A 288,358-nucleotide genomic window follows, 5' to 3' on the forward strand; every position below is an offset into this window, starting at 1 on the left:
CCGATGTGTGACGCTTGCCAATGCTGGGAGGGGGTGGTTGCGATGTTAGGGTGGGGACGGGATCGGTTTGGAGGCGAGGGTTTTTAGTTTGTATTTGGCGCGCTTTTGCTTATTCTCAGCTTTCTTCGTATTTGCATACTATCCTTTCAATAAATCAGTTTTATTCACTAAGCTCTGGTGAGACTGACTTCGTTGGGATAAGGCAATCATTACACATGGCATTTGACTTACTTTTGGTTTTCCTGACATACCCAGCCCTCAATTCCATATAACAGAGTGGGCAGAGGAATGCTTAATGATTTTTTGCTTCTTTCATTCCTCAAAACAGACCACATGCTATCCACTTTCTACCAACATTTGCATGCCTAAAGCTTTCTCCACCCACTTTCCATCTTTAGTAAACGTTCTATCAAAGTAGAATGTCCTTTGTACATTCATTTGTACAAATTCATTTACTTGCTCTAGTTCTCTACCATTTATGCATAATTTGTAAATGTTCATTTCATCTTCTCATCTAGCATAAGCAACTTGTTATTTGATACATTAATTTTTGATATCCATATTACTCACTGCATAATACAATCTGTCTAATGTTCATTGCAAGTCATTCAGATTCTGGGACAAAGATGTAACTACATGTTACCTGACTAGAAAGCCACAGTTCTTCTATACTACCCTTGGAAACTACTGTAATTGTGGAGTCCTTGGTGCTCTCTGAGCCTTGTTGTTTTCTTGCAGATGTTTCAAACAGCAGCAAACAACAGCCCAATCAAGGAACTCCCAAGGAGAGAACAACACCTCCACCAACGCAAGCAGGCCAAGCCACAGTATATAAACAGAGAGCAAGTCCCACTCCCTTTTTCGCACTGAAGATGTTGCCTTGTCTGGCAATGAAACGTCTGCAAGAAAACAGCAAGGCTCAGAGAGCATCAGGGACTCCACAGTTCAACCCTGAGCTACAAATATTCTCTTTGATTGGTACTATTGTAATTTTAAGATGTTCTGAGTGAAGAGATACTCAAAAAAATGCAATTGTTATCTGCATGCAGAGATACTGCTGCAGTGGATGGGAGAAGACAAAATAATTCGTTTGTCTACAAGCAAAACAAAAGGTATATCTTACAAACATTTATCCAAGTCAGGACTCTTAAAGAAATATGGAAGTATTGTCTAGACTTGCTGGAAATTTTGCAGTGATTTGGCAAGCTTTGCCAAATGAAGTCACAAATCCCTAACTATCCACAGTCTAGAATATGTTGATTTACCAAAAAAAAAAAAAAAAAGGTTAAATCAACATCCTTCTTTTAGTATTAGCTGAGCCAAGCAAATGGTAACCAAAGTTTTCTCTTACCTTTTGAAATGCTATATTGCTGAACATATAAACAGTAGTATTGCACCCAAAATATTTGACACAGATGGAATACTATGCATTGTGAAACAATGCAACTTTAATGATATTAATTTTAATTTTGAGTGTAGTGATTTTGCTGTTGTTTTATATTTCTTTAGCCCTATAGAAAAATAGAGCATACAGGTGGTCCTTGCTTAACGACCACTCTTTCAGTGACCATTCAAACTTGTGATGGTGCTGAGTGATACTTGCAAGAGGCCCTCGGAGTTCCAGCCATCACAGCATCCCTGCAATCATGAGGTCATCATTTTGACTTTCCTTGCAAGCTTCTGATAAGCAAAGTCAATGGGGAAGCCAGCAGGAAGTTGCAAATGGCAACCACATGATGTCCTCACTTAACGACCCACGGCAATTAACTTAACAACAACAACAGGAGTGCTGGAATTGCAATCGTTAAGTGGCACAGTCATGTGACATTGCACTTTATGACTATGTCACTTAGTGACAGCAATTCTGGTCCCAATTGCTGTCGTTAACCAAGGGCTACCTGTACATTTAATTATTTTTTTTAAAAAAATTAATGAAATCAAGTTGCACTCCAATATGTATAAATACAGTGATTTACATCCTATCATCCTGCATGAATATTGATCAATCAGTAGAATATGGTGGCTTGCTTATTTCTATTTAACCAACTTACAGGGGCCTTAATCACAACAGCGACTCCACAAAACACACAACAGTACAATAGAAACAATTAAAAACAACTAGAGAAGAAAAACAATTCAACTATAATGAAAAAAAATTTAACAACCCACATCAGTAGAAACAGCAACACAAATCATACAACATACAGAACAGATATCAGAAGTGGGATCACAATTACCCTGTTCCAGGATGTGCTGAAAAAAACAGTTCTTCAAGGTTTTCTATGCGAAAACATCCCTTCAAGTCCCACTGTCCTGCCTTATTGTGGGGGTGGGGTGGGGAGAAATCCCTGAGAGGGATGAGTGAAAAATGCTGCGAGTGTATACCAAGAGTATATAATCCCAGCAGGGTCATACAAGGTACGAAGGTCATCCCAGCTGCCCAGCTAAAGCAAGCAGGGACCTATACAGGAAGACGTTGGAGATGGAAGATCATTTTAGTGAGAATGGCAAAAGCTCATGCTGTGTGGGAGCAACAGTGATGAAAGAGTAACTTTACGTAATTCACTCCTTTATTTTACCAAGAAAACCGTATGGATAGACAATATAAAGTAACTGACGATACAGTGGACGATGGGACCCACAGGCTGGATAGCATTCAACATGCTATTGAGGAAGAGCTGAGGATCTTTCAGAGTTGTTAGATTAAAGTCTTCAGGGCCTCTGGTTGCTGATATTGCCATGCAGGAAAAAAAATTCCAAAGCTGCAAAAATAGATTTACAACAGAAATATGGAACATAAGCATGAACACGGGAAAGCTCAAAACAGTGAAAGATGAAATGAATCGGCTACGTATTGACAGGCATCAGTGAACTGAAATGGACTGGAATTGGACACTTTTGGTCAGAAGATCATACTGTTTACTACTTAGAACACAAAAAAGAAAGAAAGAACAGGATTGCTTTCATAGTCAGGAAGGATATAGCAAGTTAGTACTTGGGTACAGTTCAGTCAGTGAGTGAATAATATCAGTTAACCTCATGGAAAACCCTTTAATATGATGATTATCCAAGTTTATGCTACTGATCACTGATGCAGAAGAGCAGGTTGATGATTTTCAAGTTCAACTGCAAGCAGGTTGTGCTGCTTGTGGTTGGAGACTGGGATGCCAAAGTTGGAAATATTAAGAAGGAAAACATTCAGATAGTCCTCGACTTATGACCACAATTGGGACCGGAATTTCCATAGTAAGTCATTGCTGTTGTAAGTTGGGTCACCATGTGACCAGACCTGATTTTATAACCATTTTTATGGCAGTCGCTAAGCGAATTGCTGTAGTCATTAAGCGAATCACGGGTTGTTAAGCATATCCAGCCTTCCCAATGGGCTTTTTTGCCAGAAAAATACAAAATCTTAAATATGTTAACACTTTTAAAAAATACAAAAATTAAAGGAAAATTCATTTTTGGAAAGAAAAATAAACTGAAAGGCAGTCTAAACTTTTGGTTCTGAAGTAGTTATTATCCTGCAAACATTTGGGTGAACAGGCATGTTTTCAATTATCAAGTAAAAGACAGTGTTTGTGTGCAGGCCAGTTGTACTCTCTGTAAAAAGTGCCATAATTGGGATGCTGCCCTTGAGAGGGCAATGCTCATCACTGAACTTGTGATGCCATGAGCAAGGCCTTCTTAGCTGAACTTAGAGCATGGGTTGGTATGGGGAAGTCAAATCTTTTATCCTTTGACTCTTCCAAATAACTCTTTCCTACACACCTTCTGCCTAATTCCCTTCATGGCTTCTACCTAATTCCCACAATTGACAAGCAAGGTCAATTTCATATTCTATACAAAAGTTAATACAACAAATTTTAATAGTAACAATAGTAAAACATGCTCTAGAACCAAATATATCTCATTCAGGAAATAATTCCTCCCAGGTAAAATTTATTACAATAAAGTTTGTTCAATGTTTAAATGGAAGTTCTTTTCTCTTTCCTCCCTTCCTCTTCAATTGCTGTCTGTATGTCTATCTGTCTATCAATCTTCAACATCAGTTAGTGATTACTGAATTCAAGAATATTTCTTAAAATGTAGCAACCTAACAACAACACAAGTCACTTTCCCAGGAGTAAAAATGTTTGCCTATTTGAAACAATTGTTCCATATGCCAAATTTCTGCCTAGAGATCCCAAAGGCAAAAGAACAAAATGTTTTCATCTTTTTCTTAGGCATCTTAGTCCAAAACACAGTACAAGAATTGGCAGGATTGCTAGCCTGCTCATTTTGTGGCTTTGCTAATCTGTTGCATAGTAACAGTGGCACTGTTAGAACCTGGCTGTTCCAAACTAATGAAATGAACTGCATTTTAAAATACTGACAATTATACAACTAAATCACAAAATTATTTCTAAAAATGTACTGTGTTCAAGAAATTATAATGCCTGTAAGCATATTGCAGTAAGTATAAGACAATTTCTTTCACATAGTAAAAACTGAGCTGGGTAGCTCCATGTCTACTCAGCATGCTTTCTATGGTAGGCTTACATTCAAATACAGATGTGTAGCCTCCTGGAAACCTAAAGTGTGGATGAGAGTGATGACATCACATCAGAACAATGACTGATTAAGTCATCAAAGGTTAAGCAGGTTTTTCCCCCCCTGTTTAGGGATCTTTATGTCTCGATCAGATGTAAATTTGTAACTGTATTGAAACATAATTGTCGATGAAAAACGGGAACAGTATTAATATATTACATACATTTAGGACTAATGTTCTGGATGGTTTCAACAAATTTAGATAGTCACACCTCTTTCAGAATATTTGCCAAAAATATTTTGTCTATTAAGACTCAGCACTAAAATTTATCGGCAAACAATTTTAATCTACTTTTATTCAGTTTCAACTGCTATATCCCCAACCTTTAAAAGGAAAGGCTACTGATTTCATTTAGAATAATACGTTCCTCTCAGTCTGGATCTTGTCTGTATTTTTAAATGAAAAAGTCTCTGTGCAGGATGACTTCTACACTTATCCCTGTGTTCAATAAAATATTAACTTGCGTTAGTGAGGAGCTGGTAAATGTTGCTATTATTAAAAATATTTGAAATTTAAGTTTATTATTTTATTTCTGAAATCTATACTTGTTGCATATGAACCAATCAGCATTTTTGAAAGAATAACATACATTATGCAATATATATATATATATATATATATATATATATAAATATATAAAGCTCTATATAAAAATAACCATTACAGAAAATTTAAAAATATGAAAGACTGAAAAATAAACAGTTAAGCAGTTTATTGAAACAAGGGCTTTACCTATCACCTAAACTGTACAACTGGCAAATCTTCATGAGTAGGTGATTTCATGGGCGTTTTGATATAGGAGCTAATCTAGCCTTTATCTGACCCTTCAGTTTTATGAAGAATTTGTGTTCTTTCCCTATACTTCCGTTTTGAATTGGGTCTGTAATATTCAGATTACAGGCAGGGGAAGAGCTGTTTTGTAGGCTGTCGTTCATTTTTGTAGAACAGCTTTGAAGTTTAATTTATTAATAATTTTTTTAAAAAAAATTAATTTCCACTATGGAATCAGTTAACTGCTGGTAACTATGTTAAACACTGAAAGAAAAATCACTACTAATACTTCTAGATAAAGCAAACATGCAGGAAGAATGTCATACTTCCAAGGACTGACCGAAAAACTAATTAATTCTGCTAACATATGGATAAGCCTGCTAGATTAGACGAAGCATCTATCAGGTTCCTGATAATGGCCAACTAGATGCCTATAGTAAACCCACAAGAGAGAATTTAAGGCAAAAATTGCCCTAATTGTCTCCCCCTTTGCAAGGAATATGCAGAGGCTTAGTTTTTGTGAATCACACCACAAAAAAAATATTTGAAGTACTTAAGACTGCATATATTTTTAAAACTAAAACAGCACCCATTATTGCCTCTTGCAGCAGTGAATTTTGTAAATCAGATATAGGTTGAAGAAATACTTTTCCTTTTCTGCATTTACAGGAAGTTTAATTGGGTCTTACTTAATTCAAGCATGTTGAAGATGACAAATCTTTACAGCATTATGCTCCACTCTGTGCATAACACTATAAACATCTAGTATGAATTCCTTAGCTCTTTACTGTAAAAATCGCACATTTCCACGGAATAAATTAATTAATCATATTCTCTGTTAAAAGATACTACACAAATGAGTCCATTTTGTATTTCACAAATTTGGATGCTATCAATACTTTTGTGAATTATTCCAGGATCTGACAAAGCAATATATATGCATCACACCTGGTAGGCAAGTGGTGTATGACAGTCCGAAATTCAAACATTTTTAAAAATTATGATTCACAATCAAATCTAAAGATTCACTGAAGCAACAAAGACAAGTTCATCCAATACAAAGATTCAGTTTGAAAATACGTTTGACTGGGACAAAAAAATAGCAAGATTAGAGTTATTGTGATTGTAGCCTACTTCCAGGTTGCAAACTCAGCCACAGTATACATCCTCAATTCAGGCACAACACACTTCCCACAAAGAAGTGATGCTTTTGTCAGTTACCTTAGTCCCTCAGTCTGCTGGAGATAGACAGTTTGTCACTTTTAAAACAAGTTTAAAAATTACAGGACCAAGGATGAAAAAAAAAAGATTTACATCTTCCCAAGAGCCTCTAAAAGAGAACCTCCCCCAAAAGCTGAAGGAAGCCCAGGTAACTCTTCTATTTCTATAGAAATAGATAAAAATATTTTAGCCAGGAATTAATTCTAGGTTTGATTTTGGTTTTGTATGCAGTGCTTAAGTCTTATACTCTCCTGTCTTCTATTTCTCTGTACCATTTATGAAATTGGGGGGTTCATTTTGTAGCCTTTTATTCCATACTTCAGGCTAAGTTCCAGAAAATAATTTTCCCTCTGTAGAACCTTCTTGTAACCTTCTTGTAATATTAATTTGTAACTCTCTATATTCAATCTTTTACTGGACTATAATTCCTCTTACAAAAGGACACTGTTCTTAAAATAAGCAAATTAACATTTGCTAAAAGGAACAAAGATATTCCCCAAGCCCACAACTAGTTCCTAACTTCAAAAATGTTAGCAACAATTCCTTGGTTTATTATACCAATTTATACAGCAGCATCTTGCAATTGTGACTCTGGGTGGTGAATTTTTGGATTAAAACTAACAACAATATAATGTAGAATTAACAATATTAACAGAATATTATAATAGCACAATGGCATCTGAGGACAATCAAATACAACCCATATGACCATAGTCATAACGAGTCACACTGAGGGGCTCACTCAACCTTCAGACCACAGGAAACATCCAGGTTTTTAAGACCTTCTGAAATACTGGTAGGGTTGGAGCCAAACAAATCTCAGGGGGTATGGTGTTCCAGAAGGCAGGTGCCTAGCTGTGCACAAATGTCTATACAATTACCAATTCATTGTAATACTGTTTTGGTCTCTGCACCAATCTGCTCAAAATTCTGTACTGTCAAGCCCAAGTTCAAACGACAATTCAAAGACTTGAGCATTTACAAACTCATAAGAAATAAATTTATGAGTATCACAAAACTAGCATCAATGCTCAAAAAGTACATTTCTACCATGCAGCTCATCTCACTCACAGTGTTATAGAAGACCCAAGAAAGATACATGCTAGAATATCACAGTTGTGCTCAGGCTATTTCCTTCACTGGTACCCCTAGATATTTCACTACAGTATTTGTTCTTTGTTTTGCAGTGTGCCAAATTCATCCCTCTAGGTTTTCAAGAGTATGCTGCCACTTCTTCCTGTCACTTAAAATTTTTACTTAGGACAATAAAATGTTTGAGCAATACAGTGCCATGACAATTTGCAGTTAAATATACTGGTCTTAGTGAAAGTAGGAGAGTGGCCATTATCATCACTGATAAGTCAGACTTGGAGATTTTGGATTCTTCTCTTAGAAGCATTCTTTACAACCCCTCCTTGCCACTCCACTTGCCCTGACACTCTCTATCAAGCACCTGGTTAGAAACGCATACAAGAAGGTATCATTTCACCATGCTGCCTCTTCACAGCTACTAATTAGATTTTAAGTGCAAAGGGAATGACACTTTTATGGTCAGGCAGTAACAACTTAGGTCTTGGGGCAATGAACCATAGTAATGAATCATAGAGACCTGAACCACCCAAGGGTTTTTAAAAGAACTCGAATGTGAACTCACTAGCACCAGAGCAAAAATGTGCAACTTGTCCTCAAACTGAGCTCAGTACCAGAGCACTGGAGGGCAATCAGTGCGCCACCACTGTTTAAAGAGGGACTAGGGGAGATCTGAGAAATTATGAGCTGGTCACATTAACATTGCTTCCAAGCGAATTGGTGGCAACATTATTTAAACAACAACAACAACGCATATGAAGAAGAACAAGTCTTGCTGAAGGAAAATACATCTGCAACGTATTTCCTTTTCTGTGTGGAGCACTGATAAGGGGGTTATTATTAAGGGAAGGGCTGCAGTAGCTCAACAGGCAGGGCATTGACCAAATGACAATTTTGTGCCATTCTACTGGTCAGCTGGAGTGAGCATGGATTCAAAGAGATATCTGTATGTTTTCAGTGTTCCAAGGGTGGCAGCAGTGAAGATGACTGCATGGCTAGTTTCCATCCCCAAATGGACTGGGGATGGAAATGGAGTAGGAATAGTGCTGCGTGGAAGGGTTGGAATTAGTCATATGAATTTGCCCTCTTTGAAGGCCACAGCTTATTCTTTGCTGTTGTCTATTTAGCCTTGACTTAGATGGCTCATTTCACCTATGTTTTTACATCAGATACTTTAACAATATTATCATAGTTACTCAAATATTTATACCTAGTATTACCTCTATTAAGTCATTTGTGATGTTCTTTGTAATAATTAAAATAGTATTAGCATCACCTACTATTAATATGCATTAAAAAGACAGTAAGCCAAAAAATGCCAGTCTATATATTATGTGAAACACAGTATTTTATACCCGGTATTATGTGGATAATAGCAGCAGTATTAAGCAGGACAGATGAATCAGGTCAGTATTCCACTTGAGGATGAAAATAAGTATACATACAGTATGCTGATAATGTACTGTATATATATACACACATAAAAATCATGCTTTGTAAAATATAAAGTAGGTTTCTAAAACACTTCAAAGAGATTTTCCTATTTTAGCACCACAGTGCCAGTTTTTCAGTTATGCAACAACATTCACAAGAATACAATAAAAAGGTACAATTTGTTTTTCAGGTATCATGGATATATTTAATGAGATAATTTAAGAATGAGAAGGAATGTGGTTCTGAGCTATTTATAAATGTATTCAATGATAAGGTTTGCCTTTGATATCAGGATCCGCTTTCTAAAGCCTTTCTAAATGTGTTTTTTTCAAGTCAATGTTTACGTAAGAAGCAGCTTCCAGTGTTTATGGAAACCATGTTCCTCTCATCTTATGTTAATCACACGAGTGAATTCCAGACTGCTGCAATAATAAATGGAGCGAGGTGTAATCAACTACATTTTTGTCCTACGAGTCTGACTGAAATTACTCAGGTTTGTTTACGCAAATGGAAACACTCTAAATGGCAAGGGACAGGTTGTTGTTGCTGAAAACTGTGCTTGTAAATAAACAATATTTGCAACCCTCCAGTTTTTACTGTTTTTCCCAGCCTCATTATCTAGGCAGCCAGGTAAATATTCCACATAACAAAAAAGGAAGAAAAAAAAAGGGGGGGGAATAGTCCCCTTTTTTCATTCATCTATAACTGTCCTTGTAAAAAGGAGAGATAGCATGTAAAAGGATATAAACATGAGAATCAAGAGAAGGGGAAAAGGTGCAAAAACAGGATTGGGGAGGAACAGCCCACAGAAATAGAAGATCCAGGAAAACAAAGAGGCCATCACATGGCAGAGTGGAGGTAAAGAAATAGGAACCTGACAACCCTGCTGCCTCCCACCCTCATTTAGAAAGGAGTAAAACATGTTCATATTGGATATCAGAAAGCTGATATAAGAGAGCATGGATGAATAAACAAAAGGAAGGCATGTCTGCAGTATGCAGTAGCCCTGTTGAAAACTAAGTTGTACTCTTGAGTTAATAGGTCTAAGATTTGACTATAACATGTTTACTGGATCACAATCTTCTACTGACATCTTGTAATGCCAGTAGGAAAATCTTTTCCAATGTGATACTCTCTGGATGTGGCTGGATCAACTCCCATAATTCTTAGTCTCCAGCCATACTACCCAGGAATTATGGGAGTTGAAAGGTTAACACATCAGGAAGGAATCAATCCGGGGAAGGCTGAGAAACACTTACTACATTATATATGTATTCACCTTAAAGTTTCCACCACCGTTTTAGCTTTCCTGTAACAGAGTTATCTTTAATATTGTGCAAGGACAGAAACAGTGAGATGGAAAGAAAGCTAAGGAAGAAAAAAAAATAAGACAGCATGAATTTCTGTGATGAGAGATAGATACTATCACTAGAAATGCAGAGATATCAGATGTGGGCTGCAAAAACCAGACAACTACTATACTGCCGAAAGGAGACACAGATAACTCAAGAATTCTCAAATTGTGGGTTATGACAGTTTTAATTTATTTCACAAACAGGCCAAAACTTTAATTTCAGCACAGTATGCTTACACATTTTCAGATTTTGGTGATCTATTGTCACTGGCCATCAACAGTGGAGTCAACTACTCTAACAAATATTTGTGCACTTTCAGCACAGTGTAGTAGTGCTGTATTCTTTGGAGTGACTGTAGAAATGTGTTAGTGAAGTTCAATATTTTTATTCTTTGTATTTCAAAAAGTTGCACTGCTGTATCTACTTTTATTGAAGTATAGGGATCTGTGAAATGGATGCTATTGTAGCAACTGTTGTGGCCCTCAGCTACCACTCTATGTATAGTTATTATTATTCTTTTTCTATTGAATTTTAATGTATGTTAGCCAGCCAGAGTTGCTGTTGTAAGATGGGCTGTCTTATAAATTGACAGAAATAAACACAATAAATAAAACAAGGTAATTCCTAAAACTAAATGTCATGCTTACTTCTTGCTGAATGGCAAACCATTAAAATCATTATTAATGTTCGTAGGTGTGTCACACAAACTTATTTGCCATTTTCAGGGGACACGGGAGTGTATCACAAAGTTTGGAAAGCCTTAATCTAGCTCCCTTTTGCAGGCCTCCGCAAGTAAGTCCATGGGAGACCCCTATCTCAGAAATGCTGCAAGTAGAAGGCCAGCAAGACCCCGCACATCTTGAAATCAGGATGGAATGAAAACGTAATAAAATACCCGAAGGATGAGCTGGTGACAGCAGTTTGTGGGGGCGGGGTGGGGATGAGATTTCCCAACCGCAGCTATATAACTCCTGGGCCCGTAGGTGGATTTTTAAGGTTGAAAATTGCTTTCCTATTTTAGCAAGTGCGAAAGGAGGACAATAAGCTGAAGCAAGGAGAGGGAAAACCGGTAGGCGAAGTCCCGAGCCTGCACATGATGAATTAAGCCAAGGAGCTTGGAGATCACAGTAGCTTAGCAGGGCGAGAAGGCGAGAGAGCACCCACCGGGCGAGGGATGCCTGCCTGGGGAGCCCAAGGTGCTCCCTGCCTCCCGCCTCGCGTGGGCTTCCCCTCGCCCCCTCCCCGCCTTTCGTCGCCCAAAGCGCCGGGGTATGAGCGCCGCCGCTTCCCCCGCGGAAGCGCTAGGTTCCCGGCGAGGTCTTCCAAGCCGAAGGCGGAGGGGATCCGGCAGCCTCTGGAGGAAGCGGCTTGGCCCCGAAGCCCCCTTCCGCGACTGCGGACGTCTCCGCCCACCCACCCACCCACCCCTCTCGGTTCCCGGCTGCGGACCACCACCCCGCCGGCTCACTCACCTTGGCCGGCCTCGGCGTGGACTGGAGCCGAGGACGAGCCCCGCGGAGGGGGGCGGCGGGCTCCTCACCGCGCTTCCCTCACACGCCGCCGCCGCCCGAGGTCGCCCGCTCCTCCGAAGGTTCCAGCGGGCCAGTTGGGGGCGGGCCGGCGGGCGCGCGCGCGCGCGCACGCTGCCCTCGGCGTTTGACAGCCCCGCGGGCGCGCGGCTCGCGCTCCCTCTCTCCTTTCAGCGGACGGAGCCCTGCGGCCGCGCGCGCGCACGAGCGCAGGCGGTTGGGTCTCCCATTGGGGCTCTTATTCCTTCCTTCCTTCCTTTCTGTCTTTCACCCTTTCTTTCCAACTCCTCCCGCCTCCCCACCCCTTTCCTTCTTTTCTTCCTTCCGCCTTCGCTCCACCCTACAAACAAACAAAAACACCCACCTACACCCCTCCCCCTCCAAACAGGAAGCGAAAGGAGGCGACCCCGGATGCAGACCCAGGAACGGCCGTTGGGAAGAAGAGGGGCCGCGCGCAAGGGGTGGGGGGAAGGACGAGAGAGAGAAGGGGGAAAATCCAATCATAGACACCGATCGGCTTCCAAGGCGCATGCGTCTGCCAGTGACGCAAGCGCCGTGTTTTGAGAGGTGTGGGATGGGGCGAGAGAGGGAAGGGTGGAGAAATGGGAACCTGGGGGTGGTTTTGGATATGTGGGAAAAGCGCAGTTTGGAAAAATCTGTCCTACAGACTGTAATAAGTGTTGGTTTGCCTAACTATGGTGTATTGAGTAAGCCACAATCTATAAGGAATAGCATGGCGTGCTAAGCCATAAGTCAGGGTTCACAGATCCTAAAGACTACAGTGACAGAACAGTCCAACTTAATAATGTGGTTAACACTTAAGTGTCAATACTGACTTCATGGTCCATACTCAAACCCATCCCAGATAATCCTGAATGTCGCATCCCTCATCCTTGGCTGAAATGGGTAGAGCAGCTGGGCATTATAAATCAGCATCTGGTGGGCTACATCTTCTACTCCCTTCTATTTTACCAGGAGTATGATAGATAGTAACCTTAAATAGAGCAGCTTGGTTAAGGTGGAAGCATTTGGCAATGTGCCTTTATCTTTGAGAGCTGATGGTGAAAGCTACAATTGGTGAAGTTTTCTGCTTTGTGGAAGTTGCCTCATTGAAAAGAAGCAGTCCCCAAGAATCTTAACATATTTCTTTTATCACAGGTGGCAAGAATGCTCCCAGACAGCTTTTATAGGATACAAATATAAAAAGGATATAGTTAGTCATCCTGCACTGAATCATCATGGGACACTCCCTGTGATTCCTTAAGGATTTTTGGGGGTGCCTGGTGGAGCCATATTTTGGAAGGGCAGGGAGGCAGTGATTTGTAATTACTCACCACCTGATGACTGATACTGTCAGATAGTGGAATATATAGTGATTACTCATTGTGTACCAAATGGGTATCTAATTCTGGATATCCCAAAATGCCAAGCATTAGAAAACATGTACTTATTATAGAGCTTGGAATAATTGGGCTATTCATTTTACCAGAGATTATGAACTTGACATCATGCTGGATGCAGCTACTAAGAGAGAGGATTGATGAATTCCATCAATTGGTTTAGATATAGTAGATAAGTTATACATGCACATTCAAAAAAAAAAATGAAAGAAATGTAAAAGCTATGGAAACAGCAATATGGTTTATAAATTAGATGTTGGAAACCAAGGATATTTTTCCACTTATGAAGGCATCTGGCTATGACCTTTAAAAAAATCTTTGTTTTGGAATGTTTATACTTTTACATAGCATTTCCACTGAAATGCCATCTGGGCAAATGTGTAACAAATAATATTAAAAATATTATCTTAAACCACTTGAAAAAGAAAATACAGTCAGGGAAAAGCTAAATTAGAAAAACATGTCTTCATATTTTTACTTAAAATATGTAGTCGTATATATGCTTCCATTGAAACAGCCTACAGAACAGAAAGACCTTTCTAATGTGTGCCTTGCAAGCAGGAATTATAGTGCCTGATTCTAATAATTAACAAATAATTAACAAAGGTCATTTTGAAAAAAGGCTGTTTTCAGAATAGTCAGTTAAGAGCTTGAAAGTTAGAACAAAGATTGTGAATTGAGTCTAGAAATAATTGGACTAGACTGGGACTAATAGGGCTGGTACTACATTGTCATGCATCATTAAACAAGGAAGATGAGAACTGGCCAGCCAAAGGCTTCTGAGAAGTCATGTTGAAGTTATAGCTAGTCTACAGCATTTACTATTAAGAGGGTTTTTTTTCTTTTTTGCCTTTGAGTCAGACTTGACTCCTGGTGACTACAGGGGCAGGTTATCCAGGCAACAGTTTCAGAAGTGGTTTGTCCCTGCCTCCTCAGAGCTGAGAGAAAGTGACTGGCCTGAAACCATCCAGTTGGTTCCTGTGCCTAAAGCAGGATTAGAATTTAAATTTCCCTAATCGTAGTCCAGCCTCTTAACCACTAGACCAAACCAGCACTCATTCAGAGTGATCCCAGTTTTAATTATAGAAATTCCATTGAAGCTGTCCTGGATAATAATAATGTGACTATTATTTAATATGATAGCAGTATCAAAATTATTGCCCACCATAGTATTTAAACTCTAATGAACCCTAATCAAAGATCTTACATCTAAAGCAAACAATTCCATAATAGTGGCCTTACTGCTCTGGATTGCTCTTTCCCAGGTTCTGCCCTTAGGATCAAGTGGGGCTTCCAGTCATTTAGGGACCTTAAGCCAACATCAAGATTTTGAAGCCTACTCAGAAGCAAATAGAAGGACAGAGTAATTACAACCAACTAGAGATATCTTCCAAGACAGTGCATCTTAAGGCGGTGAAGCTTCTTTTTTAAAATCTTTAGTTCCTAATTAAGCATTAACAGCCCAGAGTTGTTGGCAGTTGGGTGGTGTACAAATTGTGTTTGTGTATGCCAAATCTATCCTTTACATACAGACATACATACATACATGCCAAATCTGTCCTTCACTGGAAGGAGAGGTGACAAACTAGTTTCTTTCACAGGTGTGCTTTGCCTATTTTATCAGCCCTTGCTCTTCCTATTTATAGTACTCTTCATTTAAGAGCCATATATTTCAGTAGTTCATTAACAGAACCTTTTTTTTTTCTTCTTTCCTCATTGCTCTGTGCAATAGTAGCAATAATTATTACCATTGTTATCTTATGAAACTGTGTAAGGGTTGATAGGGGTATTTTACATAATTTTGAACTGCTTCAGATCAGGGATTACAGATCTTTTCATTTTATCACTCTATTGATCTTTTAAAAATACTTTTGGGAGGACTGAAACTACTATAATTATTATAATATTTGGAGGCAATCTGAATTATATTTTAGATCTTGTTTTGGAGTGGAAGAACCCTGTACCCAGTTATATTCTTAGATTTGTAATAGTTTACAAGATTTCACATGAAGCTAATTTAGTATTTATTGATCATTCTGTTAAACCTTTTCCCAACATGGATAGACTTCCTCTATAAATAGAAAATATTTTTCATTTAAATTATTTAAATTGTTTCCTGCTACCTCATTCCTTGCTATGTAAAGTTAGAACTTGTGACATATATGCTGTTACCATTTCAGATCATAACATTTTGAAGTGTATAACCTTATTCAACAACATTTAAAATGCCTATATGAATTTAAATGGATGTTGAATATATTTTTGTTGAATGATAAAGCGTTTATTAGGCAGTTCCAACAAGAGATAGTAGAAGGTTTCTAGATTTTTGGATGGTATAGACAATGACCTGGTTACATTGTGGTTATGGGATACTGCCAAAGTATTTATTCAAGGTCAAATTATTTCATATTTTTCTTATTAAAACAAGTAATTAGTTGTATTTCTAGAGAAGAATTTTTTTTAAAAAAATTAATACTTTACACATCCCATCTATCTCCTGAATGATATAGATCCTTGTTCTCTAACAAATAGGAAATTTAACAAGTTTTCTAACAGAATTTTATTATGTTGCACCAAGCAATAATATTGGAAAAGATGAGAGAAATCTAGGAAGTCTTTATATTTAAGCAAATGAAGCAACATAATATTGTATCTTTGGTTCTGGATACACATGTGAAGGTCTGTACAGTTTCTGGATATATCACAGATCTAGATTACTAATTTTACCTCTTTTGCTTCAATAAATTGTCACTATAATTAAATCTCTGAAACTAGGAAAGCCTCTTGGTATATCAGCTTTCTATGTTATTGGAAGCATTTAGTAAAACCTTTTCAAATAAACTTCTACCCTTTAGTTTTAAAAAGGCAAGTACTGAGCTTTTTTCAAGCTGAACAAGGTTCTAATTAGAGATCTATTTCCTTGATGAACAGTGAAACAAAAATTTTAACAACTACTTTGGTCTGTAAAGTGTGTGATGTATACTATATGCATCCTCTCCTGGTTTCTTGGTGTGGGTTGTCAAGATTCTGACAAAAATAGCTTTTTAATTAATGCCCTCACTTCAAAATAAACAGTACCAGCTATAAACAATAGTTTATTTGTTTATTGAGAACACCTTTGATGCAAAAAGTTTGACTTATTTTGGAATTCCCCAGAGTTGTATATTTTGGAATGATGTAGTTCATTTCATCCTTCAGTCATGAATCATTACCAATAATGAGCTTGCTGCTTGTTATATTAATATCATGGTCCATGCTAAGGATATTTTCTTTCTCCTTTTCTTGTATCTGGCTTTACAATCTCTTGCTAACATTATTAGAAATTCTGAAAATATGAAAGCATATTACTGGAAGGAAGCAGAGCCTAAAATTCTGCTATATGTTGATCATATGTTTTATAGACAGATTAATTATTTTGGTCCCTAAACTGTTTCATTGGTAAATGACGTTGTTATTCTCTCTAGTTGTATAAAGTTAAGTAAGTTAGACCTAATGGCACTGAATTGTACCAATAATTTTTACAAGTATAGGGACTGAAGTTTTAGGTCATATTCTTTGTTTATTTTAACAGAAATATGCCTAGGAAGTTTTTTCAGCTGGTAAATTAGAATTAGTCCCTATTTTGATATAAATGAAAGAAGAGTTAGGCAGATGGTTTGGAAATTCTTTTTGGTATGTAAAGTAAGATAAATGTAATTAAGATGAATTACCTGATAAGTTGATTTACATTTTCCTGACATTATTCATCACACTATTTTAAGAGAATTTTTATTATATTAAATTATTTTGTTTGGTAACAATATCCTGTGTAATTTTTATTATGTAAATTACAGTCACCTGTTAGGAGAGATTATTTAGTTTTCCACACTTTCAGACTTATTGGGCATTTATTTGTAGCTGTTATCATTGGCTGCAGTGAGGAGCTTCCAAATTCAGCTCCTCTTTGGGCTCAGTTTGATAAATGTTATCTGACCCACATAGAAATCGTGAGAACTGTTGGGGTCCCTGTTTGTGTGATGATTTGTTTGAACACCTGCACTTAATGCCACAAGATAGATAGATAGATAGATATGGAAAATACTGGATTGCAGATATGAAGTTGAGTTGTTACTCATGAAAAGCTTAGATTAAGGAACAATCTTACTTTAAAAATACTGAATACCCATTTTCTGAGTAAACTGGCCTCTCATAATATGATTACTTGGTTTTACACAGTTCTGGTGAAACTTCTAAAAAAATTAAAAACCAAGTTGCATTTACTTCGAAGTGTTGCTTTACACAGTTTAATTCAATCCAGGCACTTCTTATTTGGACTGCTTAATCCTGATGCCAGTTTCTTATCTAACAGTAGACAACATTTTGGAAAAATCAATTGAGCCTCCTAAGCCAGCATCCTATTTTTCTAAAAAGCTGAAGAAAGTTGATGAAAGCTATATCAATTATTTTGCAAAATTTGGAATAATGAGCTTGCATGTGCTGTCCTGGTCAAACAGTGGATGGTTGCTCAAAGAATGTGATCTTAATTTTTTGAAGGTGATATGCTTTGTGTATTTCATGTCTCAGTGAATACTGAATAAGGGTTGGTTGCAATTGCCTTCCTGTTGGAGACGCAATTCAGGAAGTGGAATATTAATTCATATGGTATGGATTTTCCCAGTGCTACCTTTTGGGCTCCAGGCAAAAATGGGCATGATCAAAAACAAAGATGGCAAGGACCTAACAGAAGAAGAAGAGATCAAGAAAAGGTGGCAAGAATATACAGAAGATCTGTATAGGAAGGATAACAATATTGGGGATAGCTTTGACGGTATGGTCAGTGAGCTAGAGCCAGACATCCTGAAGAGAGGTTGAATGGGCCTTAAGAAGCATTGCTAATAACAAGGCAGCAGGAGACGACGGCATCCCAGCTGAACTGTTCAAAATCTTGCGAGATGATGCTGTCAAGGTAATGCATGCTATATGCCAGCAAATTTGGAAAACACAAGAATGGCCATCAGACTGGAAAAAATCAACTTATATCCCCATACCAAAAAAGGGGAACACTATAGAATGTTCAAACTATCGAAAGTGGCACTCATTTCACATGCCAGTAAGGTAATGCTCAAGATCCTGCAAGGTAGACTTCAGCAATTCATGGAGCAAGAATTGCCAGATGTACAAGCTGGGTTTAGAAAAGGCAGAGGAACTAGGGACCAAATTGCCAATATCCGCTGGATAATGGAAAAAGCCAGGGAGTTTCAGAAAAACATCTATTTCTGTTTTATTGACTATTCTAAAGCCTTTGACTGTGTGGACCATAACAAATTGTGGCAAGTTCTTAGCAGTATGGGGGTACCAAGTCACCCTGTCTGCCTCCTGAAGAATCTGTATAATGACCAAGTAGCAACAGTAAGAACAGACCACGGAACAACGGACTGGTTTAAGATTGGGAAAGGAGTACGGCAGGGCTGTATACTCACCCTACCTATTCAACTTGTACGCAGAACACATCATGCGACATGCTGGGCTTGAGGAATCCAAGGCTGGAGTTAAAATCGCTGGAAGAAACATTAACAATCTCAGATATGCAGATGATACCACTTTGATGGCTGAAAGCGAAGAGGAACTGAGGAGCCTTATGATGAAGGTGAAAGAAGAAAGTGCAAAAGCTGGCTTGCAGCTAAACCTCAAAAAAACCAAGATTATGGCAACCAGCTTGATTGATAACTGGCAAATAGAGGGAGAAAATGTAGCAGCAGTGAAAGACTCTGTATTTCCAGGTGCGAAGATTACTGCAGATGCTGACTGCAGTTAGGAAATCAGAAGACGCTTAATCCTTGGGAGAAGAGCAATGACAAATCTCGATCAAATAGTTAAGAGCAGAGACATCACACTGACAACAAAGGTCCGCATAGTTAAAGCAATGGTGTTCCCCGTAGTAACATATGGCTGCGAGAGCTGGACCATAAGGAAGGCCGAGAGAAGGAAGATAGATGCTTTTGAACTGTGGTGTTGGAGGAAAATTCTGAGAGTGCCTTGGACTGCAAGAAGATCAAACCAGTCCATCCTCCAGGAAATAAAGCCAGACTGCTCACTTGAGGGAATGATATTAAAGGCAAAACTGAAGTACTTTGGCCACATAATGAGAAGACAGGACACCCTGGAGAAGATGCTGATGCTAGGGAGAGTGGAAGGCAAAAGGAAGAGGGGCCGACCAGGGCAAGATGGATGGATGATATTCTAGAGGTGACGGACTCGTCCCTGGGGGAGCTGGGGGTGTTGACGACCGACAGGAAGCTCTGGCGTGGGCTGGTCCATGAAGTCACGAAGAGTCGGAAGCGACTAAACCAATAAACAACACCTTTTGGGCTGGATCTGAAATCAACCAGATAATTAATATGACTTTAATCTGTTGCAGATTAGAGCTACATATATTCCTCCTGGCTATATTCCTTTTCACACACTCTAAAATATATCAGCTCATCAAGAATTGTGGACTTTTTCATCATGGGAGTTGCCAAAAGGATTATTGTATGACACTGAATGAAAAAATCTTCACTGGATCTTAGGGGTGGATTGTTGATATGTGTTGTTTGCAAACATTTGAATTATGACTTTTTTCCCCCTGAAAAGTACAAGGAAGAGGGAATTCAAGCTATTTGGTCACGCAGAACAAATTTTAATAAGACTCTTTATTTGATTTAATATATGTTAATAGACATCACTTGTTGACAGTACTGGTTCTTCTGCAATAATAATATAATTCACATCAGGCTTCTTTAAAAAGAATTTTAGCTTCAACTGTTTATTCATTTCAGAAGAAAGAATAAATCATGACACATCACTTGGGTGTATTAACACCAAACAACTGACAGCAAAGCTGCTGCATCCTGACTCATGCTTTTTGTGCCTGGATGACTACAGCTATTGTGATATGCATAAGTTTCAATATTTCCCATGCCTGCTACCACTGTAAAATTGTTATTTAGTGTAAACATTTGAATTATTTTTGCAGATGCTTGGCACCTTAAAACAAAATGAGATCTGGGCTGCAAAAATCTAGAAGTCCACTAAATGGGAGCAGAGTAACATGGTTTGTAACCTTTGCTGCTACCTAGTGGTGGTCTTGGTTTTGGCAGCCCAGATCTGATAGTGGGGGAATAGAACGTCTGGATTCTTATATTGTAGTGCAGTGTTTCTCAACCTTGGCAACTTTAAGATGTGTGGACTTCAACTCCGAGAATTCCCCAGCCAGCATGGCTGGCTGAGGAATTCTGGGTGTTGAAGTCCACACATCTTAAAAGTTGCTAGGGTTGAGAAGCAAACACTGCTTAGTGTGAATTTACTTTCAGAATGCTTAATGTGAAGCAGCTGCAAGGATAATGGCTAAAAAAAATAATTTAGCAGTTTGATAGCATGTTTCAGTGCCTGAAGCATTCTCTGTAGAAGAGTCCTCTGGAGTAACCCAGTCTTGATGCTGTATTGCAGGCAATGATTTGGTTCATAAAGCCAATTATTCAGTAATCTATTGTTAAATAAATGAGTTTGAGTTTAAACATCATACTAAGCCTTATTTAGTGAATCATAATTTGCTAGGTGTGTAATCCCATTAAGCTATAAATGATGGCTTACAAACTATCTCAAACCCAAAGAAACCACATTATGCTGACTGTATAAGGTTATCACATAATGAGGAAAAAAATATCCACTTCTAAGCAGGTGTATTACCCTAATTAATACTAATGAGGTGGGGGAGCTCCACTTTGCTGGTGATCTCCGATGTAGATCCCTTGTCAAGGCTGCAAACTTTGGGGCAGGCAACCCTGGATGATAGCAGAAAGACTCTGAAAATTCAGTGCCATCTAGTGATCACCTAGATTTTTGCAGGCCAGATGTGATAGCCCTACAGCATTCGGTAGGTGGATGTTTTTTTTCCCCGTCCCTGCGCTCAACGGGGAGGAATGGAATTCAGAACCCTAAATGGCCCTGTCTAACTTTATGATGATTCTTTTGAGGCAATACTTCATTTATAGACGTATATGCCAGAATAAAAGTGTTATTCTTTCGAGGGCTGCAAGACTACACTCTGTTCCTTTGCTGGGGGAAAAAACAGCAGTCAGCCGGAAACTCTTACGTAGGAGCACCCGCTGTGCTGAACCATACTGTGATCGCTTTGATGTAGGTTAGCGTGTCGCATCAACCCTTCCACTATGGTTTGTACTACACCACGATTTAGGGTTTAGACTAAACCGTTCAGTATCGGGCATATCCAGCAGTTGTTCCTTGTAACAGTGGCTTAGATTGAACCACGCGGCATGTGAGAAACGGATGACTCCTAATCAGCTCTCCAATCGAGGCATCGTTACAGCCTTCCCCCCACGCCCCCCTCCCCGGGACTTCTCAAATATATTGGGGTTCGGTCCTGGGAATCTCTCGGCATTCTGGGAGTCGTAGTCCAGCGCGGCGGAGGCTCGCCGGCTGGGGAAGACCGTGCCGGCGAAAGGCGAGGCGGCCGCGCCTGGAAGATTCATGCGCTCTGCGAGAGACGTGGCAGGGTAGTTTCCCCGAGTCTCCTCCCCTCCAGCTTGGCTCTGCGGTCACTTCCTGCAGCTGTTTGCATCTGTGTCCGGTTATGCCGCCCCACTCCCCCCCCAGCCCCAGGCTCTCCTCGGCTGCACAGTAAGCGGGCTGAGCGCTCCCTCTTCCCGGGAGATGGGAAGAAAGGGCCGGAGCTGCTAAGCCTGCAACGGAGCGCGCTGCGGCTGGCGGGCTGTGTCCTGGAGGCGACTGACGCCCCGCGCACCTCCCTCCCTCCTCCCAGCTCGCAGGAAGCCGGTAGGTCCGTGCCGCCTGCCTGCCTGCCTGCCTTCCGGTTTGGAAGGGGAGAGCCGCGAGCCGGCATCTGGAGTTCGGGGGCGCGGGGCGAGGAAGCCCCGCTAGACACCGTGGGATTTCCTGGCGAGGAAGCGGGGGCTCCGACTCTGCCTTTCGTCGGTCGGTGCTTTGCGCCGCCGCTGCTGCTGTTGCTGCGCTTGGCTTGGGGGAAAGTCTTTGGGGTCGCTGCAAGGCACTGCACATCTGTATCCAGGGGTGGGTGTGCGAGAGAGTGAGAGGCAAGACTGGATCAGGTCGAGGAGGGAGGGAGGCAGGCAGGAAACATGATGATGATGATGATGATAGCAGCAGCAATCCCTTGCAGTTTAGGATTCAGTGTATTGTCAGACCCCAGGACATTGGGACAATTGAGAAAATCATGCTTTAATTTATGCCAGGTGAGCCTGTTGTGCAACCTCAGCCACCCAAGGAGATTCGCTAAGCTTCATCCTCCACTGAGCCGAATCTGTTCTCTTTCTGGGGCAAATGGAAGCTTGCAAGTAGGAAACATCTCATTCATTGGTGTGAATTTTCTGCAGGAGGGGTAGAAGGCTGGTATTTTAATCTGTGCTCCTATGGTGGCATTCTTCCCGTTTCATGAACCGGGAATCAAGCACTAGAGGTCAACATTCATTCTTAGAGGAGCTGGTCTAGCTTTCAGCATGACAGTCTTGCCACTGAATCTTGCTTGCTGTTTCTGGAAAACCTGTCTAGTTTCCCAGTTATTTATTTACCACTTGGGGAAAGATCTCTTCTGATGGCTCACATTTGCTTTCCATAATGAAGTATTGCAACTCCTTAAAACCTGGACACAGACCAGTTCAGCTGCATTACTGCTTCTCCAGGAAAAGTCACAGCAATCTGGGGAGAATACACACATGTTCTTGTTACCTGCTTCATGAACAAAACTGCTGGAATGTCTGAGCGCCCAGGTGTTTTTTTCCTTCAGGCACCAGCTTTCCACCTGCAGGCATTTTTATGAAGCTCTCATGTTTATCTTACTATATTCTGTATGGCTTTTATGGAGTTTTCTCTTTGAATGCCTGAAATTTTCAGTTGGGGTAGATTTAGATGGGAAAGGTCTTTCAGATGGGGTTATGTGAAGGAAATATTGCTGAATATAGTGTTTGCTTATTTTTTTGCCGCCTTGGGAAGAAGAATAATTAGAAAATGTATTGCAGATCAAAAGCAAATTTCAGTTCAAATCAAATCAAATCAAATCAATCACCTTAATAGTGTAGTGTTTAAAGCGGTGTTTCTCAACCTCGGCAACTTTAAGTTGTGTGGACTTCAACTCCCAGAATTCCCCAGCCAGCTGGCTGGGGAATTCTGGGAGTTGAAGTCCACACGTCTTAAAGTTGCCGAGGTTGACACTGCTTTAAAGGGTTGGATCTGATTCAGGTCCAAGTTCCCCTAAGCAATTAATCTCACTGTATGACCTTGTTTCTCAGCTTATTTTGCAGAGTTGTTCAAATAAAGTGGAAGGGGAGAACTGTTTTTCCTCCTTCATTAATAGTAGAAAACCAGAAATATTATTCATTGAGTTCAGTACTGTGTGTGTGCATATATATTTACATATTATATCTAGCAAAAGTTATATCCTGCCTGTCTTGTATATACACATCATTTAGAGTGCCTAACATTATGCCACCTTCAATTTTTTGGGAGAAGAAGGAAAATATAATTATAGGAAATAAGTTTATATATATGTAAATGGTGTTGTCTAGGCACAAGTGTGTTCCTTGGCAGTGTTTGCACAGAATGCCAGAAGAATAATGCAGCTTCAGGATCTCCTCAACCTTCCTCCTGTTGTGATAGCAGATCATCATACATTGGTGTTGTATGTATGATAGCCTTTATCATCATCATCATCATCATCTCTACAGTAAACCTGTTCGTTGACTGTTATTGCAGTTGCCATAAATGTCAAATATAAATCAATGGTCAATATCATTAGAAGGGGCTAACAATAAAATATCAAGTGGGAGAGGTATTAGTTTTGAGAACTTCATGAAACAGATGGTTGTTGAGCATGCACACACTCAGACGTGTGTGTGTGTGTGTGGTGGTGGAGGGGAAGGAGCCTGGTGAATTGTCATTGGGAGGAGTTCTGTAGTTGTAGCTCCACTTACCGAGATGGTCGTACTCTTTTCCCAGTTCACCTGACCTCATGCGTAGATAGAGCTTCCAAGGGTGATTTGAAAGGCTGGGCAGGTTCATATGGAAGCAAGTGGCTTCTGAGGTCCTTTGGGGCCCACACCATTTTGTTAGGTTTGTAATGCTAGTATTTAAAATCAAGGCTGAGGAGGAGCAACTAATGAAGTTCTTCTCTTGTTGCTTCTCCACTGAGAAGTAGAAGAAATGAACCAAACCTTCAAGTTTTTCTCACGGTTTCTGTATTTCTTCTGCCTCATCAGACCAAAAGCAGTGCAGTAACACCCTTGGAAACTCTATCTACAGATGAGATCAGGCGAACTGGAAAAAGAGTAGGACCTTCTTGATATATATCTGCAGTGGCCCCTGTCCTTTGGAACATCTTGCCCCTGGAGGTGAGGCAGGCCCCATTGTTCCTGACCTTCAGGAAGACCCTGAAGACTTGGCTCTGCCGTCTCGCCTGGGGCGGGAAGGTGGGTAGCCATTCTTGGGGGTGGCTTGCGCCTTAGAGCCCCTCCCACCGGATTGGAATCTTTAGAGCCACTTGGATTTTATATTTATCTACATTGTATTTTATATTGGTAAATTGTTTATTGGATTTTAATGTTATTGTTGTGGTTTAAATTTTATTGTAAACCACCCAGAGTCCCTCTTGGGGGAAATGAGTGGTAACAAAATTTGAATAATAAATAATAAATAAAAATAAATATACAGCTACATGTGTAGCTTCTATATATTTGGCAGCCCTTCTGGATCCTGCAGTTCCAGGCAGGTGGAAAAATGGGGGTTCTGGTGAGCTGCCATGCACGGCAATGTTCTTTCGGTGTCTAATAAGTTGCACCAGCCAGCTTTGATGTTTCAAGTAATGAAAAAAGAATATGCAGGTGAAATGGGGGACCTGTGTAGACAGGAACCAGTTCTGATTTCATAGAGGCCTGCTTGTCTCATGAATGGTTGGGTCAGCTGAGTAGGGCTGATTGTTTTCCATAAGTTTTACAAAGTTCTGTGGCCATGCAAGCATAGGAGTCTTGGTCAACCCGATTAAAAGCTTGCCTAGCCCTGCATTCTGTTCCCACGGTGGTCAGTTAAAGGCGTCCTAAAGGATCATGACACTATGCTTTCTCCTGCTCTTATTCCCTTGGAACTGGTGCTGTCAATGTTATGAGTAATAAAGCCATCATGATGTATCTTCACCGATAATCTCCTCTATTAGCCTCTCAAATCCCCCTTGAATAGGGTATTATGCTCTGTTCATAGCTGGTGGACAATGGATTACATGGGCTGCAGCTTTGGCTTCAGTTGTAAGAAGAATACACGTGTCTCTCCCAAATTCTGGTAATCAGCAATCGGGCAAGTTGAACTTCCTATAAAATTTTCGAGTTCCATACTTTAGTTTCAATGTTGTAAGGGAATGTGTGATATTTATGGGTAAAGTAAGTTGCTGTAATCTATAACGAGGATGAGGCTGTATACAGTAGCATATCTACCTGCCATAGATACATAGTTTTTTTCATACACCTCTACTATTTATTTTAAAGCCAAGGACCAAGAAAGAACCATGCAATGGATTATGCTTCCAGCAAGTTAATATTTGCTGTGGTCTTACAAAGTACAATGTGTTACTCTTATTAGTATTCCACAGAAATACCAAACTTGCAGATAGGAAGCTTTCTTTCTTAAACTACATAAGCATTTATGATATTCCTGTTTGATATCATAAATACTCCTCTCCAACATGATCTCCAATTATGTTGGATTTCAGCTCCCAGATTTCCCACCCAGCTCAGGAAAACTTGAGACAGGGGAAGCTGAGTTGGAAGGTAAGGGATGAGAAAGTTAAAAAAAAAAAAACAACCTTGCTTTTTTCTGGTTAACCTAAGTTCATATAATGGGTGGGTTGATGTCTTATGCTAAACCAGAGACTTACAACTTCCACGGATCTGAGGACCACACCAGGCTATGTGTAACACGTCAAGGGCTATACTCCAAAAAACTTTTTGGCTATAACCCATTTTGGAAGGAGATTTTGGGAGTTTAATGGGTGCTGTAAGATCAGCAAGGCAACATTTTGCCCCTTATAGCCCTCCAAATCCCACAAAATGCCCCAAAGCACCACATTTTCGGCCCTACTCTCTCTAGGGTCTGTTGGGGGGCGTTATGGAAGGTATGCTGGTGGATCCCACGTAGACCCTGGATCTCACATTTTGCACTCCTGTAGTAAGCTATAATGTGATTTTTTTTTGTCTTTGGCTTAGCCTGTTATGTGAACCTTGTCATTATGGTCTGTAAACCACAGTTTATGATTTTTTGTGATGCATGAACACAGCCAATTGTGACTTAATAAACTTTATAAATAATCCATAGCTTAGCACCATGGGTGAATCCTGTGAATGTGTTGAACCAAATCTTGGTCTGTAGATATATTATCCAACCCACTTGCACTTCTGGATTTTGTTGCTGGAGGCCCCTGTTTAGTTGAATCTTTCTCTCTCTTTCTAGCCTAGATCCGAAGTCATCTTCGGTTTTGAAAGAAAGAATGCTAGAAGGTCTCTCAGCCGATGATTCTTTTGCAGCAAGTTGGACTTCCTCCTCTTCCTCTTCCTCCTCCTGAAACGCTTCCATCTCTTCCTATGTCAGTGGCCACCAGGCCCACAGCCAACTTGCTACTTTCTCCACAAAAACCACTGGGACCAGGGCCATCCTTGCCGCTTGCACAAGATGAAGAACTTGCCACGAGGGGGGAGCAGGACCCCTTGCTGGGGGAACTATGCAAGCCTTTGTGCTGTAGGCTTTGTAACGTCACCCTGAACTCTGCCCAGCAAGCGCAGGCACATTATCAGGTGAGGAGGGAAGTCTGCGTATACAAATCTCTGTGTGTGTTTGAGTGGGAGTTGATTTTATTTCCACTGCCCGAAGGTTGCCACTCTTTTTCCAAGATGGTGTAATTGGAGATGTCAGCATATAAACTGCAGCTTGTTTGGGAAGATAATGGCATGCCATGTTGGGCAATCTTCGGGCACCTCCTGGCATTGAACTAAAAACTGAATTATAAATCAGGAGTCCTGGTTCACATAATACCTTTGCTGTGAGTTTGCAATATGGAGATTGTAAATGAAGCATCTCCTTTGAAAAGAAGCCTGCTATTATTTTCCTGCAATTGTTGATTATTATTGATAAGCTGCTTTGGAAGGATTTCTGTTTTGAAAGACAAGGTATAACTAATTGAAATGGAACATGATAAATATAATGAAAGAGCAATAATAGACCAAATGAAGTAAAATTTGGAGGCTTGAATTCTAAGGAGATAGATGAGGCACCGTTGAAGAAGGCCAAAGCTGTCAGCCTTTTTTATTATGTAATGAACAGCCAGAGAAATCCAGTAATCTCGCAAATAGGACAGGATTCCTGCAAAATAATATTAAGAGTAAAAGTTTCCTTTGATTCCAGGATAGAACATAGTCATATACTATAATAACCATATACTATACCATTTATGATACTCTGTACTAGTATGTACTCATCAAGGCCAATTTCCCAATTTCCCCCCTCTTCCCATGAATTTGCCTAGTTCCCATCCTACCATTTGATGGCGATGCATTCCCTAATTAATTAAGCCTTGTCCATGTAATTGTATCGGTCCTATATCTTTTGGCGTTATATTTATTTATTACATTATTTTCCACCCATGACTGAGGGCAGGTCTTAGCCCAACACTTTAACCCAGCCTTTCTCAGCCTTTTGACCCTGGAGGAACCCTTGAAATATTTCTGAGGCCGCAGGGAACCTCTGCACATCCAGGCTCAAATATAGGCCAGAATTACAAAATACACGGGTAGGCCTGTACATGTGCATTAACAGTGTTCTTAAACTAAAAATAAAGAATGAAACTTACCTCTTGGATGTGAAGTTGCCCGAATTTGAAATAATTTTTAAAATAAATCGTGATCTCCCAGGGAACCCCTGGTGACTTCCTGCAGAACCCTGGTTGAGAAACCCTGCTTTAACCACTATACCACACTGGCTCATGGGCTGAGGGACGGTTGTAAAGTCATTTAGAGAGCTTCTTGGCTGAGGTGGTGGTGGGGATTTGAAGTTGGATCTCCCCATTCCTAGTCCAGCGTCTTCACCAGCCACCCACACTGGGTCTTAGCATTCTTATGAGATAAGCTGTTCTTCGGGAAACATGATGGGCCCTATTTTATGTTTATGTCCAGAGTCAGGAAGATTATACCTGTTTAGTGTTAGCTCTAAAATTCAGGTAAAAATCCCCTTTTGAAATGGGAGAGCCTTCCTATGTCTTCTGTTGGCTTAATAGTGCTGGGTTATTTCACCTTCCTAGTCAGTCCAATTGCAAGACCTATGCATGAAGGAGCAACCAACTTCTCTCTGTTCAAGGGCCACCCTAGACTTTGCATGGCCCATGAAGAGCTACACTCCCAAAGTGTGTGTGCATTTAAGACCCTTTTGAAGGGAGCAGTTTCAGGCATTCTATGGGGTAAAAAAGGTCCTTAAACCCCTGCAAGGCTTTAATTTTCCTCCTTAATCCACCTCCCCAAATCCACCCCTCATAGAAACCTCCCAAAACAGAAATGGAAGCCCTGAAGATTTTAGTTCCACCACAGGACTGATGAAGGCCCTAGAAGAGGGTTTCTCAACTTTAGCAACTTTAAGATGTGTGGACTTCAACTCCCAGAATTCCCCAGCATGCTGGGGGTTGGAGTCCACACATCTTAAAGCTGTCAAGGTTGAGAAACCCTGCTCAAGAAGGAGTGGTGGCAGGTCACCAGTGGCTTTGGCACACTTTTTGCACCTGTTCAAAACTACTAATAGAAACTTGGCTTTCCAGGGTAAAAACCACAGTAAGAAACTTCGGAACTACTATGCTGCCAACAGCTGCCCAGCTCCTGCCCGAGTGAGTAACTCTCTTGAGCCACCTACTCAGCCAATGGTGTCCCTTCCACCCCAGGTAAGGGCGTGTAGCAGTGCAGCATTAATGAATCAGTAGCGCATATTATTCCGTAAGAGAAAGGATATTACATATTATTTTCTTTTGTTCTGCTTTAATGCTTCCTAGGTTTTTTTTAAATCTAAGTTTAATTGTTCTTATAAACTGCTGGAGTTGCCCTGTTGAAAAGCAGAGTGTGAATATTAAACTTTAAGCCAAACTAGACAACGTGTTAAATATGTGTTTGTTTTAACGTGCTTGGGTTTTATTCTTTAAATAGCAACTTGGGAAAGTTTAATTCTTTCCCCCCAGCATTTCAATCTCTTTCTCCCCAAAACTGCTGCCCCTTTGCAGGCTTGAGAAGTTTTCCTTGAAGGTACCAAATCTTTCTCTTCTCTACGGACTGTTACTGCTTAAATGTGAACAGTGAGACAGGCTTATGTACACGTATATTTAATATATTGTCTAGATGAGGCTCTGCTGAATGAACTTGTTATAAAAGCCTATAACCTTATTCACACATTATGTTCAGTTACGGTTTACTTAATCACAATATGTTGAATGCACCACAATTGGTTAGGTTCACACATTATGCTAAGCCACACACCAGAGTTTACAGAGCAAAGTGGTTGGGTTCATGCAGCATGCTAAACCACACCAAGACTAACCACCTTGTAAGTTAGTACATTGTGGTAAGCAGTCTGTGTGTGCTTTGGGCTGTTTAGTTCCCTTGGAATCTTGGGCAGACGTGGGGTTTCTGTTCCATTGGCACTCTGATTGCACATGCATCATTGGGTGGCATATCCAACAATTAAATGGAGGAGAGTTGTGAGTGTGTTCAATGGAGTGCGAATAAGATGGTGGCTCATCTGCCTATGGAAAGAATTTATTTATCCTACCCATTTGCAAATTTCAGTGCTCACCCATCTTAATCAAATAGCTAACAAGGCATAAAAACAAATAGTATAAGAACAGCAAAAAAGAACAATAAAAGACACCAGGTCATATTTTGGACCCATTATGTGAAGATTTAGCTCTCTTGAGAAGTCTATAATGCTGGGAAAGGTGGAAGGAAAGAAAAGAAGAGGATGACCAGCAGCACTGGAAGACCTGAAGGACCAGGTTAGGGTCAGATCATCCTAGAGAAGGTCTTTCTATGTGGTTGCTAAGAGTTGACAGTGATTTGATGGGGCAAAAGCATGATCAATCAAAAATAGCTCCTTCATCAACACAGGGCAACAACCCAAACTAGATTCCACCAACAACTTGGCCCTGAAGCTTGAGGGAAGAGTCACTTTTTAAAGGCCTTCCTAAAGGCTAACAGAGTTGGGGCATTCAAACCTGGGAGGAAGCTCTTCCACACAGCAGATGTTACAACAGAAAAAGAGCACCTTCTGGGTTCCATAAGATGAAGAGGCAGATACTGAGTGTGCAGCTTGGAGTAAATATGTGATCTGGAAATAGAGTCTGGGAATGGCATCTCCAGGTCATCTTTTCATACTCCCCCCACCCCCAAAATGTGTAGGACTACTGGCTGTCTTGTGAGACCAACTAGGAAACTTTCAAAATGGTGATGCAGACAATGTAGAAGGTCCCCGTTTGCATGACAAGAATGACTCAACCATTCCCTTTCCTAGTCAGTTGCTTGGCCTTTGATTGATTGATTGATTGATTGATTATGTGCCATCAATTTGTTTTCAACTTGGTAACCCCATAGATAGATTTTATCCATGACAATCTATCCCCAACCTGTTCCTTCAGGACTCCCACTGTTGCCTCCATCGCCACTGTAACTGAGTCCCTCTACTTTGCTGCTGGTCGTCCTCCTCTTCTCTTTCCTTCTTCCTTTCCCATCATCAGAGCCTTCTCCAAAGAGCTGGGTCTTCGCATAATGTGTCTGAACGAGAATAATTTGAGCCTGGGGATTTGTGCCTTGAGTGACAACTCTGTGTTGATTTGTTCAATGATCCATCAGTTTGTTTTCTTGGCTATTGTAAATTATCAGTCATCCAGGGACTTTCTTTAAGTTTATTGGCTGGGTGGAGTAACTCAGGATTGGAATTTGCACAAGATACTTCTGCCTTCATCATGATCTAGTTATATGTATCATGTGAAGAAGACCAGTAAGTGTGAGATCCCCAATCTCATGTTGGTGGGGCTCTCATTTGTCTGCAGATATCCCTTGTTGCCCACCAGGTTTCTTTCTCTGCCTGATGTCTTTTAGTTCTGTAAAAATAAGCATGCATGTTTCTCTGAACAACCCCCATTTGTCTTTTATAAAACTGACATTTTGGTTTGGCTCATGGGAATAAATAGGTATTATGACGTTTCATGCTCAGATATCATGTTGACTATGCATCTGGCCATTCAACATACTGGTTTTGTGTTTATAACTAGTTCCTGGCCTCTGCCTAAAGTTTTGATTCTTGTACAAGTTAGTTTAATAGCATCTTCAGCAATTTGTTTTCTGAGAAGCAGGGCTTTCTAGTTGCCAGGCAGGGCTGACAATACCTATTACACATTCAGATGTGTCCATAGGCCTGAAAGGATTGGGGAATAGTAGAGTAAATAATCCTCTAGATTCTAGAAGGAACATGGAGAAGATTGGCATTCCTGTATCTCTTTCAATGTAGTTCAGATCCCTTAAGAGATTTAATTATATTCCCTCAATTCAAGTGTAATTCACAAGGTTGGCCACTGGGGGGAGACAGTTTCTTAGCTTAAAAAAAGAGCTTTAAAATTTAAGATGTCTTTTTACTCACCCTCATAAAAGTGAATGAGTGTCATTGCTGTGTTGGGAGTAGTTTCCACTGAAGTCAGTACATAGCCATGATACTATGATTTTACAAAGACACTTGAAAAAGAGACCCATCAAAACTACTAGTAACAGTGAGCCAGCCTAAAGAGATTATGTTGTACTAATAATGGACAGATGAATAGGAAAATGAAAACTGAAAAATGTTGACTTCACTAAGAAAGTAGAATATAACTATACTAAGAATAAACTTTAAAATTGAAATCATCATTATTAATCCTGTTGACAGCCTGTGGAAGCACAGAATTTTGGGGGTAATTTACAAAAACAGTAAAATGCAACTTAAGCCTTTAAATATAAGCCAGAAAAAAAATTACAAATCAATTACTTAAAGTATGGTTTTATGGAGTGATATACAACTTTAAAAATAGTGAATGCAAATAAAGTAATGAATAATAGGAAATAATAAAAGGTCTGGGGCAATTTGAATAAATATGGGCTAGGAGGTACCATCCTCTGATGGATTTACAACTGGTTGAAAAATTGTATCTGGATGATGCTTGTAAATGGTTTTGTACCATCCTGGAGGGCAATATCAAATGGGGTCCTTTGTTAGAAATGACCTAGAGGATGGAAAGGAAGGGATGTTTACAACATTTGCAGATGTCACCAAACTTGTTGAATTGTCTAATATCTAAGAGGACAAAATCACAATTCAAAATGACCTTGACAGGCTTGAGTATAGGGTCAAATACAAAAAGATGATGTTCATCTATGACAAGTAGGAGATCCTGTATCTGGATAAGAAGACCTGGCTTGGTGGCACTGCTTGTGAAAAGGATCAAAGAGTGCCTGTATTAGGGGACCACCAGCTGAATGTGAACATGCAAAGTGATGCAGGAGCTAAAAAGGCCAATGTGATCATGAACTGAATTGTGCTGCATCCTGATCCTGGTGTTTTGAAATTGACATGGCTAGAAGCTGGAGAGGAGCTTAAGGAATAATTATTAGGATCATAAGGGATCTGGAAAGGAAGCCCTTTGAGGAAGGATTAAGGGAGTGGGGTATATTTAGCTTGCAAAAGGAAAGGTTGAATGAAGATAGATATATAAGGGAAGGGAAGGGAAGGGAAGGATATTCAAGAGAAGGCAGACCAGTGCTCTAAAGAAACAAAGAAATTAAAAGAAGGGAGATTCAGACTAAATGTCAAGATTAATTTCCTGATGATAAGAGCTGTTAAACAATGGAACAGTCTCCTTAGAGCTCTGGTGGTTTCCACCTCACTGGAGATTTTCAGATTGGGATAAATTTCTTGGGGATAATTAACGGATTTCTGCACTACAGGAGGTAGGACTAAATAACCTGTAAGCTTGCCTCCAATTCATACATAAAAAGGTTTTTAAACACCAAATGAATTTCTCTGTAGAAAATACAGGATTGGGGAGCCAGGACTAAAAAAAACTCTATTCCAGTTGTCACCCATTACACGTCATTAAGGTGGAGTCTCCTAAGGACATTTGGACTGCTTATGGAACTTACAGGAGGTAGATAAATATGGCAAAAGTCAAAGCTGTAACAACCAGATCCAAATATATTGACAGCTTTTGGGGCACATCCAGAACCTTTTGTTTCGAAAAACAACTGCCTTGATGCATCTAAATATATTTTCCTCTTTTGTCCAGGGGTCCTCCTCCAAACCAGGAGGGCGAGTGATCCTGGCCACGGAGAATGATTATTGTAAGCTGTGCGATGCTTCGTTTTCTTCGCCAGCGGTAGCTCAGGCTCACTATCAGGGCAAGAATCATGCCAAACGGTTGCGCCTGGCGGAGGCGCAGAACAACTCATTCTTGTAGGTATTATTAAATGCTCCTGAGTGGTCATGGCTCCAGTACTTCTGCTAACTTTTCCTGCTGATGCCTATAAAACTATCACTTCCCTGCAATTAATTTTTGTTTTAATATCTTTGATATCAGAGAGCCGTCTGAAGTGACTGGCAAAAGGAAAGTGCGTAAAGAAGGGAACGAATTCAAGATGATGCAGAACAGAAGGAATGTTTATGCTGTGCAGAATAACACAGGTATTGTCAAGATCTGCATCTTATTTTACAGGTAGTCCTTGACTTATGACCGTTCGTTTAATGACGGTCCGAATTTACGATGGCCTCAGAATGGGTGCTTTATGGCCTATAAAGCACTTTGGTGTGTCGCAAAATGTCACACCACCACCCCCGTGGCCTCATAATCGCATTTTTGGTGTTTGGCAATCGGCTCGCCTTTATGATCAGTTGCAGTGCCCCGTGCTCACGTGATTGCATTTTGCAATGTTTTTTGCTGTTTTCCATCAAAAAATGCCCACTGGGGAAGCTGGATTTGCTTAATGACCTGTGATTCACTTAACAACCACTGTAAAAAAGGTCTTAAAGTTGGGTCCAGTCACGTGGTGACTCGACTAATGACTGCAATGACTTACGATGGAAATTCTGGTCCCAACTGTGGCCGTAAGTTGAGGACAACCTGTACTTGGGGTGTATTTGCAGCTGCGGTGAGAGTTTTGTGTTGCCTGATACCAGAACTGTTTCTGGGAAGTCTTGATTAAGAAAATATCTAATGTTATTCACTGCCTTTGATTGCAAGAGTCAGCACTGGAGCCCTGGCACCCAACTGGTGGGAGGTTTTAAGTCTCTGTGTTGATTTCGCTTCAATCTCCAAAAGGTGCTTAGGAACATGTGGGTTCATGAAGATAGCATCTGCCTGCAGCACCATAAAGAGATGGAGTTGCAGGTCTCAGAAAAGATGCAGCTGATTTAAGATATTAGGATCATGGTCCTGTACACTTCAAAGCACCTTTTGGAGATCAAATCCAAAACCACGTGCAATCCTAGGAGGCTTTCTATAATACCATCGGTTGCCCCATGAGCACCACCCACCACTGGACAATAGAGACAGAAATACCAAAAAGCAAAAATAGAATGTTTTATAAGGAAGATGCATCACCTGAGGCCTGGGTTCACATATGGCTTCCCAAATCAGTGGGTACAGCCTCTGCAAGTTTGTGCAAATGGCAATTTTTAAGGGGGACGTTATTAAATGTATGACCGAAGAATAATCAACTTAACTATTTTAAAGTGAATGGATTTGAAATGTAAATGGAGGGAGGTAAAGTGGAGTTTTTGTCCTGGTCCTGTCCATGATGTTTTAGAAGGCAGCCCCTGATTTGGGGCCTGAAAAATGGGATATGTCTTTACTTCGTGTACTCAGTGAAGACTTTAATCTTAATCATAAATGCAAAGGTGGGGGATTGCCACCAAATGTTGCTGGACTCCTGCAGCCATCTTCTAAAACTGTTGAAGGTGAATGGGAATCCAGCAGTTTCAGAGGCCAGAGATTAGTGACTTTGGTTCCAGCACAACGGAAGCTAAGAAAAATGGTGCAAGATGAGCAAAAAGTCATTATGATAACCAAGCCTGAAATGTATATATGTTTAGCAGTGGTGTTTTTAAAAATAGGAAGCGACAAGATTCAGCTGGGAGTCAGGCAGCATATAAATTTAATATATTATTCTTATTAGTAGGAGACATTTCTCAATTTTTAAAAATTATAATATATTCACAAACACAAGCAAATTATGAAGTAATAATAACAAAAAAGAGATATAGACAGAAATTTTAAAATGGTGGCTTTCTAAAGCCAGCTTCTTTGTTGGGGCTGAACTGTTAAAGAGTTGGATGCTAACCCAGGCCTAGATTTGACTACTGATGTGCTGCATCCTATCTTGTTTGTCTATGAGGTAGAACAGCTCAGATAAAAGGTTTCCTGCTTTGTCTTCTGTCTGTGAGAACTGAGCCCTGGTATTCTATGGGAAGCCAGAGCTGAGGGTGAGGTGGTCTACTAGGTCCAATTGAGGGGAGAGAAATTGGAGCAGAATAGAAGATAAACAATGCAGAGGACAATGCAGAGTTTCCAGGGTAGCAAACACCATTGGTACAATCATGTATTGCTTTTATAATTTTGGTTTTCCTTACTGCTTTTGTTTATGCAAAGTTTTTGGTCTGCTGGAACTTGAAGGAGTTGCTGTAGGGAAAATGTATTGGCACACTAAAGACTATTTCATCTGATTTTTGCTAACCTCTAACTGTCTACCCATGTTCATCGTCACAGCACCCAAAGGTGCTTAAATTGGACTTCTGATACTAACCTTGGTGTAATGTCTTAATTTACTGGCTGCCCTTCTCTGCTGCCCTCTGAGCAGAGGCAAGCTTCTGCTCTATACCCTTGGCATGGGGCCATGCTCTTTGGCTCCTTCTGACCATTCATGAACCCTTTTCACGTCCAAAACCTCCAAAACGTCAGAGTGGGTTAGTTGCCCTCCAAGGCTATCTGTTGTGAGAATCTTTTTTCCATTTATGTATGTACAGTATATATGTATGTATGTATTTATTTAACTTTAGAGGCCACCCAACTCCAGATGATCCTGGGCAGCTTACATTATAAAATAAAAAACAATAAAAACGGAAAGGGAAATCATTAAAAAAAATACTGAATGTCTGGAAGACACCCACAACTCTAAAAAAAAATCCCACCCCAGAGAAAACGGATGGGTTGAACATCAGTGTTCACATGCCAAATTTTTAAAAAGAAGTAGACCGCGAGACCGCTTCCTTATTTTAAATAGATCAAAAGGTGCTTTGATTTGCTCAAATAACTTTTAAAAACTTCAGAAAAAAAATCTGCTATTCGAGATGACCCTCCTAAATAGAGATTTCTTGTATCAGGGCATGGAAATTATACTTTCCAGCCCATCAGCCATGCTTATTCTGCCTCTGTGTGAGCTGGATGCTGAAATGCACATATACGTGCCTAGTGCAAACATAAAACCTACCATGCCTAGATTAAACTAAATGGTGTTAACATCCAATTCAGGAACTGCCTTCCTATGCTGGGTGTGCTTCGGAGCAGGCAAATATTATGTCTATGTGTAGTTATCTAGTAAACAGGGATAGGATGCCAGTAGAAGAGAGTATCTGTAGCTCAAGGTTGAACTGTGGAGTTCTGGGTGTTCTCTGAGCCTGGTTACTTGCTTGCAGATGTTTCGTTACCCAACTAGGTAACATCATCAGTGTGAGGTGATGGTGTTACCTAGTTGGGTAACGAAACATCTGCAAGCAAATAACCAGGCTCAGAGAACACCCAGAACTCCACAGGATAGGATGTGCGATGTCTAATATACCCGGTTGGAGGAATGGAAAGGAGAGTTGCAGCATGTAATTAGTGCTTAGCTTCTAAAAGCCCTAAATGGTTTCATCTCCATATAGTGAAGGAGCAGCTCCATCTGTACAGCCTGCCCCTGTATTTAGACCATCAGAAGAGGACCCTCCCCGTATTTCTTCTCGAAAGTAGCTCCACTTATCACATGCAAGGTACAAGGCAGTCCCTGTGGTTGCCCCACAGATTGGGAATATCCTCCGAAAGGAGGTGTCCTTGGGGCCATAATTGTAGACTTTCTGCTGCTGGATTAAAGTCTGTATTTGCAGTGGCTTTTCCAATGTTAATTCTAAATGTGTAACTTGAGTTGATTGAAATCAGTATGAAACAATCCAAGCTATCGTATGCCAAGGTATATGAGCCCAAATCATATAACATCTGAACAGAAGTTTGGTCAGATTGATAGCTTGGATTGTTTTACACTGATTTTAATCAACTCAAGTTACATGTTTAGAATTAACGCTGGAAAAGCCACTGCAAATATAGACTTTAATCCAGACTTTATTTTTTTCTAAAATAAAGCATTGCCATGGGAAATGCTAATATAAGGGCTTAGATTTTGCTTCACTTAAGGAAACTAATTTTTTCTCTCCACCCACCCCTTTCCCAGACAGCCTAGTTCTGTTCTTTTGCTAATATAATCTGAAAAAGTCTATGTTAGTCCTTTGAGGTAGTCCAGACAAGAAGCACACCCAGAAATACTAGCTCTGTCTTTATTGTAAGGTTACATTAACAGAATCTTGCAAGTCTAACAGTATTTCTCCCCTCCTCCTCTTTTACTCTCCAGAAAACTAGGGAGGGTCCCTTCTGAAATGCTTCTCATGCCTCCTTCTGTGGACTGAGATACTTTTTACATGCCAGTTGTCCAGTCTGTGGTTCTTCCTCCTTTCTCCCAAAGTCACTCCTGCACAGCAGTGCATCCTACTCCATGAGTATCTGAATGCGGTGTCTTCCCCCCTCCCCCCACCTTTCTTTTCTTGTCTCTCATTGATCCATACACTCAAGATCACATTCTGTAGCAGCCAGATACATGTGGATGGGAGTTCTGATTATCTTGAAGGGTGATGATCCTTCAGGGCATCATGCTTGAACTACATGGAGGACAGGATAGCATAGATTAGTGCTGTCTTCATGTTTATCTCCTGGTCCCTCAGTTTCAGATCTTCCTTCACTGTTCTCTCCACCCGTGAGTCCTAGTAGAGATTTCTGCACATTTGGAGCCTCTGCTGAAGAGGTTGCTCTAGGACCAAAATGAAGGATACCTACTATGTAAAATAAACAAAAGGCTCCATGATTGTCCAGAAAATTCTACTGGCCTTGATCTCCTGGCTCAACACAGGGAGGGATGAATAATCAGGACAGGATACAACTGAGTTGAGCGTGGGCACCTTGCAACCTGGATAAAGAGCCTTTTGTGTCCTTCAAGACTCTCCTAAGCCAACCACAACAATTTGGTGGGATTTTATTTCGCTTAACTAGAATAAAAAGCAGAGCTTTCTCTCACCTCCAAGCCAAGAAAGCCCCCAAGTTTCAGCCCTAGTCCCTTGCCTTTTTAAAAAGTGCAGAACTGAGTATCAAAGGGTCCACCTGTCCTATACCCTGAAGCATCTGAGGAACTCAAGCTCTTCCACACAAGGCTTTCATGTTGTTCAACTCCTCCTCCTCCCAAATCCACTTTTAGTGCTGCAGCTCAGGTCTTCTTAATAAGCAAGAAATATGCAGGTCTTCTGTTGTCACCAGAAAAAGTACCGGTTCTCATGAGTTGTTGACATGCTTTGGGAGGTGGGAGCAGCTGAGTTCTGGCTGGTGTCAGCAACTCGGAAAACTCTTCCATGATTGGCTGTATCCAAAAATGTCTTGCTTGCTTTCTTCTAGGCCCTTATTTCAACCCACGCTCCCGTCAGCGGATACCTCGTGACCTCGCCATGTGCGTCACCCCCAGCGGCCAGTTCTACTGTTCCATGTGCAATGCCGGGGCCAGCGAGGAGGTGGAGTTCCGGCAGCATTTGGAGAGCAAGCAGCACAAGGGCAAAGTCTCCGAACAGCGGTATAAGAACGAGATGGAGAACCTCGGCTACGTCCAATGAGACTTGGTCTCCGACAGCCGCTCTTTTCTGACTTCCCCTCTGTAGGGAGCAGCTTCTGCTTGCTTGCTGCCTGCCATGTGCCCTGCCTCTGTGCTCTGTGCCTTAGGAGGCCTGCTCCCCAGCTCTCTCCACGCTTCTGAGAACTTGCAAACCTAACAGTGAAGTAAATGAATTTAAGCAAAAGACAAGAAAAACGGTGTCACTCCCAATTGGCAGGAATACGTGCTACGGGATATGGGGTGTGGATCTATTTGGTCCATTAGCTGCCTTCAGAGGAGAACCTGCCCCTTTTACCTGGTCCCCTGCCCTCCCCCTTGCATGAGTGAGCTTTGTGCTTGAGAAGGTAGTGCAGGGTACATCTCTCTTTTTCACTCCGCATTGTGCCACTTTTCCATATGGCAACGTGGTGGAACAAATGGCAAAAGTTCAGGGTAAGGGGTCACAAGTCTGAGGAAAAGTCAGCGCTCTGTGACGGAGCTCCTATTGCACCTGCAAAGCCCCCGCTGGTTAAGTCCTGCAATCTCCAGTTGTACAATGGTTTGGGAGAGCAGAGATAGGAAAGACCTCTGTTGCTGGTCAGAATTACAAGAACTGGGTACAATGAACCAATGGGATTGAGCTGCTGTAAAAAAGTGAGCAGGGCATAGGGAAAAATGTAGTGTACCGACAGACCGCTTGAGAAAGATAGTCTTGGAATCTAAAATTCTTAAAGCAGCACTATCTGTTTTTTTAGGCTCACCCGGAAGCCAGGAAAAAGACGTGTTGCTTTAATAAATAGCAAAGAGATGCTGTGCCCAGGTGAGGTCTGAAGCACTTCCTCCAAATCATTTTCAAGACATGCATATGTACTCAGAAAGACTTCAGGCTTCAATTCAACAGCAGCTGGTTCCTCTGCATATTCAGGTTGCTGAGGCTTCCTGCAAAGTTGGTGGGAATCATTTGTTATTATTTTGGGGGGCAGCTCCAATGCTGTGTTTAAAGCCAAAATCAAGCATGCCTGGTGCAGTACATTAGACTGAATGAGAGAATTTCCTTTCCTGAATTTGGGGCTTTGCTCTTGGTAGCACATGATTCCAAGATCTGTTGGAATTGCCTCTAAGACAGTGTTTCTCAGCCTTGGCAACTTTCAGAGGTGTGGACTTCAATTCTACTTGAAGTCCACACCTCTGAAAGTAGCCACGGTTGAGAAACACTGCTCTAAAATGGTACTCACTTGCATACTTTGAGTGGAATATAAATGGCTGTTCTCAAATTATTTTGTAAAATCTGGGGTCTTTTCCTCTCCTTGTAGTTTCTATCATCACTTGATTTTTTTAACACGTTCCATCCCCCCCCCAAATCTAATCTAATTCTTAATCTGGAAAAAAAAAAATCTCAAAATGATTTATGTTTGTTTGTACTCTATTGTTTCAGTTAGATCTAGAGATGGAGGACAGAAGCCCCCCAAATCTCCAGAATCCTGCTTTCCGAAGCAACTGCTTCCTGTAAAGCACTTCCTAGACAAACGCATGGGTACCATGCATGACATGCATGCTTTGTTTGTGAACCTCTAGCCCAAATCAGGTGAAGCTGTTCTCATTGGAAGTATCTCTTCTAGTCTGGGCATGTGGCCAAGGTAGATGGCCACCAACGTCTACCTTGGGCATGCCATGCAAGTATCCTATTTCCTTGCAATCCCAACCGTTAGAGGAATTGGTGTTCTCTTTTTTATATGCTCTCATGGTTGGGTGCCTGTTCAAGTGACAACAATGCAGCATTCCACCACAACACCAATGTGATGCTAACCCCTCTTCCTCATGGGTGTCTTTTTTGGGTTTTAACTTTTCATTTGTAACCTTCTAAGTTTTAAGCTTTGGGAACGTTGCTTTTCCAGTTCTCCTAGTCTTAGTCTTTAGAGGTAGGTGCTGAAGCTCTCCACTCCAACCCCGTGCTGTCCAGATGTGTTGGACTTCAATTCCCATAATTCCACAACCACATACAGGAGTCATAAGCTCAGCACTTCTGAAGGCACTAAGAAGGTTTGCTAGGCTTAATCCTATTGTTATAGATTATAACTTGGGAGAACAGACTAGATTTAAAGATAAAAGAACATCTCCATGCAAAGAAATAAAAAACTGAGATACTTAAGACAGCAGTGGAGATGGAGGAGTGCCTGATTATTTTTTGTCCTAAAACTCGGCTGATGCTTTCACAGTACGTATCTACTCAAAAATACAAGTGGGTTATGAAGGGCACATTAGCTCTTGAAGGTAAAGGATTGATATCTTTTGGGCATAACTCTTCAGCATGTTTGGAACTTTGTAGACCTGGATGAATGATTATAGATCCTAAGAGGTGATCATTGGAAAGGGGGAACAGAGGAAATGAAATATTTATCAAGTCTCACTGGCCAGTAGACTGATTTTTTTGTACGTGTGCTGCTACTAATCTGTATATTTTTGTATTTATTTTGATCATGCTGACCATTAATAAGCTCACAAATATTTAAGGTGTTATCTGATGGGTTTTATTTTTTGTTTGTTTGTTTGCTTTGTTAACTTTGAAGACATCCATATCATTACTTTTTAAAAAGTTATTTATTATGTTTCTGCAAATGTGTTTTTTCTTTTGACCTTTCCATGTATATGCTTCGTCCTTTAATGATCCCTGCAGGGTACATGGAAGTTCAGTCATTGGAACTGAATCGCCAAACAAATACTATGTGATAACATCAATCTTTGTTTATGGCTACGATGCCACTTAGGATCTGTAGCTTTGCCTTTGTAGAAAATTGGAGCATAATCTTTATTGCAACATTGCCATTTTCTCAGGGGTCTATCTGACCTGGTTCATGCATCACACTAAGCCATGATTTATTAATAACTCACAGCTGGGTTCATATATCACCCTAAGCCAAAAACTATGGTTCACAAACCAAAACAGCTGGTCTAATGGTGGCAGTGGGTGATTTTCTGGAGGATAGTTATGGTATTTGAAATAAAGGGTGAAATTGTTAGGACCTAATCTTGAGTTAAAATCTCCTCCTAAGATGACCAATGTTTCTGCAGAGTTGGTGACCAGATCAGGCATATAATCTAGATCTTGCCTTTTCTTTTTTTTTTACAGTGAGACTATGTCAACAAAAAGGATCAGTTCTTAAGCCTAACTAGGACTTAATGTGTCAAGCTTAACCTAATGTACTTTTGGTTTGGTGGAAAGTAATATACCCACTTGGGGAACCTCCAAATGGGGAAGCAGTTGTTTCCTACGTGATTGTGTAATATTCATCCAGCTTTAGTTCTCTCTCAACCATGTCTCCTGCACTGAAATGAAATCAAAATGTGTTATAAAATGAACGAATATTACATGGATCTTTCCTAACCTCCCCTTTGTAGGTCCCCTTCGTCTTGTCCTTAGTTAATCTCCAGAACAGAAGTAGTATCTTTTGCAGGATGCTTGTACAAGCCACCCTGCATTTTTTTCAAGGGACACCTTTGGAAGTATTGGGATAGATGGGACCTAAACTAGGGAACGTGCTGCAGAAACTGAGACCGGGCCCTGCCTCGTATAATTAGGGAAGGGCTCAAAACATCTAATGTCACCCAGGTCTTTTTTCCCCATTTTATTATTATATATATTTGAAAGAAATAGATGATATAGGTAGTGAAATACAGGCAGATAAGCAACTGATCTGAAATATATAGCTAACATAGTCTAATACATCATTAGAAGTGCTAAAAATACTGTAAAATATTTCATATCCATTTCCTAATCAAAATCCATGTGTCCCCATTGAACTTTAAGCTCACTGTTTGGTTAACTGAGTTCAAGTTATTTTTTAAAAAAAGATTACAAATATCACAATAGGATATGACCTCTAAAACCCACATTTTGGATGTGGCATGATTCCATGTATAAGATTGTAGTCCAAAAATGTTTTCCAATAAGAATTAAACTCTATATTGGATTTACATTTCAAATACAGTGTTATTCTAAACATGGAGGCTGACTCCCATAATTTAGTTAGCCATTCTTCCAAAGATAGAATCCTTGCATCCATCCTGGTCTTTTTAAGTGTTAAGAATTTCTATTTCTTGGGATGCTGATTAAACTACTCTTTGTCAAAGGCAGGACTGACCCTGTGTCCTCAAGGTTATTTGCAACCAGCATTTTGTTTCCACTGCTTGATTTGATAAGTTGAAAAGCAAGCCTGTTTTGCTATTGCATCATATACGCAAAGGTGATTCAGAAGTCAATAATGTTTTCATTTTGAGTAGTAAAGGTAAAGGCTTCCCTTGACATTAAGTCCAGTCATGTCCGACTCTAGGCGGTGGTCATCTCCATTTCAAAGCCAAAGAGCTGGCATTTGTCCGTAGACACTTCCGTGGTCATGTGGCCGGCATGACTACACGGAATGCCATTACCTGCCCGCCGAAGCGGTACCTATTAATCTCACATTGGCATGTTTTCGAACTGCTAGGTTGGCAGGAGCTGGGACTAGCAATGGGAGCTCACCCCGTCACGTGGATTCGAACCGCCGACCTTCCGATCGGCAAGCTCAGCAGCTCAGTGGTTTAACCCACAGCGCCACTGCGTCCCTTCATTTTGAGTAGCTGACCACAAATTATAGAATGTTTGAATGTCAGTAGAACTTGCTTAGCTCTTACTTCATTAGGTAACCGTTCAGCTGCCAAAAGATCAATCAGATGGCATTGCCCTTTGTAGGAGCTGCCTTAAAGGTAGGGCCCTTTGAGTGCTCCAACAATCCTTATTAACCTTGTTAATACCTGTAGAGAGACCTGGTTAATCTAAATTTAATTTAAATTATTCAATTTAAGCACCTCCTGATTCCAAAATAGAAAGTACAATATAATGAAACTATAAAAGAGAACAGGAGCTTGATGGCAAGTCTGGCTAACAACACCCATCCACCCCAAATAAATCTGACAGGGGCCCTGACACTCTAACACAAGGCCCAGGAGAATAGCCAGGTCCATTAAGGCTTTCAGGAATACCATGTTTAATTTGAAAAGTCTGGTGATTCTTCATTATCTTCTCCCTTTCTCCACCGCACAATAATAAAGATTCTGTCACTGATATATTCTTTCTTTTGGTGAGAGAAGAATTGAAACTGGAATTTAAATGTATCTCCCAACTGAGTACTGATAACTCCCTCTTAATATAGTATTTGTGCTTCCATAATCATTGTTAATTTAACTACTTGATTTAGTGTAAGAGCCTCAACAGTTTCTTTTAAAGAAGCCCTTATTTGCTATTTATTGTTGTTAAAGATTAAAAAAAATGAAAATTACTTGCTGCTGTTAAAAGGTAGTGCCTAGATATAAAATCTGAGGCACTCTCATTTGTAAAATGTTCATCATGAACCTCTTTTGCAGAAGTTGGAATTGCTGTGGGGGGGTGGAAGTGCGTGTTAATGACAGCAGTTGTAAAGAGCTCAGTTGTAAAATATTTCTGATTATCTGATTCTTTCCAAAAGGAGGAAGAGAGATTTCTAAGAATGACCTTTTTCTCAATCTCTGTTCGTAAGTCCCATTCTAAAGCATCATGTTGGTTCAACATATAAATTGGACTTGCATTACTTTTACTTACAGAGTCTCATTCTTGAGTGCTAAGCAGTCAATAATTTTTGGTTGTTTTGAGAGCTTTGAAGGGACCATCCTTCCTGAGTTCATTTTATTTATTTATTTAATTTGTCCCCACCCATCTCCTCCCACTGGGGGACTCTGGGTGGTTTGCAACAAAATGATCGATTAAAACAACCACCATACAGTATAAATACCATATATAAATATAAAATTACTCTTAATAAATAAATATAAAAATACGGGTAAAAAAGTCATTTTGTGACACTTCCTTCTTTTCCCCAGGCTATTGCTGTTGCTCCAAATTCATAGAATTGTAGGCTTAGAAGAGACCTTGGAGGTCTTCTTGTGCAACGCCCTACCCAGAACAGGACCTCATACCTCTCAGAAGAGTCACTTTCCAATTTTCTCTTGAAAACTTCCAGTGATGGAGCACCCACCACTTCAGGACGCAGGCTGTTCCACTGCTTAATAGCTCTCACAGTCAGGAAATTCCTCCTTATTTCAAGTTTGGATCTCTCTCTGTAAAGCTTCCACCTGTTGGTTCTTGTCTTTCCCTTGGGTGCTATGGAGAATAATGCCACCTCCTCTCCCATGTGACATCTCTTCATGTATTGGAGCCTGCTATCATGTCTCCCCTTAGCCTTCTCTTTTTTAGGCTAGACATACCAAGTTCCTTTAACTGTTTTTCATAGGATTTAGTCTCCAGACCCCTCACAATCTTCATTAATCCTCTCTGCACTCTTTCCAGTTCCTCAGCATCCTTTTGTATTGTGGTGACCAGAAACAGACACAGTATTCCAGGTGTGATTTAGCCAGTGCAACATAAAGTGGTAATAATCACTTCCCATGATCTTGGTGCTATACCTCTGTTGATGCAACCCAAACTGTATTGGCTCTTTTGGCAGCTGAGGCACACTGCTGGTTCATGCTTAATCAATTGACTACCAGGATACCAAGATCCTTCTCAAATGTACTACTGCAAAGCCAGGTATTGCCTACCTTGTACCCAAGAGTCTGCTTTTTCCTACCTAAGTGCAGAACCTCACATTTCTCACCATTTAATAGTGTTTTGATGGCTAGAGCCCAGTGTTCAAATCTATCAAGGTCCTTCTGAATCTTGAACGTTTCGTCTGGGGTGTTAACAATCCTCCCCCTCCTTATGAGCATCCATTCCTCATCTAAGCCATTTATGAAGATGTTGAAGAATATTGGGACCAGGAACCCTGAGGTACCCCCCTGTATACCTCCCTCCATGTGAACGTAGACCCATTAAGGACCACAAGAGGGCTACATTTGTTCTGCCAACTGCAGATCTATCTGGTAGTGGGATCAGCCATCCCACCTTGTTCCAATTTATTAAGAAGGAGGCTATGGTCCACTTTATCAGATTCCTTACTAAAGAGGCTAAGGACACTATATCCACAGCAATCCCTTGGTCCACTAATCTAGTCACACTGTCAAAGCAATATGATTTGTCTAGCATGATCTGTTTTTAATGAATCCATGCTGGCTTCTGGCAATTACCCTGTTAGTTGAGATAAATTAAGATACCCTTTTTTAAAGAAGCAATAAAATAAATTAAAATAAAATAAAATAACCAACCTTCCTCAAAGTAAAGATAATTCCCAGGAGGAAGTACAAAAGATAAGGAGTAATTAATGAAGGCAGAGAAAGAAGATTAACATTTATTGGAGCTCTCAAATTGAGCTGCTGGTCTAGTCTACGTCCTGTCTTTACCAATTAGATACTAAAAATTTGCATTGTCAGAAACATCTGTAAGCTGTCTGAAGCCTCAAGTGGGAGTGGTCAGCGTAAACATTTTTAAAAAAATTATTCAGTAAAATAAAGCAAGCATGCTATTGTTCATGTAGCTGCTCACTTCAGTGCAGGAGATGGCCAGTGCTGATGAAATTCTTTCTGAGAACTGATCAGGTGGAATCTATTCTCGGGAGTTCCTATCTATCTCTCAGCTCTCTGAATTCCAACTGAGCATGTTCTTTATTTATTCCACTTTGTCTGTTAGCTCAAAAAGCTCCTACAATGGCTGAAAAATATTAGCAGCCATATTTTTGGTTTCCATGTCAATCGAAAACTCAGGCTAACCAGTATACATTTTAACCAAGGATCTGAATTTTGGTTGAGTTCCCAGTTTCACATTCTGGCTTAAAGAAGGTTGCAAGTTAACTCTGAAAGCATTTAATTTCAGTAAGAAGACGTGTCAGATTCACATATCAGGCTATGTTTTGGGGGATGTAGAATTTTTAGCCTACTGCCAAGGATGGCACTATTACTAGATGCTGATTAGAGTGCTGTGATGTCTTGACCCTACATTTGGCATTCTGTGAGCTGCTTAGAGCCTTTGGAAGTTAGCATCATAAAAGTCCAGATAATGTGGTTTATTTGATTTTGGCTTAGTGCAGCAGTTCTTAAACTCAGAACCTTCTCGGGTGGAGGGTCTTAAACTACATAGAAGAGAGCCACAACTTAAAAAAAAACTTGATCAGCCTTGCACAGGCAGAGTAGCAGTGCTGTAAAAGCTTGTCCTGGGCTTAGTCCCAGCTGGCTATTTTGGCACCTAGATTAAAATGTAATTATCAAAGTCATAGATTTATTTCTTGGCTAACTCTAGCACCAAAGAAAACATTAGTTTTCTTGGGGTTTGGGGTGGGGGAGAAAACTCACAAATTGTTTGAGACGTCATGGTACTGCAAACTTTGAGGACTGCTGGCTTAGTGTAATATGTGAATCCAGCCACGGTGATTTGTAAACCATGATTTTGGCTTAGCACTAGGTATAAACTCAACTGTTAGGACTGAATCAATATTTAAACCATATTTGGTTTAAATATGGTTTTTTAATGTGATGTTAGAACGCAGCCACTGTTTAATTGTTATTCACAGAAAAGGGGAAATTTTCTGCTTTAAGAAATGTGTGAATGCTCCAAAGTTTCTTTATACTAACTCCACAGAGATGCCCGTGGCTTAATACCCTTATTGGGTTGTGCAATATAAGGATGCCCTCGCAAATACTTCCATTAATACCAAAAGGAGAGGGAAGAGATCTGTATATTTAAGTTTTTGTTGGAAATCACTCCAATTTAAAGGTGTAAAATATATTGCTGGGTTCAGTTTGGTGTTGGAAGACATCCTTCATTTTGTAAACTGTGAGATATCACACAGAACTTTAGGAAATAATAGCATTTGCAGTTGCCATTTATTTTTTTATAGTCTTGAGGATCTACTGTCTCTGTTTTTTGGTTCTTAACGCCAAAAACTTGGCTTTAGGCCTTTTATTTCTTTCTTTCCTCTTCAGTCTTAAAAATAGCAATTTCAGTTTTTATGTCTAGTGATACACTGTGGAATCTGAGTCCCGCAAAGCCACTTACAAGATCAATATGCAGCATTAACAGACTTTGCACAGCTTTCTAATAAAATGTACTGTTTTGATTGTGCTGAATATTAAATGTTGTGTTGTGCTAAAATGCGTCACAAGTTACATGCATTTCAACAGTCATCAGTTCCCTCCTTCTCCAGAGAACAACTTCCTTTGGTTGTCTGGGGCAAGAGTGGAGAACCAGGATGCCCTGTTTGGTGAAATCCTTCAGTAAGTGGACGGGGCATTTGCTTTAATGTTAATTTAAATCACTGAAGAGCACTTAATGACTCCCAAGTTTGTCAGAATGCTGTCACACTAAAAACTGTACTTTTTGGAAGAGGGAGATCTTGGAGAGTCTGCATATGACCCTGAGGATGTAGGTTGTACACTCTGGGGTGTGGGTCTTCTTCACACATGCACAAGAGTTGTTGGTTCTTAGCTGCATATGTCAAGTATCAAGAAGTCCTGTGTTTAACTCGAAATGCAACTGTATGGAAGTTTTGCCTTTAATAATCTTTGATTCACTCATGCATCTTCCCTCTTCATGTTAGAGTTGGCAAGTGATGAATGTTGTATGGGAAGGACTGCAAAGCCTTCTGACGGGCAGGGCTGGCAGAAGTCTTCTTAGAGTAAACATGGTCAGATATGACCTCAGTTATGATAGAACTGGTCACTGTAATATAAACAAGAGACCCTGTTTGAGCAAATCTGAAAGCTGAATATGCATAACATGCTAAGAGCCAGTTTGGTCTAGTGGTTAAGGTGCTGGGCTAGAAACCAGGAGACTGGGAGTTCTAGTCCTGCCTTAGGCATGAAAGCCGGCTGGGTGACCTTGGGCCAGTCACTCTCTCTCAGCCCAACTCACCTCACAGGGTTGTTGTTGTGGGGAAAATAGGAGGAAGAAGGAGTATTTGGTATGTTCACCACCTTGAGTTATTTATAAAAATGATAAAGGCGGGATATAAAATAAATAAAATAAAAATAAAACAAATCCATTAAGTAGCTTATTTTCTTTTGCCATATTGTGTGATTTCAACCAATTGTGGTTTATTCAATAAGTCTTAGTTAAGCCAACTGTCACCCAGCCTAAAGTGCTCATCCTATGCAAAATCTGCTCTATTTGAAGGATTTTTGGATTGCATTGGACACTGGCTGATCTCTTCTTTCAGAGTCTGCAGCCTCTCTTTCTAGAGCGTAAAATTCTCCATACATTTGGCAAGATGATACATGGGATGACATTACAGATGGCTTTTTTTCCAAGTGGCAGCTCACGACTGGATGTGTCACTGCTCAGTCATCTAATTTATTTATATGTCACCTTTTAAGGGTGAAAATGTGACCTAGGTAGCTTTGTCTCCCCCCTCAAATTAAATTATTTCAACATTTTTTCTTCCAATTTTATTTTATATGGCAACATTAGAAAAAAAAAGTACAAAAATTAAAAAAAAACCTAAAACAGAACCAAGGAATAAAAAAGAAAAGAAAAAAACCCCAAAATTAAAAAACCAGAAAAAATTTAGAAGTACCAATACAAAATATCATATATACTTTGTGTGTGTGTGTGTGTGTGTACTGTATATACACGTAAATACATATACAGTATATAATATAGAAACCACTGATTTACAAAAGATACCTTATAATTCTTGTTGTTTATTCATTTAGTCGCTTCCGACTCTTTGTGACTTCATGGACCAGCCCACGCCAGAGCTTCCTCTTGGTCGTCGCCACCCCCAGCTCCCCCAGGGACAAGTCCGTCACCTCTAGAATATCATCCATCCACCTTGCCCTTGGTTGGCCCCTCTTCCTTTTGCCCTCCACTCTCCCTAGCATCAGCATCTTCTCCAGGGTGTCCTGTCTTCTCATTATGTGGCCAAAGTATTTCAGTTTTGCCTTTAATATCATTCCCTCAAGTGAGCAGTCTGGCTTTATTTCCTGGAGGATGGACTGGCAATGCATATATTCATTCATTTATTACAGATTGATTTGATTTGTATCCTGCCTTACTACCTTGGGGAATGTGTTGTTTATTCGTTTAGTCGCTTCCGACTCCTCATGACTTCATGGACCAGCCCACGCCAGAGCTTCCTGTCGGTCGTCAACACCCCCAGCTCCCCCAGGGACGAGTCCGTCACCTCTAGAATATCATCCACCCACCTTGCCCTTGGTCGGCCCCTCTTCCTTTTGCCCTCCACTCTCCCTAGCATCAGCATCTTCTCCAGGCTGTCCTGTCTTCTCAATACCTTATAATAGTATCTTGATATCAAATAGAATTTAAAAATACCTAAGATAACTACTCTATTGTTGTATAGATCATAAAATCTATACCAAACAAGAACATATTGCTTCATTTTCTGATTATTTGAAAATAATGACTTTTCCAAAATGGATGAATTAAACATTTTCAGAAGCCAGTCCTTAATAATATAAAAATAATTCTTTAAGCAACCCCCATGCTCAGTACAACCATAATTCCTCCACAACAGATTCCAAAGTTTTGGGATATAGTTCATCATCACAAAACTTGTTTAACATTTAGGAATATCCCCATAAATCTACTTATGTACATTAAGTTGTTATTCCAAAAAGATAACCAACACTTCGTAAGATCAGATCATATGAGTCAGTGATCCCTCAAATTTTTTGCATCTCCAACAAAGAAAATTTGATGCCCATCCTTTCAAATGCATTTTTGATGCATCAATTTTAGTTTCAAATCCCCTTTTAAGGACTTGTAACCATGGATGTGGCATTCATGATAAATCCTGTTACAAGTAGTCCTGGCTTACCAACTACAATAGGGATCCGCAACTCTGTCACTAAGCGATACAGTTCCTAAGTGAGAAATCATGTAACAGCGCCAGACTTAAGATGTCAGTTCTGCTTGTGTCGTTAAGCAAACCGCCGTGGTTGTTAAGCGAGACATCACATGACGACTTTCAATTTCACTTTTGTGTTCTCCATTAATTCTGCTTCTTGGAAGCTGGTTGTGAATCTTGCCAATGGCGATTGTGCGATTGTGGTATACTGCAATGGCCGTAAATGCAAGGATTGGTCGCAAACCTGTTTTTTTTCAACTGTCGTTAACTTTGAATGGTCGCTAAACAAGGCAGTAAGCAAGGACTATCTGCAGTATCCATGTTAAAAAAGATCTTTAACTTCAGGTGAAAGGTATGTTGTGGATTTAAGTTTGACTGTAGTTCCATCAGATAAACACCTCCAATTCCTTTGAAGTTGCAAAAGTTTCTGGCCCATATTATATCTTTTCTCTCTCTCTCTCTCTCTCTCCTTAAAGTAATCATTATATAATAAATCCCAGCTTCTGCTCATACTTTCCAATTAAACATTTTATTTTTGGTGTAGAATTCTTCCAAAGAGTTAAATATTCATGAGTCTCAATTTCAAAATCCAGTCTACCCCCCAATAAAGCCCAACGATTTCTTGCAGCCCACATTCCTGGAAATAGAGCATCTTTTCTACTGTTTGTTGATCCAAGAACTTGCCATGACCATAATGGGAATAAATAATAATTTTTAACAAGGCCCACAGAGGATGATTTTCTATTTTAAATTGTTGCTGATAAAATATAAGTCCAATGATAAAATGATAAGTCCAATAAACTAAAACCACCACCACCAAGTGGTAATCTCAGTTTGACTAATGAAATCCTTGGTGCTCTATTTTCCCAAATAAATCTCCTAAATAACTTATCAATCTGAAGAAAGTATTTATTTATTATGCCTCTCAAGACATAAATCAAGCAAGGAATAGCATTCATTTTAATAGCATTAACTTTAGCCCACAAATTTAATGGAATTTTAATCCATCTATTCACATCCAGATCAATCTTTTGCAAAGGTATCTATTTCTACATATTTAAAAAAAAATATTTTTTGGAATAGAAAGCCCCAAATATTTAATATAATCAGTGAAAATCATCAAACCCTACTCTTGACATACTTGTGTTGATATATTAGAGCCTAAGGGGAAGTAAGCAAGGTTCATCCCAATTAATCTTAAAAATATTTCAACATAAGCAACTGTGAATGAGGAGCAGCAGTAAAATTTAAAATTCTAGCCTAGAAAATTGCTGAAGTATTGTAAATAATGCAGATCTCAGGAGTGCAGTAAAGTAACTACCACAGTATGAGGGGATTCTTTTTCAAACTGGGGGTGTATTGCATTGTAAGGGGGGCAACTGACACAGGAAAACAGGACAGTGGGGGCTTTTATGCTGTTTACTATATACAGCAGTATTTCTCAACCTCAGCGGCTTTAAGCCGTGTGGACTTCAACTTTTAGAATATCCCAGCCAGCATGGCTGGCTGGGGAATTCTGGGAGTTGAGGTCCACATGGCTTAAAACCACTGAGGTTGAGAAACACTGATATACAGTGACATTATTTATATCAGCTGTTTGCAATAGCGGCATACAACACACGACTGGTGTTCACCCAGTGTCAGGTTTTGTCCTAAGTCTCCCCACCAGATACTATCCTCCTCTGTCTCTCCTGCTTCCACCCCTTCCTGTCCACCTTCCTCTCCTGTTTTTGGGCTTGACAAGAGAGAAAGTGAAAAGAAAGGAATGGGATGGAGGGTGCTCAGCATGGCTTGACCTCCTCCTGGAACTGCTCAGCCAAACATCTATTGCTTCTCTGTTGGGGAAAGAACCTCCCCCAGGGTCTTCTGCCCAGTCCTTCCCCAGGGACCAGGGCTTCTCCACCAACAGCTGACCCCTTTCTTCCCCTCTTGGGTCTTGGGTGAAGCTGCCTCCTGCAGCAAGTGGGTCCCTCCTTCCAGTTCTTGGATCTTGGGTGGAGATCTCATCCCTCTGGGTATTCCTTTCTTCCAGGGAAGCCACCCCTGCACCTTTCTTTTCCCTTCCTGAAAAGAAACCAGCAACTGCTCAGCACACTTACGTTCTCTCTCCAACTTTTCTAACCAGCCACTCCGTTCACTCCGTGAACAGTCATCCCCTTTCCAATTTTTAGGTTAGACTGGGAGCATGTTCCCCAGCAGCTGAGGAGGTGGGTGTCCCCCCAGGGCTGTAGTCTCCAACAACAATACCAGGCTGGACCAATGGGACTGCTGTCTCAAAATCGTTCCTCACCAGCCACACCTCCCACACAAGCTAGCAGCCAGGTCAGCTCATCAGCCCTCATGATGGTGCAGCTGCCCTTCAAGGCCAAAAGTGAGCTGCTTCTCCCCTGTTACTCACTCCATATGTTGGCTCATGCCAGAAGAACAGCAGCCATGCCAGGCCACTAAAACCCATATGCCACAGTAACCTTTATAGAAAGATGTGGATAATCAATGGAATGCCTTTTCCTTGGAGATGGGTCTGTTCCTAACCATTCCTGCTTGCCACAAGCAAGTTAAGTTGGTACTCTTGCAATGCTCCTTTGAGCATTGCAAGTTGAATGTGGACATCTATGATAGAAAGTTTGATAGCTTTTACGTTACTTTTATATTTTTAATATTATTTTTTGATTTTCTTTTTATTTGCCACACAGAGTCCATCTGGATTGGAATGGGTTATGAATATGGTCCAAAGCAGTATAGGAATTACCCATCAAATCTTGTTCCACCATAAAATCGTTCATCTTTTGCAGCAGAAAAAGCAAGCTTGAAGGTGTTTTACAAGGACAAATTCCCCCTTTGGAATTTGCCACCTGTTAAACCAAGCTACATTATCCTGCCAAGTCATTAGCAGAGCTTTACCCCACTAGGTTGAGTCCAGATTTTAGAATGTTTCTCAGGGGGATTCAATTCCAGAATGGATGCAGGCATCACACTGGTGATGTGATGACTCAAACTGATGGATAGATCCAATTTATTTTTGTCTTTTATATGTATTTATTTAAATGTGGATGTGCAGCAAAGGCTTGGGGTGAGAAGTATGTGGAAAAACACACCAGACTTTTGTTTAACGCCAGAATCTGCTGTACCACTGGGCAGAATGTGGCAACCATCTCCAGCAGAAACAGAGGACAGCAACAACAAGGCAATTCTCCTAAGCCTTGACCAGTCTCAGTTGTTTGAAATATCCTATTGACATGCTGATCTCAGGATGCAACATTTTATTTGGCTGTCACAGATTAAGATTCAGTGGCATTAAAAATAAAAGTGATGAAATAATTTGGACTAAAACTAAAGTGATGGGATGGTTGAAGAAGCATTTAGAGCAGTGTCTCAACCTTGGCAGCTTGAAGATGTGTGGACTTCAACTCCCAGAATTCCCCAGCCAGAATTTCCCATAGCCCTCATTTAACAACCACTTGTTCAGCAACCGTTCGAAGTTACAACGGCACTGAACGAGGAGACTTACAACCAGTCCTTGTAGTTGTGGCCATTGCAGCATCCCGTGGTCACGTGATCATGATTTAGGCACTTGGCAACCAGCTCGCAATTATGATGGTCACAGCATCCCTTGGTCATGTGATCACCATTTGCGACCTTCACTGCCAGCTTCTGACAAGCAAAGTCAGTGGGGAAGCCAGCAGGAGGTCACAAATGGCAGTCATGTGATGTCGCCCCTAACAACTGTGTGGGATTCGCTTAACAACGGTAACTGGAACTGCTGCAACTGCCATCGTAAGTTGGAGCAGTCACGTGATATTGCACTTTACAACTGTGTCGCTTAGCGGAGTTGCCAGTCCCAATTACTGTCATTAAGCGAGGACTACCTGTACTTTCTTTGGGGTTCTCCAGGCTTGGAAAGATCTGCTGCAGATGGTCATTGCACTGATGAAGTTTTGCTGGAACACATAGCAAATCCCATGGATTGCTAAGATAACAAACAAATGGATCATCAAACAAATCAGTCCAGAATTCTCACTCAAAGCACAAATGACCAGGCTCAAATTATCATATTTTGGACACATGAAGCAAATATACAGCTCCCTTGAGAAAGCCATAATGCTGGGAAGGTGGAAGGAAGAAGAAGGAGACAACCAGTAGCAAGGTGGATGGACCATTGGAAGACCCAAAGGATCAGGTCCTGCAGTAGTTCTGTCTATTGGCTGCACATAACCAACCAACCAACTAACCAATCACAAAAGTGTGATTCTTGTCAGTTTGTTAAACAGAAATGAGAGTTGAGAATATCAAGAGAAACTTAGTAAGTTTAAAGCAGTGAGAATGTGATACTTAAGCCTTTGTGAGAAAACAAGAAGAAATAGGGTCCAGCGTGAGCAGGTACTAAATGAATGTGGACTGAATACAAGTATGAAAGAACTTATGTCCAGCTGGTTTGATCACGTAGAGAGAATGAACGAGGACCAAACTGCAAAACAAATATATCAGTGTAAAGTCAATGGTTCAAGAGGAAGGTGAAGACTGAGAAAGTGGTGGTTGGACTTTGATAAGAGCCTCCAAAAACAGGTACTTAAAATCAGAAGGAAAGATATGAAGTGGCATAAAGGCTTGGTAAAAGCAAGGATGATTTGCAAGAATAGAAACATTTGGAGAGGTGTAGTGAATTGTGTTGGTATAAATTAGATTTATTTTCCCTTTTCTTGCCTCATCCCTAATTTCTTCGGCTTTCGATTAGTATTATTCTTTTCTGAGCTTTGCATAAGATTGCTTACCCTGAAAGAGAAGAGTGTGATATATAACTTTGTGTACAGTTTAACAGCAGCTCTGAAAAATTCCTTTTTAGGTAAAGTAAAACATTAGATAGAAGACACAGTGCTACAAAGATTTGAATTTAGAGATATTAAACACTGGATAGAATCAGTTTTACATTGCCCCAGAAATGGAATTGGTATGATTTGTATTCCTGACATGCGAGGCAAGTATAATGTGAAAACTTGAGAAAATGCCTTGCAGCTTAGACTACTTTATCCTCCTATTATTTTCCTTTTTAAAAAATGCACTGAATCCTGCAAATGGACGACTCTCTTATACAATATACAGCCTTGTGCTCCGTATTGCACCGTTCCGTCATTTTTATTTTATTTGCTTCCCTTTTTTAGTGCATATCTCTACAGCCAGCCTCTTCTCCCTCCCCGCCAACCTTGATAACAGAAACACTCTAGGTAGGGCACAAAAGCACAACATTCTAGTATAGAATAAAACAATATAAATTAAAAACACAGTGTTAAACTGGAGGTGCTCGGACTAGACACATAACAGATGTGGAACCAAAGCAATCATAAAATGGCCCCAGTTGTCCATAATTTGGGACAACTGGTCCATAATTTCAGCAATTACACCACAACTGAAGTGCTATTGCTGAAATTGTCTGGAGAGGAAGAGAGGAAAATGAGTTGTCATCCTGGGGTCATTGTAATTCATATGCTGTGGAAAATGTTCATCCTCTCTCCCAAGTATGCAGCAGATAACTGGCCTTGTTTGCACATGGTTTGAATAAACCACAGTCAGTGAAATATACTCTTTTGTTCCCCATAATACAATTCGTTGGGTTTTTATTTAGAATGTGTGTAAACCCAGCCATTGTGTAAACAAACCCTCCCCCCCAGATTCTTCCTCTCCTCATGAGGGTGTGCCTCAAGGCTCACACACACAACTCTCGAACTATTACACCACAAAGGCTACCATATACACATGTACTGGGTTTGTATTCAGGCTAAGTTGCACTCAGTGGCTACCTTCCCCCCAATGTGCTTAAGCTGGTTATTGTTCTAGCCCATTTTCTGGGTTTGCACAATACATTGAATGACTAACTGAAATGGGCTAAGTCTGCCCAACTCACCATGCAGACATGTACATGCATACACAGGGCTGATTATGGCCAACTGATGACCTCAGAGCAGCCCAACAACGGCGCCCCTTGGCCCTTCCATTGATTAACGGATAAGACATTAAGACTCAATAAGGGCTGAAAACTAGAATTGAGTATGACAGTGAAAGAGTTAAGGGCTAGGGGGAATCTGTAGTGCCACCCTTCCCTTGGTGCCCTAAGCCCATGATTATTTTGCTTAATGGTTAATCCAGGGCTGTGCATACAGAATCAAGTGTGTGAATGCATGTGCTATGTCTTTCACCTGGATAAGCATGTTGGTAAACACCATAATTATGGTTATCCATAAACAGGCTTGCAAATTATAATGGCTGAGTCCAGGGCTGCAACTGGGGGGGGGGCAACCAGGGCAAGTGCCCCGGGCGCCACGCTGGTGGGGTGCCAAAATGGGCATGGAATCCATGTTTGCCCCGGGTGACACAGACCCTAGTTGTGGCCCTGGCTGAGTCTACCCATTGTGTTAAATTGAATTAAGGTTTAACTGGTGGTTAACAACCAGTTTAGTTACCTATGCATGTATGTGTCACGATCACCGTTGTGATGCTTGTGACATCGCAACGGCTCACATGACAATACAGGGAAATGAGTCCCTGGCGGATTAAGGCAAAGGCAACTATGAAACACAAAGGAAAGCAACAGGTGCAGGAAACTAAGTAACAACCGAGACCGGCGGTGCGGAAGACAGTGATACAAAGTTGCCGACAAGCAATTGACTAAACAACAAGAGAGGCGCGCCCGAGCTGTCAAAGGATTAAGAGCCTGATCGCCCGGCAATGAATCATTACCGTTCAGGAAGGCGATCGAGACGACACCCGGGGCACAGGGGGGCCGAACGACCTCTCACCTGACAAGGATGAAACCGGTGGGACTCGTGGGATGCACCTGGAATAAGGTGAGGTGGAGCGCTGACCGGCGCGGGCTATTTAAATCCCGTTCTGGCGCGCTCCCCTCACTCTCAGCTTTTTAAAGGCATGCACTCTGTTTTCTCAATAAAGCCAGAACCTAAGCCTACGCTAGCGTCTGTGTCTTTACTGGATCGCAGGCAGAGCCTGACAGTATGCCTCTGGTGTTAGCAGTTTGTTATATAGTTAGGTCCTTTCATGTCTCCCACTTTTTTGCTTTGTTATAGGCAAATAAATAAATAATCATTGCATCTGACCAAGTGGTAGCTATTTTTCAGTTTGATGTGTATGTATTCCATGTCTTGATTGATTTTTCTCTGGCCATAGAAAAGAAGTTGCATGACTTTACTGTCTTGTCTGAGATTTCCAGAAAAGGGGTTCTGTTGTCCACACCTAAAGCTGCAGAATGCCTGATGCTATTGGTGTGCCAGCAAAGGAGAGAAAAATGGGTTTTATTTTCCCCTTGATGCCATTTAACTTGGCTTCAAACCAAAAGGCAAAGGAGGGCTTGAAAAGAAGATGGATAAGCCAAGAAATGTTGCAGGTGGGTTGCATGCTCTTCCTTGCATACTATTATTCTCAACCCAACAGAACATGGAAAAAAATCATGTAGAGGGGGTTGGCACTCTGTCCATTAGCATTATCACTCTTTGAAATCTGACCAGGACTGGGAAAAGTTGATATGATGGCAAAAGAACAGTGGCATTTGAAAATCATCTAGATTAGGCCAGGCTGTAGAGAAAAAATAATTCTTGGGATTATATTTTAACTTGAACATTTTCATAGCTGTGAAATAAAAAGATTGTTCCATCTGAATGTATTGTTCTTTAGATGGGCCTCCCTTTTACAGACATCCTTCATAAAGGAACTCTACTTTGTACTGTACTTATGAACCTGCCCATAAATTAATGCTTACTGTGAATTCCCTGACCATCTTGGTTATGAATCCCAACAAATACTTGAAAGGACAACAAGTAGAACACTGTTTCTCAACCTTGGCAACTTTACGATGTGTGGACTTCAACTCCCAGAATTCTGCAGCCAGCATGGCTGGCTGGGGAATTCTGAGAGTTGAAGTCTACACATCTTAAAGTTATCAAGGTTGAGAAACACTGAAGTAGAAGGTTGAGATAATTTTTTTCTGGTTTCACTGTGCAGGATGTGAACTAATGGGTTTCAGTTGGAAGAGAGTTTCCAATGGTTTAACAGTGGAATCATTTATCCAGGGAGGTGGTGGGTTCTCTGTCACTTGAGGTGCCCATACAGAAGCTAAACAGCCATCTGTCTGGGATGCTTTAATTTGAATTCATACACTGAGCAATGGACCCTTCCAAGTCTAGGATTCCATGAGAGTAACTATGGTAGACGGAAGGCATTCTGGTGTCCAGCTGTGAAATCTCTCTGAATATATTGTCTGCAGCCTAACAATTTCATCTGCCATCAGATGGAACATATTTTAATTCACCAAACTGCTTGGTGAATCTTAATTGGTATAGTGGTTAAGGAACCAGGCTAGAAACCAGGTGTTCTAGTCCCTCTTTAGGCATGGAAGCCAACTGGGTGACTTTGGGCCAGTCACTCCCTCTTGGCCCTAGGAAGAGGAAGGCAATGGCAAACCACTTCTGAAAATATTGCCAAGAAAACTGCAGGGACTAGTCCAGGAAATTGCCAGGAGTCAACACTGATTTGAAGGTGTAGAGGCACCATGGTGAGGGATTCTGGGAGCTGTATTTCAACAATACTGCAGGTCCACAGATTCTCCAGCTGTGCTTTGCATATATAAATATAGCACCAATATAACAATAGAGTATGGGGTTCAATGGCTATTTTCCTTGATGGTAGAGGGACTACCTCTGAAGGCAATCTGCTGGGAGACTAGTGGGTTTCATTGTGCAGTTAGGTGGCCAGTGTGAGAACAGACTGCTGGACTAGATGGGCCAAGGGTCCAATGCAGCAGGACACTGCTTCAGTTCTTATGTACACCTCAACCAGATTACTCACTGTCAAACTGATGTTCTATTAGTTTTCACACCTTAAGGATAATTTTCATTGCTATTTTAATGGACTTTTAACTATGCAGTTAGAAGTACTGGCTAAATTAGAAAGGAATTAGCTTGAAGCCATCCATTTTCACTGATTTTTCTTTTTTTTCCAGATTTAATCGCTATCAAATCTTTCAGGTTTTTTTTAATCCAGAACACTTTGTTTTTCCCCTACATAAACAGGCTTTAAATGAATCAAATAAGGTATTAACCAACCCAGCATAATCTCTCTGGCTTATTTGGGATTATTAGGGTCAGCTAAAAAAAGCCTTTCTTGTTTGAAAGTAAAGAAGATAAAAGGCACAATCCTGTTAATCAATTAACAAAGAAACAGTTTCCAAATACAGCACAGACACAGGAAACCGCAAAAGAAGTATTGGGCAAAGGATTGGATGCATTTGATATCCAACTGCTGGAACTCTTATATATATTTATGGTTAGATCCTAGGGCTGCATTGATGACTCCAGTTTTTCTTAGATGTTCAGAAACATCTGCCATTTTGAAATCAGGACTTTCACCGTTGTGCAACATTTACCTGTATAGACATTCGTGTACAGGAACATTAAAAGCTTATCTGGATCACAGATTTGAATCACAGCCTATGGACACCCCTGTGGGAGAATTTCAGAAATGGTTAGACAACAAAACAAAAACCTTCGTCCTGGAAGGAGTAGCCAACCACATCCAGGCCATTGCCAATTCAACGCATGGATACGTGCAGTCAGCAGAAATGGCACTTGCCATGATGGACACGCTACATTATTATGAGAAAATTCTCCATTTAAAGACATCTTCTTTTTGAAGGGCTAACCTTGGAAGGGGTTTCCAGCTCCAGGGCAGTTTATGGATGAAGAATCATACTCCACAAGAGAAGCTTTGAGCCTGCCCATGAAGAGCACATGGTCAAGAAACTGAAATGACAGAAACTTAAAATAAATTCTGGTTTCTTAAGATTCATTCTCTTTTGTGTTGGAGGCTTGCAGACATATCTATCATATCTGTACCCCACTTTTTCTCAGGAAATCAGCTGGATTTTTAGGAGAAAGCCACTGGCCTTGGCTTCTTTTACTCCTTCATTATTCACGGATCCATCGATAAGTCTAGATGAGCTGACATTTTAAAAACAAATATTAAATCCTCTCAAATCTCACTCAACAATTGTTTCTGGAAACGTTCATTCCAAGTTGCTTTTCACTGAACTGAACGGCTGCTGCTCCAAAATCTCTTATTTTTTCTTTTAACGGATGAATAAAAACAACCCAGTCTTCCAAGAATCATCTCTGTTTAATTAGCATCTTAAATAATTCTAGTTAGATTTTGGTCCTTTCCAGAGCAGCTGAACTATTTCAGCTGGCTGTGGATTATCTTTCGAAAATGAGATTCTTTCCATTTTAATTAAAAAATACAATCAAGGAAAAGGACGGCTTGATCCCATGAGATACAAGGAAAGAGGTTGGGGGTTCGATTAAGAACTGGATCATTAGCACAAACAGCAGCTGCTGAGAAAGTTACCCATAAAAATTATGCCTTACTCAAACTGCTGCCTCTCTGAGCGGGCATGTGTATTTTGGTGAGAGAACAGTGAAAGATTAAAGGTGCTTGATTTCTGCAAGACTTTAGACTTAAAATTTGATCTCTCTTTGAAATGATCAGGATATGAACCTACATTTCGAATCATTAATGTGGCATTCCACCCTATTTCAGCTTTGTTAATATAAATGGGTTAATATAAAGAATTATATTAACACATTTACAATGAAATTTACAAATTTTGTCCCCCTTCTGTTTCCCTTCTGCCAGGGAATACATGGATCTCTGCAGGCATAGAGGCAGACTTGAACTAACAGCTGGATTTTACATTTTCAAAAATGGGGAGATACTTCTTTATTGCTTCTTTCTTCATGCCATCAGCGTTTGGGAGAACCCCACGCACATCATAGCAGTCCGAACAAAAGCACTCCTGATAGATGGATGCCTATACTTCAACTGAACGTATACAGTGAAGAGGACCTCACCACCGTTCTGCAGAAGTGGTTCCATTGTCAAACTATGCTTATCTCTTAGGAAGCTTTTCCTAACATTTGAGTGGAATCTGCCTTTTCCTAAATTAATCCATTATTTCATATCCTACACTCTGCAATGACTGGAGCCGGTTTGGACTAGTGGTTAAGGTGCTGGGCTAGAAACCAGGAGACTGAGAGTTCTAGTCCCGCCTTAGGCATGAAAGCCGGCTGGGTGACCTTGGGCCAGTCCCTCTTGCTCAGCCCAACTCACCTTGCAGGGTTGCTGTTGTGGGGAATATAGGAGGAGGAAGGAGTATTAGGTATGTTCACTGCCTTGAGTTATTTGTGAAAATAATAAAGGTGGGATAGAAAATAAAAAAAAATATTGATGAGGCCTTGACCTTCGTTTCTGTGACCTTCTTGAAGACTTTGATGTAGCATTTTTTCTCAAGCTCATCTTCTCAAGCCTTAGCATGGCCATCTCCTTCAATCTTTTTTTGAGAAGCCCTTCACACGATCAAGCTTCCCATGCATAGTGGTCATAATACGAGACCATTTCTCTAGAGTAAAAAAGTAAAGGTAGTTGTCTGTTACTTATTTAACATGTCATGCTTGAACTTGAAGTCCTTAGCTGACATTTGGTAACAACCCACAGCTTAACCAGTAAATGGCTGTAGGTGCTCTGGGTCCACTGACATTATGTAGCACATTCCTCCATTTTTGCTCTTTCACTTCTATTAGGTTGAATCTAAGTTTTGCTAGACCTTCTTCCACATGCTCTGGCCAAGTTGCCTTTGAAGTGAATTGCTGTGCTTTGCAACCCACAGGGCATCATTTTTGGCAAAGGAATTTAGACCTGACCTTGGGGAAGGTGTGAAAGAATAATTAAGGAGGGACCTGGACAAGAGATTACACAGCCCGGAGATTGAAGGAAGCATGAGAAAGAAACTCAAAATGATCCTGCCTTGATTTTGTTTAATATAACATGGGAAAGAGAGAAACTTGGACAGGCTTTCTGTTTTTATACCCCTCAACAATAAAGTAGCATTTTTGGAATCCCTGCTGTGCCTGTTTCTTGACCTGACATACCTGGAAGGGCTTACATGTTCAGAGCTATCAATAAGGACGTCAGCATGGGGCTAAGTGGCAGATGTTCTGTAATACTGCATTCAACACTTCTAAATTTCATTAGTTATCATAGGCTGGTTGCAGCACCATTGCTTCATTTTGTATTTTACCATAGATTGAAATCTCGAATATTTGGAGTAGATCCTGCATTTGAAAACGTTGAGCTTCTTCCAATGACTTCAAAGCAAAATCCAAGATGTTGTACCATGCAGCAACATTGGAAGTATTGATGACCAATAGTTGCACATTTTGGTAGCACTGTTCATTCTGCTTTTGCCAGAAGCACCATGTTAGTTCTCCAAAGGTTGAGGCAGTCTAATTCAATTGTTGATATCAGTTGGGGCAACTAGTTTCTGTTCTTGGACAACTGAGTTGGGGTATTGAAATTGTTCAACCACATCAAGTTGAGCTCCATTGAAACAGTGGGTTGCCTGAGAGTCACCGGGGATGCATGCCTTGTCAGTATTGATGGTTAAGCCATATGGATGAGCAGCAGTTTTTATTTTAGGTAGGATGTCATAGGCTTCCCTTTCACTCTCTGCAAAAATCACACTGTCATTGGCAAACATTAACTCAGTGATGAATTCATCTTGTCCAGATCTGACGTCATGTTGACTGGCAAGACTTTCTGCATGCCTGTGTTGATCACAGTATAGAACAGCAAGGGAGATGCAGCACAGCCTTGCCTCACACTAGTACATACAGGTAGTGTCCTCACTTAGCCTTGTTTAGTGACAGTTTGAAGTTACGAAGGTGCTAAAAAAAACCACTTAGTGACCATCCTTTGCATTTATGACCTTTGCAGTATCTCTCTGCTCTTATTTTCACTTGTTTATTTACCCCATACCAAGATGTCCTTCAAGTGAAAGAATCCCAATTCAGCTGAAGGAAGTAGCAAGAAGCAAAGGAAAACTGAAGTAAGATCATAAGCACAGTTGATTTTCACTTAGTGACTGCGTCACTTAATGACTGAGTTGCCGGTCCCAGTTATGTTCACTAAACAAGGACCACCTGTTTAAGGAAGTCTTTGGACATTTTGCCATTAAGATGAACAGAATTCTGTGATCACTCATATAACTGCTGTAGGAAGTGTACTATTTTAGCAGGCACGCCTTCTGCTGTGAGTGCCTTCATTGATGTTGGCCAATGGATGCTATCAAATGCCACTGCCAAGTCAATGAATGCAGTGACAAATCACACCTGATGCATTCCTTCAGCAATTGTCATAGTATAACTGTTTGGTCACAGCATCCTCTTCCAGACCAGGAACCAGCCTATTCTTCTTGGGCAAATTGTGTGGTTTCTGAAACCTTTGTCAGATTACTTTCATAGAAACCTTACCCACTACTGGCAAGGCTAATCCCTTGGTAATTCTTGCATTTTTGATTATCTCCTTTCTTGAAAATTGGCAATAGTACTTCTTGTTTCCATGAATTTTGTATTTCCTCACAGTGTCAGATCATTTGAAGGCATTTCATGTAGCAATAACAACCCTAGGTGCTTCTGGAATGACCATCTGCTTCAGCAGCTGCCCCGCTTCTTAACTGATGGATGACAACCTTTATTTCAGAGATTCTGGGCTCACAGTCTTCAGTGGTTCCATCTGGGTAATCAAGAGTTGGTCGTCCTAGTGGAGCATCTTCCAAATCAGGATGGTTGTAAAGGAGTTGGAACTACTCCCATCAATCATTTAGTTGCTCAGTTCCAGAGCACACAAAGTGTTGTCTGCCTTTCTCATGTGTTCAGAAATTTACCTCTGAGGTGGTATAAGGTGTTGTAGGGGTTACACTATTCTCCATGATGTGTAGTTTATTTCAGTTCTATGCCAATGTTATTCCAATAGGCATTTCATTCTGCTTTGAAGCAAGTAGGAACTTGCTTATTAAGCTGTCAATACTGTGTCATAGCTTTGTTTTTGCGATGTTTGTCTGCCAATGGTAGGCATTCATCTGAAGTTCATGGTTGTGTCTGCCATTGTACTATGGGATAGATTTCTTGGGCACATTTGCTAATTATTTCTGAAAACTGTAGCCCTCGATCATTTATATTTTCCAAATATGGAAAAGATACACTAGTCCTCAATTATTTCCTAATAAGCAGCCATGTTGGAACATCACTTGTGGATGTCCAATCTATGACAGGCACCAAATGCAATTTTGACCATCACCTTGTTCGTGTAAGCCTTCAGCTCTGACTGAAATTAATTCCTCATAATGTAATCATACCTGAATGTTATGAATGGGTGACATTATAAGATCCTTCTGGTAAAGAACTGTTTCAGCTGATGCTCACCAACTGATTTGCCACCCTCGAGCATGTCATGCAATTTGTCTTAAAGTAAAATTGATGCAGATATGGCTGAAATACCAGCTAAAGTTATGCTTCTGCCTGGGGACATCCATGGGAATAGTTAAAAAAAAGGCAATGTGGGGATTGAGATTATGAGATTGAAGTCTCCCCTTTTTAATCTCTGCCACATATAAAATGTGATGTAAAAAAAGGGGTGGCTTTGATCATGCAGCTGCAGCCCCCATCTTGATTTTTTTGACCTTCACTTTCTGGACACTCCAGCTTTCACCTCTTTTTCTGGATGAATTATGAAGTGAATTTCTTTCCTTTTTTTTTTAGAGGCTAGTAGACTCCAAATAGCAGAATAGTTGTGAAGTTCAAGGATATTTCATGGCCTTTTTAGTACTTTATGCTCTGACTGAATGTTTTATGCCCAAACAAACATAAATCTTCTTGAATTCAGTGAAAATTCCCGTTCTAACAAAAAGCATTCTGTACTTTAGGAGCTTTGGATATTAAAGCATGTTATATATTTATCTCTCTTGCTTATCTGTCTTGCTAGGTGGCAGCACCCAGTTGACTCTGACTGACCTTGAAAAACTAAGGAGGGTCCCAAAACTTTTTAGCTTTCTCGCAGGGCCACCAAAGATGGTAAAAAGTTCCTTCCCCCTGTAAGCATTTCCAACAGACATTCGTTATACCATTATACATTTTTGACAACTTATCAGGGGTTAAATACCAGCAATACATCATTTTAGTCTAGAGTCCAGTTGAGCCTAGCCTTGCTGCCTCATTGTGATCCCTAGCCGAGTTTCACCTTGCTGTCTTGCCGCATTCTCCAGCTGAAGCTAGTTCAGATGCCTTGTCGCCATCTTCCACTGAGTCCCGTTGTGCCACTTGTCCACGATCTTCAGTCCTTCCTAGCCCAGTCACCTTGCTGCCAGTTCCTGCCGAGTTCTGCCTTGCCACCTTGCCATGGTCTTCTGTCGAGTCCTGTCCAGTCGCCGTGCCACAGTTTACAGTCAAGCCCTGCCTTGCCGCGTTCCCTAGTTGAGTCCAGTTCAGCCGTCTCGCTGTGTCCTACAGCAGAGCCTGGCTTCACTGTCTTGCCAAAAACTTTGCCATTACCCAGTTGGCTTTGAATTGAACTGAATTATTAATTAAGAGACAATTGCTAATTGTATATAGTTGTATTGTTAATAAAGAATTCCATTTTACTCTCCCCTGGCCGCTTCATAGTCTAAACCGAACACACTGTTAGTGTGTACATACAGACCTACACATGAAACAAATATAATTATTTTGTAACTTCTGGCCTATATTTGAGCCTGAATGTGCAGGGGTTCTCCAAGGCCTGAAAAATATTTCAAGGGTGCCTCCAGGGTCAGAAGGTTGAGAAAGCCTGGGATAGAGAGTCAGGGATTTACTGTGTCCCTTATTCATCTATCACTCTACCTACTCTTTGTTTGCTACACTGAGATCATGTCTCTCTGCCTTTCTTCTATGGTACATATGCATAGAAGGCTTATTCTTTGGCTCTCCTCCTTGTAGGATGTAGTTGGCAAGGTGCTGGGCTTTGCCTATCACTAACCCTTCCCTACAAATATTTCTTGGAAATAAGTCTCCGTTCTCTTCCACAGTTATAAAACCACAGCTATAAATTTGCTCTACTAATCCTTGCTCAGGTAAGATTCCCACTCTCAAGAATGTTCAGAAGCCCACACAGAATGCTTCAATTGCCAACAAAAACACAGTAAGTCTGCCAGAAAGAAATTTCAGTAGGCTGAAAAGGAAACATGTCAAATGAGAAGGAACTGTTGATTACTCAATTTGGTTGATTGCCAAGATGTAAAAATTAACTTTAGTAACTCATTTGTGAATTCACATGATGGAGTGTATTAATTTCAGAAACAAATGGTTCAAAATAATTGTATATTAGAACATAAACGAAGGGTATGATTATCAGTCCTTTGATGATGCTGTCTACATCTCCCTTGCTGCCTCTTGGATGGGCATCGGTGCTTGGAAATGCTTGAGTCCATTTAATCTACTCATACTATCATAGTTCATTTTAATGATCAGAGATGGTGGCAACCAAAGATCAGGCTTTCATTCCAAACTGACTTTATTGTACAAAATATGGTGGATTTTCCGTATACTAAAGACAGGGGATTTCTATCTCTGTTATCCATTTATATGTCTAAGACAGGCTTTCTCAACCTTTTGACCCTGGAGGAACCCTTGAAATATTTTTGAGGCCTTGGGGAACCCCTGTACATTCAGGCTCAAATATAGGGCAGAAGTTACCAAATTATTATATTCGTTTCATGTGGAGGCCTGTATATATGCATTAACAGTGTTCTTAAACTAGAAATGAAGAATGGAACTTGCCCCTTTAATGTGAAGTTGCCTGAATTTGAAATAATTTTTAAACTAAATCGTGATCTCCCAGGGAACCCCTAGGGACCTCTCGTGGAACCCTAGGGTGCCAGGGAATCCTGGTCTAAGAACTTGTTCTTTTTTCTATCTTAAGTTATGTTCTTTTTGTTTGATTTCAATTTTTAACCTTCAGACCATCTCTGTACTTAACAACACCTTTCTCTGCTTCACTTCAAACATCCTATTCTCACTTCTTGATTATTTTGACTCTTTTACAACTCAGCTCTTAGACTTTTTTCAGTTTTGCACTCTCCTCTCTCCTTTCTTTCCTTAGAATATCTTGTCTTGCTTCTTTCTGTTTCTTTCTTCAAAAATCTGGGATTGAGGTTGGTTGCTCACAATACAGTAGGCTAGCAGTTGCTCTTCTTCTGGTGATCCAATGTCATTCTTCCCTCCCTTAGCTTTCCCTCTTCTCCAACAGCCTCTGTGGGAACTGTCCTCTAGGTGAATGGAGCCCCGTTTCTTTTGCCTCGGTTCCTTCTGGATTCCTTCTGGCCCTAGTTGCTGTCACCACTCTTTAATGGACATTGCATAATTAAAGGACTGGGGGAAATGGCAAGACTGCCTGTCTCTCCAATCTTCTTCTTTCCCAGGTCAACCTTTGCCTGGAACTCCTAAGACGTTTGGTCTGGTGGATCGCCAGTTGGTTTCTCCACTCCTGCCTCATCTGCACACACACACACCTCCAACAGCACTCTCCCTTCCCTAGCTCACCACTTCATTCTCCTTTTCCTTCAAACTTCTTCTATGCCATGTGATGCTTGGTTTCTAAGGCTTTGTGACCTCTCCCTTTCTTTCCTTTCTTTCTCTCCAATCATGCTCTCACAACCAGCAGCTCCTTCTAGCCAGCAGATCTCTTCTCATGCTAGGTCTCTCATCAGCTTTTAAAGCTTCTCAGATCCATCTCCTTGGCTTCCAGAAAGGTATTTGTTTATGCACTGCAGAACATGTGCTTCTGGTGGGGAGACACTCACAGTGTCTCAGTGAAAGCCAAGCAGAGACAGTCTTCTCACATGAGGTCAGTGATGGATCCTTCTCTACCTCTTGCTAAACCATTTCTAAGGGCTATGGACATGCAGCTAGACTACACTGTATCTACACTTGAATCAACATCATAGGTTGAATTCCCCTAGGATGTAGCCTTACTATGCCAAGTGGGCACTGGAAGCACTTGAAAGACTTGGCATAGTAAGGCTACATCCTCATCTCATTCAAGTGTGGATTGGTCAATTTGAGTTTCCTTCTTTGGAAACTACTCCCATCCCCCTTCCTTGATGAAATTTGCTTTCTCTTCACGTAGCTGGCAAAAAGTATTCTCTTGCCGTGTATGCGGACTACCATGTAAAGTAACTTCAGAGAGGAAGGTTTCCAATGTGTTTTAGTCATTCCAGCATGTGGCCCTGGAACAAAATTGGAAGGTTGGATTTACAAAGAACAGATCCTCAGGGGCTTTCCAAAGCCGGATAATGGCTGGTTAATCTAGTCAAGACCCTCTTATAATAAGGACATGTACAACGTGATATTCCAGCCTTGCATGCAGACTCTAAGTCCTTACGTATGGCTCTCAGAGCTTCTGCTGACTTGAATTCTTTACTGTGGAATAAGGAAAATACATGGGGAGAAGCCATATTAACCTGGATTAATTCATTTTACGTTATAGTTTAGATCTAGACTGACTTCATCTTCCTATTGTTTAGAATGCAGACTCAGGCACACCTTTCAAAGGCCATGTTCAGTTCTCAGTCCCCAAAGTTACACCCATGTCTTATACTTACAACTTGTCTCAAGCTTACAAAGACTCTCTGCAATTTTAATTAGAAACTTTTAATGAAAACTCTTCAGTGTCAAGTTTCACAAACATATTAATTCATTCTTTGATTTTATAAGTTGTCCTGCGAAAATTTTCGGGTGTACAAAGCATTTCAAATATGAAACACTGAGCTTAAAATGTTTTATGTTGAGTTCAGAATGGGTTATTCCAACCATCCTGGGAATGTTTCAAGCCTGAGAGGCATTTTGAATTCAAAACACTTCCAGAATTGTTGGAACAATGTACTTTGGTCTCAAAACAACTGTTTTGAACTCAAAATGGGGCTATCTGAATTGTTTTCACAGTGCCTGAGAATTTAATTTAAAATGTACTGTAGCAAAGATGTTTGAATAATTTATTAATTTAATTAGAAAGGAGGAAGCATGGATGTTTTTTTCTTCTTCTGCTATAATAAGGCTATTTTAAATCTCCTATAGAGCAGAACTAGGAAAATCCATGGTCTTCTAGTTTATGCATCTAGAAATTTGATATTAGCATCTACAGAGAGTATGGTAGGGCTGGAGAGATAGAGGCTGAAACCTTCACTCAGCCACCAAGTCTTGCTAGGTGGACCTTGAGCCAATCATACTTTCTCAGTTTTATCTGTTTCCCAGGGTTCTTAGGAGAACAAAAATAGGGGCAATGGGAACAATTATATCGCCTCCACCTTCCTGGAGATAGCTCAAGATGCAAATTAAAATTAGGCTATGCATATCTACTTGTTCAACTGCATAGAGGACAATGGGGTTGGCTTCTGAATAATCATGCATGAGGTTTGGCTGAGAGCCTCTCAACGCTGTAAACAAACAAACAAAAAAAACACTTCCCAAATCTGTAATGTCTCTGTCTCTTGTCTCATACAAAATTCAATTCCTTTGCTGGTCCTACCTGCCATAGATCACAATTTGTGAATGCTCCAGAGCATGCCATGTTAGAATTAGGGATGATTCATGCCACCCTTTTAGTCTGTCAGAATGAGGGTAGATTCAGTCCATGCTGCAGCTGTGCCCACACCAAAGCTGTTACTACTCAATAGTCCCCAGCTTTATTTACATTAGTCTTCTGTACATTCTGCCAGCTGACGTGGACTGAACTGGTGCCTAATGTTTGAGCTTACCTGCCAGCTGTGCATGGTATCAGCAGTCTTATTTTCTTTTGTAAGATTGATTGTTTAGCAAACAGTCATTATAATGAATTGTTTGGCTTGGTGGCTTACCTCTTCTGACTGGGCTAAAGACCCATTTGGCCACCCATTATGAGTGGTTAAAAAAAAAAAGCATGATAAATAAAGAGAGATGCACACGCATTATCTGAATGATGGCATTTGCATGTAGCAGTGTATGTTTCTGAACTGGGGGACAAGCACCTTCTGAGTAATATTGCAAACATACTTTGTCTTCAGAGCATAAAAGAAGCATGGTGCAGATGAGGATGCTGTAGTCTAGTGTTCTGTATTCACAGTGACCAGTGAGATGCTTCTGACTGGTTCTTTCTTTATTTGTTATCTTCATGACCTGCGTTTCCTCCTAGAGTTCATGGCAGTGCCCATAGTTCTCCCTCTTTAATTTCCCCTCACAATAACAACCCTATGAAATGAGTTGGGCTGAAATACTGAAATATAATGAATGGTCCAAGTCACTCAGTAAGCTTCCATGTTAAAGGGTGGCCTTCATAGTGGGTCTTCCAAATTCTAATCCAACATGCCACAACTAACTCTCAGTGATGTTCTCCAATGACTTGAATTGAGAGGCACACTGCCTTGGATACTGGAAGTCATAGGCTTTCCCTGACTAGTAGCCATAGCTAGCTTTACCATGTATTTGTCTAGTGTTCTGTTAAAGCCATCTAGGTTGAGGGTCAACATATTAAATGGTGGTAGACAGTTCCATAGTTTGATCATGGGCTGTGTGAAGGAGTACTTGTTTTTGCCTCTCTTAAATCTTCCATCATTCAGCTTCTTTGGATAATCTCATTAGGTTCCAGTAATATGAAAGATGGAAACACCCCTCCAACATCTCCCCCGCATTACACACACACACACACACACACACACACACAAACATATACATTTTCGCTTTTATTTAGCTGTTACTATGAAATCATAGGTAATATTCTACAAGGATTTCACTAATCAGAGCATCTAGATTTGTCCCAATTCATTTCTTATCTAGAAAGGCCAGAAATTTTTTTAGTAAAGCCATTAAATCTGAAAGAGTTGATTCAAGGTTAGACAGCACTAACAGCACACAGCGAAAACTTCATTTTCTGCTCCCCAGACAGACCCTGCCCTCAGTATTTGTGCTTGACATAGTTCATAGGCAGAGGGGTTTTACATGAAATCAGGAAAGACACCATAGGACAGCCCTGCATGATGCCCTCAGCTTGTCAAATGGGCTCTGAAAATATTGTTCACGCTCTGCTACTTACAGAATGTCCATGGATGTTCTCAGCCAGACATGGTCTGACTGGCACTCTTTATTTGAATTCTACAGCTAACGTTTTGCCTGTTAGGTTGTGTTATGTGAAGTATTTGGAGCCTAATCCAAGACACATTTATTTGATCTTATTGCCTGGGTCAATCCATAATGATAAATCATGGTTTGGTATCTTGAGCAAAGTTCAGCCTCTTGATTCACATTGGCTGGCTTTGGCTTATGGGAACCTAGCTTTTGTAAACCATGGGTGAACTATGAATCCTATCAATCATGGTGCAATATATTAAGAAATGTACCATTTCATTCATACAGTGCTAAGCCACAAACCATGGCTAATGAATCAGAGCAACTGGATTCACATTTCCAACTAAGTTAAAACCAAACCCAATGTAGTATGTCATAGTTTCACAAACTCTGTGAACTTCATCCAGTCAATGGATGAAGCGGGCCTATTCCTCAATTTAATTTCATGTCCATTGATGGGCAGGTTTTCCTTTGTTGCTATCATATATATATATGATATATTCTTTGTTGCTATATCATAAATATATATCTTTTCTAGGGAGATGGGTGGTGATAAATCTGATAAATAAAAATAAATAAATAAATATATCTGGTCCAGAATGGAAAAGAAGAACCAGCTGTTGCTGCCCCATAATGTCTCCACTTCTGTCTCCTACCAGCCGAGCAAAGAAGACAGGAAATATTTTATCTTACTGTTTTTTCAGGTGCTCAAGGTGGTGTACATAGTGCTCTTTTCCTTCATTTTTCCCATAACAACAACCCTGTAAGGTAGGTTGGGCTGAGAATGGCTGGCCCAAAATTACCTGCCCTGACAGTTGCAGAATGCACTGGAAATAATTTTCTTCTATTGTATATCCTGGAGAGTGTAAGACATAGCCACGTAACAGTAAGCATGACTCAGTATAAAGGCAATCCGATTCTCTTCCACTGTTTTCTCCTTTTCATTCCTCCCACTTGGAGATGGCACCATCATGAGCACAATAAGAGATATTAAATTCAACTTTATGACTATTTTATCCCCAATGGACCACAATTTCATTATAAATCTCACCTAAGACTGGAAATGCATAGGTGGAAGTCATACAGAAAGTCCACACAAAATGGCTTATTTTCCCTATCAAAGTTGCCAAAATTCTGGATAACCACTAGAAGGCAGCACATAGATATGGACAACTCTAAATCTTTGCTGCCATCTAGTGGATATGTAGATTTTTGCAGCCTTTTGCAAGTTACTATCAACAGTAATGTAGTACTATAGAGGTCTATACCTGAATCCTTTGTCTGACTTCTGGTGGTCACCCAGATTTGTGCGGCCTAGATCTGATAGCCCTAATATAGGTGTTGTAGGAAAAGAAACTAAAACCCTTGCAGAAATTATCTGATCAGATAGGATGTATGTATGTAATTACCTTATGCATTTGATGGATGATACCCCAACCTCGAATCCTAAGGTAGGGATAGAGTAATAAATGCTTAAAATATTAGATGAAAACCTTATGCAGGACCAAAATGCTATGGCAAGAACTTAGGGAGATTCAAGAGGCCTAGAGAGGTTAAGAGATTATGAGAAAACAATCTAGTAGAAGATCTTCACAGAAAGGATGTCCCTGAAAAAATGGTGAAATGTTAAAAAATACTCTGATATTTGAATGAAGGAATGAGGCAGACATCTGAGAAGAAATTTACACTTTAACAGCAAAAGAAACTGGGGTATGATAATATTGGAATGAATCCCACTTGACTAAGGCATCAGGAGAAAGGCAGATCATGGCATGGACCATGTTATTACCAAAGAATAATAATCCTTTTCTGTGGTTGTTTCTGCAAGTGCATCTTTCATGTATTGATAACAACACTGATAAACCCTCTGTCTTGCCCTTGGACACGTTTTACATGATCTTCTGGTTAGCTGTCATTCAATCAATGCTCTATAGAGAGGAAATGATCCAATTGCTGGCTGTGCATTGATACAGCTTTCTACATCATACAGTTTCTGCATCAGTTACCATTCAAGCCCACATCTTTTTGGCATGCAGATTAGTGGTGGAAGATTGTGGTTTGTCTCACTGTTCTGAGTTCAGACACACAACAAAGTGAACCATAAACTTACCACACAAGCTGGTTTCACCCAACGTGCTAATTAAACCAAAATGTGCTTGTGTAGTTGGGGCTGCGGTGGCTCAGTGGTTAAGACACTGAGTCAGAGGACCATTAAGGTTGGAAGGTCAGCAGTTCAAAACCTGAGAGCGTGAGCCACGTGACGGAGTGAGCTCCTGTCAACTTGTCCCAGCTCCTGCTAACCTAGCAGTTTAAAAGCATGCAAATGCAAGTAGATAAATAGGAACCACTTTGGTGGGAAAATAGCAGGGACATGAAAGGAGGCCCCTTGGACATCCCCCGGGCAATGGTGACATCACCGGCAAATCCTTTCAACACAGAAGCTCCTTCGTAGGTGCTTGTGACACGAAAAAAAAAAAAAGGTTGTGTAGTTTATGGCACTGTTTGTGTCATGAGAATATAGCTTGTATGTTAGACTGATTTGGATGTGGCCCTAGCTTCTCTCCCACAGAATCCCTTTCCACAGCTGAATTCTCTGTGGTTGTCTAAGCAAAAGATTGTGTGAGAAAAATTAGGATTGCTGTGCCTGGGCTGCAAAAAGCTTTTAACTCCTTTAAATGATTGACGTTAATCTTGACTATGAAAGCCTTTTATCTGGGTCAAGAATTCAAGAGGAATATAGCCAAAAGAGGAACTGAAAGAATGCAGCAAAAAATAAAACAATAAAGAATAAAGTAAAAACAATTCAGAGAAATAATAATAATAATAATAATAATAATAATAATAATGCCCTTTTCCAAACAGTACCGACAGTTGGACAGTAAAGTGATTGCTCAGACAGGTGCTGTGCATCTTTTCACTGGGTCGGCTCTTGTGATGGCTACACAAACATCCACAAGTTTTTCCAACTATTTAAAATGAAAATCTCAAAAGACAACTTCCATTTCCCAATTATGCACTGAACGTAACAGATGTGGATTTAAATGAAGATTAATGTTCTTCACTCAGTGAAGAGAAAACTCAGCTCAGAAATTGCTCGATAGACAATAATTCCAGTTTGTGTGGGGAACGTGTATATTAAAGTAAATTTTCTCTGGTTAAATTTGTATTAGTCTGAGTGCTCAACTGGAGCTAATAAAAATGAATGGGGACTGTGCTTAGTAAGGTCTGTTTGGGTAGCTGCAGTTAGAAAGGTCATGGAAATGTTCCTTATTAGGGTGGTGCAAATCCATAAAAAAATGCACTGCAGTGTGCAGGATGCATGCTAAACATTTGAATAATTACAGGAGCCATGCCCTTTAGCAAGCTCTTAAGTTCTTCAGGAGCTATTTTCAGCTGTCTCTGCATGATGGCATATGCACAACCATTGAGTATGCATGCAACAGGGATTTAAACATGTATAAGCAAAAATATCCGATGTTTAATATTTAAAGTATAGTACAAGGATTTACATGGCGGTTAGTGACTGGAAATACAAAAAATCCAAGTGAAGAAGGTGAATGGGTCACCAAAAGTTCCTCTTCGCAATGTTTTTCCTTATGTTTTGTTTTTCACTTTGCCTTTTATGTCTTTACTTTTTGGTACTCTTTAACTTTATGCAATAAAAAAGAAGTGAAGATGGGGGCATTGATCACGTGGTTGTAGCCAACATCTTGACTTTTTCAACCCCCACATCCCTGACTCCTTGGTAAGGAGTGTAAGCTCATGAAAGCCATAACACCATCATAACTTTAGAAATAAAATGGAGTTTGTTTTGGTTGTGCTCATGTTAAACAAGTTAGTTGAGAATACGTACAGCTTTGTTGTAGGAAAGATAATTATTTTTTAAAAATAAGCTGCTGAAACAAATATTGGTAGCCCTATGTAAAACTGAGTGGCTGCTGGGACTACTAAATCAGTTCCAGCTGTAGAAGATCCTGTGTCCATGATGGCCCAAAGATTGTTACAAGTTCTGCTTGTCAGTGTCCTCTGATCTCAAGGTGTTATTTTACATCATCTCTGAATTATAGAGTTAGACTTTGGTCCTGAGGTCCAGTCATCTCTAGCTATACTACCAGATATAGAGAATCCTTGAGAAGGCAAATGAAGATGGAGGCTTCCAGATTCTGTCGTTCAGCACTTGTTGGAATATTGAGAAGAAAAAGTTATGAGACCTACATCAGGTATAGTTTGTGGGCCTAATCAGGACACTAGGTCTTGAACAGAAGCTAACTGAAGAGGTTCATGCTAGTCTTCTGTGAAATTCTCATTATGTACTGCACCCAATGAAAAAAATCAGTAGAAGTGTTCAGTGAGAAAAAAAAATAAGACTGCTTTCAGTCATAATGCACAAAGGGACCTTATCTCCCCAATAACTTTGAATTTGTGCTGTGGACCAATCTTTGAATTACAATGTTTAATTGTTTGCAAAAGCAACTTTGTAATTCTGGACCTAAGTCCTAGATGGTAAATGCCGTGGTTTGCCCCTACTGAGCAAACTTAGTTGAATTGGACCAGATGGGTTTGCTATAGAGAAAATTAAGCATGCTTAATTTTCTTTGAATTAATAGATTGGGTTTGCTGTGACTTATTTCACTGATTATCAATTAGGTCTAAATATGGCTATGTTGGGAATTTGGTTCTTCCCTGTAATGTAAGAAAGTTGAATCTAACAACTGCAACTGTGTATCTATTTATTTATTTACATCCCAACTTTATTATTTTTATAAATAACTCAAGGTGGCGAACATGCCTAATACTCCTACCTTCTCCTATTTTCCCCACAACAGCAATCCTACGATGTGAGTTGGGCTGAGAGAGAGCCAGCCAGCTTTCATGCCTAAGGCAGGACTAGAATTCACAGACTCCTGGTTTCTAGCCAAGCACCTTAACCACTAGACCAAACTGGCTCTCAATGAAAGTTCCTGGGATTAGCTCTGAAAAAACAGGTAGAAGATCCTTGTATAGAAAAGGAAGTTCATGATAAGAAAAGGAACAATACATTGTTTTTATATAGTCTCTGAAAGTATGTTTTAATTACTTTATGGGGAATCCAGATCTTGGCGTCAAACAGAAGCATTTTACAATTTTCATGTGCTGCCCTCCCACATCTTTCTGACTTGATTTATGATTTTTTTAAATTTGAAAGGCAGTTGCAGTACCAGTCACTCTGCTGTGAACAGGCAATGTGCAACACTGAAGGTTTTTAAGGAACTACTGGGTTTTTAATCAAAAGCATCTTGTTTGGTGATGAGGACACAGTTTTGTTTCCTGTTCCTGCATGAGAAATTATTGATGAGATGCCTCTTATTTCATTAGCTGCTTTTCCTGGATTTTTTCCTTTTCTTTTCAGAAATAACACTAAAGAGATTTAGTGTAAAGGCAGCCAAGGAAAGAAAAGACTAACAAAGTAAAATAGGAGGAGGAAGGAGTATTTGGTATGTTCGCAGCCTTGAGTTATTTATAAAAATAATAAAAATGGGATAGAAAATAAATAAAATTTAAAAAATAAATCAGAAACATCAACTTGGTTCTTCGTGACAACTGGGGATTCAATCAGCAGTAGTAAATATTGAAGATGATGTTATTCCTTCTCGTTACTCAGATGATCGGAAATTCCTAGGCTGACCTATGAACTGAGTCTGTTTTCTTGTGAAGAACCATTGAGGATTAACAATTTGTTTACAGGTGGCAGTATCCAGATGAGCTTGTCTGGACTCAGAAACTAAACAAAACACTCCTTCAAGCAATTCTCCCTTGAGTTCTATCCTAAATCATTTCATCTTTGGTTTTTAATTCCATTTGCATGTCTGGAAGCACTTTAAGCCCTGTTCACCAACTTCCAAAAGCTTTTTTTCCCTATCAAAACCTCTGTACATTTTCTTTCGAATGAATGAATGCATGAATAGAGCAAGGAACAGTTAATTTTTTTACCATTTTCTTTGCAACTGTCTTCTCTGTATGCACCTTATACAATAACTTTCTCTGATGCTCATTTTTTTTTGCAACAGTAAGTCTTTCATATGCATTTTTCTCTTATTTATCATCCTACCATGCATTCTGTTTTATGATCCCCATTAATGTAATTGCACATTCCTGTGTGCAACATAATTCTTTTCACTCTGTTGCAAGCAGCTTCTACAACTTTTTTTTCCTTACATTCACTTTCCATTCATTCTGTTGGGAATTACATTTAACTTCTAATACTTTTTCATTGTTGTTGTTTAATTGTTCAGTCGCTTCCGACTCTTCGTGACTTCATGGACCAGCCCCACGCCAGAGCTTCCTGTCAACACCCCCAGCTCCCCCAGGGATGAGTCCATCACCTCTAGAATATCATCCATCCACCTTGCCCTTGGTCGGCCCCTTCTTCCTTTTGCCCTCCACTCTCCCTAGCATCAGCATCTTCTCCAGGGTGTCCTGTCTTCTCATTATGTGGCCAAAGTATTTCAGTTTGGCCTTTAATACCGTTCCCTCAAGTGAGCAGTCTGGCTTTATTTCCTGGAGGATGGACTGGTTTGATCTTCTTGCAGTCCAAGGCACTCTCAGAATTTTCCTCCAACACCACAGTTCAAAAGCATCGATCTTCCTTCGCTCAGCCTTCCTTATGGTCCAGCTCTCGCAGCCATATGTTACTACGGGGAACACCATTGCTTTAACTATGCGGGCCTTTGTTGTCAGTGTGATGTCTCTGCTCTTAACTATTTTATCGAGATTTGTCATTGCTCTTCTCCCAAGGATTAAGCGTCTTCTGATTTCCTGAGTGCAGTCAGCATCTGCAGTAATCTTTGCACCTAGGAATACAAAGTCTTTCACTGCTTCTACATTTTCTCCCTCTATTTGCCAGTTATCAATCAAGCTGGTTGCCATAATCTTGGTTTTTCTGAGGTTTAGCTGCAAGCCAGCTTTTGCACTTTCTTCTTTCACCTTCATCATAAGGCTCCTCAGTTCCTCTTCGCTTTCAGCCATCAAAGTGGTATCATCTGCATATCTGAGATTGTTAATGTTTCTTCCAGAGATTTTAACTCCAGCCTTGGATTCCTCAAGACCAGCTTGTCGCATGATGTGTTCTTTTTCATACTGAATTTCTATTTTCTCTTCCTGCAATCATTGTACTTTTATTCTTGCTTCTTCCACTTCTTTCATTTTCTTACATGTCAATTTTCCTCTGGTATCCACTTTTCACACTACCCCAAATCAGTCATCTTTTTCATTCATTCTTGGGTTTCTGAATATCCCAATTATTGTTTGTACTCTCTTATCTCATCTCTTCATGCCGGGTAGCAGAATACATTTATCTCCTGGATCACATTCATTCAGCATGTTGTACCATATTTATTAAAATTGATCTCTGTTCTTACATTATTACCATTCTCTGGAGTGTAATATACAACTACCTCCAACTTATGGATTCCTATTTTTATAACCATCCAAAACAACCTAGATAGCACTAATACATACTTTCTATCATAAATTTTAGCCCTTTCATTCATAATTAAACCTACACCTTCACTTCCCTGCGTGTATTTACCAACTTCGTGCAACAAGCTGTTTCTTTGGTTTCGAATGCTTAGATTCCATGCTTATGTATGGTTGTACAGATAGTCCTCAAGTTACGACCACTCATTCAGTGACCATTCTAAGTTACAGCATTGAACAAGTGGTACTTATGACTGGTCCTTGAAGTTCCAGCTGTCACAGCACCCCAGCGGTCACGTGATCATGATTTGGGCACGTGGCAACCGGCTCTCACTTACAATGCTGGCAGTATCCTGCAGTCATGTGATAGCTATTTGCGACCTTCCCAGCTGGCTTCCCACAAGCAAAGTCAATGGGAAGCCGGCAGGGAAGGTTGCTCCCGCTGCTTTTTCTCCCAAGGGTCCCTGCTATAGAGTATGAGGTCCCAAAGATCTCATACTCGGTAGCACCCCCCCTGCCTGCCTGCACTCCATAGTGCATGCCTGCCCACAGCACCCCCTGCAGCCCCCGCCAGGCCCCATCAGCCCACCAGAGCTCCCAAGCGCCCTCCCACACTTCCCCTGCAGCACCTGTTCTCCCCCCTGCACTCCTTGTCTGGGACTCCTGCCTCTTCCCGCTTAAAAACCTGCACAGTCCTGGGGTTACGGTGGAACCGGGACTGCTGGGGTTGCTGTCACTAAGTGACATCGTGCTTTATGACTGCATCACTTAGCAACAGAAATTCCAGTCTCAATTACTGTCATAACCCAAGGGCTACCTACAGGTAGTCCTTGTTAGTGACTGCCTCATTTAACAACCATTCACAGTTATGACGGTGATGAAAAAGTAACTTTATGACCAATTCTCATATTTATGACCTTGTCTGTAAAGCAAAGGAAAGCTGAAGTAAGATCATAAGCACGGTTGCAGTTTTACATAGCAACTGCTTCACTTAACAACTGAGTTGCTGGTCCCACTTGTGGTCACTAAACGAGGACTACCTGTATATTGTGACTTTCAGGTTTTAGTTTAAATATTGATTATGTTACTGATGATACTGTTTTTATTCTGTCTGTTTTTAATCCAAGATATGGGTTTAAGGAATTTTATGGTGCCCAGGTTTGTTTAGATTGGAGCAATTTATGAGCTCTGTAAATGAAATAAACTAAACTCCATTCATAAGATCAAACCATCCTCATCCTGATAGATTACATCCTTCCCCTTTCTCTATGTTACCCAAACATAAAACATATATTTTTATTTTCTCTTATTAATTCATGTTCTTTATCATTTACTTCTCTTATGTTCCAAGTGTTAACCTGCCACATGCCATGGCTATTACTAGATGAACCCATAGACAGAGGCTTCTGCTGCCTACCATGGTTTTGATCAAAGTTTTCACATGACACTTTTTACCAGGATTGTAAGATAAAGAAGGTGTAGACCGGGTTATCAGAGTATGTTACTCTTATGCAACCTGCATCATTCCCTGCTAATAATAAGGATAGTACCAGTTTGGCCAGGATGCTACATGCACAACCCAAACCCACTTTACCCTATGCATGCTTGTGCAAGTACACACACACTTGGATCTTTAATCTAGAGACTACCTTGCAAGCCAACATACTGTTGCTTGCATCCCATCAACTACTGTAGTGGACCAATATCTACTCAGGATGCTCAATTCTGATCTGAATAAAGCATCAAGAGTTTCTGCCAGGACGATCAGGTAACACAAGAGGTTTCAGTCCAGTTCTAGAAAGCTTAAACCTTTGACCTAAGTAAATGGCACTCATCCATTGATTAAGTTCACAGGACATACTAACCCATACACTAGTCAAACGTAGTCTAGTCTCATATATTTTGTGAACCTACCTCAGTAGCTATTTTATAGTTCGGTGTGTTACAAGAACTCCGACAATTGGCTTATTCAGTAAACCATGGTACAGTTAACATTAGTTCAGTGTGTTGTATGAAAATAACCATTGCTCTGTCTGCTAAGAATTTGTTTGGCTCTAGAAGGCCAGCCCTCGCCTTCTCTGCACTGAAATAGTTAATTAGAGTGGACCCTGAGATATTTATTTTAAGAAAAGCATAAAAAGCTGTCAGAGAGTAATTATAGCCTTTGATAACAGAGGAAGGATGTTTGATTTTTCCAAGATCACATGATGTCCCAGCTACAGCTGTGCTTTTAATTTCACTGCTGTTTGCTTTACATAATGTGTGTGGCTTGGTTATCTTGGAAAGCAAGACTGCCCTCCCCCTAAAGAACAATAGAGTGGGAGGTGGGCGAGGATACTTCCGATCGCTGCTAAAGAACCATTTGCTCAGAGACCATGCATCACCTTGACTGTTGCTAGAATCTGAGAATGACCTTTTCGTTATTACACTGGCAAGCAGAGTGAATCAGGGAGTAAATAAATGAATGTCCTTTTTATTCTCTCTTTTTTTAAACATCTCCTCCTCCTTCTGCCCTGCCCTGGCAAGGCAACTGATGTGCAAGGGTTCAGGAAATGAAAAACACCATTTTGCAGTTTGGCCTTGTTCTGCTTTCTCCAACAACCCCCTTTCTCGACTACATCCAAGGCCGGAGAGTTTGTATAAAGGAAGTGAAAGAATCAACAGTAGGTGATAAAGATATAAATATTGGTAGGTACAACTATTACCAATGTACAACTAAATGCACTAATGCAAGCAATCGGTGAACAAGGAATCAATTCCGACTACATCGTGCTGCTCAAAGAAGCAATACCAACTGCTTCACAAATATTACTCTCTTTGAAACTGAAATACAAATACCAGTGGAGAAAGGTGTAAAGCAAGGAGCTATGATCTCACCTAAACTTTTCAATGCTTGTTTGGAAATTATCATGTGCAAAATGAAATGGGAAGATGGAGAGAAGATAAACCATCTCAGATTTGCAGACGATGTTGTACTGATCGCAAAAGCTGCTCAAAAGCTGCAAAAAATGCTTCAACAACTTGACACCAAAAGCAGAAAGGTGGTTCTAAAGATGAATCGCACTAAAACGAAATATATGCAGACAAGGTACCTTCCAAAATTCCAAATGAGGCTCCAGAATGAACTCATCGAAGAGGCTGACCACTATGTCTACCTGGGACAGCTAATCAAAATGAACAATGATCAAAAAGAAGAACTGGTCAGAAGAAAGAAAGCTGGATGCGCTAGATACAACTCCATTAGGGAAGTCTTACAGAATGAGAAGATCGATGGAAAACTGTGTGCTAATCTTTTTAGTTCGACTGTCTTATCGGCGGTGCTATATGGAAGTGAAACATGGTCGCTAACAAAGGCAGAAGAGGAAGAGCTTTCAAGAGCAGTAAGGGCTATGGAAAGATCCATGCTGAAAGTTTCTCTCCAAGACCACATCCCAAGCAGCCAGATTAGAACGTGAAGTAGAATAAATGATATCATCGAATATTGCAAACGGAAGCTATGCTGGGTAGGACATGTCATGTACATGTTGGATGGCTGTTGGACAACAGCAGTTGCCAAATGGTATCCAAGAGAAGTACAAAGACCTATCGGCCGACCTCCAAAGAGATGGGAAGTCAAGGACTTTGGCTGAACCTGTAGAAGAAAAGCCAGGATTCGAGACAAATGGAAAGTGAGTTGTGACCAGCAGGACTCTGTCTGGTGACAGTCTGGTCAATCAAGGTGATCAAGGTGTCAAGGTGACAAATATTACTACTAGTAGTAATAATAATAATAATGGACTTGCTTCTTTTGTCCTATCTTCTCCTTCCCTTCCCCTTCCCTTCCCAGTCTTTAGCTAAACAAAGTAACTAGGATTCTGGTAGATAGATTCTTGCTTCCCGCCACCCCACCTGATTCTAACCAAATTTCAGGGGATGCAAGGCTACACCCATTTGTCTAGAGCTTCACCCTTCTTCAAAATGTAAATATTTTTTGTCTTTCAGACTTGTGTATGTTGCTTACTTGAGCTTCACCTCTTGACCATTTTCCTCTAATGGTGCAGGAGCTTTGTCTGAAGTTGAGTTTTCTGTAGAAACAAGCCAATATGGGATTTGGTTCTTTGTGGCTTATCATTTTCTGTGAACCTGGGCCCAACTGTTTGTATCTCATGGTTTATGACCCAACCCTACCTCTAGTTTTGGATTATTCAATAAACCATAATTTAGCAAACTGGATGAGTGCAATGCATAACTTAATTCTACAAGATACCTGCCCATTGTCTACAACTCAACTCAACCAGTTAAGCAAAAACTAGATTTAGCTGTATTTTCTTTTCCATATCTTAAACTCTTAATTCTCTTGGCTATTTCTTACTCCTGTTCTGTGCTTTGCCTAAGGTTACTCAAAAGGGAATAGCTTGATAATGCCAGTGAATGTGGGGGAATTGGTGTGCTTGACACTCCCTAAGCAGTTGGAGCAATCAGGTTAAAATGAATCTTACCTTTGTCCCCTTTAAAGGTAATTATGTGCCATAAATCTCCAGAACTCCAACTCACCCTGGGGACCAAATGTGTTTAGGCCTTGCTGGGACAATGGCAGCTACTGGTGGTGTGGTGTATCAATTATTCCCAGTGGGTATTAGTGCCAGAGCTGATAAGTGAATAGGTTTACTGGTGCTGGTTCAATCACTCCACCTGGTGGTTTTCTGTCATCCAGGTGGGTTTACAATCCAATGAGCTGACCTCAAATGGAAGGAGTTCTTCCTGAGGCCAACATGAGATGGCAAATCAAAGGATGAAAATTGATAAAAATTGATAAAATTGACCAGGCCAGTTAGGGAGGAATGTAAAAGGAACTTGTCTAATGTACCTATGAAAATATAGATCTCTTAGTAAACCTGGTATCTGTCATCCACAAGGTTGATATTCCCATGATTTAACCAAAAACAGAAGGAGAAGGAGAAGGAACAATGATACATTGCACTGGTGAGGTGTCCAGTCCATATGATAATCACAACAAAACTCACAATGAAGACAGAGCACCCAATATCCAGACAGGAGGGAGCAGTCCTTCAGTGGGTCAATTGGAGCTCTCCAAGTCACTAACCTCTGAAGACTCTTCCTCCACATGATCTATGAGGTTTGTGTGGGAGGCCTTCTGTCCTGATGGCTGGAAAACACTGAACTGGAGCCAGAACACCTTGCATACTAGGCTGCCTACAGTATGAGATGAAGGCTTTGTTGTGTGGACATGTAAATGGCAACCAAGTAAATGAAGTGCCCTTGAACAGTGTACAGTGTAGATGAGCCCTATCATCTGAAATTAGGGCCATATGGAAACTTTCTCCTACCTTCTTTTACTTGTTCTCATTCAACTGGGTGAAATAGCATTTGGTTTTGAAATTTCTCTCAGAGGACTAAGATGGATGGAATGAGATGCTTTCCTACTTATTTAAGATGGTCAGGGTATCTGTGTGGATGTCCCATGATTATCCTATAGCCTACAGCTTCAGTTAAATTGCAAGGGAACTTTTTCTTACAGGATTTTTTTTCCTGATTCAGAGGTGTGTATAGCAGAGAATGGAAAGAAATAGAACAGAGAATGCTAAATGGAGCTGGTGTTTCTCAAATAAGTTAAAAAAATAAAGGCACCAAATTTCAACAGAAATTCTCAAGCACTCTGAGGTAGAAGAACATATGCCCCTTTTGTAGGAGAAGAGAACTTTGAAGAAACTGCGAGGCAGATTTCAGCTCAGCGCTGTTTGAAATGAAAACTTAGGGCAGGGCAAAGGGGAAGTGAAAAAGAGGCAAATACGTTATGCCTATTTCCCACTGCAGATTGCAGCCTCAAGCACTGTATATTTTTAAGAAAGCAAGCATTCGGGAATTATATCTAACTCATGGCACTGGGTGTGAGTGTCAGGCCACGAGATATCTGACAAGGCTAAGTAATATTGGCCTGTTTTCCTATTTAGCACCAGCTTTGCATCTCAAGTTGCACAGGGTTAGAATAAAGCCATGCCATTTAGAGGCCACATAGCTGAATGCAACCTCCAAACCTTGGGTGCAGCTTCAGGTTTTGGAAGGACCTTAGTTTCAGTGGGCACAACTCTTCATTGTTTTTGGTTCCACCCAAAACTTGTCCTCATCATCTCCTGGGCCCCAGTATCCCATGGAGGCTGTGGCAATGGTTTCTGCTTGATTTCTCAGAGAAGTGGATGAAACAGTAGCAGCAATGGACAGAAACAGAAGCATATGAGTTGTCAACAAGCCCCTCTGTTGGGCATGGACTTTAGAGTACCTGACTCTGCCACTCTTGATGTCACTCCAAAGACAAGAGAGCACTTTTTTTGGCCTTTATTTCTTTTTTTGCTCTCTCTGTGAGGCTAGTCCTTAGCTTTCAAGCAGCCAAAGAGATGGAGCGTCAGAGGCAGAGGTATTTGAAGGGTGTGGTAAAAAAGATCAAGTTGGCAGTGATCAAAACAAATGGGACACATATAAAAACCAGGCAGAGCTTTGATTGCACCATCAGGGCTGCTATCTTGACTTTTTGGACCATACCTGGCAGACACTTCTGGAGGAAAGAGAATCTATTAGACCAGTGTTTCCCAATCTCAGCAACTTTAAGGTGGTCTTCATCTCCCAGAATTATCCAGCCATTGCTAAAAATTCTAGGGGTTGAAGTCCACCCATCTCAAAGTTGCCAAGGTTAGGAAACACTGCCTTATACTTTGTTCTTCATCATCTTGCCTCTCTGACCAGGACATCTCAGGGCTGTAGGTTAAACAGAAGGGAATGGCACACCATTTCCACACTGTAATCAAACATTCTCAAGTCAAGGGGGATTTTGCCTTCTACATTTCTTCCAAATTTTTAAAATGGGGAGCTGAAACTCATGATGGCACATATTACCATTAACGTCATGAAAGCTCATTCCTTTGTAATTCCCATTGCTGCCTAATGAACTGAACATTTAAGCACTTTTGGAGAACTTGCCCGAGGAGCACTGATTTCGTTTTCTCCGTGAAGGACTTTGGGCTGGTGTGCAGTGACGCAGCTAATCTGTTGCCGGTTGCACACTGCAGCAAAAGATGAGGATACAGGAAGAGAGAAAAGATGCTCATTACACAAGAAAATAGCCTGGCCCATTCCCTAGAGGCAGCTAGCACTTTCTTTTATTCTGCATGCCCAGCTGAGCCACTGAGAATATTGCCAGAAAAATGGAATTGCTGATCACGTTTTAATATCAGGCAAAATAAGCTTAAGTGCTGCTATTGTGTGGTTTGTTATTATTCTGATTTGCATGCTCAGGTGGCAGTGCCTAGATGAAGTGAGGTGGTGCTCTAGGACGCTGCCAGTTCAGAGGTTACACAGAAAAAGGTGAGATGGTCTCTTATTCCATGGTGCAGAACACAAAATAATAGTTTTAAGTTGGAGGAAGGCAGATTTGAATGAAATGTTAGAAGAACTTCCAAAAACTCAGTACTCTGAATGTGGAACCAATTAGCCATAGAATTAAAAGCAAATTGATATGCAACATTGTAAGCTAGCATTTGGCAAATACTGCCAAATATTATTTACTATTATATGACAGTGTTGTAACAGCTTAATAATGTGGTCAGGACTGTTGAATAGATATGGTGTATGACATGCATGTTTTTTGTGATTTATAATATTTGAGAGGCATGGACTGATCAAGTAAGTAGTAGGAATGGCTAATGCTTTCTTGCAGGATAGTGTAGGGCAGCAAGTTTAACAGAGGCCATTGTTAAAAAATCCACAATATTGAATCACTCTTAATCAGATTTTTGGGGAAGTTTCCATTTTGGGGAACATTTGCAGTGTTTGGGAACTTAATCTAGTTTCAGAAAGGATTATGGATCAGAAGTAATATTAACCATCTTGATAGATATTCTATGTCAGAAATGGGAGAGGCAGAGTGTGACCTTGTTGATTTTGCTGGATACCTCAGCAGCTTCTGATGCTAAGAGCCAAACTAATCTTCAGGACCTCTTGTCTGGAATAAAATGGCATGATATTCAGGTGGTTTTGATCCTTTTTGGAGAGATTGATGTTTAGCACCTTAGCTTCTGAAAGTTCATCACCAACATTAGTTAACATCTACATGGAATTCACTGGAGAGATTATTTGAGGATTTACTTGAGGGGCCATAGGCACATGGATAACATGAGACTGGAATAACAGTGGTCAAAAAAGCATCGAGGAGCCTAGAAAAAAATCATGAGACTGAGATATTTCAACCAAGACAAAAGTTAGAATGGTTAGCTCAATGGTATTCTCTGTGGTGATGTACAGACACAAGGGATGGACTCTACAAGAGTGAGAGGAAGAATGTTGACTTCTCTGAGCTATGGTGTTGGAGAAGTTTGCTTCGCATTCCTTGGCCAGCCGAGAGAACCAGCCATTCAATCCTGGAGGAAATCAAGCCAGAAGGCTCACTAGTCGCAAGGATCATGAAATACAAACTATCATACTTTGGTCTCATCATATAGGCTGATGCGTTTATGGAAAAGATGATAGTGCTGGGCAAGATGGACAGAAGAAGAAGAGGCTGATGATATAAGAGGTGAATATATGGAATACTGGAGGCCACAGAAAAGCACCTGCAAGAATGGTATAATGTGGTGATCGATAGGACAGCTTGGAATGCTTTTATCCGTAGGGTCACAGGGAGTTGGCTATGACTTGTCAGAGCATGCAGTAACAAAATGCAGTGATCAGTGCATATGGGGCACTAAAAGACTGATGTCTCTGAGTAGTGTGGGGAATACTGAAACACTTCAGTTAATCACAGGATGTCCCAGATACTTAACTGCACATCATGTAAAGAGCAGCAATCTCAGCTTATCCAGATGTCTAGTAATTCCCCAAAGAAAAATTCCTTTGCTCCTAGAAAAGGAGAATTTGCAATAGGTATTTGCAGGGTCATCTCTCCACTCCAGAATTAGCTTGCCATGTGCATTCATCAAGAGGCATGGGGTTGTTCCAGGTCCCCACCACTATTGAGCTTAAGAAGGTGGGGGATTGGAAGTGTCTCTTCATGATGGCAGCCCTCGTGTTATGGAATACCTTGTCGCCCCAGGTAAGGGGAGTTCACACCTTTCACCTAAAGCCATGAAAACCATTTTGTTCCATTGGGCTTTTGGGTTGGAAAAATTGTGTTATGTATTATGATGTTACTGTCTGGAGTCCTGAGATCCTTCTCAGAAGAAGGGAGATATGAAAATGTAATGGATGGATGGATAGAGAAATAGTTTGGTGGTAGGTACAACTGGGTGTTAAGCCAGCATGCAGATTTTCTGGATTGAAAGCAGCTTTTGGATTTTGAGTTGCATGCCAGGAGTCACTCTTCAGAAAGCAATGGGTGGGACCAGAAGGGGAAAAAAACTGAGCTTGATTTCATTTCATTAATATTGAATTACAATTCAATATAGCTAATAGGCTTATTCTCCAGTTACGTATTTAATTTTTCCCCTTCTGTTACATTAAAAATGTAGATATCTTTGTGTGAGGGGGTGCTTTCAGGGGTCCACGAGGTCCTGGAGCTTTGAGTTGTCTACTTCTATTTATTTATGTATTCCCTTTAGGTGCCACCCAACTTTATACCAACTCTGGGCAGCTCACAGTACAAGAACAAGATAAAAATGTACAATCTAAATAGAAAACATTAAACAAGATGTGAATCTGGCCAACAACACAGACGTATCCCACACACCCAGCATGGGACGCCAGTCAACCTAGTCCAGAGCTTGGGAGAAAAGCCATGTATTTAAGGCCCTCTGGAATGCCATCAGGCTGGGAACCACCTGAATTTCAGGAGGAACTTCATTCTAGAGGGCAGGTGCCACAACAGAGAAGGTGCACTTTCATGTTTTAATAGATGACAGTCTTTGACTGAAGGCACCTGGAGTGTGCTAACTTTGTTGGTTCAAACCAGCCAGGCAGATACCACAGCTGGGCAGGCCCTATGCGATAAAGGCTGTCCACTTCTTCAGAGTCATCAGTTCAAACTCTTCCAAGATCACACCACAAGACCAGGCCCCAGGTAGCTTGGCTGGACCTGCCCAGCTGAAGTTCAAGTTGGAGTGGATCTGAGTGGTTAGCCAGGATATTCCTCATAGTAGTCCCACAGATGGTCCTGGAGGCCCTTCCTGCTTAGCAGGGTGGGGTCACTTGAAATGGGGCTGCTGGACAGCTACGTGTTTTTTAATATGGTTTTTTAATAATGGATTTTAGTAAGATTTTGTATATTCATTGTTTTGTATTTTGTTTATTGCATTTTTAATGTTTTTAACTGTTGTGAGCCTCCCAGAATCACATATGTGAGATGGGCAGCTACATAAAGTGAACAAACAAACTAACAAACAAGCATATATATATATATATATATATATACATATACATACATACACACATACATACATACATACATAAAAAGAAAATAAAATCAGTGGATACAGTAAGGGAGGAGAAAAAATGATGTTTCAGCTTCCTTACTGCTACAACGTAACCCTTAATATGGGCTTTAACCCATGTTTGATCAGACTCAATCTAAGTCTTCTAACATTTGCTTGCTTGCTTGCTTTATTTATTTAAACAATGCCCAGTATAATTAAAAGCACATAAGGTTATTTTATTATTTTGCCTTCAAGATGGTTATTTTATGAATCCTCCACTATATTCTTCCCGTTAGTATACACGGAAGCATCCATGAGGGTGTGGAGGTGTCAGAAAATGAGCCAGATGGTGAATGTGGAATTGCAATGCAAACTCTGACTATTTTATAATGTGCCTAAGTAAAGTTGATGATTGGAGGAGGTCATGCTTAAATGAAGCCTAGTCATAGAAAGCAGATTAGCATTTGCTAATTTGGGAAATTAAAATACTATTCTCTTTTCTGGAGAACTTGATAATCTGTGTTTTCATACTTTGCGGCACATCATTAGCTAACCATGGCTAGGTCACAAAGCAGCTATGTAGATGTAACAGAGGAAGACAGATGGGATTGGATGAATGTATCAGTGGCAGTTGTGATTTCCTATGATATCTTGTCCACTGCAGAACCAATAGGGCCATGCAGAGAAAGGTGCCTCATTTACAGAAGTTTCAACAGTGGTTTGGGGGTTGCATTTCATCATGTTTACAAATCTTTACCTATTTTTCATGTAAATGTTGTAAATCCCTTCTCCAAGAAGCACTGATTTCAGCATCGTTTCACGGTTTGACAAAGGTAACACACCACTACAGATCGCACGCATGTTCCAAGAAGCAGGGCTGCCAATGACGATTTCCAGCTGCTGCACATAAAAACGTGGTTACAAAAAACTGTCTGCTGCATTGGAAAATCATAGAATGAATGCAAGCCATCTCTCCCCACAGTGTAACTGGCTGGATTTTGACAATTAGCAGAACATTCAGATGTAGTGCAACAGTGTATTAGAGCATCAAATTCTCTTCTGCAGACTTCCCAGCGGAATTCTTTAACATTCGTGCTGAATGCTTATCAGATTTCTGCAATCCATTAAGTAAGAAAAGCAAGCAGGGAATAGGGCTAATCAGATTCAACCCTCCAGGAACTGATTGACAAAATCGCTGCCCATTTGCTCAAGGATTTATGGGGCTGACAAGAATGCAGCTTTTTAAGTCCCGTAAATGACATTTTAGCGTCTGTATATTTTTCCATTCTTTGCTGGCTAGTGACAGGAGAGCTGATTATGCTTGACATTTACACATCAAATGTTGTTTTCAATATGTTGGCCCATAAACATTTTTCGCTTCGCTCCTGTGGATGAAGCATCTAGATGCAGTTACAGCCTGTGATCATTTTGTTTCCACTAATGGAAAGAATGGAGGAACATTGGAAAAACTTGGAGTAAATGGATTAATTTAAACTGGAGTAATTTAAACTGATTTTCCAGGCTGACTGGAATCATTAACTCCTCCACCTTGCTTACCTCCAACAATCCTGACTGAATTTCAGCTTCTGTTGAGATTGAAGGAAGTGTTGTGACCTTGTGGAAAATCCATTACTTCTGGTAAGAAGATCAGGTGAGCTATTTTTCATTATAAACACTATTTTCTCCTTCCCCACAAGTGTATCACTTTTTACAATTCTAAGCAAACAGGTACTAAGATTACTTGGGCAAAACTCCAAGAATTTAGGAGAAACAACTATAGGCTAAAGGTTTTCTGGCTTTATTTCCAATAAAGCCAAAAGAAGGTTGAACCATTCTCTTCACTTTTCTGTTACCAAATCATTTACAACAGAGATGTAACTACATTTAATTATTGTCTATAAACAGGGATGGCAACCAAGAACTCATAAAAATGATGAAGGCTTGATAAATGGCAGCCGACCATATGCAAGACTTATTTCCTGGAATATTTTGTGTTTCCTCATGTGAGGAGACCAGAGAATGTGATTGATGAGATAGACCTCCATCTTGTAGTTCTCATCGTCTCTTTGAAAGTCTGGAAGACAAAACCCCAAAATTCAAGAGAACTGCAACACCCTGCCTGAAAATTAAGATTTCCCAAATTGCAGGGTGTGTCTGTGTTGTTGTTGTTTAAACAAATCAACCAACTCTGAGGTTTGAATTAATTAAATTAATTTTAAGCGCATTCACTTTCAATAGGCCTTTGGTCTGTAATGAATAGTTCTGGGCAGCCATCTATCGGAGGTGGTATGTAATTATTGTAAAATAAGTAAGTCATAAATATTGTTATATACATACATACTCACATACATTTAGCAAACATTATTACCCCCTCTCCCCTCCCAAAAGGAATAGCTTCAACAACAGAGATGAGATTAGGTTTTCATCCTTTCTCTACCTGTTGTTATTCCAACTCACAGAACACTTGTGCCAAATCTCTTCTTCCACGCCCCCCCTTCCCTCTTAAGCTATTTGCTCAATCTCCTACTTGGAACCAAGCCTAAGTAGTAAGTGTTTATTATTACTTCTATTCTGCTCCCCTTTCTCTGTCACTTTTTTTCCTGAAACTGGGGACACTGAAGATGTTTGCAAGAGGAAATTAAGAATTCACTTTGGAAAAGAAAAGAGGAAAAAATATGATTTAAAGGCCTCTATTTGGGCCTTAAGGAAAGGGAGGACATAAGAGGCATTTTTAGAATAAGTAGCAATACTTCTGTCTTGGTAAAGAATGCCCTTTTGAAACCCCTCACGTTGCAAGTGTGAATTCAGTGGCATTGACTTTTCAGCATCTCATAACCTACTAACCACAAGGAGCAAAGAGGTGTAGAGGAAGTGTTATGGATTCAGTTTGTGTCCCTTCTTTTTCTTTCACTCTACCATCTTTTTGTCTAAGAGATTGCTAATCTGAGGTTGCTTCCTTCTACTTTTCTTTGAGGGCATGAATATAGTCTAGCATAATCTGTCTCATGGCCAAATGGAATTCTGAAAGCTCAGAAATATGGGTAGGAGGGTGGGAGCCCTCTTCTACTTTGCTTTGTATAAAGTCAGGTTACCACTAGATAGCACCAAAGAGACACAACTTTAACTAATTGCTTCCATCTACTGGTTGCCTGGATTATTGCAGACCAGGTATGATAATCCTCATTTCTAATAGGTGATTCCAGTCTTGGCAACAGTCATGAAGAGTAGGAGCCCTTGATAGCCCATAGTCCTCCAAGAAATTGGTGCCCAGGACTATCTCCAAGGACAGCAAATTCCATAGTTTAACTACTTGTTGTATAAGGGCTGGAAGAAGCAACTACTTTCCTCAGTTTTTCTCCCTCTCTGTATAGGTAACCACAAGGTTTCTTCAACTGAGTCCTGCTCAGGCATTTGTTATCCAAAGTGTTCAATAGGTGAGTGCTCTGAATCATCCTGTCACCTCCTGCTGAAGTTGCTTTAATGAAGCCATCTGTGGTTGCAAGTGCCCATTCACTGAGTATGAATGCCTGGATAAGCAAAGCCTTTGTGTGTATGGCTTCCACACAACTTTGCAGCTGGAGAGATATACACTGGGTTTCTACAGCAGCCAACATCCTTTGAAAAGTGTTAAGCACTCCAGATAAGGAACAGGGAATGGGGCTGTGGCTGCTGCATCCATGGCCACTGGGTGTGAGAATGGGGAAAGATACAGCCCTGTAACCAACTTGGGCTTTGAATGAAAATGGGAAGGGGGTTGTACATACCTCCAAAATTGTGCAGAATTCGTTGCGATGCTGTGTGTCAATTATCAATAGTTAAAAGACTCAATTTTTGTTTTTCAATCGTGAGTCTTTTAGCTTAATTATATATCTATAGCAAGCATGGGAACACTATGCCCAGGGCCTTCATATCTCTGTTTAACAGATGATGCTGACAAAGGACAGAGAAAGGACCATTTCATGCCCAGGTTTTGGGGCTTGGGGTGGCTTTTGGAGACAAAATGCTTATCAAAAGATTTTTGATCTGGGCATGGAATGCAGTACTGATACTCAACCTGATACTTGCAGGAAGTAGAAGGGTGACAAGTGATGTCATTGTGAAAATGATGTGAACTATAAACACATACTTACATAACCTGCATGTTGATATCATGGTGCATATGACATCACTGTGACTTGTACCATATCACTCTGATTGTGGACATATCTCTTCAAACTTGCCAGATCCTGTTCTACCTGATTTCCTTTTTTAAAAAAAGGATTATTTTATGCATGTTCACCAGTTTGCTTTTTGGTAAACAGGTGATTGTAGTAAGACATCATGTCAGCCATTTTGTGCTACAGGAATAGCTCTCGAAATTTAAAATTTGCCTGCCAGCTTAAAAAGGCTGGAGGCTCCTTCTTCTAAAAGTAATTTGATGTTACCTATTATTGTGTTCAGTGTTCTTGGAGTATTTCAGCTTAGCAACAGAGCAGCTGGGTTCACACAACTCACTTTGGTAGGTCAGTTAAAACTCCATGCTAAGCTTGATTAGTCTTAATTGTGGTTAGCTTTTTTTCAAATAGCTGGTGGGATCACCCTCTCACTCAAGGATGAACATATCACTGCTTGGACCTAACCACTCATTGTTTCGCAGAAGACCTTGGTCAACCAGGAGGGACAAAGATCTAATACACAGATGGCCATGCTTATAACCCCAAGAACCCTGTCCACTTCCTCAGGACCAACACACTCAAACCAGATCATGCCATCTGGAGTCCAGCTCAGACCAGATCCAAGATGCCTAGAATAGTCCTCCCAGTGGTCCTGCAGATATTGCCTCACCTGTCCCCAAGAGGAACTATCTTGAATAGGGCTGCCAGCCTGCTATGTGGTCATGGTAAAAGTAGAAAAATAGTTATGTTTTGCTGCTGTTATGGTCACAAGGTAATCCTTTTCCTGCAGTGGCACTCCAGGTGTCTCTTCTGTTTCACCTCCTGTGTGAAAGGTCCCCTGTGCAAGCACCGAGTCACATCTGACCTTTTGGGGGGACGCTTTCATGTTTTCTTGGCAGACTATATCGGGGTGGTTTGCCATTGCCTTCCCCAATTTCACCTCCTAGTTCCACTGAAAGCCAAAGGGCATCCCAGGATCCTTAGGCAGGGAGAGCCTGCACAGGTGCAATCTCATCTGCTGTTACCTTCTTATTCCAAGTGGCAACCAAAGCCTCAGTCGAACTGCAGATCAGGAGGTAAGGAACAACCCCAAACTCCTTCTGAAATCCAACAGGTCCATCAGGTGCCTGGGTGGACTGATTGAACAGGTCCTTTGTAGTAAGTGATAGACCATGACCAAGGACTGACATTAACCTCCCTGATCTCCAGATCACATCACCATCACCCCAAGACAAAAAAAAAAGGTCTAACATGTGGCCTCCTCTTTGTGTCAGGGCCTTGATGATCTGAGTCAGATGCATGATGGCCACCAACTGCTGAGCCACTTCTGAGTCTGCAACCAGAGAATGAAGGTTGAAATTCTCTAATACACTGGGGAATCCCAGTGTTAGTCTGGCCACAACATCAAGCAGTTCAGGCAGAGAAGCTGCTATGCACAGGAAGGCTGGTATGTAGAAGCCTTTCTCTCTGATCCCTAGAGCCCAGCTCCACACGCAAGGTCTCACATTTTATCTGCAAAGCAGTGCCTCTGAAACCTTCCAGAGTCTCCCAGATGACTGCAGATGCTCTATTGTCCTAGCCCACAAATGGCAGCCATTTTCAACTGCTTTAGAGAGACATGGTGACGGGGTGGAAGTGCTCTAAGTATTACAATCAAGCCAACAGTGGACTAGCTTGATAAAAAAGGCAGCTCCTTAGGTTGTTAAGCCACATTTCTAAAGAAGCCCCCCAATTTACTAGTCAGAAAAATGGAGAGTGATGAAGAGAATGCTTGGCTGGGTATAAAAAGACTCAGAAGTGACTAAATGGTGTTCAATGAGTCTCACTGTTAAAGGGACACACATTCTCAGTTAGGGACAATTTGCATGTAAGTTGAATAGCTGCTATCACTGTTTCTAGATGACTGGCCATTCTGCCCTCCCCTATAGCCCTTCTGATACTAGTATAGATCTACTTTAGATTAAGAGCCTGTTTGGTCTAGTGGTTAAGGTGCTGGGCTAGAAACCAGGAGTCTGTGAGTTCTAGTCCCGCCTTAGGCCTGAAAGCCGGCTGGGTGACCTTGGGCCAGTCCCTCTCTCTCAGCCCAAGAGCCAATCAGGTGTGGTATGAGAGTTCTAGTCCCGCCTTAGGCACGAAAGCCGGCTGGGTGACCTTGGGCCAGTCCCTCTATCTCAACCCAAGAGCCAATCAGGTGTGGTATGAGAGTTCTAGTCCCGCCTTAGGCACGAAAGCCGGCTGGGTGACCTTGGGCCAGTCCCTCTCTCTCAGCCCAACCCACCTCACAGGGTTGCTGTTGTGGGGAAAATAGGAGGAGGAAGGAGTATTAGGTATGTTTGCCACCTTGAGTTATTTATAAAAATAATAAAGGCAGGACCAAAATTAATTAAATAAATAATTAAATAATAAAATCTGAGGCTGTATCAACTGTTTGTGGATCTACTCCCTGGCTTCCCTTCCTTGTTTTATTTCCGGTACCCCAGCAGAGGGAGCAGGGGGGAATTGACCATCTGGAATTGGCTTTTTGAAAGGTAGGTTTAATCTTTCTTTCCCAGCTTCAAGCTGTCCTGGAATTAATCTTTCTTGCATAGTACAGTTAGGGGATAGGAATCCCACAGTACTTTGGGGGGCTAACAGGTGAAATACCTAAGCTCTTCATTAGCATCAATGGATCCCCACTTTCCCAAGGCTACACCGAGAATCTTTGGTTTGGGGGGTGACACCAGGAAGGGAAAAGAGAAATCTTCCCTATGAGAAAGCCTGGTGGAATTGCTCAGTAGATCCTCAGTGGAAGAAAAAGTGGCAATGTAGCTGCAGGCTATCTGTTAATGATCTGAAATCATTTGTCCTTTGTATAAAGCCTTTCACACCAGAGTTTCTAGATATGAATGGAACCGTATTAAAGAATTAGCAGATGCATTTACACAGCATACTAATTGGTTTGTTACTCTTCGCCACTTTTGGGGAGTTTACTATATAGTGTGGACAGAGTCCATTTGGTTCATGTTCAATGTATTGTGTGAAACTAGAATATGGGCAAATTCAGTAACCAGGTTAATACGCTGTGATGGAAGATCAATCTGTTGTAGGTGTCTTTTTAAAAAAGAAATTGAAAACGAATCCTATCACATAGGATATCTTGTGCGAGAAGACATTTCTGACAGCCGAGCAGACTGTAATCGCAAAGGTTTAATTGAGTAATTGTTGTACCAAATCACACTGTTCTGAAGTCCTGATTACACACCCAGGAATTTATTTGCCTGAGAAAAAAAGTCGCATTATGGGTTACAAGATCAAAGATTAGTTTCACTGCCGCAGACTTCTATAGCTCAGACAACACTTGCACAGTTCATGAAATCTTGTAACACCATAAAAGTTGTCGACATTACATTATGGGGAATAAAGAATTACTCAGGTAATGGATGAGCTCGACAAATCCAATGTGCTTTCTCCTTTTGGCAAAAAAGAAAGAAAGAAAGAAAGAAAGAAAAGGAAGTGATCTATGCTTTCAATACACTTTTAAATAATCGTTTTGTTTGTTAAAAATCTGTGGGATTCTAGGGGGTGATCAGCAAATGCCTTACATTTCACCCTTGGGGCTGAATTCAGTATCAGAAACTGCTAAGATTGTCTTTCTAGATACAATCTAAGCAAGCCATGAATATTCTTGGTAATTAGGCAGAGGGGAGATGGATGGAAAAATATATTTGTGCCCTTTGCAGTCTAACCTTTTTTATCTTCACGATGGTAGGCCAGATCCCAAAAGAAACTTTTTCTCATCTTACTCCCATTTTCAAGGTTACACAGAACTTCCCCTCTACTAAGAATCCTCCTTCCTTCTACTATAGGCTTCTGACTGACTCTGCCCACCCAAGTATTAATGGGATGGTTGCTACTGATAATTTGCTAGCATATATTGCTCATATATTTTACTCAGGGCCAGTCTTACCCTCTTTCCTCTTACACTTCTTCGAATATTCTCTGTCTCTCTGTGTCCCTGCACGGTGTCCAACTCTTCTTGGCCTTGCTACTCTTAGGTAGCAATATACTGTGGGCCTTAATATGTCTTGAGGGCTTGCCAGAGCAGAAAGGTGGGACATGGATCAACCAGACAAACTAACAAAATGTGGACCTTGAAAAGAAAAGAGAATGCAGCTGTTCACGATCTCTCATCCTAAGTAGACAGCCTTGCAGACATTATCTTCTGGGGGGTAGCATAAGCTTTCCCATAGTATAAGGCTGGCACAGGGATGCTTCTAATTCTGTTCCACTCCACATGTTTCAGTGCACACAGAGGTTTATTTAAATCACATATTTTTTCCAAATGCTGTTGGGGAAAAAAAGTTGTTCTGATATGGCTAAGAATAAACAATCTCCACCAGGAGTAGCATTACCCTACTGTATGTTCTTTTTTTATGGCCTCTAAGATTGGAGGAATTCTTTCCAAGCTAAATATAGTACCACCTAAACTTATTTGAACTGCAAAGCCAACTCTAATTGCATCTGAGACAACTCCTCAAATCTTTTCTCTTCTTTGTGATGGTTATATCCAGAGTTGGACACTGAAATACAAGAAGAGTACTGCTCACTTTCCAGTTAATAAAGGAAATAACAAAATATAACATAGTCATACTACGGTACACCACTAGATATAATATATTTTTATCTTGTCTAGTATTTTTTTCTGAAATATCCTATTAAAAAAATCTAAAATAGTTGCAAGTAAAAAATGAAAAAAACAGCTGACTGTGTGGTTTTCTTTAAGTTTTTCTTTACAGTGATATGGTAGCAAATACAAGAAAAATGTGCATAATAAACTTGAACGCAAGATATTTTCTGGTCCCATCTCTGCCAACAGGGCTCAGGCTGGAATAGAAAATGAAAAGTCATTGACAAATTTTATAGATCTTGGATATTTTTTTTTCTTTTTGGCTATAACTTTGGTAGATAATGATCCATGAGTAAAAAAAAAACACTGCAAATTAATAAAATTTTTTGTAGATATGTAAAATGCCAGAAAGGAAAGCTTAACCCTGAGTATGAGGTCAACATAAATGCTATTGCCATAATCCAGAATTTTGAACCCTCCCACAGTTCAAAGGTGGCAAGCTGTGCTCATGTCCTATTGAAATATTTCATTACAAAAATGTCTTATCAATTTCAATGGAACTTCACTGAGATTATGCTCCACTAGATTTGGGCCTGGGTGTACAGCAATGTGTGTCTTTGGATTTCCCCTGTTTTTGTAAGATTCTATATCTGCAAAAGATTTCTGGATCAAGTCTTCCATCTTAGTTCCACTTCAGACAGGCAAATTGAGTTCTTACCTTTCACTATCCCCCCACTCCACTCTGCACCTTTTCTTCCCCTTCCCAGTGCCTAAGTGGAACTTAAATGGTCCACATGAAGACATGTGGCCACGCGGGAGAACCTTCCAAAATAGATTTGTGCTGAGACGATCCTTTTATTAACAAGGCTTGGCAAAAGATCACACTGAGCCCTGTTTTGGCTGTAGAAAAAGGAGGAAGAAGAGGAGGAAGAAGAGAAGAAGAAAAATAATTAAGTTGCAGCATAAATCAAGATCATGTAGATGGCCAATGCAAATGGTAATTCCTTCTCTCATTGTATGCATAATAATAACATCACAGTTGCATATAGAACAGCCTTTTTCATTATTGCTCTACTTCATAAAAATATAAGGAACTTAGAACAGAAGCATTACAAACTTAAGGTTCTTTGGTGAAGAATGGAAAAAAACAACAGTATTTCAGCTGTAAGTCAAATCCTAGAAGCAAGTGGTTGCTTCTATCTGTTGATCCGTTGGATCCTTTCACAAAGAAGAGACAGATATTGGGTCAACTTGACCATGGCAACAATTACAAGTCCACCTATCATCATACATGTTGGCCAAAAGAGTGAGTGGAACAGCACATTGGAACTGTAAAGTTTGGTTAGCAACACATTCTTCTGAATGCCTTCCGGGTCATAGAAACAGGTAAAGTGCTGATACTTCTTGAAGTTCTCCATGACGACATTCACAAGGGACAAAGACTCTTCAAAGTTCTTTCCACATTTGGGTATATAAGAACACTGCAGGGATGCAAAAAGACAGATTTTAAAAAAGGAAAGATAGTGCATTCTGAGATGAACAGAAACTTTGATCATTTTGGTTCCAGCATGATGTTAACTGACATCTATCATTTTAACTATTATAGTTTATCTCTTAATGTATTCTGGGAATGATACTGTTATGAAGAAACTCTAATACATTCTTTCCTAACTATTCCCCTCACAAAATGTTGGACTTTACCTTCCATAGTCACTTGACTTCATGGCTACCCAATGTAAGAATAACACACATAACATGCCACATGGAACATGTATATATTTTATTTCAGGGAGTGATTTTGGTGGCAGGCATACTTTTTAACTCTCCTTTTTGAACCTTCTAAGCAATAGTGCAAAATGTAGGCAGTTCTAGTGATACATTATAAACAGAAACTGAAAGCACAATACTTACATAACACAATACTTAATTTATTAAGATTGACCAAAAGGAGTACGAGTTTTGCTGCCCATTTATCCTTCCCCAATACACCATGGTAAATATAGCCTGCTCTTAAATGGAGTTTCTGATCTTTTCTCTCCTCAAAACTGTTGTTGTAGTTCACATCTGCTTACCTTCAATAATCATCTAGGTCAAAATACAAGATCCTTTTAGGTCAGAGGCCCATCTTGCATGCTGAGAGCATGTAGCTCAAAATGGTTGCCCCAGAGAACCTGTCTGCCAACAAAATGGCTCCCATGGTGGGCATGGCCAATCACAAAACACCCATGAAGATGAATTACCCATCCCCTGGAATATTCTCTATAATTCTAGTGAGACCTTAATGGGGCCCCAATGCATTGCTGCAAATATACTGTGCTTTGCAACATGCTACTTATTTAAAAATAATCGCCCCCCGCCAAGTCAGGTGAGAATGGGATCATGCTAATACCAGGGGATGTGTCTGAGGGACACAGCCTACCACTAATCTAGAGAGATCACTATCTTAATGCCTTTTCAGACATTACAGAAAGCATCTGAAAACAGGAAGGGTGTTTCATTCATATTCCCTGTTTCAGGAACAAACTGGATTTAGAGACTGAAAGGAAACCAAATACAGTTTTGTCTCCTTGAATCTTAATCCATTAAGAGCAGTCTCCAGCTAATGAAACACTTTGGACAGTTAAATAAAAACTCCAGAGAAGAATCTGGAGAAGAATATCAAACAATGTAGCAACTAGTCATAACACTCTTCCTCCCAAAGCAATAGCAAAGCAGAGATTTATTCCTCTCTGATGTCAAGCATAAACCAAGAAAAGTCTGTAAGAGAGGTATGTTGGTATGAATGAATAAATCCCTTGCAAAAACTGAGACTGTGGCTGAAGGAGGAAGAGTCCCATTAGATTAGCAGGTCTTAAAGCCCACTTCATCACTCATGTAGGTCAAGATGCATTCTCCTGTGACTGCGACTGCAAGAGGCAAAAATCATCTGGACTTTTCAGCACATAGGAGCCTGAAGATGGTGTGATCAATAAGCCAAAAAGACTTCATGTTGACTTTTGTGGATTGCTGGTGTTTATCTTCCGGGATTATCACTCTCTCTCCAACAATGTCAGTGAACATCACTGGCTCTGAGGTGGCTTCTTCTTTAGAACTGGGAATAAATTGATAACCAGGGGGGAATTGATGTTCTTCTTCCTTGGTTGTATGTGGTTGCATGTGGAAAGGACGGCAGCTGGTTTAATGGAATAGCAGAATGCTCCTTCTATTCCTGCATTTACCAAGGGATCCTTGAAACCTGTGAGTTTGGGGCTCTAGTGGTTTTTTTAAAATTCCCATTGCTTCCCATTTTTTCAAATTGGGTAAACACACCAGACCTATCCCATCAATTAATCAACATTTTATGCAAATAACAAGTGCTCTTAATTGAATGCACCAGTATCTGGATGCTGGAGGTCTCAATTGTCACATGTCTATGCACGCCATTTTTCTAAATAAAGCACCGAGCTTGCCCCATGCTTCTCCACCACTTCTAAGGTCGGGAACTTTTTTTGGTAAGGGGATAAATTGCTACAGAGGATCCCTCTCCCACTGCCTCCAGTTAGTACGCTACTGTCTTCTGAGGACAGTGCACCATCTGTTCATTTTGTCTTACCTTGAACAAGAATCTGTTGTTACTTTGCAATCAGTGGTTAAAAAAGAATGGAAAATTTAGAGAAACTCATTGTCCTAACAGCCAGGAACCACGCTGAGACAAGGAATAGGTCTCTAATGTTTTATTACTGCTACATAACAGAGAGTCCTACGAAACTGAAGAAGCGTGGGAAAACCCAGACATATGAACCCCAAAGGCTAAGGCGGGCCCGATCTGTGTCTCTTGGAATGGCTGCCTAATTCCTCAGTACTACGCATGCTCTTTACAGCCTGGATGGGAGCCCCCTGCTGGCCATCCTCACTCATGACACTCATTTTCATATTGTATTCCTTCCTATGGAGATCTGCTGCCGTGTTACTTCAGCAGTGGCTAGAATGCTATGCCTTCTTTTGCTTCTGGCATCATGTAAGAAGTTGAAGCTCTTAACTGCATTGCAAAAAACTACTCTCTGGGGTCACAGAGAGGCCAGAAATTCTATAACATCTATGCTTGGACAAGGGCTTCATTAGCAGTAATGCTCCTTTCCTCTTCCTCCTCACTGCCACGTGCTTCTTCACCTGTTATCTCCATCCTGACTTGAGATGACAGTGGTTGCAAGTGGGTGGTTTACTGAAGAAGGTGGCAGTGACAAAGAGTAGAGGGGGTAGCCAACACTGAGAAAGGGAGGCATTCTATGAACAAGAGGCTCTTGCTCACAAATGTCCCTGCAAGATCTGGAGTTATAACTTCCTCCCTACGTCAGGACTAACCCTGGAGAAAATTGCTGATATTAGGAGGGCTAGAGATCTTAGTGTAATGGTATGTGGGGAAGACCTTGGGAGATGGGGGCGAGGAGATCCTGCCTAGGGAACAGTCAGATAAGAGGGAGCATAGCCTGCAGCTGGATAGTGGGTGGGGCAAGAGGCTCAGAAAGGACCCTCCCTAGTTTCTCCAGCTGTAAAGGAGACAGCGGGAGATTTGTACTTTCAGACTTGCAAGATTCTGTTAATGTAGCTTTACAATAAGGTAGAATTAGCTTATCTGGTTGTGTTTCCTGTCCGGTCTACCTGGTAAGGCTGACATCAATCTTGTCAACTAATATTCATTCACTGGGTGCAGTGTTGGGGTGGTCATCACAGGGATAGAGGGGAAGATGCAATAGTTGAAGAGGGTGGCAACGTGTTTCTTATTGTGATGGAGGGCATGGTTAATTCCTCCTGGGCTTCCCTCTAGAGCAGAGATGGGTAACAACAACAACAACAACAACTCCTCCTCCTCCTCGCCAGAGATTACACTGTTAATTTTTTACAGACTTGGAGTTTCACAGGAACATCCAGAATAACACTGTGTATCTGAGTGAGTGGGACTGGCCCTGACCTACACTGCATAGAATTGTCATTTTATTTTTCATATCCCTTTGTGAATGTTCATTCTGAATGAATTACAGTGCATGGAGCAAGGTAACAGAGAACTACAAGAACATGACTCTAGATTTATGATTATAGCCAGATATACCTGCAATCATAACAGAGCATTATGTGAGGCCCCCAGGCTGGCCCAAATATTCTTTCACTTAAGACAGAACTGCAAAGGGTGTCTCTTCCCTAAATTAAAGTGCATGTTGTGCATGGCCAAGCCAAATTACTTTGGCACTTCAGACACAAGACTCTGAGGGTCCTGCTCCTTGAGAGTTAAAACGCCAAAACACATCAAGAAACACCCTTTCATGACATCCCAAATCAGCTGCCTGAGCATCATTCTCACTCTACCTAATCGTAAAATTGACCAAAAGGAGGCAAGATCATCCTTATTAGAAATCATCAGAGATACATAGCCAGATGTTATTCTATGGGGTTCAAATCCTCTACCAATTATAGATACAGAGCTATCCAGATTCTGGAGCTCAGCAGTGTTGCAGGAAGAGATATATAGAATCTGTCAGAATGATATATCAGTGTTTCTCAACTTTAGCAACTTTAAGACATGTGGGCTTCTACCCCTAGAATTCCCCAGCCAGCCATGGTCGAGAAACACTGATATATACAGTCCACCCTCCCTTAAGATACGGAAATTACAGTACGTCATGCCCCCACATATGAGGTTCCACCCCGGGGGGTGGTGATGGAAATCATGTAAAACTCAGCACAGGGGGGCATGACATAATATAACATTTGTATCGTTCTCTGGAAGGAAAGGTAGATTGTATATACCATTTTGATAGACTCTGCCTAATAGAAGACCGAGTCTTGAAAGGTACCCCAGGTGACCTCCCATGCAGGCTCCATTCCTGAAGATCGGTTAGCAATGCCCTGAAGGAATTTAATCTAGGAACATTATTAGTCCACCTACATTACTGCTAGCCATTCCCTCCTCCTCCTCCTCATTTGGGGGTTGTCTCATGCTGTACAGAGCAATTCCATCTTGGAGCTGATTTGCGTCAGTAATCTGAAAGCGACGAATATTTTAATTCCATTTGAAGACTGAAAGGCAAGTACTACCATCAAGGGACACTGCATTCGTAACACCGATTTGCAATTCGGTTTGCACAACAATATGTCAAAAAAAGGAAAAAAGGGAAGAAGAAATTAAATGTCCTAGCAAGGCACGCATAATCTATAAAACCGCCTTCAGCCAAAGACACATTAACTGTTCCTGCACTAGATTCAAAGGAAGTGGCTACTGGGAGGATTAAATTGTGAATTAAAAAAACCCAAAATGATTTGAGATTTCCACAGCTAATGTAGCTGGGTAGCTAAGGGCCTGGTTAGACATTACAGGCAACCAGGTGTAGCATTTCTCTCAAATAGCCCTGATTAGGAAGCTGTCTGTGTAATGGGAGTATGATGGAGTTTTTTCAGCCAACAGTTTTTTTCAGTCGAAATTGCTCATAAATAGTTTTCCACTTATGGGTGGCCAAGATATAGATATGTTAAAAAAAATTAGAAGGCAGAGGAAGGAAGGACACAGCCCTTTGGACTGATCTATCTCAGTTGTCCTGGGTAATCTGTCTGTTTTGTGGGAAGCACAATTTGATTAAATTGGCACAAACTCTGCCTTAGAGCTGTCATAAACTGCAAACTGTTGAGGTTCAACATCATGCCCAGCCTTTGTTTCTTGTTTTGTGTCCCCTCTCCCTTTTGCCTTAAATGCTGGGAATCAACACTTTGGAAAACTCAACTGCTCGATTTTGTTGCTTTTCAAATTGGGCTGTAAAAAAGAAGGTATAATTCAGTGTTACATTTGTTCTTCAAAGAGAGGGACAGGAACTATCAACAAGCTGTAGGATAATATAGAACAGCAACTGCCTCCTAGGTGGAGGAGGCAGATGGGCTCATGGGCAAAGAGAAACTCTGAAGAAAATTGAACCTCCTCCAGATGAACTGAAGAAGACTCCCTTCCAAAGTATAAGGGGAGAGAGAGGAGGGCTTATATTTGCAGAGGCTGCTGGGAGTTGTAGTTTAGAAGCATCTGGAAGCCATACGTTTTCCTCCTTTGGCTTAGAACATTCATCCAGCAGTAACATTTGCTTTTCTTGAACCAGAATTTTCATGCTTGTCTGTAGTAAAGAAATGATGGTTCTCAACAGTGGCCAAGGTTGCCTGTAGCCTACTATCTTCTGGCCATGTCCCCCTGGTATATTATTAGCAAGAGGCTGTCACCTTCTGTACTACTAAAAGTCAGTCTAGCTTCTTCCACACTACCTGCCGTCTCTGGAATTAATTTCATTCCTTACTTCAGTTCTCATGGAGAATTTGGATGTGTCTTACTATTAGGCAGGAGCACTGAGTTGTGCAGAGGGTCAGCAACAGGAGCTGGGGGCTATGGAAAGGACGGCAGCAATCTTTCCGAATTCCCTTAGTGCTATCTAAGTGTTTATTTTATTTTATTTTATATTTCCTGCCCTTATTATTTTTATAAATAACTCAAGGTGGGGAACATTCCAAATACTCCTTCCTCCTCCTATTTTCCCCACAACAGCAACCCTGTGAGGTGAGTTGGGTTGAGAGAGAGGGACTGGCCCAAGGTCACCCAGCCGGCTTTCGTGCCTAAGGCGGGACTAGAACTCTCATACCACACCTGATTGGCTCTTGGGTTGAGATAGAGGGACTGGCCCAAAGTCACCCAGCCGGCTTTCATGCCTAAGGCAGGACTAGAACTCTCATACCACGCCTGATTGGCTCTTGGGCTGAGAGAGAGTGACTGGCCCAAGGTCACCCAGCGGTTTTTCATGCCTCAGGCGGGACTAGAACTCATAATCTCCTGGTTTCTAGCCCACTGCCTTAACCACTAGACCACCTGGCTGGGGGAATTCTGGGAATTGAAGTCTACATATCTTAAAGTTGCTGAGGTTGAGAAACACTGGGCTAGGCGATAACCTCTGTGATTCACCAGCCTAGGCTGGCCAAGAGTGGTAGGATTGTAATACAACTCATCTGAAGGGCACTATGTAGAGAAGACTGCCTTGGCCATAAGGTCACATGGCTGGAGGCACTGAGAATACTGCAACAACTGAATGACCCTGGTGTGCTTAGTGCCTGTAAGCCCATTGCATACAAAGCTGTCAGCACTTCCCAGCTCATGGTGTGATTACTGAAATGGAGCTGGCCTCTTTTTGTGTATGCCAACAGAGTCTCACAGAGAAACAAAAGAGCATCGGACCATTGCACAAATCTGTTACGCTTGGCAGCAGCAATTATACATCTGCTGACAATCACAGGGATTGGGGCTCTGATTTTGCCCTATCTCAGGCAATTAAATGTCTATGTAACAAGGACTTCTGTATCATTGTGTGACTGAAAGCAGATAATGAACAGATACGTTTGCCTGAACGCCATCCGTGCAGAGTCGAAGGACCTCCGGAGCCCCTTTACACACACACAAAAAAAGACAAAGCCATCTGGAGGAAAAACTGCATATGATAGGCTGGAACCGTGATGTGCACAATAATATTAGAGTGGCACAGCTGTCCGTGCAGTCCAGCAGAAGGCGTGGCACATGCTTTTGCTCACCCTGTATTTGTCGCTTTCATTATATTTCCAGCATAAAAGGAAATGGGGCTGTAGCCCATATGTTCAAGCCCATATTTTGAGTGGAAAAAGATCCCACCCAGCATCTAGCATCTTTATATGGGCATCAGCCCTGCAAAGTGCTGCCAGCCCGCCTACAGGCCCTTCTAAGTACGAGAAAGCATCAATCTGATTTTGTGTAAAGCACTTCCCAAATTTATTTGAATAAACTTAGATTTCCCTTCGTGCATCACACTCATGGTTTGCTTAATCGTGCTTTGTAGAATAAACCACAGTGGTTACAATGAACCGATTCACAAAATATGCAAAGCTGAAACTTAATGAAGTAATTCGAATCTACGCCACTTACGTTTTTTTTTCATTTTGATAGTAATTGTATTAAAAATTACAACTACAATGATAAAAAATGAATACAAACTAAAAAAAGAAAATAAAAATAGAAGGTGCAGAAAAGAAAAAGAAAATAGAAGAGAAAAATAGAAAAGGAAAAAAGAATATAGTAAAGAAAAAGAAAAGAAATATACAAAGATATGACTTCCCCTTCATCACAAGTATAAACAATTTTAGTAACTTATCACCTTCTCTTAAAATACAAGAAATGATCTCTTCTTCCCATATCTCATCTCTTATCTATAAACAAATCCTTAAAGCATCGTCATCAGTCCTGGTCAGCAAAAGTCCATTAAAGGTTATCAGAGATAACATACCTATTTTAACCTTGATCAAATAAACCAGTTTTATAGTCCTTCCTTTTACTTTTGACAACTTTGATCTTTAGTCCCTTCAAATAATGTCCTAAAACTTGATTTCTTTTCATTTTTTCATTGTCCCTTCTCACAAAATTCTTCAAAGCTTTAACAGGGCTCTTTTGTAAATCCAGTCTAGGAAGATTATCCAGGTTGCTCCTTATGGTTTATAAACTACAATGAACTGATTCATAAAATATACAAAGCTGAAACTTAATGAAGTACTTAGAATTCAGTGTGGTGCATGAGCCCCCATCTGGGATGGCAAAGGGGACCTTTGCTGCACTTTAGATAAGTGATGACTGAAGACAATTTTAAATTTTTAGATTTTTTTAAAATGGAAAAAGCCTACATTATTAGGATATTTTCTACTGTATTAGGGCTGGGCTGTGATCTCGGTTTAAAGAGGAAGAGATGATTCTTCTGGGTACTTCCTTGAATCAAAAGTTGTGTGAGCCCAGGAACAGATGCTTTAAGGAGCTGACATGTGCAATATATGCATCCATGCTCTCTCTGGAGCACCTTCTCCCCTATTCTTTCTATTTCTATTTCTAGAATACCGCATAGCCTAGGTCTGCCTGGGGAATTCTGGGAGCTGAAGTCCACACAGCGTAAGGTTGCCAAAGTTGAGAAATACTGCAGTGGTTGACTTAAAGTATTAGACTGTGGGACTAAGGTGATCTGGGTCATGTTTTCCTTTAGCCACAAAGCTAAACTACCTGCTAGGGTTGTTCTTAGGATAAAGTAAAGGGGACCCCAATGTGTACTGTATGAAATACTATAAATAACTGAACCAAAACAGGCCATTCATTTTTCCCAAGTCCCTCTCCTTTGCCAGGTTCACATGCTTATTTTATGGCCAAGGAGCCTTTCGCATATACACATATACCTTCTCCTAGAGTGACATTCAATTTGGAAGCTTGGAAAAAAGCAGGGAGTCAGAGTTTAGGTATCTGATGCAACGTCACAATTTTTCTGCTTACTCAAGGACTCCAGTGTGATCTATTTATATATCTTTAAATAAAGGGAAGTTGCAAAAACACCCAACTTCCAGCGCTCAGTCAGCACAAGGAAATCCTTCCTAGCAAAAGAGATGCTCTGCAGCTTTCAGCCATCTGGTTTATTCTTAGGCTTGGGAAGACTAAAAGACTGAAAATGGATATATGGATTGTGCTCAGAGAACACTCATGGAGCTATGAAATAGTATTACACAACAAAAGGGAAAAGGCTCACTTTATCCTGAACCTGATCTTTTTTCTTTTTTTTTAATTCAGTCTGTTATGGCAAGGAAGACAGAAGTTACAGTAGAGAGAGGAAGTGGTTGAATTCACAGTGTACATGCGGGTTGCTGAACTAACCCATTTTCTAGGTTCATACAGTACAGTAAACCACCATCTGGGGTTCACACAACACACTAAGCCATCATCCCCCCAACTAACCAAGGTGAAAAGTAACCAAGCTTATTATGCTGTGCAAATGCAGCCACTCATTCTTTAACTCATCTGGTTAAACTTGTGTGAACCTAACCAATTACAAGGATTAAATAAATGAAGAATACAGATGTTTAATGCTACCCATTGGGAAACCACTAAATCATAGCAAAGAGATATGGAAAGTTCTAACTCTGGTGTCATTCAGTGGTTGACTGAAGTTTTGCAGCCCAGATATTGTATGCCTATGTACTCAAGGCCACTATAGGCCTTTCCCAGATGTTTTCTCCACCTTTCATGGTGTTTAAAACCATGAAGGCCTGAAATTTCAGTTGGAAATGAATTAAACACCCCTGGGGATAAAATTGCATACAGGACAATCTGATTCCATGAACTGGACAGCAACAACTCAAAAAATGGAGCATGCTGAATCTCATTTCCCCCCACCCCCCAAACAGTGCATTTCTTTTGACAGCTGATAGTGTTCTTACCTCAGAATTAATTTTGATGGTCTCTTCTGTGTGATAAAGTAAGTACTTTTGCCCCGAAGAGGATACATTGACATAGACCTGTAAGCAGGGGTACTGAGAGATTTTCCAGCCGTCATGGCCACAGCTGAATGAACAGTTAAAGGTTTCTGTGATGGAGGCGTTGAGGAGTGTGCACTGTGTCTCTTCTGTCCAAACACTGGCAAAGAAAGAGGGAGGGACAACAGTGATGCAACTGGGTCATTTTTGACCCTGGATGTACAGTGATAGTTTAACGTCTTGCTCTTTAGATGCCCAGGTATATTCCTTGAACCTTAAAATGTTCTTCTGCAACCATTCTGTGTGTCATAAACATGGAAGCTTGACAAGTTATTGGGGGAAAACAAATGGTTGGCCGATCCAGATCAAAGGAGAAATGTGCCCAGTGGGTACAGTTTTCAACTGTCAACTCAATCGTATCACCAACACCACTACAAGAATAGCATAGAATTTTCTTCAGCTGACCTGATAACAGATAGATTTCATTGACAATAAGCTCCATTTGCTCATTGGAAAAAAACCAGGCCTTTAAAATAATTAACAATCTTTAATGAGATGAGCATCTGTAACTGCACATTTCTTGGCTGACTGTACTTTGACTACAAAAGAAATGTTTTAACAGTAATACAAAAAGTTAGTAGTAGCAACAGCCATAAACCTAGGTGTGGGCATTGCAATATCTATGACAAGACCCAGGTACTAGGTCCATTTTCCAAATGTCTCCATCACAGAGTACTCAGACAGGATCCCCCAGTGATGGAACAATCCTGGAGTTCAGCTAAAACCATTTAAATGGCCAAATGGCAATTCCATGAGATATTACCTGTTTGGAATGGCCCATTCTCAGCAAGAACCCCACCTGGTAAATTTATGGTAGGTTGGGCCACTCCAAATAATCTAATTTATTACAGATGTGGAGCTGCCTTTGAAAACACTTTGCAAAAATTAGTGCTAAATACAGTGATATTTGTGTTAACTCAAATATGACTTCTGTATCTGCCATTATCAACAGAACAAGATAATTTCTAGCATTTTACCACAGCGGAATATTGCCTAGTATAATGTTAGGTTACTACAGTCTTTTGATGCAAAGCATAGAATATGGATCATTTGTGGTCACAACACGTGTGGAGGCTCCAGGAGAGTCAACTGATCATAACTTTAATAGGCAGGGATGAATAATTAAAGATGCCTGAGAATAGGGTGATTTTGAAATATAAATGCAGGGGGCTAGCTGGCTTTATAATTGGATTTATCTGCAAAGGATTACAATATGAGGTACAGGCTCATACTGATCACTGCAGAAGTTATTCAGGATATATTTTTCAAATTATGGGACAGGAAGGTGAAGGACAGAAGCCCATGCCTTCATTTTTAACTGTGGAATGGTGATTTGCAATACAGGACTGTTATTCCTTGTGCCTCCAGCTAACATGTTCTCTCAGGATTTTGTCTGGGTGTTGTGTTTAGAAATCAGAGCAGGTCAACAAATCATACTGAGGGGACTGTGTCCATGATAGAAGAAATAGTGGACTCATGGAAGAGAACCTGAAAAGGCTTTGTTGGGTAGCTGTAGCCAATAGTCCTGCAATGAAGCTGCAGTAAAGCTTGTTTGTATGCGCAGGCCTTCAACCTATTCAGGAAGAGGGAATAACAATGATTGTAACCTGTTATGACACACTACATGTCTGGTGACTCAACAAATCCAATGCAGCTTTGCTCCTCAAGCCTTGATGGATTGGATTTACTTATTGTGCCAGATTTGTTTGAAATGAGGCAGACTATTTTGTACTTCAATGTGTTGTAGGAACCACTCACCTGAAATGTTGGGTGAATCGGGCCATCAGGTTAAGCAGCAATATTGTCCATTTGTTGGGCACAGCATATTATGCAAACACAGCAATTGTGTTTTCTTAACCAGGGTTTAGAATAAATGGGCTGTGTAACCCTAGCCACACACTTAAACAGATCAGAAAAAGATGCATGCAATATAACTCTGCAATATGACCTTTGCTAGTATTAGCCATAGTTAGTTGTGTGCTGCAAACCTAACTTGTTTGGTTTATAATCCAGTAGGTTAATACAGGGACCACGTTAGGATAAGCATGTTGTGTGAACACAGTCGATCACATGTCCTATAAATTGACAAATGCACTTGGTTTCATTGATTCAGTAATCTAAATGCATCTTTCCAGATGTATGTGTCTATGAAAAGAAGATTGTGAGTTCTAGTCCTGCCTTAGGCATGAAGCCAGCTGGGTGACCTTGGGCCAGTCACTTTCCCTCAGCCCCAGGAAGGAGGCAAGGGCAAACCACTTCTGAAAAACTGCCAAGAAAACTGCAGCGACTTGTCCAGGCAGTCGCCAAGCATCGGACACGACTGAATGGCCAAAAAATAAAGCCCAATAGATGAATAGTATAATTTTCTATGTGCCTGTTCAGACATAAGTGTCAATCATTTTAATGGGACATCTTCCCAGGTAACAGGGCACAGGGGTACTGTCTAGTGGGAGTCAATTCCATTTAATTCAATGGGACTTCTGATAAGTATGCATAGGAATGTATGGGAAAAATGCACTCCAAAAGCAGACAGCTTATCAGGAATCAAAGCCATTGAACTGAATGGGATTTACTTCTGGGTTATGCTGCTCGGAATTCCTTAACCCATTCAGTGCAGGGCCTTTTGGGAGGTCTTCCTGGCCCCCATACATGAGATCCCCTCCCATTCCAATTATAATGCAATATTTGAAATGATGAGATTAATTCTTTTTATTCAAGGTAGTGAAGTTAGCCAGTTAAAACTATAGGATCAAGAATCCCACAACACACCTAACTGACCTTGGTGGAAGGAGATCGCTAGGAAATCCCAGGGGTGTAGATTAGATTGGAAATTGAGAGAAACATCTTGGAAAAAGGCAATGAAATCCATTTCCATACTGTTGCCACATAAACTATATGGATGTCTCTGTGAAATAACCAGCACTCAAACTCACTTGGCAGAAACTTTACTTTGGGTTTTCCCATACACTTCATTTACTGAGCCATTAAGTCCTGTTGTTTGATTTGCAAATGTAATCAACACATGGCCCATTAAGTCACTGTCTTGTTTCAGTTTGCCTCGTTGGAGAATGTGACAGTTGAATTGCTGTTCCTTCTCCTCTCAGAGAATACTTACTGACTCAGCTAAAGCTCTGGATAGGCAGAGTTAACTACTCTTCTTTCAAAATATCATGAATGTACAATTTGAAAACTATTGATCAAAAGGGAATTCCCTTTTCCCCTTGCAGTGAAATAGTCCCTTCATTAAACACACCATGGAAATACAATTTGTGGGTGCTGGCAAGTCCATTACCAGCTAGACTCTATGCTTTGGAAGGGGTATAGCCTACTCCCACAGCTGGTAATTTTTTTTCCCCATGTCAAACCAAATGGAATTAATTATTCCAGTAATTTAGCCCCCAAAATAACAACTAGTTGTTTCATCTCACCCCATCTCACACATTTATTGTCATAGGTATGAAAACTAGGCTAGGGAATTAGAGGGATGACAACCCTGTAATTATCTCTCTTCCAATTTCTTCTGACATGCTCAATTTTAGACGAAATGAGTTTTAGTTCAGGAAAGCCCTTTGCTGCAGCGAACATTTTCATTTTTCGGGTGCCCCAAATTCTCTACTGTGTTTGTTGCCACACAGCCCTTTGGAAGATCATATTTGGCACCTGATTGGTCAACACACTCTGCTGGTGTTGAATTGGGCAACAGGAGAATGACAAGTAATGCTTTCAAAAAGAAGAAATATTAATACTGGTTCTGGGTAGTCTATTTGGACCTATCAACTTCACTGCTTGTCTTGCTGTCGTGGCCGATGAATGGAGTTTTATTACAAAAACTCTCATACAGCAGCAAACTTCACCATCAGCCACTAGAATATCTATCTATCTATCTATCTATCTATCTATCTATCTATCTATCTATCTATCTATCTATCTATCTATCTATCTATCAAATTTATACAGCTGCCCATCTCACAAAACAAGCCACTCTGGGTGGCGTACAACAAAGCTAAAACAATCAATCAATACCTAAAACCATTATCAGTCAATCTTTAATACGGTCACAGACCAGAATTACAAATTAAAAAAAAAAAAAGAAGTAAATTGAAATACGTTAAAATACATTAAAAATACATTAAATGAAATGAACAAAACATGATCATATATTTACAGATTAATAGAGTCGTCAATGGGCAGTTGAGGTCTGCCTAATCTGCAAACAGTATAGCAAAATTTAGCTACGTTCAGGGAAACTAAGTCATTCTGATCAGATAGCAACAATTGAACATAAAAGAGATCAGAATTTCCTGGATATTTTATCAAATGAGGGGTTATTAAATGGGTTCGTGAATCCTTATAAAGAATACAGTATAGCAGGACATGTTCTATAGTTTCAATAGCCCCTTGTCCACAGGGGCACAGTCTCAACTTGTATGGGACTTTTTTGTAGCGGCCCTCCAAAACTGCTGTGGGAAGCACATTTCAGTGTGCCAAAGTAAGTGCCCTCTGAAATTTGGAGACAGTTATATGATTTAGGTATCTCGCTGGCTTATAAGAAAAGGCTTGATCGCCCAAAAAAACACTCTTAGGCAAAGCTGACTGGCCCTGCTGGATTTCCAGGTCTTTGATACGTTGCTTGAATTCGCTAAGTGCATGCTCATAGCCCATCATGAGGAGTGCCTCACTAGAAAAGCCAAGATGTTGTAGTTTTTGTGAGATGGTCCTGAACCATACTGATTTATAATTATCCTTAGAAAGGAAAGAACCCAAACCCGTAGGGAAAAACAGTAGTTTCAGCCAATGTGCTATAATACAAGTCCATGCACCTGTTTCAACTTTAGGCAACCCTGCTTCCCTCCTTAATACTACATTTGGGGTACAGGGAGGTACCTGAAATATGGCCCTTAAGAATTTGGATTGAACCCTTTCCAATGGTGTGAAAGAAGGATAGGGTCTAAAACCATTATCATTGTTAATTACTAAAAAAAGCCATTAAAACTATAAAACAGAGCTAAAAACAAACAAACAAAAGAGTATGCGAAGGGACGTTAAGAATAACAGAGCCACCTTGCTACTTCACCTGTCCCCTGGGGTCCCCAGGCCTGCTGGCATAAGCAGGTCTTGGACCGTCAGAAAGCTCAGAAGTGATGAGGCCAACCTTGCCTCAGGGGGAGAAGATTCCACAATGCAGGTGCCACAGCAGAAAAGGCCCACTGCCTAGAGACTGCCAAAAGGAGCTCCCTATAAGACAACTAAAATAAACTAAACTAAGACAACCAAAAGCCAAGCTAAAAACTAAACAACTAAAAGAAGACAACTAAAAGCCTAAAGGTTTTCAGGTTGAGCTTGACTCTTGAGAACTTACAGGGATACATCCATGCAGTTTTCTTGAAGCGGCTTGCCTTCTTCAGGATTTTCTTTTTACTTCCAAATCTTGGACTTCCCAGATGGCCTCTATCTAAGTACTAACCAGGGCCAACCCTGCTTAGCTTCCTAGATCGACTACAGTTGTCTAGGTGCTGCTGCCTATTTGGGCATAACACCCCAAGGAGCCTAACAGATTCCAAAAGGGGTAAATAGAAGGAACGTATATTCCACAATGTCTTTATGGCAGGTGAGGCAGCCAACTGAAACTAAAAGAGATGCCAAGAAAAAGCCATCAAAAAGGACCTATAACTTACATTATTCTTTTCACTGCCAGTTTCAGAAGAAATATCACCAGACTTAGAAGAAGGCTCTGAAGCACTATAGTTCATCATCTATCAAAATTAGGTCTGTCCTTCTGGTCCAGGACTCACTAAATCTGAAGTCAATGAGCTATCTACCATAGAAACAGAACATCTTCTCACTCTATATTATGAGAGAGAGAGTTTCTGCCAAGTGCTTTCAGAAATTACAGAAGGAATTCAAAATATAGACTTCAGTAGGGTTTTGAATATTTCAGGAATACTGATGGAGAATTTGAGGCTATCCAAATTCAGTGTGTCATTTGGTATCATCTGCATGTATATGAATATTATAAAATGGAGAGACACCTAAGTCTGAAGTGGCTGTTACATTTTGCATAAACAGGAAATATTTTCTGCTTTGCCTGTGAACTCTGTCACTCATCCACACCATGTTCTTTGGTGGAAGGAGGATTTTCAGATTGGGAACAATACAAAGAAAAGAAAATCACAGAGCAAGAAATAAGTGTCCAGCATCAAAAGTTATGGTCTGTTTTTTTTAAAAAAAATCAGAGAATGTTGTTAAAGAGAATCAGACTTTAGGATTATTTTCAATGGCACTTTATCTTAGATCTATGAAACTTACTACCTAATTTAATTCATTTTGTGAGTAGTTCCCAAGAAAACATGAAAATAACAGAAACCAAAGAATGGGCCAACATTTCCTTGGAGATTTGCAGTAAGATGATTGAGCTAATAGAGAATGAAGCTTGTATGAAAATCACTCCAGAGATTAAGGAAGCTCAGTATTTTTCCCTTATGGTTGATTTTACATATGATGTTTTTCACATAGATTTATGGTACATCCTTTCTAATAATGCTCAATAGCAAAATGAAAGGGTAGGCAGAGTGGATGTGCTCCAGGTCCCCTCAATTAAATGTTGTCATCTTGTGGGACCAAGGAAGTGTGCCTTCTGTCACAGCCCCTGCCCTCTGGGACAACTTCCCCCTGGAGATACGCCCAGCTCCCACTCTCCAAGGATTTCAGAAGTCTCTTAACATTTGGCTCAGTTCTTAGGCCTGGGGTTAGGTAACTGGGGAGGCCCTGTTGAGTCATTCTTGCATTTGATGTAATGCAAACTTTGACGTAATTGAATGACATGAACGTGGTCATAGCAACACTATAATAGGACGAGATGTTGGAATGCCTGACTCTATGATAGACTTTTTTGTTTTTGTTTTGCTTTCTCTAACTACTCTGTGACTTTGTTAACCATAAATGTAAATTATAAGTATATTCTTTTTATCGTTTGCTGTAATATTTCATTAATATACATATTAAAAATATGTTTAAAAATTTTCATTGCCTATTTCCATTGAGCTGGAACCAATTACCATTATTTTCCATAGAAATATTGCTTCGAATAGTGTAAATTTGAATAATGTGATCATTTCGTGGGATCCATTAACCAAACTAATTGAGACCTACCTGTATGTGTTGGACATATTGTAAACTGTCCAGAGTCTTTGTAACAAATCCTATCTATCTATCTATCTATCTATCTATCTATCTATCTATCTATCTATCTATTTATTTCTGGGGCTTTACCAGTGATGAAAATTTGTGTGAAAGTGTCATCAGCATTCTTCCCAAAAAACCTGCAGGAATATGGCTGGCCAGTAACAGGGACTGTGTTTGTGCTGAATAATAGTTTAGGCAAGTAGACCAGTTCTTCATAATTCCTCTCTGGACAAGGAGAGGACTTGAGATCTCCCACAAGTGCTCCAGACAGCTGCTCCTCATGAGGAGACCACAAGACAGCAGTCTCTGGTGGGTTTAGAGGTCCGGGAGGCAAGGGAATAGCCATCTTTTTGCTCAAACTGTGGTTGGCACCTTCAAAAGGACACTGGGATCACATGCTTCCTTTTCTAATCACTTTTGGAAATTGCTTGTTAACTGTTTTTCAGCTATTAGGAACCTTTGGATCGACAAGTTTTATAGTACTGGGTGAGTTTCCTTCAATCCTTAGCAAAAGAAGTTTTAAATACAAGTTTAAGGACTTAAAAATGTTTCCCCCCCTTTTTTTGGAATAAACAGCCAAAAGGTGCTTAGAACTTTGATTTTGGAAAGTTACAGATGGACTAAGGGTCAAGATGGATTTGAAATAAGATTCTGGAATTAATTATAAGAATCCTTCCTGTGGGAAAATGCTTTTGTTTTGAATTCTCTTAAAAAATACATGATAGGATGAGACTTTGAAGGTTGCACACTAGAGGGAATCACAAGGAACTAAAGATTGCAGTTAAAGAAGAATAACCCTTAAATTTGACTTACTAATACAGAATGGAGTAAAATATTTTAACATTGGACATACTGAAGGATATTTTTGAACAATGAACCCAGACGGGTTAAGCTGAGCTGCCGATCGGAAGGTCGGCGGTTCGAAACCACGCGGCGGGGTGAGCTCCCGTTGCTAGTCCCAGCTCCTGCTCACCTAGCAGTTCGAAAACATGCAAATGTGAGTAGATCAATAGGTACCGCTTCGGCGGGAAGGTAATGGCGTTCCGTGTCGTCATGCTGGCCACATGACCCGGAAGTGTCTACGGACAACGCCGGCTCTAAGGCTTAGAAACGGAGATGAGCACTGCCCCCTAGAGTCGGACACGACTGGACTTTACGTCAAGGGAAACCTTTACCTTTACCTTTACCTTTACCTACCTCTATAGATAGACTGTGTTTAAAAGATGTTATGGAAGAGGAACAAGTTTTACTGGACAAGATTGAGACTGATCCGAAAGTGGATTTAAAAATGACAGGCTACAAGAATGCTATGGAAAAAGATGCTACACTGGACATAAAAATGAAACCAGCTTATGTTTTAATAATTAAAAGGGATATACAAATAACAAACCAAAAGAGTGACCTGGATAACTTTCCCAAACTGGGTTCATAGACTTGTTAAAGCTTTGAAGAATTTTGTGAGAAAGGACAAATAAAAAATGAAAATAAATCAAGTTCTAGGATGTTATTTGAAGGGACTAAAGATCAAGATTGTTAAAAGTAAAAGGAAAGAATATAAAGTTGATTAATTGGATCAAGGTTAAAATAGCTATGTTGTTATCTCTGGTAACCCTTAATGGACTTTTGCTGATCAGGGCTTACTGATGAGGCTTTAAGAATTTGTTTATAGATGAGAGATGGGATATGGGAAGAAGAGATCATTTGTCGTATTTTAAGAGAAGGTAATATACTAAAATTGTTTATACTTTTACTAAAATTGTTTCTACTTGTGATGAAGGGGGAAGTCATTTTGTTATATATTTCTTTTCTTTTTCTTTACTACATTCTTATTTTTTATTTCTATTCTATTCTACTTTTCTTTCTATTCTTTTATTTTTTTAGTTTGTATTAGTTTTTATCTTTTTAATTGTACTTTTAAATAAAATTACTATAAAAACAAAACAAAACACTGTTAAGTCAGGTAAGGAAATACATTCTTCCATCACCACTTTTGCTTGTGAGATGCATAAGTGCTTTAAAAAAATGATTGAGAAAAAAGCAAAAAAAATGAGTCCTCACATGAGAAATCATATAGTCACACAAGAGATCAACAACACCAAGGCATAAATCAGTTTTCTCAGATGGAAATAAAATGAGCGGAGGCTAAAAGGAAAGAGACAAGTTCAGGGTGGAAGCATATGATATTACATCAAGATGATTTCAGATTGAATTGGAGAAGTGTTTCTCTGCTTATATAAAGATTGTAAATTTATTTGGTTTCTTCACAAGACTTGACTGGGGCTTCCAAAGTTGGGGAACATTTAGTAAGGCATACAGGATGCTTTTGTGTGAAATGGCTTTTTCCTTAGAATGTAAATATTTCATGCTCTTCATACATAATGCAGATGGATGAGATGGCTCTAAGATAACACATAGCATTTTGAGGACAATTTATGTTTCAAAGACAATATAGAATTGACTGAGATTTTTCCAGAGGTTGCTCTATTTTTCTGCTTTTATGTAACTCTGCCCATTTCCAACTGTGAAGGATAAAGGGCTTTCTCCCAACTATTTTTGATTACAAATAAATCCTCCATGCTGAAGTAGCCATCAGTATAGCTTCTCCTCATAGAACAGTAAGGGATTTCTTCTGAGAAAATTATCATTTGATGGTCTCATATTGAATTTGCTGCTAGCACAAGCAGGAAAAGGGAGATGTAGCCTGTGAAATAACCAAAATAAAGCAAAATTGGGACAGTACTGAGACCTACTTAAAAAAAAATCACAGAACAATATGCAAACTTTACAGTTCTGTAATTCCAGAGGCAATATATATCAAAGAGAGGTAGAAGATGCCAGAATTTAGCTCAGTGGAGAACTTCTATTTTTATCTGATAGGTTGATTAGCCAGTAAAGAATGCACTGTCATTATGTCTAAGCTTTATTTAAATCAATTTATGAAATATGAAAAAGGTGACCATTTTCAGAACTCCTGTACTTTTGACTTTCAGTTTTAAGGTAAGCATTTTTAATATTGTGCTCTGCTCATTCTGAGGTAAATATATATGGTTTTTAAGATGAGAATATGCATCCTTAGCTTTTTTTTTCCCCCTCCAGGAGAGGCAATGAGAAGAAAGTGGTAGGGAGGGGACAAATATCCTGCCTCCAGGATCTCTCTAAGTTTTAAAAAGGTCTTGAGTCTTGAGTAAAACTACAACAATTTTTTCCCCTTGTGCTATATACTTTTCCCTGGACTTTAAGGACATTCTTTTAAGGATACTCTGAAAACAGACAAACAAAAAATGGAGGACAAGGTAGCATCTACAGCATTTTCAGGAAATAAAATGATGACTGCTTGGAGATGGCTGTAATCATCAGCTCCGCTTCCTGCCCTTTCATACACATTGGGAAAAAAAATGAAGGCAAGTTGTCAATAAGTGGGCAGCCCTAGAGAATACATAAATAAATAAACAAGCAAGCAAGAAAATAAATAAACATTTCAATGTGAATAATGAAAATTATTAACAATATCTGTGAATGTTGAAAGGTTTTAAAATTTTAATAATGAAACCCAACTGAATAATAAAATGAACAGATATTTCTTGCACATTCCTTCTTGTCAGGCCACCCTTCCCCAATTTCTGGAGCTCTGCAGAAATTTTGGCAATAGAGTTCCCAGAAGTCTGTATCACCATCGTCACATTGGTGGAGACTAATAGGAACGATTGTCTTAACACATTGCACGGGCATCAGATTGTGGAAGGCTGGTCTAGTCTAAGGCCAAGTCCTGCATTTGCCTCTTGTATGATTTTTGGATCTTAGAATGCTATTAGAAGAAACACGAAGAATTTACCTTTGCATGTATGACCTCAGCAGTGTGATGCCCAGGAGGAAGTACATCATTATGGAGCACACCATCATGGCCAGTCCCAGCAGTATGGCCCGGTCCTCTCCTGCTTTGAGAGCGGTGACTGTTTTCCTTTTGTCCAGTAGATCATGATCCCTGATTTTTTGGTAAATATTTCTGAGGTTGAAAACAATACATTCTTATGTGGAGTTCACACTTAATCAATAAACCCTCTAAAAGGACTGTCTGTTCCACTTCCAGGGCCTGCCTCATGGGAGATCACAGCTTTAAGATTACTGCATTTGATGTTTTCTAAATATTTTGCTTGGACCTGGTAGGGAAAAAAAATCACCGACATCCAAAACACACAAAAGCCTTTTATTGGTGGAATGATTTCAAAGCGCTTTCTTTTCTTGTCTGTTTTTCAGCCTTCAGGAAGGAGCTTTGTAAAAGATGAAATGAATCTTTGACAACAGATCTTAAGTCATTCACATCAGAGGAATTCTTTGGAATCCCCAGGAAAATGTATGATGTGACTGAAGAAATAGTCAAAGATGCCCTGTGTTATCCCCTGCTTTATTTCCTGGTGGTATTACTGCAGTTTAGAGTACTTAGGGCTGCCCTTGAAGATAGTCTGGACACTTAGCTGACCCAAAAGGACAATAGGCCGATTAGGCATATACAGTAGGCTCACTAATTGTAATTCCAATAGAAGAGAATCTCTGTAGCTCAGAGTTGAACTGTGGAGTCCTTAGCACTCTCTGAGCTTGGCTGTTTGCTTGCAGATGTTTCACTACCCGACGAGGTAGCATCATCAGCGCTAGTGAGCGTGGAGTTTGCTCCCTGTTTATATACAGGGCAAGCTCCTGTATATAAACAGGGAGCAAACCCCGTGCTCACTAGCACTGACGATATTACGTAGTCAGGTAACAAAACGTCTGCAAGCAAACATCTGCAAGCTCAGAGAGCACTTTATTTTTTTGATCATATGGCTTAGCAGTTCAGTGTTCATGCTGCTTTTTCTTGCTAGGAAATCCTTGTGAGGTCCAGCAGCCAGATGTGTAGACTCTTTAGCTGTGACAAGTCATGTTGCCCGGGGTGCACCACGAGGAGGCTAGTCTACATTGCACCGAGCTGGGCTGAGAGAGAGGGACTGGCCCAAGGTCACCCAGCCGGCTTTCATGCCTAAGGCGGGACTAGAACTCTCATACCACGCCTGATTGGCTCTTGGGCTGAGAGGGCGCGACTGGCCCAAGGTCACCCAGCCGGCTTTCATGCCTAAGGCGGGACTAGAACTCACAGGCTCCTGGTTTCTAGCCCAGAAGCTTAACTGCTAGACCAAACTGGCTCTCTCAGAGAGCACTAAGGACTTCACTAATTGTAATCTTTCCTGTGAAAGGTATGCTCTATTATAGTTCTACTTATTTCTAAAACTACGTTTGAGTTCTAAAATTATTACTATTTTATAGTCTTTTTATCTTATAGTATTATAATATTTATTATAATATTTATTAGTAGTATATAGAACGCAGTATTTTATAGTCTTTCCATCTGCATTATTGTATTTAATTTAGTACACACATCCTTTTTTGTTCCCATTTTTCAGAGATGTTTTCTCACTTTGGTGGCTCTCCTTAATCTGATCAGCTGATCAACTTCATTGGTGCCAACCTATTTCTAGGCTCACTTCATGGTGTTCTGGGTTTTTGTTAACCTAAAAATGGTGGTCTGGAATCAGAGGAACCAGATTTTTCTATACGAACTTGCTAGGAATCATCCACTCATCCTTTAAGGCCCTCCTTTCTGTCTCCTAAAGAAAATTCTGATATCAGTTTCCAAACAGTGGAATGGCCTCCTAAGAGAGCCACAACTGCTCAGTTTGCTGCCCACTTATGGATGAGCTTTAAAAAAGGGTTTATTTTGTCAATTAGTTTTTAGCTGTAGTGATTTCTTTTTAAAGAAACCCTTCTTGTCTGTGTGGTGTGCTTTGTTTTGATATTTATTCTGAGTCATCCTTGAAGGTATCACAATACAGAAAGGCAGGATATTTTATTTTATTTTATTTATTAAGAAGCAGAGTGGTAGGTGGCAGTATTGCAACTGAAACTCTCCCCATGACCCGAGTTTGATCCCAGCGGAAGCTGGAATCTCTCTTGGGTAGCCGGCTCAGGTCGACTCAGCCTTCCATCCTTCCGAGGTCGGTAAAATGAGTACCCGGCTTGCTGGGGAAGGTGATGACTGGGGAAGGCCATGGCAAACCACCCCGCTATAGTCTGCCAAGAAAACGTCGCAAAAGCGGCGTCCACCCAAAGAGTCAGACATGACTCGGTGCTTGCATAGGGGACCTTTCACCTTTCACACATGTATACTGCATTTTAATTATTTTCATATTAAGGAAATAAACTCATAAGATTAAAATAACGTATGTTTCAAGTTAAAATTGTGTATATACAGCATGGGAAATGTTTCAGAATGGACCCTCCCTAACTCTCCAGAGCAGTGTTTCTCAAGCTTGGCAACCTTAAGATGTCTGGACTTCAACTCCCAGAATTCCCCAGACAGCATGGCTGGCTGGGGAATTCTAGGAGTTGAAGTCTATATTTCTTAAAGTTGCCAAGCTTGAGAAACACTGCTCTGGAGAATTTCCCAGAGGAAATTTCCCATTCTGGATGATCTCTGGAGGACAGCAAAGGATTAGAGCAGTGTTTCTCAAGCTTGGCAACCTTAAGATGTCTGGACTTCAACTCCCAGAATTCCCCAGACAGCATGGCTGGCTGGGGAATTCTGGGAGTTGAAGTCTATATTTCTTAAAGTTGCCAAGCTTGAGAAACACTGCTCTGGAGAATTTCCCAGAGGAAATTTCCCATTCTGGATGATCTCTGGAGGACAGCAAAGGATTAGAGCAGTGTTTCTCAAGCTTGGCAACCTTAAGATGTCTGGACTTCAACTCCCAGAATTCCCCAGACAGCCATGCTGGCTGGGGAATTCTGGGAGTTGAAGTCTATATTTCTTAAAGTTGCCAAGCTTGAGAAACACTGTTCCAGAGAGTGAAAAGAAAGGAGGGGAGAAATACTTCCAGCCTTGTAAGATTCTATTAATGTAATCTTACAATAAAGATAGAGCTAGTACTCCTGGCTGTGGTTCTGGTTTGAACTACCTTGAGGGCTGAGGACAAAAGTGGCAACTTCATCTCAACTTCTCTCTTCTCCATAATATGCAACTCAATGGGTGTGTGGAATGAGCCCTGACATCTCTTCCTCTCACTAATGGTAGCCAGTAAAATGCAGTGGAGCAGATAATGGGGGGAGGGGGTAAGTGCATGATATCATGAAAAGACACGGAGTATATGGGAGAAAAGGGGAGGATGACACACAGATGGTGTTTTGGGCAAGATCCCTGTGTTATTGCGAAGGCGTAACTCTGTCATTACGCAAAGATGCTTCTTGTGAAGAATTGCTTCATGCTCAAAATACCCTGGCTGTATTTCAAAACAATCCTTTCTCTACACAGCGGGGCTTCCACGTGTGGGTATCTGTGTGTATTTTTTGAAAACAGGCAAGCAAATGTTTTGCTTTAGGTCTCTGTGTGGCTATATAGCCTGATCCAATTTCTTCAAGAACAAGCCTGCAAAAATTCAGACGTGCATCGGACTGCAGTCATGCCAGCCCCCAGTATGAGCATCTTCATTTGAAAATAAATTGATTGGTTTGATTCATTTTCAAGTAAGTACACAACTAGTGGCAGTTTTTCTCTGAGCCTGGCTAGATACGTATTATTGTTATTTTATTCCTGTTTTCATACTTTTTCAGTGCACTGCTTCTTCCATACAAAATCCCCATGTTTTATTCCAGTTCACTGCTAAGGATTTACTGGAAGGCATGCAATAAATGAAACTGGCTCCTGAAAAACTTGCTAACTTTTCCCCGGGCTGAAATGAAAGATGTGAGAAATCTCATCCCTTTATTTTCCCCTCAAAACTATAGGAGCAACAACAACACTAGCCACTCCCCGCCGCCCCCCGCCAGTTCATAGGAGAATGTATGAGATCAGCTTCATTCCCTCTGGAGAAGTTATGTGACAAAATAAGTAAGCGTCCCATGGCTCTGGCTATTTATCAAAATGTATTTAACTGTAATGGCTTGCTATCGGAAGATGCGCTGTTACCAAATGAAAGCAGGCAGGAACGGCAGCAATTGTCATGCTGTTCTGGAACATTAGCCCATCACGCAACATAACTTGTGTCATTCTGCAGACATAAAATGGGCATGGCACGATCAGTCAATAATCTCACCAGAACGCAAATGTGATTCACATGGACGATTGAGAAATAAGATTACTAATTGAAAAGGACGGCCAGTGTCTTTTCCACAGGAGGCTATGAGCCACGAAATGCACAGAGGAAAGGTAACAAAAGAGATTAAGCTAAACAAATAAGTTGTAGAGGCATCAGAGAGTCAGGTGGCTGAAGACCAAGGCTGCATGTTAAGAGGAAACCTAGTTGCCACGGATGTGTTTAATTTGGTTCTAGAAAGCCAGTATCCGTTAGGAACCTGTTGATTAGTTACCTCAGAAAGGCCATTTGTTTTCATGACCCAGGGCTAGACTGTCTCTGAGTATTTGTTCTCTTGCCCTTTTATAAGGCATCTAGCTATGTGGCTATTGCTCCATCCTGATAGCAGTGAATTCTTCTGTCTGGAGTAGCTATGCACTCACAGAAGCGCATAACTGCACACCTGTTTTCCCAAGACTCCTCTACAGGCTGAGCTACCAGAGTCTGGTGTGAAGGATCATGTAAGTTCTCAGTAGCTTATTGGAAATATTGCAGCAGCAATAGAAAGCTCCTTAAACTCTGGTAAATACACAGTGTGAAAATGTACTTTTATGAGAATCCAACCACAGCAAATATAGTTTGGCATTTTACTCAGTTGTTATGTAAAAAGTACAACTCCCTCCCATTTTTTCTTCTGCTACGCAGTGGCAAAATGCAATAAAAATAAATGACTGAATAAAATTAAGCAAGATTATTACGTCTGTGGCTGTCAAGGCTCACCTAGCCTGCAATATCTATCATTCCAAATGAAGGCACTATTGATTTTTGGAGGCTTAAAAGCTTGGAATTTTTCTAGTTATTACAGCATTCTGGTTGTCTTGCGTTTTGCATTTTAGGTTATGTGTGGGAAATCAATCAATGGTAGGACAAGGAAGAATGAACTGCTATTGTTTTATGTTTGGAAAAGAACATAGATAAATGTGGCAAGAAGAATGCCAGGAGTGAGCCCCATAGGATAATTTTTCCAGTGCAGAGATACAGTAACTTCCAACTGTATATATGGATTTGGGGAAAAAAGAAAAGAAAAGAGCAGCTGTGGTATTGTGTCCTTGTATGGGAATATTTCTGTGTGTAAAGATTATCTGAGGCTACTGAACAATAGCAAGGGAACAGGGCATGTCCAGGGGTGGCTTCCTTTAAATGTAATTTGCTCTCCTAGGCCCCTTGTAGCTTTTAGAAGTTGGATTGTATGATTGGATGGCTTCAAATAGCCCTTGGTGCATCAGGCCACATAGTTTACCTTTGCCTTTCATCTCATACATTGTCTTTTGCTTGATCTAGTTTGTAGTTTGTGGGATGTTGTATGTTATTTGTTATTATTGTTGTGTAGTAATTACATCTTAAGTGTGCAACAATATACTACATACGTATACCTCATGGTAGATGGGATGCAGGCAACAGTATGTTGACCTGCAAGGTAGTCTCTAGATTTGAGATTCTAGCTTGCATAGAATAGTGTGAGCATCCATGGGATAAAACTAGGCTTGGTTTGTCCTTGAGGTTTACTGGCACAAACGTGCCCAAACTGACTGGTACAGATCTTATCATCAGCAGAGTAGAGGCTACTATCTATATCAGAATCAGATGATGGCCATGGCATATGGAAGACTGTGACTTGGAATGTAAGAGAATTGAATTGTAAAGAGTATTCATTAATGACTTCAGCAAAGGATCGTTACCTTGTCGTGGTGCTGGAGCTTGAGCACCTCAATGATGCCATGAGCTAAACCGTGAAGGGCCACCCAAGACGGGAAGGTCATGACAGAGAGGTCAGACTAAATGCGATCCCTGGGGAAGGTAATGGCAACCCACCTCAGTATTCTTGCCGTGAAAACTCAATGGATCAGTACAACCAGAGATATGTCGGTATACCATCGGAAGATGAGACCCCCAGGTCGGAAGATGGTCAAAATGCTACTGGGGAGGAACAGAGGATGAGCTCAACTAGCCCCAGACGTGATGACACAGCTAGCTCAAAGCCGAAAGGACGGCTAGCGGCCGACGGTGCTGGTGGTGAACGGCGAATCCGATGTTCTAAGGATCAACACACCATCGGAACCTGGAATGTAAGATCTATGAGCCAGGGCAAATTGGATGTGGTTATTGGTGAGATGTCAAGATTAAAGATAGACATTCTGGGCGTCAGTGAACTGAAATGGACTGGAATGGGCCACTTCACATCAAATGATCTACTACTGCGGACAAGAGGACCACAGAAGAAATGGAGTAGCCTTCATAATTAATAGTAAAGTGGCTAAAGCAGTGCTTGGATACAACCCAAAAAACGACAGAATGATCTCAATTCGAATTCAGGGCAAGCCATCTAACATCACAGTGATCCAAATATACGCCCCAACCACAAATGCTGAAGAAGCTGAAGTAGAGCAGTTCTATGAGGATCTGCAGCACCTACTGGACAACACGCCTAAAAGAGATGTTATTTTCATCACAGGAGACTGGAATGCTAAGGTGGGCAGTCAAATGACACCTCGAATTACAGGTAAGTATGGCCTGGGAGAACAAAACGAAGCAGGACACAGGCTGATAGAATTTTGCCAAGACAATTCACTCTGCATAACAAACACTCTCTTCCAACAACCTAAGAGACGGCTTTATACATGGACTTCACCAGATGGACAACACCGAAATCAGATTGATTACATCCTTTGCAGCCAAAGGTGGCGGACATCTGTACAGTCGGTAAAAACAAGGCCTGGAGCTGACTGTAGTTCAGATCACAAACTTCTTCTTGCACAATTTAGGATCAGACTAAAGAGATTAGGGAAGACCCACAGATCAGCTAGATATGAGCTCACTAATATTCCTAAGGAATATGCAGTGGAGGTGAAGAATAGATTTAAGGGACTGGACTTAGTAGATAGGGTCCCGGAAGAACTCTGGACAGAAGTTGGCAGCATTGTTCAGGAGGCGGCAACAAAATACATCCCAAAGAAAGAGAAAACCAAGAAGGCAAAATGGCTGTCTGCTGAGACACTAGAAGTAGCCCAAGAAAGAAGGAAAGCAAAAGGCAACAGTGTTAGGGGGAGATATGCCCAATTAAATGCAAAATTCCAGAGGTTAGCCAGAAGAGATAAGGAATTATTTTTAAACAAGCAATGCGCGGAAGTGGAAGAAGACAATAGAATAGGAAGGACAAGAGACCTCTTCCAGAAAATTAGAAACATTGGAGGTAAATTCCAGGCAAAAATGGGTATGATCAAAAACAAAGATGGCAAGGACCTAACAGAAGAAGAAGAGATCAAGAAAAGGTGGCAAGAATATACAGAAAACCTGTATAGGAAGGATAACAATATCGGGGATAGCTTTGACAGTGTGGTCGGTGAGCTAGAGCCAGACATCCTGAAGAGTGAGGTTGAGTGGGCCTTAAGAAGCATTGCTAATAACAAGGCAACAGGAGACGACGGCATCCCAGCTGAACTGTTCAAAATCTTGCAAGATGATGCTGTCAAGGTAATGCATGCTATATGCCAGCAAATTTGGAAAACACAAGAATGGCCATCAGACTGGAAAAAATCAACTTATATCCCCATACCAAAAAAGGGAAACACTAAAGAATGTTCAAACTATCGAACAGTGGCACTCATTTCACATGCCAGTAAGGTAATGCTCAAGATCCTGCAAGGTAGACTTCAGCAGTTCATGGAGTGAGAATTGCCAGACGTACAAGCTGGGTTTAGAAAAGGCAGAGGAACTAGAGGCCAAATTGCCAATATCCGCTGGATAATGGAAAAAGCCAGGGAGTTTCAGAAAAACATCTATTTCTGTTTTATTGACTATTCTAAAGCCTTTGACTGTGTGGACCATAACAAATTGTGGCAAGTTCTTAGTGGTATGGGGATACCAAGTCATCTTGTATGCCTCCTGAAGAATCTGTATAACGACCAAGTAGCAACAGTAAGAACAGACCACGGAACAACAGACTGGTTTAAGATTGGGAAAGGAGTACGGCAGGGCTGTATACTCTCACCCTACCTATTCAACTTGTATGCAGAACACATCATGCGACAAGCTGGCCTTGAGGAATCCAAGGCTGGAGTTAAAATCTCTGGAAGAAACATTAACAATCTCAGATATGCAGATGATACCACTTTGATGGCTGAAAGTGAAGAGCAACTGAGGAGCCTTATGATGAAGGTGAAAGAAGAAAGTGCAAAAGCTGGTTTGCAGCTAAACCTCAAAAAAACCAAGATTATGGCAACCAGCTTGATTGATAACTGGCAAATAGAGGGAGAAAATGTAGAAGCAGTGAAAGACTTTGTATTCCTAGGTGCAAAGATTACTGCAGATGCTGACTGCAGTCAGGAAATCAGAAGACGCTTAATCCTTGGAAGAAGAGCAATGACCAATCTCGATAAAATAGTTAAGAGCAGAGACATCACACTGACAACAAAGGCCCGCATAGTTAAAGCAATGGTGTTCCCTGTAGTAACATATGGCTGCGAGAGCTGGACCATAAGGAAGGCTGAGCGAAGGAAGATCGATGCTTTTGAACTGTGGTGTTGGAGGAAAATTCTGAGAGTGCCTTGGACTGCAAGAAGATCCAACCAGTCCATCCTCCAGGAAATAAAGCCAGACTGCTCACTTGAGGGAATGATATTAAAGGCAAAACTGAAATATTTTGGCCACATAATGAGAAGACAGGACACCCTGGAGAAGATGCTGATGCTAGGGAGAGTGGAAGGCAAAAGGAAGAGGGGCCGACCAAGGGCAAGATGGATGGATGATATTCTAGAGGTGACGGACTCATCCCTGGGGGAGCTGGGGGTGTTGACGACCGACAGGAAGCTCTGGCGTGGGCTGGTCCAAGAAGTCACGAAGAGTCGGAAGCGACTAAACGAATAAACAACAACAACACATTCATTAATGAATGAAATGAATGAAAGAAAACTAGATAAGTTGTATGTCTTAGAAACCAAGGGAAAAGGAAAGATGTAATAGATTTGAATGAAAGATTCTGACTTGTGGAGTGGAGCAGATGAATACATGCAGTAAATGAAGGTGTAAGCCTAATCATGAATGAAAGGGCTAAAGTATATGTCAGAATTGGGGTCACCTAGGTTACTGTGGATGCATATGAAAGGAGAAGTTCATAGGTTGGTGACAGTTACATATTGCATTCCAAGGAATGGTGATCATGAAAGAACCAGAGATGCGTTTGGGGAAAATTGTGCAACATTCTTCATGAAAGCGATATGGGGGGGAAACATTTTGTTAATCCCAGTCACTGGGATTTGGGCAGCATATAAATTTAATAGATGATGATGATGATGAATGGATGGGAGCAAGACAACAGATGATAGGAAAAGTGACTGGATCATTTGGAGGCCCAAGAATCAATGAGAATGGTAACTGTTGAGTATCTGCTTAGAAAAAGGTCTGCTTGTTTTGAATAGGTGCTTTAAGCATAAGTGTCGTCAGGTGTTTGCATTACACAAGAATGAATATAAAAATAAAAGCATGATTGATTTGATTGCCTATAATGAAAAACTGGGAGAAATAGTAAAAGATAAAAAGGTGCTGAGAGGTGCTCAATGTGGGAGAGACCATTTATGGTAGCATCTAGGGTGGAACTTGAAGAAAAATTGATGTGAAAGGAAAGGAAAAAAGGGAAAGAAACAAGAAGTGAAAGTGGAATGACTATAGGAAGTGAAAGTATAAATCCTGCATAGACAAAAAAGAAGAAACATCAATCCCCCAACAGAGTGAAGGGAAAGTGGACGTAAGGAGAGTCACTTGTTGAGATGGGCAGCTATAGAAATTGAATAAATAAAAAAAATAAAATAAAAAATGTGGAAGCTCCTTGAAACAGTGTGAAAAGAATTACATTGCAGTATGACAGAGATGTGTGTTGAGTTAAACTAATGGGAAATATGAAAAGAATACTTGGTGGAATTTTGAAGTGAAAAAAGGTAAATGAGGAAAACAACCATATAAGACAACGACTGCTGCAAAAAACCAAGGCTAAAATATTATTTTAATCGATCGATCAATCAATCAATCAATTAATAAGGCTTATAGGCCACTCCAACTGACTGATTGTCAATTGCACAGAACTCCCCAGTATGTAATTGGGATTAAAATAACAATACAAATATTTATTTATTTGATGGAAATAAATGTCTTGGGAGTGGGAAAAGAGGGCTAAATAGGGAGCCTCCAGCAGAGTGAATGGAATTAAAAATAAAAGCAGTGAAATTATTTGGAGTAAAATCAAAATGAAGGACTAGTGGAGGAGTATTTTATAGATTTGTATGGGGATGATTTTGAAGAGTAGAACTGAAACAAGTATCATAAATGTTAGTATCAAAGAAAAATGGATGAGAAGGAAGTAATGTTTACTCTGTTAAATTTTTGAAAAATTAAAAGGCTGCAGGTGTAGATGGTATAACTGGAGAAAGGCTAAAATGGGGGTGTGGTTTGCTTATGGCTGTGTGCCTTGTTTAACATGCTTATGGAGATGGCATCCATGCCATCTTGGATGGGAAAATGTCATTATTTTCATTTTCCCTGAACAAAGGGAAAGGTAATTGGAGTGAAAACAAAAACTATGGGGTGGGGTTTAGTTTGTTAAATGTGCCTGGGAAAATATTTGACAGAGTTTTGACTGAAAGGATATGAGAGGTGAGCAAATTTTGGGAACTGCAGTGCAGCTTTATGCCATGGGATTGTACAGACCAGATTCTTCATGTCACTGAGATATGTACAAATATGAGACAGAAGTTTATTATATGCTTGTTGACTTATGGAAAACTTATGATAAAGACAATAGGCATCAATTTTAGAATGTTCTCCATGACTGTGGAATTGAATGTTGGTTGCTGAATGCAAGAATAGTGATTTATGATGGAAATAAAGCATTTGCTTCATTTATTATTTATTTGTCACTGGCATTTCTGTGTTGTTCCACTACAAATCTGGTCTGAGCATGCATGAGGGGAAAAAAAACTCACTAAGGATTTCAACACTGAACAAGGAATGTCACACAGATAGGTGAGGTTTCCCAGTTTGTTTAATATATTTACGGATAAATGAATAAGGAATGTGTGTGGTGACATTAGGGATATGCTGATTGGGGACATTAAAATGCATGTACTTTTGTATGTAGACAATGCTGTGTGGTTGGATAAGAACACAAATGATTTGCAGCAAATGGTGTTTGCATGATGCAACAAGGAGTACCCTTCTTTACCTTTTTTGTACTGGGTTTGTTAGAGTTTAAAATGCATCACTGTCAGCCCTCCCCCAAAGTGAAAACATTTGCTGTTGAATTTCAGCACTGTACTCTGGGGGCTACAGCACAGCTAACAAAAAAAGCCCCGTGTGCTTCTCTGCAGGGGGAATCAACATGCACAGAAACGATGTTTATTTTTAATGCCCCAGGATAGCTGGAACAAGGAGCTCTGTAGCTTAGATCCAGTGGTTGTCCCTTGTACATTTCCTGATTTTTTTCCTGGTATGTATTTCCTAGCTAAAATGCAGCCTAACAAAAGGTGGGAGCACATTCCCTCCACATTCCATAGGAAAGTTTGTATTAATTGATGGAGGAGCTGGAAGCGAGCAGAGAAAAATCAGAGGAATCTTTCCCAACTTGCTGACCTGTAGACGCTGTGAATTATAACTCCCAGAATTTCCAGCAATCATAGGAGATGACTATAGTTTGGGTCCCCTATTTCATATAATAATAAATAAAATAACAATAGAGAAGTCTGTACTTCCCAAAATACATCATAGAACAGTTTAGGGAAATATGGAGGTTTCTGATAAGGTAACGATTTGGGTGTGTAGCGGCTTTCCATGTCTCTCTGAACTATTCTTCATTTTTTCCCTTCATTTTACAATTTTTCATCTGTTCATGGTGGCACAGATATGAACAGCATTGGAGAAAGGAAAGTCAATAGCATAGAATTCTCTCCTAGAGTTCCTGGTTACCAATAATGCTATTATCATTAACTAGCAGTCATTTTGTGATGACACTTTCCCAACCTTAGGTCAAGGAATAGCCAGCATGTCAAACTTGTTACACAAGGAGCCAAGCACATGCCTAAAGCAGTGTGGACGCCACGTACCTTCTCTCATCATGCCTGTATGATGTGGAGCTCCGGCCACTGGTCCAAATGAACATCTTAGAGGATTGGTCTCCACTGCCTCTCCTTACCGTTGAGGTCCTGGAGGGAAGATGGTAGGACCTAGGAGGCAATGGAGAATCTTCATTACTGGATGCTGGAAACCTGCAGGGCCACATCACATCCAACTGACCCAAGTGCCAGAATTGATTGCCTTGCAGGCTCTGCTCCATAGAAGGTGGCTTTTAGATGATTCCAGGTGATATGCAAAACAAGAGGATGACCTTTCTCTTTCCTTCCAGGAGGTTCAGTTGACGTTAAATTATTTCCTGCTCTTCTTTCTCCATTTCTTTTTTCCCCTGCTTCCCTCTCATCTTCTATCAGACCTAAGGAAACCTCATTGCACTGCCTTCTAAAATGTGTGGGTTCTTTCTTCATAGCAAGCTCACTCATAATTTAATATGTCTCCTGCCCATTTCACTTCTCTAGCTGCCTTTGCGGGCCTCCATTCCCTGCTGCTTCTTGATGTGAACCTTTCTTTGTTCATTTGCTTTACATATCCATGATATTTCCAACAATTACGATGGGTTGATGCTGTATGAAATCATCTCTAACCAAAGTGGCAGTTAAATTGAAATGGAGGTGAAAGTCCACCTTCTGGATGGATTTCTGATTGGTGTTTCTGCGGCTGCCCTGTGTGTATATGTGTATATGTGCGTGAGCGACTGAGTGTGGACATGGATCCCATAGCAACTTGGTCAGTGGCACCATGACTACCAAACAGATTTGTTGTCACAAGGTAAATGTTCTTTTTCCTTTTCACAGTTACTGTCCAACCTAGCCTTCCTCAATCTACCATCTAGATGTGCCAGACTACAGCACCCATCATTCTCAGACAACCATTTTTCTGTATTCTGTAACATTTCACCAATGAAAAGAAAGAAACTTCTCTTAGGAAGCAACATTCAAGTGAAACAAACACTTGTAATGAAACCAGAAATGTATACTGGGTCTTTTCTCACTTACAGTCATTGTCCTCAACACCATTTGGACCACCCTTCCCAAAATGACTTTTGTATCAGCTGTTCTGTTCATCTTGCAGTTGTTTAAGTGGCAGGGCATTTATGGCAGTTACTCCCAGAAGACCGTGTTTTATTAAAAAGTGTTAAGTCCCATGCAGCTGAGCAGGGCAAGATCAAGAACTAGAAAGCTTTCAGTAAGATATCTGCAATGCTCATCCAGAATAAATGAAGAATCTTGGAAACTGTAATAGGAATTTTCCAACTTCATTTATTAAAGTGGACTTACAGATGCTTTTTCTCAGTTTTCTCCCTACCTGGTTGTTGTTGTTTATTCGTTTAGTCGCTTCTGACTCTTTGTGACTTCATGGACCAGCCCACGCCAGAGCTTCCTGTCGGTCGTCAACACCCCCAGCTCCCCCAGGGACAAGTCCGTCACCTCTAGAATATCATCCATCCACCTTGCCCTTGGTTGGCCCCTCTTCCTTTTGCCCTCCACTCTCCCTAGCATCAGCATCTTCTCCAGGGTGTCCTGTCTTCTCATGATGTGGCCAAAGTATTTCATTTTTGCCTTTAATACCATTCCCTCAAATGAGCAGTCTGGCTTTATTTCCTGGAGGATGGACTGGTTTGATCTTCTTGCAGTCCAAGGCACTCTCAGAATTTTCCTCCTCCAAGATAGATGTTCAAAAGCATCTATCTTCCTTCTCTCAGCCTTCCTTATGGTCCAGCTCTCGCAGCCATATGTTACTATGGGGAACACCATTGCTTTAACTATGCGGGCCTTTGTTGTCAGTGTGATGTCTCTGCTCTTAACTATTTTATCGAGATTTGTCATTGCTCTTCTCCCAATTCACCCCTACCTGGGCTGAATTGCAATTTATGGGATCAGTTGCCAACTGATTTGCTCTCCTTCACTGGATTCCTTATGCCTACATTCTCTCCCTTTCCTTGCCTCCCTGCAATCTTTCACAAAAAGGACGCACCTTTAAAGTTCACTGCAGTGTTTTGTACCATTTTATCTACTTATTTTTAAGCTAAAAATATCTGAAAGTTTAAGAAGGGTCAGCTCTGCCATGCAACGGATGAAGCCATTTTTGGCAGGCATTTGCCCGAGTGAGTGAGAGATGAATGCAAGAATTTATGCCTGAGATGCAAAACTTCTTAAGTGGATGGAGCAGAAAGGACAGGAGAACAGCTGCCTTCAGCTTAACTGCGGGTGGCCTTGGACCTAATTTCAAAAGTCTGCTGCTATAGATAAGCTCAGATGTGGCAATACGAAATGCTCCATTCCCTAGCAGTGTACTGAGTATAGGGATGCCATAGGTACATAGGAGAGAAAAGGGGTACTTCTGCCCATTATTCTTTCTGGCCCAGCCCACAGTAGCTCACAACAGATTTTCTCAGAAGGAATTCAGCTCTGGATAGCAGCTCCCCAACTCTTATAAAATGTTGGCCATATCCCGAGGGTGTGTTTCAAGGAGCTGTTATTTGGACTTTTATTTCCAGTTGGTGGACCCCTGAAACATCATCAGAACATGACCCTTGAAACATCATCAAAACATGGGAGTATATGGAATATTACTAAATATAGAGCAGAGCTTGGCAACGTGATTGCTTTAAGCACCAAGGAGTGCGTCAGACCTTCTAATGTCATCCACCCCCTCCCCCAAATAAATGAATGAAATCTCGTGAGATTTTAATATGGTCTTCAGAAATCTTCTGCACAGATATTGAAATCCTGTGTCCTATTATGCAAAAGCAATGTAGACATGTGCATTCTTTGGTGCGAAAGTCAGTATCTTGGTATCAGAACAGGTAACCAAGTTCTGGTATGTAAAGGATCAAAGATCTACATCTCATGAAATGTATTATGTAGACATTAAATCAAGATATGGTACGAATTTATCTGTAAAATTCTTTGCCATTCTGTGAATGTATATTTTCTGAAAAAAATATTCTAAATACATTTTTATTAATTATGGAAGAATAAATTTAAACCCTAGGATGTTGATCTTCTCTTCTGCTTCTTCAGAACCAAATTCAGTTTGTGTTACATCCATAAGTAGCCTGGCATATTTATTTGTATAAATGATATAAAGTGGAGAAGGTTTTTTTAAAGCTCTGTATTCCAGTATCCTAAGCTTCTACGTGAGTATCTCTCTGCATCACCAGGATCCTCTTATTTGCAAGAAGGCTAATAGCGGAGGCTGAAAGGGAAAGAACATTAAAATAAAACTGTTTCCCTGCCTCCCCCAAATGGCTGTTATTTGAAGAAAACAAATACACATATGTGGCCAAACTGCCTATTGAATGTATTTTGCTACCAAAATGTGAAATGTGTAGCCTATTAGATTCCCCTTCTCTGAGTGCTTGGAAACTAGAGCTATGGACTTTTACAGGTTTGTTGAAAGTGTAAGCTCTGTAATATCTAATTTGTTTTTTTTTTCTAGGCTGAGCAGGCTGGAGCAGATAGAGTAGATCGCAAAACAGTATGCCTTTGGAACCTTCTTTCTACATGCCCAGCAATTTAATTTAATGTAATGATTTATATGGCCACTCATTTCATAACAGTGACTCTTTATTCAATTTAGCACTGTCCAACTGCAGATAGATTCTGGGTGGAGACAAAAGAAATAAAGGACATGATGGTGACTCTGGCTAACAACACATGCAAACATATCCAACAGGGTCCCAATCATATTAACCCAGGTCTTTAGGGCTTTCTGGAATGCCATCAGAGTGGGAACCACCAGAATCTCAGGGGAACCTGAGCAAGAAGTCTTTGCTATGCTATTTATTCATTTATTTATAGGATGAATTCATATGGCTGCCCACCTTAACCAAGCTGGGTGGCTAACAAAATATGTGTTTGGTAATATAATATAAAAGCCATGTGGCAACACAGAATTAAAACACACACACAAACACAACAAGGCTCCTTGAAAAACTGTCTCACAATAGAGGAAAAGTAGACCCATGCAGAGCAACACTCTCCTGGCCCCAGTGCCTGAGGGAAACCCAGGTCTTCAAGGCCTACTGGAAGGCAAACAAGGTAGGGGCCATCTGAATCTCAGGGGGAGGGGGCATACTGTTCCACAGGGCAGGTGTGGTGATAGAGAGGTCATGCCTCCTGGGTCCCAGTAGATGACTCACAGAAGGGACCTGGAGCCTGCCCACTCTGCAAGATCTTGTGGGACAGGCAGAAGCCATTGGAGACAGTCGTGTAGTAGAAATGTTATGTGGGCTTACCTTGGTACCTCCAAAACTGCGTGTGTTGTGGCATTCTGGGCCAACTGCAGCTTTCAAACACTTTTCAAAGACAGCCCCATGTACAGTGTGTTGCAGTAGTCCAACTGGGAAGTGATAAGGCAAGAGCAGAGCTTTCCAATTCAGAAGTGGGTGCAACTGGTGTACAAAATTTGTGCAAAGGCTCTCCTGGCCATATCTGCCACATGCTCCCTAAGCAACAGCTTGAGTGCTAGAGGACCTTAAATTGCACTCCAGCTCTGCCTGGGGAATACTACCCCATCCAGAATTAATAATGGAATATAGCCATATGGGGGGGGGGCTAAAACCCACGGTCTGTTGGTCTTGCCAGGATTCAGTTGAAGCCTATTCTTCTCCATCTAGACCCTCATAGGTTCTAGGCTTTGAGAAAGAACCTTGACAGCATCAGTTGAATGGTCTAAGACAGAAATGTATAACTGAGTATCATTAGCATAGTGATATTTAACCCTGTTGGAACAAATGACCTCACCCAGTGGCTTCATGTAGATGCTAAATAGGAGAGAGGAAAGAACTGAACCCTGAGGCATCTGGCAGAAGAGAAGCCTGGGGCTAGACCTCCCCATCCCCAACACTGTCTGGAACTGGCCTTGGAGGACAGAGGAGAATCATTGTAAAACTGTGCCCTTCACTCACAACCTCCTAAGCTAGCCCAGAAGAACACCAAGATTGATGGTATCAAAAGCCACTGAAATATCAAGGCGGACAGATATACTACTCATGTCCCAACACCACCCAAGGTCATCCACAAGTGCATTCAACGCTATCTCCATGCTATAAACTGGCCTGAAACCTAATTGAATCCATCATCTGCACAAATTCAGATGTGTTTTTCTTTCTCTGAATAAGGGCCCAGTCTAGAAACCAGTATCTCCCCCAGCTTTTACCCAAACAACTAAGGTATGGCTAATAGCTAGCAGCCCACAGTGATTAGGGCTCATGTTCCTTCAAAACTTACAGAACATATTAGGAAAACATATTCAGTTCTGTGCCATTAAGAAAGAATCCTTTGAAGAGTTGCAAGGCAGAGAATTATGCGGTGTGCTGCTTCAGAGAAATTTGTTTCTTCAAATCACAGGCTTTTATTTAATCTGACTTTTCCAAGGAGAAAAGCATTTCCAGGGGGGTGGAAACTCCCTTTCTCCAGACTGCTTCCCTAAAAGGGTATTCAAGGCACAGGGAGAACTTGGTGTGCAATTACTTTAAGAAATATTAAGAGAAACTGGATCAGATAAGAGACAAGTGATGCTGATTGTCATGGAACTGGAAAATAAGTCCTGTGAAGACAGAAGGAAAGAATGGGCAAAATTTAGCTTTGAGTAGTCTGGACCGAAAGGAGTTATGTTAGCACTCTACAAACATCTGAAAAGATGTCACATAGAAGAGCTGTTCTCTATTAATCAGGAATGAAGGACCCAAAATGATGGATTTAAGTTACAAGAAGGCTGGACTTCAGCTGAATGTTAGGGGAAATAAAACTTCAAATAGTGAGAACAATTCAACAGGGGAACCAATTCTTAGGAAGATGGAGGACACCCCCTCACTAGATGTGTTCAAGCAGAGGTAGGACAGCCATACATCGTGCTTACTTTGGATCCTTACATAAAGCAGTGAGTTGGACATGATGGCCTTAGTGGTCCCTTTTAACTATTACATATATATATATATATATTAGTTAAAAGGAGGGTCCCTTAGACGAGAAGACTTCACAACTGTCATACTATTAGTGCCTTTGAGCTGCCCATCTGTGCTATCATTAACCTTGCCTGTTTTATTAGTAGTATGAAACATGGCAACCCTTTCCCATTTAACCCGCAATTACACACCTAATCTTGCGTAAAATTGTAACGCTAATGACACCACTGCAGGCACGACTAAAGTTGGGATACCTGTGACTTTGTCTTCAGTGTTTCTTTGAAATTAAGGGTCACATTCTAAAGAGAAACTCAGTAGGAACAGTATCATAAATTCTGCATGGGGCCATTGAAAGCTTTCTTACTTTCAGTGACTATCCAGACAGGATGAACTAAACTGTGGATCTGCTGTACATTCTTTGAACATACTATTGTCAAGCCTCATCCAGCTGGGCAAGATCAAGGAAGGAAGAACTAGATATATTTCACCAAGATACCTTTTATGTTAGTCTGGAGGTAAATGCTGCATCTTGGAAACTTTCCACCTTCGTTTATAGCAAGTTCATTAAGGTGGAGTCCTGTTGAAGGCTTTGAAATGCTTCCCAGGTTTCTTAGAATCTGGGCTGGGTTTGCCATTTATGAGATCAGCTGCCAACAGAGTTGCTTATTATTTCTTGATTATTTACATCTACTCTCCCTTCCATTCCTTTTCCAGCTTCCCCTCAATCTCTTACAATTATGGGATGGGTGATCCCAAGGGGACAGGCTGCCGCAAAACTATGATAGCACTTTTCAGTCACGGGATATACAGCATTCTGTATTTTCCCCCCACCATTTTTTTGGCTTTGGAGGATTATAGGGAGACCTTTGCTGTTAGAGAATATCCTCAGTCCTCTTTCAGTTTTTTTTTCCTTTTAAATACATGTGCATTAAGCCTTTTGGAAATTTAATAGACTTCCTGCCATTATTATTTCTTCAGGACAAAAAAAATCAGTAAAATTTGGCACCTTCATTTTGGTGGGCTCTAGAGAACCCAAAGGAGCTATTTTATTAGCACTTGATGACTCTGTTCTTAATGGCTTCAATTCCCAGGGGGACAATGAGAAACAAGAAAAATGGTTAAGAGCTTAAGTCCATCAGGTGAATTTATCCTGAGTTGTTTCTCCAGCTCCATTTCAGAATAGAAGTTTTGAATGCTTTCCTTCTGTGCCAGAAAGAAACAAATCAGAGATGATGCACTCCACAGTGGAGAAGACCTCCACTGTGACATTTTGCTGGCTCTATTGATTTTCTGTTTTGAGGTAGTTTTAAACATTGGGCAGTGTTCAAAAACAGTATCTCTCACCTGCTGCAGTTTCAGGTGAAACCCCTGGGGTTCCTCTTGGCTCGGCTCCCTACTGTAAGCAGAACGGAAGAAGATTTCTGCTAGATGAGACCAAAAGCCCATCCAGTCCAGTCTTCTGTTTCCCACAGTGAGAAAATGTTTATTTTGCTATATATGGGAAAGACCAAACAGTCTAAACAGTCATTAGCTGTGCTTGCACAATGTATTATCCTTAGGTAACAAAACTGTCCAAAGCACAATTCAGCACATGCCACATTTTACCCAAGATTTTCAATTCACTGTCTCATGGAGATTTAAAGTGCGTGCCGTCTTGGATTCCTGTGATCCAGATACTCTGTGTCACGTTCATTGTTGGTTCTACAAGGAATCTAAACTGATAATCCTTTTTGAGTTCGAACAACAGAATGAGACTGAACCTTGAAAGAGATGATGCAAAGGGGGTTAAAAATGGCACTGTGTGATCTTGGGTTACTTAAGCAGCTAATTGTACTGCATTATCTTGAGCTCCCTAACTCCCTTCCTTCAGTGATTTCATCCACTGAACCCATCTTATTATTTGTCTTTCTGTATCAAAGTCAGAAAATTCTGCTGCTAAAGTTCAGATAACGAGAGCCAGTTTGGTGTAGTGGTTAAGGCACCAAGCTAGAAACCAGGAGACCATGAGTTCTAGTCCTGCCTTAGATACAAAGGCAGCTGGGTGACCTTGGGCCAGTCACTCTCTCTCAGCCCTAGGAAGGAGGCAATGGCAAACCACTTCTGAAATCTTGCCAAGAAAACCTCAGGGACTAGTCCAGGCAATCACCAGGGGTCAACAATGACTTGAAGGCACCCCCCACAAAAAAAAGTTCAGATAAGGAAGGAGCCAGAAAATCTCCCAGTAAGTAATGGAAGTGACTCCCTCATGACCCTTCTGTCATTGCTCCATCCTGATTGGGTGGCTGTTCTCAAGTGACAATTGAAACATAAGAGGAACTACTATGTTTTTCTACTATGGGTACAGCCAAAAATCTCAGGTTCAAGCTCTTCCACTACTCACTTTTCTTCCCTTGCTCTTGCAGGGATCAGTAATACATTGTTGTCCATGATTCCAAGCTCAGGGAAATATTTCCTTGAACTGATGAGGGAGAAATAGGGCTATGCAAAGCTTCATGTGTAGGACATGGCTACAAATACCGCTCAATTCCCTCCTCAAAGTCTACAGTAGTGGAACAGGCATGTTGCTTTGATCCACATGGTTCTAAGCCCCTTGTCTGGCCCTTCCAAGAACTGCAAAAGTCTTTTTCACAGGCATGGTGCATGCATGAAAGCTTCTTCCAACACTTCTACTCAGCTACTGGAAGCACCAGAAGAGATTTCTCCGCAGTCTGGGAACCTCTTCTAGTTACTAGGAATGCCAGACAAGACTATGACACAACATGAAGCACCTCATTGAGGAGAATCACATGATCCTTTGCCTCAACAAGAATAATATTGCCTTTGCAGGGTAAAGTATGTCCTCAAGGTGCAACCAATCCACCGGGCTCAGGATTATTGAGAAAAAGCGAAGTTCAAATTTTGGTTTCAGATCCTAGCCTGTTTTCAGACCATGGTTTAAAAGGATTAACACAGTTTCTTGAGTCTGGATGTGAGAAGGAATTAAAATGGTCAAAACCAAAGGTGTGCTTCCACTGGTAGCCAACAGAAGAGAAATGCAGGGGTCAACTGAGATACACATGAGGACCCCTTCCAACCCTGGCTTCTTATTCTGAAGGAAGAGTGAGTACAAACATAGGTCTCTGTTATTATTTCTTTCCTCAGAACTGTTGGATGGCAAGGCAAGATTAAGGCCAACTGATGTCCTAAGCACAGCCCAACAGTGGTGCCCCTCAGCCCTTCCATTGCTTAACTGACAAGACATTAAGACTCAGTAAGAGCTGAAAACTAAAGTTGAATGTGGCAGTGAAAGAGTTAAGGGCATGATAGCTAGGGGGAAAATCTCTGTGGTGCCCCCCTTCCCTTGGTGCCCTAAAACCATGCTTATTTTGCTTAGTGTTAATCCAGGGCTGGTGACTGGGCAAATCTACAAAAGGTAGGGAGGAAGAAGAGATAAACTAAATCCAAATATTTGAGGCTACTCCCTTACTAGTTATCTGAAATCTCTTTAAAAGTGCTGCTTGGTAAGTATGATATAAATGGTTAAGATGCTAGTCTTGGACTGAGGAGGAAAAAAAAGGAAAGAAGGAAAAGGAGGAGGAGAACTAATCAATCACTGTGAATTGAATTTGTTCATTTTCTAGATAATCTCTGTCTTTTGTGCAACCCTAGATATCAATAGGACATGTGGCTACAATGGGCATGTAAGTGTAAGGCAATAACAGTAATTACATTCACACTTGTTGGTATTTCTTTCATTCTGCAATGTTGTAATTGTTTTACACTTCAGTTGTTATTTAGAAAAGAAAAAACTCAGGTCCATCCAGCAATTTCTTTTGCTCATGGTGGTAACTAACAAAATTATCCTGACAGGTGTTTCTGTGGACTGCAGAGACACCCCTAACATTTCAATGATTTTCCTGCCTGTTCTGTTAATCCGGCCTCTAACCAGCAAGTCCCAAAATCTTTATCCATCTTTTTAGCAATGTGGGGCTCAGCTAAAGTGACAGGTCCAAGTCTGTCTGTAATGTGAGAAAGACCTTGAGAGATAGGGTGAAGAGATGCTGCCTAGGGAATGGTCAGATAAGAGAGGGCATAGCCCACAGCTGCATAATGGGTGGAGAAAGAGGCTCAGAAGGGACCATCCCTAACTTCTCAGGCTGTAAAGGAGATGGTGGGAGATTTGTACTTTTAGACTTGCAAGATTCTGTTAATGTAGCCTTAAAATAAAGTAGAATCAGCTCATCTGGTTGTGTTTCCCGTCGGGTTTACCTGGCAAGGCTGACAGAATCTTAATCGCTATACAATGCTGACTCCCTGATATTTAAAATTACAATTACCCCAATAAGTGCTTTAACCCAAAATGTAGGTTTTTGCATGAATTGTGATGGAGAATTATAAACACAAATGTACTCCAGTCCTTTCTGCCCTTACATTTTGCCTTACAGATATCCATATCAACTTTATTTTACATTCCTGCCTTTTTAAACTCTGAGTTTTGATGGAAGAGTAGAAATGTCCTCCTTCTAAAACTTATAGTATTTCTTCATGAAACATGTGATTCACAATTATGGAAAGATGCTTGGATTCAAGATGGATTGAATCCTATTGATTTACCACTGGAAATTATAGGCAACTTCATATTTGTCATTTTTTAAAATTTCAGATAGCAATCCGTAGATTGACTGTCTTTGTGTTATCTGTTATTCTATGGGATATTTACCCACTATTGGCCTGAAATACTTACAAAAGTTCTGAAATGACAGATATAATGCCATAACTTGCCAGGCTGATGGTTCAATTTATGAGACAGAAAGCAATCCAATATTCTCCCTATCACTCATACAGTGTTTTTATTTCCCAGGCAAACAAAGTCAGAGTTCTTGGTTGTTGGCTTGCAAATTCAAATCTAAATTCTCCTAATGTTTCATGGTATTTCCAACTAGAAGGCTGTTGAATTTCAACACTGGAGAAAACCAATCCATTCATATATTTATATAAGAATTGATTTTAGATTATCTAATTGTCACATTAAAAATCAGTCTTGATAGGGTCAGCAGTAAATAGAAAAGCAGCTGTGGGTGTTCAACCTTTTCCAGTCCAAACTAAGTTAGTTTCAGAACTGTTCCCTGCAAGATTCCCTGCGTTGTTTAGGGGGATAAACGTATCAGGAACTTTATATAGAAATAGTTTGGTGATTGGCAAAGAAGTTAAGCTTAACTCTTTTTCTTACTTAAAACTGCAGCCTCTGAAGCTCTTTTTTTCAATTAAAAGGTAGAACATTTAGATTTCTGGTGATGTTCTCTTAGCTGAAGATACCAAGGAAGAACCCAGGAATTTCAATTCTTAGAGCATGTCTCCCCTGTGTTCAGGATAATGATAGAAATTTATATGTACCCAAGGCTATGTGCCCTATATGTGAAATCAATACTGACAAGACTCTGAACAAAATAAAGCAAGTATAAAATCAGCTGACTTTCAAATCTCTCAGATCTTAGCAGCAGATGTTTCCACTTTTATATCTTTATGTCACAGAGAGAGCAGTAACCCCACAGATCATTAAATACGCCAGCAATGGATTGTTGCTGTGGCCCTTTTCAGTGTTAGATTGGCACACACTGAATTTCCTGCCAAACACTCCTACTTTTTCACATCTAAGTATAATTCAAGGCTATATGTTCAGAAAAAAAAAAAGATACTTCTGTCATCTGCCTCAGATGTTGGTTGGAAATATCCATGCACTTTTGCGCTTCACCTCTTTTCTCTGCTCCCAGAACTTTAGCCATGCTGATAGGGACCTCTGCAAAAGTTGATTCTTTGCATTTATTGATTGCATTTCCTCTAAGAAGCTTAATATGGCAATCTTTTTACTGTTGCCACAAATACCCTTTGAGGTAGGCAGGACCGAAAGCCTGAATATCTCAGAATCACCCAGTGGGGACTTCTACTCAGATTTTCTCCCCTAACCATCCAACATGTTAACTACTCTGCTCCTCAAGACACTAAATAGCTATCTTTAATAATTATTCATAATTGTATAAATGGCATTCAGTCCATTCCACTGAATGGCAATTATTCCTTGTTGTTCTTATTTCTTTTAAAAAAATATTGAATGCTTTACATGCATTGCATTTGAATGATTTACCTTTTCCAAAACACTTGTATCCCCTGCTCCAAGTTCTCTTGCACATAGAAGCAAGATAGAATAGATCAAGTCGATCAATAAACCAGCCAACTTCTTTGGTTAGCCAACCTTTGAGAACAATGTGGACCTGGAGGAGCTGAGATTCCCAAATGTTTCAGCTTCATGCCATTTGTGGATTTTATCTTAGAAATCCTTATGCCTGTTCACTCAGATGTCTCTAAAATCAGTCTGCTATTTTGTACCTGCATAAAAGTTCTTTGTGAATCCTGGATGGGGGGTGTCTTCTAGCTTAGAAACCCCTCTTCTAGAGTCAAGTTATGCAAGGTTCTTGTCCTAACAACCAGGAAACACACTGAGACAATGAACTGGTCTCTAATATATTATTTGCTAGTACTTAACAGGAATCCTAACAAACTGAAGAAGCGTGGGAAAAACCCAGACATATAACCCCCAAGGGTTAAGGCGGTCCTGATCTGTGTCTCTTTGAATGGCTGAACAGTTCCTCAGTGCTACGCATGCGCTTGACAGTCTGGATGGGAGCCCCCTGCTCGCCATCCTTACTCATGACAGTTCTTAGGTACAACACCTTTCACTTACTCTCATCACCATTCTAAGCTTTCTTGTTGCAACAGGGTGAGGCCCCAGACTCTGGGCTATGTGCAACCTCTGAAAACTTTGAAGGTGCCCCTCCAGAAACCTCCAACGGTTCTTCCCCATTGGCAGGATATTAAACAAATTCTGTTTAAAATTATTGACTATTCTAAAGCCTTTGACTGTGTGGACCATAACAAATTGTGGCAAATTCTTAGTGGTATGGGGACACCAAGTCATCTTGTCTGCCTCCTGAAGAATCTGTGTAACAACCAAGTAGCAACGGTAAGAACAGACCACAGAACAACGGACTGGTTTAAGATTGGGAAAGGAGTACGGCAGGGCTGTATACTCTCACCCTACCTATTCAACTTGTATGCAGAACACATCATGCGACAAGCTGGCCTTGAGGAATCCAAGGCTGGAGTTAAAATCTCTGGAAGAAACATTAACAATCTCAGATATGCAGATGATACCACTTTGATGGCTGAAAGCGAAGAGGAACTGAGGAGCCTTATGATGAAGGTGAAAGAAGAAAGTGCAAAAGCTGGCTTGCAGCTAAACCTCAAGAAAACCAAGATTATGGCAACCAGCTTGATTGATAACTGGCAAATAGAGGGAGAAAATGTAGAAGCAGTGAAAGACTTTGTATTCCTAGGTGCAAAGATTACTGCAGATGCTGACTGCAGTCAGGAAATCAGAAGACGCTTAATCCTTGGGAGGAGAGCAATGACAAATCTTGATAAAATAGTTAAGAGCAGAGACATCACACTGACAACAAAGGCCCGCATAGTTAAAGCAATGGTGTTCCCCGTAGTAACATATGGCTGCGAGAGCTGGACCATAAGGGAGGCTGAGCGAAGGAAGATCGATGCTTTTGAACTGTGGTGTTGGAGGAAAATTCTGAGAGTGCCTTGGACTGCAAGAAGATCAAACCAGTCCATCCTCCAGGAAATCAAGCCAGACTGCTCACTTGAGGGAATGATATTAAAGGCAACACTGAAATACTTTGGCCACATAATGAGAAGACAGGACACCCTGGAGAAGATGCTGATGCTAGGGAGAGTGGAAGGCAAAAGGAAGAGGGGCCGACCAAAGGGAAGATGGATGGATGATATTCTAGAGGTGACGGACTCGTCCCTGGGGGAGCTGGGGGTGTCGACGACCGACAGGAAGCTCTGGCGTGGGCTGGTCCATGAAGTCACGAAGAGTCGGAAGCGACTAAACGAATAAACAACAAACTGTTTAAAATGACAGAAGGGGGGAATTGTTAATGGCATAACGGGAGAGCACTCACGCTCGCTATGAGTTAATTTTAAAAAGGTAAAGGTTTCCCTCGACGTAAAGTCCAGTCGTGTCCGACTCTAGGGGGCGGTGCTCATCTCCGTTTCTAAGCCTTGGAGCCGGCGTTGTCATAGACACTTCCGGGTCATGTGGCCAGCATGACGACACGGAACGCCGTTACCTTCCCGCCGAAGCGGTACCTATTGATCTACTCACATTTGCATGTTTTCGAACTGCTAGGTGAGCAGGAGCTGGGACGAGCAACGGGAGCTCACCCCGCCGCGCGGTTTCGAACCGCCGACCTTCCGATCGACAGCTCAGCGGTTTAACCCGCAGCGCCACCGCGTCCCTTTAAGTCATTGAGTTAATTTTAAAATTGAGTTAATTTTAAGTCAGTGCTAATGAAATAAAATCAAATGTAGTTTTTTCCCCGGTCCTATTCACCATTGAGCAGTGTGAGACAGCTGCCAGAAGGACTAATGCAGTTCTGGGCTGCATTAGAGGAAGCGTCATATCAAAGACATGTGAAATCATTATTTCTTTCTACTTGGCAATGGTGAGACCACTCCTGAAGTATAGCGTATGATTCTGGGTCCCACGTTTCCATAGGTTAAAGAGGATTCAGAGAACGGCAACAAAGACACTTGAAGACATGTCTTATGAGGGCAGGCAATGTTCAGCCTGAAGAAAAGAAGGCTGAGGGTAGACAGGATAGCAGTGTTCAGGTACATGAAGGAAAGGTACAAGGAAAATAATCAAGAACTATTTTCCGTGGCTACCAAGACTAGGACCAGAAATAACGGGTAGAAGCTGCAGCTACTCAGATTTTGTTTAACTATGAGGAAAAACTTCCTGATGGTGAATTCTACACAACAATGCAACAGTCTATTTTTGGAGGCTGTGGGGTCTCCCTCTCTGGAGGTTTTTAAGAAGCTGTTAGATGGCTTAATTGGTTTTTTTGAACCTAGCAGGGGGTTGTGTTTCTCTACCTTAGATCAGTGTTTCTCTACCTTAGAGAATGGCAGCATCTTAAAATGGCTAAGGATGAGAAACACTGATCTAGATGATCCACGAGTTCCCTTCCAATTCTACAATTCTGATTTTAGGATGTTTTTGGCGGGGGGAAGGGTTGTAAGCTACTTGATGGCCAACTGTGGCCCATAACCCATAGACAAGCTTAATAGGCTTCTTGCTCATCATGATGATGCACACTTGGCTAATTTATATATAAAAGGTGCCTCTTCTTCTGGGGATTTCATTTCTGGTTGGCCAAATGCGGTACCCTCCTTTGAAGCCAAACTGCTTTTTTGTGCATTAAAACAACTATAAAAATCCAGATAATGTATTGATAATTATACAATATAATTACTGAAATGCAGTGATTTTTCTCTGCAAAATAGTAAATAATCCTAAATCTGAGCATCCAAACCTGCAAATAAGTCACTTTTCTCTAATTCTGTTGGGGCCCTCTTTACTATATTTCTGAAGCCTTTTTCTTTTCCATACCTTCAGAAAATGCAATCTAAATGGCTTGACAACTAAGAATATTAGGCTGCATTCCCCGCTACCCTCTTTTCTCCTTATCAGGGCAAGAAAGGAAGTTATAAATAAGTTATGTATGTAAAATCTTTAAGGGCTGAGACCTGATAAGGGCAAACCTGTCAAGTTCAATTTTGTTCATTTTCCTGATTCTCCAACCTTAAATTTATTTCAGTTTGCAAACAATAAAATCTGCATCAAAATCTCTGTATGTGTATAAAAAAACCCTTAAAGTATTGCACATTTCTATCATGGACATTTTAGCAATTTCCCCTTAGATACAAATTTCTGCATGTATGCTTCCTGAATATAAAGAGTTTTTATGCAAAATACACATTTTTGTATGCTTTTTTGGGCTGTAAACTGTACAGCATCACAGATTTGGAAAAATACAGATGTAGCTGCTTTGAATGCTTTATGGGATGGGGAAATGGGATATAAAATTAAATAGTAAACAGTAATAAATAGTTTTCCATTATATGGTTGTTGAACTACAGTAATATGAGCTCCCCTATATCTTATTTTTATTTTAGTTTATATTTCTGGTTCTTATTATTTGTTGATGGTGTTTCTGATTGTCTTGAGATAATGAGGCAGCTAATTATTAAAACTTCTAAAAGACAAGGTCCTGACTGCAAAAATAATAACACTCCTCTGTCTAATCTTATACTGTCCCTTTTAGATGTTTTATTTCTAATAGAAGAGAATATCTGTAGCTCAGGGTTGAGCTATGGAGTCCTTGGCACTCTCTGTGCTTGGTTGTTTGCTTGCAGACATTTCATTACCCAACTAGGTAACATCATCAGTGCTTATGAGTGTGGGTTTGCTCCCTGTTTATATACAGTAGCTTGCCCTGCCCATGTTGGTGGGGGTGTGTTTTTCTCCTTGGTGGTTCCTCGGTTGGGGTATTGTTTTCTGCTTGATTGTTTGCCTGGTGTCAATCCCTGCTTATCTGGGCATTGGCTGCTGGAGGGGACGTGTTCTGGACTTTTTGTTTCCTTCCTTCCTAGCTTTTTGATTGTCTCTTTTGAATGGTCTGGCTGATTTATAAAATGGTGTAAAGGTGGTTTTATTTCTATCCACGGAAGGTCAGCCAGACTCTGAATGCTAGCAGCATTCATGAAACAAACAATGCTTAGAACAAAGCAGACTCAATCAAAATGTGACATTTCATCTCATCACGTTCCAAGTGATTCAAATGTGATCCTGAAACAGGTTCTTGCTCCCCTGTTTTTCATTTTAGGATAGAATTTGGATTGTTTTTGCAAATCCCAACTACTGATTATTTTCTTTCCAACTGTAAAGTTCCTAAACTGTGTTCAGTTGCATAACCAAAGTTTCTGACTATTAAATGCAATTAGCCTCATTCAGAGCATCTTGCTTGACATTTGACTGAAGTATTGGAAAATGGATAAATATCAGAACACCCTTCCACTTACAGGAGGTAAAATAATTTTTCTTTGAGGTATGTTCTTCCACAACATTCTTTTTAATTAAAGTATAGGTTACAAAACCCTACTTCTATACATATTTGGAAGAAATCCCATTAAACAAAATGGGGCTATTTAAATATTCATACAGTTGGGCTAGACCAGCAAGATGACATTTGATTCAGTCTGTATCTGGAGAATTAAACAAACACTACATAAAGCTGAAAGGTGGGAAAAACAAGTTGAGCTCAGGGAAGTGCTTCTTCACATGGCATAAATTCACTACCACAAGGTGCAATGATATTCCATTTGCTGGAGCACACGGATGTCCGCATGAGAGTCAAGAAGCTGGCTGTGACCATGTGAACAAAGCCCTGCCCCTTTTTATCTATGAAGCACATAAAATGCTTACATAAAAGAGCTGGGGGTTTGATTACATGGTCAAGACTGCCATTTTGACTTTTTGGATCCTCCTATGGATACCCCTGCTGGACAGTATGACCTAGAGTATGCTATTGCAGTCAGTCTTGAGTTGTGATTTCACAGAGGTATCTTCCCGGTTACTGTGAGAACAGGACTTAATGGGTGTCTGGATTGGTCTAGTGGGACTTAGCGTGAAAACACATCCTTCTAATTGTTATTGTGTGGCCAAGATGATGTTTGCAGACTTTTGTGGGAGGTCATCTCTTCTGGCATGGAGCACTCAAGTGGAACCACTATTCTCCCAAATAAGTAGCAAATAACAAAGATGTCATTGACCTGTCACCTCACAGCAAGTAGATGTTCTGGAAAACAAACTCTTTATGCTTTGTCAGTTAGAAGTGAGCTTACTTTGACACAGGATATGACAGGCTGAATGTTGCATTTGCCATATCAGGTGCTCCCAGGGGGCTTTGGAAGACAAGGACCCAATGTAAAAATGGACCAGTATTATGTTCCAGTATGACCTTCTTCATCATGAAAGTCACCATCACAGTCCAAGACCAGTATCTCAGAATACTAATCATTTTTACTGTTTTCTACCTGTGCCTGTCTGCCATGTTTACCTCCAAGTTTCCTATCTGAATAGCAAGCACAAATTCCACTATATTTTTATGTATCCCCTAAATTCATCAGGGGCAATGGAGTGGAATTGCATCTATTAGCCACTTCTCCCCAGAACTAATATGCATGTAGTCATGCTTATCCCTACCTGTTTTTTGGGGCATTAGTAGGAAGAAGGGAGGAATGTGTTTGTGTGTGTAAGTACATTGATGTTGGGATCATGGCAGGACGTACATTTTTGGTGAAAACTATGCTGAGGCGAAAACAGAAAATAATAGCCCAATTTGCTTTTGAAATTCTTCCCCAGTCACTGTCTTCACCCCTCCTTTCTTCAAGGAAAGAAAAGAAACTAGAATGCCACAGCTACCTCATCCTCACCTTTCAAAGAGAAATATAACTGTGGACTTGGAACACACGGCTGCTCTTTCATAAATGATAACTGTTCTTTTCTTAGCTTAGAAATTGTGTTTCACTTAAGATAAGAGGCAGACCTGAGATCCAGCCAGTCTTGGTGGGCATTTGCATGAGGCTGTTTAGGAATTTAGCTCTGGCTTTGAGAAGGAAGAGAGAGAAGAGAAATGGTTGCTCAGCTCTGCCAAGGTAACAAGTGTGAGAAAAAGACTCAGAACTGCCCCACCTTGACATTGTTGTCCTTATAAACAGACAGTGAAGGTTTGGGACAGGTTTCCAAGATCCTGCTAATACACCCTACCACAGCGTTTCTCAGCCTTGGGAACTTTAAGACGTGTGGACTTCAACTCCCAGAATTCCCCAGCCAGACATGCTGGCTGGGGAATTCTGGGAGTTGAAGTCCACACGTCTTAAAGCTGCCAAGGTTGGGAAACACTGCCCTACAACAATAAAGTAGCATTCCTGGAATCCCTGCAAGTCTATTTCTTGACCTGACCTAACCTCACCACGCTGACAATGGCAGCCTAAACTGCTTGTCTCCCGTGCCGCTCCTGGCCAGCTTCCGAAATTCCAGTCCAGATTGCAGTGGGTTGACAACGGGATCAAGCTGATGTTCAGTCTAGACTAGGGCCAATGCAGGAGCTGATCGTTGTTCCCCTGTTTCTTGTCCTCATCTGTGCAGGGAAGTCAAGCATTATTTGGTTGGGATGGGTCTCCCTGGGGCCCTCTTCCATTAATTCCCTCCCTAACTTCCTGCATTCTGCTGAGTTCATGCTACGCAATCCCCTTATTTCACCTTTTCTTTCATTTTTTTCCCTTCATCATACCAATGCTGCCCTGAAGGACTGAGGCTGGAGACATTGTTCCTTCAAAGGAATGATTAATATATTTCTGGAGTGTCCCCACTTCACAACTCCCTTGCAACTAGCAGCTGTTTGCTTGGAAGCTGATGCAATGTTGCTGTCTGGAAGGTTTTCTTTATAAGTTGCAGATCCAAGGGAAAATATTGCTTACCTTGGGCAGGGGGTGTTAGAGAGGAAGGGGAACAAGCTACTTGTAGTCTGGAGAGAAACTAAAAGGTTGCTTACTGTTTTTTGTTATTTTTAACTCTGTAAGCTGCCCAGGGTCACGTATGTGAGATGGACAGCTATATAAGTTGAATGAATGAATGAATGAATGAATGAATGAATGAATGAATGAATGAAAAGACTGACTGGAAGCAGGAGTTTTTACAGGGGTTGGGAAATCACTGTCAAGCCTTGGATCAACTGCAAGATTTATTTTTTATTTAGTTTGTATTTTACAGTTTTTAAATCTCCCAGTGAATGCCCTTTCACCTTCTGCCCAGGCTGGGTGAAGCATACTTTCTTTCCCACCTAGTGCCCACTGTACTGCAACTGTTCTCATTCCTTTCCTTTAAAAAAAAAAAAAATCTTTAATTGCAATGTAGACATGTTGGAAGAAAGCCATGACATTTCAATGAACGATACATTGCTTCTAAGAAGCTGAACCATCAGTTCTTCTTTGCTACAACATTTCTATGGACCTAAAATGGAACACAGGAACAAGGAACAACCATTCTCTTTGCTTTGGTCATTGTAATTTCAGAGTCAGTACAATGGGGGGTGGGGTGGGGTGGGGTGGGGGGAAGAAATGGTCTGTGTTAGTGTCAAAGGAGAGAACACGAGAAATGTCTCTGCGTGTGAAGGCATCCATATGGCAAACATCTGGGCATATCAAGGCAAAGAAGGTGGTCTAGAGAAGAGAAAAGAAAAGGCAGGCATTGGTAGACCAGCCCATCATGAGGCCAGCCAATGAGGCTTGCCTTCCTTATGTGGATGGGAAGAGCAAGAACCAAGGGAATGACCAGTCAGGTCATGCAGTAGCTGTAGTCCATCACCATTGTCCAAACAGAACAATCTGGACTGGAGAAAAGGTAGCTTCAGGAACAGGTGGGAACACACAGGAGTCAAGCAGCTTGGGCTGCAGTGCAGAATTGCTCTTAGTCACAGGACCTCCCATACCTGCAATCTGTGGTGGTTTACTCAAGAAACAAATTCCTCATGGAAACATTGTCTGGTTCCCATGTTATTGGACAACCAGTGAAGCTAATGGATTTTCTTCCTCTTCTGGGGCAAAGGGGCAGAACCGCACAAGATCTTACAAAGTATCTTGTTTCTGTTTTGCTAGAAACGTTTGAGATACCCTTGTTTCAGCGCTTTAGACCCTGTAATGGGCTCTCATCCAGTTATTATGCCATGACCCTGGCATCAATCTACAGTGCCATGTGGATTTGGGGAGCAGTTGTACAATCAGTACACTTGATGTAGCAAAATAGCTTTTGGCTCTGCCCTGTACTCAAGGTGGGAACTCAGTGAGAACCTGAAAGAAGCTTTCAGTAGGCTGAACCCTACTCTCAGCAACTGATTTTGTATCATCTCAGCCTGAGATTCATCCTCTCATTATCTGATGGATTAGATCTAGAAGTTATTCCTTCCACAGCAACTTTAGTCCAGCTGCATGGACTTAAGGCTTCAGCAAAATTCTTTTAAGTTTTGAGTCAGCAAGGAGGAAACCAAAGGATCACATGCTCTTGCCAGCCTTCTAAAGACTTCAGTTTGCCTTAGCCTATTAGTAATGAGTTATGTTCTTCTTTTACATTTGGTATGCACCATGTGTATAAAAGGCATTTAAATCTTAAAGAAGAACAACCTGTTTTCAAAGAGATCTGTACATACCCAATCGTTAGCCAAGCCCATGGCTGAGCCCCAGACCTTGGCACCTAGCCTGATTTTTTGAATAGGGACCTTAAAACATAGCTACCAATTGAGGAAGTCCAGATCTCTAAGCCAAGGACATCCACAGCAATAATCACTGGCTTCAAAATGGTAGGTGCAACTGAGTTATTGACAACGTGCACCTTTGTTCCCTGTGCAACACATACGACATAGGTTAAAAAGAGCTGGGGCTTTGATTACCTGGTCACGCCTACTGTTTTGAAACCAGTGACTGTCACTGTGGGTCACCCTGCTCTAAGCTACGAGAGTTCATATACTCTGGTGGTCTCTGTTAAACACTTGCCAGCTTGATTTTTCCTAAGTTTATGTCTCTTGCTATTTTTGGTTTTCCTTTGGAGAGTATGTTGAGAAACACATTTGCACATAGACTCTAACAACAATCAGTTCCTCCCCCCTGCAAGTTTAGCAGCCATTAGAAGAACTGTTTAAAAAAAAAAGTGAGCTGCTGTGAAAAACAGCAACTAGGTTGATCCCCTTTCCACAGAAATTCTAGAGTCTAGGACAGTGTTTCTCAATCTTGGCAACTTTAAGATGTGTGGACTTCAACTCCTAGCACTGGGAATTCTAGGAGTTGAAGAATTCCCCATGTTCTTCAACTCCTAGAATTCCCCATGTGAATGAAGTTTACATGTGTACATGTTGCCACCACACTAGTCTAGGAGCATCTGGTCTGGGAGCTGACCTGGACAGAGGGCCACTACATGGAAACAAAGAGATAGAGTAAAGCTTGCTGCCATCTAGTGGCCATGTAGGACTTTGCAGCCCAGGCATGGCATCACTAACCCATCCAATGGTTCACTTCATACATATTTCAATAGATTCACTGATTTATTTTTATTTTTTTATCTCTGTGTGCCCAATCACATGCCCAGCCCATGGCTGAATGTGAGATGGGGGCATGCAGATTCTTTGGACAGAAAAAGTACTATGTACATTAGTACATGATGGCTGAAAGCGAAGAGGAACTGAGGAGCCTTATGATGAAGGTGAAAGAAGAAAGTGCAAAAGCTGGTTTGCAGCTAAACCTCAAAAAAACCAAGATTATGGCAACCAGCTTGATTGATAACTGGCAAATAGAGGGAGAAAATGTAGAAGCAGTGAAAGACTTTGTATTCCTAGGTGCGAAGATTACTGCAGATGCTGACTGCAGTCAGGAAATCAGAAGACGCTTAATCCTTGGAAGAAGAGCAATGACAAATCTCGATAAAATAGTTAAGAGCAGAGACATCACACTGACAACAAAGGTCCGCATAGTTAAAGCAATGGTGTTCCCTGTAGTAACATATGGTTGCGAGAGCTGGACCATAAGGAAGGCTGAGAGAAGGAAGATCGATGCTTTTGAACTGTGGTGTTGGAGGAAAATTCTGAGAGTGCCTTGGACTGCAAGAAGATCAAACCAGTCCATCCTCCAGGAAATAAAGCCAGACTGCTCACTTGAGGGAATGATATTAAAGGCCAAACTGAAATACTTTGGCCACATAATGAGAAGACAGGACACCCTGGAGAAGATGCTGATGCTAGGGAGAGTGGAAGGCAAAAGGAAGAGGGGCCGACCAAGGGCAAGGTGGATGGATGATATTCTAGAGGTGACGGACTCGTCCCTGAGGAAGCTGGGGGTGTTGACGACCGACAGGAAGCTCTGGCGTGGGCTGGTCCATGAAGTCACGAAGAGTCGGAAGCGACTAAACGAATAAACAACAACAACAACATTAGTACAGCCTATGATGCTCTACTAATGATGGATTCCAGAATCCATCATTGGTAGAGCATCATAGGCTGTTAGCATTGTCCCTGGCTCATTCTAAAAACTTAAGCAGGGATAGGCCATTTAGTAATTAGAGCAGAGACCACCAGAAATCCCAGGGTTATAGATGAGATTGGGAAGTAACAAACAAACAAACATCAAAATCACGGAGAAAGTCAACGACAAACCGCTTCCATATTGTGGCCAAGCACTCCTCCCATATGTATCCATGTAGTCACCAGGGGTAGTATTTAGCTTGAAGGAGACTTTACCTTGCCACAAAGTCTCTTTGTTGCCATGGCAACTTCCTTCAGACTTCACCCAACAGCCCCATTAAGCGTTAGTGGTAGGAACAGTACTAGTAGTTTCTTATTTCCTGCTTATAATTAAATGGAGTACAGACACAGAATAAAACAATGGATGTAATAATAGATTACAATTATTTATAACATCTTTGTATAAAATAAAGAGCCTTGAGACTAAAAGGTCTATGGCATATAACCATATCATTCAAGAAGACTGCCTGGAATTTCCTGGAAGTCCCCAGGAGGCCATGAGAAAGAAGGTTTGGGATGCTTTTTTAAACTTTAAGTGGTCTGACTCCAAGTGCAATCCTGCCAGTGAGGAAAAGCTTTTAACCTTGACATGGCTATTTCTAGTAATGATAGAATCAAATAACTTGGACCCAATAATGGGGCCAAGTACCCAGGGAGATAAACCACCAGCAGGTCCTTCAGATAACTGAGTTGTATCTATGTGGATGGCACAACTGTGACCACACCATGAATTTTATTTGTTTGATGTTTTATGGTACATACAGCATAACCTACCCCAGTCTCAAAGGACTCTGGGCTGCATTCAACATTAAGAGAAAAGAAAACATAGTGGAGAATATCTGAAGCTCAAGGTTGAATTGCTTGGTTCATGGTGTTCTCCAAGGCTAAATAACATCATCAGTGCACAGAGAAGTGAGTAATTGACTGCAAATAAATAAATGATAAGAGTGGAGTTTGGTGGTTGTTTATCTGTGATGGTGGTGGGGGATACCCAATCAAGGCTGCTAAGACAAGTGACCACAGATAAACAGCCAGGAAGAGAAGCAGGCTCAGAGAACAACAAGAACCCAACAACATCCACAACAAAACCAAAGAAACAAAACTGTAATAAAGAATAACCAGATCCAGAACAGCCTCAAGTGTCACCTCCCTGTTGTTGCCCAGCCAGCTCTCAGTAAAACATTTGTACTGGCATCTTCTCAAATTCCCAATGGATATAACAAGTGGTGATAAAGGGAGTTAGGGATAGGGAATGTCCAGAATATTACAAACTAGGGCATAATGTTAAACTCTGTTTTACTGCTATGGGAATGGATTGCAATGAACTCAGGTTTCAGCGTGCCTCACTCTCTCTTACCTTCTGAAATGGACATTATAGGAAGTGTGGTGGTAACAGGTACACATGTAAAGTTCATTCACTACCAAACCTATGGGATTCCCCCCCCCCACCTACATGTGAACTACTTAAAGTGCCCTTGTAAGAAAAATATTCACAGCAAGCTGAAGTGACCCTGAGTAGCCAAAGGGAGAAGACTCAGCCAAGAACCAGTGGCCCAGGAAATAAATTGTTTCTATTCACTGACCGTATCTCAAAGGTAGTATGGCTAGCCTGCTGACCTAGTAGGAAGGGATAAATAATAAGGCCATATGGTGTGTTTTTGTCCAAAATATTCTATTGTCATGCTGAAATTTCCACTGTGTCTGCCTTTTTCTGGTTTTCTTGCCTCACCTTTGCCTCGCAATGTAGTGGACAAAAGGCATGTAAGGCCTGGTTCTGCTTTTGCTCTGGGCCGCTCAGCAAAGTATCCAAGCTTTGCTGGGGGTCCAGTATATACTGTATTATTGCTTGTATGCATGCAAATAAAATTATGTTGTATCATCAAAGTGACTTGGTTGCTTTAGGTGAGCCAAGTTTTGGCCACAACAGAAAAGAGCTGTCTTAGTCTAGAGCAGACTCCAGTGTGGCTGGGGAATTCTGGGATTTGAAGTCCACACATCTTAAAGTTGCCAAGGTTGAGGAACACAGCTCTAGGGTAACCAAAAATCAGAACGAGTTGGGTTGCGCCTTTAAGACTGGCCACTTTTTATTTTCAGGCAAAAGCTTTAAATTAAAAATCGGTTAGTCATAAAAGGTGCAACCAGACTCTTTCTGACCTCTACAGCTGAGGGCATTAGAACCTTTGCTTGCACTTTTTATTAGCCACATTTTGGGTGGCCTCTAAATTGAGATTAATTGTGGTCTGTGAAAATAAGACCACTTCAAATTATTGGTTGTGATACTGGCTCATTTCAACAATAAGGTTTGGGTGCAATGCTAAATTGAGGTTAATTAAAAGCGGGGAATGCTTCCACTATCTTTCTGGAAGGAAGGAAGTAAAATTCCCACAGTATAATCGTGATGGTGATAATAATGCTGAAGGTAATTACGATATTGTTAAGAGCAGAGACATCACACTGACAATAAAGGTCCGCATAGTTAAAGCAATGGTGTTCCCCGTAGTAACATATGGCTGTGAGAGCTGGACCATAAGGAAGGCTGAGAGAAGGAAGAGAGACGCTTTGGAACTGTGGTGTTGGAGGAAAATTCTGAGAGTGCCTTGGACTGCAAGAAGATCAAACCAGTCCATCCTCCAGGAAATAAAGCCAGACTGCTCACTTGAGGGAATATTAAAGGCAAAACTGAAATACTTTGGCCACATAATGAGAAGACAGGACACCCTGGAGAAGATGCTGATGCTAGGGAGAGTGGAAGGCAAAAGGAAGAGGGGCCAACCAAGGGCAAGATGGATGGATGATATTCTAGAGGTGATGGACTCATCCCTGGGGGAGCTGGGGGTGTTGACAACCGACAGGAAGCTCTGGCGTGGGCTGGTCCATGAAGTCACGAAGAGTCGGAAGCGACTAAATGAATAAACAACAAAAATTACGATATTACAGTTATACGACAAGGTGACAAATTTGATAAATCAATCAGTCAATCAATTCATCCTGCCTTTAAGAGTTTAAAGGAAGTTACATAATGGGTCTCCTCTATTTTTATCCTCACTGCAACAAACATGTGAATTAGATTGGGCTGAGAGATTGCAGTTGTGTTCACACAACATGCTGGGTTACATTTAACCTTGGTTGTTGTTGTTGCTGTTTGGGTGGCTTAGTGTATTGTATAAATCCAGCCCACTTGATCTGATTAGTCTGTGGGTCAGTCAGCCAAGAAAATGAATCAGTGTAGTAACCACATTAAGCACCTTGCGTGAATGCAGCCAATGACTGATCCACGGTAATCCCAATGCGCTCCATAGTCAAGTGGGTATCTCATGATCTCCTCATTTTCTTTCAGATTAACTCTGTAGACCAAGACTGATGATTGAAACTAGTGGAAAGCAGCACTCTGCTGTCAGTAGAAAACAGATCTATTCTAAAGAAGAAGCCTAAATGTTATCACATACTGACCCAAGTGAAATCAAGAAAATAAGGCTAGGTGCTTGGCTAATTTGATTGTATTTCCTCAGTTTGCTCTTCACAATGGAAGCTGATGTCCTACAGTCCATCACTGCTGGTACAGTATTGCTTGTTCATTTAGACATCTCTGCCAGATGCTTCATTTTAATTCAAAGTGTGTACCAGAGATATAAGGAAATTGGAAGCAAAAATCGACACTCTTACATGAGGTCTCCTGGGACTTTGGTCTTCTCATCCTACTTCCCCTCCTGTTCTTCCAGCTAGATGTCTTGTAATCATCTGCACTGTATAATCAGAAATGTTTCACTACTGACATATTCTAGCTATTGGACATTATTGCTTTCAAGAGCTTTTAAGTAAGGAACATGTTTTTCGATCTAACCTTTTATGCTTTGTGCTGCTGCAACTTTCTGAGTTCACAGCAATTTTGGTCAAAAACATGTTGGGTCAAAAACATTTCCATCTGGGAATCTATATTTCATTTCCTTCTTTGGCTACATGATGGAAAACATCATTTGCCACTGATGTTTGGATTAATGATCCCACCTGTGACATTATTAAAATATACAGTAGCTTTCCATTAAACCTTAAATGAGTAATAGCCAACAATGCTTCCTTCTCATAGGTTGGAGTTTGTTGTTGTTCTTCTCTGGCATATCCTAGATCTAACCCTCTAACGTAATCCAAAAAAACTTCTTTTATAAGAACTTTATTAATTTTCAAAGTATAATTAAAATACAAAATATAGAGTATAGAAAAGCTAGAGCATAGGACTCAAGAAAAAAGAAAAAAACTATAAAAGTGCAAGCAGATAGAAAACAGAAACAAGTGACTTCCGACTTTCTCCAATGCAGATATGAATAAGTTTACAAATATAATCTCTTACTGTTGATTAAACTTTAGTAACATTATTTCTATCAAAACATACCCCATGTCAATCCAAAACAACTTAAATACATGAATGAACCCTCCCATAAATCCAGGGTTTGAATTGTCCCTGTGTCTAGGTTCTAATATTTTCAGCACAACATCAAGGATTCCTTCACTGGTCATCTTCTAATGTCATGTATGTCATCATCCCCAGAGCATCTCCCTGGAGATATGGATGGCACCCTCTCTTCTAGGGTTCTGAAGAGCTCTTAAAACCTGGCATTGGTGCCAGGCCTGGGGTTAATGTGTTTGAGGGAGTGCCCTGTTGTGCTATATCTTAATGGTTGTTTTGAGCCTGGGCTGCCTTGTTTTGTTTTGTGTCTGTTTTTAATTGTTTTAATTTGGTATTGTATTTTGTGACTGCCCAGAGTCCATTGGAGTGGGCAGCTATAATAAATTTTGTTAATATGTTTTCTACTACAGATTAAGGTTACTATGGTAACTAATCATTTTGGCCGGGTGAAGAGGTTGAATTTAATTGTCCCCTTTTCACGTGTTAATGGTTGCATTGCCTAAGGGAGGAACTTGCCTGAACTTGTTTTAGTTTCAGTTTCCCTTCTGTGTAGGCTTGCAGAGAGTATGCAGCTGAGAGAAATCTCTCCTCTCAGCAAACAGCCTTTTAAATATGTTTGTTTTCTGTAAATAAAATTATTTTTATAGAAATGCCTGGTGTGTGACTTTTCTGATCTCTCCTGGGCCAAATGCTTTCCTAGCAATCTGCCAACAGGTTATGGCCCCAGTAAGCAGCCCAGTAAACCCAGTAAGCCCAGTAAAACCCAGAGAGAATAGAGAGATCAGCTCCACACCTCATGCACAATTTAAAGGCAGGTAGCAAAGACCTGTGAAGATTTTCTTTGGAGCCGCCTGGAGATTTTCCAGCAACTGCCAGTCTACAGGACAAAGAAGCCAGCTGAGGTGACTTGCAAAAGAAGGAAGAAGCCATGGCTACCTCCCAGCCCTCAGCGATGCCTCTGGAGCGCCTATCAGAGACCAACTATTTGAATTGGGCCCTGAAGATGGAGATGTATCTTTGCAGAGAGAATCTTTGGCTGCCAATTGATGAGCAACCCCCCCAAAATCCCAGTGCTGAATGGCTGAGACAGGATGAGCGGGCTAGAGCCACCATTATCCTGGGAGTTGAGGACAATCAGCTAGTCCACGTGCGAGGCATGCAGTCTGCAAAGCAACTTTGGGACGCTTTGAGAGACTTATATGTAAAGGCAACAGCAGGGAGTAAAGTTACTCTGACGAAAAAGCTGTACAGAGCCTACCTTGCAGAAGGAGAAAGCCTTCCTGAGCACCTGCATCATATTCAGCAGCTGTTTGTTGAGTTGCAGGAAAGAGGAATGGAATTTACACCTCTCACAAAATCCTATATCCTTCTGTCCTCACTGAATGAAATGTGGGACATGCTGATTTGTACCCTGGGGGCTATGCCTGAAGCAGACCTCACCCCATCGTATGTTACACAGCGCTTACTCGCTGAATGGGAGAAGAGAGAGGAAAGATTCCCCCCCATCTCTTCTGGAAAGCTGCAATACCAGAAAATGAGGGAAAAGAAGGGAAAGGAACCTGAGGCCACAGCGCTAGCCAGCCAGCGATGCTTCACTTGTGGTTCAGCTGGACATTTGCAGAAAGACTGTGCCTTGAGACCCAAGAGTAGAAAGACAGAAAGAAGAACACAAGGGCAACACAGAAGAAGGCTCTTCAGACAATCCAAATTGCACAGGTTGCTGAGAAGGGTAATTCTGATGTATGTGTGTTAGATTCTGGGGCCAATTGTCATTTATGTAATTGTAAAAGCTCTTTTGTGTCACTGTCTAAAACTGAAAGACAAAGTGTATCTTTGGCTGATGGGTCTGTGACCAAAATTATGGGACAAGGTGACTTGTATTTATCCTGCTTGGGAGAAACTGTAAAAGGTGTGTTGTATGTGCCAAATTTACAATCAAACCTTTTATCTGTGGCACAATTGGCTGCAACAGGGTATGTCATAACATTTAAGAAAAATGGTTGTGAGGTACGTAAAAATGGAAAATTGTGTGCTACTGGTATATTAAAAGACTCCTTGTACATGGTGCAAAATGCAAGGAAGCCAAGCTGCAAGGCTGCAGTTGGCAACATGCCATATCATGACCAATGTGTACACCTGATGCACAGGAGATTTGGTCATGCTAATTTCAAGTATATAGCACAAATGCCACAGCTGTGTGCTGACCTAAAGATAAAACCCTGTGACAAATACTTAGATTGTGTAGTTTGCAAAGAATGCAAAACACTAAAAGCTCCTGTGAGTAAGCACAGTGTCAGTTACAACTAGACCTTTGGAAATTGTACACTCTGACATTATTGGTCCTTTTGCTCCAAGTCTTGGACAAGCAAGATATGCAATGACCATCATTGATGATTTCTCAAGATACACATTTATCTACATCTTAAAACATAAAGATGAGGCATTTGAGAAATTTAAAGGTTTTGTGACATGGCCAAATGGAAAATTCCCTAGGCCTGTATCTGCACTCCAATGTGGTAGAGGAGGAGAGTACCTTTCTCACAAATTCAAAAGGTTCCTAGTGGAAAAGGGGATAGAACAAATTCTTTCTAACCCTTACACCCCTCAGCAAAATGGTGTTGCTGAAAGAAAGGGCAGAACCTTGCAAAATGCGATGGAATCCATGCTTAAAGATTCACATTTATCTTTTAAGTACTGGGGAGAGGCAATATCTACTGCCTGTTATGTACAAAACAGATTGTATAACTCTGTGATTCAGGACACTCCATTCTATTTGTTTTATGGTGTGAAACCAAAGGTAAACCATCTTAGAGTGTTTGGTAGCACTGCTTGGGTTCATATTCCAAAACAACAGAGAAGGAAAGGAGGCCCCACAACAAAGAAAGCCATCTTTGTTGGCTATGAACAAAGCCAAAGGAGCTACAGGTTCATAATGGGAGAGAAATTAATCATTAGCAAAAGCACTTCTTTTGCTGAACAAAACTGGGGGAGATTAAATTCTAGCTCTCCAGTTGATCTGACCACCACAAGAGAACAGCAAGGACTTGCTGATGGTGATCTTTTGCCTGATGAGGACATTAAACCAGAAAAGCAAACTGAAGATCTGTCTGATGAGACAGATGCTTCTCAAGAAAGTGATAGGAGTCAAAATTTAAGCCCTGTATTACCTCGCAGATCTCAGAGAAGTAATAAAGGCGTTCCTCCATCACGTTTTCAGGCTGAAACAGTAAAGGCATTTCACATATTCACAGAACCTGAATCTTTAGAATAAGTGAATGCTTTACTACCTGAGATTGCACAAAATTGGCATTCTGCCATGCAACAGGAGTTAGCTTCCTTGGAAGAAAATAAAACATAGAAACTGGTAAATCTACCTCCCAATGAACGCTGTCTGGGTTGTAGGTGGGTTTTCAAACTGAAAAGGGATGCTGATGGCAAAATCCAAAAACATAAAGCAAGGTTAGTTGCAAAAGGGTTCACTCAAAGGAAAGATTTAGACTTTGACAAGACTTTTGCACCAGTTACTAAAGGTGAATCAATTAGATTACTGTTAAAAATTGCTGCACTCAAAGGAATGTCAGTTCACCACTATGACATTCAAACTGCATTTCTCTATGGTGATTTAGACCACAAATTATACATGCAGCAACCCCCTGGCTAGGAAAAAGGGGAGAATCTAGTCTGTGAACTGCAGAAGTCAATCTATGGGTTAAAACAAGCTGCTAGATCCTGGAACCAAAAAGTAGATGAAAAACTGCAGAATTTTGGTTTTGAAGAAGGAAAAGCAGATCCATGTGTATATATGAAGAAAGACAAACAAGGCTGTATGTATCTGTGCATTTATGTTGATGATTTGCTGCTGTTCACACCAACATAAAAACAAAGGCTTGATTCTGAAGCCTGCATGAAAAGCCATTTCACATTAAAAAACCTTGGAACTGTAACAAATAACCTAGGTTTGGAAATACACAGGAAGAAGGATGGTAGCTTTCTGTTAAACCAAAGGGGAGATAATGTTAAAATATTGTGAATGGAAAGACATACAGAGTTGTCAAAGAAAATTGGTTTGTGTCTTATTCTGTAGTATAAAAAGAGGAGTGTTAATAAGTTTTCTACTACAGATTAAGGTTACTATGGTAACTAATCATTTTGGCCAGGTGAAGAGGTTGAATTTAATTGTTCCCTTTTCACGTGTTAGTGGTTGCATTGCCTAAGGGAGGAACTTGCCTGAACTTGTTTTAGTCTCAGTTTCCCTTCTGTGTAGGCTTGCAGAGAGTATGCAGCTGAGAGAAATCTCTCCTCTCAGCAAACAGCCTTTTAAATATGTTTGTTTTCTGTAAATAAAATTATTTTTATAGAAATGCCTGGTGTGTGACTTTTCTGATCTCTCCTGGGCCAAATGCTTTCTAGCACTCTGCCAACAAATTTTACAGACCAAATCAATAAATCAATACATCATCTGCCATCAATGCTCATGTACATTCTATGTAAGACAAACAAACTTCTTTAGACACAGTGAACGCAGTGCAACCACCACAACCGTACCCAATGTGTAGTCCTTAATGGATTTATGTCAACATGGAGAGAGGTAAGAAGTGGGGTACTCCAGGGGTTCTGTCCTGAGGCCAGTGCTCTCCAATATTTTTTATAAACAATGGAGGGATAGAAGGGATGCTCAGCAAATTTCAGATGACACAAAGTGGCAGAGATTGCTAACACCTCAGAAGACAGGTGCAGGGTTCAAAAGAATCTTAATAGACTTGAATGTTGAATTTCCAACAAAAGGCAGTTCAGTGGCAAGAAATGTAAGGTTCACTAGGAAAAATCAGATGAAGAGGTACAAGATAGGTGGTACCTGGTTCAGCACTAATACTTACTACTTACTAATTACTTACTTACTAAGTACTAAAAGTTGTTAGGAATCTGGGTGTCCTGGGAGATCACAGATGTAGCATAAGCCAGCAGTGTGCTGCAGCTGCCAAAAGAGCCAATGAAATCTCAAGCTGTATCCACAGAAGTATAACATGGAAAGTGATCGTTCTGCTCTATGATGCACTGGTCAGATCAGTTTTCCACACCTGGAAAACTGTGGCCAGTTTTGGTTGTCAGAATACAAGAAAGATGCAGAGGAAAGAGTACAGAGAAGAGCAACAAAGACAGTGAGGGGCTTGGAGGCTAAATCCTATGAAGAATGGTTTAAAAAACTGGGTACATTTAGCCTAGGAAAAGAATAAGGGGAGACAAAATCATGCTTGAAGGACAAAACAGAGTATGGATCTAAACCCCATTGTGCTTGAGGGTAGGAGAAGAACCACTGGGTGGAAGGTTTACAAATACTGTAGAGATATAATTTCGTGACCATGGGAGCTATTAAGCAGTGGAACAGCCTGCCTCCTGGAGTTGTGGGTGCTCTATCACTGGAGGTTGTCAAAGAAAGGTTGGACATCCATTTGTTTCATATGGTCTGAGGATACCTGTCCTGGGCAGGGGGACAGACTAGGAGACCTTCAAGGTTCCTTCCAATCCTATGACACTATGACACAAAAGAATAAATGGACACAGATTTGATATCTGAACAGGTAATAATCAGAAACCAGCAGGAGAAGAATAGTCATTCATGAACAGAAGTTAATCAGGTAAAGCCTTCAGGATGAACCATTCTCAAATGTTCAGTGCTAGAACTGACAGAATTTTGTCAATTTCAGCCCTCTCACTTTGCTTGTGAAGTTGGGAAGCTAAAAGGAGATGGGTGAAGGATTCCTACCAATGGGAGAATGTTTCAAAGAATTGCAGAAAGAAAAACCAGCCTTGTTGCCATCAGAGCTATCCTGCAGCTTACCAATATCCAACCTTTCCAATATTATATTATGATTCAGATCCAGAACTGCTTTTCATCTGGTGTGAAATCCTCTTCTAGAAGTGCCCTAAATATTTTAAATATTTATGCAGACTTAGGCTAGTGTACAATAAATATTGCTGCAGTATAAATTTTTGCAGGCTAAAAATGGTACATGCCTTTTCTAAGTGTGCCTGAAAAATAGAGCTATTTCTTTAGTAAAGGTAAAGGTTTTCCTTGACATTAAGTCCAGTCGTGCCTGACTCTAGGGGGCGGTGCTCATCTCCGTTTCAAAGCCGAAGAGCCGGTGTTTGTCCATAGACACTTCCTCCGTGGTCATGTGGCCAGCATGACTACACGGAACGCCATTACCTGCCCGCCGAAGCGGTACCTATTAATCTACTCACATTTGCATGTTTTCGAAGGTTAAAATTCAGCATGTTTCCATTGGTTTCCCCTGCAAGTCATGTTTACCAGTGTGTCTTGTGACATGTACCTTTCCATACCAAACTTATGTGATTCTCACAATAGTTTAACATTTTACTGAGACCACCTACATTCTCCAAATATTCTTTTTCACACCAAGACATCTTTGATACAATAAAAGTGTTACACATGAATTCATCACAAATAAAAGACTCCTTATTTTATGATATTTCAGCCATTTACTTCCATCGTTCCTGCAACTGAAAGTGAGGGAAGGCTTGAAAATGTCTTGACTTTTTAGGCAAAATGAACACTGAAAAAGCCATAGTCTTGTGCAGTCATTAACAAGACATATATCTGCTCCACAAACTGCTAACCAAACGTAAGAACAAAATATGCCACAACATTTTGGGTTTTTACCTAAGACATTTATAACATTGAATTAATTTACCAGCAACTAGAATGAGCTGAAATCCACAGGCAAACAAGACATCTCGGGGAGGGGAAGGGGGATGTTGCTGTTTCTCTTTAGTGCTTCTTGGAGTTTTTTACACATGGTACATAAGCAGAATGCAAAAAAGAACACAACTCATTAGGGTAAGGCAAACTAAAGTCTTTATAAGGTAAGATCAGGTGATACTTTGCAATGGTTAAAGACAGCTATGGAATTGTGGTAGACTGTGGACATGCCTTAGCTATTGACACAGCATCTCCTTAGATTATTGTAGAAAATTTCTTCTATGAAAATGTAAGTCCAAATTGGTCAAGAAGGACCATCTCTGAATGGGAAAAGGGTAAAATCTCCAGAAGTAATTGTGGGAGCGTGCCATTATATGTGTCATGGTAGCATAGATAAAGCCTATTGAAACTTTAATGAATTTGGAGTATGAAGAAAATGCCCTCTGATACTTCTTTAAATCATCACCACCACATTGTCTAGGATATTTTCCATAGACAATGTTGTTCAGCTCCAAATATATAAGGAAGCAGTGTTGGAAGGTAGCAGTATAGAAGTGGTCATCTTGATGGACAAATGGTTAGTGTAGAAGTGGTCATCTTGATTGACAAATGGTTATTTTCCCCAAGATCACAATGAAGTCATTCAAGAAAAATAAATACAACAAACTTTTGGCAAGATACAGTTCCATCTCATTGAAAACAATAAAAGCTTGACTCAGGTTTAGGAATAGCCAATATTTCTCCACAAGCTTGCGAGACAGAAGGAACAGTGCCATAAACATCAGAAAATTTCATCAAAGATAATCTTGACTTGCTGCTGAGAATCTGATTGAGATTGTGGCAAAATAAAAATTGGATGAATGGATGGATGGATGGATGGAACTCAAACAGAGCTACATGGAAATTGGGGAAAGATTCAGGATGTGAAGAGCACAAATTATAGTAAATGAGAGAATTAATCAAGATTGTAGCTCAATTTTTTAAGGAATTTGCTTTCAGCACTTGAATTCAACATCTGGTGATTCTTGTTTTGTAAAATACTAATTTACAGTCTTTTCACAGAGGAATAAACCTACAAGGAATTGTATGAAATGTTCCAGAAATCATAACCCAGAAATATAGGGGAGTGAATTTGAACTGTGTAAACCATGGAACTGAAGAGAAGTTCTGTAATTTCTGTTGTGGACCCTGATGCTGACCTGGAAGAAAAAAATTCTGAATTGTACTCAGCTCCAAATGAAATCATGCAGAATATTTACATTCCATGGTGGCCAAAATAGTAGAGAATCTGATTTCTTTTTTAAAACTCTGTTTTACATAAAAAGAATTGTTTTGATATGCATGGTTCCTTAAAAAAAAAAAAGGATTTTAGCTCCAATTTTGATTGTATTGATTTATTTATTTAGCAAATTTATATAGCTGCCCATCTCACAAAACATGACTCTGCATGGCATACAAACAAAATAACAATTAAAAACCATAAACACTCAAACATAATTTAAAAAAAAACATAAAAGTCCAAGGTAGCAGGAGAACAACAGTCACTTGACATCATACAGCCACCTTGCAGGCTCACCACGGGATCCCCAAGGTTGGTGGGAGAACAAGATTGGGGCTTGTTTCATTGCAGAATGGTAAACTTTATATTTCCATGGAAGATGCATTTCCATGAAAGCTTGATACATTCTGTTACAAAGATGGAGCAACACCTCATAAGGATGAAAACTAGGATACCACCATGACAGTTGCCCTGTCTGATTTCCCTTTTTGCCTTTCACAGTATTCAGCTCAACATAATTTGTATCATGTTTAGGATGTATACTTCCTTGCCAGCAAAAGGCTAAGGTGCAGGGATGATGGAAATGCACAGCAAAATTATGATAGGACATAAAAAGAGAACGTCTGTGCAATAAGGTAAAGGTAAAGGTTTCCCTTGACGTAAAGTCCAGTCGAATCCGACTCTAGGGGGCGGTGCTCATCTCCGTTTCTAAGCCTTGGAGCCGGCGTTGTCATAGACACTTCCGGGTCATGTGGCCAGCATGACGACTCGGAACGCCGTTACCTTCCCGCCGAAGCGGTACCTATTGATCTACTCACATTTGCATGTTTTCGAACTGCTAGGTGAGCAGGAGCTGGGACGAGCAACGGGAGCTCACCCCGCCGCGCGGTTTCGAACCGCCGACCTTCCGATCGACAGCTCAGCGGTTTAACCCGCAGCGCCACAGTCCCCAAGTCAATTCCTCGGTGCCTGGAATAAAGACTGCGAAGATTCCTGCTGAGAACCATCATCCATCATATTAGATGATCAATCTATCTAACCTATCATATTTTTCCACCATGCTTTTCTGCCTGCCTGAAGGCCACTGGAGGCCTGGCTGGTGATATTGTGATGTCACCAAAGGTAGTGGAACTGAATTCCTGGATCTTTTTTTTTAAAAAATGGTTAATTTTAACAAAATAGCAAACAATTGTGTTATTTTTGACAGCTTAAAAAAGCACAGAAACAGCCTTTCTTACATCTTAGAAGCCAGGCATTGAACTGAAGGCAGAAATGGGAATGGCACTAGGTCATACCAGGACCATTGCCATCAGGGGTTAATTTCTTAACTTCGGCCTTTTTGCTGGATATTGTTAAGGAGGTATACAAAAGCCTAGAAGGTACAAAGAAAACCAGTGAACCTTGGAGGTGGACAAGGATTTCAACCTCATGTTCATGGCCAGCTTTGCTTGTTCCAGATGAGTGAAGGTCAAGTGGAACATTGAGACAAACAGACTTTTTAGAAAAGGAATTAATGAACACTTCTATTGTGAAGTGCAATCAATCGGTCAAGGATGACCTGGTCTTAAATGTGCTCCTGATTGTGGTTTCACAGCCCATATAGCTTCCTTGGAGGCAGCTAGCAGTGAGATGAGGACAATGTTGGCCAGGAAACTAGTATGTTGGTCTAATCCAAAACATATTCCAGGTTGGGACACTACACTTCGTTAGCTTGTTGTTGTTTTTTAATGGCCAATTTAACCATTTTTTTCCTTTTTAAGGGATGTTTGTTTACAATATATCCTGTAATTTGGCTGGTTGAATTATGTAGCATGCTATGCAAATATCATTTAGTTAACCAACTGTCATGAAGTCCTGGCAAAAGCCAGCCACTACTGTCAACTTAGGGATGTCACTGTCCTGGTTTTTCCTCTTCATAATCTTTTGTAATGGAAAAAAATCACACGGGCACAACAGCATCTTTTTATACCTTAGCTTTAATCATTCCCCTGTGGCCATATTACTTGGTAAAACTAGGTTATAGATACTCAGTTGATGTTATCAGCAAAGATCATGCATAGGAGGCTTAAATCCCTTCAGATTGCATGGCAGTACCCTCCCTTGGGAATGCTGAAACATTGATGATTGATGATTATCTGCCATCAAGTCAGTATCAACTCTTAGCAATCACGTAGATTGATTTTCTCCATGATATTGTCCCTAACTTTGTCCTTCAGGTCTTCCAGTGTTGTACCCATTGCCACAGTAACTGAGCTCATCCACCTTGTAGGGATGCTGAAAAGTAGCTGCAAAATTAGTTTTGGGTGACATACTTTTTTGATCTTTTAGCAGGGTGCCTTACATTCTAAAAGAGTGACCTTTTGCAACGTGTTAAGCCTCTGGGAATATTAATGTACCTATTCCAAAAGGTTACACAAAAAATTAGGAGGAAAGAATCAGGCTGAAAATTTAAGTCTTATCACTTTGGTGGCATCACTGAATCACTGCCATCCTCATCTGCCTGTCCTTATATTTTTGGGTATCTTCAGAAAAGGGAAACAGTCGTGTTATAACTTGGACTGTTATCCTAGGTTAGGAGAATCAGGGTTGCTGGAAGACAAGTAGAAAAGTTAGAGGTGGGTGAAATGGAATGGTATTTTTTTTATTATCATTATTTATAAGGCTAAGAAGGCAGCTAAGGCTGAGAACATGAAAAAGACTGGTAGACCTAAACTGAAGGTAGAGACAGCTAAACATTCTTCAGGATAGATCTGAACTGTAGGCTTCCTGTCTAGAGCCATCACCAGTAAGAACAAGATAGCTCTTATAGATGAGTATCGGATGAAGTGCTGGATGACTCAATAGTACATCAAGGCGTTGCATGATGTTGGAATCTGCTACTGCTTGTATGCCAGGTTGGGTGTAAATGATGATATTGTTGTTATGATTTAAGATGCTAGAATATGAAGAGGGTTTATGCGGCACTATGGGGTAAGCTGAAGTGTGAATTAAATCCCATGGGCTGCTATACACCAGGCATAGCCTTATCGTTATGCAAAAGGAATGATTTATTTGCTTTACTAAGCACATTTCCATAAAGCAGTCAGCCTATGAAATAAATTTTGGTCTCCCCACACAAGACAACATGTGGGGAATGGAAAATGAGCACTTCCTTAATGAAATGTTAGTGGGATACTCTTCTTGCAGTACTAAAGGAGGAAAGTTATTCGTGCCACAAAGATGCTTCTGTATTTTTTCTCTATGGATTCTCATTCAATTGGATGACAGAAATTTTGCTTTTGAAGTTTAATTCAAAGAAAAAATACATATGGTGTAATCTGCATGGTGGAATGTACAGTATGTTCTTGAGCTGGTTTAGTCATAAGCTGGCTTGGGGATATGTGTGAGGGTTTTCTCTTTCCCTGTAGAACCATGTCACTTGGTCTACTGCTGGTTTTTCAGACTGCAGTTAAATACCAAAGGAAAGTATCATGAATGAATTCCTCCCTAAGATTTTTTAGATTGTACAGAGTGGGTAGCCAGGGAGGACTCGGAGCAACGGAAAGATGTATACCGTAACAGAAACACCACCAAGAGAAGCACCTCTGATAATAAGTGCACTCCCAAATGTCATCAAGAGGAATTCAAAAGAAATTCTCATGTACCCAGAGAGTAAAGTAGTAAAACAGAAGTCTTTTTCACAGGGGAAGAAATTATAGAGCCAATGTTGCCATGATGTTCCTGATAGATTCATGGGGTTCTGTCATTTTTATTTTTCCAAGGACAATCCATAAAGCTTTGCTGGAACACAAAGATAATCACAAGGAGAATGGAAAACCTTGCTATGTCTTGTGATCTTAAATTTAGTGGTCTTTTCTGACAGCTTCCATACTCATACCTCCTATGAGGTATCCATTTTATAAAAATGTTAACAGAAGTGTATCCATGTGATGTTTGTTTGGAAATGCTTCTGAGGAATTAGATTTTTGGAACCAGGTTCTGTCCAACTTCGGAGTGGGATTCTGGAATTTACTAAAGACATGTGGCCTCACTGATCCATAATGTCCATCCTTCTGTTCAGATTTGCTGCAGATCCTTGGACTGGCTATGTGCTAAAGGCATCCATATATGAAAAATGAGACCTGGCAAATCTTCTAATCTTTGCTTTGGAATCACTGGGAGTTAGCTGGCTTTTCTTTTACTGGTAAACATTTGGAGATCATGAATGTAATATATGAGTCCTATTTCATCATTATGCCCGAACAGTGGTTATTTTGTAATCAACTCAAATAACACTATCAAAGTCCCAGTCCATAAAAATCAAGACCTGTTCTGATTGGGGGAATATTCAGAAATCTACCAACTCTGCCAAAGAGTATAGTATCTGTTTATCTATTAAGTAGACTTAATATCTGGCTGTTATCTGAATGTTGTAAATGGATGTTACTCTGGCAGGAACTGGAACTGACATGCAGAGGTTCCTACGTGTGTGTGGATATAGATAGGGATAGGGATAGGGATAGGGGTGTGTATGTGTATATAGATACAGATGTATATATATGTATGTGTGTATAGATATAGATATGTGTCTGTATATATGTGAGTATGTTTGTGTGTATATGACACCGGGACATATAAACACACATACAGATTTGTTCTTCCCATTGCAATCATTTTGAACCAACTCCCCATCACTGCTAATTCCTATAATACGGTAGCGGCAGTCGCAGTAGCAACAATAACAACAGTAGACTGAAGAAGGCTGGTTCTTGACCTTGGGAGGGCTGAATCCTAGAGTCAAGGCAGGAAGGCAAGAAGTAAGGAGAAGGAATAGGTATTGGTTTATCAAAGGGGCAACTGGCAGGAGAGCAGGCAGACATATTTGGGAAGATGTGAGATTGCTGGGCACAAGCAGAGGAGAGGGTTTAAAGGAAACGAATGCAAGGAATAGAGGAGAGGGGAAAGGGAGGAGAAGGTGGACAGCTAAGAGAGGAAGGGAGGAAGAGGAAGGAAGCGAAGAGAGGAAAGGAGAAAACAGCAGGATGGGGTGTGTAGAGCAAGAAGTTGCACGATGGGGGGAAGGTTAAGAGTCACCTTAACTTAAATACTTGGATCCCCTCAAGCAACATCTTTCCCGCCCCCCTTAAAAAGCCTTAAAAAGGTCATGCTCTTTAATGAACAGTAGAGTGGGGCTGTATTTGCACTCGTGGGAGCTCAGAAACATCTTCCAAACCATTTTAAATGTGCGCACAGACATAGAATTAAATGCATGACTATTGATGTCCTGAGATGAGACACCAGCTTTGGTTATATACAGTATTAAGGCCATAGATCTGAAGTGCAAAATTCTGGATGGCCACAAGATGGCAAGAAAGAGATATCAAAAACCCTCTGCTGCTATCCAGCGATCTGGATTTCTGAGACCATTAGCCCTATTAAATACACTCTGACTGTATAACAGGTTTTGTAATTTGTCCTGAAAAGCTCAATTTTCATATGGAGGTGAGGATTTTGTAGCATCTGAGCACTCTGTAGGTGCTGTGCTGAGAATAAAACGCTTTGCACATGCTACGGGGCTCTACGTTTCACAGAATTATAGTGTTGGAAGAGATCATTTAGGACACTGAATCTAACCTCCTGCTCCATGCAAGAACTCAGATCTCTTTTTCTCTGCACTTTTTCTGGGTAGGTATTCCAAAACCCTTCTGGTTGAGTGTACTTGCCCATGAATCTAGGGAGACGGAAACAGTTCACCATCTGCTACTATACTGCAACTTCCATAGGTACATTTGGAACAGTTATATCTTATTCTTGCTGCATCAATACCTGGAAGAAGGGATAATTATTATGTGAGCTTCCTCTCAGATATCAAACCATCGATCACCTGTATGGTAGCTACATTTTGTGCTGCGCCAATGAAAATGAGGCAACAGCTGATGGAAGGCTGAACACTGTTCCTTTTCCTTTTTAATTATGTTTTTATGTAATCTACAGATTGTTGATTGAAATAAAATTGAAATTGGAACTCCAAATGAAACACCCCTGATAGCTAGCTAGCCAGCTGGTTTTTGAACACATTCAGTGAGTGGGAACTCACCACCTCTCTGGATGATTGCAAACTGAGATTATGTACTGTTAGGAACATTTTTTCCCTGCTAATATGATTTTATCTAATAATTCTCTAATTGGAACCTGCTTTCCTGTAACATATCCCCATTATTCTGTGTCCTGCACTCTGGGATGTGAGGGAACGGGACTGGATCTTCTCCTGCTTGACATCCTTCCACGTATTTGAAGGGCGCCATCCAATCTGATCCCCGCCCCACTCCATTCCTATTTTCTCAAAGGCTACACATACCCAATTCATTAAATTTCTTTCAAAGGAGTTAGCTTCTGCTTCCCTGATCATTCTTGTTGCTTGCCTCTGAATCCGTTCCAGATTGTATACAGCCATCAGCTGATGCACAAAACAACATGGTACCCAAGGTGTGGGTCTTGTCTACACAGAATACTATTTTCTGTGCTTTGGAAGTGGTGCTACTGCTTGCTTTCCTTCAATAAATAAATAATCATGCATTCCAACACTTAACATTGCCATGCAACAGGGATTCTTGGAGTAGCTTGTATTAACACTAGGAGACTTTCTATCCCTGAGAACTTTTAAATGCTTTGTCACGATTTCTAGGTTTGCTGAAGCTCTGTCAATACTTTTAACAAGGGAAGTGGCATCTAGTTGTAGGACAAAGTAATAGCAGAATCTGGAGTCTACCCAATGAGCTAATAATGATAGGAACAGAATAGCTTCTCAATGGGAGCTTATGGGATTGCCTCAATCTCTGTCTTAGGAGGAATAACCACAGAATCAAGTACCCCAAATTTGCTTTTTATTTTCATTATTTCTCCCCAAAAGCATTCTTAATCCCACTGAGGTGCTAACACTATTTTATGGCACTTGGTGAGAGGAAACCCCCCACTATTCTTATCGTTTTCAGTGGATTCTCCACTGTGCAGGCCAGCAAGCATCATCAGGAAAGGGCTCAGATGAGATATCTGTTTAATAATGTGGAGTCCAAGTGGCTCCCCAAATGGGCTAGAATCAGCAAAAGTGTTGTGGAAACTTAGTAATTGCCCAGACAATGGAGTCCTGATGCTTTCTTGGTCCCTGGGAGTCCAATTTGCCCCTCTGCCATAAAAGCTGATGTATGTTTTATCTCTCATTTCAGATGTATTTTTGGAGCTTAAATGATGTGGATGGAGAGGAACTGAGCTGGAAAGTCAAGCTAATGGATCTGGCACCCCCTACTAACCAGGCCAGGCACAGTCGTTAAGATGGACGGGTTCCTAGATGCCTCCACGCTGAAGTTTCTGTCTATTAGCATGACATATGACAGGCTTAGCCAAATAAATTGCAGCTAGGAAGGGTGCTCAGAAAGCAAATGCTAGATCAGGATGGATAAGGGAAGCAGCAGCTGGCTGGTAGGCCAGGCTGATTTTAACTGACTTGCAGTGTACGGATGTGAAAGCCTAATTGAATAGCCACCAATGTAAATGGGATTTATATAGCGTTGTTTCTGGAGCAATATGTTTTCTTATCCCGGAGGTCCAATCAAAATGATCCTCCCAAGTTGCATTCTGACCAGCTGGGGGGAAAATCTCTGTGTTTCCTTAGTTACACTTAAGAAAGTGGCTGGTAGGGAAAGGCTGCAGTACCCATCCCGCTAGCCTGTTCCTTTGATTAAGCTAGACAGGAAAAGCATGCGAAGCTGGGCTTCTGAATTCTTTCCAACCTCTTTACCAGAAGTGGCCATAGCATCCATTTGTATGTTTTTTATCTGTAACAAAGGAACATGTTTTAATTTATTTATATGCATTTATTTATATTTACTTACAGGGCATACTGCTCATTCCAATTAACCAACTCAAAGAGGTGAGTGTTGCCTTTGTTGGAAGTGTTAGCAAATCAGCATGCCTCAATTATCATGTAAATAGAGTTGGTCCCATGATGCTTAGAGGAAGCTGTTTGTTGCCACTCCCACTTCCTCCCTCTCTCTTCCTCCTTCTTCACCACCAGGAGCAAGCACACAACTGTGTGCTGTTCTCTCTTTCCATCTCTTGGGTGCCATGTGGTCAGCCTAAGAAAAGAAACTTTTCCCCCTTTTCTCCATGCAGACCTTAGCAGCTATGAGGGCTAAGGGTGAATTATGTTTAGGGACAAAAGAAGAACAAAGATTTCATCCTTTCTGAACGGAAATGTAACTGGACCAAGAATAAAAATGAGTAAGATATTCGTTCACTTACTTTTGAACCTACTCTGTCTAAGTGTGTGATTCTTTATGCTTGGGAGGGCTGAGTGTGTAAGATCAATAACCTGTGTTTCTCTGACATGCTCATTAAAGCTATCTAAGATAACATTCTTTTTCTGTGCTCAGCTTCTCTGCTATGTTATAAGCTCTGCTCCAATTCAGTGGTTCTAGCAGGCCACTAATTGGCTTCAGCATTCTCTCTGTGTGTTTTTACTCTCCTTTCATCTTAACAGCTGTGTATGCTTCCATATATGCATATAGTGGGAAGTGTGGGTGTCTACTGAGCTTTATATGCTGTGCTCTGGCTTCTGGGAAGGAAATGGAAGGGGGTTTAGAATGGAGCAATCCTCAGCATTTTGAGTGGCTGCCCAACTCCTTCTTCCATATAGATGCATTGGGAAAATAGTGTGTATTTTGATTTTTTTTTTCACTGCAATCCCCAGCTTGATCTGGCCCATTTTCAAACTTGATTGTTCTTTTGCTAGCTTCTCAGCCCATAGCAAATTTGGTCCCATGCTATTAAGTTTTCTCGGGCTTATCTGCTGATGAAATCCTGAGCCTGAAATCCAACTTCCAGTTGGATTGGAAAGACTAACAAGTTAGGGAAGCATGCAGGACATAGAGTTCTTGCCTACCCCTTAATAGCAGCTGAACTCTGAATCTCATGATCAGATGGGAGGAAGGGGGAGGGTTAGACTGGAACCCTTGGGGGGGTGTTCTTCCTGTATGTAATTTATTTCCAACATTCCATGGGGTAGAAAAGAATGAGAAGAACCAGCATTTTGTGCAATGAGTGATTTTGAAAAAAGGAACATTCATATTTTATTCTCAGTTAAATTCTGCTCCCCAAATGAAAAACGTGAAGGGTTTTTTTTTTTTTGACAGATTGAGAGATGTTTACATTTTTCTCATTAGTAAGGAAATATTAATGAAGTGTTTTGTTATTTTTTAATAGTGAAGGACTGTTATTGAACTTAATATAGGTTCATGATAAGTATATATGATCCTTTTGCTGCTTAGAAGAAAATGCAGTGGATTTGCATTGTTTAAGAGACTTTTCCTTGCTTTTCTGCTGTTTCTTTGAGCTCCATGTGCACAGGAATGGTCACACTATCTTGAATGCACCAGAGACAGGAAGGTGGCTATGGGCTAGCAAGGTGAGGATGAGAAAATGGCAGGAAGGTTAGGAATAGTATTCGAAGTGGTAGAGTACTGCAGAAACCAGAGTCATACCACTGAAACAAATTTTGATTTAAGATTACACCCCCTCCCTATTATATTTAATTATGTCCGATGAATCCAGCTAGATGACAGGCCAGACTCACCTTGGTTATCTTGGAAAAGCTAAGCATGGTTGGACCTGGTTTGCACTTGGATGAGACCACCAAGAAATCTGTGGAGTGTAGATTAGACTGGGAAATTGTTTAAAAAAGTCCTTGAAAATGGCAATCGATTTCTGTACTGTTGCCAAGAACACTTGCTTGATGTCACCCAGAGTCAGCTTGACTCTAAGAGACTTTGTGCTTAAAGTTGATGATGAACGAAGCATACCAGAATGCTTAATAACAATCCATACTAAATTTAGGGAATACAGTTAAAATTAATGAAGGGGTTTAGTGCATTTACTGTATGTTTTCTAATTATGGCAGATGGCTGTTATTTATAGGCTTGATCGAGTGGTATTAAATTGTTCCCTGGTGTAACTTTTAAAAAACTATATAAAAAAACAGTCAACTAATTTAATTACATGCTATTTGGCTAAAGAATCCCACTCAGGAAAGTTGCTCCAGCCCTTAATAAAATCAGTCTTTCTGTTCCCATGTAGGTCATAGAAGAAAAGTATGAAAGAAATGACACTTAATGAATCATTTAGGAAGTACAGTTCATTGAACCTGATGTATGAAGCTTTCACATGCTTATTTTCTATTTCAAGAGTGTTCATGTGGCAGCTTTTCACAACCACATGGGAATGCTAGCCTTTTCTCCAGCTTTCATCAATTTTGTCAATAAGTACCTATTTTAACAACATATAAATCTTCACTATATTTTTCTCACTGAGGCTGGCCTAAATCTAGTCTTCATCCCAGGAGATTACCATCACAACAGGATCATGCCGATTAGAATGAGTGGATAACTCACGACTCTCCATTTCATACAAGGATAGACATAGCCAAAAGTACTGGTACCCCTGCACTTTCCCCCAAAGAATCCCAATTTGCCGCGAAATAGACATAAGTAAAAAAAAACAACCTCTTTGATACAGGGAAAAAAAAATACTTCATCCCCTTCTGCTTTGCTGCTAAACAAGGTCCATTGAAATTTATACTTCTGAATGATCTTCTTAATCTTCCATTCCAAAGGTCCAACTTGGACCTTAGAATGTGGACTTAAGAGATCTAAGCATCATGGGATTGGGTCTTTATACTATACAGTAACAGAAACCAACATGATATGCAGCTTCAGTATTACATTCCTACCACAGTGGAAACAACCCATGTAGATTTTTTGCCATGAATACTAATAGAGACTGATCTTGCTCAGCCTTGTAGGGAGTATTTGGAAATTATAGATTGTTCCTATGCAATACTCCCTATAAATGGCTCACTTCATCTCAGACATCTTCAGTCCTTTTCAATGCTCCATCAGGATGTTTATCTGCAGTCTTGCACTGATCAATCCTTTTTTCATGAGAGTGGATAACGATTTCTTTAACTCCAGCACCTATTAAAATCTAAAATAGCTAATCTCTCCATAGTTGTGTCTATTCTTGGTTTTAATTTTTGGAAAAGAGGTTTTAAAGGAACCATAAGCTTTAAACTGGATACTTCCCCGTTTATTGTAATTCAGAGAGAAGTTAAGATTGTTCTTTGAAGATCTGCTGGAACTTTGGGTGCCATATCCACAGTTTCTACTACTCATTGATCACTTTCACTTGCTGAAGAAGTTGGGAGGGGAAGGATTTTCTTCTTTTTTCCCCTCCCAATTAAGTTGTAAACCAGTTCAGGTTAGGAAATAGCACCCCCAAATGCTGGAGTAGTTGAGATTGTAAATCAGATTGCCTCTTTTACCAAACTGGAAGTATTTTGGTTTTCATAATGTCTTTTATCTCTTCCCATAGCTCCTCAGGTACTTTTTCATGTAGTGTTCATTTCCCTGATCTTACATTCTGACTGTATGTCCACAAAGACAAATCTTGTAGGCACACCTACAGGTAGTCCTCACTTAATGACCACAATTGAGACTGGAATTTTGGTTGCTAAGCAAAGTGGCCATTAAGTGAATCTGACCCAATTTTACGACCTTCTTTGCAGTGGTCATTAAGCGAATCACCATGGTTATTAAGCGACCCATATGATCGTTAAGCAAATCACGTGGTTCCTCATTGATTTTGCTTGCCAGAAACTGGCTGGGAAGGTCAAAAATGGCAATCACATGACCATGGGATGCTGCAACAGTCATATATGCAAACTGGTTGCCAAGCACCCAAATCGTGATCATGTGACTGTGGGGAAACTACAATGGTCGTAAGTGTGAGCACTGGTTGTAAGTCAGGTTTTTTAGCACCGTCTTAAGTCTGAACCATCACTAAACAAATGGTCAACAAGTGAGGACTACCTGTACTCATTTTTATTTTTTTAAGCTTAAACTTACTATTTGACACTAGTAATTCATGGTCTTATCCACAGTACGCACATAGTAGTTGATAAGATTCTGATGTTGTGTATTTGGCAATATCCAGGTATAGAGTCTGCATTTATGAAGCTTAATCTCGATATTGGCAAAGTGGGGAAAAAGCATTATTTTTGCAAAACTAACGAATACTTACCTATCTCCTGCATTGCTGCATTTGCCCAATCCAAATCTTTTTGTGATTCAAAGTTCTTCCATTTCTCCAACTGCTGTGTTAGTTTTAGGAAATTCTTTAATCTGGGAGCTGGTGAAGATATCTATATATCTATTTATCTATTATGGTAGAAGCAGGGATGGTTTGCAAGAATGGAAATGTATGGAGAAGTATAACAAATGGTGTTGGTATAAACTACTGTAGATTTAACTGTTTTCTTCTCTTTTTTTTGTTTCCCATGTGTTTAATTTCTTTTGCTTACTGTTTCTTACTCCTTTCCTGTGCTTTGCAGAATAATGTTTTCCTAAAAGAGCATGGCTGCATGAGTATGTATATTTGAAGAGAGTAAGAGACTTGAGGAAGGAGATAGAACTTTTCTTCACTGACTACAGCAAGACCTTTGATAGTCTAGATCATGCCAGAATGAGGAATATATTAAGACTAATGGATGTGCCAGGATACCTAATTATTCTTCTGAGGAACCTACATAATAAACAAGAACCTCTTATGAGAACTGACTTTAGAGGAATAGTGGTTTGGAAGAGGAAGAGGACTGAGACAGCAATGCATATTGTCTCGATGTCTGTTTGATTTTCGCAGTGAATCTATTATCTGAAAGGCAGGATTGAAAGAGAAAGAATGAAAATACGTACCTAAATTGTTATTATCAGCGTTAGCATTTCAATTAACTAAAAGCACTCCATTTCCACTGGAAGAAACACTCTATTTCAAAAGTTGTGATTCTGTTTGCCTAACCACCTTCTAACTATTTGTGTCTAGTTTGATAACTCTGAGTGCTATGCTATCTGCATAAATGGATCACAGTACTAGCTTTCAGATGGCACGCTTCTAATGCAACAGCTTAGGAGGGGCTTGCTTCTGACATGAGAGGATCTGGTGTGATTTAGAAACGGACTTCATTCTTAAAAATAAAAAATTTTCGAACTCCATCTTCCCATGTATAGCCCTGCTAGGTACAGTAGATCAGACCAGAAAATCAACTCCACAGGAAAACTAGAACTTTATGGAGTTAGGCTCTAATAACAGGGAGTCAGAAAGGAGCCAGTCGGAATCTCTTCCTGGTATTTACTCTTTTCCCAGGGCTCAAGACATGCTTCTGCACATTTTTTTTTTGGTAAGTTTCTGAATAGTTTCACCAAGGTCATCTCCATGATTTCCTGTACCTACCCAGGCTGACAGTATGAACAAATGCCTTTCTAAATCAACTTGGGCACCTTGGAGGAAGTGACCACATCATGCTGGAGTTCAAGATACAGAGGAGGAAAACATGAAATAAGCTAATCATGTATTTTGGACTTCAGGAACACAGACTTTAATGAAAGTTTTAATTAAAGCTTATCATGACTTCATACCAAAAAGTAAAAACACGTCAAAGAGGGAGAGGAGATCATGAAAGCACAGGAGCAAACATTTCTATGAGGAGGAAAAATAGGAAAAGCTTTAAGAATGGTGTATGGAAGAATACTGTAGTGCGCTTGCAGAAATGGGTTGGGTGGGGGGATTCAGCTCAGGATTGATGAAGACATAATACTTCCCCTTGTTACTTTATCCAAATTCTAGGGAAGACATATTACTGTATATCCCAGAATAATGAAGAAGCTTGCAGAAGTGATTTCCAAACTGCTGATTGCAATCTTGGATAACTAATATCGTGCCAGAAAACCAAAGAAGGGCAAACGTTTGTCCCCACATGGATAAGCAAGAATGGAGAAAAATCAGTCATTTCAATCAGCCTTGGTAATCTTTCCACCATTTCTTGGATGTGTCCCAGGGAATAGCACACTCCCCACATCAGCCTCTCTGGTCTGCATGCACTGCTTCTGTCCCTTGCAGTAGTCTGCCTCACACTGTCACCACCTCTTTGATGAAAAGCTTTAATATTGTTGATCACTTTGATGTTGAGGGTCCTTGCCATTGTTCTGGAGGAGATGGGACTATAAAACTATTGTAGGTAGTTGGACTTTACCTTTCATGTCCAGAGCTCCAAACTTTACTGCAGTCTCAGACCAGTACAAGAAATACGTCCATGGGTGGTCTATAACCAGCTATAACAGTTTAGCTTAAGAAACCAGTAAATAACATTTCATCACCAAAGTTGAAATACATCTATAAAGCGGCCTGACTGGGACTCATAAATAAAATCAAAGAAAGGTCATCTAAATCTGGGATATAAATGCAATAGTATCTAAGATTACATAAAATATAATAGTACTTAAAGATCCATAAAATACAAGTATAGCAAGAGCTTACATGCTGCACCGCAAAACCTAGCAGAACTGGGAGGCTCCAATGGTGTAGAGCATCTCCTGATTCAGCCATTCTTTCTTTCCATATACAGTATCTCCATGCACTGCTACTCCCCGTGGGATGCTTTCTTCCCACACTTTCCTTCTCTTCTTATGCCTGGATGGTGCAATTTAAGATCAACAAGGACTGGATTCAGTATTATGACTGAATTTAATACATTGGATAATATAATTAAAGGATAAAGGAAGACCAGGTTTTCTGAATTGGAGAAGCAAAGCCTTATGTGGTCTTTCTGGTCTGCTCACAACTGGCCATGCCATAAAGAAATAAAAGAGAGTTCAAGCTTAATTCAAATGCAAAATGTGCAAAGAGGTATGAGGGATTATGGAAGAATGGATCATTTGCCAGTTTAAAAACATTAACATGGATATCACTGAAGGCCCTTCCCAGTATGTTTAATCCTGAACAGTCTTCTCACCAACGTATTCCCCAAGGGACTCTTTGTCAAATTCAAATGTTGTTAAGCTAACCAGCATTGTACATTATTACATGAACATTAAGATGTGTTTTATGAGCCTTTTATACATTATGTAGAACATGGAAGTACAATGGGATGTATTAGAAAATTCTGTCAATGTAGGGAAAGGGGTTACCTTCATATAAAAAGGCCAGCTGACTGTTTTGGCAGGGGAAAACCTGAGGCTGAAAAAAGCCTTTGTTATCAGTATAAGCACCACCAAAATGGTGTTGTGATACTCTAACTAGCCTGCTGAAAAAGATCACCTTATATTTCCCCTAACAGTAGGGCCAGCTCCACATAAGAATTGTGAGAATTAAGAAGGGGGCCTAAGCAGAAACCTCTGCTCTCTGGGTCACACTGGGGACTGAAATCTATTAACTAAATTCTTTTATCACTTGGATGTCTTCCAAACCCTCCTTAGACTTATCAGCCACCAGGTCACCCACAACATGGAGAGATAATCACATGCCAAGAAAAGAAAGATGAAGGATACATATGAGCCTGGTTGAAATAAAGGGTGGAAAAGTTAATGGAATGTTGGGCTGGCAGAAGCCATTGCTAAGGCTGGCAAAGTATGATGGATAGAGATAGATGGTTTGTGGGAGTTTGCTGACAAGCACACATTACAGAGCTTCACCTCTTGAAAGGCTATCGGCCAATTTCCATAGGGAATAAGACACACTAATGAGAACCTTATATAAAAGAGAGCTGACAAGTACTGGTAGGATCAGGACAAGGTGTGCTGTAAATAAAGAAAAGATGCACAGCAGAATGTTCTAGGTACCGCTTCGGCGGGAAGGTAACGGCGTTCCGTGTCGTCATGCTGGCCACATGACCCGGAAGTGTCTATGACAACGCCGGCTCCAAGGCTTAGAAACGGAGATGAGCAGCGCCCCCTAGAGTCGGATTCGACTGGACTTTACGTCAAGGGAAACCTTTACCTTTACCTTAACTGGAGAATGGGGTTTTCAACTGAATCTGGCAGCCAAGACATTCTTGGCAAATGTCTTGGCTGCCAGATTCCACAAGCCCCTATTCACACTTGTAGATACTGTAGTGATCTCTTATACTTTATGCAGAGGACTGGAAGAATCCTGGTATGTTGGAATGAATGTATGTGAGAGAGATCATGGTGGTGTTCAAACTGGAATACCAATGCTAGAAGTGAGTATTTTTTTTCTAGAACATAATCCTTGATGCAGAGTTGAGGAAGTTGCTATTTCCCCAAGAAATACCTGTTATATTAAGGGTACCCTAGAGAAAACATTATTTCTCAATGAGATTTTCTGAAAATGATCTACTGAACTGAACAAATGTTCTCTAGGCACAAGAAGCAATAGTAAAGCATGCTGGCTGGGGAATTCTGGGAATTGAAGTCCACAGATCTTGAAGTTGTCAAGGTTGAGAAACACTGATCTAGACTGGTCCTTTGTGGCTGCTCCACATAATAAATAATAATTTGTGAAGGTCTACAACTGACTTCCCACTAAAAAGGAACACATGTTCCTATGTGGTTATTGCAGCTCTATACTACAGACATTATTATGATGGTTTTATTCATCAAGGAGTAACTCAGTTCAAAGAACAGACAAAAAGAATCATGTTTTGACTGGTATTCTTTGGAAATTCAAGTTCCAGCCAGGAATGTATAATTATCCAAGGAATGTCATAAGATATAACTTGAACCCAGCATTTACATTTTTTGTAAGCCCACAGTTGATACAGCTGGAATATCTAGTACTTGAAAATGTTTAATCCACCTAATGTACCAATAACTATAGAGAAGACTTTACAAGATCTTTTCCATAATTTATACTCTCTAGATCTTTATATTTTGTATTTTTTTCCAATTCCTTTTCCTTGATTCTGCTGTCCCTGGGTATTACCCTATCTATAAAAATTACTCTTTTCTTTTAAATTATTTTTATATCTGGGGTGTTGTATTCTAGGTGGTGATCAGTTTGTATGCAAAAATCTTATAAATGTTTAACATCATTCTTTTAAAATCACTTTTCAATTTTGTGATGATACCACACTCGAGAAACTCAGAAATTGTAATTTTGCACAGATGCCAATGGATTTAATGCATACTCTATCCTGACATTGTTTATAGTCAGTCTGAACAATTATTTTGCATCTACTAATTACATGATCCATGGTTTTATTGTTTTCTTTACAAAGTCTACATATGCTGCTGTTTGATACACAGTGAATCCATAATTTCATCATGTTTGTAATGCTTGTTCTTGAACGGAAAAAAATAATTCTTCTGTTTCCTCTGTGATAGTGATAGCTTGTAAAAATTGCCAGTTCCTGATCTTGTCCTCTTTATTTTCAATTTCTTTTATGTATTTGCCATGTAATGGTTCATTTTTCCAATTTTCTACATGGTTTTCCAACAATGCACTTTTAGAGTCATGTTTTGCTTTTGCAGCTTCCAGGATGTTTTTGTTGCAAATTGCAATGAGCATTTGCTCTTTGCTTGCCTTGATGCAATCATCTAATCCACAGTTTTCTTCTTCAATGGTCTTCAACATTCTAAGCTGGTTTTCTTTTGAACTTCACCATGCAATGTGTTATCTGATATACAGTATTTGTAGCCTTGTTCTATGGCAAACATTTTACGAGGTTCCCATTTTGAATTTTACACTTTCATTTTGTATAATTCTGGATGGCAATTAGTTTGTATGCAAAATTGCCTTTAAATTTTAATTCCCCTTCCCCTTCCCCTATTATTTTATTTCTAAATCGTTTGGGGCGGTTTATGCCCAAAGTTACATCATTTGAATACATTCAAAATCATCCAGTGAGCTTCCTTGGTTGACTATGAACTTGAACTGGTTTCCCCAATTCTAGTCCAATGCAGTAACCTGGGTTTGGCAACTTTTTCCAGTAGAGGCCAATATTATTTTTTATTCTTTTCCAGGGCAGTCAACATAAAAGAGAACTGGTATAGTGTAGTGGTTAAGATATCGGATTAGCTGGGGAACTCTAGGTTCAGTCTACCCTCAGCCATTTACCTACAGTACATTCAATATAATGGCTGCAACAAAAGTGGACTCATGTAGGGAAGCCCTATAATCGGTGGCATATGTATTGTTTGCACTGAAATGGCTTCCCCAAAAACCATCTGCACACCAAATGAAACTATTATAGGACTTCCCCATCTACGCGGCCCTGTCTCCATCTATTGTATTTATTACACATAAAACAAACTTTTTAATCAGCCCACTTAGCAAGTTCTGCTTTCTTCAAGTAGGTTTGCATGAATACTTGGGCTGTGCCCCCCACAAAATAATTTCTGAAAAGTGTAAAAAAAAAAATCATTTTTCACTGGCACGTCAGACATTTTCCCCTTTCTTGGAGAGGGGAGGATTCACCAGTGGGAATCACATGAACACAATATGGCATAGGACCTGGTTACTTCAGAGACTTCTTCTTCTCCCATAACATCTGCCCGGCTGATTTGATCTGGCAGGGTTGGCATGTTCCAGGTTCCTTTGCTTAAACAATGCCATCTATTGGGACCCCAGAAGCATGCCTTCTCTGTTGCAATGCCCTTGGCAATGAGGTTACCCCTGCAATCTGAATGGCCGCCACCCTGCTGGTGTTTTGAAGGGTCTTGAAGAGCCGGCTCTTCTCCCAGGCCTCTAGTGAGGCTACTGAAGCCCCCTCGGATTCTTTTTTTCCCATTCCAGTCCAGTTTCTGTCATCTTGCTATCTTTTATTCCTTATGTTTGTTTATGATTGTATTTTCTTTTTCCTCCTTTTACTTGTGAGGTGCCCAGAGTCATTGGGAGTTGGGTGGCATACAAATGTAATAATAAATAAAAATAAAGTAAGTAAATAGGGCCCCCCGTTTCCAAAAGAAAGTGCTTGTCAGTCTTCAGTGATCTTTGAAGATCTGGCTTTTCCCTCAGGCCCTGGGGTAGGTTGGTTGGGTGGGCCCCTTTATGCTGGTGGTGGGGCGATATGGACGAATGGTTTCTTGTTCCCTTGGACAGTTGTTGTTTATGTACTGTTGAAGTTTTTATGCAATGTTTCTTTTAACTTTGTGAAGCTCCACAGAGTCATGCTGGAATTGGTCAGCCTGAGATTAGGATGTCCCCAACCCTGTTAGCCTTTCAGAAGGCCTTGAAGACCTGGCTATGTGCCCAGGCCTGGGGTCCCAAGTGTGTGAAGGGCCCCATTTCCTGGCTATATTGACACTGATGGATTACAATATCTCTTGGCTGCTATTTGTATTTAATTTCTTTTTCGTATTGTGTTTTAACTGTTTTAATTGTTTTTATGACAGTTCATCACCCAGGGTCACTGGTTTGAGATGGGTGGCTATACAAATTGAGTAAATAAATAAAATAGATTAAATTTGATAACTTAAAACAATATAAAAACAAAGTAACAACGAAGAGTCAACAGCAAGATACTCCTGAAGAGAAAACACTTTCTTCTCTTAGATGTCCTCTACAATGACCTCACCTAGGGTTACCAGATGTTCCACAAAAAGAGGCCATGGCATCCTTTTTGTCCTCATGTCCTCTGTCCAGCAGGCATAGCCTTAAAATCAAATATTGTCCTGCTTTTTGAGAGTCTTTTTTTAAATGGACTTTTAAAAATAAACACTGTATTACTTTTACCACAGTAGTCATCAAAACTTTTGTGTATTGTGACCTTGTAAATTGTCTGCTTCTTTCTTTCTATTGACAGACTCAACAACCTAGATTTATGTTACTTAATTTATTTCCTGATTCCCGCAATCAGGTTCAGTTCAGCCACTTCAAATCTATGATCCCTGTAATCTGTAGCAAACATGACTCATCATATGTTTCTATGGTGAAATTTGAAAAGCGCGTCATCGTCAATTCTATATTATCTCTAGCATATGTTCTTGAAAATAAAGATTTGTTGGAAAAAATACTGCAGTTGAAAAGCAGTCTTTCTGATGCTAGAAAATTTAATTTCATATACATGTAGGCCTAAGTACATTTTATTGCAGTTTTTCAGTGTAATTTTTGTTATGGATGCCAAGAAAGTTAAACAATTAGTGTGTCCTCCTTTTCACCACATTTGTCCTCCTTTCCAACTGTCCATGTCCTCCTTTGCCTGTTCAGATATCTGGCAACCCTAACCTCACCATCCTAAAATGGTGATTTAAAAAAAAAGATAATTAACACATTAGATTTATTTTAGTGATATATAAACCTGCTCTAGGCGATGAAGTTTTTCTTCTAATTCTAAACTTCCTTACAGATATTTGCACAAAGTCCTCCATATTTGCTTCAGATGTGGTGTTAAGTGTAATCCCGTCTCATGCTTCAAAGGAAGAAAGTGAACTAAAATTCTTGCCTCTGTTTGTTAAATTGATAACTCAGCAACAGCATCACCATTCAGAATATTTGAGCAGTTCTGAGTCCCAAGCATCATGGCAAGGCAGGGCCAAAGCAAGAACACCTGTATGATCTTCTCCATCTATCCACCCTCCTAAAGCTGAGCACATACCTGGTTACAGTGCAATGGAGGGTGCTATTTTTACATTCTGTCACTGCCTTTTGGGATGATAAACTGGAGCAGAGTGGGAGTTTTTATTCTTTATGACCCAACAGAATACTGAGAAATTCATGAATGGAGATCAGTGCTCTATCCATTTGTCCATCATCATGACAATTGTCTGAAGTCTCAAAGGAATGGGGTCAAATTTGATGCATGGTGAGGAGATGGCTAAAGAATGATCAGGTTTGAAAATGGGCTGGATCTGGCTTGGAGCTATGGAGAACCCCCACCCCACCCCAATTTTCCCAGTGTACTCCTATAGAAAAGGCAACTGGGCAGCAGCTCGGAATGATAGTAACTTCTTCCTAAGTCTTGTTCCTCCTGCTTGGTCAGATGATCCAGAAAGAACTGTATGTCACTTGGTCCATGTTTTCCAGTGCATACACAGCCACAAACACCTAGTGACATTAGATGAGGGGAGAGTAGAAACACACACATACCTACAGGCACAACATATTAGTTCTTTATGCAGAAGAAAATACAGATGGTACCTATAGCTACTGCTAGTATAGGAACTGGAAATAATTCAAGAAGCCATACTCTGCATATTTTTCCTACCTTGTTGAGAGATAGTTGACCTGCCACCTAGCAAAGATATAAGGTATACCTTCTGGAGGAACTTGAAGTCCTGGCTCTGCCACCTCGCTTGGGGCGCAGAGGGGAGCAGCTCCGCATGGGGATGGCTGGTGCCTTAGAGCACTCCTCCCACATATGGACTGTATTAGACCCTCCTGCCACTTGGATCTTATTCTTGTTTTTATTTTATTTTTATATTTATCTGTTAAGGGTAATTATATATTTATATATTGTATTTATATTTTACGCTCGTTGTTTTAAGTGGCTATTTTATTGTAAACTGCCCAGAGTTCCTCTGATGGGAGGAGATGGGCAGGGATAAATTTAATTAATAAATAAATAAATAAATAAATAAATAAATAAGGTTGTTTTTTTTTTAAAGATAGAATTGAAATAGAGACATATAGCTGTAGAAGTGAAGTAGATATGGAAATAATATGGCAAGCTTTGTGTCCCTTCAGCTGTCAGGATCCCTGCTCATTTATAGTTATAGCAGCAGGGTGGATTCAAGGCAAATATTCTGTCACAGAAGCGTAGGGCATAAATATAATGAATGAATGAATGAATGAATGAATGAATGAATGAATGAATGAATGAATGATGTAACTCTTTCATAGCTTGAAGCCCGTCTGTTTATCATTTTATTCCATGGGTTGGTTCAAAGCCCAATTTCCAGTGTGGATGAAATTAACCTTTGCCCTTTAATTAGGAGTGTGGGACTTTTCGTACACTACATCTACACCCCACTTTTGAGTGGAACATTGGAGACTGCCGCCCCCAAAGCAGTGGGCAGGGGCAGCTTAAAAAAACAAATCTGATTTTCTTTTATTAACATCATAAGTCACTTAAAATTTAACTGGATTAAAATGATAATTTTGCAGCCATGGGTGTAATTATTTTTGTCACATTAACAGTTTGGCAACAACTTTTGGAGGTTTTCAGAGCTGTGCCAAATCCTGTGTGGAGCTTCTGCTGCAACACCTGTGTCTTACAAGTTAAAGAGTGCTTGAAAAAGAAGTAAGAAAAAAATTGAAAATGGTCTGGAAGGAAATTCATATTTAATATTCTCTTGATTCTCCTTCTCCACAGGTCACTGGGCACATTGCTATTTTAATTCCTTCTTGCTTCTATTAAGCCTCCCGTTTTCTTTTGTGAATAGTCTGGCTTCAGACCTATCAGAAATAAATGCATATTGCAGTTTTCACATTACAGTAATGAGTTTATTCAGATACCTGTCTTTTTAAGAATTCAGCCCCACATTTTAAAGAACAGTAAGTTAGCAAATTCTTTGAAGTCTCAGAAACTTCAGAAGCTTTGCATTTATATTGTTATATGTTTCAAAAACTATTTCAGCATGATGGTATTTATTTAGCATAGAGGTAATGCTAGTTACTAAGCAATGAAAATAAGTAACTTGGGCCTACTTTGCAATGGATAATTTTATGGAGAAATTTTCCACTCAGGTATGAAGACTGGTATATGCCAAATAAACATGGCAAAATACAAGTTTGCCTATCATATCTGGAGATGTACTTGAGCAATACATGGAACCTATGTCAGGCAAGCCCCTCATGGGGTGGTTGTTGTGGGGATAAAATGAAAGAAGATAACCATGTAAGTAAACTATTTCTGCTAGAAGAAAGACAGGATATAAAACAAATTCAATAAATGTATGAAATCTGGTCTTTGGAGATGGGCAGATATTGAAATGAATTGAAGCAGCCAATGTGCATCTTCATTAGTCTTCTATTATCTGTACAATACTGGATTAATCAACATTTTGAGAAACTTTTTGAGCGAAAGCAAATCTCCCAAATTCAACTGTTCTTCAGACTCTTATGACTAAAATACTTTTAAAGCTTTTAAAATAAAAGTTTGCTAGAAAGTTTGTAACTCAGTGTTCATTAGAAACTTTTTCAGCTTGTTTGGGAGGGTTTTAGAAAGATGGAATTAAAGATCTGTGAAATAAACCCAAATCTTTTCTCCCTTTCACTTTCTTTGTCACCCTCTCTTATAGTTTTTCATCCACTGTTTATTATGACAGTAATGCTTGCATTAACAAGAACTCATCATTCACACCGCCCAGAGTCCCCTGATGGGAGGAGATGGGTGGGGACAAATTGAATTAAAGAGACAAACCAACCAACCAACCAACAAATAAAATCAGGTTAGCTATGCACTCCCTCTAGGGTTTATGAGTATTTACACTGACAAACATCTGAGTTTGCATATGCAGGTGGATGGAAGATGCAGACCAACCAGGCAATACTATGAACAGAGACAGGGACAAATTTGGTTAAAATCTACACTTCTTTTCCTTTCCCTTTCTGATGTCCCATCTTGTCTCTGTCTCTCTCCTGCTGGGGATCCAGGGAAGAACAAATTGATCTTGCATGAGGTCTGAACCCTATTTCTGATTGCCAAGTGGCCTCTAACCATCTCCTGACCATCTGCATGAAGGTAGATTGGTAACAGCAAGCTGTGGATCACATGAACGGGAACTTCTTTCACATTCTGGATTTCTTTTCTGTTCTGTATAGCCTACTTTACTTTAAACAAAACAACAGCAGGGGACTTCTGAAGAGACTTTTCGGTCATGGCACCCACCCTTTGCAACATCATCCCTCCAGAGATTACATTGGCCCCAATACTACTGGCCTTTCATAAGGCATTAAAGATGTGGTTCTGCCCCTGGGTTTGGGGACTCAGAAGTGTGGTAGAGCCTGTTCAGTGGTTATTCTGATGTTGGTGGTGGTTTCTTATATCTTGGCTGCTGATTGTGTTGTATGGCTTTTATCTGTTTCTTCATGTTGTCTTTGTTCTTTTATATAACTTTTTAAGCCACCCAGAGTCATGCATTTGAGATGGGTGGCTATGTACATTGAAATAATAAATAAATAATAAAATAAAATAATAAAATATTTGAAGGGATGTTATACTTCAAATGAGTCAACAGGCACATTCTCTTCCAAGATAAGTATCAGAGAGGGGAAAAAGTGACTTCTCCATATTTATTGCAATGGACTATATTTTGGCAGAGATGAGTCTACAGGTGATCTGGACTGTACACTTGAAGTGGTTGGATTGCTTCTCCATGAAATCACATCATTATCATAACTTGCACTCAGAAATTTAACTCATTAAGAAGACAGCCAGTCAGGGACAAATGAGTAAGACCCTAAGCTATGGGAAGCCATAGAAGCTCTATTTGGCAGGTGCTAATGGAGAATGGGGCTACTTGGCATGAATGCCACCAAGCTGCACAATAAACCTGTGATGGGGTAGGAAGAGCCCTCTTTGAACAGAAGGTGTGAATGCATGTGGAGACAAAGCCCATCTTAATCAGTTACTAAGGGTCACGTGAGCCAAAGAGAGGGCCTAATCTATGGAGACTTTCATATATGACATTATAATAAAACTTAAGCAAATGAAAAAAAATCCAAAATCCAACATTTTTAGAGACCTCTTCAGACTGTGAGGTCTTAAGCTGTAGTCTACTTAACTGTGTGGTCCTTAGCTGTAGCCTCTATCTGGCTCTCTGGCTAGCCCAGAAACCTTCCAAGACACATTTTCTGTCTGCAAGGATTTTTCTGGCATGGAGAAGCACCTCATATGTGAACCTAACATCTCTAGCACTGATCTGGCATCTCAATAAGAGCTCAGTGTTAAACATCAAGATGATTAGGTTCAGATGGATAATATTTTATAGAAAGAAAGCCTCTTTGGAACGAGCTCTTTACTTGAAGCATTGAGGGAATAATATAGTAAATTTGCCTTGCACATTCAATCTAGCATCCCACTGCCACCTTTGTAAATGTTCAGAGCAAGCAAACATCCAACAGGTGAAGATTATTTTAGCAAGGAAATACGCAGATGGGAAATGCTGAACATGTTTTCTGGCCAGTCAAGCAAATACCAAGAATGTATTAATAGGCTGGATTCACAAATAATTCTAAGCCATAGTTTGCTTTAACTAGGGTTTGTAGAATACATCACAGTGGCTAGGTTCATACAGCACATTAGCCAATCAAATCACAGCATAATATAACTCAATATGCGAACCGCATTAATATCTGGAAGGAAACAGTGCCCATTTTGTTGAGACTCAACAGGTTAGAATTTATAAGCCCTTTCAGGGGGAAATGGCCAACCCCTCCCCCCCAATATATACTGCTGTTATCCTTCAAAAGGAAGGATGAGTTATAAATACAGTCAAGAGAGAACAGGACTGGGAATGCCATTCTAAATGATGGTCCCCTTAAATATGGGCTTTTCTACTAAGCTGCCTTCCACCCAATCACCATGGTATAAAATGAACATTGGGAAGACAATATAGCTCTTGATAATGTTAGCATATTGGAAGAAGCGAAGACCACCTGTGTTGAGACAATGATAATCCAACATCAACTTCGCTGGACTGGCCATGTTGTTCGAATGCCTGATCATCGTCCAAAGCAGCTACTTTACTCCCAACTTAAGAATGGAAAACGGAATATTGGTGGACAGCAAAAGAGATTCAAAGATGTTCTGAAAGCTAACTTTAAAAAGTTTAATATCAGGACTGAGAACTGGGAAGTCCTAACTCATGAGCATTCAAATTGGAGGTCAGCCCTTATTAAAGGCGCTACGGACTTTGAAGAAGCAGGAGTACAGGGCGAAAGGGAGAAGCGAGCCAAGAGGAAGGCACATCAAGCAAATCCTCATCGTGACCATCTCCCACCTGGAAACTCACGCCCTCATTGTGGGAGGTTGTGTGGATCCAGAGTTGGCTTTTACAGCCACTTACAGATCCACCGTTAAGATTTCAATCCTGGAAGACAATCTTACTTGGCTACGAGTGATCGCCAATGAACAAACAAATGAACGATAACTCTTGATACACTTGACTTGAAAAATCTTCACCAGACTGCATTCCTATCACTAACAACTAGTCTTTCCCAAAGTAGGTTGCAATTTGGATGAGAAAAGCCAACTTTCAGGCTCAACAAGTAATCACAAACTATTGGCTTACACCAGAGTAACATTCTCAGTTGTACCCTTAAAATGGATAGGCCGAGAGAACAAAAGATTACATTTGATTTAATACAATCTCAAATCAAGTGATTTCCATTACCACTAAAATAAGTAAAGCAACTTATATTATTAAAAGAATTAATATATGACACCTTCTGTCACATTAGAAATTACCGTGTGACAGCCATGTGTTGGAAGGACTCTGTCCAAAATGTTTGGGGGATGTATGTTGTACACCCTGATTTGCATGATCAGTGAAGGCCAACAAACTTCAGCCCGGAAACCAACTTTTGCCTGGAATGTTCTGCCAGAAAAGAACATTAGCACATTATCTGTTGCACCTTGAGTACATGTGTGTTTTCAAGTACAAGCTAAGAGAGTCACATCAGTGCAAATGTGATGGCTAAAAACCAGCTGAGAAACAAAATAAACCAGTTCTTCCTTCTATAGCAATAGCTTGCTGGAATGCAAACAACAATGTCCAAGGATAAAATACAATCCTGCATAAAACTTAGCTCCTTATCTGAAATGTGGCAATCAGACAGTCTCACATTTAATGCTGAGACCTGCTATGGCTCCCATGAACTTCCACAGCTGAGAGGACTAACACAGAGGTGAATAAGTGAATTTAAGAGAAGCATTATATCATGGAGTATACAAGAAAAAAGGCACTATAAATCAAAGTGGAGGAAAGGGTCATAAAACTGTTGTAAATGGGAAACGTTTACCTACTGTTTAAAATAACTTGCCAAGAGAAATGATTTGAAAAGATGGTTCCTGTTCATTAGACATCCAGTGCTGAAATGAAGTCCATACTTTGACTTGCTTATTGCAAGTCTGTCTCGTTCACTCTGGAAAGGGTTGAAAGAAGTTGCAGTCTAGAGGAAACGATGTCATTAGCAAAGTTCTCCAGCTTGGAAGCAATATTCCAAAGCGATAAGCCTGTACCATAAGCACAAAGAAACGGTGATGAGGCTGGCACTAGGGCCCTGGAGACCCTGGAACTTTGCAGATAATGCAGGTCTTGACATGCACCTCTTTGGCATGAAACAATTGGAAAAAGAAATCCACCTCAGACAGACCCAATCAAAGAAACACCCCAGGATGCCGTCAGAATAGAAACAAACATCTTCACAAATTCTCCTTTGCCTTAAAAAAAGAGCAATGCACAAACACACACACACATGCACAGACCAAGCCTTCACTCTTGTGCCCAGAAGTTTGGGGTTATTACTTGTAGGTGGAAAAAACAGCAAATGCAGCTCCAGAGATTGTCTAACCACACTTTCACCCAGACAGCAACCCCTGAAGGGTTAAAGGCACTGGGTTTTTTTTTTTTTTTAAAGATTCTAGTTACTTACACATTAGGACACTGAAAGCAGAGAGAGAGAGGGAGAGAGAGAGAGAGAGAGAGAGAGAGAAAATAACACTGCCATAATAAAGGAGGGCTCCTTACCAATGCGCAGTGCACATAAAGAAAGGCCGCTGTGCAGAACTCAGGAGTGTGGCAGGAACCAGGGCAAGAGACAAAGTACTGGAAGCTTGTTCGTTTTTAAAAGAGAAACCACTACCCTCCAGGCAGAACAAAATTCAGCTGGCTACTTCAGTGCCCTTCCACGGCCAGTGGATATGGATTGTACGCACACCTCGCCATTGTCCTCAAAGTGTCCTCGCAGAAGAAAGGTGCTGCTGAGTTCTGAGATAGCTACTCTGCTACAAAGTTGAAGAACAGAAGCTCACAACTGATAGTTCGTTACGTTCGCTGGGCATCCTAAGAGAGCCTTTTCGCTCCCCCTCCCTCTACCTCAGCCTGACCCACGTGCGACGCGGAGAACAGGCAGCTTTGTACCAAAAGAAAGAAGAACTCTACCATCAAAAGACAAGTAAAGATAAATCCCTAAAAGAATATAAACTAGAGGCATCCGGAGTTTTTCTGCCAGTCTCCTTTTCTGAAACTGCGTAAATTGGAGCAGTGTTTCTCGACTGTGGCAACTTTAAGATATGTGGACTTCAACTCCCAGAATTCCCCAGCCAGCATACTCTTCTTAGTGACCCCAAGACTGAAATCTGGTATCTTCAGAAAAGTTAAATGGAACTGGTCAAAAGAAACATGGAAGGAGATCTCCCCCATCTTTTCTTTGTGGTTGAGCAGCTCCTTCCTTTGAGCAGCTGAGGGATGGTCTCATGAAATGAATACTTGCCCATTCACAAACATGGCTTCCCCAGCTGGCACAGTTCATCATAAAACCCATTTATCAGAACAGAACAGACCAAATCTGGTAGGGGGTAAAGCTGCGAAAAGAAAGTTTGAGTTCGGAATGGGCTGGATCCCTATGGGGATGCAGAAGAAATCATTCCAGATGCACCCCACCAGTGCATCTCTATGGGAGAGACCACTGGGCCGTGGCTCAGAGTGTTGTCAACAGCTTTATTCCAAGACCCCTCCCTCCTGGACATGTGACCCAGGGTGGAACTGCTTTTAGGGGCTGGAACAAATTCCAGAATCCAGGTTCTGCACTTCGTTATTCTTTCCAATCCAACAAAAAGTTGGAAAGAAATCATTTAAAGGAGATCAGAATCCCTGTCCAAAAACTGAACTGAGCAGGACCAAATCTGGTTCATAGGATAAGCCAGCAAATGGAAGATCAAATTAAACATTGGCCTAGATCTGGGTGGAAAAAAGGATTCCAGAAAAATTCACCCTGCGCCCCACTATGGGAGATTGGGCAGTGGCTCAGAACTTTGTTGACTGCTCCATCCAGCACTTGCCCCACCTGGCCACATGATCCAGAGTGGACCATATGCTCTCTGCCCTATCCCTTCCAGTACACACAGTTACACAAAGCTACAACATGATGGGAGAGTAGAATCTCTGTCTCACACACACAAACAACTCATATGTACATAACCTGGGGACAAAATGCACGTACACATACTATGCACAAAAATGCACACAGACACAACATCAGGGGAGACCAGAAACACACACCAAAGCAATATAAATATGTTATTCCTTTATACAGAAGATATTATAGACACCTCCTATGGCCACTGTTGGTAAAGGTGTTGGAAAGAATTCCAGAAGCCATGTTCTACCTTGTTTTCTTTCTTATGAAAAAAACCACACAACATGACAAAAACGGAAGCAAACCGAGAGTTAAAATAGGGATTAATCCCAAAGTAGATGAAATGGAAGAAAGAGAAGTAATCAATATATGTGATCTAAAGGAGAAATATAAACATTTTAAAGATCCATATTCAATATTGCTAGCTTTTGATGACTGATACTGCGGTATAATAGGAAGTAAGGGACCCAGGGACTGTCCTCAATCCCTCTGGTGTTACAGATAAGACCACTCCATTAATCATTCGGAAGCTGAGATTACAGTCTTTTCCCTGCAATCATGCCAACATGAGTGGAGCGGAATGGAAGCAGCTCAAAGTTTTTAAATATCTGGAGACCATCTTGCAACATTTGGCTCCTGGAAGCCACTATCTAAATGCCTCATTGAGAAAGTCCAAGAAAATGTTGCTGCCCAACCTTACAACTGGCGGGTAATACATCCCATTGTCAAGTAAAAATACAACACGTTGAAGAAGCAAACATAAATCCCTAAAAGAAGCAAACATCAGAGGCTTCCTTTCAAAATATTCATAGGGCTGGCAGAAAATCCACCCCTCAGCTGGGTCAATAGTGTTCAATCAAGGAAGTCAGGGCCAGGATGTTGAGGAGTAGAGAGTTTACTGCTGATATTTCTTAATGGCTGCTCTTCTGCCCTTCATCATAAATGAATGCTTAAACATGGGGAAATGTGCTAAGTATGTCTGGGCATATGTGGTTCTCTATCAAATTAGTAGGCAGAAAAATTGGATCTCTGAATTTCTCTGGGGCAAAGGAAGATCTCGACCAATTGGCTCTATTTCTCAAGGGCAAGACTCTCTCTTAGCACCTGTACTGAAAAAGCCACACACAGGAGATATGATCTTTGGAATTTAATTGAATTACAGGAAGAGAGGAAGCTTCCACAGGAAGAAATTCCAGCTTGCCTCATGAACTTGTTGTGCTCCATTGCTAAAAGTTTTCAAGCAAAAATTCAACAATAATTTGTCTGGGACAGTATGAGGATTGTGGAGTCCTGGGTGCTCTCTGAGCCTTGTTGTTTTCTTGCAGACGTTTCATTGCCAGGCTAGGCAACATCTTCAGTGTGGAGAGGGAGTGGGCCTTGCTCTCAGTTTATATACCATGTGTTTATACAGTTTATACAGCCATAGTATATAAACTGAGAGCAAGGCCACTCCCTCTTTGCACTGAAGATGTTGCCTAGTCTGGCAATGAAATGTCTGCAAGGGAACAACCAGGCTCAGAGAGCACCAAGGACTCCACAGTTCAACCCTGAGCTGCAAATATTCGCTTCGATTAGTATGAGGATTCCTGCCCTAGACAGGGTGTTCTACTAGAAGATCTCCAAGGTCCTTTTCAACCTCATGGTTCTTTGATTCACTTATTTATTTGCTAGGGTTTATATGCCACTCCAGTTCACAAAAACTCTGAGTGGTTTGCCAATCCTTCTTTACTAACTGGATGAAAAACAATATAACAAACCCACAGCAAAAGTACAAGGACAGTTACGATAAACTTTGTGCCAGAGGAATAATCAAGCATCAAACACACCTCATAGCAGAGATAATTGTACAAGAAAAGACACCATTCACATGCATGCCCATCACTAAATTTGTGGAAGAACACCACACATCAATTTTGTTTCTCCTTTGAAATAATTTCTAGAGGAAATTCTCTTTCAGCAAACTGAGTAAGAAATGGTTTTAAAAAATTAACTTGTCCTAATCAAATGGACTGGGTTTACACAACACACTAGCCACAAAAACTAACCAAGGTAAACACTAAGCAAGGTTAGTAGGTTATGCAAATGTATCTCTTAAGTGTTTACCTGACTTATACTGAATAAACACAAATGTTTTCTTTGGTTTTTAGGGTCAAGGCTTTCCTAAAATCTTAGGATCAGAGAATTGGAAGGGACCTTGCAGGTCTTTAGTCCAACCCCTTGCTCAGGATAGAAATCCAAGCTTTGTTTGAAAACCTCCAGTGTTAGAGTATTCACAACTCCAGGAAGCAGGCTTTTCCACCGCTTTATAGTTCTCACAGTCAGGAAATGCCCTCTTATTTCGAGTTTGGATATCCTTCTGTTAGGCTTTGATCCATCGGTTCTTGTCCTGCTCTCAGGCATCTATACTCTCTTCCCTGTGACGTTCTTCAAGTATTGAAAGACTGCTATTATGTTTTCCCTTAGCCTTCTCTTCTTTAGGCTAAATATACCCAGGTCTTTTAACCATTCTTCAGACGATTTAGCGTCTAAGCCTTAAGATCTTTATTGATCTTCTTTGCATTCTTTCCAGTTCCAGCTATCCTTCTTGTATTGTGGCCATGCAAACTGGAAGCAATATTCCAGATGTGGTCTAACCAGTGAAGCATAGACTGGCACTATCACTTCTGGTGATCTCAACTTTATATTTTTGTTGATACAGCCCAAGATTGCACTGGCTTCTTTGGCAGTTGTGGCACTCTGCTGGTTTATGCTTAATCTATTCTCTACCAGGATACTCAGATCCTTCTCACAAGTATTAATGCCAAGCTAGGGACTGCCTATCTTGTGCTCAAGCATCTACCTAAGTGCCGAACCTCACATTTTGTTGGCTAGAGCCTAATATTCAAGTCTATCAAGATCCTTTGGACCTTGGGGTCTTCTGGGGTTATAGCAATCCCTCCTCCCACTGCCACAGATTCCACACAATATGCTATGTATAAAATCATAGTTTACAAAAGCAATGGATGGGTTCATACTGTACACTGAGCTAAGCCCCATACCAGACAAGCTACATTATGACTTAGCATAATGTGTGAGCTATAGGAATTCTCTGTAACTTACACAGAGAATGTACAGTAGACTTTCAGTTAACTGGAACTCAAGCAACCGGCACTCTCAAACAACCAGCAAAAAAATCTGTATCTCTCTGCTGCCATCTAGTGGGTATTGGGGTTTAATAGTAACTCACACTTCAGCAAAGGATCGTTACCTTGTCGTGGTGCTGGAGCTTGAGCACCTCAATGATGCCATGAGTTAAACCGTGAAGGGCCACCCAAGACGGGAAGGTCATGACAGAGAGGTCAGACTAAATGCGATCCCTGGGGAAGGTAATGGCAACCCACCTCAGTATTCTTGCCGTGAAAACTAAATGGATCAGTACAACCAGAGATATGTCGGTATACCATCGGAAGATGAGACCCCCAGGTCGGAAGATGGTCAAAATGCTACTGGGGAGGAACAGAGGATGAGCTCAACTAGCCCCAGACGTGATGACGCAGCTAGCTCAAAGCCGGAAGGACGGCTAGTGGCCGACGGTGCTGGTGGTGAACGGCGAATCCGATGTTCTAAGGATCAACACACCATTGGAACCTGGAATGTAAGATCTATGAGCCAGGGCAAATTGGATGTGGTTATTGGTGAGATGTCAAGATTAAAGATAGACATTCTGGGCATCAGTGAACTGAAATGGACTGGAATGGGCCACTTCACATCAAATGACCACCAGATCTACTACTGCGGACAAGAGGACCACAGAAGAAATGGAGTAGCCTTCATAATTAATAGTAAAGTGGCTAAAGCAGTGCTTGGATACAACCCAAAAAATGACAGAATGATCTCAATTCGAATTCAGGGCAAGCCATCTAACATCACAGTGATCCAAATATACGCCCCAACCACAGATGCTGAAGAAGCTGAAGTAGAGCAGTTCTATGAGGATCTGCAGCACCTACTGGACAACACGCCTAAAAGAGATGTTATTTTCATCACAGGAGACTGGAATGCTAAGGTGGGCAGTCAAATGACACCTCGAATTACAGGTAAGTATGGCCTGGGAGAACAAAACGAAGCAGGACACAGGCTGATAGAATTTTGCCAAGACAATTCACTCTGCATAACAAACACTCTCTTCCAACAACCTAAGAGACGGCTTTATACATGGACTTCACCAGATGGACAACACCGAAATCAGATTGATTACATCCTTTGCAGCCAAAGGTGGCGGACATCTGTACAGTCGGTAAAAACAAGGCCTGGAGCTGACTGTAGTTCAGATCACGAACTTCTTCTTGCACAATTTAGGATCAGACTAAAGAGATTAGGGAAGACCCACAGATCAGCTAGATATGAGCTCACTAATATTCCTAAGGAATATGCAGTGGAGGTGAAGAATAGATTTAAGGGACTGGACTTAGTAGATAGGGTCCCGGAAGAACTCTGGACAGAAGTTGGCAGCATTGTTCAGGAGGCGGCAACAAAATACATCCCAAAGAAAGAGAAAACCAAGAAGGCAAAATGGCTGTCTGCTGAGACACTAGAAGTAGCCCAAGAAAGAAGGAAAGCAAAAGGCAACAGTGATAGGGGGAGATATGCCCAATTAAATGCAGAATTCCAGAGGTTAGCCAGAAGAGATAAGGAATTATTTTTAAACAAGCAATGCGCGGAAGTGGAAGAAGACAATAGAATAGGAAGGACAAGAGACCTCTTCCAGAAAATTAGAAACATTGGAGGTAAATTCCAGGCAAAAATGGGTATGATCAAAAACAAAGATGGCAAGGACCTAACAGAAGAAGAAGAGATCAAGAAAAGGTGGCAAGAATATACAGAAAACCTGTATAGGAAGGATAACAATATCGGGGATAGCTTTGACGGTGTGGTCGGTGAGCTAGAGCCAGACATCCTGAAGAGTGAGGTTGAGTGGGCCTTAAGAAGCATTGCTAATAACAAGGCAGCAGGAGATGACGGCATCCCAGCTGAACTGTTCAAAATCTTGCAAGATGATGCTGTCAAGGTAATGCATGCTATATGCCAGCAAATTTGGAAAACACAAGAATGGCCATCAGACTGGAAAAAATCAACTTATATCCCCATACCAAAAAAGGGGAACACTAAAGAATGTTCAAACTATCGAACAGTGGCACTCATTTCACATGCCAGTAAGGTAATGCTCAAGATCCTGCAAGGTAGACTTCAGCAGTTCATGGAGTGAGAATTGCCAGATGTACAAGCTGGGTTTAGAAAAGGCAGAGGAACTAGAGACCAAATAGCCAATATCCGCTGGATAATGGAAAAAGCCAGGGAGTTTCAGAAAAACATCTATTTCTGTTTTATTGACTATTCTAAAACCTTTGACTGTGTGGACCATAACAAATTGTGGCAAGTTCTTAGTGGTATGGGGATACCAAGTCATCTTGTATGCCTCCTGAAGAATCTGTATAACGACCAAGTAGCAACAGTAAGAACAGACCACGGAACAACAGACTGGTTTAAGATTGGGAAAGGAGTACGGCAGGGCTGTATACTCTCACCCTACCTATTCAACTTGTATGCAGAACACATCATGCGACAAGCTGGGCTTGAGGAATCCAAGGCTGGAGTTAAAATCTCTGGAAGAAACATTAACAATCTCAGATATGCAGATGATACCACCTTGATGGCTGAAAGTGAAGAGGAAGTGAGGAGCCTTATGATGAAGGTGAAAGAAGAAAGTGCAAAAGCTGGTTTGCAGCTAAACCTCAAAAAAACCAAGATTATGGCAACCAGCTTGATTGATAACTGGCAAATAGAGGGAGAAAATGTAGAAGCAGTGAAAGACTTTGTATTCCTAGGTGCAAAGATTACTGCAGATGCTGACTGCAGTCAGGAAATCAGAAGACGCTTAATCCTTGGAAGAAGAGCAATGACAAATCTCGATAAAATAGTTAAGAGCAGAGACATCACACTGACAACAAAGGCCCGCATAGTTAAAGCAATGGTGTTCCCTGTAGTAACATATGGCTGCGAGAGCTGGACCATAAGGAAGGCTGAGTGAAGGAAGATCGATGCTTTTGAACTGTCGTGTTGGAGGAAAATTCTGAGAGTGCCTTGGACTGCAAGAAGATCCAACCAGTCCATCCTCCAGGAAATAAAGCCAGACTGCTCACTTGAGGGAATGATATTAAAGGCAAAACTGAAATACTTTGGCCACATAATGAGAAGACAGGACACCCTGGAGAAGATGCTGATGGTAGGGAGAGTGGAAGGCAAAAGGAAGAGGGGCCGACCAAGGGCAAGATGGATGGATGATATTCTAGAGGTGACGGACTCGTCCCTGGGGGAGCTGGGGGTGTTGACGACCGACAGGAAGCTCTGGCGTGGGCTGGTCCATGAAGTCACGAAGAGTCGGAAGCGACTAAACAAATAAACAACAAAGTAACTCACAAGCAACCAGAAACTACATTTGTCCTGCATCTACCAATCCCCATGGGTGCCGGTTAACCAAGAGTCTAATGTACTCTACCAAGTCATGGGTGAATGCAACTTTCAGGGTTGCAGGAGTGGATATTAGAAGCCTTGATTTAATTCAAATAAGAAATTCAAGTTTCAATGAGGGCATGATTCAATTTGAGATTGTGATTCGAGATTTGAAGGCAAACTGATTCAATTTGAGGCTTAAACCACTTTGAGATGCTATTAAAAAATCTTTTAGCCTTAATGGAGAAGCATTACAAACCTGCAGCTGCTTCATTCCCCCCCCCCCCCCAAATGGGTAGAAAGTAGGAGGAATGATAGATCCATTAGACAATATTAACTGTTAAGTTTCAGCTGGACATCTTCAAGGACTTCACTACAGTTTTTGAAATACTCCTTTTAGATTTTGGGGTAGGGGATGAAAAACAATCAGCACAGCAACCTCCAAAATGATCCAGCCAAAAGCATGAGCTGATCCAATGTAGCAAGTAGCCTGTGCCAACTTAAAAGAATTAAAAAAAAAATCTTTTAAAACTGTTTAAAAGGTAAGCTTCTACTTTTCCACCTTCCCTTCCAAGGTGCCAGGTTGGCATAATCCTGAAAAATGTCCACTGACATGCCACTGAAAGGTTGTCTAGCTTTCCTACCTCTGATCTCTGAGTTTTCTGGATTGCCAGGAGGGTTAATGCAACTAGTTGACAAGCTTGACTCCACCTTCACTGGTAGGACCTGGCTGTGTCAGGATTATGGTTTGCTGGCAAAATTAATTAGCTAACATTAATTAACTATGTTAGTTGAGATACAATGCCACAGAGAAAGACTGGCACCAGAAAGTAGCATTCATTGCCTTATGCTACCTATATTAAAAGTCTTGCCCAATATCTATAAGTGTTAGCTTGGCACCCATTCATCAATTGCCCAGAGACTTCAACTTGCCTTGATCACACAGAATTTAAAATTAGATTTGACCTAAGGCTATGTGCCAAGGTGGTTTGCCCATATTCAGAGGGCTGAAAGTGAATTGAATTAGAGTTAGGAGCCCTGCATTTATTTACAGGACCAAACCTCAAGCTTAAAAATAAAGAACTTCTTACCTACTTAATTTTAGCAGCCAAAATAATAATTGCCCAGTATTTGAAAACTCCAGATAACGTAACAATTGGGATGTGGATTAACAAGGCCTCTTCAACTGCCTCATTAAAAAAAAAAAGTTAAAATAATGAGACAAAGTTAAAATAATGAGACAATAATGAGGCAGGTACCACAATTTTATCAAATTTGGATTTTATGGTTTACTGCGATAGCAATAGTCTATAATACGGTATATATTACATATATGGTCAATTTGTACATGTACAGTACCTGTCTATTTACATTCTAGTAGATCTTTTTTGTATTTTCTATATCTTTTTTTTTCTCTATATGCATCTTGGAGTTATGTTAATGTAGTTACCTGATCTCATTTGTTAACCATAGTTCAGTAAAAACAATGGAAATCTTGTGTAAATAAACAAGTCTCTATCCCTTCACTCTGTAATAAGCAAGTTACAGTAGCCAAGAAAATATTATCAAGAAACATACACAAAATATCATCTGAATTGTTGACCTCAAGCAAGATAAATAAGTAAAGTGCCCATATTCAGAGTGCTTAAAGTGAATTGAATTCCCAGTTGTTTTGGCAGGAGTAGCATGGAAGGGAAATATTCTACAGCAAAATGTTGGTGAAGATTCTCAGTCATCCAGGTGGAATTGTCTGTAGGTTGAGTCATGGCAACTGGATTTCTTCCTTTTTGGTTGAAATGTTTTGCTGCTTGTCCAAGCAGCTTCTTCAGTCTCAGACAAGCAGCGAAACGTTTCAACCAAAAAGGAAGAAATCCAGTTGCCGTGACTCAACCTACAGACATTCCCCAGCAAAAGAGAAAAAGGAGTTAAAACTTGAGTAAAGAAACTGAAAGCTGAGAAAGTGAATGAAATTCAGAGCAAAGTCAGCCTCACCTCTGCCCAAGAGCTCCCATAGGCAGAGGACTTAAAGGAGTGGTAAAATTGACTGGCTGCTCAGACCAAAGTTAGAGACCCCATCACACCACACAGCCACTCTCCCCCTCTTTCTCCTTATATGGAAGTGAAATTGCATCATGGTATATTTTTGGTAACAACCCCAGAACAATAGAAAAGATATGAGGCATCCCCAACTTTGATTTGTGAATCTACTTTGATGGCTTATATGATCAAAGCTTCACCATCAAAGTCAACACCAGCCAAAGCATTAAACAACTAAAAGGAGATATACAAGATTAGACAGAGTGGAGAGAGCTGGTCCATAGAATTGCCGAGAATTGGACACGATTGAACAAATAGCATCATCATCATCATCAACATCATCCAGCCCTAGAGAGTAGGCTAGAAGGAAACAATGTGACTTGGAAAATAACTTGTAAAAAATTCCCACAGAGGAAGGAAATCTGGCCTGCACCATAACTGATAGGCAGCTTTCCAACAGAAACATGATTTTTCTTAATTCTACTTGAAATATTTATAAAAATAATTAAGGAACTGAATACCTAGATGATTTCAACTTTTTAACTTCTGTAAACACAGAAGAGTACTTTCAAAACTATTTCTGTGATTGTCCCATCTTTACTCCCCTGTTCAGTAACATATTGGCCAAGGTAAATGTGATGTCTATCATATTTGGTTGAAGCTTCAATCAACAGATAATGTAGATTAATTCAGAAGATTGTCATTTACATGGAATATATAGCTTCAGTTCAGTGATGCAGCTAGCTATAGCTGGCTTCTTAAAATGAGTATTAACTAAAATATCAACTCATTACCATAAATGTTCTTGTTCATAAGTTATGAATAAAATGATTGTCAACCTAGGCAAACTCCCTTTAGCTTATACAGGAGTTAGAAAATTGTTCAGTGTTTATTTTATTTTAAAACCTTTTCTAATAGTTGTTGCCATATGTTAACAATTAACAATCCATAGAGTATCTATGGAAGCAAAATACATACAGTATAACTTTTTAAAATTAGATTATCTAGGAACCTGGAACTTGTAGTAGACAATTATTATGCCTTTATCACACATAATTAATCAGTTTAATAATAAGGTAAAGTAAAAATGATCTTTCCATTAAATTATATTAAATTAAATGTTACATTGTTAATAAAATTATTCCATTAATCTGATAGGATCAAGAGATTACTAGGAGAAATATCAGTTACCTGGTAAGACAAAATAAATATATTCCAGAAATTGACATAATGGCAATAGATGTTAAATTGATACCTAAAGTATAATTGAATCCTGGGCAGTATGAGAAGCAGTTTGGGATTTTTTTCAGGCCTCATATTTAATGGTCATGCCTAAAACCGTAACAGGATTTTAACAAGAGTGCCTGGGAATATGTTAGATTGCTTCAGGAAAAAAACTATGCTGAGTTTTGTATATAGAAAGCCAATTTGGTGTAGAGGTTAAGGCATCAGGCTAGAAATCGGGAGACCGGGAGTTCTAATCCTGCCTTAGGCACAAAGCCTGCTGGGTGACCTTGGGCCAGTCTGTCTCCCACAGCCCTAGGAAGAAGCAGGCAATGGAAAACCATTTCTGAAACACCTTGCCAAGAAAACTGCCTGGACTTGTCCAGGCAGTCTCTGTGAATTGGATACGATTGAAAGGATTAAAACAACAATAACAACAACTTGTATATATAACAGATTCCGGAAAGGGAGGAATGAAGTCTCATTTATGTTAATTGTGTATTTTTACATGGTTTCCTTTTCTGTCTTGCTCCTTAAGATCTGACATATGCTCAACTCTTGAGTGCAAATGCCCAAGTGAGACGGATGTAGACAAGATACAGATAACAAGGAGGCAGTTGCCCTAGCAACAGAAGTCCTATGAAAACATTGCAGGCATCTTCTGCCTACTGCTCACTGTCCTTTGCACAGCAGCTGAAGCAAGAGACAGATGTTAAGTCTCAGCATGGCCTTTTTTTTTTAAAGCTACAATTCAAGAGCAAGAGGCAGAGATAGGCCATATGTTTGCACACTAATTATTGCTTGCTGCCCTTATGCACAACACTTGATGAGCTGTCCAAGTCGGGATGGCCACTTAGTTATCTTATAAGATAAGCACTGTAGAGCTCTCTTCCTATAAGGCTGTAATTTTTAAACAGTTATAGGCTGCCTGAGAAAGCAATTACTAGAAATGTTCCAAGGAAATAATATAATTAAAAGCATAGAGTATAAGACATTATTAAGGGTGAATGTAAACACTCATGCATGTGGAGGTCCAAGTGGCACTGACCAGCTGGTTGCAGTAGTTAGACAGGGATGGTTATCACCAGTTGTGCCATTCTACCTTGCTGAACCCATAAGATGACATTCAGGGGTAACCCATAATTGGTGGCATCACACATGCATAGATCATTGCTTTAATGACCTGGAGGCAAGCAGAAAACTTCTACTGATCTAAGGAGCAGAAGCCAATGTTACGGGCAGAAGGAATAACTGTAATGGTATGTGGGAATGACCTTGGGGGACAGGAGGAAGAGCTGCAGCCTAGACAACGGTCTGATAAATGAAATTTGAGTCTGAAGGGAGGGGTGGCGAAAATGTCTCAGAAGGGACCTTCCCTAGTTTTCCAGAGAGTAAAAGTGAGGGACAGGAGGGGTACTTTCAGACTTGCAAGGTTTTGTGAATGTAACCTTACAGTAAAGATAGAACTGGTACTCCTGGCTGCGCTTCTTGTCTGGACTTCCTCACAAGGTGAACAATAACCTTGAGGAATAGGAGGAAGAGCCACAACCAAGACAGCGGTCAGATAAAAGAAATCTGAGTCTGGGGCAGAAATGTAATTTGAGAAGTGTCTCAGACAGGACCCTGCCTAGTTCTCATGCAGATAAAGGGAGGGAGGGGAGAAGCCATTCAGACTGGCAAGATTCTGTTACTATAACCTTATAATAAAAGTAGTATTAGCTTGTGTGTCTTTGGTTTCCAAGTTTGGTCTGCCTTGGAGGGCTGACATCAATCTTGCAAGTCTCAATGCCCCTGAGGTCAGACTGGCCCTGACCTTGCTGGTCTTCTAGAAAGGTCTGAAGGTAGTGGTGGTGTGGAGCCTCTTGTTGTTGTTTATTCGTTTAGTCGCTTCCGACTCTTCGTGACTTCTTGGACCAGTCCACGCCAGAGCTTCCTGTCGGTCGTCAACACCCCCAGCTCCCCCAGGGACGAGTCCGTCACCTCTAGAATATCATCCATCCACCTTGCCCTTGGTCGGCCCCTCTTCCTTTTGCCTTCCACTCTCCCTAGCATCAGCATCTTCTCCAGGGTGTCCTGTCTTCTCATTATGTGGCCAAAGTATTTCAGTTTTGCCTTTAATACCATTCCCTCAAGTGAGCAGTCTGGCTTTATTTCCTGGAGGATGGACTGATTGGATCTTCTTGCAGTCCAAGGCACTCTCAGAATTTTCCTCCAACACCACAGTTCAAAAGCATCGATCTTCCTTCTCTCAGCCTTCCTTATGGTCCAGCTCTCGCAGCCATATGTTACTACGGGGAACACCATTGCTTTAACTATGCGGGCCTTTGTTGTCAGTGTGATGTCTCTGCTCTTAACTGTTTTATTGAGGTTGGTCATTGCTCTTCTCCCAAGGATTAAGCGTCTTCTGATTTCCTGACTGCAGTCAGCATCTGCAGTAATCTTTGCACCTAGGAATACAAAGTCTTTCACTGCTTCTACATTTTCTCCCTCTATTTGCCAGTTATCAATCAAGCTGGTTGCCATAATCTTGGTTTTTTTGAGGTTTAGCTGCAAACCAGCTTTTGCACTTTCTTCTTTCACCTTCATCATAAGGCTCCTCAGTTCCACTTCACTTTCAGCCATCAAAGTGGTATCATCTGCATATCTGAGATTGTTAATGTTTCTTCCAGAGATTTTAACTCCAGCCTTGGATTCCTCAAGCCCAGCTTGTCGCATGATGTGTTCTGCATACAAGTTGAATAGGTAGGGTGAGAGTATACAGCCCTGCCGTACTCCTTTCCCAATCTTAAACCAGTCCGTTGTTCCGTGGTCTGTTCTTACTGTCGCTACTTGGTCGTTATACAGATTCTTCAGGAGGCATACAAGATGACTTGGTATCCCCATACCACTAAGAACTTGCCACAATTTGTTATGGTCCACACAGTCAAAGGCTTTAGAATAGTCAATAAAACAGAAATAGATGTTTTTCTGAAACTCCCTGGCTTTTTCCATTATCCAGCGTATATTGGCAATTTGATCTCTAGTTCCTCTGCCTTTTCTAAACCCAGCTTGTACATCTGGCAATTCTCGCTCCATGAACTGCTGAAGTCTACCTTGCAGGATCTTGAGCATTACCTTACTGGCATGTGAAATGAGTGCCACTTTCGATAGTTTGAACATTCTATAGTGTTCCCCTTTTTTGGTATGGGGATATAAGTTGATTTTTTCCAATCTGATGGCCATTCTTGTGTTTTCCAAATTTGCTGGCATATAGCATGCATTACCTTGACAGCATCATCTCGCAAGATTTTGAACAGTTCAGCTGGGATGCCGTCGTCTCCTGCTGCCTTGTTATTAGCAATGCTTCTTAAGGCCCACTCAACCTCACTCTTCAGGATGTCTGGCTCTAGCTCACTGACCACACCGTCAAAGCTATCCCCGATATTGTTATCCTTCCTATACAGGTCTTCCGTATATTCTTGCCACCTTTTCTTGATCTCTTCTTCTTCTGTTAGGTCCTTGCCATCTTTGTTTTTGATCATGCCCATTTTTGCCTGGAATTTACCTCCAATGTTTCTAATTTTTTGGAAGAGGTCTCTTGTCCTTCCTATTCTATTGTCTTCTTCCACTTCCGCGCATTGCTTGTTTAAAAATAATTCCTTATCTCTTCTGGCTAACCTCTGGAATTTTGCATTTAATTGGGCATATCTCCCCCTATCACTGTTGCCTTTTGCTTTCTTTCTTTCTTGGGCTACTTCTAGTGTCTCAGCAGACAGCCATTTTGCCTTCTTGGTTTTCTCTTTCTTTGGGATGTATTTTGTTGCCGCCTCCTGAACAATGCTGCTAACTTCTGTCCATAGTTCTTCCGGGACCCTACCTACTAAGTCCAGTCCCTTAAATCTATTCTTCACCTCCACTGCATATTCCTTAGGAATATTAGTGAGCTCATATCTAGCTGATCTGTGGGTCTTCCCTAATCTCTTTAGTCTGATCCTAAATTGTGCAAGAAGAAGTTCGTGATCTGAACTACAGTCAGCTCCAGGCCTTGTTTTTACCGACTGTACAGATGTCCGCCACCTTTGGCTGCAAAGGATGTAATCAATCTGATTTTGGTGTTGTCCATCTGGTGAAGTCCATGTATAAAGCCGTCTCTTAGGTTGTTGGAAGAGAGTGTTTGTTATGCAATTTGTTGAATTGTCTTGGCAAAATTCTATCAGTCTATGTCCTGCTTCATTTTGTTCTCCCAGGCCATACTTACCTGTAATTCCAGGTGTCATTTGACTGCCCACCTTAGCATTCCAGTCTCCCGTGATGAAAATAACATCTCTTTGAGGCGTGTTGTCCAGTAGGTGCTGCAGATCCTCATAGAACTGCTCTACTTCAGCTTCTTCAGCATTTGTGGTTGGGGCGTATATTTGGATCACTGTGATGTTAGATGGCTTGCCCTGAATTCAAATTGAGATCATTCTGTCGTTTTTTGGGTTGTATCCAAGCACTGCTTTAGCCACTTTACTATTAATTATGAAGGCTACTCCATTTCTTCTGTGGTTCTCTTGTCCACAGTAGTAGATCTGGTGGTCATTTGATGTGAAGTGGCCCATTCCAGTCCATTTCAGTTCACTGACGCCCAGAATGTCTATCTTTAATCTTGACATCTCACCAATAACCACATCCAATTTGCCCTGGCTCATGGATCTGACAATCCAGGTTCCAATGGTGTGTTGATCCTTAGAACATCGGATTCGCCATTCACCACCAGCACCGTCGGCCGCTAGCCGTCCTTTGAGCTAGCTGCGTCATCACGTCTGGGGCTAGTTGAGCTCATCCTCTGTTCCTCCCCAGTAGCATTTTGACCATCTTCTGACCTGGGGGTCTCATCTTCCGATGGTATACCGACATATCTCTGGTTGTAGTGATCCATTTAGTTTTCACGGCAAGAATACTGGGGTGGGTTGCCATTACCTTCCCCAGGGATCGCATTTAGTCTGACCTCTCTGTCATGACCTTCCCGTCTTGGGTGGCCCTTCACGGTTTAGCTCATGGCATCATTGAGGTGCTCAAGCTCCAGCACCACGACAAGGTAACGATTCTTTGCTGAAGGTGGAGCCTCTAAAATGGTTATATTGTTCCTGAATTGATTGTGCTCTCCCATTGATAGTATGACATGGTTTAAATTGTTTTAATATTTTAATGCTTGTATGATTTTTTAAAAAAAATTCTGGTATTATTTTGGTTTTAATGTTGTAGCCACCCAGAATCACATATGTGAGATGGTCAGCTGTATAAATCAAATCAAATCAAATCAAATCAAATCAAATCAAATCAAATCAAATCAAATCAAATCAAATATCGCTAGCTGTTCCTTTTTGGACTGTGTAGTTAAACCTAGATGTGACAGTCCAAATATAGGGATTCACAAGCAATGTCAGCTGACAACTGTTGTAAACAATGTTGTGGTCTTTTTTTATGGAAGAAAGGAGAGATTTAAAAGGACTGGGGAAAATAAATATTTTGATAGAAGATCATAGATCAGGTATTGGGCTGTCAAGGTAAGCATTTTCCTGTAGATGACATGCTGATCTAGAGGTATGGCTGTGCCAGGTAGTACCAATCTTTTGTTTTAATGTTCACATTGTGAAGGGTGTATTTGGTTCCAGAAGGTTATTTTATTATTTTTTTAAAAAAAGATCTATCTAAAAAAATCTGCCATTCATCAGATACAGAGCTTTTGTAAGCAACTTCCCTAAAATACCTGGTTTGTAATGTAACACTTCCCAATATCCTATTTTTAAAGCAATTTCCTCTAAAGTCTTTATAGCATGAATTTCCCACCATTTTCTTTGACATAAATCACTTGGAGGCAAGTATTTTAACCTAAATGTCTCCAAAGTTAGCTTTTTTATGCCAGTAATACATGCTTTTAAAAATACACTTCTAATATATGCTTTTTCACATGCCAATTTCAGAAATATATGCTATTTTTCACAACTTTCACAAACGTATCTTCCACAAACATCTCCCCCCACTATATATTTTTGATCAGAGGAAGGCAAGATATTACCAGTGAATTTTTTTCAGTGCTATTGTCCATACCATGCTGAAGTCTATTTTGGAGGATCACTCAGATTTAATGCCATAGAAAACCGTAGCAAATTTTCTTTATGTTCTTCTCTACAGATGTTATTTAAATCCTTTTGCCTTTCCTTTGTAAAAGCAAGCTAGCCTGACAAACACTTCCATGCCAGAATGAGGGAGACACCAAGGTGATCTTCTAATAAGTAGGCATTGACAGACCTAGTAATGGTTAATGTTTCTTCAGTCCCAGCTTTAAAATCATACATTCAGCAGTTGTAGAAAGGAACATCCCTCAAGGAGGTCAAAGACATAAAGCATAATTGCAGAAGTGGATGCAAAGGGGCCTTTTTAATATTCCAGTTGCATCAGACGTCAGATGGGGAAGAGGTTAAGCTTGGATTTTCAGAGGCAGACACTCTTGTGGCTACTGTGCCTAGTACAGTGCTTTACTAAGCTGCTATCAGCTCATTCTTCTGAATTAGAGTCTTAAGACTCCTTTGGCAGAAATGAATGTTTTTTTTTTAATCTGGCAGATCAGAAGGTCAGAGCTTTAGGTAAGTGAATCTGTTTTTTTTCCTTCCATCTTCCTTTCCCACGTCAAAAAGAATCGAGCCAAGACTAGAGCCAGACATTTAGATGATCCATGAAGCTAAGCAGGGTCAGACCTGGTTAGTACTTGGATGGGAGATCACTGGATCATGCCAAGGTTGTTGACTAGGTGGGAGGTAAAACAAAAACAAACACAATCCTGGTAAAAAGCAATAGTAAACCATTTCTATATTGCCAATATAAACAATTGCCAGGAGTCAATTGTAGCTTGATGGAATGTTTATGTTTTAAATTATAATGACTTAATATGTCTGAAAGAAAATAATACTGGAAGAATCCCAAAGTCATTGGGAAGATCTTGTCAGGGAGGAGGGTGGAATATGACTGAGTGCAAGCACAGGACACACCCACACACATTGCACAGCAAAAATCTGGTACCAATTCCAAGAATGCCAGAAAATGGAATTCAGGTAGAAGAATGCACATCACTATTGTTGAATATTGTAAATCTGGAAACACCCATTCTGGTCCACCACAGATTTTATTTATTTATTTATTTTCTATCCCGCCTTTGTTGTTTTTATAAATAACTCAAGGCGGGGAACATCCCTAATACTTCTTCCTCCTCTTATTTTCCCCACAACAGCAACCCTGTGAAGTGAGTTGGACTGAGAGAGAGTGACTGGCCCAAGGTCACCCAGCTGGCTTTCGTGCCTAAGGCGGGACTAGAACTCTCCTACTATGCCTGATTGGCTCTTGGGCTGAGAGGGAGGGACTGGCCCAAGGTCACCCAGCTGGCTTTGTGCCTAAGGCGGGACTAGAACTCTCATAACACACCTGATTGGCTCTTGGGCTGAGAGAGAGGGACTGGCCCAAGGTCACCCAGCTGGCTTTGTGCCTAAGGCGGGACTAGAACTCTCATAACACACCTGATTGGCTCTTGGGCTGAGAGAGGGGGACTGGCCCAAGGTCACCCAGCTGGCTTTGTGCCTAAGGCGGGACTAGAACTCTCCTACTATGCCTGATTGGCTCTTGGGCTGAGAGGGAGGGACTGGCCCAAGGTCACCCAGCTGGCTTTGTGCCTAAGGCGGGACTAGAACTCTCATAACACACCTGATTGGCTCTTGGGCTGAGAGAGGGGGACTGGCCCAAGGTCACCCAGCTGGCTTTGTGCCTAAGGCGGGACTAGAACTCTCCTACTATGCCTGATTGGCTCTTGGGCTGAGAGGGAGGGACTGGCCCAAGGTCACCCAGCTGGCTTTGTGCCTAAGGCGGGACTAGAACTCTCATAACACACCTGATTGGCTCTTGGGCTGAGAGAGAGGGACTGGCCCAAGGTCACCCAGCCGGCTTTCATGCCTAAGGCGGGACTAGAACTCTCCTACTATGCCTGATTGGCTCTTGGGCTGAGAGAGAGGGACTGGCCCAAGGTCACCTTAGAACTCACAGTCTCCTGGTTTCTAGCCCATTGCCTTAACAACTAAACCAAACTGGCTCTGTAATATGCAGTGACTCAATGTGAGCAGTCATTGGAAAGTGGACTCACATCAGGGCCTATGCTGGAGTCTGAAAGTAAGGCTGAAGAAGATTTTCTGGAGAGCTGGCGCAAGTTAATGTAGACAATGTACATAAGGCAGCTGCCTAGCTTCACGGATCATTTTCATGCTTATGAAATGATAGCTTCATTGCATTTGTAGCTCGCTATCTCTAAGGGGCTGAAGGTAAGATAGACAGGAATGGTTTAGTATCTATCTTCCCAACAATTGAGTCAATCTCATTAAATTGCTGCACATCAGTCTTTTCACACTTCCATTGAACATGGAAGAGGAGAATAGAGATCCTTCCTGCTGGTTCCCCCTCCAACCTCCATGCATTTGCCTGAAAATCTAAACAGAGTCTGCCTACAAATGTAAATATATCCTTGAGTTCTGGATTGTCATGAGTAAGGATGGCGAGCAGGGGGCTCCCACCCAGACTGTCAAGCGCATGCGTAGCACTGAGGAACTGTTCAGCCATTCAAAGAGACACAGATCGGGACCGCCTTAACCTTTGGGGTTTATATGGCTGGGTTTTTCCCACGCTTCCTCAGTTTGTTAGGATTCTTGTTAAGTACTAGTAATAAATATTAGAGACCAAGTCATTGTCTCAGTGTGTTTCCTGGTAGTTAGGACATGGATGTACCTTAGAGTACCAGCCTTTGCAGCATCCTAACAGTATAGGCAAAGCTTTTACCAGTTGACTTTAACATGGGGTCTTGGATGACAACTCCCAGAATCTGTACTTGACATGGTGCTGGTGCTGGACGGTTTGGGGAGAATGATGTAGGCCAGGAATGGGATACTCATGTCTGTCCAGCTGTTACTGAAGTCACTGTAGCTCTATGTAGCATCTCCAGTTGAGGATGGTGCTGAGAGACTTCCAGTGATGATTCATGGCAAGTTAGATGTCCCTATTTGAATGAGATGGCGTCTACAGCGGAGATCGCAGCTGGATGCAGGATCTGGACCAGTGAAATCTCTCTGGAGCAAGGAGAGAATGTGAGATAACCTATGTGTACTCTGTACAGCCACTCCTTGTGAGTAGATCACAGGTTTCTGAGTTGTGCAGCTGGGAATCAGGGACTCCATCTTAGCTTACAGTCGTAACACCGGATTTTTTATGCACAAAAAGTTTGACTGAGCCTCATTTCTTAATCACCTTTGGAATTATTTTTTTACTGTTTTTGAAATATTAAGAACCTTCACAATGGCAAGGAAACTGGGTGAGCAAGGAAATTGTGTGAGTTTCCTTCTCCTTTGCAAAAGAAGTTTAAAATATGAGTTTAAGGATTTATAAAAATAGTATTTTGGTGGGGGGAATAAATAGCAAAAGGAGCAAAAAAAGAAAAAACCATGTCAAAGTGTTGATTTTGGAAATTTAAAAATGGACTAAGAGTCCAGATGGTTTTGAAATGAGAATTTGTAATTAAATATAATAATCCTTCCCATGGGAAACTGTAATTATTTGGGTTTGCTGGAAAGATAAGAAGGGACTTTGAATGTTGGACACTAGAGGGAACCAGAGGAAACTAAATATTTCTTAAAATTAGACATGTTAATACAAAATGGAACAAAAAATTTAACAGCAGATGCTTTTATGGAGATTTGGGACTCATGGACTGTCATGTTCACTGTTTCAATGTGCACTGTACATTGTAATGTTTCACATGCCATGGTGCTGACGTACGTTTCTGTTGGGAGGGAGCTGCTGTGAATCCTTGTGCCAAGCTCTGTATCTGTGGTTGTTTCAATGGAATGTGTTTGGGTTATGTGTTCAGCTCAAGGACTTTTCCCGCGGACCATCAGAAGCCGTTAGGAGCACCTGGGATTGTGAGCCTGGGAAGATTCTACGGGGGGAGGGATCTCATTTGTACCGAGGGTTTTTAGTTTGCATTTGGTGTGCTTTTTTCATTCTCAGCTTTCTTTGTGATCCTGCATACTATTCTTTAATAAATCAGATATCTTTGTGATCCTGCTCATGAGTCTGATTGTGTTTTAGAATAGGCAACCATTACATGGTCTGAGAATTAATTTTAAGAATATCTAACATCATAGATGGATGGTGGGAAAATACTGTTATGGAAGAATAACAAGTTATACTGGATAAAATTGAAATTGATGTGAATGTGGATTTAAACTAGTTAAGCTATAGGAATGATTCACAAAAGGATGACACACTGGATATACAAATGAAACTGATTGATGCCTTGATATTTGAAAAGGATATATAGTACAAGTATTAATTCAGAAGAGTGATTTAGATAATTTTTTTCCTGGATTTACAAAAGAGAACTGTTAAATCTCTGATCTCTGAAGGGTTTGCTGAGAGGACACAAAGAGAAGATGACAAGAAATCAAGACTGAGGACACTATTTTTAAGGATCAAAATCTAAGACTGTTAAACGAATGGGGAAGGAATACAGAGTCATCCTATTTGATCAAGGTTAAAATAATTATGTAGTTATTTCTGGTATCTTTAATGGACTTTTGCCGACTAGGTATGAATGACAAGGCTTTAAGATTTTGCTAATAGTTAAGAGATGAGTTATGGGTAGAAGAGTGCATTTGTTGTATCTTAAGGGATAGCAATAATTTACTAAAATTGTTTGCACTTGTCATGATAAAAGGGGAAGTTACTTCTTTACTCTTTTTTCCTGCATTTTCTTTTTTCTTTTTCTCTTTATATTTTTGTTGTTTGTATTAGTTTTTACTTTTTCAATTGTAATCTTAATACAATTATTTGATTAAAAAAAAGAGAACGGTGCTGAGAGATAGAGATCTGCAACTGTCTTTAGATAGGGATAGTTTCCCAAGTTCTGATATAGCTTTCTCTATGTGGTCATGGATGCTCTAAGATGGGAAGTTTGGCCTGTTCACATAGGACTTTCATCGATTGCCTTTTAATTTACTGCAGATGTTGGGATAGGCACAACAGACGTGAACCTGATCCTCTGCATGGCACACACTGCATGTCCATTGCAAATAGCGACAAAGACAAAAGCAGTGGTGGACAATCTTTTGGTGGCCAAGGGTCACACTTAACTTTTTTTAGGAAGCTGAGGGTTGTAATGTGAGTGGGGTCCTGTCACACATGTGGATGGGATTTGCATTTCTGGTAGTGTGGGCTTTGTGTTTGTGTGTTTGTGTGTTTTAAAGATTTATACAATAGTTATATGTTTCCCACCACAAAGAGGGAGGAAATGGAAGGGGACCTGAGGCTGATATACAGCTCTGGGACTAATAGCTGCCCACTATGCAGTTTGTTCACCCTCCTGGCTTAACTAGGATTAATATCCAGATGTCTCAAAGGAAGGTTCAACATTTTATCTGCTGCAGTGACTTCTTTTCAAAGAGCTCTGCATTCAGTGTCTGAATGAGCAATGCAGGCGAGTTGCTCAGCAGCTGCAGGACTTCGGCATCTCCTTGGGTGATCGTGATAAATCTATTTGTGACAAAATTATTTTGCCTGAATTATGGGAGGCAAAAAGCATTAGTGACCAAATGTCAGAGACTGCCATATAAAATAAATGTCTGAATCAGGATATACTACCCAACATCTGTTGTGAAGAGAAGACACTTCTTTCCCTAATTTCTCACCCAATTTTCCAGGCAACATTGTTCCCAAGAGATGGATTCTTTAAAGCCTCTTTTATTTTGAAGCCAAGCCAATATGTACTTCATCCCCCAATGGTATAGATTAAGTCAGATGGATCAAGACGGAGAAGCAAGGGGAACAGAGCGGCCCTATAATCTTTATGGAGCCCCCTTTAACAAGAAGTGTTATAGCACACTTATTCCCAAGCACATTCAAAGAAAAGTCTTCCTCCTGATTTATCCAGCACTTGGAGGTTATGTAAGTGGAAGCAGAGTATCACTCTCTCAGAGAAGATGGTCAATGCGATAACTCCTCTTCTCTGGCGGTAAATCATGTGTGCGCTGTAGAGCAAATGCTCATACAAAGAGCTGTTTTGCCTGAGATGTTGAATAAGCACTCTTCTCAAGGACTCTGCAATGCTTTGGCTTTGATCTCCTAAACGCACTTCAGAGCATCCAGGAGTGTGAATGAAATACCTGGCTGCAACACTTTAAAGCAGCCACACTTTTCTCAGGATTGCATAACTGCCCTTTACATTGGCTGTGTGATCCCAGGAAATGATGCAGCTGCTTTAAGAGTGCTGTAGACAGGTGTCATGTCTGCCCTCTGAAGCACCTTTCAGCGACTGGATCCAATCCATAGCCCTTTTCTTTGTTCAAACATCACTTTGCTGGGGCATCCATTTCTTAACTGGGAAGAGTCCCTTATGGGTGTCTTCCACTTCATCTTAACTAGGATGAAGTTTCTACTGTTGAAATCCAGCTGAAAAATGTCTTCTGTATGGATCTGCCTTATATTGGATGGGTTCACCTAATGGGCTTAATTAGTCAGTAAAGACCTAGCAGATGCATTCCCACAAGATACAAAGCTTGGTTAGTGTTAACCTTGGTTTGTTTTAAATAGTTTAATGTGTTGTATGAATATAGCCCATTTAGTCTGTTTATGGTTCAGTGTGACAGCCAGGGTGGTATAGTGGTTAAAGTGCCAGACTAGAAGAAGGGAGAATCAGATTCCAGTCTTAAGCATGACAACTAGCTGGATATCTTTGGGCCAGTTACTCTCTCTCAGCCCTAGATTGAGAAATAAAAAATCATCCCTGAAGAAGACAATAGCAAACCACTTCTTTAATATGCCAGAGAAAACTGCAAGGACTTGTCCCATGCAATCATCAGGAATCAGAACTGACTTGAGGGCAGCAGTCAATCTATCTGTCACTCATCAATATCAATGTACTGTTTGAACCTAGAAAATGGGTTAATTGGGTAACCAGATTAAGAAAGTTGGGTGAATGGAATCAAAGGAGACTTTCTAAACCCTATCTGGTAATTGGGAACTCTGTGGCTGCATTTATACAACATGCCTAACCCATTCATTCATTAATTTATTTTCTATCCTGCCTTTATTATTTTCTACAAACAATGGCGATATATAGAGCATTTACTGGTGAAGTACAGCTTTTCCTCTTTTGTCTGCATGCATGTGAGCAAATCTATAACATAGGTTTACATTAACTGAACCATACAGTAGTTGGTGATTACCCTAAATGGCTGGGTTTGCACAGTCTCCTAAGCTTTGATCATGTGGTTTATTCAACAGTATTCTTGGACTTTTGAGTAAACTAGAATGTCTGGTTTCATAGATAGAGACATAGAATGTATGAGTTGGAAAGGATTTCATAGGTTATCTGTCTACCTCCCTGCATAGTGCAAGAATCCACTAAACCAATGTTTTTCAACCTCAGCAACTTTAAGATGTGTCAACTCCCAAAATTCCCCAGCCAGCATACTGGTTGGGGAATCCTGGAAATTGAAATCCACACATCTTAAAGCTGCTGATGTTGAGAAACACTGCACTAAACCATTCCTGACAGCTGGCCCATCCAGACCTTATATGAAACCTCCAGCAAGATCTCTTAGGACATTGTGCTATGTCATAGCTCGCTTTGACCTTAATTTATTAAATCTGCTACTTATGCTTAACTCAAACCAACCAGCTACTGTGGGAATTACCAGCTTCCTCTATTCCATCTTAAGTGTTAAGTAGATCTTTCCTCATGTCTAGATATCATATCAACATTCTATTTTTTTCCTAATGCATTCCTGAGGGTGAGTGGAGTAGTTCATGACAATTATCACACCACTAAGTTCTTCCAGTTAGGTTTTTTTCCCAACTGTATTACCACATTTGTGGTCTCTTCAAACAGTCCTGGAGTGATACACGAAGTTCTCTTTATACATATACATAATGCAGTGTAATTTTAGCATTTTGTGTAGCTTTTAATATTGCCTTTTCTAGCTATGTTATACCTTTTATGGTTTCTTCTTTGAGCTACTTTAAAAAGTTGATTTGAAAAATGAGATGTAAATAATTCAATTCCATAAATAAACTATAGAGGCGGGTGGGAGGCTCAACCAAGTTTCTTCATCTAAATGTAGATGTAGAATTAAACTCTTAAATTGAACTCTGTCTTCCAAATAAAATGCAGTGATTTCTGGGTCTGTTGCAAATAATGCTTTTCAGCCACTGGAGATAAAAGAATCTTTAGTAAAGCAGCTGTTCTTGTTCAGTCAATCTTGCATGCTTTTCAAGAGCAATGACTGTGAGTTTAGTATAATAGGTAGTTTGGCTCAAAATCATGTTTGATCCACACAGAACTCTGGACTGTGTGGTTTCCTATCTTTTGCTATGAATATATGAGGCTGGAGCCTGCAACAGAGAATTTATTACCTTCTCTCCAAACAATAATTCTCAGGATTATTTGGAAAATGTCAGATCAATCATAGTAGTGTATAACCAATGTCAATTATAGAATTAAAGCTGTTGTGTGTTAACTGGGATCACCTATCCCTCTTGGGCATAATGTGGTTTGTTGGTTTCATGTGTTTTGTGAATGCAACCATTGAGCTTTGAAATTGCGTTTTATGAATAAGTATACTGTGTTAGCCCAGCAAGCTGGGGGTTAATCCAGGAGAACATATTTAACAAACAGTAGTTCAGCACTGTCAGATACCTCCAATCAGATGGTTCACAGAACCCCTTATCGGAGCATCTTCCATCACTTCCTTATCAATGAGTTAGACTCTCTGTTGCCAGATGGGAGGGGGTGTTGAGTTGGAGTGTGAATTGCATTATTATGGCTACAGATTTATGATGGTTCACATCAAGGCCAGTGAGTAGAGATGCACCAGCAACACCACCTGGATGGGAAAGGGGGGAGACATACTTTTGTGGGAAAGGAAGGCAATCAAGGGAATGTAGTTTTAAATGTAGGTTTTAGCCGGAATTCTCCATTCGCAGCTTTACTTCTGTCCTAGTCATTTCGCTTCATTAAACAGTTAAAGGATCCTAGGCTCCTGACTGTCATTGTGTGAATGCTTGAATGGCCTAGTGCTGACAAGCATGATATATGATTTAGTCACTGAATTGGATTATTGCTTTATTTGGATCAGTATTATTAACTTAGTCTGTGCTGTGCTTCAGATTCAGTCTCCAAAATGTGTTTTGGAGTGTGTGTGTATGCGTGTGTGTACACACACACACACACAATATATATATATATATATATATATTTGTGCCTTTGAGTCAGTCTTGACACCTGCTGACTGTCTGGACAAGTCCCTGCAGTTTTCTTGGCAAGATTTCGGAAGTGCCTGCTTCCTAGGGCTGAGAGAGAGTGACTGGCCCAAAGTCACCCAGCTGGCTTCATGCCTAAGTGGGGCTAGAACTCCCCACTCCCCACCCTGCCAAAAGTGGATCTGACATGGCCCTTTGGTGCTTCATTGGCCTTTCAAACCAGGAATATATTTTTTTTTCTTGATCAGCTTCCTACCTGATCCAGAACCACATTATACGTTCCCAAGAAGATCCACAAATGTTTTCCCTGACATCTTTTTCTTGTTGTTTAAACAGGAGTAGAAGAGACTGACAGGGATCAGGCTGCCTAACCTTTTCTCCCCACACCACAATTCTGATCCAACCCTCCCCTTAAATTTGAACTGAGGGCCAGTGCGGTCTAGTTGTTAAGGTGTTGAACTAGCACTGAAGAAACCTAGTCCACCCTCATCCAGTCTACTTTCTCTCAACAGAACCTACTTCACAAGACTGTTACTGTGTGGAAAAATAAATGAGGGAAAGCAATCTACCCTTAACTAAAGGGAGGATATAAATCCAAAAAATAAAATAAAAAACTTGCTATCTGAAAACACAAATGTGATCCCAGGTTTGTGACTTCTATTCCAAGAACTTACTTTGGGTCCAAGTGTTTTAAATTCTAGTTACCCTAAATATAAACAAAGTACCCCCAAAAAAGTTCCACCATCATCACAATCCTTCTTATAATAACCCCTGAAGAGTTGGTCAATATTATTACCAGCATCCTTAAATTACAGTTGGGAAGGCTATAAGAATAATGCCCTGCCTATCATTTTCTAACAGGTTCCTCTCTGAGTTTGAATTTTGAAATGTAGATTTCTTAGCAAAGACTTTACAGTTTATCTGACTACAATTTTGAGAAATAATTGACCAGACCTTCATAAGTTTATCATTTCAGTGCTAACTCAGCTCAGATATCCTATTTTTGACACTAGTTCTCTTAGAGTTCCATGAAAATGCATTTGACAGCTCTACTATGAGAGGAGAATATAAAATAAAGAGCAAAACTGCTGCTTTCTGTGCTGGTCCACTCCATTGCACTGTGGGAACACGCAGTATCAGTCCCCTTAAGCAAACCTTCATGTTTGTAGTAGAGAAGCAAGACAATGCCAAGTTCACCTTCATCAGTGCTTCTGACGTGAGGGGAAGAACTCAGTAGCATGGAGAAACTGGTCCATATCCCTTGATTAATTGTTCCCAGTGCCTGCACCTACACTGGGTAAAATAAGAGAAGCATTTTGGAAGGTTTCATGTAAGCGGAAGTGCATGCTTATATTGAAAGATGCTAAAGGGACATCTCCCACTGGGGAACAGCAGGAAAGAAGTTCCACAAAAGCAAGAAACAGCCCAGTCAAGGTTGGCCACTTATTGCATTTCCAAATAAGGAGTTCACATAAAAGAATCCTGTGATCTTGACCATCCAGAGCATGGGATACAGTTGAATGTTAGGGAAAAATTACCGGTAAGAGCAATTTGATGATGGAGCTGATTAACATCCAAGAGGCATGCTTTGGGCTGGAATTTTGCCCTGAGCAGAAAGCTGGATTCAATGGCCTTTCCAACTCTGGGATTCTATATTTCCATGAAAATGTAAGTTTACCACAGAATAAACTGGTTGGTTCCCTGCTATCCCTTTTAATCTTCCATGATACTACTTGCTTAGTTTCTGGGCATGCTTTTAAGCACCAAACTGGGCTACAGGTAGCCTTATTTTCTAAGAATGCTATACTGATGCTACTCAAGATTTTGCTTAGCAGCAAGCCAGCTTCCTATTCAATGCATTTTAATTAAAAGAGACCAAAAAGAATAATGCTCACCAAAGGAGGTATCTGAGGGCATGCTGGTCTGTAGAGGGATCCCTCTTACATACTCAGTTCATCCTGGTGAGCTTTTTCAGCGAATATTAGCTGCCAATAATATTAGCTGTAAACTTTTGCATAAGTAGTTATTGTTTACTAAGTGATCATCTTTTCTTTCCTAGCCCAGCGTGTGTTTTTTTCCTCATTCAGCCACAACTAACAATGTCCATGGCTCCATAAAGTGCAAGGTATCTACTTAGGTCCTCCCCCACCCCAGGAACTATCAGGTAAGAATGAGTTTTCTCATATACAGCCGTTATTTAACTCTATTCTTTTAATGGCAATGAAAATGAGACTGATTGGAGGTCACTTCCAGGACCTGTTTCTAGCCCTGAAGCTTATTCTCAATATGTTCAAAGTAACAAAAAAAGTAGAGAATCCTGTTGAAAAAAAAAACCTGAATATTTCTACAGTGCTAAATATCTCAACAACGCAGACTACACCTAGAATTAAACTGCTTTCTGGTCTCCAAGTGAAAGCACTTTCCAGGCTCATGTTTAAGTACAAATTGCTTAAGATCCTGCACCCTAAGTGTTGGCACACAATCTCTATCAGCTTGGAATTTACTTATTTCTCCTTCACCCTTCATCACTTGGTTGACAAAAAATTTCCACGCTCACAGGAGATGAAAGAATGCAGGATTCAGCCAAAAAACAGCTCCTTCCTTCTACTTTGTTTGATATCCTTCTCCTGTCTTTTCAAGACCCAAGAGCCCGACCAATGACAATTGTGCATGATTCCCCAAATGTGAGGCAGCATCATGTTCTGCCCAGAAGACAACAAGCAGCTTCTCTGTTGGACAGAGCTTAGGGCAGGCATTTAAACAAACAAGCAAACAGTGACTTGGTTGGTTTGGGCCATTATAATTTACTCCCTAAGTAAAGAAATTTCTCTGTAGAACTTATATATGTTAAAACTGGCAATCAGTTTAATATTGTCTGTTTCCTCCTTCAAGCCACAACTTTCCAGATGAAAAAGGAGTCCTTTTTCACAGTCCTGAAGAACGATATCAGGATTTAGGAAGGTTTTTTTTTTAAAAGAGAAAGCAAGAAAGCAAGCAAGCAAGCAAGCAAGGAAGGAAGGAAGGAAGGAAGGAAGGAAGGAAGGGAGGGAGGGAGGGAGGGAGGAAGGAAGGATTTTTACCCGTGTTTAGAAGGGCCATGTAAGTTGGGTTACCTTGGCAATTTCCCCCTTTCCTCACGTGAAGCTTCTCCTGGTTTCACATCTTCAGACATCAGGACAAGTCTAGGAATAGACTTCCTAAATAACCCATTGGAATAACATCCTGATCCCTGAGCAAATCCTGGGCATGCTCACTTCTCCACTCCAGATCAAGTTGCTTTTTGGATGAGTGGACCTGGGCCCACGTGTCATTCCCCAGAAACATGGAGCATCCTCATAGCACACAACATGGTGAGCATGCATCTTGATTGGTCTTCAGCAGATGTTCACTTCGGATCAGTTTCCAAGTAAAACCTTCCAAAACTGATGGTGCCAAATCTAAGAATTCCATCACTTTGTAACTTCCCTGCTATTGTTAGGTCACTGCTCCCAGAATGTAATAGCTCAAATAGTAATGCATTCATTAGTGAGGGACTAGCAAACTCACTGGATAGTTAGTTGATAAAGTTTCAGTGTCCATTAAACTTGCATGAATGTCAGTGGGTGTTCAAACTCTGATACAGGGGCCAACATACCAAAAATCAGTATATAAAAAAGAGCCTACTTTATGGTTATGGCAACAGATTCAAAAATCGTATCAATATTTACAGGCTGCAATAAAAAAAACAGATTCTGTTCCTCTACTGAAGTAGTGTATCCAACAGAAGATGGATGCTACTGTAAAAAGCTGATTTATTGTGGTATAAAATTAGAATGTAAACATTCCAATTTAATTTTTTAAAATTAATCCTGCCATAGAAACATCCTCCATAAAATCCAAGCATTTCTACTTTCAACCAAAACAAATCAAGGTAGTAGGCCTCTCAAATGTTCAGTGTAAGCTGGAAACCAAGGCTTCCTTGGAAACTCAAGTTCTTTGCCTTTCTGGATGACCTTGGAACAAACTAGAAACGCAGTCTGTTTTAGATGATTCCCCCTATCAAACCGACTACAGTTTACACTGTGGTTGCTCAGCTAAGATTAAATGATGTCAATTGGCGGTTGGTTCTTGTCTACTTTATAGCCATTGTTCAAGGCAGAAGATTCTGATTATTAAATTAATATTTTCTGGTAAGATTGCTAATGGAAGTGTGCATGTCATTCAGAGCTAAATAATCCTGGCCCTGCTTGCTGGGATGGAAATCTCACTGAACTCAACATGCCTTTCTTAGCTTGAATTCAGAGCAGGCTATAAGGTCCCACTGAATTTAATGCAAGTTATTTCTGACTTGGGAGTAATGCCTAGGATGGCACTGCAGGCATTAAATGAGAGCCAAATAAATGGCATAAATATATAACTGTCATCCAAACCAAAATAATATGTTCAGTTCTGTTCAGTTCAATTTTATTACAGTCACTGACCAGTACAAGATACAATTCTATAAATTGGAAATCTGTAAAAATGTCTGATGGACCAAACTCAGCATATTATTGCAATCAAAAGATTAGAAGGATTTATAGGACATTTTAAGCTTATTTCTCTTTAAACAGAAGGTACTCAAAATGCCTTGTACAACAAAGTGGAACATCCTACACGAATCTTGCAGTTTTTCTCCTAGAAGTTGGCATAATATATCTCTTTAAAAAAATCTGAGGGGATTTAGTGATTCACTTTTAGCTACTGTTTGGTTTCACCTCTTTCCTTGCATCCAAACTTCTTAGTATTCTTATGTTATTTCAACAATCACTAGTTTTGACCTTTGGGGTACATTCTTCTTTCCAAATTCATATCAAAATATGCTCTAGTAAAATGGGACTATTTTTATTTTCCAGCTACACACTTTACCCTATTGCCTTTACCTCTGTTGCAAAAACAGTCTGACGAATAGTATTAGTTACTAGTTTGAGGTTGTTAAGTGCTATAGCTAATTTGATGTTTTAAGAATAATTCATGTCAGAAATCAATATAATAATAATAATGATAATAATGTTAATGATACTAATACTAATAATGATTTTTGAAAGTAGTTACCTTAAAAAAAACATCCTCAACTGGAATTCTAAAATAAGATGGTTAACCTTCCCATTTAATTTCCTCATTTTAGGAATCATATTACATACTGATTTGGTAATAGCATTCTAGAGACAGTTGAAGCATGAAACCATTCTCTTGGTCCTATAGACCTTCAGTCATACAGTTCAACTTGCCCATACTTTATTAGACAATCTTTAATTGATCAGTTACCTTAGCAACTGTGGTCCAGCTGTTTCAACATAGAGGTTTCAGTTGGTTCTGGCAGAAAAATTTAATCTTCCCTTTAATCTACATACTTCTGTAGTTTTCACCTTCAGGGAGAAATCGAGCTATGTGGGAAGTGTTTGTAGGTCTTCACATGCAGATGGTTGAATGTTCTGGTGCTTTTCTCACCATTCCAAAAATGTTTGTCTCGAAGGATTTGTTTTGAAACCAAGAGGGTGAAAAACATATGACAAAATGGGACAGCAAAAAGTTCAAGAACTGTCTTAAAAGCAACAAAGCCAATCCACTTGTGGGGGCAAGAAACTCCATTGAAACTGGAGAGTCTAGAAGAGCTGAGTTGATCTCAGTCAAACTTTGCCTGGCTGAAGTTCTCAGGGATTGCCACATCTCTGAATGCTCCACTCATCTTCGGCTGTGTTTACATTTCTTTAGTTGGCTGAGCCTCTTCTATGTTTCACTGATGTTGTGGTTGGCAGGGAAGAAACATCAGGCTTCGGATTCCATTAGGTTTCTTTTGCCAAATCCATCATTTCACCTGCCATTTGCTGAGACTGGGTGGAAGTGACAGGAAAGCAGAGGGAGGCTCGGTGCCAGGATTTCAAACAGCAATCGGAATCCTTCGAAAGACTGATGAGAACCGATACTGAATCCAAACCAGCATTGCTTCTTCTTAGCGATACTTGAAACAAAGAATTTGTTTTAAAAACATCTCAGCACCACCATTCTCTCCCTAGAAAAGTGCAGGAAGAAACAGCACCCAGCTTTTCTTGATGGAAGGACCAAGAATGCAGCATAACTAAGACCCCTCTCCAGGGGTTCATGGTTTTGTTCTTCACCCCAGGATAGAAATAGAGCCTTCTCAGCTTTGTTTTCAATCAGTTCCATCTGGATTGTTGTTGTCCTTGCATTGCATTTCCTGTTGATTCCCCCTTTGCCCCCCTCTGATTCTAAACTAAAGAGTGCTCTGGAGAATTCTCACTTCAATTCATTTACATCTTACATCTCTTCCTGGATAATTCCTTTCCCCAGCAAAACAATCGGGGCTGTCCTTGGTGGTGGAAGGAAGCAGGCACGTCTTTCTGACTTGTCTCAAATTCCCTTCTCCTTCCCCCTCCTTTCCATTTCAAATGTTATGGTCTCTTGAATTAAGAAGATACAGTATGCCAAAATCTTACACCGGTTGGTCTCTCTGATTCATCGGTGTGTGTGTGAGTGTGTGTGTGTCTCCTTGGTAACTAGCTATTCCTATTTGAATTGCACACACACACAGACACAGAAAAGCTCAATTTAAAGCTAAATAAAATATGAAGCAGGGTACCCTAGGTACATTTTTACGAATGTCCAACATCTCATTATATTGTGTATTGATTGCGTAGTGGACAGTGATTGATTATTTCAGAGGGCTTTGTATACCCAACTTATAGCTCCTGCTGCAGCAACTGCTGTTACTGTTGCTGTGATGATGATGATGGTGTTGATGATGACGACAATATTGCTCAGACCCTGCATTTGCCATGTCCGTCAATTTGGAATTATAACGGTCTACAAATAATGAGATGTTTTGAACTGGGCTTTGAGTGGGAGTGATTGCAGTCTGCAGAGAGTGAATTGTGTGGCTACATCCCGAGGGAAATAGCAAATTGGGTGAGGAGAAACTTGCTTAGTAACCCACTTCCTGGGCAATTAGAACACCAGCTGCCATCTCTCTTTTGTGTGGATAATCACAGCCTTTTATATACTGAATCCTTGAGGCTGCATATTTGCTTTGTCATTGCCTAGAAGAAAGTGTCTTCTCAAATCAAGCTAGTTCAAAGGGAGGTTAAAATCCCAATGATTTAAAATAGGTGGTATTAGTGTTAGTAATTAAATAATCCTGTAGAAGAGAATGAGAAATTCTCTCTCTTTCTCTCTCTCTCTCACACACACACGGATTGTATGCTTATACCTTTAAGAGCTGCAGTGGGGAAGAAAAGTCATAAGCAGGATCCATTCATCTAACACACTTAACCAAGTTTGGGAAAGACCTGGTAGGTGAATTTGCACAAGCTTGGTTAGTGTTAACCTTGATTTCTTTCTTTCTTTTTTTAATAGGTGGTTTAGGATTTTGTGAAATCCATGCCATTTGATTACTTTATGGTTGAGCATATTAGGTGAGCCCAGAAAATGAATTAATTCAGTAACCAGCTGAAACATTGCTCCATTGAACATTTCCATCATATAACAGTTGATTAGGTTTGTATTTATCCATCTGTCAGCCAAGGGCTCTTCTTTCCTCTCCATAGCTGAATATGATTTCCTTTTTCTCTTTCTCTTCCTCTCCTCCCAGGGAACCCAAGAAATGGAGCTTAATTAATTGAATTATTGGGAGCATTTATTAAGGCTGTCTTTCTCTCTCCCACCCTCCACAACTAATGTTCAGAGTTGCTTCCAGCAAAACAATGATGATACCTCCATTAGACATATGGCCCCAAAATAAAATCACAACAGAAGCACCCAGATGTGTATGAAATGCACACTCACACCCAGAAGACACATACAGCAGAATAATTTCATTGAGCCAACCAGCCACCCACTCATCCAGCCAACCAAAAGCACACTGAGACTGAGCTGGAGAAAAGCCTCTCACCTCCCAAAGTACTGCAAAGCTGGGAGGCCTGGATCTTGGTGATCTATTACAGGCATAATACAAAAAGGGAAATTTGATACCTGATATCCCATCTGGAACCTTTGTCTGGTATAAGAAGAGGATGACCTATCAGCCTATCCTGAAATTCTAACAGAGAAGGACACTGTTCCTTTATTGTTGTTGTTGTCGTCATATAATAAAAATTAGCTGATGCAGATAAAGGAAGAGTAAAAGAATAAACAACAATAATAGCTCTGGCTCCATCCATCAGCCAAAGAAAGAAAATTTAAGCAACCTGGACCTGCATCCCATTCCAGCCAGAAAGAATACTGTACTTCTTCCCACTGTCAGTTGCCCTGGAATGACAGCAGTGAAGGTAAACACATTATGATCTATCCAGCAGGAAAGATCTGAAGGGAAGTACATTCTGGCCAGGAGAAGTGGAGGGGACAATAGGACAAGCCCATATGTTGGTTGGGCAGGTCACTGACTTAAACTAGCTTGGAGAATCATAGGATGTAAGATTAGAAAACTAGTCCAGTGTTTCTCAACCTTAGCATCTTTAGGATGTGTGGACTTCAATTCCCAGAATTCCCCAGCCACCATGGCTGGCTGGAGAATTCTGGGAATTAAAGTCCACACATCTTAAAGTTGCCAAGGTTAAAAAACAGTAATCTAGTCCAATTCCCTGTACAGTGCAGGAAGGTACACTCTGCTTTCCAGCTTGATAAGGGAATGAAAGGGACAGACTGTAGTAGCTGGGCAGATGTACAGTATTCCAAGTGCATCCTTCCCCATCTCTTTTGGACGTGGAGATAGTAAAGACAAGCCAACATTTTATGGTGTGACATAAAATCCTAGGGCTGGAGTGTCTTCCCAAAGAAGGTGTTCATCACACAAGATACCAGCCCTGCCATATCTGTCTTGGCAAGAGGACCTGTAGAAGGTTTCAGATGTGCTCTTAAGATCCAGGCAGCTGCAAATACAGTAGTAAAAGGCATCTTAATTTTTTTCCCCCAGGAGTTAAGAATCGTTGCAGACATGTTGTGGAAAAAGTGAATTTGGCAAAGTATCAGTGTATGTTCATACCACCCTTTTCTGGTTAGAAACTGATCTTGAATCTGGATTTTGAAACCTGATGGAGAGTCACCCCAGCTGCCACCACCATTATAATCACAGAGACACAGTAAGGTGAGCTGAGATTGGAATAGTGGAGCATATTAGCTTTTATTTCATCAACCCATCACATTTTTAGCCTGAAATATACTGTATGTATGGATTGCAAAATAAAATAAAGGGACAAGAAAACAGAAAAGGAAATTTATTCACAAGGAAGAAGATGGCAGCTTATTTTAAAGTATGAATGGTGTGAAGTTATCTTTCTACTTCAGATATGGGACAGATGGAAAAGCTATTTTAATTACTTTTGGAAATCACATTTAGCATTGGGTGGGTTGGTACGTCAGTACTGCTGAAAGCATGTTTATAATGAATTTCAGGTTCACAATATTTTTACTTTCTGATAGCAGGGCCAATTAATTGTGTGTGCACGGGCCTGTGGGCACATTTTAACCTACAACTGGAGCTTCAGTTGACTGATCATATAGATGGTAATAATGATAAAGAAATACTGCTTCCATCAATGGTGCCCCAAAATCTTTGCCCCCATTATTGGTTGACTGGTTTAAACTTCAATAACTGTATGCCTTCAGACTGAAAATTCAAATCTGTAGAGGATCGCTATTAGTTCCTTATATAGCTATCATGTATATCTGCATCTGTGCATATACACTAACAAATATCCTCTCCAGCAGCTGAGGAAGAAGAAAGTACATATGTGGGAAGGAATTATAACTGAGTAGTAGACCATGTGCTTTGCATTACCTGAAACCTTGAAAGCCACTGCCATAAGGCAGGAGGACAGTATTGGAGTGGGCCAATATTGAATTGAGATGTCAATTTCCTCTGGGGATGCTAGCAAGGAATTCTGGAGGTTCTACTTCTAGTTTAGGAATTCTGGGAGTTGAAGTCTCAGGCTTGTCTACAGTCTACTGTAGATCAGTGTTTCTCAACCTTGGCAACTTTAAGATGTCTGGACTTTAACTCCCAGAATTCCACAGTTGAAGTTGGTTGAAGTCCAGACATCTTAAAGTTGCTAAGGTTGAGAAACACTGGTCTAGATGACCCACACATCTGACTTGGTTGAAGGACGTTTCAGATATACATCACTGCCTGTATCCTCTTCCTGTTAGTGATGAGATTTTACTGCCAGTTTTTTGCTTTGTGAGTCTTGCACCTGCCTGTGCTTGCCTGATTTTTCTCATTGTAACACTGAGGAAGATTTGGGCACATACACAGCTTGGGAGATATAAAACAAATGTGATCCAAGCAGTAAGAGAAATATAATGTACTGTACCTTTTTGTATGTTTGTTTATTCGTTTAGTTGCTTCCGACTCTTCATGACTTCTTGGACCAGCCCACGCCAGAGCTTCCTGTCGGTCGTCAACACCCCCAGCTCCCCCAGGGACAAGTCCGTCACCTCTAGAATATCATCCATCCACCTTGCCCTTGGTCGGCCCCTCTTCCTTTTGCCCTCCACTCTCCCTAGCATCAGCATCTTCTCCAGGGTGTCCTGTCTTCTCATTATGTGGATAAGGTATTTCAGTTTTGCCTTTAATATCATTCCCTCAAGGGAGCAGTCTGGCTTTATTTCCTGGAGGATGGACTGGTTTGATCTTCTTGCAGTCCAAGGCACTCTCAGAATTTTCCTCCAACACCACAGTTCCAAAGCGTCTCTCTTCCTTCTCTCAGCCTTCCTTATGGTCCAGCTCTTGCAGCCATATGTTACTACGGGGACCTTTTTGTATATATACTCCATATCTCAAACTCTGGTTCTTGTTCCTTTTTTTTGCCTGCCACTAGTGTTAAAATCTCATGTCAGAAAAGTTTTTGCCTGCCATGGATGTAATCGGTTTGTGCTATATCTTTGTTGGGATTATGGCATAAATTCGCAGAGGTAACTGTCAACTATTGATTGATTACCCTAACCCATTTGGGAGGGAAAAAAAGTGCAAGACAACGGAAATAAGCAGACATAATTGACTGATGCATGAAACTCACCAGTGGACAAAACTTTTGGTGAGAAAAATACTCCTCATTTTATAGCTTTGAGATTAATATTTTTTAGAAACTCCAGGGCAGAAGAGGAAATTTCTCCAACAAATATTTTTGACACAGCAGAACTGGCCTTAGAGTACATGTTGATGATCTTCAGCATGTATATGATGTCCTTCTGATAAATGTCCCAGAAGGTTTATCAGAAATAAAACAATGCATCGTCACTGTTACCATCTTAACTATTTTCAAATATAGCTTAAAAAACAGAGTAATTTATATAGAAATGAAAAGACAGAAGACAGGAGGAAGGTGGTGCTCCGGACACTGGAATGAGTGTCTTTGTTGCTTGCTGAAAGCAAGTGGTAATGAGGGCCCTTGATCCCCTTTAGAAAATTATCAGTTTGCTTGCTGCATTTTTGATGGGAGATGAGCCGCAGAGTAGGTGAACATGTTTGCATGGAAGAATAATGACTACCCGAGATACTGTGGAGATTAAGGAAGATGATCTTGATGGACACATGCAAGATCCATTGCCTAGGCAAAAGGATCTGAAGCTTTTTTTTTTAAGCCCAGAACAGTGAGAAAACATTAGGGAGTGACTCAGGCAGACACCTCCCTAATGCACAGGAATATAAGAAGGGGAAGTAGACAAAGCACAACCAGACTGGCATGATTCAGTTATTATAGCCAATCTCAGTGAAAGTAGTTTTAGCCTTTCGGTGGAGTTGACTTCCTGGTCTGGTCTACCTAGTGGGGCTGACAGATACTTTGTTTCTAAACTGTGTAGTCTGTTTACCAGGATCTGGTTTCATGAACTCACCTGAGGACAAGAGGAAGCTTTGACAGAGGTAGATCTGGTGCTGGCAGGCCTGGCAAGGTGATAGAGCCAGCAACCCATCAAAATCCCCACCCAAGAGAAAGCAGACTCTGACCTGGACCAGGAGTCTTCCACCCAGCCTGCAAACACACCAGCATTAGAGAAGGGGAATTGCAAAGGAGGGCTTGGATATACCAGGAGCCAGCTGGCCCAAGCAGAGTAAATCTGTGGGAACAATGGGACCAGCTGTGCTAAGATGGAGTTAGCAACAATTGCTGATTTAAGCAGCAGGGTTGCCAGAAGAAGACTGCTGTGAATGCCTCATGCCAATTGCTGTCATTAAGATTTTCTTGCTTCTGGACTGTGTCCTGAAATTCTGACCTGGTCTGGATCTGAATTAAACTCTCTTGCCTCTTGCCCTTGTGTGAGGTCTGTCTGGTAAGAAAGCCTCAGACTGGATTTATGACCTGGAACATAAGCTTCATGTTTTAATTGCTGCTTAGGATAGATAAGCACTACAAGACCTGGACCCCGTTAGAGGTCAACGTCAGCAGTTAGAATTTAAAATCCAAAATGAATTAGCAATCCATGATCTGATCACTCTGAACCTGAGTATTCTCCATATGATCATCAACTACACTTCTGAATGATGGCTACACCCCACACGAAAGGAGAGATGCACACTTATTCATGCCATTGTTAAAATAATGGTCTCTTACAGTTTGCATTTATTGGCATCCCTTCACCATCTGCTTCAGGGCTTTGTCCTTGGTGCTGAATGAAGAGTAGTGGAAAACTCCACATCAGTGTTTCTCAACCATGGGAACTTTAAGATGTGTGGACTTCAACTCCTAGATTTCCTCAGCCAGAGATGCACTAAGTTGGGGAAGGCTGTGCTAAACAAATACATTGCATGCAGTATCTACTAATGTTGGTTATGTACAATTTCCATGTTGAATATACCATATATTGGAGCAAACAATTGAACAAGTGAGCCCATGAAGAACCCCACTGGACCACGTGAAAAATCTGCAGGATCCAATCAAAAGCTAATTTGTTTGGTAATCATACTTCTAAATTGCTCAAGAGCCCCAATTCTCTTGATAGGGTACATACCAGTTAAAAACAAAATAAAGCAATATTAGAGTCCGTGATAAAAACTGCACAATGGATGGAACATTAGATCATACTCCTGTCTGTAGACTTTCTGCACAGATTCTGGAGTCCTTAAAATAATTCCCCCTCTATTATACAGTATAATAGCCATTACAATCCCAGCATAAACAAGCTTTGAAATGAGAAGAACAAATGTTAGGGCGGAAAAAACCCCAAAACAAAATCTCATATTTCCAGGGCTTTGCTCTTGTCCTATAGCAGCGACTCTGATTTATTAATATAGGAAACAGCAGGGAATATTTAAACCTGCACTTTTAAAAAAAAATTCCCTGGGGAAAAGTGGTTTATGAATCTTTTAATAGTGAGTTTATGCACAATTTCACTCCTCCCCTCCTTCTTTTCTCTTACAGAAGAATATTATGTTGCTATTTGGGGAAAGCAGCAAAAGGTGGCAGTGGCTATTTATATATCTTAGTTCTATGCTCATCTTAGGTGCCATTCAAATGGTAAACAATTGGATTAGATTGTGTGGCATGGGAATTTTGTCCGCATTTGAAAAAGCACTGTTTCTCTTTCACACTACATTTCATTCCCAACATTAACAGTAGGTTCTTTTTCTGGCATTCATTAACATCTTCAGCCACTTCCTATTTTTTATCCCTGCCTACTCATCAGTCTGAGATAAACACACAGGGAAGTTAGTGGGAATGCTTCTGCAAACATTTTTTATGAATTGGACCTCCTGAAGGGCAAGTTTCATGGCTGCAATAAAGTCAGCCTCCCCCATTAGTTCCTGGTGATAAATTCCATTCATCTTCCGGGTGAAAAATAATACGTATTTTTTAGCTAAACCCCATAAGGCAAGCCATGTTTAATGTGCTAATCAATGCAGTAGAAAAACTGAAAATATAGAAAATTGTCAGACGTGAACAGGAGTCATGATTCCTAGAAGGAACATGCCAAGGAATGATACAGAGGTTGCAAGAAAAATACTTACAGGTCAGGGTATAAATAGATGCCAAATGCTTGCTGCTTTGTTTTACTATTGCCAAGCTGATTCACTCTTTGGTGAATGAGACATTTGCCCCAGTCATTCCTAACTTGGTTTCTGCAACTTTATGTAGGAATGTGTGAATCAGCCTCGATTTAACTCAAAATTTTAAATTGATTCAAAAAGTTCAGTCGGTTCAAATTCATCTTGGGGAACTGATCTGTTTCCATGTGAACTTTTGAAACAGTTGAGTAAAATTGGGTTCACACACACATAGTTAACAGTTCTACTTTCATACTGAAACAATCTTTCTGAATTGATTTGGAAGCCCAGCTAATTCAGTGCTTCAAATGGCTTCAGGGATTCAATTCAGAAATTTGAATGGAAGAATCAAATCAATCCAATAACTTTCAAATTGAACTCCAAATGCAATATTCTCACTGCTTGCTTCTTTAGCAACATTAGACCCTTACTAAGCGGGGTAGACTATTCACAGAGGTTGTTACACTGTAATACTTCTTAACTCCTTTCTCCTTTTGTATCAAAGATGTAACAAAGATATAAGTGACCTGGTGCCCCCCATTAGCCCCAATCAGCCTGGGCCAGGATAAAGGAATGTGGAAGTTGTAGTCTACAACATCTGGAGGAGCAAATCAACACCTGAGACACAGGTGGAGGATGCTGATCCTGGAAAACACAGCAAATAAGTTGAAGGCTCTAATTTCCAGGCCTCCTGTATAAACTGTGTCTAAAATAAAGTAAATGCTACAAGGTATTGCTTGGAATCCAACTAACATGACAGGTACTAGGCCAGGAAAACAATAAGGATGCAAAATCTGAGAAGGAGTATTGAAGTGAGTTTTTAACTAGGCATTTAATTATTCAATGCCAACTATTGCTAACTCCTATTTTACTATTAAGTAGCCTTTCATTTCTAGACTAAGCCATTGCTAAAGTGGTTTTAGCCCACTGCTAAAGTGGCTATCAGAGATACTTAGGAAGAAAAGAGCTATGTTATCTTGTGTCAGACTTTGGTTTATCAAGCTTAGGGACAGGACATTAGGCATCTCAGTCCTATGGGCAAACATGATTTATTTATGGCAGAAAAAGTCCTACAAAATGGCAAGAGCTCTAAAACATACAAATAACCAGCTTCTCATATGACTCTAAAAGAAAGGTGCCTATGAGTTGAGCTTGATTCTTAGCAAACTTTGGCTGATCTCAAAAAAAGGTAATCAGGATTTGATTTGGTTGGTATATGGATGGGAGTTTACTAGGAAATCCAGGGCTGTAGGACAGACTGAGAAGATGAAAACATATTAAAAGATGGCAGTGGTAAACCAGTCCCATATTTTTGCCCCCCCCCAATACATGGACTTAGCCATGAAGTCACAAGAATCAAGGTTGACTTGACACATATATGTATAAGAGAAATTGTTGTAGCTGAGTAAGAAAAGGGAGCATTTGAAAACATCACTAATGAAGAGCAGATGGATGATTCAGTGTCAGACTTGACTTGGAAAAGTTAGCCTCTCAGTTTGCATTCAGGGAAAAAGTGGTTCAAATAGTTCATAGGGACCCCACCTTAATGAATTCACTTATAAATGAATGCAGGAATTGTCCTAACAATCAGGAAACACACTGAGACAATGAACTGGTCTCTAATATTTATTAACAGGAATCCTAACAAACTGAAGAAGCGTGGGAAAAACCCAGACATATAACCCCCAAGGGTTAAGGCAGTCCCGATCTGTGTCTCTTTGAATGGCTGAACAATTCCTCAGTGCTACGCATGCGCTTGACAGTCTGGATGGGAGCCCCCTGCTCGCCATCCTTACTCATGACAGGAATGTTGCATATTCAGTTTCAAGACTCTGTATTCTACTCCTTATTTTTTGATACTAAACCTAGTCAAAGAAGCTTTATGTGAACCTTGCTTCTCTGGCTGGACTCTAGCCTAATTGAAATTTCCTATATGGGCCACCTTCAGCAAAGGATCGTTACCTTGTCGTGGTGCTGGAGCTTGAGCACCTCAATGATGCCATGAGCTAAACCGTGAAGGGCCACCCAAGACGGGAAGGTCATGACAGAGAGGTCAGACTAAATGCGATCCCTGGGGAAGGTAATGGCAACCCACCCCAGTATTCTTGCTGTGAAAATTAAATGGATCAGTACAACCAGAGATATGTCGGTATACCATTGGAAGATAAGACCCCCAGGTCGGAAGATGGTCAAAATGCTACTGGGGAGGAACAGAGGATGAGCTCAACTCGCCCCAGACGTGATGACGCAGCTAGCTCAAAGCTGAAAGGACGGCTAGCGGCCGACGGTGCTGGTGGTGAACGGTGAATCCGATGTTCTAAGGATCAACACACCATTGGAACCTGGAATGTAAGATCTATGAGCCAGGGCAAATTGGATGTGGTTATTGGTGAGATGTCAAGATTAAAGATAGACATTCTGGGCGTCAGTGAACTGAAATGGACTGGAATGGGCCACTTCACATCAAATGACCACCAGATCTACTACTGTGGACAAGAGGACCACAGAAGAAATGGAGTAGCCTTCATAATTAATAGTAAAGTGGCTAAAGCAGTGCTTGGATACAACCCAAAAAACGACAGAATGATCTCAATTTGAATTCAGGGCAAGCCATCTAACATCACAGTGATCCAAATATACGCCCCAACCACAAATGCTGAAGAAGCTGAAGTAGAGCAGTTCTATGAGGATCTGCAGCACCTACTGGACAACACGCCTCAAAGAGATGTTATTTTCATCACAGGAGACTGGAATGCTAAGGTGGGCAGTCAAATGACACCTCGAATTACAGGTAAGTATGGCCTGGGAGAACAAAATGAAGCAGGACATAGGCTGATAGAATTTTGCCAAGACAATTCACTCTGCATAACAAACACTCTCTTCCAACAACCTAAGAGACGGCTTTATACATGGACTTCACCAGATGGACAACACCAAAATCAGACTGATTACATCCTTTGCAGCCAAAGGTGGCGGACATCTGTACAGTCAGTAAAAACAAGGCCTGGAGCTGACTGTAGTTCAGATCACGAACTTCTTCTTGCACAATTTAGGATCAGACTAAAGAGATTAGGGAAGACCCACAGATCAGCTAGATATGAGCTCACTAATATTCCTAAGGAATATGCAGTGGAGGTGAAGAATAGATTTAAGGGAGTGGACTTAGTAGGTAGGGTCCCGGAAGAACTCTGGACAGAAGTTAGCAGCATTGTTCAGGAGGCGGCAACAAAATACATCCCAAAGAAAGAGAAAACCAAGAAGGCAAAATGGCTGTCTGCTGAGACACTAGAAGTAGCCCAAGAAAGAAAGAAAGCAAAAGGCAACAGTGATAGGGGGAGATATGCCCAATTAAATGCAAAATTCCAGAGGTTAGCCAGAAGAGATAAGGAATTATTTTTAAACAAGCAATGCGCGGAAGTGGAAGAAGACAATAGAATAGGAAGGACAAGAGACCTCTTCCAAAAAATTAGAAACATTGGAGGTAAATTCCAGGCAAAAATGGGCATGATCAAAAACAAAGATGGCAAGGACCTAACAGAAGAAGAAGAGATCAAGAAAAGGTGGCAAGAATATACAGAAGACCTGTATAGGAAGGATAACAATATCGGGGATAGCTTTGACGGTGTGGTCAGTGAGCTAGAGCCAGACATCCTGAAGAGTGAGGTTGAGTGGGCCTTAAGAAGCATTGCTAATAACAAGGCAGCAGGAGACGACGGCATCCCAGCTGAACTGTTCAAAATCTTGCAAGATGATGCTGTCAAGGTAATGCATGCTATATTCCAGCAAATCTGGAAAACACAAGAATGGCCATCAGATTGGAAAAAATCAACTTATATCCCCATACCAAAAAAGGGAAACACTAAAGAATGTTCAAACTATTGAACAGTGGCACTCATTTCACACGCCAGTAAGGTAATGCTCAAGATCCTGCAAGGTAGACTTCAGCAGTTCATGGAGCGAGAATTGCCAGATGTACAAGCTGGGTTTAGAAAAGGCAGAGGAACTAGAGACCAAATTGCCAATATCCGCTGGATAATGGAAAAAGCCAGGGAGTTTCAGAAAAACATCTATTTCTGTTTTATTGACTATTCTAAAGCCTTTGACTGTGTGGACCATAACAAATTGTGGCAAGTTCTTAGCGGTATGGGGATACCAAGTCATCTTGTATGCCTCCTGAAGAATCTGTATAACGACCAAGTAGCAACAGTAAGAACAGACCACGGAACAACAGACTGGTTTAAGATTGGGAAAGGAGTACGGCAGGGCTGTATACTCTCACCCTACCTATTCAACTTGTATGCAGAACACATCATGCGACATGCTGGGCTTGAGGAATCCAAGGCTGGAGTTAAAATCGCTGGAAGAAACATTAACAATCTCAGATATGCAGATGATACCACTTTGATGGCTGAAAGCAAAGAGGAACTGAGGAGCCTTATGATGAAGGTGAAAGAAGAAAGTGCAAAAGCTGGTTTGCAGCTAAACCTCAAAAAAACCAAGATTATGGCAAACAGCTTGATTGATAACTGGCAAATAGAGGGAGAAAATGTAGAAGCAGTGAAAGACTTTGTATTCTTAGGTGCAAAGATTACTGCAGATGCTGACTGCAGTCAGGAAATCAGAAGACGCTTAATCCTTGGAAGAAGAGCAATGACAAATCTCGATAAAATAGTTAAGAGCAGAGATATCACACTGACAACAAAGGCCCACATAGTTAAAGCAATGGTGTTCCCCGTAGTAACATATGGCTGCGAGAGCTGGACCATAAGGAAGGCTGAGCGAAGGAAGATATACGCTTTGGAACTGTGGTGTTGGAGGAAAATTCTGAGAGTGCCTTGGACTGCAAGAAGATCAAACCAGTCCATCCTCCAGGAAATAAAGCCAGACTGCTCACTTGGGGGAATGATATTAAAGGCAAAACTGAAATACTTTGGCCACATAATGAGAAGACAGGACACCCTGGAGAAGATGCTGATGCTAGGGAGAGTGGAAGGCAAAAGGAAGAGGGGCCGACCAAGGGCAAGGTGGATGGATGATATTCTAGAGGTGACGGACCCGTCCCTGGGGGAGCTGGGGGTGTCGCCGACCGACAGGAAGCTCTGGCGTGGGCTGGTCCATGAAGTCACGAAGAGTCGGAAGTGACTGAACGAATAAACAACAAAATATGGGCCACAAGTTCTGATGCCCCCAAATTGTAATCTGTTTTAAATTTAAAATGAATTTTATTCTGAGATTATTTCTCTTTTTTTAATCTGGCATTTCATATGACCAGAAGAACTTGACATTGGAACTGAACATTGGGGCATCACTCAGAAGTTGCTTACTTTAACCCATAACTCATTCTAAATGAACTCCACTTTTAAAATATGCAATGCATAATACCATGTATTAACTGCAATCCCATTTCATCCCTAATTTATTTCACTGTGGGAAATCACAAAAGCCAGAGTATTGGATCTAAGATGATATATAATGCCATGAATTGTTTGCCATGTTCACATCCATAATAAAACGGCTTACGTTATGAAGCAATTATCTTTGACTGAAATGTCAATAACATTTCGCAAGCAGGTAACTGCCTGCAGTTCTCCATTTGCTGAAATGGCCCTTTTATTTGTACCTGCCAGCTGAATCGCTTCAACATTTAGAATACTCCAATTTCTACAGGCATTTTCCAGGAAAACAAACACAGAAAACAACCAACAGGGAAAGTAGGCAAGAAATGACACTCTGGCCTGGTCCACTAAACATAGTGGTTGCAAAAGAATAATTTGCATAACTTTTCAGTGTTTGGAAAAGCAAACTACTTTAAAGTACTTGTATACCATGGAGGAGGGGATGCGGTGGTGCTGCGGGTTAAACCGCTGAGCTGCTGAGCTTGCCGGTTGGAAGGTCGGCGGTTTGAATCCACATGACGGGGTGAGCTCCTGTTGCTAGTCCCAGCTCCTGCCAACCTAGCAATTCAAAAACATGCAAATGTGAGTGTCCTAACAGCCAGGAACCACGCTGAGACAAGGAATAGGTCTCTAGTGTTTAATTACTGCTACATAACAGAGAATCCTAACAAACTGAAGAAGCGTGGGAAAACCCAGACATATAAACCCCAAAGACTAAGGTGGGCCCGATCTGTGTCTCTTTGAATGGCCACCTAATTCCTCAGTACTACGCATGCGCTTTACAGCCTGGATGGGAGCCCCCTGCTCGCCATCCTCACTCATGACAGTGAGTAGATTAATAGGCACCGCTTTGGTGGGCAGGTAACGGCATTCCATTTAGTCATGCCGGCCACATGACCACGGAAGTGTCTACGGACAAACACCGGCTCTTCGGCTTTGAAACGGAGATGAGCACCGCCCCCTAGAGTCGGACATGACTGGACTTAATGTCAAGAGAAAACCATACCATGGAGGACTCTTAACAGCCTTATCTGTAGTCCTACTAATGCAGCCAGGTGCACTGATGTCACTGATGTTTTGTACAGGACATTAAAAAGACACACTAGCTTCATTTTGACTGCACTGACCTATAGGGATGGAATTCAGCCTGATCCTATTGCATGACAAATCTGGATTGAGGATGGACTAAGGAAGTAGGTTGATAGGTCAGTAGGTAAAGCCTCTTTCAAGTCAAGCTCAGTCCCTAGTGACTTTATAAACATGTCCATGTAGTCTTCTTGGAAATACTATGGAAATGGTTTGCCATTACCTTCTTCTGGTATGTTTTTTCAACTTCTACGTCTACCTGTTGGCCAATGATTTCCTGGAGTCTCCCATCCATGTACTAACCAAGCCTGATCATACTCAGCTCCTGTGCTCAGATCAGGTTGGCCATGTGGTGCCACCTGTTAAGACATCAGGCAGAGGAGAAACCTAATCTCTAGATAGAGAGTTCTGACTCTCTATAGCTTTTATAAAACAACTTTGTTTCAACTGGCGACTGTACTTTTTCAGTTTTTATTTTGCCCATTGAAGATTGCAGTGAATAGAATATTGATGCTATGATGTCAATAGTAAGGGTAGAGGTGAAGTTTTGGCCTGTTTGCCATCTTTGGAGTTTATTGTTTTTGGGAGGAGCATTAAGTCTATTGGGGTCTTAACACTTTTGTACTAAACACTGCCAGGAATTGTGCTGTTCTTATTTGGTGATTGGCAGCTGAAGTTTGGGGGGCTGTGAAGGCTGTATCATGGGGTGCGGGAGAAGAAGGCTGCATGTAGCCCAAAGGCCAGGTTACCCATCCATGACAAAAGGTCCTATTAAAGAATCTGAGGCTGAAAGGTAGCAAGAGATTAATGATAAATGTTAAGCAGTATGAGAGGTGGTGTGTGATGAAGTGAGAAACTGGACCGTGATATGACTACTAGATGGATGTTAGGGACACTGCACTCTTTTAGCTCTCATATGCAAGCCAAATGTAGGAGTGAGTTAAGATGGGGGTGTCAAGCCCCCCTAAAGGAGTCCTCATCAAAGGATGAGGACAGCTTCTACAAGCTTCTGAGCCTTGTGGTCCTGGACTTTCTGAAGAATTAATATGTGTGTCTTGGGGGCCTCATGCTGGAATTGCAGGGCTGAAGTAGGGCTATCACATCTGGGGTGCAAAATTTCAGATAATCACTAGATGGCAGCAAAGACAGTTTTCTGCATCTCTGCTGCCATCTAATGGTTTGATTTTTGCACTCCAGATATGTTAGCCATACCCGTAGTGTTGCCCAACCCAAGGAAATGCAAGTACTTGATGATCCTATCCACAGGTATAGCACTCACTAAAAAGCAGATCTTTTGGGAGATAAAAGCTTACTCAGAAATAAGGCTAAACTCAGGAAGAAAGACCCACTAGCTGGAAATTAGGTATGGTTTCTTCACAAGTCCTGATTTCTAGTAGTGTTCATTCATAATTTTGCTGCCTAAATAGGACAACTTTATGGCAGATCTTGATCTTATCTGATCCAGTGTATTGGGTGAACACAGCCACCATCTCACTTCCTTATAATTAGTAGGAGCTGTAACTTGCCATTATGCTAGATGGTATTAGTGGGTACAACAAATGAGTTAAATAGTTTTTGAGGAATACTTCAATTACTTCTGTTATCTGCTCGGTTTAGCCTGACGAAGGTAGAGTCGTCATTCCAGGAGAAACAGGCAAAGTTGGTGGACTTTTGTTGGGAAGCTGGTTGTTAGAGTAATTAAAGGATTGTACAAACTGCAGTAAAGAAAATTGAACTGATATGAATGCTTCCACTGTAGGAGGATGGGAAATCAATTTCTATATCCCTTCTATCGGTTTTATTTACAATGTTAGTGCCCTGCAATGACTACAAGATGCATATTCCAGTTGTCCTGTTACTTAGCTCTACCTTGGATGCAGAGAATGTAGAGAGTGTCCAGTGTCCAGAGGAACCAGAGGTACATTTGGACTGGATGGCTATGAAATTGCAAACAAGATCTTTGTATGTAAAAAAGCCTATTTGTTTGCACTGCTTGGGTGAATTTAAATGACTTATGTGCTTAGTTCCATATCTGCTGAGTTGTTTGGAGACAATGGTTCTTGGAAAACTTTGCATCTTTTATTCTAAACTACTGTCAAAGGATTATACCTTCCTTCCATCTCTCTTTTATATACTGCAGGACAGAAGGTTCTTGTTCAGCTTTCCGAGCAGCCTCTTTCAGATACTCCATTGCATTCTTCATGGTTTAAATGTCTTCCCCCCAGCTGACAACTGGCATTCTACTTCCATAGGAAATTCTTAGGCTGCACTGAAAGATAGCCCTTTCTCTATTCCCCTCCCTCAAATTTTGGAGGTACTTTTCTATGCTTTGGGGTTTCCCTATGCATGGAAATAGCTCCTCTGTATATACCAGTGTTTCTCAACTGTGGCCACTTGAAGATGTGTGGACTTCAACTCCCAGAATTCCCCAATTCAGAATTCTGGGAGTTGAACTCCACACATCTTCAAGTGGCCAAGGTTGAGAAACACTGGTATATATAGTAGGGAGGCCCAAACAATGTCTCTAAGAGCCCTGTGTGCATTCTGCACAGCGTTTCCCAAAGTTTACACTTCACTGTAAGTTTTCATGTGACAGTAAGAGGAAAGATAGCTAAATATCTTGGGACTAATTGCATTACTTGTATTAATTAACTTCTAATTTATATTACATTAAAGTTTAATTAAAATCTAGTTTAGTGTTATTCTTGGTTTGTCCACTCCATGCTGCTTATGCTATTTCTGTATCCCTGCTATTCAAAACCTAGATGTGGTCTTCATCTCCAAAAAGTCTGCAGAGTCCTGATATAGAGGAATTTATTTGATGGCCTGCAAAATCCATTAATGAGTGCTCCTTCTGCAACAACTGTAGTATTAGTTTCCCATCAAGTATATGTTTGCTCATGTATGATAAATTTTGCATATTTATTGCCTCAGGCTAAACGATTGATTAAAACTATTCCCATGTACAGTTTTGCTCTGAGGTTGTCCATTCTTAATGTAGCTACTCTCTGCATGACCTATTTTTTTTTAAAATCAATGCATAATTATTAAAATGGAAATTTCATTTGATGCTACATTAACTCCAGCTTCTTTTCTACCCTTGAAATAGAAGGGTGAAGTAGAAGAATTACTACTATTATTTACAAGGCATTGGTTGTATAGCTTCACAGACACTTGCCTTTGGCAGCATTGCAGATTCCCATCATGGGTGTAGGAAGTAATGATTTTTTACACTGAAGCTCAAATGAAAAGTGGATGGATGAGATGAGAGTGGATGGGCTCTCTCATTTGTATCAGTGGAGGGGGCAACTTTCTATAAATATCCCTTTGTGGATTCAGAGTTTCTCCCTTCAATGAAGAGATATACTTTTTTTTAATAGGAAAAGATTCTATATGTGCATTCTATATATACAACTGTTTATTCTCAGTCTGGTTTCACTACTGACAAGAAAACACTGATTAGAGAATTTCTGCCTCATTTAATAACCTTTGAAAAGGAATTTTGCATATATACATATATATATATATATAGATGACTAATACAAGTCTGGTAATTGGAACCCGGAACTGTCTCTAAACGATGTGCTCATAAGGTGTGACATCATGTGACTGCACCAATTTACGATGGCAGTTCCAGTAATCCCAGTTGCTGCCATTAGGTAAATCCCATGGAGTCTCAGTGTCACATGGTCACATGATTGCCATTTGAGATCTCCTGCTGGCTTCCCCATTGACTTTACTTGTTGGAAGCTGGCAGTGAAAGTCACAAATGGCGATCATGTGATCATGGGATACTGCAACACTGGAGTTGTGAGCTCGTCACTGAGCACCTGAAGCATAATCATATGGCCTTGGGGATGCTGTGATGGCCGCAACTATAAGGATCTGTCATAAAGACACCTTGTTCAGCACTGTCATTACTTTGAATGGTCACTGAATAAGTGTATGTTAAGCGAGGACTACCTGTAAATGTTCTGACTTTTGCTGTTTCAGGGCTTCTGAAAGAGATGCATTATAGTCCAAATGGGGAACCTAGGAGTGAATTAGTAAAGCTAAAATCCAACGTTTCTGGAGGGTACCAAGTTGGGAAAGCTGACATTCTATAGCTAAACTATGACAACCTTCAATGGGAGATGTGATGATAATTGCTATCATCTATCTATCTATCTATCTATCTATCTATCTATCTATCTATCTATCACCTACCTACCTACCTACCTACCTACCTACCTACATACCTAATCTCTTTTCTGCTATTTAGGATCACCCATCAAGGGTAAAGGAACAATCAGTCAACAAATATGCCACAGGCTAGCACTTGGTAGAGTAGCCACGAAAGCCTTGGAAAAAATATTCAGATGCTGTGATGTGTCTATTCCTACAAAGGTCAGAATAGTGCAAGCCATGGTATTCCTTATGACACTTTGTGGAAGCAAAAGTTGGACTTCGAAGAAACTGGAGTCAAGGGATATTAATGCTTTTGAAATTAGGTATTAGAGAAGACAGAAAATACCATGGATAGTCAAGAAAACATGGCTTATCGAAATGGATGAGCTCAAATGGATCATTGAACAAATCAACTCAGAGTTCTCATTCAAGGCATAAATGATCAGATTAAAATTACCCCACCTGGGACACTTTATACAAAGATCCAGCTCTCTATAGTGCTGGGGAAAGTGGAAGGACAAAGAGGAAGAGGGCAACCAACAGAGAGGTGGATGGACTCAGTTCCAGTGGTGATGGAGTGCTGTTGGAAGACTTGAAGGACCAGGTTAGGGACAGATTGTCATGGAGAAAATCTATGACAATCTGGTTGCTAAGAACTGACACCAACTTGGTGGCACATAATCAATCACTTAATCAATACACACACATGTATAATACATAAGTTTATACAAATATGATTTTGAAGGTATGTGTGTTTGTATATACAACACCCACACAAAACACATGTATGTATGGCATTTGTACCAGGCCTTGCTAAATCATGTGAAAATCTATTATCTCTGTCTGGTAGTTTTATGATCTACTTTAGCAGGTAAGTAAAATAATAATGACTTCTGTTTTTTATTGCACTTTTTAAAATGTGTTTTCTAATTCTTATCTATACTTTTTTGATGCAACTTATTTTTGTTGTCGGGGAGGCTATAGAATGTCATTACGGTATTTTATTTTATTACGGTATTTTATTTCTATCTTGCACTTCCTTCGGGAGGAGTCCAGAGTGGGATATAAGAAAAGAGTAAGAGCAAATGTAAATGAAGAAACATAGCCAACTAACTTTAACGACAAGAAATACAAAACATAGGGATCCTCTAAAAAAGGAAAAGCAGTATTATCTAAAAGGCAGTCTGATACTGGGATGATAACTGTATAAATGTCTGGGTAAACAGGCATGTCTTCAGTTATAAAAGCAAAGTGGGAACCTGATATATTTCCATTTAAAGAGAGTTCTATAATTGGGTGCTGCTACTGCTGAGAAAACCCGACTCCTGGCTTTGAGCCAAAAGTGTCAGACACACATAGGCAGGCTAGAATTTGGTTGAACTTTCCCAGAAATTTCATTTGACATGGCATGGCTACTGAATCTTTGCCTCTGATAGTTAAGTTGATACCCCATATGATATTCCCTGGGATTCAACTCCAGCAGTTTTGTACATAGTGCATAGTAATAATGTATAGAAGAGAATATATTATTATTATTATTATTAATTTTCTATTCTGCCTTTATCATTTTTATAAATAACTCAAGGCGGTGAGCATACCAAATACTCCTTCCTCCTCCTATTTTCCCCACAACAACAACCTTGTGAGGGGAGTTGGGCTGAGAGAGAGGGACTGGCCCAAGGTCACCCAGCCGGCTTTCGTGCCTAAGGCGAGACTAGAACTCACAGTCTCCTGGTTTCTAGCCTGGAGCCTTAACCACTAGACCAAACTGGCTCTTATATGTAGCTCAGTGTTGAACTGTGACTTCTTGGTACTCTCTGAGCTTGGTGGTTTACTTGCAGACATTTCACTACCACTGGGTGTGGGGTTTGCTCCCTGTTTACAGTCCATACAGTGTAAGGACTGTAACAGCCACTGTGTAGGACAGACAGGCAGAAGACTAGCAGAGCCCATCCGTGAACACCAACTAGCAGTCAGAAGACACAATGAAAGCTTCTTAATATCACAACACATGGACAGACTCAATCACAGTTTCACCTGGGAAACTGTGAGCATCGTAGACCAAGCTAAATCCCAAAACGCTAGAGAATTCCTGGAAGCTTGGCATTCAGACAAATCAGCCATCAACAGACACATAGAGGTAAACCATATTTGCACACCATTCAAAAGAGACAGTGAAAAAGCTAAGAAGGAAACAAAAAAACCAGAACACATCCTCTCCAGCAGCCTACACCTAGATAAGCAGGGATTAACACCAGACAAACAATGAGGCAGAAAACAATACTCTAATCAAGGAACCACCAAGGAGAAAACCACACCCCCACCAACACTGGCAGGGCAAGCTACTGTATATAAACAGGGAGCAAAGCCCACACTCACTAGCACTGAAGATATTACCTAGTTGGGTAATGAAATGTCTGCAAGCAAATGGCCAAGCTCAGAGAGCACCAAGGACTCCAGAGTAATAACATAGTCATGACATTATTAGGCATCAATCACTGAGGTGAGTTTATCCTAATCAAGGGAGGGTTGTGACATATGTGCCACCTGAAACTGGGCATAGGCTTCCTTGTCATTGAGGCCACTTGTGCTTTTCATAACAATGAGAATCAAGGACAGCCTGCAGTCCTTGCTCAGAACAACAAAGAAGGCCTGAATATCACTGATCCCCAGAATCTCCACCAGGGGAGGATTTTTTGCCTCTCATTTAGGCCAAGACAACTCTAAGCAACTGTCAAACACTTGCATAGCCTCTCCTGATTTAGTGGAAAGGAAAGATAATTGAGTATCATCAGCATACAAATCACACCGTACTTCAAATTTCCTGCTGACCATCCATATTGACTTCATGTAGACCCCAAACAGCAAGAAAGAAAAATAGTGACTCCATACCATAAGCACCATGGATCCAAACAGTAATCTCCCACTGACACTGCCTGATAATGTGCCTGCAGGCAGAATGTCACTGTCATAACTCAGTGCTTCCAGTTTCCAATCCACTGAGCTGCTCCTGCAGTATCCTTTGATCAATGATGTCAAAGGACACGGAGAGATCTAGGAGAATCAATACAGCTGCATCTCTGCCTCTCTCCTGATAAAGATATTAGGGCAACCAAAGACATTTTCATGTCAGACAGATTGAAACAGATTTAAATAATCAAATTCTTTCAAGCAGAATTGTAGTAGGGTGGTCATCAGTCTTGCTAGTACAAAGGATATTGGCAAGTTCGGATGACAGTTCTCCAAAACCTCAGAGTCCTCAGAGACTTAGCAGCCATGATGGGCAAAGATCTAGAGATCAGATCACTGGCCTCACCCATACAAGTGTGTTAGCCCCTTCTTCAGCCTACACATTCTGACAGATTTTGCAGTACTAAAACTGATCCATAAACTCAACAGATTCTCTAGCAATTGTGGCATTTAGTTCAGAGGAGACATAAGTGGCTGCACCCTCAAATCTACTACAGTAGGTATTGGGTGACCTGCTGAGTTTGCCTCAGGACTAGCCTTGAACAGATTCAGCACCACCTGAGAAAGTGCTGCTGGATGTTTCATCACAACACAATGATGGTAGAAAAGTAAGCCTTCTGCTTTATTTGCCCTGAATTCCACAGTAAATCAAGGGGCATTCCTAGCTTCTCATAAATCACAGAAGGCCGCAGGAACAATAGCATCACAGCAAGTTCCAACAGTTCACAGAAAGGCTAGTATCTACTGTAAGCTTAATTGCCAAACTAGAAAATCCCCTCTTCAGCAAAGGATCGTTACCTTGTCGTGGTGCTGGAGCTTGAGCACCTCAATGATGCCATGAGCTAAACCGTGAAGGGCCACCCAAGACGGGAAGGTCATGACAGAGAGGTCAGACTAAATGCGATCCCTGGGGAAGGTAATGGCAACCCACCTCAGTATTCTTGCCGTGAAAACTAAATGGATCAGTACAACCAGAGATATGTCGGTATACCATCGGAAGATGAGACCCCCAGGTCGGAAGATGGTCAAAATGCTACTGGGGAGGAACAGAGGATGAGCTCAACTAGCCCCAGACGTGATGACGCAGCTAGCTCAAAGCCGAAAGGACGGCTAGCGGCCGACGGTGCTGGTGGTGAACGGCGAATCCGATGTTCTAAGGATCAACACACCATGGGAACCTGGAATGTAAGATCTATGAGCCAGGGCAAATTGGATGTGGTTATTGGTGAGATGACAAGATTAAAGATAGACATTCTGGGCGTCAGTGAACTGAAATGGACTGGAATGGGCCACTTCACATCAAATGACCACCAGATCTACTACTGCGGACAAGAGGACCACAGAAGAAATGGAGTAGCCTTCATAATTAATAGTAAAGTGGCTAAAGCAGTGCTTGGATACAACCCAAAAAACGACAGAATGATCTCAATTCGAATTCAGGGCAAGCCATCTAACATCACAGTGATCCAAATATACGCCCCAACCACAAATGCTGAAGAAGCTGAAGTAGAGCAGTTCTATGAGGATCTGCAGCACCTACTGGACAACACGCCTAAAAGAGATGTTATTTTCATCACAGGAGACTGGAATGCTAAGGTGGGCAGTCAAATGACACCTCGAATTACAGGTAAGTATGGCCTGGGAGAACAAAACGAAGCAGGACACAGGCTGATAGAATTTTGCCAAGACAATTCACTCTGCATAACAAACACTCTCTTCCAACAACCTAAGAGACGGCTTTATACATGGACTTCACCAGATGGACAACACCAAAATCAGATTGATTACATCCTTTGCAGCCAAAGTTGCGGACATTTGTACAGTCGGTAAAAACAAGGCCTGGAGCTGACTGTAGTTCAGATCACGAACTTCTTCTTGCACAATTTAGGATCAGACTAAAGAGATTAGGGAAGACCCACAGATCAGCTAGATATGAGCTCACTAATATTCCTAAGGAATATGCAGTGGAGGTGAAGAATAGATTTAAGGGACTGGACTTAGTAGATAGGGTCCCGGAAGAACTCTGGACAGAAGTTGGCAGCATTGTTCAGGAGGCGGCAACAAAATACATCCCAAAGAAAGAGAAAACCAAGAAGGCAAAATGGCTGTCTGCTGAGACACTAGAAGTAGCCCAAGAAAGAAGGAAAGCAAAAGGCAACAGTGATAGGGGGAGATATGCCCAATTAAATGCAAAATTCCAGAGGTTAGCCAGAAGAGATAAGGAATTATTTTTAAACAAGCAATGAGCGGAAGTGGAAGAAGACAATAGAATAGGAAGGACAAGAGACCTCTTCCAGAAAATTAGAAACATTGGAGGTAAATTCCAGGCAAAAATGGGTATGATCAAAAACAAAGATGGCAAGGACCTAACAGAAGAAGAAGAGATCAAGAAAAGGTGGCAAGAATATACAGAAGACCTGTATAGGAAGGATAACAATATCGGAGATAGCTTTGACAGTGTGGTCGGTGAGCTAGAGCCAGACATCCTGAAGAGTGAGGTTGAGTGGGCCTTAAGAAGCATTGCTAATAACAAGGCAACAGGAGACGACGGCATCCCAGCTGAACTGTTCAAAATCTTGCAAGATGATGCTGTCAAGGTAATACATGCTATATGCCAGCAAATTTGGAAAACACAAGAATGGCCATCAGATTGGAAAGAATCAACTTATATCCCCATAACAAAAAAGGGAAACACTAAAGAATGTTCAAACTATCGAACAGTGGCACTCATTTCACATGCCAGTAAGGTAATGCTCAAGATCCTGCAAGGTAGACTTCAGCAGTTCATGGAGCGAGAATTGCCAGATGTACAAGCTGGGTTTAGAAAAGGCAGAGGAACTAGAGACCAAATTGCCAATATCCGCTGGATAATGGAAAAAGCCAGGGAGTTTCAGAAAAACATCTATTTCTGTTTTATTGACTATTCTAAAGCCTTTGACTGTGTGGACCATAACAAATTGTGGCAAGTTCTTAGTGGTATGGGGATACCAAGTCATCTTGTATGCCTCCTGAAGAATCTGTATAACGACCAAGTAGCAACAGTAAGAACAGACCATGGAACAACGGACTGGTTTAAGATTGGGAAAGGAGTACAGCAGGGCTGTATACTCTCACCCTACCTATTCAACTTGTACGCAGAACACATCATGCAACATGCTGGGCTTGAGGAATCCAAGGCTGGAGTTAAAATTGCTGGAAGAAACATTAACAATCTCAGATATGCAGATGATACCACTTTGATGGCTGAAAGCGAAGAGGAACTGAGGAGCCTTATGATGAAGGTGAAAGAAGAAAGTGCAAAAGCTGGTTTGCAGCTAAACCTCAAAAAAACCAAGATTATGGCAACCAGCTTGATTGATAACTGGCAAATAGAGGGAGAAAATGTAGAAGCAGTGAAAGACTTTGTATTCCTAGGTGCAAAGATTACTGCAGATGCTGACTGCAGTCAGGAAATCAGAAGACGCTTAATCCTTGGGAGAAGAGCAATGACAAATCTCGATAAAATAGTTAAGAGCAGAGACATCACACTGACAACAAAGGCCCGCATAGTTAAAGCAATGGTGTTCCCTGTAGTAACATATGGCTGCGAGAGCTGGACCATAAGGAAGGCTGAGCGAAGGAAGATCGATGCTTTTGAACTGTGGTGTTGGAGGAAAATTCTGAGAGTGCCTTGGACTGCAAGAAGATCCAACCAGTCCATCCTCCAGGAAATAAAGCCAGACTGCTCACTTGAGGGAATGATATTAAAGGCAAAACTGAAATACTTTGGCCACATAATGAGAAGACAGGACACCCTGGAGAAGATGCTGATGCTAGGGAGAGTGGAAGGCAAAAGGAAGAGGGGCCGACCAAGGGCAAGATGGATGGATGATATTCTAGAGGTGACGGACTCGTCCCTGGGGGAGCTGGGGGTGTTGACGACCGACAGGAAGCTCTGGCGTGGGCTGGTCCATGAAGTCACGAAGAGTCGGAAGCGACTAAACGAATAACAACAACAGAAAATCCCCTGATTTCTTAAGACTATGAAGCCAGAGCATTTACATTAGCTTCCTGCCCTTGCAAAGGAGGTTGTCATGACCAGTTCAAATCTTACCGGAAAGATCTGATATTTTATTTTTGGAAATCCTTCCTCCAAGGATCTCAGGCCAGTCAGCCCCCTTTTTCATGGTCACTTGTAACAACAATTCTGTTAACTAAAATGTTCCTGAAATCAAGCTTGACTCTTGGTGACCACGCAGACACAACCATTCAGTTTTCTTGCAGTGACATCAAAACAATTAGCTTCTGAGGGGCTGCCCTGTGTTGAAACCAGCCTAGATACCTACCTTTACCTAGGAAGGTTAGTATAAAAAATAACAGTGGGTTCCACAGAGACCTTCAAGGCAAAATAAAGTTCTGAATCACAGATATCCCCAAGCTAGGGCTTATTAGCAATGCCAAATTGTGCATCCATTGGAATTTAATTGCAATTGAGCATTAATTAACTTGTCTTCCTATGCTATAATAACAATATAGAAATTGCTATGCTAGAGAGTGGGCTAGAAGAGAATTCTTCCCTTTTATTCTTTCAGTATTGCTTTCATCATCAGAAATATACTCCAATTTGTATTTTAGACACCTAGTCCAACACTATGTCTGTAGAGATTTGAAATGTTAGCAAAAATTAAACCCTCTGGCCTTGTTCTTTGACTGGACTTCTGTGAAATTGAGATTCCAATCAATCTACTTAGCTTGTCTTTTCATGTTTGCAAATCCACACAGAGGAGGAGACTTCATTTCCAGAGACAAAGATACACTTTCTATTAAAAGAACAAGCCTGTCAAACTTGATTGTCATGAGAATGCCTTTAAAGGCATTGTGTTGCTTGCACCTTTGATAGGGTTCCCCCAGTGGGATTTTGCTGGCAGTCTCCAAGAGTCAGATGCTTCAAGGTGTTTTGCTGCAACTATCTATGGCAATAAGAAGTGACAGCTATTTCACACTTCAGTGGAATTTCAGTATCTTTTAAGGAAAGTTAGCTTAGGGGAGAAGCAGGCGATTTCTTTGGCAAATCACCCTGATAGTCCCTGATACAGTTTGCATTTTTATTTACTTTGTAACACTGATGAGTTGCAATTTTAGCCTCCAAAGTATCGTGTATGGCATACAATCATAATAAAGGACATAAAATCAAGGTTGCTAGGATAAACAAGAGAAACAGAGTCACAGAACCAGAGCGTTGGAAGGGCTAATTTAGACCACTGAATTCAACCTCCTGCTTTGTGTAGGAATGCAACCTGAAGCTGTGCAGACAGACCACAGTCCAGCCTCTCCTAGATCATATCCAGTACACAGGAGCCCAACATATCCCTGGAGAATGGCTTTTTAGTGTTAGCAAAGTCTTCCTAACACAACCACAAGCAGAACACAACCGGAACCATAATGAGAAATTGGAATCTACCCTCCTGTTCCCTCCCTTTCCTACGGTGTCATAATGCGGAAGGACTCTCAAGAGTTAACAACCAGCATAAAATATCAACGATAAATACAAATATACACTATAACAATGCTATAGTGAAATCAACAAATGAAAAACAGACAGTAATATCCCAGTTTTTCCCCTAATGCTATCCAGAAAAGCTCTGTTGCAACCAGTTTTGAAATGCCTTTGGGAGTTAAATTAAATAAATAGGGGTTATCACCAAAAGGGACATATAGATACACACAAACGTAGATATAGAGGTCTTTTTACGGACATTAATATTTATACAATTCTGTGACGGGGCAGCCTTAACTAATGCCCTCCCCTTTGGAAAACTTTTGGAAAAGCTTACTCAGCTCTGCCGCTTGCTCTTCAGCTATCCTTTCAAGTCATGCCAAACAAATGGACTTATTCTATTTGATTAAGTGACAGAGGCAACACTGCTAAGTGTGTTAGCACAGAGCATGGAAATTCTTTATATGGCAATTTTTCCCAGTGTCAAAACTCAGATGCATTTCTCTCAAGAGTGCAAAACATGAACATTGAAGAGAAGCATGAATAATGGAAACCATCTGTCTCAAAGGCTTTGCTCTGCCCTAAAGCATGCCTCTGTGAGTTTGCCATTCATTAACAAAAAAGTGAATGTTAACCCCATTCTGTGTTAGCTTTCAGAGCATTACCACATGTTTTGGATAATCCCACTGCCACCACCATTCTTGCTCTAATGATATCAGCTTTCCTGCAGGAATTCATGTATTCAGGGCAACTGTCTGCAACAGAAACTATGTTGGCCTCTATGGAGCTGAGTCTCTAGAAGTTGGTGTGTATACCACTGTATAAGCAAAGGCTTTTCTCCAGGAGATGTTTATGCTTAGTATCTAAATGCCTGCTGAAGTGGTCTTATTTGAGTGATGCTGGCAGGCAGTGTTCCCCATGACTACATATGGCTGCGAAAGCTGGATGATGAAAAAGTTGGATAGAAGGAAAATTGATTTGTTGGAGGAGGCTCTTGCTCATCCCTTGGACTGCAAAGATAACAAATAAAGAAGTGTTGAAGCGCATAAAACCGGTCATGTCACTAGAAGGAAAAATAACAAAACTTAGACTTAGTTACTTTGGTCATGTCATGAGATCAACATCGTTGGAGAAAGACGTTATGCTTGGAACGGTCAGTGGCTAAAGACGAGGAGGACGCCAAAGAACACGCTGGTTGGATGTAATCAAAGCAGACACAGGCCAAAATATAAAGCAACTGAAGAAGCTGTACAAGATCGGAGATCATGGAGAGAACTGGTTTACGGAATCGCCAAGGGTCGGATACGACTGAATGGATAATTCAATTCGATTCGATTCGGCAGGGAGTGAGAAAAGTTTACATATTTCTCTTAGTTTTGTTCTATGTTTACCCTGCAAATACTGGGCCATATGAGTTGCTAGTTCTGATATCCTTCAGAGTTTAATTGCAGACAGAGCAGAAATTAAATTGCTGATGACAGTGCTGCAGGAAGTTGGATACATCTTTTCTCTGTTGTGCATGTATCATACAATCATAGAATCACAGCATTGGAAGAGACCTGGGAGGTCTTCTTGTCTAACCCCAGACCAAGGCAGGAATGCTCAGACCATCCCAGACAAATGGCTGCCCAAAATTTATTTGAAAGCCTCCAGTGATGGAGCAACCACATCTCCAGGAGGTTGGTTGTTCCACTACTTAACAGCTTTCTTGGTTAGAAATTTACTCCTTATTTTGAGTTTAGACCTTTCTCTGTAAAGCTTCCAGCTGTTGCTTCTTGTATATATGTACAAATATATCCACACATGAACACTACATGCAAATAAACACTAAAGAAGCATGTCCCCATGTCTTCAGTGGCTAATAAAATAATAATAATAATAATAATAATAATAATAATAATAAGCCTTTATTTTGACAATTAATAAGACTGCAAGGTGAAGACTGAGATTGTGTGAGCAGAAGATAGAAGTGGTTCTCTTGGTGGATCTTTAAGTGTTGCACAACAGCAAAGATATGCAAATCCCATTTATTCAACTGTATCAGTAACAAAAAAAGTTTCCCTCCCACTTTATTTTCTAAATACAGCCATTAATGTGAGAAAACTTTGCAAGGAAACCAGTAGATTTTTATGTGAAAGTACGATACACTTAGTCATAGTTAGTGCTCTCTGGGCACTATGACAATGCTCCCCAATAACGCAAAGCCCCACAGGTTGTCACAACTGAGGGTGGCTAGGGAGGGGGATGCTTGTCTTCCACTAATGCCTGAGCCCCATGAGAGGATCAGGAGAAGAGGGGGAGAGTGGTAGCAGCAAGCACCAGGAAAGTCACCAGTGTCTCTAAGGGTTCTGCTTCCATCAAGCGATCTAGTTCCTCTCCATCCCACATCCAATCATCATCATCATCATCACCACCATCATCATCATCATCATTTCTTCCTTCACTTGCTCTGCAGTAGAAGTAGATGAACCTGGGAATAAGATTGGATTCTTGCAAAATATTGCAGAAGAATAGATGCACATTTTATTAGCAGCTCCTCCTTAAATCAAGAGGGTGTTAGAGGACCAAAGCTATGAAGGAGAACTTGTCTTGACAGACTTGCTGATAAAAGGTGTGCTATGATACACACATGCTCAGTTTTCAAGGTTCTTGTTATCTAACCCCTTTTACTTACCAATAAATTTGTCTAATAAAACTTTGCCAGAATCTAGTTTTCTTGATTTTGGACACATTATGAGAAGACCTTTTTCTCTGGAGAATTTTGTCATACTGAGAAAGGCAGAAGGAAAGAGAAGAAGAGGGCAACCAGCAGCAAGTTGGGATGGACTCAGTTACAGTGGCGATGGGGTTGCCATTGGAAGAGCTGAAGGACCAGGTTGGGGATGGAAGTGGAATCTTCTTTGGCTGGGATTCTGTCAGCCTCCCAGGCAGACAAGACAGGAAACACAAGAAGATGAACTAATTCTACTTAATTGTAAAGCTACATTAACATAATCTTGCCACTCTAAAAGTACAAATCTCCTGGTGTTCTTTTTACAGCCTGATAAGTTAGAGTGGATCCTCCCTAAGTTTCTTTTTCTGCCCGTTATGCAGCTGCGGGCTCCTCCCCCTTTTATCTGATCACTCCCTAGGCAGCATCTTTTCCCCTCATCTCTCAAGGTCATTCCCACACACCATTACAAATTCTCATCTCAGCCAGAGAAAAATTGAGATTCTTGAAAGCTTGTGTCTCCTTTGAGGCAGGGATGGACAGAAATATTTATTTGCCAATACTTACCTGCATTATCTTGAGTCCGACGATTGCTCTAATTTTCTCAGGCCATCTATATTGAAGAGTCCACGGTTTCCAAGTTTCCAATGGGATCTTTCCCAATCCTATCTTAAAATGCCAAGAACTGGATCTGGGATCATCTTTATGATGGGGCTACACTCTTTCTCTGATTTCCCAATGGATAATATATTGATTTTACAGAATAAACTCAATCCATGTTAAATCTTTGTACAATGGCCTGCAATTGCACTGGTATTTAATAGCATAACATTTCTTTAAAATGACAAAGCTTCTTTGCATTTGTCAAATGTGCTCTAAAAAATTGAGCCAAGGAGGTTAGCTATTATAATAGCTAATAGATTGCACTATCATCAAAGATGTCTTCCAGTTAGTTAATATATGACTATCGAGTCAACTCTGTACGTACAGAAGTAACTTTTCATTGAAATCAGAGTAAATGAACTGTAATAAATTTCTGTCATAGCTGTCAGTTGGGGCTTGAAGGGCACAAATAATAACTTAACTAATGCTGAAGCTATTCAGTGGCTTGGTTGGGACTGGAGGTTTGTGCAACATCTATTGACTCCTACACAATCCTTTTTCTAACTCTAACAAAGAGCTGAATTATATATTATTATGCAGATAGGGACAACATGAACACATTCTGATTACAGGCAGTGGTGGGTTGTTCGCTTGGAAAGTACCCTATGAATCGTCTAACTTAACTGTACTATGCAAAACACTAGGGTGGAGATTGAAATCAGTATGTGAAATAATGCAGCAAAGCACTCTGCCAGCCAGGCTTCCCCACTTTTCTGTTAGAACTACTGTGTTTCAAAGCTGCAGGGATAACACAAACCATAGCCAGATTTGGCCAAGACCTGGGGCTTCAATCAGATTGGCTTCAAAGTAAGTTAAGCTGTTCCTGTCTGTTCCAAAGGTAGACTTCCTTCTGGAGTCCCCAACCCCTTTGAAGCTAAAGACCAATGTGGTGGTGGAGGCTGCAATATCTGAGATAAGCTATTTCATAGATGAGGGACCATCAATGAGAAGACTCACCTCCAACATCTCTGTATATGGCATTCCCTCAAAAAGGAGACACCTCAGCAAGCGCTGTCTTCCTGATCTCATTTGATGGGCAGATTCATGCTCAAAAGGCAGACTTATGATATTCAGATCCATGAGCAAAATTTGATGTTCCCATAACTACACAGGTGGTTGCATGCTGTATCAGCTGAATGTTCTTCATGAGCAGCTCCATATGGAGGGAACTGCAGTAGTCCAGCATGAATGACTATGCACAAAGTTTCCCATAACTACTCAAGATAGGTCTCCTATATTTGGGCTGCAAAAATCCAGATGACCACTAGATGAAGCATTGACTTAGAATTTTCTGTATACTTGCTGCTCAGATATGGTAGCCCTACTCAAATACTTGTACAGGGTCAATGAAGGTGAACATGGACATCTATTTTGGGGGTATTCTGGCATCTAGGATGCCTCTCCCAAAGCTGAGATTGTCTTGACAAAACTGAGATGCTAAGAAACCCTAAGCTGCTTCTCTCACTTCTGCTCTCTGTATTCTGTCTTTTCTGAACAGGGGAGAGGGGGGCACATTTCCAGATGAAGAGCTTGGTTGCTATCACCCACATTTTGCTTTCTAAGAATGCTTCTGGAGATGCTGTGGAGCCTAGAGTTATTCCTGAAAGCAAAGATGATGCTGGCTCTTGCATCTTTCTTTTCCAGCAGGCCACTTTTCTGTTTCCTTTTTTTTAAAATGAATATTTAAATAAAATTCTTAATGTTGAGAACATTGAGGCTGGCTAGGATGTAAGGGAGAGAGAGGACTGAATCTCAGATGAAACATAAATTGATGCACCTCAAAGATTATCATCAAAGGCACAGGAGAGGTTAAAAAAAAGTTAAGATGGTGGCTATGCCTGTGCAATAGAAGCCATGTCTATTTTTTTTACCTGTATTATATGATGGCACATAATCAATCAATCAAAAAAGGGGTGGGGCTTCAATTACCACCATTTTGGGTGTGACCACCATTTTGACTTTTTACACACATACACTCTCCCACACAAATACACACAATGGATACCCTTGATTGTCATGAGCCTGGTTGATTCAGAAAGTTGACTCGGTTTGGTGATTGCATCAAAACTTTGCATGGTGTTACTAATGAAAGGCATTCTAAGAATTAGGAGTGGGTGAAAAAGAATACAAAACTGAACTATAGCCCAGAACCTATGATTTTAGCTACCTAAAAGAATTGATGAGAAGAACTTTTTATTCACAAGATAACCTGTGCTGAGTCAGTTGGAGTCGGGTGGCATCCAGATTGAATAAAATAAGTAAGATAGTTTGTTAGCAGGGGGAAAAAAAGCTGTGTGAGAATGGCTGGCCCTTGAGCTAGCGGAGAGAACCCATCTCAGGGGGAAAGCAGATGGCTTGCATATAAATTGGCCTCTCCCCCTCCCCTTGCATGTCTAGTTAAATCACAGCCAGGCAGTAGGAAATGCTGCAAGAACCATAGAGAACCAACCATTGGGCCAGGATGGAGGGGAGGAGCTTTGACTTTCTGCCTCCCCAATGATCTTTGCAGAAACCACATGAATGGTCCTAGTAGAGGCCCAGGAGGACTAGTGGCCCACCTCCCATACTCCCAATGGCATTTCTCCATTAACATTTAAGCTGCTGCAGTCTCAAACAGGGTCCTTACATTGTTCTATTTTAGGAACCAGGCCTCTGAAGTAATCACGCCAAGTGGGAATGGTACATTTCATTCCAAATGGAGTGCTCAACATCAGTCAGCAGATACACGACACAGAGAGAACAATTTGTTCTTTGAAGGTGAGTGGGAAAGCAGAAAGGTAGATAGCATACAAATGGTGGAATGATTGTCACTTAAAGGAGGAACCCATGAATGGTTGTGACTAGGGATGAGGTTCTAAAGAAATGCAGGAAATACAGTTGAGAAGAACTGTCATTTTCTATTATGCAAGAGCAACCTAGTATAATATTTCTCTGTGGGGCTATGGCATTTCAGACTAGTCCTTTATTTACCAGAGCAAAGAGCTATTAATTTGGCAGGCTGGCTACACAATCACAGTCCTATGACAATTAGGAAGAAGCCTGACCTTCTGTCCTGACCTTCTTGAAAGAAGCAACTGAAATAAATTAGCTCCATAGAGAAATAAAAGGGAGAAAAAGAAACACTGAGGCAAACAGGGTTATCACAAGGAGCAGAGCTGGAGTGTATGTTTTTGCTGGCTGCCAGTGTATTTGTTAATTTTTTGAATATGAATATTTTGTTGCTAAAAAAAAAAAAGATAAGAAAACAAGCTTTTTGGATTCACACTGTACTTCTTTCCCAAATCTGAATCCAGCAAAATCTAGCCTATAGTTCGTATGAACATTATTTCCACTTAAGGGATGGGGTCATGAAGTGTATTTTCCTGGTGCAGTGATGTCTCCTTTGAGAGAATAATTTTTACTTTTGTTTATATGGTGGTGGTGGTGTGGACAGTCCTGTAAGGACCACATTCCTTCTGAGATAATTGGTTGAAGGCAACATAGTGTTATGGATGGAGTCAGATCCAAACATGTCATGATCTTTAATGTCTTTACTCTCTTCTTGTCTGGAAGGATTATTTCAATCTTACCTGAGATCTGAACTGCTTACTTGTGGAGAGCTTTCAAAATTAAACCAAGGTGGGCTTTGTGCCTCAAAAAATGTGCCTTTCACATTTGTTGGGATCTTTGTCATGAAAATCTCCTGATAAATGTCCCTAAACTTCCAAGGTTTCCCATAATAGTATTGCAAGACCACCAGCAAAGCAGACAGTGTGAATTCAATCTATAGTCCAGCCTAACCTGCTAATATGTTGGATAACATCTCCCAGAATGAATTAACTATGCTGGCTACAGATCCTAGGAGTTGAAAATCAGCACACCTAGAGGGCATTGGGTTGGGACAAGGCTAATGTAGTCCAACACATTGCTTAGTGCACAGATGATTATGGAAAAGTTGGGTAATATCCCAGATAGGACCTTGGAGGCAGCTGTATATTTTCTTCCAAATCATTGCAACAGATGCCATCTCTTTACAAATGTCAATAATTCTTTTAAGAACTCCTTTTCCATGCTAGGTTATTGTAGCTCGAGGCCAAAATAATCTCTGGAGATCAGTATGAACCTCATGAAAGAAGTGAACATGACAACTCATTCATTACCAGTGTGGTGGTGTTCTGAGTTGTGCCCAGGAAGTTGCTTATCCTTCTATGAAGTCTTGTAATGTACCCACTCATCATTATGGAGTCTCACTATAATCCATACTTTGTCCAAGGGGAAGACTACATGCATCTCCCTATAGTATTATCCAACTTGAGTATTTTCTTAATGGGAAGAGCTATCACAGAATTCAACTGTTACTTATAGATTTTGCTTTGCTGTCTAAGCAACACATAATTTTTTATAGTTAAGATTATACAGCCCTGCCTAAATTCTTGGTTTCAGTGATGTGTTTTCTTTGCTCTGTCTTTGGAAATACAAGATGAATAATCCACATTGTAGTGTGGTCCTTGTTTCATTCACTGTGGTTTTCTAAAGGATCTTTTAGAAAAACTTGATGTTATATGAGCAGACTTTCCTTTTAACATGGCAACTGCTAATTTTTCTTCCCTTTTCACCTAACTACAAACAGTCTAAATCTTTTCTGTAGGGTTACCAATATTTTGGAACAGATTTGGGGCATGGGGTTTATGGAGGATGGAAAATGTACCCTTTCCACTGGTGGATGCTATTCTATCAGTGGATGAATATTGGATATTGGGAAACTATGGTTCCCTTCTTACCTAGATGTTCCCTTCCTTTCCTTCTATGTAACACAGAAAGAAATTATAAGTATTTGTTCCTGGTTTGAAACTACAGCAAAAATCAGTCTTAACCTGGGAAATGTTGCCTAATTGTTACTCCAATAAGCAAACTAAGATCTGAAATCTTAATCTCATGTTGGTCTGTTTCACTTATTTATTTTAAATATTTGTCCTGTTTTTTTCTCTTTAAAAGTACTTAGAGTGGCTGAAGAGAGTTTAAACTAACCATGGTTTTCTGCATTTGGCTGTACTGGACATTATGGCCAGTTAACAGCTGTAGTCTTCAACAGGCAAGAGGAGAGGAACAAGGAAATGGCTCATGAATATTCTAGAAAACCTTGGTTTCCCATCAAATCTAAAATGGCTCTGCTCTCCCTGACATTTAATTCAGATTTATAAACCTGCAGTGCATTTTAACTCCTGTTCTGAAGAAGAAATGTAATAAAGAAGTGGCAAAGGTTGGGGGGAAAATTATTGTATATGCCGCAACTAATTGCTTGATTTCATTTCCAAGGCTAAGACTAATTTCCTCCTAGTCATGTTGATCAATCAAAAATAAATGCACTGACACTCAACCCCCCAAATTAAAAAACTTCATTAACATTTACATTTGCAACCATCAACTGACATTTTGAGTAATTAAACATGTTTTTATCACCTGACTGCTGCAAGATGAAGATTTTCTGAGTGACTTCTCAAAAGAAAAGTTGTCTGAAAAATGAAAATGGGTTTCTTTGATAGTTTCCAGGAGAATTAATACATCTGAATAAATCAGGAGTTTATCTCACTAGGGGAGAAGAGATACCTAACTAATTTCCTGTGAACAGGAAGGTATTTTAACATTTTATTGTCTACCTTAAGGCAATACTTTTATGGAGCCAGTTTAAGGTGATGTTCAGTTCAGCTAACAAAGGTATTGTTCTAACTTGGGTTCAGGGTTTTCCTTCTTTTAACAGCTGTCACGTTGCTTTTCATGCACTGCATTTTCTTGTGTTAGTTAGTTAAACTTAGCCTGGCTTGCTGGTTATGAATTTTGGTGGAACCAAACCTAGAAATTTGCCCTCCACATCAGATGTACAAGAATTTGTTTAAATTCCAGCTAGAACAAAGTCTGCCAGCTTGATAGGTATTTCACTTTTAATCATGGTAATCTTTATAAGTTGGGACTACACTTTTTAACAATGTTTTTCCAGCCTCTAGTTGTTGTTTATTCGTTTAGTCGCTTCCGACTCTTCGTGACTTCATGGACCAGCCCACGCCAGAATGACCATGAACCCTCTAGTAGGTATGGATATATATATACAGTACATATACATACATACATACATACATGTGCATGTGCACACACACAAACATACATAAACACACACAGGGACACACAAACTAGTGAAAAAAGAGTGATTACACAATGAAAAAAGAAACCTCAAATACATAACGGATGCATGACAAGAACCAACAGAAAAAGAGCCACATAACTACAGATAATAGAAAAAATAATTCAATCCTTAAACTTATAATTAAAACTAGACCATGTAGAAACATATTTAATCTTCTCATTTTTAGAACATGTAGCCTTTTCAGAAATATAGATAACAAATCAGAAGAATAAATGTCTTTCTAATTACAGGTAGTCCTCATTTAACAATGCTAATTGGAACTGTAAACTGTTGTTAAGCAACATGGTCATAAGTTGAAAAACCATGTGACTGCGACATGACCACAACTTTCAACTTCCGACTTCCTGCTGGCTTCCCCACTGACTTTGCTTGTGGGAAGCCTGCAGGGAACATCAGAAATCATGATAACATGACCATGGGGATTCTGCAATAGCCATATGAGGTCCAGTTGTTAACTACCACTCATTCAGTGCTGTCATAAGTTTGAACAGTCACTGAATGAGTGGTCATTAAACGAGGACCACCTGTACTCTTTGCTGTGCCCCAGGCTGGATAGAGCAAAAGCTCTTCATGAGTTGATAAATTCCGTATTTTAGGAGCTTCTGGTGAGGGTTCATGGTCATTCAATCCTGAATGAGTGGGGAAGGCATTGCAGCAGAGATTGGTGGCCACACAGTGAATTCTGGGAAAAGGAAAGATTGTGAGATCACCCATTTGCACTCCAGGCGGCTGCTCCTCATGAGTAGACTGCAGGAACTTGTGGTCGGCTCATGAGTTGAGCAGCTGGGAGTCAAGGGATTTCAATCAAACTCACAGCCGTAATGCAGCCTATATGGACATAAGGTTCGCACGAACCTCATTTCTTAAACACTTTCGGATGTTAATTAATTTACAGCCAAAGAGATTTTTCTGAGCAGCAGGATAAAAATTCCACTTGGTGAGTTATTTTTTCTGGAATACAAAGGAATAAAGGAAAAAAAAAAGGTTTTAAAAATTTAAACACTTTTGGCAAAAAGCTTAACAAGGAGTGGATGTAAGAAAGTTTAAAATGGATAAAGGGGATTGTTATTTTGAAAGTTTATTTTTTGGTGAAAGTGCTTTTGAACAAATTGGATATTCCAATTCTTCATTCCACAATTGAGGCATATAACTAATGCTGTATTTCCTTTTCCTTTTTAATTCCTTAAAAAATTGAATTGTTCGTTTCTGTTCAAGCACTGCATCTCTTTAGGATCCTAAAACTGGAGGTACCAGGTAGGCTAGTAGAGTGCCTGGACCATACTGTTTAATTAATACATGTTTCAAAATTATTCTATACTCAATAGTTGTCAAAGTATTTTGACCAATCGACTGATCTAAAGAGTTTGATCCCTTGTTTAATCCAAAGCTTCTGGTAAACTTCAGTAGATATGGCACTGTCACAGTGACATTAACAGAGGTTACAATGCTCAGCTTTTTCCACTCCAGCCCCTTTTGGTGGGCTAATAAACTTTTGGTGTCTTTTTCAATGCTTTTTTTAAAAATGATTGTTCCACTGAGAATCAGTGCGTTGTAGCTGAATTTCAATGGCATAGTCTTGGGGAGTTTCAGGAACCACAAAAATGGAACTAGGGATCCTTGGATTCTTAATCCTGCTCTACACTGAGAAGACAGAAGGAATCCCTCTTCCTTTTACTCAGTCTAACCCTTGCTGGAGTGCAAAGTTCTATTGAATTTTTCAAAGGAAGACCTCATCACAGCTAAAACCACACTGCAGCAGCTTTCAGCATTCAAATTCAGTGAATCTGTTGCTTACACCCACTAGGAACAACTGCATCATTCTTGTATGGATAATGGAATGAGCCAGTTCTTGATAGGGTCAGCAGTTGTGTATCAATCCAACTAAGGTTGCATCAGCAAAAGGAAATAATACCAAAAAGGATAGAGGATGGCAAAGTAGCATAAATGTACGTGTACTGTACTGCTGGGTGTACCTTCAAAATTAGTGGTGTGAATTCAAAATTAGTCACTGTAATTTATGGAAAAATGCAATGAATCTCACTATAATGAGGGGAACTGTGAATATGTAAGCCCTTTGTAAGCTCGACATGCTCTGCTGTAAGTGTTGATGTCAATGTCAAAACTCCTGTTCTCCCGTCCTATGATTTTTTAAATGTTTAACCAAGCTGGGATTGGAAACCTTTTAAGTGGATGATTATCATCCCTGAAGTAGAACTGATGGCCTCCTTAGACCTCAAAGACAAGCTAAAAAGTGGTATTTAATGATCAGTGGCTCAGAATCTCCCAGTGTTTTGTGATGAATAAGTAATTCCCAGAAAACCCAACAACTGCTTCAGATTGGTTTTGTCACTCCAACAATTTTCAGCATTCCATCCTTCAGTGCCACCATCTCATGCCTCACTTAAGGTTTCAGGCCCCAGGCCAGAGAGACCGCAAATTGATACACACACCACACACAAACTTGCTCTTTTCTGCTCCAGTTGATGAGCCATTATCAGGGAATGAAATAATTGCTGCCAAATGTTGAGTGAGATTAGAAAAAATCATAAAAATAATAGTAGCAACATTTCCCCCCAGGCCTTTAACGTAACAGTGTCAAATTTGGTGGAGATAACATCACATCAATGCAATAGTGTGAAGACTCATTCTTTGTCTCTTATCAACACAACTCTAAAATTGACTACAACTTCCATAATTTCTAGCTAACACAGCCACTCCTACATCCCTGCAATCTATAATATTTATATGAAGTTTATATTTATTATTACGTGTTAAAGTCACAAACACATATATAGTCAGAATGTAAGATCAGTGTAAGGAATAGATTTAGTATGATACTAGAAAATAAACCCAAGGAGTTAATGGAGGAGATAAGAGACACCATAAAACCTGAAGCGGTAAAAGATATCTCCAAAATGTCAAAATGGAAAGATCCTACTGGCTTTCAGAATAAACTATCATGATTCCCAGGTGAGATGTGACATGAAAGCCTTGAACAAGAATCATATACTGGTAGTCCTCACTTTACAACCACAATTGGGACTGGAATTTTGGTTGCTAAGGGAAGTGGTCATTAAGGAAATCCGACCCGATTTTATGATCTTTTTTGCAGCAGTTGTTAAGCGAATCAGCATGGGCGTTAAGCGAACCATGTGGATTTTAAGCAAATCATGCACTAGAAAGTGTAGTACAATTATTTATTATTAGCTGCCTAATAATAATAATAATAATAATAATGATCTGTCAAACAGGAAAGCATCCATTTGGAAGAAAGACCCCCTGAACAAGAGGCAATTAAAGTGCTAACAGCTGCATGTCAAAAAATATGGAACAAGACTATGTGAACTCAAGAGTGGAAGAGATTTCTGAATATACAGAAAAAGAGATACAACAGAATATTCTATCTCCTCAGAATAATTACTGAACCATTACCATATTCCTCATATAAGCAGTTTTGCTTCCGACTTTCCAAAGAATAATGGAAAGAGAAATGCCAAATGAACAGGCAGCTTTTAGAAAAGGCAGAGGGACACAAAGTCAAATAACTAACTTAATTTACAAGAAATGAAATGAATTAGAGAATACAGCAATGCCTTTCACTGGGTAGACTAGCCCAGATTTGTGGAATAGATTCAGGTTAATCGCTGTACCAGAACCCTGATTATTCTTCTGGATGAACAAGATTGTTCTCTAAGAACTGAATCTGGAGAAACAGAACAGTCCAGAAGAGGAAGGGAAGTGAAGGAAAGATATATAGAGTTACCATGTTTGTTTCATTTATACTGCAAATATATAAGAACAGAGAATTAGAAGAGTTTGAAGCCGGAACCAAAACTGGAGGCCAAAACATTAAAAATTTGATATATGTGGATTATACTACTTCTTTCACTGAATGTAAAGAAAATGTAGTAAGAGAGTAAGGGAGTAAAAATTCTGCAAGCCTATACCTTTTTCTTTGTTCCAACCCAACTGTGTGTTAGAAAGGTATTTTGTAAAGTGGCTCAGGACTCTGTCCATCTGCCTGTGCATCAGGATAAGGGGAAGCTAAAAAAAAATTAAGATGGCAGCCCCCTCCTTGTGATCAAAGCCTTCCTCTTTTTACGTGTGTTGCAATGCATGGCGGTAGTTCAGAACAAACCACAATATGGTTTGTTTGGGCCTAGCTTGTGAACACAGCCATTGTGTGATTTCACTGATGCTTCTGGAGTGATGTTGCTTGATTAGCATATAAAATTTTTTGATCCTCTATGAGGATTGAACTTTTAAAGATTTTTACTTCCCTTCTACAGGAGTGCTATATTTTATTTTATTTATTTTCTATCCCGCCTTTATTGCTTTTATAAATAACTCAAGGCGGTGAACATGCCTAATACTCCTTCCTCCTCCTATTTTCCCCACAACAGCAACCCTGTGAGGTGAGTTGGGCTGAGAGAGGGGGACTGGCCCAAGGTCACCCAGTTTTTAAAGAAACTTTGCAGTGCCATCATTTGAGTAGCTTTTTATCACATGTCAACAGAAGAAAAATTATGAGAATATCAAAAAGCCCTCTGCCAACAGTCCTTTGATTGACTGAATATGTGCCATCAAATTGGTGTTGATTCTGAGTGATCACATAGATAGACTTTCTCCAGGATGATTGTCCCCAGCATGGCCCTTCAAGTCTTCCAACAGTGTACCCATCCCTGCTGTAACTGAGTCTATCCCCTTAGAATGATCATCATCTCTTTCCTTCTACCTTGCCAGCATTATAGCCTTATCAAGAGAGGAAGGTCTTCACATAATGTGTCCCAAATAGGATAATTTGAGCCTGGTCATTTGTGCCTCAAGTGAGAATTCTCAGTTGATTTGTTTGATGATCCATTTATTTGTATTCTTGGCTGTCCACAGTATTCTCAGGAGTCTTATCCAACACTAAAGTTCAAAAGCATCAATACTCTTTCTATCCTGCTTCTTCGAAGTCCATATTCCACTTCCATAGACTGTCACAGGGAATACTATGGCTTGCACAATCGATTTTTGTCGCTCAACGCAGAATTTGAATATCTTTTCCAAATTCTTCTTTCCCAAAGTCCTACCAAATCATATTTCTCAGTGACAGTAAAATGGAGTGATACTAGACTTCCCTCGCACAACACCCAAATGAAGGCAGTTGCAGCAGAAACAGAGATAGCTTCTGAGTCATAGATGCTCAAATCTTCTTCCACTCTATAAAAATCTGCAGAATCCTTGAAGACTGCTATTAAATGAATCCTAATTTAGTCACCTTCTATTAATCATTTTCCAGTTTAATGGACTCCTTATTCTTTTTTTATTTTTTTTATTTTATTTAACAGATGTTTGATAGCACAACCCAAAAAAAGGAAAGAGGAAAAAAGAAAGAAAGAAAGAAAGGAACAAGAAGGAAATGGAAAAGAGACTTACAAGCTATAAAACTGAGTAAGGATTTTCAAAGCAGCATTAGATTAGTACTGCATATAAAATTATCTTACATAAGCATAGCACTTTGAAAGTGTTATTACAATCAAATCAATATTCAGTAATTAGCAAATGCAACAAATACAAGAATCATCAATCAGAATAAACTCTTATTATCACAAATCCACCAAGATTTTAAAGCTTTATGTAAAGAGCAGTCCATTGTTCAGATGTGGAACAAGTCCATTTGCAGAGTTATCGTCCATAAATGCTAATTCTGATATTAAGGGTAAGTGTTAGAGAAAGAAATGGATTTTGCATTAAAAAATCGCTAATACTTCTAAATGTTCCTGAAGTCATATGCATGTGTATGTCTCCATATGTGTGGATGTGTATAATTGGCTGCCTGCTTTGTTCTGAAAGTAAAAGTGCTAGTTAAAATTAACTGGAAGCTAAACAGCTGTTATTCTCTTCCTGATCTTTTTTTTTTTTTAATATAAGCAGTAAATGTGTGTTGGTTTTAGAACATATGCTATATTTTCATTTTCTTGATCTGTGATACACAATAAAAGACTGCCATAAATAAAACCCTAGGCTTGCTTGCCACTTATGGTATATTCCAGCTGAGGAAGATACTCTAAAACAGAAATAGTTATCTGTCAGAGATGCTTTCATGGACCCTGTACTGTGCAGGAGGTAAGATTAGATGACCTCTAAACGCCCTTCCAACTTTATGGGTCTATGGATGTTGGGCCCTTTTGTACTATATATCTCCAATCCTTTTCTTTAAAATCCCAGGGCCTCCCAAGATTGCAATGTCAATTTAATGACAAACTCTTCAAAATTGCAACCACAATTTTCTGTTTTGTTTCGTTTTTTAAGAAATCAAATCAGGTGTATTAAGACCATGGTAAACTTGTAGGAGGGAGCAGTAACATTTTTAGGTGGTAGCCACTGTAAATGTGATTTCCTACAACACTGTAGGTGCCAGAAAATAAAACTGGGAAGACTTGCCTATTGTATGAGAATTTGGCTATTGGGGCATTTTAAATGTTTTAATTTTTTTTAAGTTTTAAAGCTTTTGAGTGTCATTCAATGATGTCAAGGAAGCCCAGGCAATCACAGATATTATATGGCTGACTTTTTGCTTAGAGCATTTATTCTATTTTTAAAATGATGCCCCCAACCCTGGAAAAGTAAAAGAGGGCTGAGCATTTTAGCCTTGATGTTTCTGATAAAGCATCAAAACTTAGAAAAAATGTAAAGAGAAAAGTCCACAGCTGTAAGCAGTTGTCTGTACAGGTGTGTGTACAAGGAGGGGGGAATTCCAAAAAGTCAAGATGGCTCGGAAGAAGAAATGGTGGACTGAACTTGGCTGTGCAAAAAGCAGAGCTGATGACCATGGCGGGATGTAGAGCCAGCGAGTAGACCAGCTCTTTGATAATTTCTCTCTGGACGAGGAGAGGACGTGGGATTGCCCACAAGTGCTCCAGACAGGCACTCCTTGAGAGGAGATTGAAAGATAGCAGTTTCTGGCAGGTTTAGAGCTCTGGGAGATGACGGAATAGCCATTTGCTCAAACTGCGGTCAGCCCCTTTGAAAGGACACCAAGTTTGCATACTTCCATTTCTAATCACTTTTGGAAATTGCTTGTTAACTGCTTTTCAGCTATTAGCAACCTTTGGATCAACAAGTCTGACAGCACTGGGTGAATTTCCTTCAGTCCTTAGCAAAAGAGGATGTTTAAGAACTTAAAAAAATGTTTTGGGGAATAAACAGCAAAAGGGTGATTAAAACTTTGATTTTAGAAAGTTACAAACGGACTAAGGGTCCAGAAAAAATTGAAATAGGATTTTGGAATTAATTATAAAGAATCCTTCCCATGGGAAAATGCTTTTGTTTTGGATTTTTTTAAAAAAAATAGTAAGGTAAGATTAAAAAATTGGACACTAGAAGGAACTAGAGGGAACTAAAGATTACAGTTAAAGGAAAAGAACACATAAACTTGACTTACAAACAAAATATTCTAACATCGGACAAATTGAGGGATATTTTTGAACAATAGACTCAGAAGTTAATTTTAATAGTATCAACAGAGACATCTGCCTCTATGGAGAGACTGTGTATAAAAGGTGTTATGGAAGAGGAACAGGAAGATTGAGACTGAGTTGAAAGTGGATTTACAAATGGCAGGCTACAAGAATGACATGGAAAAAGATGTTACACTAGACATACAAAAGAAACTGTTTGATGTTTCTTTAATAATAATCAATATTATTATTATTAAATTTCTTCAATACTAATATTTAAAAGGGATATACAAACAATAAACCAGCTTGTTAAAATTTTGAAGAATCTCATGAGAAGGGACAAATTAAAAACTGAAAATAAATCAAGTTCTATGACATTATTTGAATGGACTAAAGATTAAGATTGTTAGAAGTAAAAGGAAACAATATAAAGCTGGTTTATTTGATCAAGATTAAAATAGACATGCTATTTCTGGTAACCCTTAATGAGTTCTGCTGACACCAGGACTGGAATGATGATGCTTTGTGAATTTGTTTATAGATATAAAATGAGATATAGAAAGAAGAGATCATATGTTGTATTTTAAGAGGAGGTGATAAGTTACTAAAATTATTTATACTTGTGATGAAGGTGGGAAGTCACTCCTTTATATATTTATTTTCTTTTTCTTTACTATATTCTTACTTCTCTCTCTCTCTTTTTTCCTTTTCTCTTTCTTTTCTGCACCTTCTACTCTTTCTTTTTATTCTTCTTTTTCAGTTTGTATTAGTTTGCAGAATTGTATACCAACTAATAACTGTATAATATTTAATAAATTTCCCATAAAATTATACTCTTTAATAAAATTACTATAAAAACAAAAAGTCGAGATGGCTGCTGCAACCATTGAAAGAAAACCCCACCCCTTTTCTTTGTGTGCCCTGATGCACTAACAAAATGGGTGGGGCTTCAATCACATGGTTGGGCCACCATCTTGACCTTTTCGGGCCCCCCTGTGGACTCCCTGGTGTTCCTTCCCTTCGCTTTTGGCCCTGCTCTGGCACTTGCAGATGGTATGGGAACAGGCAACCAGATAAACTGCTGGCAAGGTAACATGCATTTGGATGTTGGCCGCTTAGGGATTGCTTTTTTTGACCTCTCCCCCCAAAAAGGATGACCATTCAGATAAACCACATGAAGTCACGGATAATAAAAGGATGCAAATTTAGAAATAGACAGTACCCAGTGTTACATGGCAACATGTGAAGATAGTTCCTAAGGTTTTCTGTAGTTCTCGTCTTGTCCTTGCTCCAAACCACTCTGGAGAATCCAAAATTATTCAGACTGATAAAAGAAAACAGATTACAAGGTGTTCCAAAAGTAAGTCAATGGACAAATGAGGCTCAATGTAAATTCGAAAGGAAACACACTGAATCTAAAATCCTAAACTTCACAGATGGGAAATTCATTGGCTGTGGAAAGAGGTGTTGCGGTCATGTTGGAAGCCAGGGAGTGGCAGCCAGGGAAATAATGGAAATTCTGTCTTAGGGAGCACTAGACAAACCCAAGAAAATAACATTGGCTATGTAGGGATGTCTTGATATTAATCTCTGGTGCTACAGCCTTTAAAGTACTTTGCAGAGATCCCATAAAGCATACTGCAGAGCTGGAGAAGTGTAGAAACCAACAAGCTGGAAGTTAGATGCCCGAAGCAGCACCACTGTGAGGATAGGTTATAATGCTTTAGCTCAGAGAGAAAGAAAAACAGGGAAGTATATGATAGAAATATGCAAAACTGTGTATGCTGTCAAGAAAGTAGAGCCAGGCAAAAGCGAGTAAGTGGGACTGGAAGAAAAAGAGTAAGTTGGAAATGGATGAACAGTTTTTCTCCCTCTGGTCACGAGCACTGCAATGAAACTGGATGGCAAGAAATCCACGACAAAATATTTTGTCACACAGCACTGCAATATGGGCTATTAATGAAGGCAGAGGCATCCACTGGGGGGGAGAAGCAAAAAAATCAAGATGGTGGCCACAACCGTGTGATTGAAGCCCCATCCCTGTTTTATGTGTGTTGTGGGGCTTTGATTGCATGGTTGTGGCCACCATCTTGACTTTGTTGACCCCCCCTTAGATGTCCCTGAGGATGGCCAAGGGGGCACGCATTTGTCCATCTAGTTCTGCTGAGCTGAACGCAATTTTTTAATATTTTATCCTGCCTTTTTTATTTTTATAAATAACTCAAGGCTGCGAACGTACCAAGTATTCCTTCCTCCTCCTACTTTCTCCACAGCAACCACCCTGTGAGGTGAGTTAGGCTGAGAAAGAGTGACTGGCCAAAGTCACCCAGCCGGCTTTCGTGCCTAAAGCAGGACTAGAACTCACAGCCTCCTGCTTTCTAGCCCGTTGCCTTAACCACTAGACCAAACTGGCTCTCAATTCAATGATATCTATTTAATTAGCTAATTAACTAATTAATATGAAGGCTAAAAGTATAGTGAGCTGATCGTCATGCATCACGCTGTAAGATGCGACTCTTAATATTCAGCTGAAATATTATTTAGCCCATTAAATCTAGTCCTGACTCTGGGATAGAGAAGACCTTTTTTTTTTTACTCTTGGTATGCACAACACAGTACAAAGCCCTCCACTATTTTAAAGGCCAAAGATGTTTGTTCTCTAGATGAAAGCTATATTAGGGGGAAACCCCCCCCCACTAAGAAGCCTTTATTAAGGCATTACTTAAGGCAGTGATTCATCAAGGGAAGCTCCCCAGTCCCTCAAAAGAGAACACCAGGGTACTGATGAAGACCCAGTTGCTTATGTTGAGTTTAAATAGTTTGTAGAAGTTGCCCACAAACTGTTATTTTGATGAAAATCTGAAACTTGTATTAGATCTTAATTTTACTCCCTGTTGCCATGGCAGGTGCCTCACTAGCAATCCAAAGAGTGCTTTGGCTTGTTATAGTGATTATCTATCTATCTATCTATCTATCTATCTATCTATCTATCTATCTATCTATCTATCATCATCATCATCATCATCATCATCATCTCACTATGCATATCTATACACACATACAATACACAATTATGCCTGCTAAGAACAGACCAGACATTACCATCACTGCTAATTTCCAGACAGCAGAATTATTTTGAACATACTTCTATTGCAATGGGCTAGAAGCCAGGAGACTGTGAGTTCTAGTCCCACCTGAGGCCTGAAAGCCAGCTGGGTGACTTTGGGCCAGTCCCTCTCTCTCAGCCCAAGAGCCAATCAGGCACGGTATGAGAGTTCTAGTCCCGCCTTAGGCACGAAAGCCAGCTGGGTGACCTTGGACCGGTCCCTCCCTCTCAGCCCAACCCACCTCACAGGGTTGCTGTGGTGGGGAAAATAGGAGGAGGAAGGAGTATTAGGTATGTTCGCTGCCTTGAGCTACTGTATTTATAAAAATAATAAAGGCGGGAGAGAAAATAAATAATTAAACTAAATTAAACTTCTTAATGGAAATTGTTGGGGGGGGGGCATATAGCTATACTACCATTTTTCTATAGATGCCAATGCAATGCAATGCCAGGCTTGTCAACCGGAATGTTGCAAGTTTGGCAGGTTGAGACCCGAGCGCCACGTGATGGAGTGAGCTCCCGCACCCGCGCCAGCTCTTGCCAACCTAGCAATTCAAAAGCATGCAAATGTGAGTAGATAAATAGGTACCGCTTCAGCGGGAAGGTAACAGCGTTCCGTGACTGTCATGCCAGCCACATGACCGTGGAAGCGTCTTCAGACAATGCTGGCTCTTCGGCCATGAAATGGAGATGAGCACTGCCCCCTAGTGTCGGACACGACTAAACGGGAACCGTTACCTTTACCTTTATGTTGTAGTTCAACAGTGGACCACCATTCTACAGCGAAGGGTCTTCTCTGACAATGAGCAGTGGGCTGTGCCTGTGCATGCACATACATGCTATACCAGCTGAGGAATGGGAGGATCCTTTTGATTGTACCATGTTCCTACATGTGGCAATACATGTAGGGAATAGTGTTAATATAGCCACACTAGCACAACGACCAGTGGTAAGGTGCATAGACTTTTGAGCGCCTTCTGTTGTCCCCAGGCTGTAAATTGCTCTTTTTCATTGTTAGGAATAGGAACAAAGTAAGAACAAAAGCTTTTTGTAAACACTGTAATCACTGATGGGGGCTCTGAAGGTGCATCATCTGCTACAGCAGAGATACAGAGACCTTGCAGGCCACATGAAGCTCTGAAAGCTTGGATAAAGCCCACGGAGACTTTCACACATTTTTAGCTTCTGTTCTGGTCCTGCCTACAACCTTTTGGAATGTGGCTTCTACATTTTACTCATTAGATTAATGGATTGTTCGATGATGATGATGATGATGACGACGACTATTATGGTTTGGATTATTATTAACAAGATTATGCAGTTATGCCAGGAAGTTTTTCTGGTCTGCCACATTTAGCATTCTGCTGTTTTTCTGTCTTGTGTTTTATGAGCCATTTCAACTCTCATTATGAGAATCTGATCAAGTTCGATTCCAGCACATTGCTGCAACAAGAGATACACTGCAATGGAGGAACAGCTCCACCTTTATCAAGCTGACCATTCCCATATTTCCAGGTACTGCTTTCCACTCTACCATATGGTGGTAGGCGAGGACTAGCAATTTTTATAGCAGACAAAGGGAAAGCTGGTTTGACTTCATGGGTTGGAACAATGGTTAAAATAGGTTGTTGATGTGCTCCTTAGTGCTGTAGGTACAACGTATATGGGGGTTGATAAACCACCAATAAAACTTTGTTTTAAATGTGAAAATGTGGCAGTATGGGGTCACATCTCTCTCTCTCTCTCTCTCTCACACACACACACACACATACCGCACTATGGCATCAAAGGTTTTCATGTACCACAGTACCTGACAATATTTCTATGTTATTGCCAGAAGGGGCCATTTCAGTAGAGATTCAGCCATAGTCCTTTCTGTAGGGAAGGACAAGAATTTTAGCAACATTCAAAAATCTGCATTTAGATATATCCACTTTCTAGAACAGGGACTATTTTCCCTCCCTAGACAAACATTTCCTGGTTATTAATTAGCATATTTCATTTCAACTAATTAAATTAAGTATAGCGAATATCATTACTCTTCAGCTGCATATTTAATCATTTCTTCTAAAACACTGCAAAATTCAAAAATTGCAAATCAATTGCAGAAGGGAAGTCTCTGAGGCCACAGGGAATCCACAGGGAATTCTGGCCTAAGGCACGTCCCAAAAGTTATTTTGCCTGAGTCTTATTAAGATGACTGAGAGATGTGTGAGAATGTCTGCTTGGATCCTGTAACTCTATGGTTGTGTTGGGTCTGCCTTGCATCTTCCACCCTGAACCCTGCACAAAACCAACCATCTGAAGTTTTCTGTGTTACTTTGTCTCACAATAGGACTGTCTCTGGCTTTGGTCATAAGGTGAATAAAATATGATGGTGATGGTGATGGTGATGGTGATGGTGATGGTGATGATGATGGGAGGCACACTAGAAGGACAAGGCTGTTTGCCAACTTTGAAATTAACCTTGTCTCTTATGCTTTAGTTTTGTAGCAACTGCAGCAGACTGGCCCACTGCTATGGAAATCTTCACCTGCCGATCAAGCCTATTCAAGTTATAGAATAAAAATCAAAGTTTGCTTTATTTATTTATTTTGCAAAGGGGTCAGGCAAGTAGAAGATTTCCTTTCAGATATAGGAAATCAGCTTTTCTTCACGACAGTGACAATTCTTTTAACCACATCTGACTATGTGATTTTACCCAGATGCAGACCCTTTCCCCTCCATTACCTAATACAGCAAACATGAGCACCATATTGTCATATTTTGTAAATACGTATTAGGTTATCTTTCACCCCAAATTGAAATAGGATTCAGCTATTTCACTGTGGAGTGAGAGGAAGTATCTCCAGATGACAGATAAAATAAGAGGCACATTTTAGAACAAAAGCATTTGAAAGTGTGCACAAAGAGGAAAAAGGCCTAAATGGAATTTCATTTCTGTAGAAATTTGATCTTCCTGGTTGACCCCAACACAGTATGAATGCTAATGCATTGCTTGCTGCCTTAGTGGTTGATAGTCAACAAACATGTTCTTGAAAGAGCATCTATTTTTTCTGGATTCATTCAAAGGATGTGGGATAGGCTTTCCCACATAAGCTGAGGGGATTTATGCCCACTGAAATCAAGGGGTTTTAAATGTACGTAATTCTGGCACTAGATACTAATCATATTGTATGTAGTAGCTGTAAGAAAATGAACTGAGAGATAAGATAGCTCCAGTAACTACACAACAACTATTAGTGAACTCTGTTAAAACTGAAAATATGGGGTCTTGTCACCTGAGAATCTATTTCAGAAGGAGCCTCAGACCATCAGGTGTTGTTTGGATTTTTACTGACATTTTTGAGATTTCTTGGAGGACATCTGGAAAGTCAATCTGAGTTATACATGAGGAATTATCCACTTGTCCCTAATCTCTTTTATGAATTCTCTAGGTTTCCTTAAATAACCCTCTCTCTAAACCCTACTACTAAGATAGGGCAGATACTATTGAATATATCTTGAATATGTTTTCATGGCTATATGAGGATTGGTGCTATGCCCCTGGGCTCATACAGTCTTGTGGGGCTTTTGATGGTCTTCTGCAGATGAGCTAATTAACCTCCAACTCAGCTGCTACTTCACAGGAAATACCCTGAAAATAGTTTCTAGTGTTTCTTCTAGAGTCATGGGTAGGTGGCTTCCCACTGGTGGGAGCTTCTGCTTTCTGTCTCCTCAGAATTTCTTTCTTCCTCCTGGAGCTGAGGGATCATGCAACCTTTGCAACTGGTTACTCTGAAGAATGACTCTGTTGCTCCCACACACAATAGCCAGTTTAACTTTTTCTCACCAGGTTTGGCAATGCTAGGATGGGACAAGATGTGCATATGGGATGCTGGTTGAAGTAAGACTTTTTTTTTGTTGCACTCCCTTGTTGGCTAGTTGGAGTAAGCACTGGTCTACTCATGGGTGCAATTGAGATGATTTGAGGACAAAAGCAGGGCTCAGTCAGCATAATGTCTTTGTGTATTCCCCCTCCCATTCCACAAATCGAGATTTTCAAGCAACCAGAAAGGCTCTTCAAATTATTATTATTATTTATTTTGCTTTTGTATGGCTCTTCTCCCAAAGTAGCCCCATAAGAGCTCTAATTTTTCTTGCAAATTAGCTAGGTAGGACCAGTTGCTCAATTAGTCAGGAAGTGCAGTAGCTTGTCATTATATATTTATGTGGCAAAGCTTGCCTGCTAAAAAAATCTCCTTGGCCCAACAGAGCTTCCTCTAACACCAACATGGTAGGAGAAGTGAAGCAAAGATGCTGACATCTCTTGAAAGCTGAAGACTAAGAAGATATACAGCATGCTAGTGATGGCTGGATAGAAATGTTTTTGACCTGAAAAAGATACAATATTGCTTCTTAACATATGAAAATCAGAATTCATTCACGGTGGCTTGCCTATTAATCTTTGAGATAAATTAATTTATTACTTGAGCCACAGGGGGCAGGGGGAAGACCTTCTCTAGACTGAGATTCTTTGTGGTATAAGATAATTTGAATCCATCTTTTCCCAACCAAGTTCATTAAAATGTATTGTAATAGCAATTCCCAGAAATTCCCATGTAGCATAGCTCCAAAAGAGGTCACTGACATAATTTAAGCACCTCAGCATAAATAATGACCAAGGTAAGTCATGGAGTCAACAGTGGGCCATCAGACAAACCCCTCTGCATAGAACTATGAGTCAGAAAGTCCACATTCAAATCTTACCACTGTACAAATTTCCTGGGTGGCTTTAGATAAAATATCTTCTTTCACTGTTGGTCTACAGAATGGTAGATAACAATATGGATCACCTTACAGTGTTCCCCAACCTCCATCCTTTCCAACTAGCAGGAGTTGATCTGAATGGTTAGGGGTTATAGGAGATGAAATCACAAGGACATCAGGCTGTGGAAGGCTGCCTTACATGATTGCTGAAAAGACAGCAACTGGACAAATTGTGCAAGGCCCAGGACACTTAAGTGCTATGCGAATGCTTTAAAGTCTTATCTCCACCAACATTTGTCCAGCTGATTGCTGCCTGATTATTGCCTTTGTTACCCTCAATCAAAAAGTAATTGCGTAGAACTGGACACTGAAAAGATTTCGAGATAATTGTCTCCAGCAGTGGAGCAACGATACCTGCAATGGAAATTGAACATGGTGGAGGTCTGTAGTTCTTTTGCTCAAAAATGAATAGTGAATAGAATAGCCATTGTAGCCTATTGTAGAAGCCTGTCTCCTGGCTGTTAATTCTAGTGATGCCATGGATCTTTTTCACACCCAATTACCTTCTACATAGATATGAAACTGAGCCAGGTGATAAGGATCAGATACTAGAGAATCAATGGCAAGCATCTGGGGAATGCAAACCACACACTCTGATCCTGCTCTCTGATAGAAGTACTCAGACAATTTTGACAGACGATCTGACAAACAGAATCACTTTTCACATATTGGCTCTGTTGATAGCGACTTTCCCCGTCATTCTCAGATAGGAGGGGACAGATTGGAAAGGCAAATTAGTAAGTTTCAGGTCTCAGAAACTATTTGGAAAAGAGCCAAGTCAATTCCAAAGCAAGAAACTGAACTGCACCATGGATGGACAACTTTTATATTTTTTCAGGCTGTGTCCACAGAGGCATCCACTTAGGGGGGTTAACTTGGCAGCATCTAATTTCACAGAGCTTTACCAGATTCCCTCAGGATGACTCAGAGTCCCATGTTGGCTAAAAAAGCCTTCTCAGCTATTCCAGCTGTGAGCAAAAATGGTTATCTAACTCAGAGTTTGCAAACTGAATCCCAGGGCCTAAAACACAAGGCTTTGTTGGATAATTTCTCATTTTAGTAGGAAGGAGAGACCAAGGCTACTTCTGTCCTGCTACTTTCTTCATTGCAAGTCTCCTTCCAGAAAAGCAGGAGAACCGCCCAGAGTTGTTATTGAGATGGGCGGTGAAGAAATGCGATACATAAAACCAGTCAAAGCTATTAACAATATGACTTGCTAATTAATCAACTTGCAGACACCTCTCTCCAACCCAGTCTATTTTGGTGGGCTCTCTTCCCTTTTATCTTCCTTTCTCTTTAATATGCCTTGCTTACTGTGTACCTGCATACTAAAATGACAGTGTCCTTAACATTAAGAATATATTAAGAGCCCTGTTGTATTTTCCAACCTGCTATCTCTAGGATGCCCACAAGCATCACTGGAGAACAATCTATCTCATAGTTGTTGTCCTGCTCTTGGTGCACATTGATGTGTTGCCTAGCAAGTAATGTCTAGTAATGCATCACGATTTATAAACATTATTAGCCTATTTCCAATGACTTTAATAGGGGTGCACAACTATTAAAGTATGCATGCCCCCAAGGTCATATGCAGCCTTCAATAGCCTTGAGTGTGGCTTCCTGTAAAATTTGCCATCGAATTATTAACAATTATTGCTAACTCTATTTCCATGCTGTTTTTAAGGTCATTCATCTGTTTGTTGGGAAGACTCAGACATGAATCTGATCTTTCTTCAATCATCCCCCTTCCCTGTAACCAAGTTTCACATCTCTTGATTCTTCTTAATTAAGATACTTTAGGGATAGCATTTTCTTAGCCCAGCTTTGATATTGCATACACATTGTGGCTGGATGCTAATGTAATGGCCAGTTAGCTGTCCGTTGTGTAGCAATGTATTGATTAACAACACTATCAAGGCAACATTACAATACTGCCCTACAGTTATAACCAATTTTGAAAGACAACCGCAGAGGACACCTTTCATATATGTGGCACAATTTTTTTTTTAGATTTTTTATCCCGCCTTTATTATTTTTATAAATAACTCAAGGCAGGGAACATACCTAATACTCCTTCCTTCTCCTATTTTCCCCACAACAACATCCCTGTGAGGTGAGTTGGGCTGAGAGAGAGGGACTGGCCCAAGGTCACCCAGCCGGCTTTCGTGCCTAAGGCGGGACTAGAACTCTCATACCATGACTGATTGGCTCTTGGGCTGAGAGAGAGGGACTGGCCCAAGGTCACCCAGCCGGCTGTCATGTCAGGCAGGGCTGGAACTCAGTCTCCTGGTTTCCAGCCTGGAGCCTTAACCACTAGACTAAACTGGCTCTCTCAGTTCAGAACACAGGATGGTGCATAGGAATGGAAAAGTTAATGGCATTTGTGGGGAATCAGTCTGTAAGTTCTCAACTATCCGTATTTAGTTCATGATGAGTATTAATGAATACTCATATTTTTTCAAGACCCCAACATGTTATAAGGTGATGGTACTCTTTTAGAGACAATAAATTATTCCCTCTCCAGAGATTTCAGCTAATTAGAGAGTTTGTTTCTAAGATATATCAAATGCCATAATTTCTGATTAGTTCTCCAGAGAACCTTGAAGGTAAGGATATTCCAAGCCAAGGATACAGAGTTCTTTTTTTTGAAGTCTGCATGAAGGTCTCTCTCTCTCTCTCCCAAAGCAGCTGCAAAGTGAATAAAAGCAGGGTCTTTCTACTAAATCTGCGAATACTGTACTTCCTTTCTGGTTTTCTCAGTTTTAACCAAATCATCTCTCTTATGGCCTTCTAAATACGGTGGGCAAGAAAACCATTCTCAAAAGCTAATGTGACTTGGTTCTGTTTAGTTCTCTGGCATTACTCCAATCCACAATGTGTTCTTAAGAGGGATATGAGATTAGACTAGGTTATAAAATGTTAGGTAAGTTATATGTGATATGTTGCCAAGAAGCTAAGAAAACTAGGAAAGTCAGGTGATGGTCAACGGAGAAGACTCATCTGGAGTTCCCCTTCCATCCGTGGCAGGAGGAAGGATCTCTAGATGAAATGAAAAGCAGACTTGTTGTTAGAGGCAGTGAATTGAGCTTTGAAGAATGGAGTGTGTCTTGTTTAAGCAGTTTCAGATCCTGGACAGTGGAACTGCACGAGTTAAAGGCTTTGTTTGGCAGCAAGACAGTCAATATAACTCACAGGCATTCCATTATCAGCCACTGAGATAAAGAGGGAAAAAAGAAGCTGAAATAAAACCCAAGCAAAAGTGAGGGGTTGAGAGGTTGAGAGTTAAGGAGTGTGTGTGTGTGTCTGTGTGTGTAGTTATGGACATACTAAGTTCTGTAAATTTTATTTTCACTGGTATATATTAGCTCACACTGTTGTATTGATATAAATATCTTTAGAATAAACTCCCTCATTTTTTAAAGTGCTATCTGTGTGTCTCTGCATCAGCTCTTATCCTGGCCCACCCTGTGACAGGCTGATCTATCTATAATTTGCATGCAAAGACCTCTACGTTGCCAATATTTAAAATTAATTCTGAAAGTATTAAAATAATATTTTGGGAATTTCTCCCAGTTCCTGATCTGGCTTCCTAATGCAGCCTTTTAAGAAGTTAAGCTTCCCTCTGTGCTGTTCTCTTGAAGCACGATCCTTTGCTGTCATAACAGTCCCATTACAGTTGATTCACTGGATCAATTTTTTTTATGACTACAGAAAGAACACACAACCAACAGCAACATATACCATTTGCCCAGCTACCAGGATTGAAAAGGATGATGATTTTAACTGCATGGTAAATTATTAGAGCATTTATAATAATAATTATAAGGATATCTTCTTTTAATTGGCTGCATAGCAAATGTTTTAGGAAACCAGCACAGTTGTGGAAGGATTCTAATTAAGCTCACAGCTATGAGCAATGATTTTTCTCCTGAGAATGCTGTCCCTTTTGTCTACTGAAAATAAATGCTTTGATGATATACTGTTCTGTTTCTAGTTCTTGAGCCTCATGCTGTATCTTGGCTTGGGATACTGTATAATAGTATTGCTTTGCTGAGCAAATTGGATTTTTTAAAGAAAACTGCCTACGTATTTAGCACAACAAAGTTCCTGTTCACAGTTCAACTGCAACTTTTCTGTATGGTTGATGGCCATTAATGTGATTGAATATAAGCATGACCTGGTTGGCCAAGGTTTCCAGAAGTCATGTCCTTAGTCCTTAGTAGTGAACCTGATAGTCAATGCATGCAGTTGTGTCCAGAGACTCTCAAGTTCTTTATTTTTGTTTAAATTTCATGCTTGGAGTGCTATCCTCGGGACAGATTAGTTTGTTGTTAGTCTGCTTCAGGAGTGAGGAACCAACCAACCTTCCAGTGTTGCTGAACTACAAGTTCTACTAGCCTGACTAATGATAAAGGATGCAGAGACCTGTGACTTAGCAATAGGTCCAAATATGGTGGCTTCCCATCCTATGTTTATATTGTGGTTCCATTGGTTATTTTTATTAGAAGTGGAGACTGCTGTGTATGTCTTTACAATACAGTTTAAAACCAGTGTTGCTGTCCTGAGTTTTCCTTGAAATAAGGTGGGATATAAGTTAAAAACAAAACCCTGTAGATCCCATCTGTTATGGTAAAGAGTTGCCAACATTCCTCCATTAGATCACCAGGAAATCTGCTACATATAATCCTCCTTTCCATTATGTGAGTTGGCATAGTTTGTTATTTGCTATTCCTCATAGCTGAAGATGTGTGATGACTGCCGTACTCAGCTTCCCATTAAATTCGATTCATACGTGGTTAAAGTAGAAATCTCTTGAATGGAGCGTAGTATGCAGTACAGTGAAAAAGTTGCAAATAGAAATTCCTGCGCTTTCCCCAGGTTAAACAGTCCAATGAAACCAACCTCTCCCCCTTTCGATATGCAGCTCCCCTTTCCCGTGACAGTTCATTCAGCTCCGTGCAGATGTCTCCAACGGCTCTTGGCAGTCTGACCTTGAATGCCAGAGATAGTCCAGACAAGATGGTTTCACACTCCTGGCTCGCCCCCCTCCCACTTCCAGCAACTCGCAAGGTTTGACATGTGTTGATTCCATTCAGGCATGCGAGTTCGATCAGACGTTCTGGGAACATTTGATTGGGGAGCATGACAAGATGGTCTATTGAACAGGGTTGTGCAATACTTTGGATTCAAAGGCAAGAAGGTGCTCTGAAGCTTGGTTGGGCATATGCATAACACCTATCTGCAGCACCCTAGAGCAAACTCATCTTTTCCCAGGATCATACAGCATCTGTGAATAGCATCTGATTGATCCCAGGAAAAGACATAGCTGCTTTCAGGGGCTGCAGTCAGGTGCTATGTGAGTGTTGCTCCTGTACACTCTGAAGCACTTTTCTTCTTTGAATCTGAAACAATGCACATAGGTAAAGAGTGACAAAGTCGTAGCTGTTTCATAGGTAGTGTTGAGGGGAGATTTTGATTGGTGGGAAGAATGTTCTTATAACATGCTTTTTTTTAACCATCATGGTTATTTCTCAGATCAGTCCTTTGACAAGTGATTAACAAGATTAAAGTTTGTGCACCCATATCACTTTGTTTTAGACCACTGTATTGATTCTAAAGCACCCTTTATTCATTGTGTTTATAATTTATCAGTCTTTCTGGCCCGTAAGGAAACATATATGGACTTCCACTTTACATTTTTGTTGCAACCACCTGATCAGTTTGAATGACAGGGAATGGCCCCAAGTCATCCACTGAGAGTGATTTGAACCTGTGTCTCCCTAGTCCTAGTTCAATGCTCCAACCAGAGTAATCGATTCTGAAGAATAAGGACATGTTGACTGAATTAAAAGGAGCTGTTTTCCAGTTCTCCCAAAATGGTGATTCTGACTCGGCACCTGATAATCTGTGTATAATTACTATCCTTTCTGCAACTCCCAATTTGCTCACAATGTGAGGCTGGGATGTTTTGTGTGCGTAAAAGCGGTCTACACATCTTTGAGAGGCAATCATACTAATACGATACATAGTCAGATTCTGCTTTGATTCACATATGATGATTGAAATCAGTTTGGACAATTTATTCAATTAAATTCCTGAATCAACTTGGATGATTGATTTTCAAATCCAATTTGATCTAACAATTCAATCCCAAGTGATTGTTATGATTTGCAGAGTTGACCAATTTGGAGATTTAATTGAATCACCATCAAATCTCTGAACTGAACTTCACATAGTCCTAGTATATAATAAACACATAATCTGCCCAGAAATGATGGGTGGGAGATGTTCTGACAGCCATTCCTATTCTGGTACCCTCCATGCATGTTAGGACTGCAAGTCCCAGAATTCCCAGCCAACAGGGCTGAAGATCTGATACATCTTCAAGCTGCCAAATCAAACAAATCCATACTCCTGAGAGTAGTTTGTGAACAAGTGTGAAAAAGGGAGTAACAATGCCTCTTACAAATCTGAACAGAGCCTCCCAATCTGATCTAAAGGTCAGAATGAAAGGGTACAGCAAAATCAATATCTTAATCATGTTTTAATCAAGCAGATTAAACAGGTAGAACTAATCCACATTAAACCACTCTGAATATGCATAAAACAGGCATAGTACTGTTAAACCCCTCTGGCAGTCTTTGGTTTCTCATTAGCTCTTGAATTGCTTTAATCAAACTGGGTTGAAACAAATTCCAGGAGCTGTCAGACCAACCCAATTCAACTGACATTTGTGCCAATTTAAGTCATTCATACTTGAAGCAAATTCTCAGTTGTAAATATGAATGCCAATCAAAGTCAAGTATGTCTTATCTTCTTGATTAACAGTTCATTCATTTGGTTTTTGACAGCTGAAATTTGTACTTTGTAAACTTAAGTGGTAGGTCTGAATATAATTATCATGTACCAGTCATTGTTTCTAAAATTTGGGGAAATCTGCCATATGCACAGTGTCAGAAATAAAAGAAGAATTTCTTCATATATCAATAGCTAAGAAAAATAATCAGTGTTATTTGTGTTAAATTACCACTTGATTTTTGTCCCTTTGATGGATGTCTTAAATCTTCCTCTCTCATTAACATTAATCAAAATGCTGATGGATTCTTTTTTTAAAAATTGAATCCACCATATCTATGATACTGTTATTAATTCATCATTCAGTAACTAGTGCATGAAATGAATTGCTATGCAAAGATCTAAGAAACATTTTAGTATCATTAAGTCTTTAATTTCTAGAAAAAAACCCCTCTTCATTCTGCCCAAATGAAAACAATTCATCTGAGACACATCAAACTTTATCATTAAAGTCATATTTATTTTGTGCTTCAGTTTAGATATCCTTTTAACTCTTGCCATTCCCAGAACCACTATGTTTTTTGTAAAAAAAA

General features: G+C 40.5%; 2 protein-coding genes and 1 long non-coding RNA gene across 7 annotated transcripts; 2 read left to right on the plus strand and 1 right to left on the minus strand.

Annotated features, from left to right (window-relative positions):
• Positions 1-758: 758 nt before the first annotated feature.
• On the plus strand, positions 759-48,484 carry LOC134499665 (uncharacterized). The gene is made up of 2 exons (XR_010068169.1): positions 759-978; positions 47,587-48,484. It is a non-coding gene; the product is annotated as an uncharacterized LOC134499665 (long non-coding RNA).
• On the plus strand, positions 22,006-40,125 carry ZMAT3 (zinc finger matrin-type 3). Of its 3 annotated transcripts, XM_063306421.1 has the most exons (7): positions 22,006-22,207; positions 26,170-26,220; positions 26,900-27,240; positions 29,247-29,366; positions 33,783-33,949; positions 34,074-34,177; positions 39,237-40,125. In XM_063306421.1, the coding sequence occupies exons 3-7, from the start codon at positions 26,959-26,961 to the stop codon at positions 39,446-39,448; spliced, it is 885 nt and encodes a 294-aa protein (XP_063162491.1). In that variant the 5' UTR covers positions 22,006-22,207; positions 26,170-26,220; positions 26,900-26,958; the 3' UTR covers positions 39,449-40,125. The 3 variants fall into 3 exon arrangements, with proteins under 3 accessions (XP_063162491.1, XP_063162489.1, XP_063162490.1); XM_063306419.1 differs by lacking the exon at positions 26,170-26,220; XM_063306420.1 differs by lacking the exon at positions 26,170-26,220 and having other exon boundaries at positions 26,905-27,240.
• A 50,905-nt stretch (positions 48,485-99,389) lies between the features above and the next one.
• KCNMB2 (potassium calcium-activated channel subfamily M regulatory beta subunit 2) lies at positions 99,390-228,381 on the minus strand. 3 transcript variants are annotated; one of them, XM_063306429.1, is made up of 5 exons: positions 228,240-228,381; positions 133,640-133,759; positions 121,229-121,399; positions 110,119-110,314; positions 99,390-100,334 (listed from the first exon to the last, which is right to left on the minus strand). In XM_063306429.1, exons 2-5 carry the CDS (start codon positions 133,693-133,695, stop codon positions 100,050-100,052), a joined length of 708 nt encoding a protein of 235 aa, XP_063162499.1. In that variant the 5' UTR covers positions 133,696-133,759; positions 228,240-228,381; the 3' UTR covers positions 99,390-100,049. The 3 variants fall into 3 exon arrangements, with proteins under 3 accessions (XP_063162499.1, XP_063162498.1, XP_063162497.1); XM_063306428.1 differs by lacking the exon at positions 228,240-228,381 and having other exon boundaries at positions 121,229-121,378; positions 133,640-134,218; XM_063306427.1 differs by lacking the exon at positions 228,240-228,381 and having other exon boundaries at positions 133,640-134,218.
• Positions 228,382-288,358: the final 59,977 nt, after the last annotated feature.

Source organism: Candoia aspera, chromosome 6 (genome assembly GCF_035149785.1).
Source record: "Candoia aspera isolate rCanAsp1 chromosome 6, rCanAsp1.hap2, whole genome shotgun sequence".
Lineage (NCBI taxonomy): Eukaryota > Metazoa > Chordata > Lepidosauria > Squamata > Boidae > Candoia > Candoia aspera.

Excerpts from the sequence above, each read along its gene's own strand:
- ZMAT3 (XM_063306421.1), top strand. The coding sequence starts at position 26,959 with ATGATTCTTTTGCAGCAAGTTGGACTTCCTCCTCTTCCTCTTCCTCCT. Across the intron at positions 27,241-29,246 it reads AAGCGCAGGCACATTATCAG|GGTAAAAACCACAGTAAGAA; the intron begins GTGAGGAGGGAA and ends TTGGCTTTCCAG. Across the intron at positions 29,367-33,782 it reads TGGTGTCCCTTCCACCCCAG|GGGTCCTCCTCCAAACCAGG; the intron begins GTAAGGGCGTGT and ends TCTTTTGTCCAG.
- KCNMB2 (XM_063306427.1), bottom strand. The coding sequence starts at position 133,869 with ATGGAGCAGAGCCTGCAAGGCAATCAATTCTGGCACTTGGGTCAGTTG. Across the intron at positions 110,315-121,228 it reads CTGAGGTCATACATGCAAAG|TGTTTGGACAGAAGAGACAC; the intron begins GTAAATTCTTCG and ends TTTCTTTGCCAG. Across the intron at positions 100,335-110,118 it reads CCATCAAAATTAATTCTGAG|TGTTCTTATATACCCAAATG; the intron begins GTAAGAACACTA and ends GCATCCCTGCAG.